The sequence below is a fragment of the Schistocerca cancellata genome, chromosome 3 (genome assembly GCF_023864275.1).
Source record: "Schistocerca cancellata isolate TAMUIC-IGC-003103 chromosome 3, iqSchCanc2.1, whole genome shotgun sequence".
Taxonomy (NCBI): domain Eukaryota; kingdom Metazoa; phylum Arthropoda; class Insecta; order Orthoptera; family Acrididae; genus Schistocerca; species Schistocerca cancellata.
This window is the reverse complement of record NC_064628.1, coordinates 594,569,346-594,837,101: the sequence shown is the minus strand read 5'-3', so window position 1 is coordinate 594,837,101 and position 267,756 is coordinate 594,569,346. Positions and strand designations below refer to the sequence as shown.

Below are 267,756 nucleotides of genomic sequence, written 5' to 3'. Positions count from 1 at the left end.
TTGAAAATAGCATGTTTTAAAGAATTCAGAAAAACAAGTTTGATTATCCAGTGTGCACTAATATTACCTGTAAATGACGGACATCTTTGAGAGAATGTACCATGACAGCAGCTATACTGTAGCAACCTGTTGACCATGTTTTGTTGCATGTTGTTTTTATTTTTAAATTGACAAATAATGTTTAACTATATTGCATTAATCCATGGTGACATTGTTACTGTCTGTTGAAGAATAGGAACTGGCAACCCCACCCACGGGGGTTACCCCCGATAGCCATGTAATAGCAGCAGGGTGTATATGACCCGGGAGATTCGGGGAAAAAACCCAGGAATTTTTCCATCCAGGAGAAAACCGGTATTTTGAAACACGTCCCTGTCGGTTTTTGAACATATTCTAAGTTTATTTCTGAATGAATCATGAGTTAGAACAAGGAAGGAGACGAAACGGAGACATCACACAAATTATGGAAGAATATGACTATTCCAAATTTATATAAAACTACTACTCTATCTCATGCTTGAGAAGCTGGAGTTTATGAGTGAAATGTGCAATTATTTCCGAACATAAAGCCTTTTGCATGTAGTAGGCCTAATCTGCGGTTGATATTGGTACTTCATGAATTCTGTCGTGTTAAAAAAAAAGTGACTTGGTGCCAAAACAGTCTTGTTTGTTTGGTGTGTGTTATAATTGCTGCAATATTTAGACAGGCCTATTTCGTTTTACGTAGCAGACAGTGACAAAATACATGTAATCAGATCCAGAAACCACACCAGCCATGGGTACCTTTTGTATTAACAGCTTTTTCGGTATTAGACAACATTTCGTTTTTTCATGTAGCGAAATGTTTGATGAGGTAATAGATCCTTTCGCGGGAAGGAAAGCACACCATGTAAAGCTGTAGCGAGATTAGAGAGAGAAAAAATGCTAGGACTTAAAGATTGAAGAAATCTGTACTATCTTGCTTGTCACTTGTCTCTGTTGGTTTCATGTATCTTATATTTAATTTTATGTTACACAAAAAAGCAAGTTATAAACTAATAGGCAATAAAGAGCGCAAATTTTATGGAGAGTTCTTGTTCTCTGAGGTACACATAATGCCATCCAGTATTAATTGCGAGGGTTTATTTACAGCTCTCATGTTAAATGAAAGCAAAATAATTCTGTGGCCAGGAGTTATCAAGTGAATTAAAATAATTCACATAATTACAGAAGGCTAAAATATGTTATTAGTTTCAGTATTCTGATTTGATTTTATTTCCACGTTTTTGGCAGTCAAGCATTAATCGCCTTGCAGAACAATTAAGTTATTTTTGTCACTCTGCTAAAGAAATTTGCCTTTTATTAGTCTTTTTCACAGAGGCAGTAAATTTATTTGAAATGTGCTTCATTCCACACCACTGGCTAGTTTCAACTTTTAGTATTATTTACAAAATTCCGATGTTTCCGGAGTATCATGTGATGTTCTGTTTCGTTTGACATAGTATAAGATCTCTTAATGCTATGGAAGATCTGTAGATGCTGTATACATACGAACATACGGGCTTCCTACGTCATCGTAGTTGCGCATGGGCAGTAACACCTGTTTCTTGGTGTTGTCTGATAATTGGTGAAACGAATTCTAACACGTCACAGGAAAATATTGCGAACGGTGGTTTGAAAAGCGTTACTTTCAAAGTAAATTTAATTTTATGTAAGGTGAATTATGTTATGTATGAGAATGTCCATGAATTTCTTAAATCACAGAGCATTTGACTCTCGTTTAAAGCTTAAAACTTTGAAGGCCAGACATTTACGTCATTATTTAAAATTTTACTGCCACATTTGTGCGATGCTTCTTAAAGTGTAACACACGCAAAGAAAACAAATACTATACGTGAAAGCTAGCTTTTCTTGTAGCTACACTATGTACATTAATTTAAACCATTAATTTTTCCTATTTGTGTGTTAACACTTCATAACAATGATGTTTCTTTTGTCTGACTACATCACATGCCCTGTCCTCTGAAGATTTGCTGTCATCGGCTGGCGAGATCACGTGATGTGCCCCCCCCTCCCCGTGTGTGTTCGTTTTCTAAAGTGCCCGGAAGTTCTACGCCGGTCTCTAAAACCTAAACCATTCAAAGATTGATAAAAATAGTTCCGAGGGAAAGTTTACTGTCACTTATACCGGGAAAATGTGTATTTTCACCTGGGAGAAAGTGTACTTTTAACTGGGAAATCTGGCTCTTCCCCCCCCCCCCCCCCCCATATACACCCTGAACTTAATAAGTTTCAGGTACCTCATACCCTTTATCAGGACAGGTTCTTTCTATTTATGAGTTTGCAATACTAAAAGGGAACAAATGATGTTTTTATGTTACCTGGTATGTGTGCGTCCTGGCCATGTTTCCATGCAAACTCGCTAGGTGGCAGGGCTGTGCTTAGCAACACACTGAGTTCTTGGCATATTAATTACGGTGACACAATGGATGATGATTATTAGCAAAGAGCAAAAGTTAAGCTCGGTAAAACCCTAGTGAAATGTGGACAGTGATTAAGCAAGCATATGCAGATGAGCCTCTTTCAAGAAGTCATGTTTTCAAGTACCACAAAAGGTTTTGTGAAGACAGGGATACTGTACAAGACAATATCAGAGTTGGTCACCCATCTACAGCACATACTGATGCAAGAGTGGAGTGTATAAGGTAGTTATTGTAAAAAGACTGTCATGTAACTGTGCAAGCGATATCAGAAGAACTTTATTCGAATTGTGACGCATGTCATAAGATTTTATGTGAAGATTTAGGAAACGGATAATTATTGGAAAACTCTTCCCTCACAGACAAACAGAAAGAGGAAAGGCAAAGAATTTCTGCTGAACTACTGGATAGAGCCAGAAGTGATAGCACATTCCTGTCAAAGATTATTCATGGGGATGAAAGGTGGTGCTACCTGTATGACCCCCCACATGAAGTGTCAAAGGTGCTGAATGGCGGAGTCCTGGATCAGCAGCCTCGAAAAAAAGTCAAATGACAAACTTAGAGAAAAAAAAGCAATATTAATTGCATTCTGTGATAGTGAAGGATTAGTTCACCACAAGTCTGTTCCTCCAGGTCAAACGTTACATTGAAGTCTTGAAATGTTTCTGATGAGCAATTTGACTGCCCTGATTTATCACATTCTCACGACTGGTTTTTATTGCATGACAATGCAAGAGCCAATAATGCTTTATCTGTTACCAAGTATCAGACCAGGCATTCTGTTATTGCCATCTCACATCGCCAAATTTGCCCAACCTCTTGCTTTGAAATATTTTCTTGTATGTGCATGAACCATGGACCATGCTGTTGGAGGGGAGGCTTGTGTGCCTCAGCGATACAGATGGCCGTACCGTAGGTGCAACCACAACGGAGGGGTATCTGTTGAGAGGCCAGACAAACGTGTGGTTCCTGAAGAGGGGCAGCAGCCTTTTCAGTAGTTGCAGGGGCAACAGTCTGGATGATTGAATGATCTGGCCTTGTAACATTAACCAAAACGGCCTTGCTGTGCTGGTACTGCGAACGGCTGAAAGCAAGGGGAAACTACAGGCGTAATTTTTCCCGAGGGCATGCAGCTTTATTGTACAGTTAAATGATGATGGTGTCCTCTTGAGTAAAATATTCCGGAGGTAAAATAGTCCCCCATTCGGATCTCCGGGCAAGGACTACTCAGGAGGACGTCGTTATCAGGAGAAAGAATACTGGCATTCTACGGATCAGAGCGTGGAATGTCAGAACCATTAATCGGGCAGGTAGGTTATAAAATTAAAAAAGGGAAATGAATAGGTTAAAGTTAGATATAGTGGGAATTAGTGAAGTTCGGTGGCAGGAGGAACAAGACTTTTGGTCAGGTGAATACAGGGTTATAAATACAAAATCAAATAGGGGTAATGCAGGAGTAGGTTTAATAATGAATAAAAAAATAGGAGTGCAGGTCAGCTACTACAAACAGCATAGTGAACGCATTATTGTGGCCAAGATAGACACGAAGCCCATGCCTACTACAGTAGTACAAGTTTATATGCCAACTAGCTCTGCAGATGATGAAGAAATTGATGAAATGTGTGATGAGATAAAAGAAATTATTCAGGTAGTGAAGGGAGATGAAAATTTAATAGTCATGGGTGACTGAAATTCGAGAGTAGGAAAAGGGAGAGAAGGAAACACAGTAGGTGAACATGGATTGGGGGCGAGAAATGAAAGAGGAAGCCATCTGGTAGAATTTTGCACAGAGCATAACTTAATCATAGCTAACACATGGTTCAAGAATCATGAAAGAATCCTGGAGATACTTGGTATCAGATAGATTATATAATGGTAAGATAGAGATTTAGGAACCAGGTTTTAAATTGTAAGACATTTCCAGGAGCAGATGTGGACTCTGACCACAATCTATTGGTTATGAACTGTAGATTAAAACTGAAGAAACTGCAAAAAGGTGGAATTTAAGGAGATGGGACCTGTATAAATTGACTAAACCACGAGTTGTACAGAGTTTTAGGGAGAGCATAAGGGAAAATTGACAGGAATGGGGGAAAGAAATACAGTAGAAGAAGAATGAGTAGCTCTGAGGGATGAAGTAGTGAAGGGAGCAGAGAATCAAGTAGGTAAAAAGATGAGGGCTAGTAGAAATCCTTGGGTAACAGAAGAAATATTGAATTTAACTGATGAAAGGAGAAAATATAAAAACGCAGTAAATGAATCAGGCAAAAAGAAATACAAATGTCTCAAAAATGAGATCAACAGGAAGTGCAAAATGGCTAAGCAGGGATGGCTAGAGGACAAATGTAAGGATGTAGAGGCTTATCTCATGAGGGGTAAGATAGATACTGCCTACAGGAAAATTAAGGAGACCTTTGGAGAAAAGAGAACCACTTGTATGAATATCAAGAGCTAGTATGGAAACCCAGTTCTAAGCAAAGAAGGGAAAGCGGAAAGGTGGAAGGAGTATATAGAGGGTCTACACAAGGGTTATGTACTTGAGGACAATATTACGGAAATGGAAGAGGATGTAGGTGAAGATGAAATGGGAGATACGATACTGCGTGAAGAGTTTGACAGAGCACTGAAAGACCTGAGTCGAAACAAGGCCCCCGGAGTAGACAACATTCCAATGGAACTACTGACGGCCTTGGGAGAGCCAGTCCTGACAAAACTCTACCATCTGGTGAGCAAGATGTATGAGACAGGCGAAATGCCCTCGGACTTCAAGAAGAATATAATAATTCCAATCCCAAAGAAAGCAGGTGTAGACAGATGTGAAAATTACCGAACTATCAGTTTAATAAGTCACAGCTGCAAAATACTAACACGAATTCTTTACAGACGAATGGAACAACTGGTCGAAGCCAACCTCGGGGAAGATCAGTTTGGATTCCGTAGAAATACTGGAACACGTGAGGCAATACTGACCTTACGACTTATCTTAGAAGAAAGGTTAAGGAAAGGCAAACCTACGTTTCTAGCATTTGTAGACTTAGAGAAAGCTTTTGACAATGTTGACTGGAATACTCTCTTTCAAATTCTAAAGGTGGCAGGGGTAAAATACAGGGAGCGAAAGGCTATTTACAATTTGTACAATTGTAACCAGATGGCAGTTATAAGAGTCGAGGGGCACAAAAGGGAAGCAGTGGTTGGGAAGGGAGTGAGACAGGGTTATAGCTTCTCCCCAATGCTGTTTAATCTGTATATTGAGCACGCAGTAAAGGAAACAAAAGAAAAATTCGGAGTAGGTATTATAATCCATGGAGAAGAAATAAAAACTTGGAGGTTCGCTGATGACATTGTAGTTCTGCCAGAGACAGCAAAGGAATTGGAAGAGCAATTGAACGGAATGGACGGTGTCTTGAAAGGAGGATATAAGATGAACATCAACAAAAGCTAAACGAGGATAATGGAATGTAGTCAAGTTAACTCGGGTGATGCTGAGGGAATTAGATTAGGAAATGAGACACTTAAAGTAGTAAAGGAGTTTTGCTATTTGGGGCTCAAAATAACTTATGATGGTCGAAGTAGAGAGGATATAAAAGTAGACTGGCAATGGCAAGGAAAACATTTCTGAAGAAGAGAAATTTGTTAACATTGAGTATAGATTTAAGGAAGTCGTTTCTGAAAGTATTTGTATGGAGTGTAGCCATGTATGGAAGTGAAACATGGACGATAAATAGTTTGGACAATAAGAGAATAGAAGCTTTCGAAATGTGGTGCTACAGAAGAATGCTGAAGATTAGATGGGTAGACCACATAACTAATGAGGAGGTATTGAATAGAATTTGGGAGAAGAGGAGTTTGTGGCACAACTTGGCAAGACGAAGGGACCGGTTAGTAGGACATGTTCTGAGGCATCAAGGGATCACAAATTTAGTATTGGAGGGTAAGAATCGTAGAGGGAGACCAAGAGATGAATACACTAAGCAGATTCTGAAGGATGTAGGTTGCAGTAAGTACTGGGAGATGAAGCAGCTTGCACAGGATAGAGTAGCATGGAGAGCTGCATCAAACCAGTCTCAGGACTGAAGACCACAACAACAATGTGCAAGTAACAAGGCGACTGAAGGGAAAGCTTCATCAAGGTATCGTGGGCATCCAACGGGCTGTGACAAGTAAGCTAACAAGCATTGCAGATGAAAATTTCTGTGCTTGCTTCCAAGACCCCCAGAAACATTGGCAGCTGTGTGTAGATAGCCAAGGGGATTACTTCAATAGGAGCTAGGATCATATTTGGTACCAAGCGAGGTGGTGCAGTGCCTAGCACACTGGATTCGTATTCGCGAGGATGGCGGTTCAATCCCACGTCAGGCCACCTTTATTTAAGTTTTCCGTGATTTCCCTAATAACTCCAGGCAAATGCCGGGATGGTTCCTCTTAAGGGGCACGGCCGATTTCCTTCCCCGCCCTCCTCTAATCCGATGAGACCAATGACCTCGCTGTCTGGTCTCCTCCCCCAAAACAACCCAACCCATTAATTGGTAAGGGAAAATTTTTTGTTTCTTAAAAATTAAAAGAAAACTGTCCTGGATCTTTTTTGAGAAAGGGAGTAAGAAGCCAACTTTGAAATTTTTTTGGGCAATTTTGTATAAAATTTTGATACTGAATATGGCGTGTAAAATTCTTTTCATTATTGTTCTTGAGAGAGTGCATACAGTTGTATAAGATGGCCAAATGTCGTTCCTTTTGACAAAATATTGTCTGAGATATAACAGTTCATTCGCCAGAAATTCATGTTTACTCTGTGCAAAGTTGCTCATCGAATCAAACAAGTGACTATTTATCTGCCAGTATTGCTTCGATGAACGCTAAACTTTACCAGTGTTCATCAGGGACACGTGCGAATATTCATATAAAATTTCATTGAAATCCATGATGGTTGACCAGAATGGTGTAGGTGAGTTGACATGGAATAACCCACTTGTCCGCAAAGCAAGTATTATTACAGTGCTTTAAAGGAAATCCATGCAGGACTGGCTAGCTTAAACCCCAGCCTATACATTAATGATCTACTTTAGGATGAACTAAAGCATTTGTAGTGTACCAATTTATCTAAAACTTGGCAGCAATTATTTACCACACTTCAGGAAGAGGAGCCAAATTCCACTGTCAGTATAAAGCAGACTTCTTTTGTAATAATGGTAAAGGGAAGTCATACATTTTCTGTGATTTCAGAAAATAGCTTAAAGAAAATTTGAGGGTGGTTCTATTGAAAGGGCATGGCCAATTTCTTTCGATGAAAGGACATGGCCAATTTCTTTCCCCAATACAGCTTTGTGCTCCATCTCTAGTGACGTCACTGTTGACGGTACATTGAACTTTAAATCCATGCTTCCTTTTAGTATTCCTTCCAGTGTTGACTGTTCTTAGATGTCTCAGTAACCTATCCCATCATCCGATATATGTTTTTTACAGGCTACTCAAAAATTATTTTTGTAAGTTTATCATTTAACAATTATTTTGTCGAATTGATTATTAACAACTCCCTGTAGTACCACAATTCAAATGTTTACAAATACCTTCGTTTTTCAGTTCTCCTACAAACTGTCTCAGTTGATACGATGTTTCCAATACTAGTTTAACAGTAAAGGGAATAAATTAAGACTTTGCCTTATCTCATTTCTAACTTGTTTTATTTTGCCACCTGTATTATTCTCACTATAGTTTTTCTTTTCCCCTGCATCCTCTCTTTTTTAGGATTTTGAACACTTTATTTTACCTGTCCCCTCAAGCAAAAACAATGTTTGTTCAGCCCTCCACAGAGTTTTTGTTATGTTGTTTGTATATTACTTTAAACTGCTGTTTACAGATGGTAGTACCTGACTGATTATGCAGTAATTAAATCTATTCACATATAGTTTCTTTGGTAAGTATGATGAAATGTTGTAGATCTTTCAAATTGCAGAGACTTAGGGATCAGCATAAACAGTGTTTAGTTCCCACACTGTGTTATAATTTTATATTTGAATGTTTCATTGCTGTGTCAAACTCTGATTATATCACATGAATGTCTGCTCCTTTCATATCATTGTCTCTTATTTTACATTGTGGGGCAGTTTTGTTCATAATATACTGTGTTATCTTGCCATGTGTCTGCCATTTCCTCTTCAGAATCCTCTATCTTTTATTATGTTACCTCAATGTTTTCCACCTGTCCATCTTCGTTACATCCAGGACCTCTTGAACTGTCCTTGTTGTTATCAAAGTGAGCATTAAATAATTCCCACTTCATTTCATTCGTTTTGTATTCTGCAACCACAAAGTATTTTTTGTTCTGATCTTTGTTTTTCTATACTTCAGATTCTTGTACAAATCATGTCTGAAGCGTTAACTGAAATCTTTTTCCACGGGGAACTTTTTTAATTGTATTAAAAGTAAATTGCTTATTTTGTAACCCTCTCTAGAAGTCTTATACATTGCATTAGAAAACACATTGGTGTATGTTTACTTAAAAATGCTAATAATTATTACAAAACACAACACAGGTATGACAGTTTAACAGTCGGCCATCATGTTTGCATTCAGCACCCCTGGTATGTCTTTTCAATCTCCTTGGTGTCCTGGGGAAACCATTCTCCATGTTCTTCACTGTCATCACCAAGTTTCACAGGAAAAAAAAAACAATATGTGAAAATGAGGCGTCACACTTATTGCATTCTACTTCCTTGAAAAATTTTTAAAACCCTGCTTTTATAATTTGAATGTTTGTTGATGCCCAAAAGGTTGCCCACTACTTTCTGCGGAACCTGAGCCCTTTTTCCGCTAGAATCATTCTGCTTTTGCACAAATTTTCTTTAAGTTTTAGATCTGCAGTCCAATGAGAGTCCTTCTTTAAGTTTCTCATAAGATACTTGTGGAAATCTTGTTACCAAATACAGGATTAGTCACCATCTTTTGGTAGTGCTGTGGTGAACTGTTTCATTAATCAAAGCTGGATGTGAGGAGGGGGAGGTAATAGTATTTTGCTTGGTTGAACAGTTGGTTGGTTCGTTTATTATACAGGGTGTCCACAATGAGACTCCCAACATTTGAACTCATAAAATCTGAGAGGAAACACAATTTATTGACGAACAAATACAGGGAAATCATACAGCAGCTCATCAAGTTTTCATACACTGGTGGACGGTTCAGTACACTTGAACATGGGCGCCATGGGCAGCGCGAAGAATATCAAGTCTATAATCGATTTCGTGCCATGTGTTGCGGAGCATCTGTTCTGTGACAGAGTTGATGACAATTCTTATGTGCTGTTTCAAGTCTTGCAGGTCTTTTACTGGTGGAGCGTATACCCGGTCTTTCACATAACCTCACAAGAAAAAATCTAGGGGGGTTATGTCGTGCGAACGTGGTGGCCATGGAATTGGACCTCCACGGCCGATCCATGGTTGCGAGGATGTGTCATTTAAAAATTTTCGGACATCAAAGCTCCAATGGGGTGGTGCGCCGTCCTGTTGAAACATCACATTTGGCTGCAGATCTGTTACCTGTGGCACGGCAAATTGTTCCAACATGTCCAAGTAGATGGCTCCATCCACAGTCAGCTCCTGAAAGAAAAACTGCTCAACTATGTGATTTATCATCAAACCACACCACACATTAACTTTTGGACTGTCGCGCATGTGTTCCCGAGGTGCATGTGGATTTTCGGACCCCCAGATGCACACATTGTGGTGATTGACAGCCCCCGACACGTGAAAGGTTGCCTCATCAGTAAACATCACGCACGATAAAAATGTCTCGTCTGCGGCAATGCGATCTAAGATGACACGCAAAATTCTTCTCGCTTTGGTCGATCATCAGGCTTGATTTCTTGCACAACCTGCACTTTATATGCGTACAAATGTAATCACTGATGAAGCACTTTGTGCACTGTTGAACATTTCATACGATAATCGCGTGCTGCCTGTCGCACTGACTTCTGTGGACTTTGTTCCACATGATGTTTGCTGATCTTAGGCATACCACCACCATGCCCTTTCGCAACACTCCCAGTAAAACTGATCACACCACTTCTTTATAGTCTTGAACGACGGGGACACTTTTTTGTAAACTCGACAAAAGTTTCTTTACACTTGGGTCGCTGATTTTCTCTCTGCATACCAACAGACCGCTTGTGCATGATCCTCCACTTTGCTAAAACAATTGATTGCAACTCCACTATGGCCGCTTGGTGTATCAAATTTGCACACCACAAACTTGTTGAGTTGCTCTGCCCCTTCAGGATTCACAAGTCCACCATCTGAAATGAGAAAGATATAGGATATTAATATGTTGGAGTCTCATTGTGGACACCCTGTATTGTATGAATGTGGTTGGAGGGTGTACATTCCAATGCTTGTCTTTGGCTTGTCTGTCCCACTCACAAATGAAACAGCAATTTTGTGTAGTTGGCAGGTTGACCAAGTAACCTGCTAGTAACTTTCAAATCCCCACATATTGTTTTTCATAGTTTATGTATTTCAACACAACTTTCTGGTTTTCATATGTCTGCTTCTGGTGTTCTGAACAGGTAACAGGTATTGAGCCAAACAAATTTCCATTACGCAAAAGTACACCTTTCAGGCTAGAATTTGAAGAGTCTCCAAAAAACCTCCACTGACTTGGATCATAACTCATGTTACATAAATTCATTAAACCCTCAATTCCACAACAAAAAACGATATGGTCTTCTCCTTTAAAGAATTTTGTTAGTTCCATTTCTCTGTTCCTGCACCAGTAGAATGATGCTCTGGGTAGTAGATGTTTTGCCACACACACACATTATCCTGTTTCAGGACATGCTCTACAAGATGGGTCACCAAACTACAGCCCACAGGCCAGATCAGGCCCATCCTTCCAACCAGCGATACTTGAATTTGCTTGATAAAAACGTTTGAAACGTGAGACGTTGTGATACCTCTAAATTTGAATACTTTAAACAGAATGTGAGATCATACGTGAGGCCTTCTGGCTGCCATGTGCCTTAAATTTACTATGTTCAATTTTAAATTATTGTATCTAGATTTTGTAGCTTATTGTAATGTTTGCTTATTTTGTGATATTCCACTATTTTAGTTATGTTTATAATCCAATGTGTTCCTCCATGTTCAGATTCCGTTTATTTCACCCTTCATTATGCTACTAAGTAAAGAAAAGAAGACTGTGCGTTGTGTTTTCAGTGAAGAATGGGAACTAAAATATTTCTTTGTTGATACAAATGACCAGAAACTATTTTTATAATATACAGCAAAAGTGTTGTCAGTTTGAAATAGTACTGTCCTAGGCGTCGCTATGAAACAACACATCTGTCAAAATATTCAAACTTTTCTGGAAAGTCATGCTCTGAGAAATATGAATCCATGAATTGCAATGAAGAAATCCAAAGAAATCTCGTGATTAGAGAGTTTGCTGGAAATGAATGTCACTCGTAAAACCTACAAAATAATGCAGTTATGTGAGAAATCTAGGAGCTTCACATGCTTTTATCTGCTGCTGAATAAGCCTACCAATCTCTTGACTACTTCATGACTTCTACTGTCCAATTAATCGTATCAATTTAGACTTTCAGATAACGGAAGGGTTTGTATCTGTTTGCAGCATGTATCAAACAACTGGAAGAACATCTTCATGGAAGGAAAACAAATTGCAAGACTATAACCTTCAATGTAAGCAGCTTTGAGATCTTACAGTTGATGGAGTAAAAAAGGTGGCTGGAGTGAGAAAAGACCTGGTGGGGCAGATCTGGACTCAGTTGGAAGCTTCACAAATTCCAAGTGCTCTGTTCATACTCTGCCTCATACATCAGCAAGTACTCTGTAGAAACACCTAGATATTTCATGTGTAATGAAAATAGTAATTACTGGAGTGAAGTTAATGTGTCATCATCAGATCCAGTCTTTTTGTGAAGAAACTGCTTCTGAATTATGACGTGCCTTATCACACAGCATGGAGGCGGCTCAGCTGTGGTCAAGTCGTGTCCCATTTCTACAAGCTCCAAAATGAAATAGATGTTTTTTCTCGCTAGAAAAGAAGAGATGCTCTACAGCTGGGATCCTAACTGGCTGTCAAATTTGTCATCTTTGGTTGACGTCATATCACTTGAAACTTGAAGGCAAATGATAACCTCGCCTGTGATCTCTACACAATCATCAAAGGATTTTAGAGAAAGCTATCTGTCCAAAACACAGCTGAAAGGAGAAAATTTTTCTTGTTTACAATGTTTCAAACTTTTGCGCTAAAACCCCTGAGGATGTCAAGTCTGGAGAGATTTTAAGGTTTTGACAGAACTGAGAGTGGTATTCTTGTTATAGAATTCATTTGAATGTAACCTTGATGATGTGCCAGTTGAGCAGCAGTTGGAGCTCAGTGACTTGAATAGTGAGGATTTGTTGAAAGAGAAGCACAGAGAAGGCAAACATGTTCAGTTTTACTGCTGCTTACCTGATGCTGAGTTTCAAAAACCAGAGAAATTTGCTGCTGGTGTATAGCACCAGTGTTTGGAATGAGCAAATATTTTCAAAAATTAAATATCTGAAGACACCATGTTGACAAGATTGACTGATGAACATTTGAAAGCAATTCACTTGATTAGATGAAACAATACTAAACATTGATTATATCTTGGAAACGAAACAACAGTTTGATAAATCTCACTGATGTTTTTTGCTGCTTAGTTCCCGATATTTGGATATGTGCACATTAGGTTTGATGTCACCTTCTTTGATAACTTTTTTGCAAATAAATACGTTTGTTATCTGTGTTTTTGGTGCATTACATCAAGATTACACTGAATGCTGAACATAGTTTTTGTCTTGTTCCCAGAGCTTTTGTTCTGGATTGGAAGTATTGTGCAGAATGATGATGTGGCCTGCACTCTTTTTGTCATTTATCTGGCCCATGGTGAAACAAGTTTGGTGACCTCTGTTCTGTAGCATGATAGTCAGAACTTTGGGTCCTCTTTCAATATACACTCCTGGAAATTGAAATAAGAACACCGTGAATTCATTGCCCCAGGAAGGGGAAACTTTATTGACACATTCCTGGGGTCAGATACATCACATGATCACACTGACAGAACCACAGGCACATAGACACAGGCAACAGAGCATGCACAATGTCGGCACTAGTACAGTGTATATCCACCTTTCGCAGCAATGCAGGCTGCTATTCTCCCATGGAGACGATCGTAGAGATGCTGGATGTAGTCCTGTGGAACGGCTTGCCATGCCATTTCCACCTGGCGCCTCAGTTGGACCAGCGTTCGTGCTGGACGTGCAGACCGCGTGAGACGACGCTTCATCCAGTCCCAAACATGCTCAATGGGGGACACATCCGGAGATCTTGCTGGCCAGGGTAGTTGACTTACACCTTCTAGTGCACGTTGGGTGGCACGGGATACATGCGGACGTGCACTGTCCTGTTGGAACAGCAAGTTCCCTTGCCGGTCTAGGAATGGTAGAACGATGGGTTCGATGACGGTTTGGATGTACCGTGCACTATTCAGTGTCCCCTCGACGATCACCAGTGGTGTACGGCCAGTGTAGGAGATCGCTCCCCACACCATGATGCTGGGTGTTGGCCCTGTGTGCCTCGGTCGTATGCAGTCCTGATTGTGGCGCTCACCTGCACGGCGCCAAACACGCATACGACCATCATTGGCACCAAGGCAGAAGCGACTCTCATCGCTGAAGACGACACGTCTCCATTCGTCCCTCCATTCACGCCTGTCGCGACACCACTGGAGGCGGGCTGCACGATGTTGGGGCGTGAGCGGAAGACGGCCTAACGGTGTGCGGGACCGTAGCCCAGCTTCATGGAGACGGTTGCGAATGGTCCTCGGCGATACCCCAGGAGCAACAGTGTCCCTAATTTGCTGGGAAGTGGCGGTGCGGTCCCCTACGGCACTGTATAGGATCCTACGGTCTTGGTGTGCATCCGTGCGTCGCTGCGGTCCGGTCCCAGGTCGACGGGCACGTGCACCTTCCGCCGACCACTGGCGACAACATCGATGTACTGTGGAGACCTCACGCCCCACGTGTTGAGCAATTCGGCGGTACGTCCACCCGGCCTCCCGCATGCCCACTACACGCCCTCGCTCAAAGTCTGTCAACTGCACATACAGTTCACGTCCACGCTGTCGCGGCATGCTACCAGTGTTAAAGACTACGATGGAGCTCCGTATGCCACGGCAAACTGGCTGACACTGACGGCGGCGGTGCACAAATGCTGCGCAGCTAGCGCCATTCGACGGCCAACACCGCGGTTCCTGGTGTGTCCGCTGTGCCGTGCGTGTGATCATTGCTTGTACAGCCCTCTCGCAGTGTCCGGAGCAAGTATGGTGGGTCTGACACACCGGTGTCAATGTGTTCTTTTTTCCATTTCCAGGAGTGTATATACCATCTGGATTCTCACCCCTGACACCTGTGTCAGAGTTCCGCAGGTGGGAACTAGCATTATACCATGTCCTTAGTCCTTGACAACCAAGTGCCCATAATTTACATTAATTTCTTCAGTCTCAGCATTCGTTTTCAGTATCTATTCCTTTCTTTGCTCTCTTTTAGTTTTCTATGTATTGTTGTGGCGGCTTCTGTCACCGAATGTATCAGAATGACCAAACGTAGCGGGAAGACACAAAATGTAGTGGTGGGGTACCATATTAAAACTCGGTGAGAACTTTCCAAATGATTTATTTGTTTCCACTACAGCGCTCCGTTCACCTCGGTCTGCGTCACACGGCCCTGCAATGCTGACTAAGCACACCAGCAGCCCGTGTAACGCAGTGCTGTGTCGAGCTGGCCTTGTACGCCAGCGGAGTGCGACGTCGTCAGGATGCCGCGGTTGACTTGGCGGTCTGCATCCCTGCCGACTCAGCGCCGCTCAGTGTGAGGCACAAGTGGCCAGCTGCGTCCTCCTCGCCGGCATGGCTGAGATTGCGGTGACAAATAAGCACCCGCTATCCTGCGTCTGCACCTGCGGCCCTTGCCTCGGAAGTCTCCGGCATGTCAGGAGCCGAGACGGCTGCCCGCGGTAGTGAGCCAAAGAGTGGCCCGCCGCTGGCTAGCTGTGGACCCCGCGGTAGCCTCAGAGGGTCAAACCAGTGACCCACCGTGGACTGGGACACTGGTGCCCCATCTGTTGCTTCGTGTTGGTGACGATGTGACACGCCTCGCCGTCCAGGAGAGCTGCCACACTTGATGAATCTCGTTAGAAAACAGCACCTATTTATACTTAGCTGTGCGCCTCTGTTTTGCCAAGCATGCCAGTTCGCGTCACGTATGCGTAACACTTAAGTTGGCCGGTGGCCCTCTTCTGCCTGTGACTTGCGCCATGGAAACTGCTGTGTGCGCCCTCTCCAGCAGTTCTATGCCCGTGGCCTCTATTTGCCTTCGCAACTACTGGTATGTGTAACTTACTGCAATCTGGCCCGCACCTCGCTGTAACTTGTGCTCCGAATATCGCAGAAAACTAACTTTCCCTATCCTAGGTGCTGCTACATTATTCCCCTTTGGAAAGACCTGGTCCCCGGGTCGTCCTTTAACTAACTCTTAAACTTGTTTGGATTGGCACTTATGACGTACTTACTATTAGCAAATTTGAATGTGGTCTAGTGCTCCTAACTACATGCAATGAGGGGAAAAACATAAAAAAATCCTTAATGAATGACCACTCCGCTGAATACTCGTTCAACCCCTGACCTACGCACTCGGTATCCAATCTTCTGGGACTTGGACTACCCTCAGATCCCTCTGGGAATTGGCTCTCTGCCTGATCAGAAAGAGAACAACACATAACAAAGTTAAGGCTGCGATGAAACTTGGCACAGAGGTGCTCAAAATGATTGTTATTTGCTGTTGCCTTTCCCTATACTGAGTGACATGTTGAACAAGTTGTTTGGCTGATATGCGCCCCTCTTGCTCTAAAATGAACTGGTTTACATATGTCAACAGACCTGGCTCCAGAGTTTGATTTAACAAGGTCAGATTCTGCCTTGGCAAAAACTCTAAAAGTGGTTTCTGGCCAGTATAGCTGTGGCTGCGTAACATACAATTGCGTGACTCCTGAATTGACACTGGCAGAGGAAGGTTGGTCCTATTATGTTACACTTAGTTCCATTTATTAAAATTCCGTTTCCTTCGAGCTCTACATGTTTCGCTTCCGTAAATACTCCTTGCTCAAAACAACTTGCTACTACTACCAAATTCTCGTAGGTGGAGAAGATCCGTTGCAAGTTCAATTTTGGCTACATGATGTCCCTTGGAAATTCTATTCCTTTTCCCCTGGCTAAAAATAACTGCACTGTGCATGTGTCCCATATTTGTAGCTTCATAGATTTTCTTCCAACATTCCCTATTCTTGATCCAAACTCAACACACTGTGTGATTACTTTCATCCTTAAATTTAAGTTATATGAACTGGTTCAATAAACACGATTTTCCTGACCCAGCACTGTCGATAATTAAAATTTAAACAAGAAATCATACGACTCTGACATCGTTCAACACATATTTATTACAGCTTTGCCGCAAAATTTACTCCAACGGATTTATTTCCCCAGAATTGCGTTCGATTTCTCCTCCAACAACACTCCACATACGTCAGACGCTACACTTCAGTTTTCAGTGACCTGGAGACAGGGATCACCATCACTCTTCCTCCCTCTTCAAAACGACTGCTGCCCCTAGCAGGCTCACAATACCTGAAAACACATATACAAAAATAGACTGCCTAATTAATCTATGCAAACCCAATTATAAATGACAAGGAAACAAAACAAAAACTACAAATACTCTACTGCTTCCTCGATCGCAAAGCGTACGGTACTTCATCCTGTACTCTATCTTCCTGGTTTTCTCTGTGCTTAGCACCTCTCTTCACTCTCACTTTCTTCCTCTTTTCTTCCTGTGACACACCTGGAATCACATCCGGGCAACCCTTGAATGGCCCTAACCACCCAATGTGTATTATTGTTGTTCTAGTTGGCAGCTGAAGCTTAACATTAACGGGAGATGTGGTTTCAACAACTTGGTATGGCCCTTGATACCTCATGAGGAACTTCGTTTTCCCTTTTTGCGTATAGGGGCTGGACAGCATTACCCATTGCCCCACTTTATTCTGCGGTAAACTTCCTTTCCGCTTTACTGCGTCTTTCTGCCTTTCCAAAGCCTTTGTATTTGCCTTTTGTACGTACACTACCTCATATGGAGACAAACCGGTATTTGTATGGATTTTTTCATGATACATGCATACAATATGCTTCAAATATTCATCCCACTAATGGTGATGAGAATCCACACAAAAACTCAGCATCTTCCCAATTGTTCTGTGTACCCGTTCCGTCCTTTCGTTGGCCTGTGGATGCAATGCGATCGTCCTTAACTTCTTTACATTCGGTACACCAAACTTCAAAATCCAGTTGTTTACTAACGCTTGCGCGACCATTGCTGCTTGTTGATTTGGCATAGCCACCATCTCCACATACCTTGAAAAATGGTCTATTATTGTCAAAGTGAATCTGTTCCCCGATGGTGTTCGCCTAAAAGGTCCTAAGACATCAGTCCCCAGCAAAGAGAATGGACATGTTGCTTCTGGTAATCGTTGTAGCTGTATCTGTTTCCGACTCAAATCTGCGCACATGGTATACAATTCTTGACATACTGATCCACATACCTTTCCTACCTCTCCACCAATACCTCTCCGTCACTCTCCTATTCGTCGCTCTACACCCTCCATGACCAGATAACACATGATCATGTGCTTCCTTTAAAATCTCATCCCTCAACTTCGCTGGCACTACTATTCTTGGCCCTGACTTCGTTTCCCTGTACAGAAGACTGTCGTACACATTAATCTGTGGCTGTGTCTGATGCAATTTATAATCATCGTCCGCGTCCTGTAATTTTTGCGATACTGCTAGGTCATAACCTATGACTTCTACTTTTGCCGCCTTCCTATTAAGTGCAACCGCATTACTGTGCTTCTTCTCAGGCTTGTGCACCACCTCGTAGTTGAATTCACTAAGCCTCGCTGCCCATCTAGCGAGTCTAGTGGACGGATCCTTCAACCACTTCAATGCAGCATGATCTGTCACTACCAGAAATCTTCTTCCATATAAATAACATTTAAAATATGTGATTCCGTAGATTATGCTAAGCATCTCCCTCTCTGTAGTTGAGTAATTCTTCTTTCCTGAATTCAACTTCCTAGACGCATAGGCTACAGGATGTTCTTTCCCATCAATTTCCTGACAGAACACACCCTAGTGTTTGATTCGATGCATCGCATGCTAGTATAAACTCCTTTGCAAAATCTGGAAACACAAGAACCGGACTTGGTGTTAACCCTTCTTTCAGTTTGTCAAACGCTTTCTGACACTCTTCTGCCCACTCAAATTTCCCACCCTTCCATAACAGTAGTGCGAAATTTGCAAAACCCTTCACGAACTTTTGATAGAAATTGCAAATTCCAATGTATGACTGCACTTCCTTAACTGTTTTCGGTTCCCGAACATCCCTTACAGCCTGTACCAACCTCGGATCTGTTCGCACTCCGCCCTTACTGATATTATGACCCAAATATTTTACTTCTTCTAATTCGAAATGACACTTCTCCAGGCTCAACGTCAAACGAGCTGCTCTTAACCTCATAAAGACTTCCCTTAACCGCTGTCTATGTTGCTTCATACTACTTGAAAGCACTATAATGTCATCCAAATAGACAAGACACTGCCGTGGTTTCAAACCCCTCAACTATCTAGCAACGTCTGAAATGTTGCCGGAGCATTTTTCAAACCGAATGGAATTCTAATGTACTGGTAATGGCCTCCAGGTGTAGAGAAAGCAGTTTTTGGACGATCCTCTGGAGCCACCTCTAACTGATGATAACCACTTGTCAAATCCATCGTAGAAAAGTACTGGCACTGTCCTAAGTGATCCAAAGTCTCTGATATTATTGGAACGGGGTATGCATCTGCTACTGTCTTATTAAGGTATCGGTAGTCACAACAGAACCTGTATTTCTTAGTTCCATCCACAGATTTTTTAGGCACAATGACAATGTCTGCTCCCCAGCGACTATTACAATGCTCTATAATACCGTCTGCAAGCTGCTGATCAATGAAATCCTCCACAATCAGCTGCAAATACATCAGCATTCTGTATGGTTTACGGTAAACAGGTGCTTCATTCCCTGTTGGTATCCTATGTTGAGCTAATGGAGGTGCTGGCAACGGCCCTTGTGGAAAAAACAAATCCTTAAATTCCCACAATAATTCTTCCATATATTCTCTTTCTTCTCCTTTCAGATGGTTAATTTTGTCACGAAATGCAGTTCTATCAGCAGTTAGTGGTTGATCGCTTCGCCTACCTCTCAAACACTAATCTTCATCATCTGGCACATCCCAAGTTTGCTACTAAAACTCCTTTCCTCAAATTCGCGTCTACAGCATTAAAATTATCCGTGTTCATGGGAATTACTCACCCATTGTTCCCCTCCTGTACGCATACAACACTACGTTTCACAGAACAACCCAGTGAACCCAAATCTTCATTATCCTCCAATGGTTCAATAACACATACTATACCCACAGGTAGATTCGACTCCACACTTACCCCTAAGTGACTTCCCGGTGCTGCTAGACACACACTCATGTGAATTAAGCCTTAATGCTAATGTACGTGGTTCAATTGGTCTGTTCATTACATTGAATGCCCCTCATGACAGCTCTGCATTGACAACAGTTTCCCCTAGCTGAAATAACATTCCACCAAGTTCCACAGTTCGTTCTCCAAGGTCAGTTTTGGAGTGATGTGGATGCAAGAAATCTACTCCTAGCATCATGTCGTAGCCCTCGCTTAGCCATGGTACCACCTCCATACATACATTAAATCGTATTTTCCCTATGCAAAAGTCCATTGTCACTGACCCCAAAGGCGTGACCTCCTTATCCCCCACTCCATGCAACCTATAACGTGGTGGGTCTAACTTCCTTCATCCCATTATATTCTTAGTAGCCACTGACACTTGCGCCCCTGTGTACAACAAAACCTTAAACTTTTTAGTTCCTACAGATCCTACCACTGAACATTCCCCCTCTGCATATGTATTCGTAGCATTGAAATTAAACGGGAGCTCCCTTAGGTGTGTCTTGGGCCCCCTCTGCCATTTAACGATTGTCCACCTCTCCTATCTCCACTTCTCCATCCTCCAAGCTGGTGATTTCCACCCCTTCCTCTACTCCTTGGTGACTGGGTACATTGCCTCTGCACATGTCCCGTACGACCACACTTCTAACATTTCATACCCACCGTAAACACTGTTTGCCTCTCGCATACCTCTGTTGCCACATCTATTTCCTCACATTGAATTGCCAAATACAAATCTCTCGGAGTTCCTTCACACACTTTCCGTGACATATGCACCGGTAACCCTCTCAAAAATATATTGAGTGCCCTTTGCTCGGCCTCCTGCAACAGAACACTATTCGCTTCATCACTCTGTCCCAACTCATAAGTATACTCATTAATTTTCCTTATCCTGTCCGCAAATTTCTCCACTGTCTCCCCCGCCTCTTTGTCATTGTACTTAACCTCTCCCTTAAGTACCGAGTGCTATTGTGTTTCTTGTACCTTTGTAAAAGCCCTTCCTTTAACTGCTTAAACTGTCCTGCCTTCCTTAAGGCCTCAGAACACCTTACATACATTTTTGCCTTACCCAGTAATCTAATCTTGACTATATGTAACAACTGCTCATCCGACCAACCAATCATCACCGCTGAAGTCTCCTAGTCCTTCGCAAATGAACGCACATCCTCAGATGCCTTGCCAGAAAACGGAATAATCAGACTTGCGGCAGCTGGATCAATCTCCTGCACTCTAGGTAACAATGACTGATCAGATGCCGTTTCCTCCTCACTTATAGATGTTAATTCATTTCTCGACTGCATATTGTCTGCTGTCAATTGTGCTACTTTTTCCAACAAAATCTGCACAGCTTTTGATTCCGACACACCTTGTGTCCTTTGCCATCTGCCATTGTGTTGCTTTTGTTCCCCGTTAGTCGTTTTGTTTCAGGACTAAGTACAAGAATAACCCAACTTCCTACAGCTCCGTATCATCATACTCAATTTAACACCAAAAGTAATTAAATGCCACAAAACAATGTTACTCCCTAAACATACTAACAGTTACTCTGGCAACAAAAAATACTATGCCCACGTAAAACATCTACAATGTGGCTTGCCAGGAGCCATACTCGAAAAAACAACACTCAAAAAGAACAATTTTGTCAGCACTCACCACATATTGTGACTGTACTGCAGGTGGTGGGCTCGAACATCATACTGGAAAGACGACGTCCGCTATTCTGACACCAAATGTAGTCTGGTGCCATATTATAACTTGGCAAGAACTTTCCAAATGATTTATTTGTTTCCACTACAGCGCTGCATTCAGCTCAGTTCGCGTCACAGGCCCCTCGATGCTGAGGAAGCACCCCAGTGCCCCGTGTAACACAATGCTGTGTCAAGCCAGCCTTGTACGCCAGCAGAGTGCGTCATCGTCAGGATGCCACAGTTGAATCGGCAGTCTGTGTCCCTGCCAACTCAGTGTGAGTTGCAGGCAGCCAGATGTGTCCTCCTCCTCGCCGGCGTGGCTGAGATTGCGGTGATAAACAAGCGCCCAATATCCGGAGCCCTCATCTGCGGCCCTCGCCTTGGAAGTCTCCAGTATGGGTCAGGAGTCAAGACGACTGCCTGCGGAAGCAAGCTGAAGAGTGGCCCGCTGCTGGCTGCAGACCCCACATCGGCCTCAGAGGGTTGAACGAACGACCCGTCACAGACTGGGATGCTGGCGCTACATATGTTGCTGTGTGTAGCCGACAGTGTGACATACCTCGCCGCCCAGGAGAGCTGCCACTCTTGAATGATTCTCATTAGAAAACGGCACCTATTTATACTTGGCTGTGCGCCTCTGTTTTGCCAAGCGCACTGGTTCGCGTAATACTTAGGCCCTCTTGTGCCTGTGACTTGCGCCATGGAAACTGCTGTGTGCGCCCTATCCGGCAGTTCTACGCCCCTGTGGCCTCTATTTGCCTTCACAACTGCTGGTATGTGTGACTTACTGTAAACCGGCCCACACCTGGCTGTAACTCGTGCTCCGAATATCGCACAAAACTTTCCTAAACAGTGGTGCTGCTACAGTATGTTTTATGTTGTGATATGTCTATTTTTCCTCGACCCCTCCATCTCCACATGTCTACCACATATAATACACTTATCTTTCCATGCTTGTTGACTCTTATAATTTTTTTTACAGTAATCTCTGTTTTGCTTACTACCCTATCTTTCATCTCTAAACTCTTGAGATTTTCAAATCTCTTCCAGTGCAGTCCCCAACAATCCCATCTGGTAGTTCTCCCAAGACATGGGGTTCTGGGTGACTTTGCTGTAACTCTCCACATTTCGTAAACCTTGCCAGTCATTTTTCTTCATCCCCTTTCAACAAGAGGAAGAGCCACTAGCTCTGAAAGCTTGCCCATTCCCTTGCCTCTTAAGTGTGTTTTTTTCCTGCTGCCAGTTGGTAAGTAGATTTTTGTCTATCTAACTACATTTTCATAAAACTGATTATTTTCGGAGAAAACTGGGGATGTTTTATATCCTTTTTACTTTTTGCATTATATCCTTTAAAGCTAAACGTACAGAAGTAACAGTCACCTGATTTCGTGGCTCTTTCCAAACCATTGATTTCCTCTTTCCATTTTTCCACAGACTTAGTGCCTCAAAACATGTACAGCATACCTTCCATGGTGCCCAGATTTTGTCTTGATCACTAAGCCTTATATCAAAGTATGCGTAGTAGACATTTTACATGACACTATAGTGTCCTGTTATTGAACAATTACATAGCTACCAAAAACATAACAGAATATGTTTGGGTTTTCGAAACACTTGTAGGAACTGATTTCTAAGAAATTAACAAAACTACGTTTAACAGCACAAATATAAACTCACAACACTATAGCATGTCAGCAGGGAACTGAAGTTTCCTGCCTAACAGCCAGATGGGTGTGACACATTTGGCAAACTACTCCATCTCACTAAAATAAAATTTCCCTTCCTTGCAATAAAATTTCTCTGTGTGGAACATTTTTCACAACACGAGGGAACCCAGTGCACTTTGTACACGTGTAAAGAATAGCTGTATTCATGTTACCATAGTGAACAAAATTACAGTTTAATCTTAGTCTAATTAAAAGATAAAATTAACTACATTGTATGAGCTAAATCACTGTTTGTTTAAACAATAAAAATAAACATTTCATTGTACCACTCAGTTACTCGGTTGCCACACACAAGTGTTACTCCCACTCAAAGTGTCAAACAGCGCAGCTGCATCAGATTACTTATTTGATTACTAATTATTTCATAGATAAGTGCCTCATTATGGGATTGTGCTGCTAGCTAGGAATCTGGGTCATTTCTTTGCATGGATCGTACATTTTTTCTCACCTAGTTTGCTGTTTATTTTATATTACTGCTGCTCACTTGGGCGTATGACAATGCAACTTATTACTGCATTAGCCGAAGCCATAATGAAGGAATAGGTATGGACTCACAATTGTAAAACAACAGTGTAACTGTACAAAATGTTATTTGTGAATGGCACAGTTTATACACTGGCACGGCTGCTTGAGGGTTAAATGAAAAATTAGTTTACTGTGAAAAACTGTATAGTATAGAAAAAACTAACAGCAGAATGAAACCAATGCAAAAAGTACTTCAGGAACATCAAAAATCATATTGCGTAGTGATAATTATTTCCACTCTTAATTCAATATTCAAATTACATTGATGACCCAAAACATGACTACCTGTTTAATAGTGTGTAGGTTCACCTTTGGAACGCAGTACAGCAGCAGTTCTAAGGGGCATTGATATGACAAGGCACTGGTAGGTTCCTGGAGGTATGTGGCATCAGATGCCTATGCGTGTCGTGCAATGCCAATTAATCACAGACCTGTGGTTTGTGGACACAGAGCTGGCACTTGAATGTCCGAGATGTGTTTCATCAGCCTCAGCTAATGCCCGTTTTGTGGCCAAGATACCAACGTAAGTTCACTGATATGGACAATTATCCCCCTAGAAGATGTAATGGTCACTGGGGAAGACCTCAAGCATGAAGGGATGCAGGTGGTCCACATTAATGTTCACATCGTCCACAGCTGTCACTTATTTCCAAATACTTTTTTTTTATTTGGACGTAAAATGACCTTTTGTATGTGTTACTGAATATGTGGACTTGTGTGATAAAATTTCTAACCTTTTACATTTTGTAACTCATTGTTACAACTCCATTGTGATCACTGATCCTATTTTCAAGGAGATTAGGTCTGTTTCTTGTCAACAAATCTACTGTATTTTTGTTTCACAGGAATTTTTCATGTCATCCACCATCCAATTATAAACCTGTATTTTCTCGATCAATGAAAATGATTCTCTCTTCCAACTACTATAGCAAAACTTGGAAACAGATGTACCAGAACATGGATGTTTTCTCAAAAGTTATCAGCCGCTTCTGTGACTTAGTCTAGTAGCTGATAAAAGGATACAATTCATATTTTATCTCATTTATGATTTTTGCTTTTATCTCTTTTGTGTTGGTTATTCATGCTCGAAGCATTTCACACGCAGACTCAGTTTTTAACATAGTTGATTTAAGATTCTTGCCAACAGCCCCATATATATTACCTCATGTCCTAAAGAGTCTATCTTTTTCATAAGCATTTATGTTTGCACTTGCTGTGCTCAGTTTCTGGTTTTAGCTATCTCTCTGCACTGAGTATTATGTATGTTCCAGAGCTTTTTCATAGAGCTTCAAACTGTGGCACTTTTTTGTGAATGTATTACAATGATATGGTCTACTTCCGGGCTGCTACATGTCAGGATGGGCAAGAGAAATGGTGAAAGAGAGGGCAGATTCATGCTACAGCTTGCAGTTAAACAGTGGTAATATTGACAGATGTTCATTCAAGCATCCTTCTACAGCTCGCCTCAGCGCTGGAGTGTGTGTGTGTGTGTGTGTGTGTGTGTGTGTGTGTGTGTGTGTGTGTGTGTGTGTGTGTGTGCGCGCGCAAATGCAGCCGATTGCAGAATGTGCTGACATCTCAACCATGCTGGTGGCATCCATTGTCCTCGGTTGCGGGTAGCAGCTGCCACGATGCTGTGTGGGTGGCCCACAGTCTTAGATGAGCATAGTCCACAAGGTCCTATGGAGTTGGTCCATCATATTTCGGGCTTGCAGCCGGATCACGTTGACATCTTGGCACGATATTTCGGCTAACAAACATGCAGCCATCTTCAGGCGAGTACGAGACTGAAGATTACTGGTGCGCGTTGTTCTATATATACCGAAAATTGGCGCGGCGGTGCCTGCGCAGTGGAGAAGGCTAATAGCGGGCCCCTATCTAATTTGGCGCGCTCTGCAGCACAAGCGGGCTGCGCATGCGTAGTGGTGTACCTACATTTGCGCTATCTGTCGTAAAGCGCGTTCGCGCAGCTGAGGCGCGGTAGTCGAAAGTATGAAATAAATTTTCGTCAGCCGTCGCAATAGATGCAGAACAATGTCTGTGTGAAGCGATTAAAGAAATTACAGGATCCCATGCTTTATCCATCTGAAAGCCGCCGTCTCGATTAATAAGATCTTCTGCCAATCATATCTCCACGGACTCCTTGATAATGGATTCCCAAAAAGATCTAGTTGTCGCTAAAATTTTTGTTCCACAATAATCCATGGAGTGTCCCGTCGAAATACAGTGTTCTGCTATGGCTGATTTGTTGGGCTGTAGTAGACGTGTGTGGCACTCATGCTCCACGCATCTTTCCCGTACTGTGCGAGTAGTTTGGCCAATGTAGGATTTGCCACATTGACAAGGGATCTTATAAATACCCGCCTTCCTCAGACCCAGATCGTCCTTCACAGAGCCAAGCAAAGTCGATATTTTCGTAGGTGGTCGGAAGATCACTTTAACACAATGCTTCTTTAAAATTCTTCCTATTTTAGAGGAGAGGTTACCCACATACGGAAGGAAAGCCCTGGACCTGACCACCTCTTTGTCTTCTTCTTCTTGTTTCTCTTTACATTTCTTCTTTGTTATAGCTGTGCGGATTTGGCTTGTAGAATATCCATTCTCCCTAAAGACGGATTGCAAATGTTCTAATTCTTTAGGAAGGCTGTCCTTATCAGATACTACATGTGCCCGGTGCACCAGAGTACGCAGCAAACCCGTGGTTTGTGCAGGGTGGTGGCAGCTTGTCGCCTGCAAATACAGATCTGTGTGTGTGGGCTTCCGGTAGACAGAGTGCCCCAAAGATCCATCGATTCTACGATTGACAAGGACATCCAGAAACGGCAGACATCTTATCTTTTTCGACCTCCATGGTAAACTGAATATTCTTGTGAATGGAATTCAGATGTTTTAAGAATCCCTTCTCCTCAAAGTCCTCCATAAAAAGGTTTGCTACCAGAGGGGACAAAGGACTGCCCATGGCAACACCGTCAACTTGTTCAAAATATTCATTATTGAATAAGAAATAAGTTGAGGATAGGCAATGATGAAATAATGCTGTTATGTCGGCTTTGAACCTTCTGCTAATGAGTGCCAGTGAATCCATCAGTGGAACCTTAGTAAATAAAGAGACGACATCAAAACTCACTAATAAGTCAGAATGGTGGAGTTGGAGCGACTTCAGTCTACTAATAAAATCGGCGGAATTACGAATGTGATGTGGACACTTGCCCACATAAGGTCTCAGTAACCAAGACAGATGTTGTGCTAAGTCATAGGTTGGCGCACCGATATTACTGACAATAGGGCGTAATGGTAGTCCCTCTTTATGAATTTTCGGAAGACCATAAAGCCTCGGTGGAACAGAGCTATGCGGTTTCAGTCTTTTAATGACTTCAGGTGGAAGCGTAGAAGAGTGTAACAAAACTGTCGTTTTTCTTTCTACTCTGCTCGTTGGATCCTTGTCGATCTTCCGAAATGTGGATTCACCAAGGAGGCTATAAATCTTCTCGTTGTAGATGTTTCGTGGCAAAAGTACCGTCACATTGCCCTTGTCCGTTCGGAGAACCACAGTGTGGGGATCTTCACGTAGTTTGCGAAGTGCAGCCCTTTCGCTAGAAGAAATGTTGTTCTTCAGAGGAGTCTCATTCAATAATGAATATTTTGAACAAGTTGACGGTGTTGCCATGGGCAGTCCTTTGTCCCCTCTGGTAGCAAACCTTTTTATGGAGGACTTTGAGGAGAAGGCACTCGAGTCGGCTGAATTTAAACCGAAAGTTTTCTGGCGTTTTGTGGATGACACATTTGTAGTTTGGCCCCATGGAGAAGAAAAACTGGTAGGATTCTTAAAACATCTGAATTCTATTCACAAGAATATTCAGTTTACCATGGAGGTCGAAAAAGATAGATGTCTGCCGTTTCTGGATGTCCTTGTCAGTCGTAGAATCGATGGATCTTTGGGGCACTCCGTCTACCGGAAGCCCACACACACAGATCTGTATTTGCAGGCGACAAGCTGCCACCACCCTGCACAAACCATGGGTTTGCTGCGTACTCTGGTGCACCGGGCACATGTGGTATCTGATAAGGACAGCCTTCCTAAAGAATTAGAACATTTGCAATCCGTCTTCAGGGAGAATGGATATTCTACACGCCAAATCCGCACAGCTATAACAAAGAAGAAATGTAAAGAGAAACAAAAAGAAGAAGACAAAGAGGTGGTCAGGTCCAGGGCGTTCCTTCCGTATGTGGGTAACCTCTCCTCTAAAATAGGAAGGATTTTAAAGAAGCATTGTGTTAAAGTGATCTTCCGACCACCTACGAAAATATCGACTTTGCTTGGCTCTGTGAAGGACGATCTGGGTCTGAGGAAGGCGGGTATTTATAAGATCCCTTGTCAATGTGGCAAATCCTACATTGGCCAAACTACTCGCACAGTACGGGAAAGATGCGTGGAGCATGAGTGCCACACACGTCTACTACAGCCCAACAAATCAGCCATAGCAGAACACTGTATTTCGACGGGACACTCCATGGATTATTGTGGAACAAAAATTTTAGCGACAACTAGATCTTTTTGGGAATCCATTATCAAGGAGTCCGTGGAGATATGATTGGCAGAAGATCTTATTAATCGAGACGGCGGCTTTCAGATGGTTAAAGCATGGGATCCTGTAATTTCTTTAATCGCTTCACACAGACATTGTTCTGCATCTATTGCGACGGCTGACGAAAATTGATTTCATACTTTCGACTACCGCACCTCAGCTGCGCGAACGCGCTTTACGACAGATAGCGCAAATGTAGGTACACCACTACGCATGCGCAGCCCGCTTGTGCTGCAGAGCGCGCCAAATTAGATAGGGGCCCGCTATTAGCCTTCTCCACTGCGCAGGCACCGCCGCGCCAATTTTCGGTATATATAGAACGACGCGCACCAGTAATCTTCAGTCTCGTACTCACCTGAAGATTGCTGCATGTTTGTTAGCCGAAATATCGTGCCAAGATGTCAACGTGATCCGGCTGCAAGCCCGAAATATGATGCACCAATCAATACGCCGGGAAAACTTCAAGATCCTATGGAGTTGTCAGCAAGTCACTTCCAAGTGTACTCATCCCCATCTCGTGTGCTTGGGTGTGATGGCCACGCCTTGATGTCCTAATGCCAAGCAGCAATGTCATGGTCACCTCCCAGGGTTAGACCAATATAGTGGCCGACGACATCTTTAAGTGATATGGAGGCTGCACCTAACCTTGCTTTTATTGGAAACAGCTTTCAGTCCGTTGGCCCAAGTCCCTCCAAGGGCGGAGGCTGGCTGGAAGCAAGCTCCCTGTATCTGTTGAGATTTCCCCAAGTCTCACAGCCACCACACCGCAGTTATGGTGCATCTAGCCAGAACTTAATGAGTTAATTAGTGGGCAGGTTATGACCCAATCTTCATCACCCAGTGGTAGCTGTGGTTTCTCTGAAGCACAAATGCCAGTCATTCTCCCCGTTTCAAACTCAGGCAGAATGGTGGCTCGACTGAATGCCTTGAGCCCCTAAGCATTCGTGACTGTATGCACCATGGCCGTGACCAGTGTAGCAATCCCATCTCGCCAGGACATTGTGAGGTACTATCAACAATAGTGTCCAAAGGCTTAGTTGATTAGCACATTGCCCAAGCTGGCCTCCACTGCGTGGCCATGGTCGCAAACATTTACAATTCGCATGCCCAACTTTCTCGGGGCACAGTGCGGTACACCTCATCTCTATGCTGACAGCAACACCAAACTTTAACCATTATCTCTCCTTCATGGATTTCTCCACCGCTCTTAAAGTGCAGGTTCCAGAATCTTATTACAATATAATCCTTAATCTTTCACAATTTAAATACAGTTGTTTTATTTATATCAACTGTTCCATTGTTGGATCTATAGACTGTTCGCATCTGTATTTATTACAGAAATAAAATATCCAAATACGTAGTAGAAACATGGTGCAGCTGGTAGCTGAAGTGCTTATCATTATTAATCTTGTCCTGACATTTTTCATGAAAATTTTGAACCTGTTGTAACATCTAGTCCACTGAAATTTCCTCCTGCTGTAACTCAATAAATTTGTGTAATGAATGCATAAGTTCAGGTTTGAAGGTAAGAGGTAAGTTAAAATTCAGATGGGTGATGCCTGTAATGACCCTTCCAGCCAACAGAATGTATCCTGCATCAGTGCCATGACAGTTGTACCAGTGAGCATAGCTGGAAGGTGAAAATCATTCCCGACTATCTTGCACATTGTACCATTAATAACACTACCTCCCTGCAACTCTAATCTCTTCAATGCCTCATAGCTCCCTTTTTCATAGCAATTTGCCAACACAGTCTCTGGCAAGTAGACCAAGTACAGCCAACGAATCCCTACCTTTTGGAAATAAGACGTGGTCAAGATAACCTTTTCACAATTTGTCTCATTTGTTTTGCTCCAAAAACATACTTCCCTCATATCAGTCTGTCTGGACATAACAACACTCCCTTGAGTGCGCTTCTCCAAATCTGTTAACAATAAGTAGAAAACAAAAGCAAAGAAACCTGGCAATAACCCTACAACAGTAAAAGAAAAATATGTGTGGGAATTACATGAAAACACTAAATCCATCTCCAAACACAACACAATGGACAACACTTTCACAAACTCAAATACTAATAATAAACCTAACACCAACATAACATTGCAAAGAATTATGTGACCTCAAAGCGTATGGTATGCCATGTGCCCTATGTTGTGTAACCACTAGAGAATCCTCCTTTCTGCCTGCTTCACCTTTGCATACTGGGTCGGACGCAGGTAACTGTAGTAGCCATCAATCTTTAAATGCTTTTACCAAATACACGTGAACGATAGATTTTTTGTAGGAAAATGTATTTTTACATTAATCAGCGAAAGCATCTCCATGACCAGATATGGTGTGTGATATTTGGCCAAGAACTACTTTTCCATTCCTTAGTGACCAATATTCAGCTGCCCTACACAATATTGCAATAGTTTGCCCATGCGCCTATTTGGTTGTTCCTGCCATTTCAGGGCCTTTTTTTGCCTTCTCCATACTTCCTGTATTTTTGTTGCAAACTTCTTTACTGATTCACAATCCCAACCCAATTTAGAACTTAAAATATGAAACAGGGATGGCGTCTTCATCGCATACACCAACCCAGGTGGTGACATGCCTGTTCCCATTCGAATCTTAAGTTGTGTGCTCAAACCACATACAGAACATAGGTTATCCTAGTCATCTTGTCTGTCATTCATGTAGAAGCTTAACATCTTTGAAGTGGTCTTGTGAACACACTCCGTCCTATTGTTGGTTTGAGGGTGGAATGGGCTTGTTCATTACTTCCAGATACGTGATGCATGGCATAGCTGTTTCATAAATTCTGAATCAAAGTTCGTACCCTAATCCATGACTAAGATATCACACCCTCCAGACTTCAGTATCCAGCTGTTAACTAATGCCTGTGCCATGGTACTGGGTGGCATTCATAACCATTACTATAAGCCATGAAAAATGATCGGTGATCGACCATAAGCACGTACCTATTCCCTGCAGCTATTTTGATGAATGGCCTGCAGATGTTGGCTTCAAAGCCTCTGGTAACCTCTGCAAATGGATTTTCTTATGTGAAATATTTGCTTTTTGCAAGCATGGTACACAAACTCTGGCATACTGCTCAATGTAGGCTTCCTGTTCCGTCCACAACGTGCCTATCTGTGGCTCATTGGCCACCATGACATGACAAGTGGTCATGAGCCTCGTGTAAACCCTCCTTGTGAAAAACTGCTCTGATCACAACATGTGGTCCGCATTTTGTTCTCCACACAACAAATAATCATGTATGTTAAAGTGCGGCTGTGAAACAAAAGTCTGACAATCTTTATCCTCTGTCTGTGCTTTCTGCCACTCCAACTTTTTCCCAATGTACTCAACATTTCCAATTTGTGAGTTAATGTGCCTGCGTTCATGTTTTTCCTACACGGCTTATGGGTGACCTCATAATCAAACTAGCTAACCTTGAGAGTCTAACGTGTTAGACGACTAGATGGGTCTTTCAGACCAAGCAACCATTTCAGCGATACATGATCGGTAACAACCTTAAACCTTCAATGATACAAGTGAAACAGGAAATACGCAATACCATATATGACTGCTGACACTTCCTTCTCGGTTGTCTAATATTTATGTTCCACTTTATTTAACTGCCTTGAAGTGTACTCTACTGGATGCTCCTGTCCATTAACCATCTGACTAAAATACAGTTGATTGCTTCATTCAAAGTGTCACATGATGAACTGATTTTCAAAATATGGGAAAAACCAATACCGGGTCCAAAATCAATGCCTCCTTCAGTTTCTCAAACACTAGCTGACTCACTTGTGCCCAATGAAAATTTATACTCTTCGTAAGTAATCTGTTCAATGGTTCAGCTATTTTTGCGAAATCCATTATGAATCTATAGTAGTAGTTACACAAACCAACAAACAACTGTATCTGTTCAGTTGGTCATGGCTTTGGGAAAATAAGTCAAGTTACGGCACTGATCCATGCTCAATGTCAAATGTGCTGACCAAAATCTACTACACACATCCTACAACCATTTCAAATGCTCCCATATATCCTTTGAATAAACTATCATGTCATCTAAAAACACCATACAGGCATTAGGCTTTAATCCTCATAAACTACTACACACATCCTACAACCATTTCATATGCTCCCATATATCCTTTGAATAAACCATCATGTCATCTAAAAACACCATACAGGCTTTAGGCTTTAATCCTCATAAAACTCCATTCAGTAACCACTGAAAAAGTAGCAGGTGCATTTTTAAAACCGAACAGCATCTGCTTATACTGATAATGACCACGTGGTGCCGTAAATGCTGGCTCTAGTCCATCCTCAAGTGTTACTTCTAACTGATGATAATCACTTCTGAGATCCAATGTAGTAAAGTAATGACACTGGCCAAAATTATCCAAGGTTTCCGTAATATTAGGGATTGGAGAAGCACATATAATGGTCTGTGCATTCAGAAACCTATAACCACAGCAAAACAAATATTTCTTCATTCTATCCAATAATTTCTTGGGGATATAACTGTATTTGCACTCCAGGACTGTCATTAGGTTCTGTGATTCCACCTCGTACTTGGTGTTCAGTGAACTCCTCTATTAGTGCTCTTGTCCGTGACAAGAATTTTTGCTGTGTGCCAGGCTGGCACATTTGGTAGGTTGTAGTGATACATTGTATCTTATGAGAGGATGTCCATGAGACATCACAAAAAACAACTGGCCCAGCTGTTGGATGCAGCTCTGTGGAGCCAGCAGCCTGATGTGTGCCTGGTTCTCAGGTGAACATGTAATATGTCTGCATGTCCACGAGCTAACACATCGGCGGGTGCCTCGAGTCTCATTAGTTGTGTCTGAACTCCTGTATGAGCTAGCTGTTGGGGTCTCGTGAAGAGTGCTGAATTCAGTATTGACTGTGAAGTTTTGATTGCATAGGTGTGGAAGAACAACCAATCTTGTAGAACAAGACAACAGAAGACTATATAAGGACAGATGACTGACTTTGGAAGGATTCACCTGTACACCTCAAAGTTTTTCAGATCCTGGGAGATAAAGAAAGAAATGATATAGGTATGTAGTTTAATGTCATCTCATATTTATTTTGTTTAATGTTTAGTAATATACAAACATGTTCTCTGTATACTTATTGTGGTTTTCACGTAATGTTTGAGTCAGTCTATGTTAGGCGAAGTTACTCTGCCATGGAATTTTTCCAGATTCAGAAACAAAGTAACTGATTTCTGAGTTCTCATAGTTCAGAGTCTACGTCTATAGTCATTCAGCACTTGTAGTAGTAAATCCTCCTCCTTTATGGATGAAATTGCCTTCACTGTTTCAGCTGCAAAATAGGTAGGGACATTCAAAGGTCATTGATAAATCCTCCATTTACTGGCCGTAATGCCAACACACACACTAAAAATCTTCTTGCTTTACTTAAGCAATAGTAAAAAATACACTTATTGAGGTCAAGTTCTTGGCCACCATAGGGACGAAGTAAACTGTAATGCAGCAATGCAAATGCTTCATCTTCAATAATAAATAAGGCATTTCCCTCAGAATATTCAGGAGTGGCCTGGGAGGAGATAGTTCAGTGTGTTCCTCTGCAGTCTTTTCCATAAAGACGCTTCTTTCAATACACTTGCATCACAGTCTTTATCGTGAGCAGCAACATTCACAAAAAAAGAATTATAATTTGCATCCACTGCTACCAGCAGGACTAATGAATAGTAACTTTTATAACTGAAAAACATTGAATCACTTTCTTATTGTTCGATAGTACTGATGGGTTTACCATCAATGGCCCCTGTCCAGTTTGGAAAATTTGCAGTAATTTCAAACTGACACACCATAGTGATCCAGTCATGTTCCTCTGGAATGGCCCATATAGTGCCACACAATAACGACCACATCTTCATGTAAACCTCACGTACAATCCCACTAATGGCTGTTATTCCCAGTCTGTGAACGGTAATGGAGATCAGTGAGTGTTTTCTGTTGCAAGTTACCTGAAATAATAAAAATTATAATGTTTTATTTCTATTCAGGTTTTTTCCCTTCAAGGAAAGATGCTAATAAAAATGGGTTAATGTCAGAGCTAATTGAATGAAATGTCACAGAAAATTAAACAGGATAGGAACGGTTCTGGAGCAAACAAGAATGTGTGTTTTATGACTAACTAAAATTTCTATTAACAATAATACATAGACAAGAAAGTTCTGCAAATATTCTGTATAATAGTGACAATGTAAACCCTGCTGATTCGCAGAGTGAAAAACATTGTCACCAATGTAAAGATAACCCACAGAAAAACAAGAAAGCTACAAATGAATTGGACAGGAAAATGCCATCATTGACTCATATATTGAGTGGGGTCAAACTAGAAGCACAGCAGAGCCCTGCTAATCCAAACGTGAAAAATGTTAGTGTAAGTATGGAAAACTGTGCGGTAAACCGCTGTACATACACACTATTTTAATTTACACAGTACATTTAACATGTATTAGAAAAATTGGCAAGAAAACTTTAGGTTTAAATAATGCGTAACAATGAAAGAAAAGCTGTCAAACTTAATAAAATACAGCAGACATTTTATCCCTACTTTTTATATGACAAAAACTCGGCCATTGTTTTTTGGCGTAATGAAGACAGTCTGTTATATGACGCATAGTTGCGCCATCGTCTCCTAAACATCAAATCAGCAGGTGTAGCACACTCCTTTGTCGCTTTCAGGCTCATTGCCACTTCCTTCATAGCAGTCCACTTCTTCCTGGTTTTTAGTCACAGCAGCATTAGTAAGGTTCTCCACACGTGCCCCGTCCACTCGACATCTCCTTCACTAGCTTCTTCACATCCAGGGATTGTATCATTTGTAGTAGATTTTCCACTAGGTTGACCTGTAATTCAAGAGATGTCCACAGTTTTCTCAGAGTATTTTCTGAAATATTCTGCCATACCTCAGCAGCCCAATAAACAACATCCTTCACATTGATATTTTCATTTTGTACACTAAACGAATGCTATCATCTGCATTCTTAAAAATTGTTTTCTGTAAATCAGTTTTAATGTTTGCAGTATGCCCTGGGCCATCGGCTGTAGAAGTGGTGTAACATTCAGTGCCAAAAACTTCGCCACAATATCTCCATCACATAAACGGCGCATTATCAATCAAAAGGATTGCACGGAAAGACAAATGATTTAACCTTAGAAAACCATCGAACAGAGGGAACAAACTGACCGTGAAACCATTCTTTCAACAGCTTACCGTCCATCCATGCTTTTTTTCTGGTTGCAATAATATACGGGTAGGGACTTCATATTGCAGTTTTGAAAAGCTCTGGGCCTACCATTTTTAATATTTGCAGTACGCCCTGGGCCATCGGCTGTAGAAGTGGTGTAACATTCAGCGCCAAAAACTTTGCCACAATATCTCCATCACATAAATGGCGTATTATCAATCAAAAGGATTGCACGGAGAGACAAATGATTTAACCTTAGAAAACCATCGAACAGGGGAACAAACTGCGCGTGAAACCATTCTTTCAACAGCTTACCATCCATCCATGCTTTTTCTGGTTGCAATAATATACGGGCAGGGACTTCATATTGCAGTTTTTAAAAGCTCTGGGCCTAGCAGATTTGCCGCTCAACATTAAAGGCAGCTTGTGATTACCAGCAGCTTTGCTGCACGTAAATAAAGTCACAGGATCTTTGCACATTTTAAAACCAGGAGCTTGGTCTTCTGCTTTTGATGTCAGGCTTTTTGTTGGCAATGCCCTAAAATTATGGCCAGTTTCGTCAGCGTTATAAATTTGTTGTGGAGAATACTTTCCCTCTTATTTTTTTCAAACTCACCCAAGTATTCCTTCGCTGTTCACGGTCAGAAGAAAGCATCTCTCCAGTAATTGTTAGATGACGGATTCCGTGACATTTTTTGAATCTGTTCAGGTAAACAGCCTTCTCCTGAACCAGTGCTCCACTCAAAGGAGTTCCCCTTTCTCTTTCGTGCGTAAACTAAAGGAAAAGAGCTTCATCCACTTTATCGTACAGGGACTGTTTCAAAGTCTGCCGAATTTCGGTTTTTCCCGAATACGTTGCACAGGACTGTTCAAGCTTCACTCGGTTCTTCTTCCAATCACAAAAGGTTGCTTTACCAACACCCAGTTTCGTTGCCAGCTTAGATACAGGGCTATTACAAATGATTGAAGCGATTTCATAAATTCACTGTAGCTCCATTCATTGACATATGGTCACGACACGCTACAGATACGTCGAAAAACTCATAAAGTTTTGTTCGGCCGAAGCCGCACTTCAGGTTTCTGCCGCCAGAGCGCTCAAGAGCGCAGTGAGACAAAATGACAACATGAGCCGAGAAAGCGTATGTCGTGCTTGAAATGCACTCGCATCAGTCAGTCATAACAGTGCAACGACACTTCAGGACGAAGTTCAACAAAGATCCACCAACTGCTAACTCCATTCGGCTGCCTTTGCACAGAAAATAAATATTTCCTAATAAGTAAAATTCAGTTTGTTGTGTATTCACATCAGTGTCACTCAAGCATTTCAGGAGTTGTTGTTTCACATGCTGGTGTCTTCATGTTGCAAATGAGTTTGCAAAACTGACAATAATTTGTCAAACATTGTTTTTGATACCTTGAAGAATTTAACATGATTTGTATCGCCCTCTCATAGTTTTTCATATAGTTCAAATTTAAATAGATCTTATAACACAGGATGCATCCAACACTTTCTACGTTGACACTTTTTCTTTTTATAAAAATAATAGACCTACCACTCCACTGCACAGAGCTCGACTGCAGCATTTCCGATGTGCTTGCCATCTCCGTGGACGAGGCTGCCTGTTTTTTTACTGGCTGGCAGAAACACTGACCCAGCGAAAATTCTTGTCATGGACAAGCACCCGTAGCTGCTGTAAATGTCCCATTATGTGATACAGTTTCCTATGATTCAATGTACTATTCCTTTTGGCATACAGTGGTGCATTACCTGCATTTCTGGTAACCATCCATCTGTACAAAACAAGTCGTTTGCTTCAACAATACCTCTTTCACAGCTGTGCAATCATTGCCCTTCAGACGATCCCCTTCTTGTTGCTGCATCAGCTGTTTGCTGTGGCTTACATTCAAACTCGGCCTGTTAAAGTCTTCTTCCTCTAGTACTCCTAGAATGTGGCTATAACTTTCAACAGACTAACCTCGCCTCTGCCTGAGTTATCTATGTTAACTGGAACCATATGTTCCTCATTAACTGTACTTGTGTGCGTTATGCTGCTGTGTGCAAAACAGTGTGAACTGTCCAACTCTTATTTGCTTGAGAGTGGCTCAACCACGTACACAGCCCCACGTGGTAAATTGGTACCCCACTGGAATTCACACTACTATTTCTGTACCTGCTGGTATTTTATCCTGCTGATCAATCTTCAATGAAGTTATCTATAATTTAGTTGGCATCACCTTCATGACAGATGAGCCCTGCGACATGCCTTTATTTGTAACTGTATCACCCATGTGAAAGAGAGTCCCACTGGGCTCAATCGTGTGTTGCTGAAGATCAATCCTAGCATGATATTTGTCGAGAAATTCTAGCCTGAGAAGCACTGGATATGTTCACCCACATATGGCAAAACATCCAAGTGTTCCGTAAACTTAGTTTTCCCAATAGTAAACTCAAGTACCGTCATGCACAATGACTATCGCCAACCCCACATAATTGTCTTAAATCACAGTGGCCCTCTCCTCCTGCTCACCAGGTCCAGATTGGTAACGGACATATGCGCCCCTGTGTCTACGACAACCCACTGTTCCACAGCACTCACTAAGCAGAATACTGTCTGTGCACAAATTTGCGCTTTTTTTAGCATCTACTGGGACTGTTTTTCAATAATCGAAGCTTAACAGCCACTTCTCCCGACAGTGCCTCCTATTCTAACAATCTGAAGGTTGGTAGCCGTTTTGCCCATATGAGTAACACTCTGGGTGCCTATACTGTTTCTGCATATGGCCCTTACATCCATACCTGTAACAGTTGACCTCCAAAGTGAATAAAAGTTGATGTACCTGTTGCTGCATGGCAAAATATTCTCCTCCAATTCACTGCAATTCTAAAAGATGCTGTTAAATCACTAGGATTCTCATTGTAGATCTTCATGACATTTCTGCGAATATTCCATACAAGAAAATGTCTAATGCTCTGTTTTGTGCTTCCTGCAGTAACACCTTATTGCCCTCCACATTCTAGGTAGGAACATACATCTGCCAATTGACTTTGCGGATACTGTCCGAAAATACTTCCAGTGACTCATTATGTTCCAATGACAAAGTACTGAAAAAAAAAAAAGAAAAGAAAAGAAAACCTGTGTGCAACCCAGGGTTACTTCATCTGACCAACCACTTATTGCAGCTGTAGTGGTAACATCACTAATGAATACTGTTTGTTTTATTGAAAGGAGATTGATAAGTGCAGCTGCAGCTGGATCGAAAGAATAAGAAGAAGAACCCGTCCCCAACTCTGCCTTATTTTCCCACAACTCAGACAGTGATTGAACATGAGTAGCTTTCAAAGGCTCAAATCTATGAAGGAGTTCCTCATACTCCTGCTTCTGGCAAGAATTTTTATTTGTTACATGTGAACTTGATCTGTTTGAGCAGCAACAGACTTTGTAATAGCAATAACTGAGAACAAATATTGCATCAAACATAAAGTGAGACTCACCATACATCACACTGTTGAGCCAATATTGCTGAACTAGAGGTATGTGAAGTGGCGCTGCTTGTATTTACATACAAGCAAAGTACCCTATCAGACTTTTCAACACCAAACCCCAGTGTTTGGATACGCAACAATCACTTCTCTCACTAAATCATAGGTTTTCACCGTTGGACACTTTTCAATAAAACATGTTTTGTTGGGAAGTGTAAAAACTGCTTACAGACACCAACTGCAATGACCCAGGCTATGTTGACCACTCCACATCAGGATAGGTGACAGAAATGGTGAGGGAGAGGGCAAGTTCATGCCACAGCCTGCACTTAAACAGTTTATTCAAGCATCCTTACACAGCTCTTTGACCTCCCTCAGGGCTGCACTGTGTGCATGTAAATGCAGCGGGTTGCAGAATGTGTTGACACCCTGATCATGCCAGTGATATCCATTGTCATAGGATGCAGGCGGCAGCTGTCATGGTGCCATGTGGGTTGCCTGCAGGCGTAGATGAGTGCAGCCTGTCCAAAACCTATGGAACTGTGTCACCTCCGCACCTCTCATCCCCATGTTGTGTTCTTAGGTGTGATAGCCGACACTATACCCGAAGCAGAATAACAAAGTGATTGGCAGTAAAGCACAGCCGAGTGTAGAAGGGGATGATGTCAGTTTGCCAGTGCGTGTGCATGCATTATGATTGTAGCAGCAACAGCTATGCGGTTTCTTAACGGACTAACTTCTCACGCTGCCTTTTAATGGGCGGTATTGAGTTCACTTTACAGGATCATTATATCCTTGTGGCTTAACAAACGACTCCTATATATAAAACGATGTCATGTTCCTATTATTTGTGTACCCCAACAAAAGCAACAGGAGGAACACTGTTTTTACAGTTATCAGAATGAATCACGTTCAGTTGTCGTATTTTTATGTAAAGGGTGTTAAAATGGATCTGAAACATTCATGTAAATGCATCAACTAACAACATTAAAATAATATAAACTGGAGAATTCCTTAAGAACGAGATGAGATCTATTGCGCAACTGCAGTACACACCATTCAGTTGATAATACAAAAAAAAAGAATCAAGGCAAAGGGTTCAGAATTCACTCTTCCTTGACAGTGTTTTTGTCGGAGATCTCGTTCGTGGATGAGCCACTAGAATTGCCCAAGAATATACAGGGCTATTACAAATGATTGAAGTGATTTCATAAATTTACTGTAGCTCCATTCATTGACATATGGTCACGACACACTACAGATACGTAGAAAAACTCATAAAGTTTTGTTCGGCTGAAGCCGCACTTCAGGTTTCTGCAGTCAGAGCGCTCGAGAGAACAGTGAGACAAAATGGCGACAGGAGCCGAGAAAGCGTATGTCGTGCTTGAAATGCACTCACATCAGTCAGTCATTACAGTGCAACGACACTTCAGGACGAAGTTCAACAAAGATCCACCAACTGCTAACTCCATTCGGCGATGGTATGCGCAGTTTAAAGCTTCTGGATGCCTCTGTAAGGGGAAATCAATGGGTCAGGCCCTGCAGTGAGCGAAGAAGCGGTTGAACGCGTGCGGGCAAGTTTCACGCGTAGCCCGCGGAAAATTGGCTCATGCCACAACTGGAGACCGACAGCGCCGACTTCATCTTTCAACAGGATGGTGCCCCACCGCACTTCCATCATGATGTTCGGCATTTCTTAAACAGGAGATTGGAAAACCGATGGATCGGTCATGGTGGAGATCACGATCAGCAATTCATGTCATGGTTTCCACGCTCTCCCAACTTAACCCCATGCGATTTCTTTCTGTGGGGTTATGTGAAAGATTCAGTGTTTAAACCTCCTCTACCAAGAAACGTGCCAGAACTGCGAGCTCGCATCAACGATGCTTTCGAACTCATTGATGGGGACATGCTGCGCCGAGTGTGGGAGGAACTTGATTATCGGGTTGATGTCTGAATCACTAAAGGGACACATATCGAACATTTGTGAATGCCTAAAAAAACTTTTTGAGTTTTTGTATGTGTGTGCAAAGCATTGTGAAAATATCTCAAACAATAAAGTTATTGTAGAGCTGTGAAATCGCTTCAATCATTTGTAATAACCCTGTAATTAAATTTTCTATATTATTCTTAACACACACTTCACTTTTCCACACTTCTTTAATAACCGTTTCTGTGTGGCGTACAACATTTCTCCACTTCGTTATTTGTGTCACTCCTTCCTCTAACAGTCTTTGAATTTCTGTGACCGTGAGGCTTTTGTTATTTGTTGCCACATAATTTTTAATTTGTACTCAAATAATTTCAATGGTGTTAAAGTGGCAGTGGTATGATGGAAGCCTAACCACACTGTGGACATGTTCTTTAGCTACCTCGTCCATAACTTACTGAAACTGTGGTTTATTTTTCTTTGCTATTTCCATGAGCTCCGCCTTACATAAATCGTCCTGAATTTTCACATAATAATGGCATTTCAACCATTCAACACTGTCGCCTTTTTTGCCATCATTAGAGCTTTATCTTCAATAACTGTATGGTATGTGGCATTATCCATTAAAATGACAGAGGACCTATTTAAATTTCCCAGTAGTTGCCCTTTGAGTCACTTCAGAAAACTGTCGTGGTTCATCTCCTCACGGTAGTCATTTGTTTCCCTCGATTTGTAAATGAGTAGACAGTTAGGTACAAAACCAGATGCAGTTCAGTTATAGTTCTTGAACCTTTTCCAGCGGGACAGCAATACTTTCACATATGCTATCATCCAGGTTTCGTCAAGCCACACAATGTCTTCAAACGTCACTTTAACTATACTTCTTAAAAAACAATGCCGCCCTTCCATTATAAATTTCCATCTATTAATTTTTTTTACGGCAAAAACCGAGAGCTCTGACACCCGTTTAACACTGCTGCCACTGAATAACTCTGCCTCGCGAAGAGTAACTCAAGAATTTTGTAACAGTTGGATGTTGTTTTCTCTTGTAAAGGTGCGTGTCCACTACCAAGTAACTTCTGCAAGTACTTGCTGAGGTGTTTACATTAGTACTTGCGCAAGTTGACTTCTGCAAGTCGCTTCGGCAAGTTAATTTCACGAACTTGCTGCAATTACTTGCGGAAGTGTATCCACTACAGTTTGCGTTGTGAGACAGACAAGCTGTAGATTACAATGTCGTGTGCACAAACCAGAGCAGCCGCCAGTGTTGTTGTATTGTTATTGTTAAAGAAAAACAGACGAAAAACGAAAAGTTAAGAAAAAGAGAAGTGTTTGGGTAAAGAAATGGATACAGAGGCGTTCATGCTCAAGTTTCCAAGAAACACTACTAAACGAACTGAAATCAGAGGACTTTGCTCAGATTACAAACTTTCTGAGAATGTCTTTTGCAAGTTTTGAACACCTCTTGTCAATTGTAGAAGCAAATATTCGGAAACAGGATACAAATATGCTGCGAGCTAAATCACCAAGAGATTGTCTTTTAACTACCGGTACTCTTCGATTTTTAGCCACAGGTAAGAGAATAAAACACGTAAATGTCAAATAAATATTTACTGTCAGTAGTCGTACATTTATATTTATTTCACTGAATTACTTTTTATTTTTAGGCGATGGTTTTCACTCTTTGATGTACCTTTTTCGAGTACCCGTTTGCACAATCTCTCAAGTTGTTACGGACTGCTGTGTGGCTCTATATGAATGTTTGAAAAGAGAATATTTGAAGGTTAGTATTTTGATGATGCCACATAGTCTCCAAACACCTGACGTTCATCGACAGTTTTGTGCATCGCTCCTAATGCCTTATTTAGAGTAGTGTCTGAATTTTCCTCGGTTTTTTCCTTTTTTTTCTTTTCAAAATTCTTCTTTCCTGTGCTTTTTCCTAGACTGTATCTGTCTCACACTCATTATCTTCCCTGGCGTTTTCTAATCCCTAAAATAAACATTGTAATGTAATATTTATCTTCAAAGGGATAAATTTCAGATATAATTTTGTTTTCTATAATTTTAGGTACCTTCAACAGAAGAAGAATGAATACGAATCGCTACGGGTTTTGAGAATAGATGGGATTTTCCCAACTTGTATTGCCGCTATGGATGGAAAACATACAGTCATACAGGCTCCCAAGAAGGAAGGCAGTGTGTACTGTAATTATAAAGGGAACCACAGTATTGTGCTATTGGCACTGATTGGACCTGACTACAGAGTTATATACTTCGATGTGGGCAGTAATGGTAGAATATCTGATGGTGGAGTTTTTAATAATTGTAGATTGTCAGATTGTCTTTAGTCTAATTCTTTGACTGAACCAGTTCCTCGAAATTTACCCGGTAGAACTGTGCAGATACCTTATGTCATTGTTGCTGATGATGCATTTGCTCTAAAAAATTATATTATGGAGCCCTACCCTTTTAGAGGCCAACCAGTGCAAAATTGTGCGTTTAACTATCGGCTCTCTCGAGCAAGAAATATGTCTGAAGGGGAAGTAGCCTGGAAATAAAGACGCCTTTAAATTTCAATTGATTTCTCTTCTGTTGAAAAAAACAATATGCATCGGAAATTATTGCGTCAGAATTCGACACTACAGAGCCAGAAATAAGGAAAAAATCCACAATTTGCGTACGCAATAGAATCAAGAACTAAATAAATCTAAGAAAAAAAAAGTGGACTAAGTTCAGACGACTTATATAAAAGTAAATGGGAATTCTTTGATTCCATGAAATTTGTTTCGTTCCTACATACCAACAGAAACCGAAGATAACATGGTAAGTGAAACAAATTTAATATTCTGCATATAGTATTTGTGTTTATATTTGCATCAGAAATAGGGCTGTGTGCAACCCATAGACCCTTACATCACTCTCCCCACAGAAAAAGAGCAAACACAGGTGGCTCAAGACGACCTCCTGGGCGTTATGAATCTACTTCGTCATTTGTGGCATCAGAAGGCATTGCACCATGTATTTCATTTGCAGACACAGTTACGTTCGGTACAGAGAAGCGTGCCTTCAAGATGACAATTTCATACATGACAAATGCTGTTGACAAAAGACAAATTAATAAAATCAATAAAAACACAATACTGACAATCAAGTATGCATTAACATTACTGGATGAATCGAAGGACTTAATTCTATTTGCTGCCTCAATAAAATTTAACTCATTATTTGAAGAGATTACATTTTTACGGATGTCCTTAATTAAATTATTGTCTTCAGAAAAACTTGATAAGGAATGCTTTCCATCTGTTAATATGTATGAATCATTGTAATAAACAGATAACATTCTAGTTAATGACAAATATCCAATTGCATGATATGTAGTTGGCAACACACTAGGCATATCAAATAGTTCACATGATAAATCACAATGTGTGGCATTCAAGATTAATCCACTATTGTTCAATTTTAGCGTAAAGGGTAGCTCGGGTGAATCATATTTTTTACATGTAAATGTGACATCAAGGGTGGAGTGAAATAAGAAAACTATACCTTCAGAACATCGTTTAAGAAATGGATGATAAAGATGCATTAATATTCTAGGGCAATCATCTCTTGGGGGATGATTCGTAAACAATTCTTTCTCTCAGCTGTACGCTCTACTGTCTAAGAATACTGCCGATTCAGGGCAAATTAACTTATGACTACGTTTACACATATGCAAATCATTTTCATTTAGGGACACAAAATATCTTCGATCCTCACTGATCCATAGATAATCATTCAGTACATACTTTACATGAATACCTGCCTGTCTCCATTTCACAGGGTAAGTATAAACTTATACATTTCGAAATTATGCTTTGATCTAGCAATGGGAATAGAAACAATAACAGTTAATCCATCTTCAGTCATTAAGGAGTGTGTGGTGATTAACTTATAGTAAGCATATAAATTGTAACAGTTAACAGGGTAAATCATAGTATGTGTTGCATTTAGCTTTCATTCAATTGATAGTAGGATCTGTAAAAATTGTTCTGGATTTAGTAGTTCACTGCTCAAACAATCATTTGAACTACTCTCTAAGGTTGTTCTCAAGTTAAGGGCATCAATTCTAGCATTTGATAAACTATCAGTAATCCTTAACAAAAGAGTGTTCAAATCTAAGTGTGCACTCACAGCATTTAATCCTTGGAACAGTTCTTGGATATTTGCGTTCCTTTCATTATGAAGTACATGGAAATGTGAGGTAAATTGCTTTACAATGAGTTCAATGAAAACTGTGTGGTTAGTAATGGTTCTTTGCATATTATTTAATACGATAATTTCATTAGAGAGGTTAGTTGAATCTGTACTGGACTGTTGTTCAATAGCTAATATTTTGCCTTTAACTTCCATTAGACCTCGACTAGTTAAAGTACAAAATACAGTACGAAGGATACTCCCTCCATAATCAAACCAGGCACGTTTATGCCTAATTAAAGTTTTGTGTGGCAAAAGCTTTAAAAAAACAGTAAATCTCTTGTTCATAGTCAGCAAATATAGACTCTATCTGCATTTTGGCTGTGATCCAGTATTATACCAAGATGTACCCATTTCCAAAATTGTATCATTGCCCTTAACAGAACGAATTAGATCAATTTGCTTCTTTATAGAATTGAACTGTTGCTGGATTTCACTCAGATTGTACTTGAGGACAAGTTTTGTATTACTTGTTCAAACAAAACACCTGTACTCTGTGGTACTATTACTACAGCATTAGTAGAATACGCTATCATAGCAAGCATTAGAATAAAAATGAATATGGTTAATTAGTTCTAAATACTAGTTAACAATGAACATAAAATAAATGAGTTTCTTGTGGTAATCTGTGGAATAAAAGGTTTAGTTTCACTTGTGCACTCGTGCAATAGCTGCAATACTAAATTTTCACAACACATTCACATAAGCACATGGCTGAAATAAACACACGCATTGCACTCTCACACACTACACACGTTTATGCAGATTGTAGGGGTGTCTGGAACAGGATTGCTTGGAACGTGGCGATGCCTCGGCCTCGAAGTCTGGACTGCAACCTCGCAATTCTCGCTTCCTGGCTTTGAGAAGAGTAGGTCTGCCTCTCGGTTGGTCCTCGTCATCTTGCGATACTACAGAAAATCTACCCACAAATGGCTTTACACGATTGACATGAACGACAATCGAACGAAAGGGCAGTTGGAGCTTAAGAGTGACTGCCGACAACACTTCCAAGATTGGATATGGCCCTTTCCAAAACTTCTTAAACTTTTTGACTTGACTCATCTTTAACACTACATTGCTCAGATACACAAGATCTCCAACTCGATACTGTGGCACTGCTGCTTGGCGGTCATGTTGTCTTGCTTGCTGAAGAAAGGATTGATGATTCCGCTGTTTCACTCCACTCTATGCTTATACATTTTAAGAAAGAATGACGGACTGATAAAAACAGTTTTAGAAGGGAAAAGGAAGCGAGGAAGGAAGAGATTCCAGATACTGGATGACATGATGGCCAGTACAACATATGGCAGCCTTAAGAAGGAAGCAATGGATCGCAGAAAGTGGAGAGGCAAAGGACTTGTTAATATAGCGGATAACTGATGATGATGATGATGATTCCTTTAGCTTGCATGCTAGATCCCGTACGTGTTCATTGCTGATTCCGGCAGTTGATCATGCAAAGTCCAATGGTGAATGCATTCTTCTTCCGTAGACGATTTCATATGGACTTAGGCCAGTTGAGCTGTGCATTTTGGCATTGTAACAACTTATCAAGTACGATAAACAGACATCCCAATTGTCGTGTTTGCTGCTCGCATAATGGCTAACCATTTTAATAATTGTTCTGTGGACTCGCTCGACTCTTCCATTTCCTTCAGGGTGTGCTGGTGTAGTCTTTAACTGAGTTATTTGTATGAGCTTACAAGTCTGTTTAAGTAATTCACTCATAAAATTGGTTCCTTGATCACTAATTACACTTAATGGTGATCCAAACTTAAGAATCCATTCTTTTACAAAACTTTAGCTATGGTCTCAGCGCTCTGATCAGGTATTGATACCATGAGAAGATATCTATAGAAATGATTTAACATTGTCAATATGTATTTGTTTCCATCTTTAGTCTTAGGCAGCAGTCCTATGACATCTAGTCGTGAAACTTCCTGGCAGATTTAAACTGTGTGCCCGACCGAGACTCGAACTCGGGACCTTTGCCATTCGCGGGCAAATGCTCTATCATCTGAGCTACCGAAGCATGACTCACGCCCGGTACTCACAGCTTTACTTCTGCCAGTCCCTCGTCTCCTACCTTCCAAACTTTACAGAAGCTCTCCTGCGAACCTTGCAGAACTAGCACTCCTGAAAGAAAGGGTATTGCGGAGACATGGCGTAGCCACAGCCTGGGGGATGTTTCCAGAATGAGATTTTCACTCTGCTGCAGAGTGTGCGCTGATATGAAACTTTCTGGCAGATTCAAACTGTGATGTACTGGCAGAAGTAATGCTGTGAGTACCAGGCGTGAGTCGTGCTTCGGTAGCTCAGATGGTAGAGCACTTGCCTGCGAAAGGCAAAGGTCCCGAGTTCGAGTCTCAGTCGGGCACACAGTTTTAATCTGCCAGGAAGTTTCATATCAGAGTGAAAATCTCATTTTGGTGACATCTAGTCCTACTCGTTCAAATGGTTCACTTGTTTCTGGCAGTTCTTGAAATGGTGCTCTATTTTTTCCTACATTATTTCGTCTGTTACAGGAATCACATTGTGAAACCCGAAAACGTCAGCTTTGCGGCTCGTCCACCAAAACATTTGAGCTATATATATATATATATATATATATATATATATATATATAAAACAAAGATGATGTGACTTACCAAATGAAAGTGCTGGCAGGTCGACAGACACACAAACATACACACAAAATTCAAGCTTTCGCAACAAACTGTTGCCTCATCAGGAAAGAGGGAAGGAGAGGGAAAGACGAAAGGATGTGGGTTTTAAGGGAGAGGGTAAGGAGTCATTCCAGTCCCGGGAGCGGAAAGACTTACCTTAGGGGAAAAAAAGGACGGGTATACACTCGCGCGCACACACACACATATCCATCCACACATATACAGACACAAGCAGACATTTGGTCTTTAAATATGTCTGCTTGTGTCTGTATATGTGTGGATGGATATGTGTGTGTGTGCGAGTGTATACCCGTCCTTTTTTCCCCCTAAGGTAAGTCTTTCCGCTCCCGGGACTGGAATGACTCCTTACCCTCTCCCTTAAAACCCACATCCTTTCGTCTTTCCCTCTCCTTCCCTCTTTCCTGATGAGGCAACAGTTTGTTGCGAAAGCTTGAATTTTGTGTGTATGTTTGTGTGTCTGTCGACCTGCCAGCACTTTCATTTGGGAAGTCACATCATCTTTGTTTTTAGGTATATTTTTCCTTCGTGGAATGTTTCCTTCTATTATAACTATATATATATATATATATATATATATATATTCTTTTTTTTTTGTCCTGATAATAAAGAATCGTGTTGCTCTCTCATGATTTGCTCTTTCATTCTTTCTGGAATAACTAGGTGTTTTCCCTTATTAGTGATTTTGTACAATAATCCATCTATTTGGACAAAACTTTGATCATTTTTCCATAATTTGCATTGTGGATCTTCTTCCTGAACAGCTTTTACCTCTTCTTCTCGACTTACAGTAACACAAATATTGACTTTTCGACTCATTGCATCAGCATTCACATGTTGTTTACCAGGTTGGTGAGTAACCTTAAGTTGGTACTCACTCCGTCTTAATGCCCATCTTGTTAATCTGGAACTTGGATCCTTTAAGCTCAATAACCATTTAAGTGCGGCATGATCTGTAATAACTGTAAATTCTCTTCCTGCTAAGAAATATGTTGTGTTATACCGAAAACCAAAGCACAAAACCCCTTCTCAGTAGTAGTATAATTACATACTGCTTTGTTTAATTGTCTGGAAGCAAATGAGATTGGATGTTCATGACCATAAACTTCTTGACACAACATTGCACCTATGGTAAAATTGGATGCATCCATTGAAAGAATAAAAGCTTTACTGAAATCTGGATAGGCTAATACTGGGGCTGTGGTTAGAGCAGGTTTAAGTTCTTCCATTGCCTTTTTGCATTCTGTTGACCGATTAAATGTAGCTCCTTTCTTCAGTAGCTGTGTCACTGGATGTGCTATATTCGCATAACTGGCTATAAATCATCTGTAGAAATTACACAATCCCAAGAATGATTGTAGTTCTTTCAAATTCTGTGGTTCAGGAAAATTCTTTACATCTTCAGTTAATTTTGGATCAGATCGAACACCTTCACTGGTTATAACATGACCAAGATAGTTAACTTTACTTTGTGCTAAATGACATTTATCCATTGATAAAGATAGATTTGCGCTTCTTATACACTCAAAACCAGCTTGTAGTCTCTCAGTACGCTGCTTCATGTTTTCAGCAAAAGTTATTATGTCATCAAGGTAAACAAGTGCTTGTGTTGGGGTGAGCCCTCATAAAATGAATCCATCAGGCGTTGAAATGTAGCTGGAGCATTACGAAGTCCAAACAGCATACAAAGATCTTGTATACTCCTGTTGCTGTTACAAATGAAGTTTTTGCTTGATCATCTGGATGCACTGTTAACTGGTGATAACCACTTGTTAAATCACATACTGAAAAAATTCGACATCTGCCCAGGTATTCCAAGGTTTCCACTAAATTTGGTAAGGGGTAAATTTCGGGTGTGGTCACAGCATCCAAAGATCGGTAATCAACACAAAAACGTAACTGTGGTTCTCTAAAAATTGATTTCTTCTTTACAATTACAACAAGCAAACACCACGATGTGTCTGACGGATGTCTTTGGTTTTATAATTCCGGCTTATAATTGTTCTTTAACCATGTCTTCTACCAACTCTCTTCGACTGAATGGTATTCAGTAAGGTTTCTGTGTGATTGGGGCTGCATTCCCTGTATGAATACGATGCTGAATTAAATGAGTGACAGGTAAATTTGCACGTTCTCGGAATAAATCTGCATACTCCAACAAAAAAGGCGCTAAAATCTTCTTTTCATCTGCTGTCAAATGTTCTATCTTCTTCCAAATCTTGCGCTTCAGTGCATTGTTAGCTTCGTCTCCTCGTTGTAATTTTGCGGTACTGTTACAAAAATCTGTGTTTATAAGTGCAATATTTGTTACCTCATCTGGAATGTGTATTACGTCACTTTGACTTATGTTCGATACTTCAGCAACTTTTGTTCCTCGTGGCAAAACAACACACTCATTGCTCATATTCGTTATTGTAACTGGGACTTTTGCGACATTCTGTCTCACCATTGTAGCGACACCTACACTTCTAGCAACATAACAATGCATTGTATCCAATAACTCACTTTTCTCGGATCGCTCAATTAATAACTAAGTTCCTTCCTTGCATCGGGGTGACTTAACTTCAGCGTAGATTGTCTTTCCTGCTCCCTTGTGAAAATGCTGAGGCTGATCAATTTGAACATCAACTCGGACGATTTGGAATGATGCATAGTTTGGGCGCTCCATTCCCATGACGTCAGTATTGCTGCTCCTTTGAGTACGATCTGAAGAACGATTTCCTAGGTTGCAGTTACTACGGCCTAGTCTGACATTCCTTTCTGCGACAAATATCTCTGCCTCGTTAGTGGACAAGAAATCTAATCCAAGTACACCGTCATAACGCGTTTCGTTATTTGAAGCTACTTGCACCCTTGCTGTGTATTTATCTTTATTTTCATCTTCATATTGGCATTGGCCTAGAATTAATTCTACGTCAACTTCTCCATAGTTACGTAGCATTCCTCCGTTTAACCCTCGCACTTTTAATAATGGCGGTTTCAATTTATCCCGTTTATCTGTGCAACACCACATTAATGAGGTCTGTGCTCCTGTGTCAATAAGTAGTTTGATGTTTCTCCCACGATATACAGCAGCTATCACGAAGTCATTTTCGGTCTGATTTTCGCTGAAACTAACAGGAATCACTGTCTCTGGCAAGGGGCGGACGGGGTGTTGGCTCGTATGTCCCCGTGCTCATTTAAAGGTCTGGCAGATTGTCTGTTGTTCGCATTACCTTTCTTCTTGTTGCGACAATCTCTTGAAACATGACCCTGCATCCTGCAATGATAGCAGATTCGATTCTCTTTACAATCATTACGCTTGTGATCCAGCTTATTGCATCTGTAGCATTGTACTGTTGTGTTGAAAACTCTGCATCTCATTCTGTCGTCTTAGTGCTTCAACGAAACCAACAGCTGATTCTACTGCTTCCTGAAACGTTTTACATCACACTAATCTAACAGCTTTGCTTACTTTTTACCCGTGCAACCCATGAATGAATGTGTCCAAGCCTCTCTTGTCGGCTTCGAACAACTGAATGCGATTTTCATTTTCTACTAACTCGTACGTTTGAGCGTTGATGTTTCGAATTCTGTCGGCAAACTGCTCGATAGATTCGTCTCATCGCATTCACAAACTGTGAAGCTGCTCTCTGTAAAATCTGATCGCGTTTTTACGTTTAAATCTCTGAACAGAAATCTTTCTTAACTCATTGTAATCTTCTGTTTTCACGCAAATAGGCTCCGCGCTAATGAAATCTTGTGCTGCTCCATGAATTCTTAATTTGGCAACCACTAGCTTATTGGAATCTGTCCACGATCCTAACAGGGTGGCACCTTCAAGTTTACGAAAAAACATTTTCACATCATCTTCAGGCTTCCAGCTAAACACTGGTACTGATGGCAATAATGAAAAATCCTTTATTGATGTTGTACCTGTACTGCATGAACTATAATTTGCCAAGTCTTTCGGAATGTTACATTCGCTTCTTAGCTTTTAACTGGCGAATCTCTACTTGCAGTTCATTAACAACGGTTTGTAGATCAGCAACGTTACTCTGACTGGATTGCGCCATTTCGTCTAATTTAACGCCAATGAGTCACTCAAATGTAAAATAAAAATCCATCACTGCCTTTCGTATTGTAGCCAAACTGGAGTAGACCAACCTGAATCCCAGCGTTGGATGTCCCCGCATAGTCGGAAGATGTTCACGCTGCTGCTGCTCGAAGTTCACGTTGTGCTGCTCCTCTTCAGGGCTGTAGATTTTCCATAATTATCCCACTTCTGACACCACTTCTATAAGGGGGTGGTTTGTGTTGTTGCCCGGATGATGATTACACGAACATTTTGTCAGGATTTGTAAGCGGTGCGTCCTTGAGGTACGGTAATACGTGAACACGAGAGGTAAGTTTAAACAGTTTTATTAACAAAGGCGGATTATAAAACACGCACACTACGCGCACCCATCGTCACTGTGTCTGACATCCTAACACCGGCTAATTACGGTCGTATCGAAAGGCTCCATGGTGAACTAAGAAATGTGATATATTCGCACCCGAGGCCGCGCTAGTTAATACTGCGCGCTGCGGATGGCGGCCAGTCGCGTACTCCCCTGTTGTAGTGCAGCCTGACGCGCGTCTACTGACCAAGCAAATTGTCAGCATTCCAGATAGGCCGGCTGGTGAGCGGAGGTCCGTGCTGTTCGGCTGCGTGCAACCTGTAGATCCTTACATTGTCTAACATACATATTTCAGGAATAAACTGACGGTGTTTGAACTTTATTCACATCATAGCTTAACACAAATTGGAAATTATGTCATCACCAAATCGACAGGACTAATGAGTTAGGTATTATCAGACAAGGAATCACCCTTTAATAAGGGAGAAGAACGACTTAAAAACTGAGATGCACTTCTGTTTGTGGAAGTATCTTGCATTTTTAAATCTGGTTTCTAAATATCTAACAATTACATAATCTATCTGAAACCTTCTGGTGTCTCCACATCTCTTCCATGCACAAAATCTTCTTTCAGGATTCTTACGCCAAGTTATTGCTATCTTTAAATTGTGCCCTGTACAAAATTCTACCTGGTGTCTTGCTGTTTCATGTTCAATTTTTCCTTCTCTGCCATTTCCTACTGTCAAATTGTACTCACCGATTATAATTAAATTTTCATCTCCCTTAACATAATATATTTTATGCCCTCATACATTTTATGACCTCTTTGTTATCTGCAAAAAAAGTTGCACTACTGTAGTGGGCTGTGGCTTTGCCTCCATCATGGCTACAATAAGGCATTCACTTTATTGTTCGTAGTAATCCACTTGCATGTCTATTTTCTTGTGCATTATTAGACCACCACCTGCATTACTCCTATTTGATTATTTGTTAATAGCCCTGCACTCACCTGGCCAGAAATCTTGTCCTTTCTAACATCAACCTATCCATTTCTCTCTGACCTGTAAATACCAGATTATTATTATTATTATTATTATTATTATTATTATTATTTTAAACAGGCAATACACTCTACACAAAGATCCAGTTAGGGACCATTTTACATCTGAAAAATTTCACTAATGAGGATGCCATCCTCATGAAACCACATAGTACAGCTGCATGTCCTCAGGAAATATAATATCTATATTTCTCCTTTGCTTTCAGCCATTATTACTAAGGACATGTTGGCTAGTCCTCATTAACTACTGAAATGGCCGCTGATTCTCTTCAGGATCCATATGTTACTGTGGCCTCAACAGACACCCCTACTATGTAGTTGCGCATATGCTATAGCCACATGTATAATAAAGCACGTAAGCCACCCACACTGAGGTCCACATTTCAGTTGGGGGTATATATGTGAGTATATACGGAGAAATAACGCTAAACAGTGGACAATAACAAGAGTTAAGATGCTACAAAAGAGCAACATAATTAAGCAAAAATTCTGCCATGAATAATCAATGAAGGACCAGTAAGACAAATGACATATTTAGGAACTCCATGCATCTGTAACCATATGGGACAAGTTTTGTATCTATTCTTACAAAGGTTGTATTTTCTCCACCTGAGACATTCTGCATATTTTGTTTTTACATGTCACACTTGCAATGAAATGGCATATAATTATCTCCATTATTCTGTGTAAGTTTAACAGAAAAGACGAAAATTTCAGTTTATTCTAGGAAAACTGAGGTAAGAGAGGAAAATACCTTTACATAAAAGGCTAAAAATCTCATCACACAGGAATAAGAAATGATTGACTGACTGGATTAGAAGAGGGGGAGAGAGACCAAACTACAAGGTCATCAGTCCCTTGTACCGAATAAAACAATGCCACAAGAACGATGAAGGTCAACAAACATGTAAATGGACAAAAGGGGACAAGAAAACGACAGAAATGGAAGAAGTACGATGAAGAGATTAAAACAACAAGGAAGACTGCCATGGCTGGCTGACCACGAGAATAAAAAAGGAGAAGCCAGCCACTTTGCAACACATTAAAACCTCCACCCTAGAAGCATTAGCGTGCAGGACACAGAGGGACAAAGGACATGTGCTAAAACTTAGCTCAAATGATAAAAACCACCCTCACAAATAAAACATAAATCACCAGATAAACTTAGCAACAACGAGTCTGGTAACCCAAGATTTCGTCGCTGGGCAGTCAAAGTGGGACAGTGCACCAGAATATGGGCCACTGTCAACTGGGTGCCTCACCAACACTCAGGCAGGTCTTCACGGTGCAGGGAGTAACCATGGGTTGTCCAAGAATGGCCAATGTGGAGACAGCAGAGGACAATTGATTCCCTGTGTGAGGCCCACACGGAAGACTTCCACACATTCGTAGTCTTCTTAATGACACGCAGTTTGTTGTGTGTGCTGTTATGCCATTCCGTCTCCCAAGGCCAAAAAAAAGTACACCGGAAGTCGGAACGCAGATCAGTTTCACAGATGCCCATCTCCAGAAGCGGTTTCCTCTTAGCCTGTTTGGCCAGCAAGTTTGTTGTCTGGGATACCGACGTGACCTGTGGTCCACACAACCACCACTGAACGATGGGACTGGTCCAGGGCATAAATGGACTCCTGGATGGACATGTTTTAGACAGGTATGTGCCGAGTAAAACTGTGAGGGACGGGATAAAACCACCGTGGCTCAACAACGAAGTTAGGAAACTACTGCGAAAGCAAAGAGAGCTTCACTGCAAATTTAAACGCATACAAATCCTCACAGACAAGCAGAAGCTAAACAATGTCAGAGTTAACTTAAGGAGGGCTATGCATGAAGCGTTCAGTGAATTCAAAAGTAAAATTCTATGTACCGACTTGACAGAAAATCCTAGGAAGTTCTGGTCCTAAGTTAAATCAGTAAGTGGATCGAAACAGCATATCCAGACACTCTGGGATGATAATGGCATTGAAACAGAGGATGACACATGTAAAGTTGAAATACTAAACATTTTTTTCCAAAGCTGTTTCACAGAGGAAGACCACACTGCACTTCCTTCTCTAAATCCTCGCACAAACGAAAAAATGGCTGACATCGAAATAAGTGTCCACGGAATAGAAAAGCAACTGAAATCACTCAACAGAGGACAGTCCACTGGACCTTACAGGATACCAATTCGATTCTACACAGAGCACGCGAAAGAACTTGTCCCCCTTCTAACAGCCGTGTACCGCAAGTCTCTAGAGGAACAGAAGGTTCCAAATGATTGGAAAAGAGCACAGGTAGTCCCAGTTTTCAAAAAGGGTCGTCGAACAGATAGGCCTATATATCTATGACATCGATCTGTTTTAGAATTTTAGAACATGTTTTTTGCTCGCATATCATGTTGTTTCTGGAAACCCAGACTCTACTGTGTAGGAATGAACATGGATTCTGGAAACAGTGATCGTGTGAGACCCAGCTCGCTTTATTTGTTCATGAGACCCAGAAAATATTAGATACAGGCTCCCAGCTAGGCGCCATTTTACTTGACTTCGGAAGGCGTTCGATACAGTTCCGCACTGTCGCCTGATAAAGTAAGAGCCTACGGAATATCAGACCAGCTGTGTGGCTGGATTGAAGAGTTTTTAGCAAACAGAACACAGCATGTTGTTCTCAATGGAGAGACGTCTACAGACATTAAAGTAACCTCTGGCGTGCCACGGGAGCGATATAGGACCATTGCTTCTAACAATATATATACATGACCTAGTAGATAGTGTAGGAAGTTCCATGTGGATTTTCATGGATGATGCTGTAGTATACAAAGAAGTTGCAGCATTAGAAAATTGCAGCAAAATGCTGGAAGATCTGCAGCAGATAGGCACTTGGTGCAGGGAGTGGCAACTGACTCTTAATATAGACAAATGTAATGTATTGCGAATACATAGAAAGAAGGATCCTTTATTGTATGATTATATGATAGCGGAACAAACACTGGTAGCAGTTACTTCTGTAAAATATCTGGGAGTATGCGTGCGGAACGATTTGAAGTGGAATGATAATATAAAATTAATTGTTGGTAAGGCGGGTGCCAGGTTGAGATTCATTGGGAGAGTCCTTAGAAAATGTAGTCCATCAACAAAGGAAGTGGCTTACAAAACACTCGTTCGACCTATATTTGAGTGCTGCTCATCAGTGTGGGACCCGTACCAGGTCGGGTTGACAGAGGAGATAGAGAAGATCCAAAGAAGAGTCGCGCTTTTCGTCACAGGGTTATTTGGTAAGCGTGATAGCGTTATGGAGATGTTTAGCAAACTCAAGTGGCAGACGCTGCAAAGAGAGGCGCTCTGCATCGCGGTGTAGCTTGCTTCCCAGGTTTCGAGAGGGTGCGTTTCTGGATGAGGTATCGAATATATTGCCTCTCCCCGAGGAGATCATGAATGTAAAATTAGAGAGATTGGAGCGTGCAAAGAGACTTTCTGGCACTCGTTCTTCCCGCGAACCATATACAACTGGAACAGGAAAGGGAGGTAATGACAGTGGCACGTAAAGTGCCCTCCGCCACACACCGTTGGGTTGCTTGCGGAGTATAGATGTAGATGTACCAAAGGATGGTGATGGTAGAACTGGTCGATAGCTTGTAGGCTGCTCAACGAGTCAGTACACAGAAGAAACGATTCCCTGGGACATGAACAGATATACTGAAGTGCATGAGAGGTGGCCACCAGCTCTGCAGTAAATACACTGCAGCCATTGGGCAAGGAATGCTGTTCAATATGTCCTCCATGGACATACGCGAAGCCGACGTGAACATCAGCCATCGAGCCGTCGGTGCAAACCACTTCGTGGCCTTGGTACTTGTCAAGAATCGAGAGGAAGTGGCAGCAGCGAGCTGCGGTGTTAACTGAGTCCTTAGGACCACGTGAATGGCCCAGGTGAAGCTGCGGCCTAGGTGTACACCATGGAGGTGTATGTGAATGGACCTCAAGTAGAGGTGGTAAAGGCAAGGACACCAGTTCAGAAAGAAGGGGTCGGATACAAACTGGAATTGGAAGCCCTGACCTGGCCCACTGATGCGGGGGATGATCTGCTGAGGGTGGGAAAAGGATTTGGATATGCAGGAGAACTACAAACATGTGCTACGCAACTGGCCAGCAGTTGTACACGCCTAACCTGCAATGGAGGCACTCTGGCTTCCACAAGGACGCTGGTCACCAGACTCGTATGCTCCTGTCACTAGGTGAACGCCACAGTGGTGCACTGGGTCGAGTAAATGCAACGATGAGGACGCCGCCGAACCATAAACCACACTCTCATAGTCAAGGGGGAATAGATCAAGGGCTCTGCAGAGCTGCAGCAGCGTAGAGCGATCTGCACCCCAGCTGGTGTTGCTCAGGCAGCAGAGGGCATTGAGGTGCTGCCAGCACTCCCGCTTAAGCTTACGAAGGCAAGGAAGCCAAGTCAATCGGACATCGAAAACCAGTCCTAAGAATCGATATGTCTCCACTACAGTGAGTGGATCATCATTAAGGTAATGTTCTGGTTCTGGATGAACGGTATGACGCCGACAGAAGTGCATAACGCATGACTTTGCGGCTGTAAACTGGAAACCGTGGGCTACAGCCCATGACTGCACCTTTTTAACAGCTCCCTGTAGGCGCCGCTCGGCAACACCAGTACTAGTGAAGCAGTATGAAATGCAGAATTGCATACAGAGAAGGTGAGACGGATGGCCCTACAGCTGCTGCTAGATCTTTAATGGCCACTAAAAATAGAGAGACACTCAATACAGAGCCCTGCGTGACCACATTCTCCTATGGGGGGAATGATGGGAGGCACCAACTTGGACACGAAAATTATGAAGCGACAGTAAATTCTGGATAAAAATCGGGTTTTTCGTAAATCAAAAAGAGACAGTAACCAGGTGTTGGCATCTGGAAAAGGCTGTTCGGATGGCAGACTCTAGGGACACAAGATTATCAGTGGTAGAGTGACCCTGATGGAAGCTGCCCTGACATGGAGCCAGTAGGCCATTGTGACTCCAGGACCCAACCCAACCACCAACACACCATACATTCCAGTAGCTTACAAAGAACGTTTGAGAGGCTGATGGGCCGATAGCTATCCACATCTAGTGGGTTTTTACCGGGTTTGAGCACCGAAGTGAAGTTGCTCTCCTACCATTGCAATGGAAAGATGCCATCACACTAGATCCGGTTGAATATGTCGCTTGTTGTCAGATGAGATATGTTTAATCATCTGACTGTGGATCCAATCTGGTCCAGGAGCTGTGTCAGGTCAATGTGCAAGGGCACTGAGGAGCTCCCACTCTGTAAATGGGGCGTTATAGGATTCACTGTGATGTGTAGTAAACTTTCCCTTCCAGCCGCCGTTTGAGAGTGTGAAAGGCTGGGGGGTAATTCTCAGACACAGAGGCTCGAGACATAGTACTCAGCAAAGTGCATGGCAATTGCCATTTGTAAATAACATGCCATTTATGGTAACACGGGGAACACCTGTTGGGGTCTAGTACCTGAAAAGAGGTTTGATCTTTGCCCAGACTGGGGAAGGTGACGTATGGCACCCAATGGTCTAGACATATCTCTCCCAACACTCCTGTTTCCGTCGTGTGATAAGTCGGTGAACACGAGCATGGAGCCGTTTAAAGGCATGCGGTGCTCCATCAAAGGATGCTGCTGTAGAGCTTGCTGATGCTCCGTGATTGCTTCAGCGACCACCAAGGAACTGTCTGTCACCGGGAGCACCCTGAAGAGCGAGGGATCATGTTTTCTGCCACAAAAACGATTGTTGTAGTCACCTGCTCAACCATCATATTGATGTTACCATGTGAGGAAGATTCAACGGTGACAGCACAGGTGAAAGTTTCCCAGTCTGCCTTGTTTAAAGCTCATATGGGCAGGCACCCATGGGCTTGACACTGGGGCAGTGACAGGAAGATGGGGAAGTGGTCACTACCATACAGGTCGACATGCGCTCTCCAGTGGACAGATGGGAGAAGTCCTGGGCTGCAAATTGATAAATCAATGGCCAAGTAACTACCATGAGCCACACTGAAATGTGTGGCGGCCCCAGTATTTAAAAGGCACAGCTCGAACTGAGACAGTAAAGTTTCGACATCTCTGCCTTGGCTAGTAGGCACGGTGCCATCCCACAAGGGGTTATAGGCATTAAAATCTCCCAAAAGTAGGAAAGGTTTAGGGAGTTGATCAATCAGTGTAGTTAATACATTCAGGGATACCACACCATCTGGAGGAAGATATACATTGCAGACAGTTATTTCCTGTGTCGTCCTTATTCTGACAGCCACACCTTCAAGAGGAGTTTGAAGGGGCACAGGTTCACTACAGACTGAGTTAAGACACAAACGCAAACTCCACCTGACACTCGATTACAGATGCTATTGTTCCTGTAGTATCCATTATAGCTGTGGAGGGCAGGGGTCCGCTTTGCTGAGAATCAGGTTTCCTGGAGGGGAATGCAGAAAGCAGGTGTAAAGCTTAACAGTTGCCGTAGCTCAGCCAGGCGGTGGAAAAAAACACCGCAATTCCAATGAAGGATGAAGTCATCGTGGGACTGGGAAGGCATGGAACATTCAATGAGACAGTTTACGACTCAGGGTCACCTGCTGCCACCGACTTTTTGCCTCAGCATTCTATATCCATTTTCTCTGAGGGTCCAGCGAGATCTAGGTCCTCATTGGACACCAGAATCTCCACCTCATCTGCAGACGCAAAGCTTGGAGGTAGCAGTGGTGTGGGTGCCACCGCAATTCCCTTGGTCTTGGGGACCTTCTTTATGGATTTCTCTCGCTGTTCCTGGGGTTTCCCTGGATGGGAGGACTCACTGATTCAGTCTCCAGGACTAAGGACGAGCGTGAAGCCCTGCAACCAGCTGCTTTAGGTTCTTCAGCTGCCGGCAGGTGTCATCTTTCCGACTAGCAGAAACCTGGGAAAGGAGTGACGCAAGGGACGCCTCCCTAGCAAGAGCAGCCGAAGAAGTTGTACATTTCTCTGGCTTAGAAGTGGGGATGGACATCCCCAATGATTGGGGGGATGTTGCTCCTGAAGTAGGTGGTGCGGGAGCAACAAGGAGGGAAGTGTCCCCACTTTCAAGGGGGCAGGTGTAGTCTTCTGGCTCTGAGAGGTGACTGGGGTTGGCGGAGCTGATGGGGCGAGAACTGTTGTAGTGGTGGCATAGGACAATGTCATGCATACAGGATCTAGGCGTTCAAACCTCTTAGCCTCAGTGTAGGTCAGTCGGTCCAGGGTCTTGTACTCCATGATTTTCCTTTCTTTCTGGAGAATCCTGCAGTCAGGTGAGCAAGGCAAATGGTGCTCTCCACAGCTGACACAGATGGGAGGCGGGGCACGTGGAATATTGGGATGTGATGGGTGTCTGCAATCTCGTCATGTGATGCTGGAAGTACAGCGGGTAGACATGTGACCGAACTTCCAACATTTAAAGCACTGCATTGGGGGAGAGGTATAGGGTTTTACATCATAGCAGCAGACCATCACTTTGACCTTCTCGGGTAATGTATCACCCTCAAAGGCCAAGATGAAGGCATTGATAGGATCCTGATTATCCCTTGTACCCCGGTGGATACATCAAACAAAATGTACACCTCGCCGTTCTAAATTGGCGTGCAGCTCATCATCGGACTAGTAAAGAAGGTCCCTGTGACATATGCAACCATGGACCATATTTAAGCTCTTACGGTGCGTGATGGTTACAGAAACATCCCCCAGCTTGTCACAAGCGAGTAACGCCTGTGACTGGGCAGAGAATGCTGTTTTGATCAAGACACCCAGATCTCATTTTGGACAAGCCCTCCACCTCTCCAAACTTGTCCTCCAAATGCTCAACAAAAAACTGAGGCTTCATCGTCATCAAAGATTCCCCATGAGCTCTCAAACATACAGACTGCTGGTGTTTGACCACCAGCGAGAGATGATGTACTATGCTTCATCACTTGTCATTCCCCCCTGATGCCACCCACTCTAACCAGGGGCCCTCCCCATGGGCGCCACCCAGCCACAGCAAAGGCCACCTGGCAGGATGACCATTGCCATGACTCCCGATGCCCCAGGCGGATGGGCATCTCCCCCTTGGCATACAAGGGAAGTTAACGGCGCAGGCATCAGCAGAGTGATCCCTGTGGTCAGGGGGCTACAAGCAACAGGGTACATGGTGGCTCCACCACAACGGACTGGCTACCGTGCTGGATATCAGGTGCAACCAAGCAAACAAGTCCATTATCATCATCAGTGTAGAAAACGATACTGAACAATTGATGGAAAAATACGCACCCAGGAGGGTGACCTCGCCCAACAGTTGGAGAATGAGCAGAAGTGCAGATCCACATTGAAGACGGATGCAATAGGTCTCAGCGCATGATGGACACGATACACCATGTAAGGCACCCTTCCCCAGTTGGTTCGCTCTTCGGGAAAATTTTGGAAAACGGAGGTCAAACCCTACAGGGGCCCATCACAAAGGCTGAAACGTATGAGACTCCTTTTAGTCACCTCTTACGACAAGGCAGGAATACCTCAGGCCTATTCTAAGCTCCGGACTTACATGCGGGGAGAAACAAGAAGAGAAAAATAGTATTGTGCTACACAAATGAATTGTAAAAGTAGAGTTTAATTTCCAGAGATTGTGTCTATATTATAAGCCTCCGGGTCGGCCAGTATAATAAGCACTGAAACTGCAAGACTGGAAACTCAAATCCACATACCTGCCTTTTGAGCAATATGCCCTCCACTGAACAAATATTCAAACCTTCAGTTTGCCTACTTTCCACTTCCTGGAGGCTTGGGTCTGGCATGTACCTGTAATCTACTGTGGAGTTTCAATTCAATGTACACTGTGCCCCAGACAAGGATTCATTCTACAAACAAGCATTAGGCTACGGCTAGGCCTTCTCTGTCATATCCTTTTTTCCAGGGCTGTAGTACAAATACCCCAGTAAGTGTCTGTGGAGTTTCAAAAGTAGGGGAGTGGCACTGGAAAATTAAAGCTTTGAGTTACGCCATAAAATTTCTCTAGATAGCTTGGTTGGTATGAGCATGTCCACAAAAATGAAAGCTTCAGATTCAAGTTCTGGTCCAACACATGACTTATTAAGGATTACTACTCAGTAAAATAGTAATTTAAGAAGCTTCCTTTACATGGTGTAACTCGTATTTTATCTGTAGTTCAGGCCAGCCATTCGTCATCAGTAAACATACCTTTACTGAGTGTGGTGGTACAGTTGTTGTAATGCTGGACCTACATTATGGAGGAATCTATATCGGTTGGGATTTTTGTTCTGTTGTTTCCCTAAATCACTTCAGACATATGATACCATGGTACCTGTGAAAGACAACAGCTAATTTCTCGTGCTATCTTTATCTGATCCAAAATTATGCTCCATCTCAAATGACATTGGAGTCAACCCGAAGTTAAATCCTGATCTTCCTTTTTCCTCTTTATCTCGACCCAAGATATACTTCAGCAGTTAAAAGCCATCATTTGTTCTGTGTTCACCTTTTTTATTATATTACACAACATATTCCCTCGCCATAGTAAGAGCGAAACCAAATTAAACTTTGAGTGGAGAAACCAGTGTACTTCTTGAATGCAACAAGCACATCACAGTTATAGTCAGGTTATAGTCAACTAGTGCTCTCTTACTAAATGGTTATCCAGTACCCTTATCAGGTTGCTCACCAAATGACTTTCATGGGTGACAAAAATTTGATTTTAAGTAGCTATTTCATATAAGTATTGGCCGTACTTAAAAATGCTGTTATAATCTATTCATAAGGAGATATAATGCTATGTTAACAGTTTAACATACTGAGTCAGATAATAAAGTTAGAAACTGTGTTTATGTCTTGAGGGAGCATAACTCATGTGCCACAAATTACCCATACTTATATTCCTCCATTATTTGAGAATGAGAGCATTTTGTGATTGCCAATGAATTTTTTCTCACTGACACACCCACAAAACAATAACAGGGGAAACCAAGTTTATTGCTAACAATATTTTCGCTGCTCATGGAGTAAAATTTCAACAACAAGCATAAGTTTTAATTTAGTATTTCTTTCACATCATACATTGCACATAGTATCCATATTGTAATGGTCAGACACATATGTGATGAGAGTCGAGTCGGGGTTGACCATTTGCTGTCACCACACTGCAGGACGGCCACTTCTGCCCCAGAATGGCATGCGCAGGAACTGTGGGATGTGATCTTCCAGTACTGCTGTGAGTGTGGAGTCAGGAATGCTTACGCAACAACAACATATTCTATTAATTGTTGCTTACACACAGAAGGTTGACAACTACAGCCTGGAGCCAGTCGCGGCTAGTGGGCAGTGAGTGAGTACACAGATGCAGTGGAATGATGTGATACTAACACAGGTTGGGGGCAGGACGTGACGTCGATGTCCATTTTTCAGCATGACTGATGAGACTCCTGAATGGTGAACATTGCATGCTTCTCTCGGAAACCTGGAACCATCAGGACTAGCTGATCGCTCATAAGGCCAGTGCCGTCACCTAGTTGATGATAATGCTGCTGGACGAGGCTGTAGCTTCTTGGCCACACATGATTGATGACGCATGGAGAGAGTCATGGTACAGGTGACAGAAGTGCTGCTCTTAGCTGAGCAGCCAGCATCTGTACTTACTTTGACCAGGTGTGTTGTTGCAGGAGCTTGCTTCCCACGATGTTGAAGGCTGCTGAAATGCAGCATTGTGCTACAGCATGCAGCAATTCAGCCAACCAGCTATGCCAGATCTCGTCATTATAGAATGCTGTGGCAATGTTATTTTAGTGTCCAGTTGCAGAATTGCATAGGTGGCTGGACTGCAACCCCTCAGTTGGTTGTGACAGACTTCTTGAGGCCAATCTAGCAACAACATGTACTACTGACTTTATCTGCAAAATTATATCATTGTATGACACACAGTTCGGGTATGATGTCATAAGCACTGACGTATGGAAAACTGTTATATACATGGTAATTCAATTCTTTGAAGAATCTGGGAGTGAACTGAATTTTCCGTCAGTGCTTGGCAGACCAGGATAATAATATTAAAAAGGAAAACACTCCCTAATGTTCTGCAGAATTATTTTTATTTGGTCATGAATTGGCTTTCGCTTTCTCAGGCCCTCTTCAGGTGACAACAGACTGTTGCAAACACAGGTAAACATGATTTGCAGTTTACACAGATATTATTTGTACAGAAGAAACAAAAATTACAAAGTGTTCACATAGGTAAATATCATAATAATTACATTAACTAAAAAAGGGATAAACAATGTTTTTGTGGAGATACACATAACAAATGATGAGAAGTAAAATGAATTTACAGTTATTTGTAATTAAAACTTAATTTAACATGAGGGAAAATGAAAATTTAGTCTGATCATTTAATAGTAGGCTGGCATTCTGTGTTACATATTTATTATTTCCAGTTGGGATCTTTATGCTTTCTGACACACTGTAAAACTTAACATTCTGTATCATAGTGATGGTTTTCTGCAAAAAGATGATCAAAGGTCAAATATTCATTCCTTAATTGGAATGTTATCTGGAAGTTACTGGCAACACCTTAGTTAGGATTTCAATTTGATTTCTAAACTAAGAACTTTTACATGATGATATGATGAAATAGAGAAATAAGCAGCTTAGAGTGTTGCAACGCGACACTGTCATCCCTAATTCAGATTTCATATAAACCTTTATCTCCAACTCCAGTATCTGGTGTACCTCAATGTAGTGCAGCTGAACCTTTACTAATTACAGTATGTATAAATGTTCTCGCAGACAGAAAATGAGTCTTTCTGATGCAATTCGCAAATGATGTAGTTGCTAACAAAACCATAGTTCAGTAAGTTACTGGCTACTATTTGTTAGTCTGGTTCTTTATCAACCTGGATTAAGGTAAGGAGGAGAGGATTATATAAAAATTAGCTCCACAATTTATCACAAGTTTTCTGTATACTCATTTGTCTATCACAGTTTTAATTACTCTTAATTCATTAGTGATAACATTCTTTAAAGTGTAACTGAGGAAAATGAAAAGTTTTGAAATGGGCAGAATAGATATTTCTAATTATAGCCTTCCCTCCTTTATTTCTATAAATTCAGTAATATTTTTCTTCTGTTCTGTTGTCTTGTGACAGCCAGAGCGAGAGCACCAGCAGCAGCGAGTACTGTTTGTATAAAGCATTTATTTTGCATTTTGTTTACGACCTTCCACTAAGGAAGGGATTCTATTTGTGTTTATCTGCTCTGCATAGTAACTAACAGTTCTTGATAAAACTTTACGTAGTTTTCGTGTTAGATTTCTTAGTGTTTTCTTGATCGTTTAGAACAGAAAGCGCCCTAAAACCGTCTTTGTTTGTTTCGCGACCGTTAGCCACTAGTCACTTGAATCAGCAGTTGTCTTGTGACACCCAGAGCGAGAGCACCAGCAGCAGCGAGTACTGTTTGTATAAAGCGTTTTTGTACTTATTTGCTGCGCTTAGCTTTTAAATAGTTTTTCTGGGAAAACCTAGCATAGTTTTCGCGTCTCGTATTTCAGTGAGTGTTTCTTGATTATCAGAGTAGCTCATCAGAAGATTATCTTGGGAATTTGTCACCGTATAGGGTAGGGTAAACATAGTCATGTGTAGGGACTGTGGTTGTTGTGAGCGGACGCAAGGAGAATTGGCCACTCTTCGGGGGCAGGTGGAGGCTTTGTCTGTTAGGCTCATTGAGCTCGAGGCGCAGGCGTCGGCTCGTGGTGGCGTTGGGGCAACTGTGGTGAGACCTATGCCTACTTCGGTGGCCTTGGAATCACATGGAACCCCTGATGTCGCTGCGTCTTCCGGCAGTGAGCATCTTACCGGTCAGCCATCACTCCAGGGTGAATGGCGGACAGTGGTGGGCTCGCGCGTGCCTGGCCGAAAGGCGAAGGTGGGATCTGGCCGCGTGGCAGCTGCCTTACCCCTTTCCAACAGGTACGGGGTGCTTCCTAGTGGTGATGACATCGTTTCCGAGCCACCACAGGATGCCTCGCCTGTTGGGCCAGTGGCCGATTCTCCGGCAAGGTCCCGACAGTCACAGAGGGCGGGCCTATTAGTTATAGGGAGCTCCAACGTTAGGCGGGTTATGGAGCCCCTCAGGAAAATAGCGGGTAGGTCGGGGAAGAATGCCAGTGTGCACTCGGTGTGCTTGCCGGGGGGTCTCGTCCGTAATGTGGAGGAGGCCCTTCCGGCAGCTATTGAACGCACTGGGTGTGACCGGCTGCAGATAGTAGCACATGTCAGAACGAATGACGCCTGCCGCTTGGGTTCTGAGGCCATCCTTGGTTCCTTCCGGCGGCTGGCTGATTTGGTGAAGACAACCAGCATCGCACGCGGAGTGCAAGCTGAGCTTAATATCTGCAGCATAGTGCCCAGAGTCGATCGCGGTCCTCTGGTTTGGAGCCGTGTGGAGGGTCTAAACCAGAGGCTCAGACGACTCTGCGACTATAATGGTTGCAAATTCATCGACCTCCGTTATTGGGTGGAGAACTGTAGGGCCCCCCTAGACAGGTCAGGCGTGCACTACATACCGGAAGCAGCTACTAGGGTAGCAGAGTACGTGTGGCATGCACACGGGGGTTTTTTAGGTTAGAGGGACCCCCCCCTTGGGCGAAACGATAAAATACCTGACGGCTTACCAGAGAGGACATTATCATCGTTGATAAAGAACGTCCGTCCTCAGAGACCAAAAACAGGAAAAGTTAACGTAATATTGGTAAACTGCAGGAGTATCCAGGGCAAGGTTCCTGAATTAGTATCTCTTATTGAAGGAAATAGTGCGCATATAGTATTAGGAACGGAAAGTTGGTTAAAACCGGAAGTGAACAGTAACGAAATCCTAGACACAGAATGGAATATATACCGCAAGGATAGGATAAACGCCAATGGTGGAGGAGTATTTATAGCAGTAAAGAATTCAATAATATCCAGTGAAGTTATTAGCGAATGCGAATGTGAAATAATCTGGGTTAAGCTAAGTATCAAAGGTGGGTCAGATATGATAGTCGGATGCTTCTATAGACCACCTGCATCAGCAACTGTAGTAGTTGAGCGCCTCAGAGAGAACCTGCAGAACGTCGTGAAGAAGTTTCGTGATCATACTATTGTAATAGGGGGAGACTTCAATCTACCAGGTATAGAATGGGATAGTCACACAATCAGAACTGGAGCCAGGGACAGAGACTCTTGTGACATTATCCTGACTGCCTTGTCCGAGAATTACTTCGAGCAGATAGTTAGAGAACCAACTCGTGAAGCTAACGTTTTAGACCTCATAGCAACAAATAGACCGGAACTTTTCGACTCCGTGAATGTAGAAGAGGGTATCAGTGATCATAAGTCAGTGGTTGCATCAATGACTACAAGTGTAATAAGAAATGCCAAGAAAGGAAGGAAAATATATTTGCTTAACAAAAGTGATAGGGCACAAATCGCAGAATATCTGAGTGACCACCATCAAACGTTCATTTCTGAGGAAGAGGATGTGGAACAAAAATGGAAAAAATTCAGAAACATCGTCCAGTACGCCTTAGATAAGTTCGTACCGACTAAGGTCCAAAGCGAGGGGAAAGATCCACCGTGGTATAACAATCATGTACGAAAGGTACTACGGAAACAAAGAAAGCTTCATCATAGGTTTAAGAGTAGTCGAATCATAGCTGATAAGGAAAAGCTGAACGAAGCGAAAAAGAGCGTAAAGAGAGCAATGAGAGAAGCATTCAACGAATTCGAACATAAAACATTGGCAAACAATCTAAACAAGAACCCTAAAAAGTTTTGGTCATATGTAAAATCGGTAAGCGGATCTAAATCCCCTATTCAGTCACTCGTTGACCACGATGGCACCGAAACAGAGGACGACCGAAGAAAGGCAGAAATACTGAATTCAGTGTTCCGAAACTGTTTCACTGCGGAAAATCGTAACACGGTCCCTGACTTCAGCCGTCGCACGGACGCCAAAATGGAAAATATTGAAATAATCGATATCGGAATTGAAAAACAACTGCTATCACTTAGTAGCGGAAAAGTATCCGAACCAGACGAGATACCCTTAAGATTCTACAGTGATTATGCTAAAGAACTTGCCCCCTTTCTATCAGCAATTTATCGTAGATCGCTGGAAGAACGTAAAGTACCTAGCGACTGGAAGAAAGCGCAGGTCGTTCCCATTTTCAAGAAGGGTCATAAATCAGATGCGAATAATTATAGGCCTATTTCGCTTACGTCAATCTGTTGTAGAATAATGGAACATGTTTTGTGTTCTCGTATTATGACGTTCTTAGATAATACAAATCTCCTTCATCATAACCAACATGGATTCCGCAAACAGAGATCATGTGAAACTAAGCTCGCCCTATTTGCCCAAGAAATTCACAGTGCCGTAGACACTGGCGAGCAGATTGATGCCGTATTCCTGGACTTCAGGAAGGCATTTGATACGGTTCCGCACTTACGTTTAGTGAAAAAAATACGAGCTTACGGAATATTGGACCAGGTTTGTGATTGGATTCAGGATTTCCTAGAAGAAAGAACACAACATGTCATTCTTAACGGTTCAAAATCTGCAGATGTAGAGGTAATTTCGGGAGTACCGCAAGGAAGCGTGATAGGACCTTTATTGTTTACAATATACATAAATGACTTAGTTGACAACATCGGTAGCTCCGTGAGGCTATTTGCAGATGACACGGTTGTCTACAAGAAAGTAGCAACATCAGAAGACTCGTACGTACTCCAGGAAGACCTGCAGAGGATTAATGCATGGTGCGACAGCTGGCAGCTTTCCCTAAACGTAGATAAATATAATATAATGCGCATACATAGGGGCAGAAATCCATTCCAGTACGATTATGCCATAGGTGGTAAATCATTGGAAGCGGTAACGACCGTAAAATACTTAGGAGTTACTATCCGGAGCGATCTGAAGTGGAATGATCACATAAAACAAATAGTGGGAAAAGCAGGCGCCAGGTTAAGATTCATAGGAAGAATTCTAAGAAAATGTGACTCATCGACGAAAGAAGTAGCTTACAAAACGCTTGTTCGTCCGATTCTTGAGTATTGCTCATCAGTATGGGACCCTTACCAGGTTGGATTAATAGAAGAGATAGACATGATCCAGCGAAAAGCAGCGCGATTCGTCATGGGGACATTTAGTCAGCGCGAGAGCGTTACGGAGATGCTGAACAAGCTCCAGTGGCGGACACTTCAAGAAAGGCGTTACGCAATACGGAGAGGTTTATTATCGAAATTACGAGAGAGCACATTCCGGGAAGAGATGGGCAACATATTACTACCGCCCACATATATCTCGCGTAATGATCACAACGAAAAGATCCGAGAAATTAGAGCAAATACGGAGACTTACAAGCAGTCGTTCTTCCCACGCACAATTCGTGAATGGAACAGGGAAGGGGGGATCAGATAGTGGTACAATAAGTACCCTCCGCCACACACCGTAAGGTGGCTCGCGGAGTATAGATGTAGATGTAGATGTAGATGTAACACTTACAACAGTGATCAAAATACAATGCAAAGCTACATTTAAGATACCTCTATTCTAGGTGTTGCTTGTGGATATTAAAGACAACATGACAATGCAGCAACTGACTCACAAAAAGTTGTTGCAATGCATGTTTGGAAACATTGTGTTCTACTTTATAAGGTATGCCATTATAAAACAAATAATGTCTGGTAAGTCTCTCATCCAGTGTGACATTCATTGGCTGAGCATTGGGCCTCACACATTATTCAAGTCACATCATTTTCCAGGAGCAATTTCTATACCAGATGAGGTCAGCAGAAGTACTGAGTGAACAGTATTCGTGTCCAGCATTCAGTGATCATTTCCCCTCCTCCCTCCATACCCTCCCTCCTCCCCCCCCCCCCCCATGTAAAAAAAAAAAAATCATCATTCAACACAATATGACACGTGGCCAGGTAATGACAGAGGTGTGACTATAATGTAGGCATGATGTAGCAGAGATGTTCATTTTACAGATATAACTTGAAGATGATGGGAAGGTACACTGTTGAAATATATTTCACAAACAACTGCACCCGGCTGGATGCCCTAAGAGGAACAAAAATTGATTTTCAAGAAAGCTTAAGATTACACAAAATGTTCCAACTAAAATAAGCTGATATTCAGCATATCAATGAAAATACTTCCTTGTAAAGAACACTGATATAACAATTCCTGGTGGCTTCGTGCATTACTGTTACTGCAGTGTGGTACATTTTTTAAAAAATCTTGGCCATGTATGTCATCCTGAAACTTTTGGGAATAGCTGCTATCTAGTGCCCTAATTTCTAAGAAAGATGTGATATTAACATCAAATCTAATCTTGCTTTGCACATTTCAGCAATATGAAAGTTGCAAGATGGTTTGGAATAAGGCTCAAAAGTATTTGGTATCTGGGGATTCTCCAAGCATACTTAAGTGTTTCATTGCCTCAAAAAATATAGACATGAAAGAAATACTCTTGATCCAGAAAGTTGGCTGGACACTAACAAAGCTCCAACTGAAGAAAACTTGTTTTGTTTGAGAATGACTGAACATGAAACCCAGAGAGAAAGTAATGGGGAATGTGCCTGTCACTCAAGTAGCAAAGCAAAATCTATCCTATTTCATATTGCTGTTGTCCATCCCAGAGTTTTCATTGTTCAGCGTTATTTAAAACTGTTTGTATATAATCTGCTGGATTGATTCATTTGGCCTACTGTAATGTGTAAACATGTTATACGAGTGAGTCATGATTATCTTTACAAATATACTAAAGTTACTGAACCTTAGTTGTACACTCAAGTGCCAAAGACACTGGTATAGGCATGCACATTCAAATACAGAGATATATAAATAGGCAGAATGCGGTACTCCGGTCGGCAATGGCTATATAAGACAACAAGTGTCAGTCACAGTTGTTAGGTCGGTTATTAGTGCTACAATGGCAGTTTATTAAGATTTAAGCGAGTTTGAACATAGTGTTACAGTTGGCACACGAACAATGGGGCACGGTATCTCCGAGGTAGTGATGAAATAGGGATTTTTCCTGTACGACCATTTCATGAGTGTACCGTGAACATCAGGAATCTGGTAAAACATCAAATCTCTGACATTGCTGTGGCCAGAAAAAGATCCTGAAAAAACAGGGCCAACAACGGCTGAAGGGAATCGTTCAATGCCACAGAAGTGCAACCCTTCCACAAATTGCTGCAGATTTCAATGCTGGGCCATCAACAAGAGTCAGCGTGCCAACTAGTCAACGAAACATCATCAATATGGGCTTTTGGAGCCGAAGGCCCACTTGTGTATCCTTTATGACTGCACAACACAAAGCTTTACATTTTGCCGGGGCACGTCGACACCGACATTGGACTGTTGATGACTGGAAACATGTTGCCTGGTTGGACCGAGTCTCGTTTAAAATTTTATCGCATGGATGGATTGTACGGGTATGGAGACAACCTCATGAATCCACGGACCTGCATGTCAGCAGAAGACTGTTCAAGCTGGTGGAGCCTCTGTAATGATGTATGGCATGTACAGTTGGAGTGATGTTGGACCCCTGATACATCTAGATACTACTATGACAGGTGACATGTACGGAAGCATCCTGTCTGATCACCTGCATCTATTCATATCCAATGTGATTTCTGACGGACTTGGGCAATTTCAGCAGGACGATGTGCCACCCCACCCGTCCAGAATTGCTACAGAGTGGCACTCTTCCGAGAGGAACACTCTTCTGAGTTTAACACTTCTGCTGGCCACCAAAGCCCCCCAGACGTGAACATTATTGAGCATATCTGGGCTGCCTTGCAACATGCTGTTCAAAGGAGATCTTCACACCCTAGTATTCTTACGGATTTATGGACAGCCCTGCAGGATTCATGGTGTCAATTCCCTCCAGCACTACTACAGACATTACTCCAGTCCATGCCACATTGTGTTGCGGCATTTCTGTGTTCTTACAGGGGCCCTACATGATATTAGGCAGGTGTACTTGTTTCTTTCGCTCTTCAGCATATTATCCCAGAATTATATCTTGTAAAGGAGCATCATGAATTACCTGTGTTGACTACTTGATGCTACATTTCTACTGCAACATGACTTCTTCCTAAAAATATTTTATCATTGATACTAGGCAGATGGAGACACTGCTTTGTAAACATAACAAGAAAGATAGGTACTAACAGTGAATAATATTGCAGAGATGCCTTTACTGATTTCACTAGTCGTTTGCTTCATCAGTATCACACACTATGTAACTACGTAGCTATATGCTTCACTCAATAACAAAAGAGAGAAGTGCTCTATACAGATTTTTTATCGTTTGTTTCATCTGAGAAAGCCACCTACAACAATTTATCTACATACAAACCATGCAGATGACTAAATGATTTAACCTAATTCTTGTTTTTGTTGTTGTCATTGTTATCCTGAGTTCTTAACAACAATTAAATAAATTCTACTAAACTTGATTGTTGTCACTAAGTACGAAGGCGTATGAGGTACAACAACTCCTACCAAAAGCGAATTGAATTCACTAACTGAAGGGACCCTGATTGTGTGTGTGTATTTCCTATGGTTGACGATACTAATGTTGGTACACATTTCTCAAAAACTATTTGTCCAAATCAAATATGAAATGTGCAAAAGTTATCATATCTTCTTTAAAGTGCATTATTAATATAACAGCAGTATTGTTGTCACAGGAGAAATTCACAGCTGTGTGTGTAACCAAAAAAGAAAAAAAAAAGGTAGGCCTATCTAAATATTTGCACACCCTTTATTTGAGTGCCATGGTTGTTCTGCATTTTAATACAAGTGATGTAATTAATTTCTGTATCATGTTTCATTACCATAGACTAGATGTTTCAGAGAAAATTGTACCTAAGGCTGAAAATTTCATACTTCTGGGAAAATGCATTTAAAGTTTTTGATACAATCTGTTCAACCTATATACAATGTTAAAACTCACCAGGTACATAGCTGTCTTCGTTGGGGTCACTGAATCCTCCAGCTTATGTTCAAAGGCCCTTTTCTTTCTTTCTTTCTTTCAAGAAAATTCTGGCCTCTTTTGCCATTTGTAATGTACTTCTCTCAGTCTCCCATGCCCTCAGCTGGGCAACTGACAGTAGCTCATTCTTCATGTTCCATGCCAACATCACTGAAAATTTCCAGTCTGCTAACTGACCCATCTCCAAAACCCAACACTGCACCCATGCCACAATTTTTTGGGTTTTGAGACCCACAAATGCCGTTTTAGGCAAGTCTTACTGAAACTTTAGTTAGGATTTTGAGTTCTCCCACAGATGCATTTAGCAAGCTAGTTTTTGCTAACTAGGTACCTATAGATAGGTTTTATAATGTGTGCTATTGATGTTGGTTGGGGATGATTGTATCTGTATAAATCACCACTTACACTAGCTCTCCAATACCCACACCATGATTTCGAATCCTTGTCTATAGAAATCCTGTAGAAGAAGGAGGTCCAAACAACTTTTCTCATTTCTTCTACATTATTAGTATTTCTTCATATTATTCTGCCCATTGCGATCTATATTGTTAAATTTAATTATTAAAACACTTGCAGATTACTTCTTGAAATAACATGTATCCTTCAAAAACAACTAAAATGTAAAAGTTGCAACCAGGATATAAACACAGCTGAACTGACAAAAGACAGAAGAGACTGTCGTTGTTTAAAGAATGCTCCCTCCTAGTTAAAAATATACATCCAACATACAAAAACAATACATATCCTGGGCAGGAAAGGTATGACTTCACACAACCAAAAAGTTAAAAGAAATGGAAAAAAATGCTATTTCGAAGGATTTTCACTTCCCGGTGCCTTTAATGTATCAGTATTTTGATTATACAGAAGTTTACTATCCATAATGACCCCAATGCTTTCACGGCACATTTTTATTCAGGTTTACAATGGAATATCAGTGTATGAAACTTATAAATATTGGAGGAAAAGAGAATAGGACACAGTGTTGGTGCCATTATTTTGTTCTTGTTTAATTAAGCTAAGAAACAATTTTTCTTTCTTTGTTTCATAGTAATTTCACCGTGTAGATGGCAACTTTCTTATTTATTCAGGTAATTGTCTAAAGAATTACAGTTTTTAAAATCTGTAATAAATATTAAAATATCTTTATATTCCAACATATGCAACAATATAATCATAAAAATATGAAAAAGTCACAGTTATAGCTGCATTATATATCAAATGTGGATACTATACTTCTCAGCAAAGAACAACATCATGCAAAAACATACTGCTAATAAATTATGTTCCTGCCATGTATCTTTGCCATATTTCAAGGTAACCTGCACGTTTTAACAAAAACTAGATCATTGAATCATAAATGGGCCTGGATATTTGGCTATCGGTATTCTCACCAACAACTTAGCAACATTTCATACATCACTTATACCAGTCACCAACACAACATTTCTCTGACACTTGAAAGACACCCACAGTCCAGTATTTCACAAAACTAGGGAAACACTGTTATCCCCTTGGAATTACTAACTCATTACTACACCAAATCCTTTCAATAACACAGCTGAAATTGTAACTTGGAAATGCCTCATAAGGCACTGAATATGGAGCTCCTCAGGCTGCACTATAGATCAGTCTGTCATCATAATCAAGATTTTAGGAACGGGGAGGGTGTCCAATATGTAACTTTGGCTTTATGCCTCAGCACTTCACATAACACACCCATTTCCCGCAATGGGATGCAACAAAAAATGCAAATGCACGGGTATTGATGCTATCTAGACATTACTAAAGCTTTTGATTGTATTGCCACTGCTATCATATTCTGCGGCCAAATGATGCTGGGTGTTAAGAGATAATTGTATACCTCACTCATATTTCACTGGCTCCTTCTGTTTAACCTCAATGTTAACAATGTTAATCCATAGCACATGGAACCAATTGTTGATTAAAAATTATCTATGATGATTCATTGGAAAGAATGGAAGCAAGGGAGTGCTTATTCTACATAGTCATTAACAGAACCCCAGAATGAATGACTGACTGAAGTTCTACTGTATGCTTGATGAGCAAAGTACACTCAACAGAAGAATTATTAAAACCACATATCTAACAAGGATCAGACAAGCAATATGTTTATGCTATCTCAGTGTCTTCAAAAAATACAACAAATGAAGCCACAGCCTGTTGATATGCAACACTGACACATCTTGGCCTCCTGCATTCCTTACAAGACAAAGTTCTAATTATGGTTATCCTATTACCTGATCAAACTATTATGAAAGTGTATTTCCAAACAATAGACGCTGTGAAAGCTGTTCTCTCTCTGTGCTTAAACTTCTTTCAAACACTCATCTCCAAGATGAGACTACTGCACCCTGTCAACTTTGTAACACAATTAGTACAAGTACTAACTGTGTAGACAGAAGAGTACCTTTGGATTGCACCCATGTAAGGTAAGGGGTGAATGCAGATACACTCCTGTTCTCTCTCAACAAATTTTAAAATATGTCTAATAATTATATTTGTATTGGTCACTTTCAATCAACTAACTTCTTGCCTACAGTATGATTTTTTTTTCTCTCTCCTTTGCTACACAGTGTGATGAGTTTTCATTTGCTTTAAATGCAACTCTTGAACGCAAATGTTAGAATTCTGAAAAATGTTTGGAAAGAACCCTTCGAAAACAGGAAAAAACTCGACTAATATGCGACCAGTACTGGTAGTAAAGCTATATAGGACGACACTGATACAAAAATGTAGGAATTAAAGGACTTTGTTAAAGAAACCATTATTATCCTTAACCTCCTACTGTGTAACCACCGGTAAGCTAACTTATCGTTGTTGTGATAACGTATTAAAGTCAGAAACAGATTTTCTATTTATTCAAAGCTGGCTTCACATGGACAAATTAGCTGAAACGTGATTGTATTTGAGAAGGTCAAGTGCGTGCGGTATTCTTAGACCCCGACGTCAAACTCACGTCTCTACTTACTTTATGCTGCTTCTTGAGCGCCCCGTATTCATTTCAAAGCGTACAAACAATGCACTTCCATCACTCAAAATTACGTACACAAGTAAACATGCATAACTCAAAATCATTGCTAATTCTATACATGTCGTAAGTTTGCATCCACCACTTAGAAGCTGTAGGTGTGTATTATTTTATTTGATACTATACATGTGTCCCTTTCGGCAACACTGTTTTAACTTTTCCATACTCCGCCCCGATACCGCTAAATTTGTTGTGCTGCAACAAAACGTGACTTGTAGGGGCGATGTGCTATTAGTGGAACAGCGAAACGCATTCAGCCAATCGAGGCACCGAAACTGACGTCATTCATGTCTGGGGGATGAGTAGTTTTGAAAACAAGTGTGGTGTCGTGACCTGTTGTGTATTATTTTGGCTCGTTTTCACGTAAAATGGACTCCTTGCGCGAGCAGGTGATGATCAATCAGTTTGTTTTGGCAGCAGGCTGTGCCAGAGAACAAGCAAAACAATTGCTGCAAGCGGCACATTGGCAGTTTGAGGTGAGATATTTGTAAACAAATGTCGACGAATGAAAATGGCTACTGTCTGTATACGCTGAAAGAACCACAATGCAAATTCATTTTGGTCGCGGAAATATCCACTAATGTTGGAGTTATTTGTTCGTGACATATACGTCGTTTCGTTAAAGTTATTGTGCCACGTGGTGAATAATAACAACAACAAATACACGGGCAGTTAAAATTTGAGAATGCACGTTGCAGTTCCTTGTGTTTTGTTATTGTTTGGTTTCTTTTGATGGATGTATTTAAACAAAACTGTTTGTTTTGCAGCCCAGGAATCAAAAATCTTTTTGTTGTAATGCAATTGTTAATGATGAAATGTTGCCAAGTGGTTTTAATTGTTTTTACCTGTTGTTTGTTGTTCATAGTACTTAAGTGACAGATTGAGGAGCAGGAAGTCGTGATCGAAAACTAACTGGCACTGTCAGCATTTGTTGGTGTTAGAAAGCCAACTAATTTATGAACAGTGTTTGCCATATACGTAAGCTAGGCAAAGAGTTTTTCAATTGTGCAAATTTTTGCTTCATGTTTATTATGAAGTTTTGAACTCATGATAAGAGAGCGTGAATTACGCAAAAAATACAGTAAATTAGACACTGCTTAGTATACATAGATATGTAGTAAAAGAATCCGAAACACCGGTATCAGTACATACTATGCACAGACTTCCGTAACTTTGAACTCTCATATTCATTTTATTTACTAACATTGTAACTGACATACAATTAATATGGAGGAAACCTCGTATTAGCACAAGGGGTTGAGTCACTAATGACTAAAAGGGACGTGATCATTGACTACTAAATGTGTGTTTTTAGTACGTGCTGTTTATGTTTTGATATACGGAACAATAGCCTACTTGAGATGGAATTTCATGCAGCAAAATTTTACGTAACTTCATATAAATATATTGCTCATCGTGTTGTTCATAATGTTATCGTATTTCATACGTTATACTATCATATTCATGTCATATCTAGCGTACAAACAAACGAAAATTATTTTATTCCGGAAACTCATTTGGCTACTTACGTAATATCCACGACAGTTAGTTTGATTGGTGGATAATGATGCAGGACAAGGAATTTTGTATTTTTTTTTTTAGGGTTGTAACCTGGACTACACTTAAATATTCTGATTACATATTGACTCTTTAGGGGTATACAGCACCACCTTGGTAATCCAGAACATTGGATTTTTACGCAGGAGGCAACAGAATTGAATTAGCCTTCCAGGCTTCTTCAGTTTGGGTTTACATTGTTTGTTGCGGGCTCTATCCTCCCTCTGCCTTTCTACTGACGTGATCCTTCCCTCGAGACAAAAACACCCACTTTCCCATTTTGATCGTCGGATTCCAGCGTCACTTCCAATCTTTTCCGGTATGTCACATAAAACCGGCGGGAGGGGGATTTTAAGAGCGTTTGCTCATTCCGTTGCCCTGCAGTACAAAGAGATACATAAAAGACCTCATTAATTAAGAAGAGACCTGATCGGTTCCATCGTGATTTCCCCCCACCCCCATCCCCAGGCAATCCATTATTAAAAAGATGATGTAGGATAGGAAAAAGTTCAAGGCTCGACTTGTTCCCCATATTCCCTCGTTTCTCAGCCAAATTATTGACTCACAGTCTGGAAACTATACGGTGTCTGTTTTGTGTCGAGTTGTTGAAATGCTTGTTGAGCGTTGATGTAACTGTTAATGTAACTGATATAACTCAAATATTACGTTTCTTGATTTTTTGTGTGAGCTGCTGTTGCTTTATTCGTGTAATACATAGATTTTTACTTCCTCTGGAGCTAACTTAATAGAATGTTGCTAGATAATCATTCTAGTACGTGTAGTACTTCTTGCAGTTAGATTTAGTCAGATCAGTGGCACCAGGGACGCGTGCCCTTGGAGTTGTTTCCTCGGGGACGCAGTTTCGTGGTAGCCGAAAAACAATTTAGGAAGGACAAAGAAAGGGGGAAGAGGGAAGGCTAAGTAGTAAGGGGAAGAAGAAAGGAATGGGTTGAAGGATACAATACTGGGAAGGGGACAGAGATGAAAGGGACTTATGAGAAGATTCTGATTGGACTGTGGCAAGTTAAAGTTTCATAAAACCTACCTTTCCTTTGTAAAGAGAGGCTAGTTTCTTATTTTCGCCTACTAGATGGGGCCAGTCCTTTTTATTCCAAGTGAGCCAATGCAACCAAAATTTTAAAAATTGTATTTTGTGATTAGTGCTTCTGTATGCGACGATTTTTGCATTGATCGCCCATGAAACATTGAAAACGAATCGCCTTATTGTTGGAAACAATCTAAGCAGCTATGGGGATCAACAAAAAATGGGAAAAGGGGTAAGCCAGCTAAGTCGAAGTTCGCCTTCGGCCCCACCCACTCTAGTTGACACCACTGAGTTAAATTCAGCAAATGATATAGTACTTTTCACCATTGTTGGTGAAGGGTGGGAGCCCAACAGACTTGGAAGTTCATACTATAGTGAGATCGAATTTAAAAGTGCCAGTGTGTGGGGCACAATCCAGAATGTATGTTCATTTGAAGAAATCTTTTAGTTATCCTTGTATTTTCCCATTTACTAACGCTTATTTCGTTCTCCCTTATATTAAGTGCTGTTAACAAGCATCTAAGAATGATTCAGTACCGAGAGGCGGTTCAGCTGCACAGGCGAATTAATAGGCAGACTGTTACGGCGTTGCAATGTTGGGCGATGCAGTAATGTTGGTACAAGTTCAGAATATTTCAACAAATTGGATTTTCTGTGCGTTTACATTCTCAGTCGCAAGGTAATATGTTAATTTTATATGGCTTTTGGGTGGCCTCATACAGCCACTAATAATAAGTCAAGAGGAAATAAACTTAAAAAATATTCATTAAAGTTTCTTAATATTTAGTAGACGAATGTAACAAATGCTATTGCAATCACTTTCGAACGTTAAAGTCAATGAATTTTAACGTAGTTAAATTGGGGAACACATGATGTCAGTGTAATCCTTGAAATTTTTTAGCACATCAAGATCGCCACAATTGTTACAAGGGGCCGGTTTCAACCGCTTTGGGCGCATCTATAGCCTGAAGGCACCACATTTAGCTGTAGAAACCGGTCACGTTGTAATAGATCCAGCCATCTAGCCCTATTTAAAAAAAATGTGTCTTTTGACTAGCACTTTCTTTTTGTCTAAGGAGGAATATTATGAGCCGGCCGCCGTGGCCGAGCGGTTCTAGGCGCTTCAGTCCGGAACCGCGCTGCTGCTACGGTTGCATGTTCGAATCCTACCTCGGGTATGGATGTGTGTAACGTCCTTAGGTTGGTTAGGTTTAAGTAGTTCTAAGTCTAGGGGACTGATGACCTCAGATGTTAAGTCCCAGCCTTAGAGCCAATTTGAATATGATGATGTCACTTGATGTTTACAATGCAGGACTAACGTCTTTTGAAACAGGTGTTATCCCTTTATATGGTAGTTGACTTCCTCTTACGGATTATACATCCAACTAAAATGTAGTTTGAAACAGCATTCATGCGATCAGACAAGCACCAACCCCACTCGACAATGAAGCGCGCTAGTCTACAGTATAGTACCCAAGAGCAGCCGACAAGCCCGAACTGTTTAGCAACAACAACAATGAAATTGTCGCACCATGGAGAATGCAAAATCAACGTGTGATAAGAGGCAGTGTGTTGACATTCCTCCCCATCTCCTATTTTCATGGTATGTTTATGACTCAGCTTAAACTACTAGTATAAGCGCGTATGCAAATTCCCTTACTGCAAAATAAGCTGGAGAAGGAAGTAACAAGAAAGCACCAACATAATAATATCCTAGAAAACTGGCGGCCCGCTCTCGTAACCGAGTTGTGAACATCACAGTCCCTCATGTTGTGAATCCGGGTTCGATTACCAGAAGTGTGTGAACTGCGTTGAGTGGAGTGCGGGGAGAGGAGGAAGCAAGCATTGGCTGACGATGGGAATGGAGCCGTTGGGGGGGGGGGGGGGGGGGACGAGGCACGCCTACCAGTAGCAGTGCTGGCACTACAAATTGCGCGTCATGCTTACACGAAAGCAGACGAAAGGCTTGGAAGTAAAATTCGCTTTAAATGTTGTTCGTAAACGGAACTGAAATAATCACGTGCATTAAAATCTATATATATATAAATGAATGTATGTATGTTTGTCTACTATGCACTCACAAACCATTCATCCGATTGCAATGAAACTTTGGTGAGTTGTTCTCCGTACGCCCAAGAAGGTTCCTAGCCGAAAAAAAAGAAATAAGACACATTCTTGAGGAGATATGACGTCATAAACAATGAGATGCCACCGCGGGAAAATACCCAGATTTATGCATCCACTATTTGAGAATGAGAGCACTTAGCGACTAGCAACAAACGTTACATACAATTTCAAACCTTTACGAAAATTTTTCTCGCTGACACCCCCCACAAAATAATGAAAGGAAAAATGGTTATCGCTTACTACATTTTCTCAGTACATACCGTAAATCTGCCGCAGTAGGCATGACGTTTTAATGTATTATTTCGTTACTATTAACTCTAATCGCAACATATTTCGCATACAGTATCCACATATACCAGTAAATGCGCCGGCAAATTTATGTCTCTTTACGACATATAATTCAGGAGATATGACGTGGTAAACATCGAGATGCGTGAAAAGTGCCGTGCAGCATTCAGTCACACGCAATATAATTTTGCGAGCATCGCTACGTAATATTGGTTTCCTTCTAACCGTAGGCCTACCGGGAGGGGTTGTTGGCGACTCCTGAGGTGGACCAGCAACTGCCTCTTCACTCATTTTGATAATGTTTAGCACAACTGCACAATAAAAACACGCAGAACAGTACAGCGCAAAACAATGAAGCAGACGACAATGGCTACCTTGTACAACACAGTCAGCTACGTAATGTTGGCAGCAGTCGAAACTGCTTGCCTACCGAAGCCTTCCGACGTTTACCGACTTCTACCGATCCAGGACTAGGGAGAGGTATGCCATCTAAAAGTTTACACACTGTAATGCCATGGACCCATTTTTTGGTGGGAGGACGACCGGGTTGCACCCAGCTTCGTGGTGCCAGTTACGGAGCTAGGTGAATGAGAGGTAGAGGCTCCAAAGCCGAAATGTCGACGACTGCAGAGAGTATTGTGTGCTGACACCAAGGAGATAAAAACTCTCTGGCCGATCCCAGGTCGCTCATAAACGCATTCGCGATGAATAGCTGAGGGTGACACACACGATCGGTCGACTATCGCGTGGTCTTCAGGACCTAATCGCAAGGTTTTCTTTCCTTTGAATACTTGCATGGTTCGTTTTCTCAGTAATCAACAACATTAATATTAGGCTCTAAATGGTTCAGATGGCTCTGAGCACTATGCGACTTAACTTCTGAGGTCTTCAGTCGCCTAGAACTTAGAACTACTTAAACCTAACTAACCAAAGGACATGACACACAACCATGCCCGAGGCAGGATTCGAGCCTGCGACCGTAGCGGTCGCTCGGTTCCAGACTGTAGCGCCTAGAGCCGCACGGCCACACCGGCCGGCAGTAATGTTAGGGCGTATTCGGCATAGCAGGGATATGATGTTAGGGTTAGTGAAATTTTGTTTTTAGTGTGTTAGTTTGTATCTCGCAATAATTTTAAGAGAAGCTTTCCCGTAAACTGCGGTATAACTTTGAGAAGGTATAGAGAATGACGGTTTTAACGTCCCGTTCACTGCAGAACCAATGGAAACGGAACAGTCCCTGATCAAGGAAGGGGGCTGTGTCCTGTTCAAGGGAACCAAGCAGGCATTTGCCTGGAGCGTTTTTTGAGTACAGAAAACCATATTCCACCCGAAGTTGAGTCGTTTGTCTCACGCCAAAGCGCCACCTTGTTCAGTGGAAATAGTTTTATGTGAGTTTTTAAAAGTTTCCTTCAAATGGAGAGACTGAAGTACAGTGCCCTCATAAAATTTCTTGTTTCTTTCACCAAGGGAAGTTCATCGAAAGCTTGTGATGTGGTTTATTCGAAACCTGCTCCCTCACTTTCAGTAATTATGAAATACGAAGCTGAACTCAGGTTTAGCCGTATTTCTATAGAAGATGAGTGATGTGAAATACGTCTTATAACTGCAACCAGGATTTTGAGAGATGTCATGAACAATCGATGATGAAATGTAGTAGCTGACCACGTCAGCAGAGCAACGAATTTGCCCGTAAAGTCATTTGGTTGTGGAAAAATTGATAGTTTTGATGTACGAACTGTAGGAGTATCCACCCTGTTCATCAGATGTGTTACCTCTGACATCATCTGTTCGACGTCTATAAAGTGATTTGTGACTGGGTATTGTTTCGAGTCCGATGAGAATGACATCTGTTGGTGTGTGTTTTTCAGACCTATCAGAATCATTGTTTCAGAATGGATTCTGCTCAAATATGAGAGGATTATGAAACCAGATAATTGCAGTTCGCTACACATGACCGGCTGTCAAGACCGGAAGACTGTTTCACCTCTCATGCAATTTGCAGTATCAATTGTTGGTTCTCTGTATATTCAGTTTTCACGTCTACATCACTAGTAGCAATTTGGACAGTAGATCTGGGAATTTAATTTTCTTTGGAGTGCTTTATTGGCACGTAGAGGTTCCCTCGGAGGCAGCTTCGTTATATGACATGGCGTGCGGTGTATTTTTTGGTAAAAACACTGCGTACCCTTTCACAAGCAAAATACCTACAAACTCCCACGCAATTCGAACACGAAAATTCGTCTGATAGCACGTCAGACATTCCAATTTTCCCATAAAGATATCTCTTTATTTAGAATTTTCCTGGCAATTAATCATTCGAAAATGGCTATTAATGTACTCAAAATTCCCCTCTTTTACAAATTCACACACACACACACACACACACACACACACGTGTACAGTGAGAGAGCACTTGATATCATGAATTTTTAACCATGTATCGGGTTGCCTCCTTTGGCGAGTCAAAAGAGGGACACTGCTGCCTTTAACAAGTCAAAAGTGGGACGCTCCTATCAAAAGGTAGCTCTTAAGATATTAAATGTGCAATTCTTACTAACATTCGTCAGTTTTGGTCCTCACACAAAATCCGAAATACACAGACGTACTTTCTTTCTGATGTAGCGCGTCCCTTCTCCTGTAGAATATGCTGACAGGCCTCTGAGCTGCACCTATTATAATTTACTTTTACAAGAAGTTCGCTTTCCACAGATATAACCTGAAGTCTATTTCACTCATCAGTACACAAATTTTTCCTCGAGGAAAACGCACGTTCTCTGTGTATGTTGTGCACACAAGAATGGAAGACATAAATTCCACTGTTTTTAATAAGTAAGGAAATACAGTTTTGCAAAGAAATGAACCCATTTTTGATCAGTTGGTAAATCTGAAGTTTTAAAAGTTACAGTGACACTTTTTAACCCTGCGAATTCATTGAACAACTCGTCACCGTTTGCTTTCATAGAGTGGTCATTTAAATATCTATAAGACTATGAAAGGTCATCTCATCTTTAATGCTAAGGACACCGAACTTTCTGAAAGGCGAGGTTTCGAAATTAAACCACTTATTGAGATAGTTTGGGCGGCTTCTCTGATAAACGTTAGCTCTCTCTATCCTAAATTTTTGCAGATAGGCTAATCTAAAGTATTTCCCGTGCAGACCAAGTCTTTGCGTGTTTTGTGACAGGCTAAGTGCTCTACGAGGAGGTAGCATATACACGTTTAAAAACTTCCGAAGCGACGTAGATGACACTGAGACAAGTGATTTAATACACGGTGTCCCACTCGAAAGAGGCCTCACAAACATGTGTAGTAATTCCGCTGAAATTGCACCATGTAATCTGTGACGTTTGACGCGGCAAACAAGATGGAGAGCAGTGGAACGGTGTTGGATCTTCACGGCGAGGGAGGCCGCCATTATCGCTAGAAAACGTGACTGCATCATTTGACGAAACAGTGTGTTAGTGACTATCGCTGTTCTGTCGGAGAGCCCATGTTTCTTGTGAAACAGTGTTGGTTTTCATTAAGACAAGATAGTTTGTTGAAAGGTTTGGTGACCAGCATGTACCGCGTAAATGCCGAGTACAAAAGTTAGTGAACAAGATGGAGAGCAGTGGAACGGTGTTGGATCTTCACGGCGGGGTAGGCCGCCATTATCGCGAGAAAACGTGACTGACGTGAAACACGTTGTTGGCCTCTTCTGCATAGTCTGTTCGACTTTTTTTCAGGAATGTGGTATGTCACGGAGTACAAGTCGCGAGCTGCGAAGAACGCCAGTGTGTATCCATACCGACTTACAGTTGTTCAGAAACTGAATGTCAGTGTCAAAGACAAACGCATTACATTTTGTCGTTGGTTTCAGCAAATTATTGCTCAGAGGCCAGGAATATTACATTACATGTGGTTCAGTGATGCGTGGTTCCACCTCTCTGGCCATGTAAACTCTCAGAATACACGTTTGTGGTGTAATAAAAATCCACATGCACTGGCAAGCAACCCCTGCATTCACAAAATACTTGCGCGCAATATCACAGCGTCGCATCATCGGACCAATTTTTTTCGAGTGTACTATGACAACTGCAGTTTACATCGAAAAGTTACGGGAACTTGTGAGAACCAATTGGACGACGGAGAACTTACCTTCGGCTGGTACCAATAGGACGGCGCCACATGCCACACGTCTCGAGTGACCGTGGCTGAGGTCGAAACATTTTTCCGCGGCAGAGTGATTTCGAAAGAACTGTGGCCCCCATGGTCACCTGATTTTTAACACCCCCTGACTGTTTCCTCTGGGGTGGCCTAAAAGGCTAGGTCCACAGGAACAAACCACACAACTTGGAAGATTTACGAGAAATCATCTGTGAAATCCAGGCAGTGATACCAGAGGTTCTGACAGCAACATTTTTGAATCAGCAGCGTCGAGTTCAACTGTGTTTACAAGTCGAGGACGGTCACTTCCAGCACCTTTCGTTATTCACCTTCATTTCCCTATGAACAAAGCATGACATACTCTTCATTTTCTCATTTTTATGCAAAGCCTATAAGTGTAATTTAAGCAAAGGTTTGTTTGTGTGGCCTCTTTCGAATGGGACAAGATCGTAAATGTGGAAATGTCACGTCACCAGCTGACCTATCTCGCCGCATTTGCAGCTGTTGAGCCTGTCGGTATGTCGTACTTGATCATCCCAAGCCAAGTTAAGAATTCAGCGCGCTAAGACCCTGGGCCCAGGTGCGCGACTTCAGTGTGTGAAGCACAGGGCTCGACTCGTGTGTTTGGCAGGCCGTATTTTTTTCCCATTGCGTTAGGCGAGGTAAGATTACTATTTTATTCGCCAGTCTCGTGGTCTTTCCTGTTTACTGCAAAGTACAGCACAACAAAAACCTACCATATTGCGTCACAAATAGCCGAACTGCGTCGTTACCAGTAAATGACCTACGTTTTCTTTACTAAGTAATGTCTGTATTTATTTATTTATTTATTTTTACGAAGAGACAGAGCGGAAGACACACAAAACTAGAGCAGCCTTTACTTGGATACAGTGAGGGCAATAGTTTTGAAACTTCAACGTTTACAATAGATCACATTTGCAAATTTACACCCAATCACATTTACAGAATGTGTTCAAAATTTGCACCGTTTGCTCGAATGCAAATATTGCATCGCTCAATCACTCCTTCACGCGCAACCGCTCGCCGAATGTGATGTGAGCTACTTCGTCTGGTGACGCCACATGTTCAACACACTTTTTTAGGGTGTTTATTTCTTGGCATTTGCGTCATCATGTGTCTTACATTAAATTACTTGCCTCAGCATCATGTACGTCGCTACGAGGGTTTTTAAACGTTAAGAAGGATCATACTGTATACTGGATATTCAGCGGGTTCCGTAAAATAGCAGAACAAGCAGTGTTTTAGTCGCGTGTCGCGCGGTGAAACAAAGAAAAGCAACAGTTTTTGCATCTGTGAACAGAGCTAATACAAAATTGAGAACGCAATGCGACCAGTTTCGATTCGACTCAGTACTCGCGATCTGATGTAGTTTTGCTGTGTTATTGTGCGTCTAAACGGCAGTTACTCACAATCTTTGTGAGACCATATGTTTCTCTATCACTAGTTTTGTGTTGTCTGTCAGAGATAAAGAGAATGTGCGGTCTGTTAGATGTCCTATAGTCTTACAAAAGCCACACACATTACAGAGATCCACGTGAAGATATGCGTTGCGTATGATGTAGCTCATTGACAGAGCGTCTATTCGTTTTTATCTTGGACGTTTCGGAGCCCGTGGAAGTACGCTTTCCCGGAGCTGTAAAGTGGGGTGTAGTTATCATATGGCAGTGAAACTTGGTGGATACGTTAATGCAGAACCGATTTACGCAGGAAACAAATTAGTTCCAGTCATTTGACCAGCCATAATGTAAGTGGACAGTTGCCATCGTATTATTTTATGCAGGCCGTAGTGCTCCACACACACCTCTTAGCCAGTACCTATAGCCACTATCGAGTAGCAAAATGCAGAAAAATTGTGCTATGCAGTTGAGGCCAAGGGCCCTGTTGCCCATGGAGCATAAAGTGGAGGTGGGGCTGCGTCGAATTCTTTTGTCTGTACTTCGGTGTTCTTTTATTTACTGACAGCGGTTATACTTATTTTTTAAATAAAAATACATGAGTTGGAAGTAGAAAATAATAAATTTACGGTAAAATTTGAGAAGAGAATAACAGCTGACTGGAAAGATTATATATAGGTATCGCTTTCCCAACATTACCTGGGGAACGGGACACGGTAGTGAACTTCAAGTCGTGTTATCCATTTTCGTATTGTCTACGTGAACATCCGTCTTCGGGAAAACTCGATTTGTTCAGTTCATGTTGATCTAATCTATGTCGGTGGTGTTTGTTTGTGTTCTGTGTGAGTTAATGTTTGTTAGGTTACATAAGAACTATAACTAGTACTAGGTTAGCTAGTGAACAAATCCTGCATGGCTTTGGAACAATCTCCTGCCCCTGTGTCGTCTGATTAAGTTATACACTGTTCCTACATAGCTGTAGGAGATATGACAAGCCACCACTAATTGTCATTAATCTTGTAAAAACATTTTTGTAGGATAAAACTAGACTTTTTGTGTAGTGGACCCATTAATTTTGTGTAATATGCGTGATATGTTTCTGTTGTTTGATTTTGCTTGCTGACTTTATATTAAATTTATATTACACTTATATTGTTACGTTTACAATGATTTGTTCATTTATGAACTACTTAACAATGTTGGGTACAGGTTTAATGTAGATTCTAGAACATCATCTATCCACAGACTATTGTAATTACTTCTACTTTTAATTAGATTCATTCATAATGCTTTTCTTATATATAAAATTCTCGTGTCATAGTGTTAGTTGCCATACTCCTCCGAAACGGCTCGATCGATTCTGATGAAATTTTACATGTATATTCGGTAGGTCTGAGAATCGGTCGTAATCTGTTTTTCATACCCCTAAGTGATAAGGATGGCCCACCCCAATTTTAGCTTATTTTTTGGACAGAACATTTTATTTTTTTATGATGTGGCATTAAAAAATACACACAACCCTAAATGTTCACCCTTCTACCACCAACCCATTTTTAATAGCGATTTTAGTAATTTAATAATTTTCGATCCCGGTCGATAACTGATCAATTATCACTTGATCAGTTATCCCCGCCAGGTGTCTACCGGTGATAGTCTTTCACTATGCGATATATAGGTAACTGAAGAAAACGTACCAAAAGCAACGACTTGAATATCCCTCTTTAAAGTCAGTACCGCCATTAGACTGTTTTTTTATTTGCAGTGTTACATTTACACGATCATGATTTCGTCTTCAAAGTGCCGTTATCAAGTGTTTTAAGCGTTATGCACATCTTAAGACACTGTGTAACACTTAAAATACTTGATAATGGCACTTTGAAGCCGAAATCATGATCGTGTAAATGTAATACTGCAAATAAAAATGGTGGCACTGACTTTAAAGAAATACAGGGTGACTCAAAAAGAATACCACAACTTTAGGAATTTAAAACTCTGCAACGACAAAAGGCAGAGCTAAGCACTATCTGTCGGCGAATTACGGGAGCTATAAAGTTTCATTTAGTTGTACATTTGTTCGCTGGAGACGCTGTTGACTAGGCGTCAGCGTCAGTTGATGCTAAGATGGCGACCGCTCAACAGAACAACAGAAAGCTTTTTGTGTTATTGAGTACGGCAGAAGTGAATCGACGACAGATGTATTTCAAACGAAGTATGGTGTTAAACCTCCTGATAGGAGGTGTATTAAACGTTGGTATAAACAGTTTACAGAGAATGTGTGTTTGTGCAAAGGGAAAAGTTCTGGACGGCCGAGAACGAGTGATGAAAATGTAGCACGCATCCAGCAAGCATTTGTTCGCAGCCCAGGAAAATCGACTCGCAGAGCTAGCAGAGAGCTGCAAATTCCACAATCAACTGTATGGAGAGTCCTACGAAAAAGGTTAGTTATGAAACCTGAACGTCAACTACCCGAGGCGATGGATCGGCCGCCAGGCAGCCCGTGACAGAGCACTTCATCACTGGCCTCCAAGAAGCCCTGATCTTACCCCCTGCGATTTTTTCTTATGGGGGTATGTTAAGGATATGGTGTTTCGGCCACCTCTCCCAGCCACCATTGATGATTTGAAACGAGAAATAACAGCAGCTATCCAAGCTGTTACGCCTGATATGCTACAGAGAGTGTGAAACGTGTTGGAGTATCGGGTTGATATTGCTCGAGTGTCTGGAGGGGACCATATTGAACATCTCTGAACTTGTTTTTGAGTGAAAAAAAAACTTTTTAAATACTCTTTGTAATGATGTATAACAGAAGGTTATATTATGTTTCTTTCATTAAATACACATTTTTAAAGTTGTGGTATTCTTTTTGAATCACCCTGTATATTATGACTGTAGCCCCACATTATGAAAAAAATTATCGAATATCCCTCTTTGAATCGACGTAACTAGACCGAGAAGTTTAACTAGGTAGCACGCGTCATTCGCCAAACCGACATTTAGGCCTAGCGCACACGCATCGATTTTTATCGTACTGAAATATATCGTACGATCAAATTCTTTTAGTCGAACAAAGAAGTTCCTATGCTCTCCTTTGTTCCTCTAAAAGAATTTAGTTGTACAATATTTTTACGTACGATATAAATCGATGCGTGTGCGCTTGACCATATTCATAAGGCTGGCGAACACGTTTCCACACGAAATTGCTGCTATGTTTGTATGCTCATGGACGAGCCGTGTATCGGCTGCAATTGTTAAATCCGCGCGATCTACCGTGAAACACTAGAACTAATAATGGCCGATACTGCCGGACTTCCCCCTAAGCCTTTCCTGACTCCCTACAGAGTTTTCGGCCATTATTATTGTTTGTGTCACGAGCTCCCGCCAGCAACGGCTGTTGTGTTACACGTATACATTGTGTTATAGACTAGAGATAATTTATATGGCAAAACTACGTTTGCCGGGTCAGCTATAACATATAAAGATTTTCAGAGGCGGAACTAAGTTCGCCGGGTGTAGCTATTGAGATATTAAATTGCAATCTTTGATTAATGTTCATGTGAGTAGTTGTGTTATGTATGTTTTCTGTGTATCTGTTAAGTGTTGTAACTGTGACTCGTTTCATCGTGAGTACAGGAGATACTTGAGCTATCTTAAGTCGGTCTATCTTCGTCTTCTGCTCCTTCAGTATTGATGTGTCTGCATACGTCCTGCAAACGTCATGTTCTGCTTTGAGATGTTGGTGATTGTATTTAACTGTCTCCACGTATCTATGTTCTGCTTTGAGATGTTGGTGATTGTATTTAACTGTCTCCACGTATCTGGATTCCTCAGTGCATCGTATAGTGCTGTTTCCGTTAATAGAACTGTGCCCCGGCGGGGGTTGACATGGCGCAACTGTAACTGCTCCCTAATATTGGGGAACATGAATAGGCTTGACAGCCCTCACCACTCTCATCTCACTCTGTTTGCCAAGTGTCCATACACCGAATTTTAGTTGGCGCCTATCTTCTATGTGGTGCCCAGTGATCTGCATCACTCACTCTCAGGTCTATCCATCTTCAAGCAGTATGATTATATCAGTTGTGTGTATTCCATGCACTACAAATAGCGAATCAATTGTGTGGTGCCGAGTGCACCAGATAGTCCAGGTAGCACTCTCCTCTGTCCTACCTAACACTGATCCTGTTCATGATGAGGGTGAGTCTGTGTGCGCATGTACTAGCTGCAAAACTCAATGATGACCTGAAAAGTGCACAGCGGTACATTCGATGTGTGAGTAGTCTGTGTCGTGTCGAATTTAATATCTCTAGTTTGTGATGTATACTTTCGGCTTTGTTTGTGATTAGTCGTATGTGTTCGTTGAAGCTATGTCGTTTTGCGTTTTATGTTTGTGTTGCGTATTTTAATTGCTAGATGTCTTTGTAGTGATCGTTCAAGCATTATGGATGCTGTTTTTCTGTGCTGCTATAGATAATTTGTTTTGGTTGCACCATTGTTGTATTGTATGTAGCATACCACTGGCGACTTTTCCAACATTGCTTTTGTGTTAGCTGATACCACAACTGACAGGTCATTAGCGTATGTAACAATCTCACCTGAACGTTCATCTCCTTCAGTTAAATTCAAGAGTGGTTCAATTGTAATATCCCAGAAGATGGGTCTGCAGTTAGAGCCTGTGGACATCGTTTGGTAATCCTTTTTACAACCTTGTGGTGGCCCTCTTGCCACTCAGCAACTTTGTTCCTACAACAATAAGGAAGACTATTGTACAGGGATCCTGGTTACCTGTAGTTCTCGAAATCGTGCAAACATGGCTGGCCACGAAAGATTATCAAAGGCACCAGCAATGTCAATAAGAATCGCAGCTGCTTACTTCTGTTATGTTTTTTTCTATAATTTAGAAAGCCCAATTAATTGTGTCGTCAATAGATTTTCCCATCCAAAACCAAACTGGTGCTGACTAAGGCCACGGAGTTCCCTGTAGCATGGAGACGGTTACACAGAAGCCTCTTGTTGACCTTAGCCAATATATTTAATAAGCAAATTGGTCCGTACGATTTTGCTTCTGATGGATCCCTATCTGTGGCTTTTTTTTTTTTTTTAACAACTACAGGTGTTGATTGTTTTCCAGACTAGAGGCACATGTCAGTGAACAGTATGGCTATAGAGAAGAGAGACTGTGCGCATTTACTGAAACTGTTTTATGTAAATTGCAGTAGTTACAGTGCTTTATTGAGAGAGTATCCCCAACTGAAAAGTCTGAGGAGATGCCCGATGCCATTAATTGGTTTAAAGATGATGATAATGAAATTCTAAAACCTGGATGAGCTTGGTGTGGCACCTGGAAGAGGAAGGCAGTGAAAGTTATTGACAAGGTTGCCGTTGCTGTGAGTGACCCTGCAGCGTGTGTCCCGGCCAGTGTTAGTGCTAGTCGCGGGAATTGCCCATCCCATGGTGAACAGTACGGAAAGTTTTGCGGTCTGTATCACATGGTACCCGAACAAGATCCAGATAGTGCACCAACTGAAACCTCTTCCGCAGCAACATTTCGAATTCACTCTTCGGTTTCAGGCACTGATGGATGTTGATGACATTTGGCGGGCAATATTCTTTTTAGTGACGAGGCACATTGTACACTACAGGGTACAGTGAATACACAGAACTGCCAAATTTGGGGTACCGTTAAACCGCGTGTTGTGGGCAAGGAGCCATTACACTCGCTGTATGTTACTCCATGATGTGGATTCACAAGCACCTTTATTCTCAGTCAGTTCTTTACAGAGAACACACCCATCCGATATGTTAGTAATCACCCAAACAACATAACCTGTAAACATGCGGCCGTATACAAGTCTGGTGTCATGGTTCTATTTCTTTGCCTAGTATTAGGATGTAATTTCGGACCTAGGCCATCTTATCCATTTACACTTCGCAGTGATCATGCATTGAAAACTTCTGATTCTGAATCGGTTAACTGTGACAGTTGAAGGCATTTTCTGACCTAATGTGATGCATACACCACTAAAGTATGTGTATTTACACTACTGGCCATTAAAATTGCTACACCAAGAAGATATGAAGATGATAAACGGGTATTCATTGGACAAATGTATTATACTAGAACTGACATGTGATTACATATTCGCGAAATTTGGGTGCATAGATCCTGAGACATCAGTACCCAGAACAACCACCTCTGGCCGTAATAATGGCCTTGATACGCCTGGGCATTGAGTCAAACAGAGCTTGGATAGCGTGTACAGGTACAGCTGCCCATGCAGCTTCAACACGATACCACACTTCATCAAGAGTAGTGACTGGCGTATTGTGACGAGCCAGTTGCTCGGCCACCATTGACCGGACGTTTTCAATTGGTGGAGATCTGGAGAATGTGCTGGCCAGGGCAGCAGTCGAACATTTTCTGTATCCAGAAAGGCCCGTACAGCACCTGCAACATGCGATCTTGCATTATCCTGCTGAAATGTAGGGTTTCGCAGGGATCGAATGAAGGGTAGAACCACAGGTCGTAACACATCTAAAATGTGACGTCCACTGCGTTCCGTGCGAACAAGAGGTGACCGAGACGTGTAACCAATGGCACCCCATACCATCATGCCGGGTGATACGCCAGTATGGCGATGAAGAATACTCGCTTCCAATGTGCGTTCACCGCGATGTCGCCAAACACGGATGTGACCATCAAGATGCTGTAAAGAGAACCTGGATTCATCCGAAAAAATAACGTTTTGCCATTCGTGCGCCATGTTCGTCGTTGAGTACACCCTCGCAGGCACTCCTGTCTGTGATGCAGCGTCAAGGGTAACTGCAGCCATGGTCTCCGAGTTGATAGTCCATGCTGCTTCAAACGTCGTCGAACTGTTCGTGCAGATGGTTGTTGTCTTGCAAACGTCCCCATCTGTTGACTCAGGGATCGAGATGTGGCTGTACGATCCGTTACAGCCATGCGGATGAGATGCCTGTCATCTCGACTGCTAGTGATACAAGGCCGTTGGGATCCAGCACGGCGTTCCGTATTACCCTCCTGAACCCACCGATTCCATATTCTGGTAACAGTCATTGGATCTCGACCAACGCGAGCAGCAATGTCGCGATACGATAAACCGCAATCGTAATAGGCTACAATCCGACCTTTATCAAAGTCGGAAACGTGATGGTACGCATATCTCCTCCTTACACGAGGCATCACAACGACGTTTCACCAGACAACGCCGGTCAACTGCTGTTTGTGTATGAGAAATCGGTTGGAAACTTTCCTCACCTCAGCACGTTGTAGGTGTCGCCACCGGCGACAACCTTGTGCGAATGCTCTGAAAAGCTAATCATTTGCATATCACAGCATCTTCTTCCTGTCGGTTAAATTTCGCGTCTGTAATACGTCATCTTCGTGGTGTAGCAATTTTAATGGCCAGTAGTGTATATATGAAATGCGGGATTGTATTCATACAGAAAATCGTAATGAAATAAGAGGAAAAGTCTACAGAAGACAGACGTTTGGTGTGGGGACTGGCAGCTGATGCTCAGTATAAATTAATGTAAATGTAAAACATTGCTTATAAATGGGCGGAAAACCCCACGGTTTTCTGGTTACATGATTGGCAATCGTCACTAGAAACAGTAAGGTGACAGTTGTAAAAATATCTGGGAGTATAATTTGGAAGTTATTTGAAGCAGAATGACCGTGTAAAACTTGTCGTAGGAGAAGCAGATACCCAAGTGAGTATCATTAAATGGTTCAAATGGCTCTGAGCACTATGGGACTTAACATCTGAGGTCATCAGTCCCCTAGAACTTAGAACTACTTAAACCTAACTAACCTAAGGACATCACACACATCCATGCCCGAGACAGGATTCGAACCTGCGACCGGAGCGGTCACGCGGTTCCAGACTGAAGCGCCTAAAACCACTTGGCCACATCGGCCGGCTGAGTATCATTAAAACAATCCTGATAATATGTAATTCATCCTCAAAAGATGTAACTTATAAAATCGTCATCGGCCTCTATCGAATACTGCTTATCAATAAAGGAACTCGACAAACCTCGTTAATTGAGAATATCCAAAGGAGCAGCACTTTTCATCACGCGTTTGTCTAGTAAGCTCAAGAGCGTCAGCTTCAAGGAGAAACTCATCAAACTCCGGTGACAGATGTCACAGGAGTGGTACTACGCATCACGATAGGTTTTACTGCTATAATTCCGATATCATATGTCGGAAGAAGAGTCAGTCATATTACTCCTGCCGGCCGTGGTGGCCGAGCGGTTCTAGGCGCTTCAGTCCGGAACAGCGCAACTGATACGGTCGCAGGTCACACTGACCGTCCCAGTGATCCGCTTCTATCGGTTTGCCATTCCTCTGTAAATGATTCGTGTCAAGTATTTTGCAGCTATGACAATTAAACTGATAGTTCTGTTATATTTACACTTGCCACAATTTATCTTTCTTACAACTGGAATTATTACATTCTTCTTGAATTCTGAGGGTATTTCGTCTGTCTCAAATATTTTGCTGACACCAGGTGGAACGGTTTTGTCATGGCTCGCTCTCCCAACGATCGCAGTACTTACGAGTGAAGCCGGCCGTTGTTGTCGAGCGGTTCTAGGCGCATCAGTCCGGAACCGCGCGACTGCTACGGTCGCAGGTTCGAATCCTGCCTCGGGCATGGATGTGTATGATGTCCTTAGGTTAGTTAGGTTTAAGTAGTTCTAAGTTCTAGGGGACTGATGACCTCAGGTGTTAAGTCCCACTGTGCTCAGAGCCATTTGAATCATATTACTCCTCGCATGTACTGCTCTCACGTGAGGAAAAAGCGTGCAGGCCAAGTCATGGGGATTTCCTCAACTAGACTCTTACTCACAGACAGCACAGGATGTCTTGGAGATTGTGTTCAACGTGTAAGTCAAGAGATTTTATAGGCTGCCTGTCCGCATCGTGCGTTAAAGCCCGCGATAAAACTCACCAAAGGAGTACATAGTGCAAGGAAAAGTCATGGAAGAAAAATACACACACACAATATTTTACAGAATTGCAATGTTTCTTCAAAGATTTTCGAATTTAGTTTACAGATGAACGAACCGAAGTTCGATTTACACTGGACGCCAACAACAAACTACCCCACGAAACGGTAAATGGTGGTGTCTTACCGTAAACACAGCGTCAACAACACGTCGCGTCTCACGGCCCAGAACTGGACAGTGAAATTGAGCTTAGGAGCGCTCTTCGACGTTACAGAAAGACTGTATATAGTTTCAGCATTAAGAGACCAGCAACGTTGTAGAATTTATTAATGGGCGAATAAAAATTCATAATATGTTTTCGTTGCAAAGATCCTGTTGATAAATTTTACACACTGCTGAGAACTGGAAAAAAAGGAAAAGTACAATAGAAGATATGTGGGATATATCATTATTAACAGCGAAAGCTGGAAATATACCAGCAAAGCAAAGTTACATTTTCTGGCCCTGATGGACCAATCTAGACCGACCGACCGCCGCGTCGTCCCATGCCAATGGTGCATTGTGGATGCGGTTGTAGGGGCATTGGGTCAGCACACCGGACTCCCGGCCGATGTCGGCTTCTTGACCTAGGAGCCGTTACTTCTCACGCAAGTAAGGAGCCAGTTGGCATTCCGAGGCTGAGGAGTGAACCCCAGTCCACCCCTCCCATCAAGGAAAAATCTGTGGTAGTACCTGAGCATAGCAGCCAGACACGCTGACCACTGAGCTACGGAGGTGTACAAAAATTACCATAATAGATGAACAAACGTTTCTGTCGACATGAGGTCACAAACGAGGCAGTCCGAGAGATAATTGCGAACGTATTGTTAGGTGATGCCACTGACTTCATTATCGAATACGAGGTATCTGAGAAAATTGATGAGACTGACAACACTGCGAACGATCTGGCAACACTGTGTTCTACTTGTGCAGACGGGTGTGTTCATCCCTTCCAGATGCTCAGAGTTTCAGCTCCGTACAGCTGTCACGTGATTTTTGAGAGCGCTTTCAGTGGAGTTGGTGTTTGTTGTGTTTCCAAAATGGAACAGCGGAATTTAGAGCGACGGTATGCCATCACGTTTTGCGTTAACCTTGGGGAATCCGCGAGTGTGACCTTCGAAAAGTTGAAACAAGCCCATGGGAAACATTCCTCGTCAAGAGCACAAGTTTTTCGCTGGCATAAATCGTTTTTGGAAAGCCGAGAACACGTTGAAGATAAAACCTTCTTCAGGGAGACCTTCAACTTTAAAATCCAACGGAAACGAACGTGTGCGTGGTCTTGTGAGATCAGACCGACGTTGAACAATAAGTATAATTGGTGACCTGTTAAACTTAAAGACTTGCACCATACATCAAATTTTGACCGAAGTTTTGCACACGCGAAAAATTTGTGCCAAAACGGTGGCGGAAAACCTCACAACTGAGCGGAAGAACAATTGAAGAACGTGTGTGTTGATCGTCTTGAGAGGATTGCCAGTGACCATGAATGGTTCAGTCGTGTAACCACAGGTGATGAATAGTGGATTTTGGAGTACGACACTGAGACATCTCGACCGAAAAAAGCTCGACTGGGCAAATCAGAACAATGCTGACGGTAGGGTTATTGTGCATAAAGAATTTGTTCCTCCAAGATAAATTATCGACTGAGTATTTTACAAAGATGCCCTTGAAAGGCTCAAGAAAAGTGTGAGTCGAGTGAGACTGGACATTGCAGTGAAGTGAATGCTGCATCATGACAACGTCCCATATCACACAGCAATTCCCATCACGGAATTTTTGCCTTGAAAAGTTCCTGTTGTTCCACAGCCCCCATCCCCTCTGCTCTTGATCTGAGTTCTTGTGACTTTTTTGTTTTTCCGAAACTGAAAAAGTCTTAAAAGGACGTAATTTTATGACGAAAAAATTATAACCGACATGTCAAAGGCCCTACCAGTTGAAGCCTTTCAGCGCTGCTACCAAGATTGGGACCAACGACCCGCCTCTGTATATCTGCCGGAGTAAATTACTTAGAAAGGGACAATATTTTTGTTTGGGAAAAAAAGAAAAAGAAACAGCTCTGGTAGATAGAAACTTTTCGTTTAAGACTCCATCCAATTTGGCTTAAATTGCACCCGCGGCGTATATTAACAAGTAATTTAATATTGTCGTTTCAGTACGTTACATAATACAGTTTACTGCCTGCTGTATTTGTTACAGGAAGTTTTCCTTGTGTCATCCTCACATTTGAATGCTATTCTGCATTCGTCTCTGGCCGGCCGAAGTGGCCGTGCGGTTAAAGGCGCTGCAGTCTGGAACCGCAAGGCCGCTACGGTCGCAGGTTCGAATCCTGCCTCGGGCATGGATATTTGTGATGTCCTTAGGTTAGTTAGGTTTAACTAGTTCTAAGTTCTAGGGGACTAATGACCTCAGAAGTTGAGTCCCATAGTGCTCAGAGCCATTTGAACCATTTGCATTCGTCTCTGCAGTGTGTTACGGTAGCATTTCTCCAAACACTCCCAGATCATCTCGTAAATCTTGACAAGAGTGTAAAGTTCGCTAATCCATTTCTTTAACTGTATCAATGGTGTGCTGCGTACTTATTATTTTAGAGAACCGTAGACAGAAACGTCCAGAGGACTGAGGCCAGGTGATCTTGGATCTTGGCCAAAATGCAGAGCCTACTTGACCCTTCTTGGACCATGCTGGCATGTTAGACGTCGTCTTAAACGAGCAGAAAAAGGTGCTGATGCTCCATCATGGATCTACCACGGTCCCCAGCTGAAAATTACGTCTAGTTAGATGCGGACTTAATCGAAAAGTTTACGTTTGAAATCCATTTGTGTGAACTAGAAATACGTTTCATACTATAATCAGTTGTGGTTCCCAACAACATATTCCCAAGTCGTTTGCGAACCCAGGTTTACTGGAAAATTTTTGCTCCTATTATCGTCTATTTTCATTCATGTCAGTGTTCGCTATTAATTATGATACTGGTACAGACAAACAGAACATGAATATTTAGATGGCAGCACTTGCAGCTCAACTTCTGTATCTTTGTTTTCTTTCAAATAACCGAGTATAGTCAAAAAGTTTCGTGTCGGTGACACAATCTGCGGGGGATGGCGCGGCAACAGCTAGCTTTGGAAATCTGTGCATTGGATTGCCTATTTATAGCTGTGGACTAATTCAATGCGACAGTACTAAGCGGATGATTTGTCGACATGCTCTGACACACCTGCAAAAAATAAATAAATAAATGAATAAATAAAATGTGTGTGAAATCTTATGGGACTTAACTGCTAAGTCATCAGTCCCTAAGCTTACACACTACTTAACCTAAATTATCCTAAGAACAAACACACACACACACCCATACCCGAGGGAGGACTCGAACCTCCACCGGGACCAGCCGCACAGTCCATGACAGCAGCGCGTCAGACCTCTCGGCTAGTTCCGCGCGGCACACCTGCTCCCTACTGCAACTACGCCATAGTGCACATTACAGATCCAAACTTGGAGAGATGGTCTGTCCAATGATATAAGTTATTTTTCTGTATATCTTGTGGTTTTCGCGCAGTCATTCACTGAAGCTCTTACGGTACTTAGGAATAAACCTGTACACAAATTTTGACGTTAGTAGATGTCCACAACGTACCAACGTCTACATTTTTTTTACATATAGTCATTGACATTCCGTGGCGTTTGATGTGACACCACATACAGTGTGAACTGATCTTTTTTCTACCGCTTACTCACTCGTTTTTAATAAAATTCTCTCGTGGTTCCAGCCGCGCGAATTGGTTTAAAATCCACGAGCTTTCGACCGAGTACTCCTTCGCCGTTGTAAGTGGTGGCCGACACTTGACAGTGACGCTCATTCCTTGTTGCTCAGCGTCTCCTGCTGACAAAAGAGTATCGTGTATTCTGAACTGACTCACGTACAGAGTTCGACAATGGTTGTCAAGAGAGCGTGTTACATTGCTCGTACATGGAGCGACGACGAGAGTCCGTTTTCGCGTCTGCTGAGCCTGCCTTTATTCGTTGGTCACTTCGGTATCTTTATTCGTAGACCACTTTTGTAGGAGTAACGTCTTTCGGAATAATGAAAAAACAGATTTTCATTGAAGTATGTGTATATTTCTGAGTTTTCCATTGCCTAAAAAGTGCATTACCTTTCGTTCTGTCTTCTTTGTCACGAAGAACGCGTTTATTTTTGAAAATATTTGGAGCTCTCAATAACTGTCGGCAAATTACTGGTTAGTAACAACATCGATCCATCCTCTCATGAGTATGAGACAAATAATAACGCTGAGGGTTGCAGGGAATGGCAATTGAATCTCAATGTAGACAAGTGTAATGTGCTGCGAATACATAGAAAGATAGATCCCTTATCATTTAGCTACAAAATAGCAGGTCAGCAACTGGAAGCAGTTAATTCCATAAAGTATCTGGAAGTACGCATTAGGAGTGATTTAAAATGGAATGATCATATAAAGTTGATCGTCGGTAAGGCAGATGCCAGACTGAGATTCATTGGAAGAATCCTAAGGAAATGCAATCCGAAAACAAAGGAAGTAGGTTACAGTACGCTTGTTCACCCACTGCTTGAATACTGCTCAGCAGTGTGGGACCCGTACCAGATAGGGTTGATAGAAGAGATAGAGAAGATCCAACGGAGAGCAGCGCGCTTTGTTACCGTATCATTTAGTAATCGCGAAAGCGTTACGGAGATGATGGATAAACTCCAGTGGAAGACTCTGCAGGAGAGACGCTCAGTAGCTCGGTACGGGCTTTTGTTAAAGTTTCGAGAACATACCTTCACCGAAGAGTCAAGCAGTATGCTCCCTCCTACGTATATCTCGCGAAGAGACCATGAGGATAAAATCAAAGAGATTAGAGCCCACACAGAAGCATACCGACAATCCTTCTTTCCACGAACAATACGAGACTGGGATAGAAGGGAGAACCGATAGAGGTACTCAGGGTACCCTCCGCCACACACCGTCAGGTGGCTTGCGGAGTATGGATGTAGATGTAGATATCAATCACCAGTGCAAAGCGGCTGTCACTCTACTATGATCAAAAGTCATTTGTATCGATAAGTGTTGGTATATTTGAAGGTAATGTGTGCAACCTGTTTCATGCCTTTTCAGGGAAGAATTGCAATTGTTTGTTATTTTACTTATTTTATATCCGTGTATAAACCTGAAGCAGAAAACTGGTGTGTTGACTTTCATGAATATTTCATTACTGCGGAGCTCGCTCGTGTCAGTTTGGCAAACATCGGCACCATGTTTTGGTAGATAAGTTACTGGCAAAGTGTATACGCAGTCGTTGTTTGAATTCCATGTATCAAAAACATTAATGGTGAACTGTTTGGATTTGTTAAGACGTTATACTGCCTTATCGTGTGAACGTAAGGTGTTGTCTCATCCAAAAACAAAGTGTAATATACTGGTCGGTCTGAGTAGCTATCCCACAAGTCCGTTGTGCAAGTGCGTGTTTGCCGATCCGAAGTCCAAGTCGTATACAGAATCTGAACCCCGGAATAGCACATTGAACGGCTTCTCGAGCCAGTGGTTCATTCTCGGTCCTCAACACACACCGTCAAATCGAATTAATGGCGATGGTCCAACAGACGAAAACCAATCTGGTATGAGTTCAGATGGCCAGATCTTAATCCTTCTACGTTTCAGTTATTTACTGTCTGTCCTTAGCATCTTTAGTCCTACGAAATCAAACTTGAATTATTTATCTTTGTACCTGATGATGGCCCATCAATGGAAAATCGGCTAGTTGAATAACCTAATCTAACCCAAGTCCCATGTACACACATCAAAAAAAATGTTTTGCATCACCTCGGTTCCGATAGTTCCGGAAAATGTACAGAAAATTGGAATAGAGATCAGCATAAACATTATTTCCGCCCTTTTTGTTGCTCATGAAAACCACACATTGCATGTTGTACCACCATACAGCGAGACCTTCAGAGGTGGTGGTCCAGATTGCTGTACACACCGGTACCTGTAGTACCTAGTAACACATCCTCTTACATGGATGCATGCCTGTATTCGTCGTGCCATACTATCCACAAATTCATCAAGGCACTGTTGGTCCAGATTGTCCCACTCCTCAACGGCGATTCGGCGTAGATCCCTCAGAGTCCATAAACAGCCATTTTCAGTCTGCCCCAGGCATGTTTGATAGGGTTCATGTCTTGAGAACATGCTGGCCACTCTAGTCGAGCGATGTCGTTATCCTGAAGGAAGTCATTCACAAGATGTACACGATGGGGGTGCGAATTGTCGTCCATGAAGATGAATGCCTCGCCAATATGCTGCCGATATGGTTGCACTATCGGTCGAAGGATGGCTTTCACTTATCGTACAGCCGTTACGGTGCCTTCCATGACCACCAGCGGCGTACGTCGGCCCCACGTAATACCACCTCAAAACAGCAAGGGATCTCCACCTTGCTGCACTCGCTGGCGTTCAGTCTGACCGGGTTGCCTCCAAACATGTCTCCGACGATTGTCTGGTTGAAGGCATATGCGACACTCATCGGTGAAGAGAGCATGATGCCAATTCTGTGTGAACCATTCGGCATGTTGTTGAGCCCATCCGTACCGCGCTGCATGGTGTCGTGGTTGCACAGATGGACCTCGCTGTGGACGTCGGGAGTGAAGTTGCGCATCATGCAGCCTATTGCACACGTCCTGTGGCTGCACGAAAAGCATTATTCAACATGGTGACGTTGCTGTCTGGGTTCCTCCGAGCCATAATCCGTAGGTAGCGGCCATCCACTGCAGTAGTAGCCCTTGGGCGGCCTGAACGAGGCATGTCATCGACAGTTCCTGTCTCTTTGCATGTCCGAACAACATTACTTTGTTTCGCCGGCCGCGGTGGTCTAGTGGTTCTAGGCGCGCAGTCCGGAACTGCGGGACTGCTACGGTCGCAGGTTCGAATCCTGCCTCGGGCATGGATGTGTGTGTTGTCCTTAGGTTAGTTAGGTTTAAGTAGTTCTAGGGGACTGATGGCCACAGAAGTAAAGTCCCATAGTGCTCAGAGCCATTTGAACCATTACTTTGGTTCACTCCGAGACTCCTGGACACTTCCCGTATTGAGAGCCATTCCTGGCACAAAGTAATAACGCGATCGAACCGCAGTATTGACCGTGTAACCATGGTTTAACTACAGACAACACAAGCCGTGCACCTCCTTCCTGGTGGAATGACTGGAACTGATTGCCTGTCGGACCTCCTCCGTCTAATAGGCGCTGCTCATGCTTGGTTGTTTACATCTTTGGCGGGTTTAGTGACATCTGTTGGCTCTGCGCACTATGGGACTTAACTTCTGAGGTCATCAGTCCTCTAGAACTTAGAACTACTGAAACCTACCTAACCTAAAGACATCACACACATCCATGCCCGAGGCAGGATTCGAACCTGCGACCGTAGCGGTCGCGCAGTTCCAGACTGTAGCGCCTAGAACCGCTCTGCCACTTCGCCCGTCTTAGTGACATCTCTGAACAGTCAAAGGGACTGTGTCTGTTATACAGTATCTACAGTCAACGTCTGTCTTCAGGAATTCTGGGAACCAAGATGATGCAAAAAAATTTTTATGTTTCTGTAAAACAGATTCAAACTTCTGATTTCAAGTGAGTTAATATGTTAAATGTTTGACGTTAAGCATGTAAGCAAGAAGTTTTGGAAAGGTTTGTAACTATGTTTTGAGTTTGCTAGAACTCGCTAAGCGCTGTCATTAGCAAACATTGGACGGGTATAGTCTGGGTAATTTGCACTCTGTTTTAAGCACAAGTTTGTTTTTCACGTATCTCAGTGTTTATGACGTCATATTTCCTGAACCATGTGTCGTGTAGCGATAAGATTTTACAGGAATATTCAGTGGTATTGTGGGTACTGTGTGCAAGAGTATTCCGAACAGAGTAAGTAGTAAAGAAGTAATGAATTAAACCGTCTTGATTCCTCACACACAAAGAAAGAAAATATGTTATGTGGACATGTGTCCGGAAACGCTTACTTTCCGTGTTAGAGCTCATTTTAGTACTTCTCTTCAAATCACATTAATCATGGAATGGAAACGCACAGCAACAGAACGTACCACCGTGACTTCAAACACTTTGTTACAGGAAATGTTCAAAATGTCCTCCGTTAGCGAGGATACATGCATCCACCCTCCGTCGCATGGAGTCCCTGATGCGCTGATGCAGCCCTGGAGAATGGCGTATTGTATCACAGCCGTCCACAATACGAGCACCGGGGTTGCGTAGACAAGAGCTTTCAAATGCCCCCATAAATGAAAGTCAAGAGGGTTGAGGTCAGGAGAGCGTGGAGGCCATGGAATTGGTCCGCCTCTACCAATCCATCGGTCACCGAATCTGTTGTTGAGAAGCGTACGAACACTTCGACTGAAATGTGCAGGAGCGCCATCGTGCATGAACCACATGTTGTGTCGTACTCGTAAAGGCACATGTTCTAGCAGCACAGGTAGAGTATCCCGTATGAAATCATGATAACGTGCTCCATTGAGCGTAGGTGGAAGAACAAACTAAAATGAGCTCTAACATGGAAATTAAGCGTTTCCGGACACATGTCCACATAACATATTTTCTTTATTTGTGTGTGAGGAATGTTTCCTGAAAGTTTGGCCGTACCTTTTTGTAACACCCTGTATTGTAAGCCAGAAACTCTTTTCCTTGATTTATTTTGTGGGGGTTGTCAGGGAGAAAAAGTTGTGTACAGGTTTGAAATTACGTGTGAAGTTCGTTGGATGTTCTCCTCAAATACTGACAAACCTGATGAATGTAGTGCGGGTACTTGCGCCCCGTGAGTCATCACTGCCTCAAGACACATGAAGTTTGTTGCAGTAACACTTGTCTTCCTGTCCTAAACATAAGATTGTACCTGTTAATAAGCAGATTGTAACAGCGTTTTAAATTTTAAAATCCGGTCAATAACTTTAAAATGTTGAAGATCAAATTTTTGTTGCTTTAAGGTCGTTTTGGTTGGCAACCTGATAAATCAAATTTTTGTTGCTTAAGTTCGATTAGATAGGCAACCTGCTACAGGAATGTGCACCATGAACCGAGTTAGTCGGTTAATGATATAGATAAAGACCGAAGAATATTACACAAGTATGTGTTTCTCGTTCACACACAAGTGTGTGTTTTTCGTTCGCAGTTTTGAAGAATATGTAGATGCTTTGAACGTACATCCATGCCGTTTATCAACGCTCTTGGGTAACATTGTTTACACGCTAGGGTATGTATCCACCCTTTTCAGATATTTTGGTATTATTTGCCAACGTTTGAGCGATTAGACGTGCATCGCTCAAAATTCACCCTTCCATTTGTACCGACATGATGCAAGCTTCGGATCTCTGTTCTAGGAACTGTAGGTCTTTCTGTACCTGCCTGGAGGAGGGGATTGTTACATCTGTGGAAGGCAAGGGGTGCCGGAAGCGCCAAGTCTGGTAAAGTACTGTATATTTAACCGATTCTTGTGATGGCCAAAAATGGCTCTGAGCACCATGGGACTTAACTTCTGAGGTCATCAGTCTGTGATGGCCACTTTACTGTAACAGGGAAATTCAGCTACATGCCATATTGTTTGGGCTGTTCATATCCAGAGAGGGATATGAGCATCGGAATCGCTCTATCCCTCGAATTTCTGGATTGGGTTAAACATTGGCTCATTAAAAAAAATGAGGTCATTGAAAGACCCCTTGATTACGCCATTGAGATGTATCGTAACTGATATTTTAAAATTTGTTGTTGTTAAAACAATTTTAGTTCATAAATTGGCCAAGTAGTGTGTTAAAGCAGGGGAATAGAGACGTGCTTCTACCGCGAGCCGCCAACCCCTTACTATGAGAAGGTAAGGGCCGCAAGTTCAAAAATATCGTGCCGTGAGACAAGTTATCATTTTGAATTGAGATTCCCCTGCCCCAGTGCCAGCTAGACTGGGCTCAAAATAAATAAGTTCTAGAAGACCAGCTCTCTCCATTCCGGGACGGAATGATGTATGAGTAAAACAACGAAACAATTAAAAGAGCGAATGGTGAGGAGCGGGCCGCCACCACACCAGTGGTGAGCCTCAGTCTTGTGCATCTCTGGTTTTAAAGAACAATCTTAAAGAAAAAAATGGAAATTTCACGTTAAGGTTTTCGTTGGATGATTTCCGGATCTTTTTTTATTTTATTTATTTTTTTTTTTTTTCGAAAGCCTGGCTATACAAATTCCTCGATCGTTTCGTTCAAATTTTGGTAATTACTCACCTTGAGAGAAGGGCTATTTACAATTACGTTATTGCAGTGCCTGTGTTGATCCGAAGGACGACGCAAAGTTTCTTCGGACATGCATGCATGTCACGCCTGAGATTCTATTTCTGTCAATGACTCTCCGTCCAGGATAGCTTTCTGCGTCCCCCCTACCAATAAATATTCATTCCAGTCGCACTTACGTTTGTTACTCGTGTTGCAGGCGTTGCGGCGACCACAGCCGTTATGAAGTACGTGAAATGTATTCGCAGTTGCGAATATCGACAGTCAACAGCTGCATAATGGAATGACTACAACGAAAGTATGTGTTGGACCGGGAGTCGAACCCGGATTTCACGCTTAATCCGGGCGGTCGCTTTATGACTAGGCTGTCCGAGCACAACTCACGGCCTGACCCAAACTTCCATATGTCGTCAACCATGTGTCTACAATCTGTACAACTATTTTAATTGAAAGTTACTTTCGGTCCTTTAAGAATTAACCCACACATTTGAAAGTCACTTGCCCACTGTCGGCGAAAAATACGAAAAATTTCGTAACTTGCTTGTCAGAGGGTACTTAAAAGGGAACCTCCCCATCGCACCCCCCTCAGATTTAGTTATAAGTTGGCGCAGTGGATAGGTCTTGAAAAACTGAACAAAGATCAATCGAGAAAATTGGAAGAAGTTGTGTGGAACTATGAAAAAAATAAGCAAAATATACAAACTGTGTAGTCCATGTGCAAGATCAAGGATAGTGTGAGCTCAGGAGCGCCATGGTCCCGTGGTTAGCGTGAGCAGCTGCGGAACGAGAGGGCCTTGGTTCAAGTCCTCCCTCGCCTGAAAAGTTTAATTTTTTATTTTCAGACAATTTTAGTGTGAGAGTAGACGTGATTACCATTCCTTCAGGTTGTACACCTCTTGTGCAACCGTTAGATATCTTTGGTTTTCGGCAAGTGAAATACTTTGTGAAAAGATTATATGATCTTGCGAAGCTTCACAGGTACACAGAGCAGTGTTTACGTGATCGTGTGTCAATTATCAAAGTTCAGGCACTCGCACGTAATCAACTTCGCTCTCCAAAATTCCAGGGCATGTTCAGATTTGCTTGGACATATGCAGGATTTGACGGTCTACACACGGTCAAATTTGAAAACGTTAAAAACATATGTTTTGACAGAGCACAGGGAAAACTGTGCGACTGTGAAACTGTTGCATTCATTTGTTGCAATTTATGTGACAAACTCTTTATGTTTTCATCAGTTTTTGGGAGTGATTATCACATCCACAAGAAAACCTAAATCGGGCAAGGTAGAAGAATCTTTTTACCCATTCGCCAAGTGTACAAGTTAGGTGAGTCGACAACATATTCCTGTCATGCGACGCACATGCCGTCACCAGTGTCATATAGAATATATCAGACGTGTTTTCCTGTGGAGGAATCGGTTGACCTATGACCTTGCGATCAAATGTTGTCGGTGCCCATTGGAGAGGCACGTCCTTTCGTCTACTAATCGCACGGTTTTGCGGTGCGGTCGCAAAACACAGACACTAGACTTATTACAGTGAACAGAGATGTCAATGAACGAACGGACAGATCATAACTTTGCGAAAATAGAGAAAGTATATTTTTCACCCGAGGGAAGACTTGAACCAAGGAACTCTCGTTCCGCAGCTGCTCACGCTGACCACGGGACCACGGCACTCCTGAGCTCACACTATCCTTGATGTGGCCTATTTTGCGCATGGACTACTCAGTTTGTATATTTTGCTTATTTTTTTCATAGTTCCACACAACTTCTTCCTGTTTTCTCGATTGATCTGTGTTCAGTTTTTCAAGGCCTATCCACTGTGCCAACTTATAACTAAATCTGAGGGGGGGTGCGATGGGGAGGTTCCCTTGTTAGCATTATATCAGTATGGAACGCGGTTCATCTGGTGTTGCCCTCGCGATGTCTACTGTTCGGTACGTAGGGGACTGATTTCTAGATTCTTCACATAATACAAGTTCTAGAAATTTTTAAGTTGTCGCGGGTCAGTTGGTGTGTTTCTTGGTTTTGCCAATCAAGGTTTCAGCGTTTCCGTAGCGGTCTCCGTTGGTCAGACAAACCTGTAATCATTTGTGATGTCTTCTTTGTATATGTTCAGTATCTTCCGTTGATCCTATTTTGTACGGAACCCACACGCTTGGGCAATGTTCTGTGATGGGAAGTAAAAGTGTTCTGTAATCGATCGCCTTCGTAGTCTAACGGCGCTCTGCTTTGCCAACGAATGAGCTGAAGTGTCTACTCCCTCTCTGAATAAAAAACATTATTACACCCAATTATTTGTATGAGTTGATTGATTCCAATTGTGATGCATTGATACTGTAGTCATAAGATACAATTTTTCCACGACTACCGAACTGTACAAGTTTGTATTTATGAGCGGGTAAATCAAATCGCCAGGCTTTGCGCTTACTGCGATTTGGCGATATTTTTACAGCTTTTTTCATGTAGTAATGCGTTATATACATAATTGCATCATCTTCAAAAGTTAGGCTATTAATAAACAAAATAAGCGTCAAGGACCCCAGTACACTCGGTTATGAACTGTTTTCGCGATGTTCACGTGCTTTTATATGTGAAATACAGTTTGGCAAAGGGACTAGATATTTTGAGTTTCGTGTGTTTTGTATAGTTGCACCATTTGCAAGTACGAACATTAACGTGAGTTGGCAGGTCGCAGTTCCTAGCTGCATTCGTAATTAGCCATTGTGTATGGAATAGATAAGAGTAGTTGAAGTAGGTTTTAAATGTCTGCACTCTTACATGACAGACGGCTGCACACAAGATACTGCTGAACTGGATGTTCCTTAACGTGGTCCGATTTTAGTTCACGTTTTTGTATTACACTCTAGCCCCAAAGAAACTGGTATAGACATGCGTATTCAAATACAGAGATATGTAAACATGCAGAATACGGCGTTGCAATCTGCAACGCCTATATAAGACAGCAAGTGTCTGGTGCAGTTGTTAGATCAAGTACTGCTGCTACAATGCCAGTTTATCAAGATTTAAGTGCGTTTGAACGTGCTGTTATAGTCGGCGCACGAGCGATGGGACACAGCACTTCCGAGGTAGCGATGAAGTGGGGATTTTCCCGTACGATCATTTCACGAGTGTATCGTGAATATCAGGAATCCGGTAAGATATCGAATCTACGACATCGCTGCGGCCGGAAAAAGAACCTGCAACAACGGGACCAACGATGACTGAAGAGAATCGTTCAACATGACAGAAGTGCAACCCTTACGCAAATTCCTGCAGATTTCAATGCTGGGCCATCAACAAGTGTTAGCGTGCGAATAATTCAACGAAACATCCACCGATATGGGCTTTCGGAGCCGAAAGCCCACTCATGTACCCTGGATAACTGCGCGCCTCGCCTGGGCCGGTCAGCACCAACATTGGACTGTTGATGACTGCTTGGACGGACGAGTCTCTTTTTAAATTGTATCGAGCGGATGGACGTGAATGGGTATGGAGACAATCTCATGAATCCATGGACCCTGCTTGTCAAGCTGGTGGAGGCTTTGTAATGGTGTGGGATGTGTGCAGTTGGTGTGATATGGCACCGATACGTCTAGATACGACGCTGACAGATGACACGTACGTAAGCAACCTGTCTGATCACCTGCATCCATTTATGTCCATTGTGCAGTCTGACGAACTGGGCAATTCCAGCAGGACAATGAGACACCCCACACGTCGAGAATTGCTACAGAGTAGTGAGTTTAGATATTTCCACTGGCCACCAAATTCCTCAGACATGAAGATTATTGAACGTATCTGGAATGTCTTGCAACGTGCTGTTCAGAAGAGCTCTCCACCCCCCTCGTACTCTAACGGATTTATGGGACAGCACTGCAGGATGCATGGTGTCAATTCCCTTCAGCACTACTTCAAACATTAGTCGAGTCCATGCCACGTCGTGTTGCGGCACTTCTGCGTGCTCACGGGGACCCTGCACGATATTAGGCGGGTGCACTAGTTTCTTTGGCTCTGCAGTGTATATTGTGTATTTTTTTTATCTTTACTCCATGTTCACAGCGTATTTCAGAGGATAAGAGTGAACAACTACATAATATTTGCAGAGAAATTTGATGGTAGAACAGTTAATACGATCTTGTGGGATAACTAGGTTGCAATCAGTGGCAACGGATGTTACGCATTTCATGTGCTTTGTCAGAGACAGAACATTGATTCTATGTGTATTAATATTGCCTTCTTTTGTTGTGGTATTTAATGATCATTTTGTTATTTTAATAGTCTCTTACCGAAGACCAACGGCAAATTTTAACTTCCCGGCATGCATGCGAAAACGCCGCGCATGAAAACGAGATTTCTGGTGCTCGTACCTCGGGTTCCATTGGCGATAGGAAGATAGTGTCAAGTTTTTTGGATGGCCCTTGGGCTAGGGACCATTTTCATACACATATCGAAGCACAAAAATTGTGAATATGTCCCTGTTTATTTTCAAGAGTCTGATTGAAAATTGGTGTACCAGCTGCCTCATTCTACGTTCCTCAGTACTTTTAAGATTTTCCCCATAAATTTCAGCACGCAAACATATTGGCGCCTTTTTTATGCTGAGATAGAAGACAATGTCCGTGACAAAGAGTAGGAAAAGGAATAAATACTGGAAGGTAGTACACAGTGGTCGTGTTATAGAGAGAACAAAGAAAAGAGTGAAGGGGAGAACACTCGGGGTGGTGTGTGGAATAAAGAGAAAGAGAAAGTAGAAGAGGGTGACAGCCAGTGGTACGAGTAAATGACAGTGACGACCAGGAAGAAGGAGAGAGTGACATTGAGAAGAGACAGCAGCAGTAGGAAGGAAGAAAGAAAGGAAGGAATGAGACATTAGCAGTAAGAGAGAACACGAAGGAAATTGTTATAGTGAGAGGAGACTGTAGTAGTAGGACAGAATGAAGGTGACTGTGACACAGGAGACAATGACATAGAGACACAAATAGATAATGACAATGAGTTTGGCCGAGTGAATTAGTGAAAAAGAGCGACTTGGAGTGGATGGATATGAGTAGCTTACAGCGATGGACTATTGGGCGTGAGTGAGTTACAGTTATGGGAGCTTGTGGGAGTTTGAGGTGAATTGCATAAAAAAGTTTGAATGTGTTGGCACGCCAAAATTTTTGGAAACATTTTTAAAGGTTCTGAGGAAGGTAAAATGAGGCAGGTGGTACCCCACTTTTCAGTCAGTCTTTTATATAAACAAGGACATATTCACATTTTTTATGCTTCGATAGGAGCATTTTTCTGCAACTCATGATTAGTTGCTTCATGTGCAGTAATCTGCCTCTCAGTGAACCAAACACGGGCTTTGGTGGCAGTTTTATTTGTTGATATTCGTGTAAGGTATTTTATTCGCATGTAATATTGCCTTGTTTCTAGTAAAAGCTGTTTACTTGCATTAAATTGAACATTTTATTTTTGTGTATATAATTTATTTGTATTTTTGTAATTTTTATTGTCTCGTAATGTTACATACCGTGCAGGCAGCACGTCAGAATACTGGATAGTACACCTGATGACTAAAGAAACAAAAAAAGAAGAAGAAGAAGAAGAATGTAAGGACATACGGAATACTTCATACATGACAACAGATCATATAAACACGTAATGGGAATTGAAAACATATTGTTGTTGTTCTTGTGGTCTTCAGTCCTGAGACTGGTTTCATGCAGCTCTCCATGATAATCTGTCCTGTGCAAGCTTCTTCATCTCCCAGTATCTACAACAGCCTACATCCTTCTGAATCTGCTTAGTGTATTCATCTCTTGGTCTCCCTCTACGATTTTTACCCTCCACGCTGCCGTCCAATGCTAAATTTGTGATCCCTTGATGCCTCAGGACATGTCCTACCAACCGATCCCTTCATCTAGTCAAATTGTGCCACAAACTTCTCTTCTCCCCAATCCTATTCAATACCTCCTCGCTAGTTACGTGATCTACCCACCTAATCTTCAACATTCTTCTGTAGCACCACATTTCGAAAGCTTCTATTCTCTTCTTGTCCAAACTATTTGTTGTCCATGTTTCACTTCCATACATGGCTACACTCCATACAAATACTTTCAGAAACGACTTCCTGACACTTGAATCTATACTCGATGTTAACAAATTTCTCTTCTTCAGAAATGCTTTCCTTGCCATTGCCAGTCTACATTTTATATCCTCTCTACTTCGACCATCATCAGTTATTTTGCTTCCCAAATAGCAAAACTCCTTTACTACTTTAAGTGTCTCATTTCCTAATCTAATTCCCTCAGCATCACCCGACTTAATTCGACTACATTCCATTATCCTCGTTTTGCTTTTGTTGATGTTCATCTTATATCCTCCTTTCAAGACACTGTCCATTCCGTTCAACGCTCTTCCAAGTCCTTTGCTGTCTCTGACAGAATTACAGTGTCATCGGCGAACGTCAAAGTTTTTATTTCTTCTCCCTGGATTTTAATACCTACTCCAAATTTTTCTTTTGTTTCCTTTACTGCTTGCTCAATATACAGATTGAATAACATCGGGGAGAGGCTACAACCCTGTCTCACTCCCTTCCCAACCACTGCTACCCTTTCATGTCCCTCGACTCTTATAACTGCTATCTGGTTTCTGTACAAATTGTAAATAGCCTTTCGCTCCCTGTATTTTACCCCTGCCACCTTTAGAACTTGAAAGAGAGTATTCCAGTCAACATTGTCAAAAGCTTTTTCCAAGTCTACAAATGCTAGAAACGTAGGTTTGCCTTTCCTTAATCTTTCTTCTAAGATAAGTCGTAAGGTCAGTATTGCCTCACGTGTTCCAACATTTCTACGGAATCCAAACTGATCTTCCCCGAGGTCGGCTTCTACCAGCTTTTCCATTCGTCTGTAAATAATTCGTGTTAGTATTTTGCAGCTGTGACTTATTAAACTGATAGTTCGGTAGTTTTCACGTCTGTCAACACCTGCTTTCTTTGGGATTGGAATTATTATATTCTTCTTGAAGTCTGAGGGTATCTCACCTGTCTCGTACATCTTGCTCACCAGATGGTAGAGTTTTGTCAGGACTGGCTCTCCCAAGGCCGTCAGTAGTTCTAATGGAATGTTGTCTACTCCCGGGGCCTTGTTTCGACTCAGGTCTATCAGTGCTCTGTCAAACTCTTCACGCAATATTTTATCTCCCATTTCATCTTCATCTACATCCTCTCCCATTTCCATAATATTGTCCTCAAGTACAATGCCCTTGTATAGACCCTCTATATACTCCTTCCACCTTTCTGTTTTCCCCTCTTTGCTTAGAACTGGGTTTCCGTCTGAGCTCTTGATATTCATACAAGTGGCTCTCTTTTCTCCAAAGGTCTCTCTAATTTTCCTGTAGGCAGTATCTATCTTACCCCCCGTGAGATAAACCCATACATCCTTACATTTGTCCTCTAGCCATTTCTGCTTAGCCATTTTGCACTTCCTGTCGATCTCATTTTTGAGACGTTTGTATTCCTTTTTGCCTGCTTCATTTACTGCATTTTTATATTTTCTCCTTTCATCAGTTAAATTCAATATTTCTTCTGTTACCCAAGGATTTCTACTAGCCCTCGTCTTTTTACCTACTTGATCCTTTGGTACAGAGCCGAGTGGAGGGTCTGAATCAGAGGCTGAGACGGTTCTGCGACCTTGTGGGCTGCAGATTCCTCGACTTGCGCCATAGGGTGGTGGGGTTTCGGGTTCCGCTGGATAGGTCAGGAGTCCACTACACGCAACAAGCGGCTACACGGGTAGCAGGGGTTGTGTGGCGTGGGCTGGGCGGTTTTTTAGGTTGGATGGCCTCGGGCAAGTACAGAAAGGGCAACAGCCTCAACGGGTGCGGGGCAAAGTCAGAACATGCGGGGACCAAGCAGCAATCGGTATTGTAGTTGTAAACTGTCGAAGCTGCGTTGGTAAAGTACCGGAACTTCAAGCGCTGATAGAAAGCACTGAAGCTGAAATCGTTATAGGTACAGAAAGCTGGCTGAAGCCAGAGATAAATTCTGCCGAAATTTTTACAAAGGTACAGACGGTGTTTAGAAAGGATAGATTGCATGCAACCAGTGGTGGAGTGTTCGTCGCTGTTAGTAGTAGTTTATCCTGTAGTGAAGTAGAAGTGGATAGTTCCTGTGAATTATTATGGGTGGAGGTTACACTCAACAACCGAGCTAGGTTAATAATTGGCTCCTTTTACCGACCCCCCGACTCAGCAGCATTAGTGGCAGAACAACTGAGAGAAAATTTGGAATACATTTCACATAAATTTTCTCAGCATGTTATAGTCTTAGGTGGAGATTTCAATTCACCAGATATAGACTGGGACACTCAGATGTTTAGGACGGGTGGTAGGGACAGAGCATCGAGTGACATTATACTGAGTGCACTATCCGAAAATTACCTCGAGCAATTAAACAGAGAACCGACCCGTGGAGATAACATCTTGGACCTACTGGTAACAAACAGACACGAACTTTTCGACTCTGTAAGTGCAGAACAGGGAATCAGTGATCATAAGGCCGTTGCAGCATCCCTGAATATGGAAGTTAATAGGAATATAAAAAAAGGGAGGAAGGTTTATCTGTTTAGCAAGAGTAATAGAAGGCAGATTTCAGACTACCTAACAGATCAAAACGAAAATTTCTGTTCCGACACTGACAATGTTGAGTGTTTATGGAAAAAGTTCAAGGCAATCGTAAAATGCGTTTTAGACAGGTACGTGCCGAGTAAAACTGTGAGGGACGGGAAAAACCCACCGTGGTACAACAACAAAGTTAGGAAACTACTGCGAAAGCAAAGAGAGCTTCACTGCAAGTTTAAACGCAGCCAAAACCTCTCAGACAAACAGAAGCTAAACGATGTCAAAGTTAGCGTAAGGAGGGCTATGCGTGAAGCGTTCGGTGAATTCGAAAGTAAAATTCTATGTACCGACTTGACAGAAAATCCTAGGAAGTTCTGGTCTTACGTTAAATCAGTAAGTGGCTCGAAACAGCATATCCAGACACTCCGGGATGATGATGGCATTGAAACAGAGGATGACAAGCGTAAAGCTGAAATACTAAACACCTTTTTCCAAAGCTGTTTCACAGAGGAAGACCGCACTGCAGTTCCTTCTCTAAATCCTCGCACAAACGAAAAAATGGCTGACATCGAAATAAGTGTCCAAGGAATAGAAAAGCAACTGGAATCACTCAACAGAGGAAAGTCCACTGGACCTGACGGGATACCAATTCGATTCTACACAGAGTACGCGAAAGAGCTTGCCCCCCTTCTAACAGCCGTGTACCGCAAGTCTCTAGAGGAACGGAAGGTTCCAAATGATTGGAAAAGAGCACAGGTAGTCCCAGTCTTCAAGAAGGGTCGTCGAGCAGATGCGCAAAACTATAGACCTATATCTCTGACGTCGATCTGTTGTAGAATTTTAGAACATGTTTTTTGCTCGAATATCATGTCGTTTTTGGAAACTCAGAATCTACTATGTAGGAATCAACATGGATTCCGGAAACAGCGATCGTGTGAGACCCAACTCGCTTTATTTGTTCATGAGACCCAGAAAATATTAGGTACAGGCTCCCAGGTAGATGCTATTTTTCTTGACTTCCGGAAGGCGTTCGATACAGTTCCGCACTGTCGCCTGATAAACAAAGTAAGAGCCTACGGAATATCAGACCAGTTGTGTGGCTGGATTGAAGAGTTTTTAGCAAACAGAACGCAGCATGTTGTTATCAACGGAGAGACGTCTACAGACGTTAAAGTAACCTCTGGTGTGCCACAGGGGAGTGTTATGGGACCATTGCTTCTAACAATATATATAAATGACCTAGCAGATAGTGTCGGAAGTTCCATGCGGCTTTTCGCGGATGATGCTGTAGTATACAGAGAAGTTGCAGCATTAGAAAATTGTAGCGAAATGCAGGAAGATCTGCAGCGGATAGGCACTTGGTGCAGGGAGTGGCAACTGACCCTTAACATAGACAAATGTAATGTATTGCGAATACATAGAAAGAAGGATCCTTTATTGTATGATTATATGATAGCGGAACAAACACTGGTAGCAGTTACTTCTGTAAAATATCTGGGAGTATGCGTGCGGAACGATTTGAAGTGGAATGATCATATAAAATTAATTGTTGGTAAGGCGGGTACCAGGTTGAGATTCATTGGGAGAGTCCTTAGAAAATGTAGTCCATCAACAAAGGAGGTGGCTTACAAAACACTCGTTCGACCTATACTTGAGTATTGCTCATCAGTGTGGGATCCGTACCAGATCGGGTTGACGGAGGAGATAGAGAAGATTCAAAGAAGAGCGGCGCGTTTCGTAACCGTGATAGCGTTACGGAGATGTTTAACAAACTCAAGTGGCGGACTCTGCAAGAGAGGCGCTCTGCTTCGCGGTGTAGCTTGCTCGCCAGGTTTCGAGAGGGTGCGTTTCTGGATGAAGTATCGAATATATTGCTTCCCCCTACTTATACCTCCCGAGGAGATCACGAATGTAAAATTAGAGAGATTAGAGCGCGCACAGAGGCTTTCAGACAGTCGTTCTTCCCGCGAACCATACGCGAGTGGAACAGGAAAGGGAGGTAATGACAGTGGCACGTAAAGTGCCCTCCGCCACACACCGTTGGGTGGCTTGCGGAGTATAAATGTAGATGTAGATGTAGATGTAGATCCTCTGCTGCCTTCACTACTTCATCTCTCAGAGCTACCCATTCTTCTTCTACTGTATTTCTTTCCCCCATTCCTGTCAATTGTTCTCTTATGCTGTCCCTCAACCTCTGTACAACCTCTGGTTTAGTCAGTTTATCCAGGTCCCATCTCCTTAAATTCCCACCTTTTTGCAATTTCTTCAGTTTTAATCTACAGTTCATAACCAATAGATTGTGGTCAGAGTCCACATCTGCCCCTGGAAATGTCTTACAATTTAAAACCTGGTTCCTAAATCTCTGTCTTACCATTATATAATCTATCTGATACCTTTTAGTATCTCCAGGATTCTTCCATGTATACAACCTCCTTTTATGATTCTTGAACCAGGTGTTAGCTATGATGAAGTTATGCCCTGTGTAAAATTCTAACAGACGGCTTCCTCTTTCATTTCTTAGCCCCAATCCATATTCACCTACTATATTTCCTTCTCTCCCTTTTCCGACAGTCGAATTCCAGTCACCCATGACTATTAAATTTTCGTCTCCCTGCACTATCTGAATAATTTCTTTTATCTCATCAAACATTTGTTCAATTTCTTCGTCATCTGCAGAGCTAGTTGGCATATAAACTTGTACTACTGTAGTAGGTGTGGGCTTCGTATCTATCTTGGCCACAATAATGCGTTCACTATGCTGATTGTAGTAGCTTACCCGCATTCCTATTTTCCTATTCATTATTAAACCTACTCCTGCATTGCCCCTATTTGACTTTGTGTTTATAACCCTGTATTCACCTGACCAGAAGTCTTGTTCCTCCTGCCACCGAACTTCACTAATTCCCACTATATCTGACTTGAACCTATCCATTTCCCTTTTTAAATTTTCTAACCTACCTGCCCGATTAAGGGATCTGACATTCCACGCTCCGATCTGTAGATCGCCAGTTTTCTCTCTCCTGATAACAACTCCTCTTGAGTAGTCCCCGCCCGGAGATCCGAATGGGGGACTATTTTACCTCCGGGATATTTTACCCAAGAGGACGCCATCATCATTTAACCATACAGTAAAGCTGCATGCTCTCGGGAAAAATTACGGCCGTAGTTTCCCCTTGCTTTCAGCCGTTCGCAGTACCACAACAGCAAGGCTGTGTTGGTTATTGTTACAAGGCCAGATCAGTCAATCATCCAGACTGTTGCCCCTGCAACTACTGAAAAGGCTGCTGCCCCTCTTCAGGAACCACATGTTTGTCTGGGCTCTCAACAGATACCCCTCCGTTGTGGTTGCACCTACGGTACGGCTATCTGTATCGTTGAGGTACGCAAGCCTCCCCACCAACGGCAAGGTCCATGGTTCATGGGGGGGTGAAAACATATATAGTTCTGAAAATTTAATAATAAACTCTGTCTAGTGTCTTTTCAATTGCACAATTTCATTCGTCATTATATTCAAAAAGCAGGGAAATGACTTAAATTATTAAATTTTCCATTAAAGTCGCCGTCTCGATTTTACCAAGAATATCTACTGTGACAGCCATGAAATACACATATTTTAGTTTAATAAGGAAAAACAGATAAAGAACTGTACAATTACATTAATGTGTTCTGAAGTGGTCTTGCTACCTTCTGGTTCCTATACAGTGGCTTCCATGAGCTGAAAATAAAGTACGTAATACATAGACGTGGCGTTTTACCTGACAGTCCATGAGATGGTACAGAAGCTCCCAAATTACATTATGTATGATAGTTACAGTCTCTGAAAATGCTCGCAATGATTTTGTTACTTGAATTTTCCAATGCAATAATATTGGTGGTGTTCCTAGGAAATTAATGTTACAACTTGCGTAGTAATCTTGCACAAGTGTCTTGCTAATCCCAATACCGCTCGCGACAAAAGAACATATTTAGAGCAAGTTGTATTCTCGTATTATACTGATACAAACGCGAGGACGTTTTACAGTGTAACCCGTTTCAACGCGATAGTGGCGATGCTTTGTAAAATGACCTGTGTAGCGCGTAAACCGGAAATGACCATTGCGTTGTGAAATGTTTTTGTGGTTGTTGTTGACCCAGTATCGATGTTTCAGCGAAAAAGTTAGGAAATGCCCGACGCGTAACTTCAAAGATGACAAGTTTTTCAATTAATGAAGTGTAAAAGCATTAGTGGGAATATCATCTGACACGGGACGGTGGAGCGTATACAAAGTGTGACGGTGCGAATGGTCACACCTTTGTTTTCTGGCGAGGGTATGAAAAGAAATGTTTAAAATATTAATTGGTAAACCCTCGATGAAAGACACCATATATCTCATGAGCACCTGCGTAAAAGCTTCATAAACTGTCCGTCAAGTCCCGAACTGTGAATATTCTTCCGCCACCCTTCATCACGTTTGTCTCGCAGAGATCCGTACCTAATAACCGCGTCATAGACGGGAAATCAGACCCTAACGCTCTTTTCCTTCTTCGTGCAAATAAAATTATATAGGTAACAGCTCGCACACAGGCACCAAAGCAACCACCCTTCCCACACGCCATCATCCATAATTGGATTGCAAAGAAACTTTACTGTAAAGGGGGGGGGGGGGGGGGGGGACGTCAATAAAAACTATCCTCCGCCATCGGAATGCCCGGACAAATACTGTATTTGAATCTGGCTCTTGCGAAATATGCTTCAGGGTTTTTCAGTACTGATCCATATTTTCCTTTGGATGAGTAAGAAGGAAGAAACTAGCTACATTCTGTACCATTTTTCATAACGGTTTTAACACACCATGAAGAACAAGTCCGGTATTTCTGACACACTGAGAATATGTCAACATAACGGGTATTAACATCCGCAATACCAGAGGAGGGGGTCCTTTATGCCCATCTTATGAAAATTTTGTGATCTACTCAGTTACTGTATATTTTAAAAATTAAAAAAAATGTTGTTTTTAAAGAATTCTTCTACCTGATTCCGTATAATTTTTGAAATTTTTCAGTTAAAGTTAACCCAAATACGTAAGTCACAGACTCATTTTCCCGAGTGAATGTCGTACTCAGTATTTCAAGGTTCAGGGCCTAACTTGCACATCAATATCTCTATAAAAAGTATGTTGTGGGTAAAAGTCAGCAACAATGAACGAATTTTTTTTTTTAAGTGGTCATAAAATCGGTAGTACACATTGAAGGACAGAAACTTGAAACGTGTTGACCTTATACTATAGGCATTGTTTAGTAAGGGGTTCTTCGCAATTCCACCCCTGAGGCGGTGAAGTAGGAGATTAAAGATTTTTTTTTTAATATATCGCTTTTAAGGCAATTTTGGAGCTAGGGCTCCGAAATTGGTATTTGTTTCTTCGGTCGGAAATAAAAAAATATATGTTTCAGTATTTTTGGAAGTGTAACCCGTATGGGGCTGGAATAAGTTAAAGGCTGGAATTTTTTTTAACAGATCATTAATAAACAACTACTAAAGCATTTTTAAAGCTACTTACATTTGACTTCTCGGTTAGAAATAAGAAAAATACACGTTTGAATGTTTTGGGAAATTCAGCCCGTAAGGGGAGAAGTAAGGGATGAAAATTTTTAATATAGGTCGCTGTCAACATATTTCGTTATATTTAAACATTTTTAAAGCTACATCTACGAAAAGTTGTATTTGCCTTCTGAAGAAATATGTTTTATGGATTGAAAGTTTCTGTGGAAATGCTGCAAGAACTCAAAAACGCAGAATCAAGAAAGACCTCTGATTGCAGCTGACCGAATCGCTTTTTGATCAGAAGTACATTCGGAAAAGACAATTCTTCTATAGCCTTAATTGACGTACAAAGTCTAGAAGAGGTTCCAGTTTGTGGATAAGATAAAAATTCGATTAAAGAAAAGCAAAAAAGAAATAAAATTGTTTATGCAGACTACGCAGTCTATGCGAGCAAAGCAACGGACGCTGTGCTAGTTACCAAATAATTGCTGCCGCCGTATCCAGTAGCCTACCTCACCTCTTCACATTCCAGGAATTGGAGAGGTATGGATCTCATCGCTGCTTGCAGTGACCTTTCACTGAGTCGTCTAGGAACACGTTGGCGTAATGTCCTAGTTGACTCTGGTTTTGTATTATGCAAGTCAGTGTCGTCAGTGGCTGGGCTTCAGCGGACAACTCAGGGCATCTCCAGAGCTCAACCTAGGTTCCAGTAATATGTTCGCGACGATTCGTGGTGACACTTTGCTTGTAAACAACTGCCCGTATTTTGGCTGTCGTACTCGTATGTTTATTCGCCAGAGCTAATAGAAAAATCCTATGACCTTCTCGTGGTGTAATCTTTCTTGAGGGACCCTGCGACATTGTTGTAATCAGTCCATCATGTCACCACCTATTCTCCAATCATTGCAATACAGCCAGCTGTTTTTGCAGTTTGTCTGTAATGATACTTCCATGTCACTCATGCCGGGGATTCGACTTTTCTCCAAATCCGAAACGCTGCACATGCACGTCTTCTGAACATTCTCTGTTGCAATCTCCGCCTGAAAAGTTTCCAGTAACGTTAAACATTCCCAGTTGCCATCATGTTCTCACACCAATCATCATATACAGGAATTACTTTTTTCTCTATTGAAAATAAGCTGTGAAAAGGATGAAATTTTAATCAACGTATCACACAAGCGATGAAATCAATATTGAAGTATCAATTTGGGAACATTCACTGTGTAAACCTTCCATTTATATCAGCTTATATTTTTGGATACATCCTCAGTTTCTCGATGTTAGTCACTAACTTAGTTTACAAAAGATAGACTGACGGCGGCTTCAAGACCTCTGGTGGGAACACTTGGTGTCGTTTCTTGACTCAATTCAGCTGCAGTATGCGGCGCTCCTAACGTGTACCATGTGGTTATAATGAAAGAGCAGCTATAATGAAGGTCGAGTGTGGCCTGTAATTATCGTATGGCAACGGAACTTCGCAGATATGCTAGTACATTAATACGAACCGATTTACGCTTGAAAAAAGTTTAGTTCCACTTAGCACAGCACCTCGTCGTCGTCTCTGGTGCTCATATTGAAAAAAAAGTGTAAGTGACGGTTAATAATAAAATCGCCATCATGCCTTCCTTACTTGTCTGACCTTTTCTGCCGTTGTCCCGTTCGTAATCCATTATGAACGGAAACGTTTCTGTACATCATTCTTGCGTTCACAGCGCTAGATTTGGACCTGGTTGCCAAAATTGGAACAAGTGTTTTCCAACGTATATCGGTTCCGTATTAACGCGTTAGAATACGTACAAAGTTTCGCTGCCATATGGTAATTACTGCCAAAATTGGACCTCTATGAGTAACTTCACTTCAATTATAACCGCTCGGTACAACGATGAAGCAATTGGCCGTCACCGATAGAGCTCCCAAGCACGCATTTAGACTTCGAGATTTACTTTCTCTGCGACCAATAAAATCTTTTGGCTGGTCGGTCGAATTACACCAGTGACAGAGAACACGTTCCGAGAATTCAGTTGTTAGCCAAAGTCAGTAGTGAACAACTTCTCGCAGCGTAAGGCCTGTGTCGACAACTAACGTCGACTTAAGTCTGAAGAAACGAAAAAATTAGTATATCAACACGCCGTGAAAGTTTGCTTAGGTTTTCTGTGCTTTCCATAAATAACCTTAGACGAATATGTGAATTGTCCTTTCGGCACAATTGCGATTGTTGAAGTTTTTAGAAACAGAGGTTTTTAATTTTTTGTATTTAAATCTTGTGTGAAGATGATTCTTTGCATAATAGAGATCAGCAACTGGCTGTGATTGCAGCTGATACAGTGGAGTAATTAATATCTCTGCCTCTCGCCGCCTGGCGGTTTCCTGCCCTTACGGAATATCCCGAGCGAGGGCGTAGCGGAAGTGACACGTGGTTCACCGGGGTCAGTCCCTCAAGGGCGATCGATGCAGTGTGATAACGCTGTGACGTAACAGGCGAATGGCGCCTCCGCTTAAAGAACATTGTTCCTCTTTTCGATACGTGTTACTGGACGAGAACAGTTGGTAGTGGCGTCCGCCGCTCGTGGTCTCGCGGTAGCGTTCTCGCTTCCCGAGCGCGGGGGTCCCGGGTTCGATTCCCGGTGGGGTCAGGGATTTTCACCTGCCTCGAGATGACTGGGTGTTTGTGTTGTCCTCATCATTTCATCATCATCCAGGAAAGTGGCGAAATTGGACTGAGCAAAGATTGGGTAATTGTACGGGCGCTGATAACCACGCAGTTGAGCGCCCCACAAACCAAACATCATCATCAGTTGGTAGTGGGAGCTGTACGTACATCTGTTCTTGCCGTGTTAGAGGAAAGAAAGGAAAATAAAGGCTTAACGTCCGGTCGAATGCATTGGACAGCGATGCGACAGGAAGTCGTCCGTGACCTTTTCAAAGGTACTATTCCGAAATTCGCCATCCGTGATTGGGTGAAACGACAAAAAACAAATCACGATAATTGGGTGGGATTTTGAAACGTGGTTCTCCAGCAAGCGCCGCTGTGCATCCACCCAGCTGTGTTTGTCGTCTTAAATCTGCAATTCAGAGCGCAAGGACACTACTATCGACTTGCTCTCAATCCTGTTTTTTGTGTATGTTCGACAAGAATGTGCAGAACGCGATATTCCTAGGCCAACCTGTAATTTGTATCACACTTTGAGTTAATTTTACCATACGCGGTCGTGGAAGGAAGGAAGTTGAGAATGTAACAGAACGTGTACGACTGGGACGGGAGAAGGAATCCGACTGTGTGCTTTTGAAAGAAACCTTTCTGTTTGGTATCGTAAGTGATTTATGGAAAGCAAGGAAAACATAAATGTGGATTGCCTGACGGGGATATGAACCGCCATCATGGTGTCTAATCACTGCGCCACCTCCTTTGCCCCAATCATGGGCAGTCTTAGACTGATTGCTGCAGAGAAAAAATGCAAATTTCCCGCGCATACCTAAGCGAGAGAGAACAGTTGTGTACAACCGCTCGCTCGTCGAAACATCCGTACGTGAAGGCTGGAAAGTTTCTCAAATCATACCAATACCGAAGAAACGAAATAGAAGTAATCCGCTTAGTTGCAGACTCATATCGCTAACGTTGATTTAGAAAATGGCTCTAAGCACTATGGGACTTAACATCTGAGGTCATCAGTCCCCTAGACAGAACTACTTAAACCTAACTAACCTAAGGACGTCACACACATCCATAACTGAGGCAGGAATCGAACCTGCGACCGTAGCAGCAGCGCGGTTCCGGAAGGAAGCGCCTAGAACCGCTCTTCCACAGCGGCCGGCTTGATTCAGAATATATACTGTGTCGGACACTATGAGTTATCTGGAAGAAAACAATTTATTGACAAACAGCTAACACGGATTCAGAAAATATCGTTCTTGTGAAACACAACTAGCTCTTTATTCTCACGAAGTAATGAGTGCTACTGACGGGGGATGCCAAACTGATTCCATGTTTGTAGATTTCCAGGCGGCTTTTGACACCGTTCCTCGCAGGCGACTTCTAATCAAATTGCGTGGCTATGGAGCATCAAAGTTGTGCAACTGGAGTCGTTATTTCCTGTCAGAAGGGCCAAAGTTAGTAGTAACTGACAAAGTTAGTAGTAACTGACGGAAAGTCATCGAGTAAAATAGTAGTAATATCTGGCGTCACCCAAGGAAGTGTTATAGCCCTCGGTTGTTCCTAATCCACATATACGATTTAGAAGGCAATCTGAGCAGCTTCCGTAGATTGTTTGCAGATTTGTCATTTACCGTCTTGAATGAAAGTCATCAGATCATCAAAATAAATTGCAAAACGATTTTGACAAGATATCTATATGGTGCCAAAAGTGCCAATTGACTCTACATAACGAAAACTCTGCAGTCATCCACATCAGTACTGAAAGGAACCGCTAAATTTCGCTTACTCGATAAATTACAAATATAAAGGCTGTCATTTCAACTAAATATTTAGGATTATAGTGATTAACAACTTGCATTGTAACGATCGCGTAGAAAATTATGTGGGGGAAACAAACCAAAAACTCCGACTTATTGGCAGAACACTTAGAAAAGGCAACAGAACTACTAAAGTCTGCTTACACCACGCTTGTCCGCCCTCTTCTGGAGTATTGCTGTGCGGTGTGGGATCCGCATCAGTTAGAATCGACGGAACACATCGAAAAAGTTCAAACAAGGACAGCTCGTTTTGTGTATCGTGAAATAAGGGAGAGGTTGTCACAGATATGATATCCGAATTGGGCTGGCAATCATTAAAAAAAAAAAAAAAAAAAAAGAGCCTTTCGTTGCGGCGGGAACTTCTCATGAAATTTCAGTCACCAACTTTCTTCTCCGGTTGCGAAAACCCACCTACATCGGGAGGAATGATCATCGTAATAAAATAAGAGAAATGAGAGCTCGCCTGCAAAGATTTAAGTGTACATTTTTCCCATGCGCTATGGAAGAGAAATAGCTTGAGGGTGGTTCGATGAACGCTGCAAAGCACATAATTGTGAATAGCAGAGTAACCATGTAAATGTAGATGTCATGAGTTTGTTTTGTTGTTCATGTGAATCAGCTGTATTTTTCATGATCAGACTCGCGCACCTTCATTCACATACGGCTGCCTTACAGCAGCATCTTGGCCCTCATTGTCAAATGCTGCACCGAAAACTGCCTCCTCCCCAGTTAACAGGGAATGTCGCACACCATGTCCTCACTTCTGCACTAACATTTGTAAAAACTTCTGCAACCAGAAAGAACTACCCAGATGATTCCAAACACGAAGGATGTGCTGAGCAATCGACCAGAAGTAAATGAGTAAGGGTCTAGAGTGGGAGCACACGTAGGCCCAACAAAGTGTAACTTGAGTGAAAGGAAAGGTCAGTGTTACTCAGAGAGAGAGTCATCGAACCAACTGGAAAAGTAGTATAGTACTACTCCTCGACGTCAAAGGTTGGAATATCAGCGTACCATTGAGTTCTGAAAGGCCTGAGTGAGTCTGCAGAAAACGGATATGTAATACCGTGACTTTTCGGTTTTTACAGGGAATGCTGATATGACAGTGATCCGTGTGTACAACTAATGTATAGAAGAGTATCGTATACAGCGAGGACCGAATACTGGATCGAACAATATGATAACAGTAGGCATGTAATGGGGCTTCGCCTGCAACATCGAAAGATCGGAGCTTCCGATTGAAATTGCAAGTTTGAACTTCAAAAATCAATACGTGAAATTGCAGCTGCAACGTTGCCAACCGTATATCGTGGGAGGTCGATGGTCGTTATTGTCTTCCGAGCTGCTTCGGCGCACCAAAGACGGAGGCCGCTGTTAACAAATCACCTCTTGTATGTCCTCTATAGGGAGGTTTAGTGGAATTTCACCGTGACTTCTGGGTGCGTACCACAGCATCGATAAATTTGAAGAATCGTATCGTAGCCAACAGGTTGATGTTTTATTACAGTACTTTATTAAGTATCACTATAAGAGCTGTGCTCGTTGTGAAGTACAAAATAGATGTGGAAACATTACCCTCGTCAGTAGTACATTGATGACCATGCTGTGCATGAACTATGGCATGTGACTTTCGTTTTATACAATTCACGAGGTTGGCGTATCCACATGTATTACGCACTGCCCAATGAGCAAATATCGATACTAAGTAATTACTAAAGTAGTATTTTAAAACAGGAGATTGGTTGAAGCGATGTCGTTCTTCGATTTTCACATTCTGAGACAACTAGTTAAAACTAAGTTCTCAGTGGAGCCTTTGGAAAATGAGTCCAGTAAGAAGCATTTTTAATTCGACAGCTAAAACAACAGAATCAGCTTATCTGAGCAGGAGTATTGAAACTGTGACAAACGGGTTAAAAGTAATATCCAGTATATATTATAAAATTTCTAAATGAGCTTCAGTGAAAAGGAAGATAATGAAATCTACCTTTGAATTGCAGGCAGATTTACTTAGGTGAAAACAGAACTGTGCACTGTATACTATTGAACGTGAAATCAGATGACGACATAGGCATTTCAGAAGAAATAATGCTGTGCATTTTACGTTGATAATTATTTGCGAGAAAGCCTCGCGTAAATTGAGTGAGATATTTGGTTCCTAATTATGAAAAGCTAATGAGAAAACATGCGTCCGGGCATGGCTCTGTACAAAAAACGCGAAGTCAATTTCGTCTGCCGTAAATTTATGCCGTAAAGTTGTTTTCTAATCGTAAAACTAATTCTCGTTGTTGATAACACAATGGAAAACACACTAACACCGAGCGAGGTGGCGCAGTGGTTAGCACACTGGACTCGCATTCGGGAGGACGACGGTTCAATCCCGCGTCCGGCCATCCTGATTTAGGTTTTCCGTGATTTCCCTATATCGCTCCAGGCAAATGCCGGGATGGTTCCTTTGAAAGGGCACGGCCGACTTCCTTCCCCGGCCTTCCCTAATCCGATGAGACCGATGACCTCGCTGTCTGGTCTCCTCCCTCACAACAACCCAACCCAACACACTAACTGGTCAACATTTCGCAAGTGCTCTGGAGCAACTAGATTATGGGCAAATGTATAAAAATAAAAAAGAAGTCCTACATCATGGCAGTCGACAAAGTTGTTTTTTAGAAGGAAATATCGGGATTTTCATTACAATCATCCTATTCATCTTTTGACTTCCACTTATTTCTATTCTTAAAGACATTTGTGACTTTAAAACACAATGAATCCAGTGAGGAATTAATGTAGACCGTACAGGAATATTTTGGAGACCTTTCATATCCTAACTACTGGGGTGGAATGTAATTTAAAAAAGACGGCGGGGGGGGGGGGGGGGGGGGACAATGTACACAACTTCAAACTTCAAACAAGAGCACGGCCAAAAAATAAGTGCATTACTACTGAGCAGCGGTCTTTCTCGGCCAGTGCCTTGAAGTTGGTACCGTTTTCTCGCAAACATTTGGTTGCACTACTTCACCACCGCAGATAGCGACATTTTTCCTGTCAGAATGTGTGTGTCTTCTGTAAATCAACGCGTGTGCTGTCAACACGTTACGCAAATTATGCTTATTATCAGTTTTGCAACAATTCATGAGAGTTGCGACGTCACAGGCTTACACGACACGACGAGACAACGTATCAGGCAAAGTTTTGCGCCGGGAGTCGCCATGCAGTAAGTGACGGCTGCGCCGTCGTGTTATCAAACTGAAACAGAAACCCTAGTCTAAGAGATGACACTGAGAGGCTTGGGAATGTTTACGGTCAGCGCTTGAGTACTAGAACTCTTTCTTTTACCCGGCCTTGTCTGCTGAGTGATTATTATGTAACCAGAACGTACAACGTAAATTACAGAGGTTTCTGTCTGACGTGAAATAAAAACGAAACATACATTGATTCAAACAAGGAACATCAAACAGCTCCTTATAGGTGACAGATGATACACCGGAACAAATACTGCAACACGTAAGATCTCCTTAAAGACAAGTTGTTATTCTAATATGAATATCATGTAATTGACCGTCTACGGAACTGTAAGGGTTCTGGCAAAGCCCATTTTATCACTTGAAATATCAAACTTTTGCTGAAAGAAATACGCAAAACTGACCAGTCTGGAGAAAAAAGTTTCACATCCGCTCCTGGTCAACCGCGTGTGATTTTTAATTGTTTTCCTGAATCACGTTTTGTGAATATTGAGAGGTTTCCTTCAAATTTATACTGATGTACGCTCCGTCACTGATGACTTTGACGTTGACGGAACTTACCCAATTCTGTGTTCCTGGTGCGCACGAAACTCTGCAACCCGACAAATGCGGCGGTGAGATTTGTTTCTCTTCTACTCTCTCCCCTACTAGACTACAATGTTGGTGGATACGCTGCCTTTTTCCTGTGGCGTAACTCCGTGTTGGTGCAGATAAACCCACAAATAACTGGCAAATAATTTGTGTGAATTCAGGTCGTATAGGGATTTTTATGATTCATGATAATGGCTGAACTATTTTAATCAGGAAAAGGAAGGAAGGTTAGAGTTCAACGTTTCACCTATAAGTTGCTTAACGTAGGAGGAGAACGATTTAAAGAAACCAGGAAGTCCTAAATCTGGATGGCTGGCAGGATATTTGGAGTCCGCTTCTCGCGAATACACTTCTTAATACCTTAATCATTGCGCCACATTTTTAGTTATAGTACAGATTGTCAGAAGACTTCGCCTACGTCGTGATTAATGTTTTGAAAACAGAAAATAAATTTAAAAAATTGTCATAAAATGGTCAGTCTTCATGTGTAACGGCCAGCTCCAGCATTTTCAGTGATTTTCAAACAGTGACCCTGCGCTTATGCGCCCAAAATATCCATTTAATTCTAGAAGCCAGGAATAGGTGTGGTAATTAGTGTAGCGAGGGATGTGTGCCGTGTACCAAATAGAGATGTTTATTAATTTGGAAATATAGTTTAATGTTGGTTACAGAATGCATTATTCGTACTGAAGCCATTTACAACGAGAACATGTATGTCTGTATGCCACAGACAACCGTTATGTTGTGGCACAGATTGTACATACAGGGGGTGGAAAAAAATTGGTAACCCCGTGAAAAATGCATGCTTGAACATAAATGCAGATGCTAACAAAGTGTGCAGGTTGCACAGTATTATTGGACCACGAACCCCACCCGTGCCATCCCCTTAATAAAAAATGGTTCAAATGGCTCTGAGCACTATGGGACTTTAACACCTGAGGTCATCAGTCCCCTAGAACTTAGAACTACTTAAACCTAACCAACCTAAGGACATCACACACATTCATGCCCGATGCAGGATTCGAACCTGCGACCGTAGCGGTCGCACGGTTCCAGACTGAAGCGCCTAGAACCGCGTGGCCACTCTGGCCGGCCATCCCCTTAATACGTTGCAAGTCTCGGTCGTGGTGAGAACAGTGTTTTGTGTAATTGTGAGTGCATTACGTCAGAGCTCAGTGCATTCAAATTCGGTCAAATTCTTCGTGCTCCTATGGTGGGTACTTACGTACCCAGGGTAGCCCAAGTGATTGGAGTTTCTAGAGGCACCATATACTCGTAGAAGATTTATACCGCGCACAGACAAGACGGAAAAACAACCTACTAAAATACAACGAGGACGAAATTGTGTATTGAGTGATCGTGGCAGACGGTCATTGAAGAGGATTGTGGCGAAAAATAAGAAGACGACAGCTGCAAAAGTCACTGCAGAGCAGAATGTCTTACTCGTGAACCCTGTCGACGCAAAAACAACACGAAGGAAGCTACATAATAGGGAGTTGGAGGGTGAGTTGGAATTCCAAATCACTCATCAGTGATGTAAATGCCCGTTACAGGTAAACGTAATGTCGAAGACAATCCTGGACTACGGAGCTATGAAAGAAAGTCATTTGGTCAGATGAGTCTTGTTTCACACTGTTTCCAACTCTAGCATAGCGTACGTCACAAGAGTGAAACATGGCGAGGATTCGGCGATGATTTGGGCTGCTGAATCGCTGTATTCCATAGGCCCCATGGATGCACTGCTAGGCCGCATTACCACCCAAGATATATGTGACTATTTCGGATGATCACGTCCATCCTATGGTACAGTGTTTGTTTCCCAGTGGTGACGCTGTTTTCCAAGACGATAGGGGCCCTGTTCACACAGCTCGCATCGTCTAGGACTGGTTTCGTGTCACATCTGCCTGGCCACCACTGTCATCAGGTTGCAGTATTATTGACCCTTTGTGAGCTACATCGGAGAGGAGGGTGCGCCATCGCTGTCCATTCCCGTTATCGTTACCCGAACTTTCCACTATTTTGCTGGAAGAATGGTATGTATAAGGTTCCCTTGAAAATCATATACGGCTTTTATTTATCCGTTCCGAGACGACTGGAAGACGTTTGAATGTCAACGGGTTTGCTCCACCGTATTAGGCAAGGTAATGTGTTGTGCTTTTGGTGTTTACGTATTTTTGTCCACCCCTGTATGGACCAGAATAATTTTTCTCTCTTCCTATTCCATTCACAGATGATACAAGGTTCGCATACGCAGTCGTCACAGTCATTCACACGATTCAGTTAAGCATGTGACACGTCATCCACTGGCCAGATGAGAGGAATGGTAGACCACCCCCATGTAACCGCCATTAGTAACTTTCTTACTGAGAAACAATCATTACAGAATCTGGAGGTACAGTTTTCGGTAATAGTAGATAACCTTCACACTCAAAATGTCTGTGCATCACTCTATTATGTAATTGTTCGAAAGTAGTGTGCTGATGTCAGCATAATAGTTTGTTCTTAGATAACATTCGCATTAAGAAAAATCTTTGATGACCTAATATATCTGAGCATCAGAAAGAGAACCCATTTCTGATTTTGCTTGTGACGCTTTGTATCAGAAACGAGCGTTTTGTAGCCTGTGTTCTTGTTAGCACCGGACAAGCATCATCGTGAATACTCTGTTGGGCCCTAGCAGTAACGGGACGGAAGGCTTATATACATAATAATGACACTGTTACCCAACACAAGGCAAAAAGAGCCACTCGTTTCACTTGGTAATTAATGACGCACTAATGAAGGGTAGACACTGCTACGGGCCTGTACTGAAAGATTAAGTTAAGAAATGACTGAAGGCAAAATGTCGTTCGTAGTGGTGCAGTACATTAGTCCAGATACCAGGTTTTCTAAACACTCAGAAGTGCCTTACGAGATACGCAGTGGTACATTAACATACTGCTTCTGTACATTTGTCTTACGAGGAAGATTATGAAAAGATTATGGAAGTTTCACACGGTTTGCAGCGAGGAAAGCAACACAAAATTTCTTTCCCGAATAATAAATTCTCACGATAATTGAGATGGCATTATACAGAAAGCAGATCGTGTAAATTTGGTTTTCCTGCACTTTTTTCGGACTTCGCCCACAAATATTAATTTTCGTGCCGAATTAAGGATATCCACCGGAGTAGGAGGTTATCTGGAGGCTGTACCATCTAAATGTCGCAGAAAGATGTAAGAGTCTTATACCAGTGCCGCGAACATATTCACAAAACCATGAGGTATTGCTTGTACTCCAGAACTACGAGTCCCTCTTCTTTCATTCACTTTGAGAGTCTATGATGCTAACTTGACAAACTCTGCATAGCTGATATAAGAAACTGTGTTGGTTGTTCTGGGCACGAAAAAAAATAAATCAGATAGTGACATGTTCACTTATATACGCATAATTCGAAACTTCCCTGTTACCTTTTGTACTCATATACACAACAGTTACCTTCATATCTGTGGTCTCCGTCTGGAAGTGTCTTTAAATACCCATCTAATGTTTTTCCTACGTCTGCTCAGAGGAATACGCAGGAAACGTTTGAATGTTGTCATGGAACTTGTTACAGCAAGATTTTCGTTAATGATAAAGGGAGGTCTCACGGTATTTTAAATGTTCAAGGCAATGAATGGCTTTGAAATGTGCAATTATTTTATCGCATAGCCATTTCACCGAGAGACTGTTAATGTCAAAAGGATGGTAATTTACATTCGTTAAAATCACTATAGTAGAAGGTATTTAAGTTTGAAGAGAAAAGAACCACATGGTGTGTGAACTGTCTGAAATGACGGCTATTGTATACCTGTCATCTCTCTCGATTTAAGCGGCAGACTCTCGATTTTCCACTTCATCCCCCACCTCCCGATGGTTCTACTATTTCTCCCGGTTTTTAACTAATCGTCGTCAAAGCCAACGCATTTGTTTTGAAAACCCGCCATTTCAGTTTTTCTTGGCCAGTAGTCAAAAGTCCTTCAGCCATTACTCGTTTTTAAACTACATACGTGTCGAAATTTATAGAAATCAGGAAGTAGCGCGCTGCTTGTGTATCGATTGTTATTTTTCCTCATTTCCTCGCAATTTGCAGGATATACTCGCATTTCTCAGTGTTGTGCTCTGTTTGGTCTTGTACACTCGGCCGCACAGTTTTAATTTGTGACAAGCTTGCCGGCCCTTTGCCCGAGCGATTCTAGGCGCTACAGTCTGGAACCGCGCGACTGTTCAGAAGTTAAGTCCCATAGTGCTCAGAGCCATTTGAACCATGTGACAAGCTTCCCGTTAGCGCAGTATTCTCTTATCCTGGTACTGTGGGTTGTTTTTGTTGGTGATTCCATTTCACTCCAGTTCGCAGGAACACTTCTGCTGCTGGTAGCTCTGATAAGCATTAAGTACTGATGTTTACAGTGAAGTTGTTTTGCTTAGTTTCTTGTTGCTGAAGATCTTGCCTAACTAGTTTTTTTACACTCAGCGTTAGTCGCATTCCGGAGACTGTGCTGAGTCTCCAGTTATCCATCACGACTGCATAACCGTAAATTAGCCTTATCTTTCTCACTGCTGTTGTAATGCGCTCTATATATTAGTTGTGTTCCTCGTCTCTTTTATTATTCTGTTTTTGACCTGAAAATCTAAAACTTATGCTTATATCGTCGACAATATAGCAACTTCGGGACTTTGTAGTAAGTTTCATCGCGCCAGCCGGCGTGTTTATACGTGTGTGTGTTTTCTGTTTTCTAACATGTTCAGCGGTGTGTGTCACTTGTCACAGATGCTTGTTACTTCGATTTCCGAATTAGTCATTCTTTCACAGCTTGTTCGCTGTAGAGGTATTGATTCATGCTGTTGTCGTACATGACAGAGCTGCCTACTGAACAACTAACGTTATTCCTGGCATTGTACGTTTCCTCTAGATCATAATTATGTAACTCTTGAACCTTAGTTAGCTACAGCATTGATCGCAGAACCTTACTCCGACGATGGGTTTGTGCGCTTCATTTATTTAACGTACCTGACAGAAGCGTCGCTACCTGCAGACTTTTATTGATAATAAGCAGCGTGGGCTGGTAAGCGGGCAATCTCTTCGCACTCACACACAATCAGCATTCAGATCAGGTATTGTAGCGTACGTAAGTCATGTTGACCAGTGGGAATATATATATTTGTTGCTACGGTGCCACCGCTGATCAACACTTTCGAATTTTGGATTTATTTATGCCTTCCTATATACACACGTTAAATTAGATGTGATTTAAGCGGTAGCAAGTATTTATTTCGTTCCAAATAGGTGGTATCAGCATAACAAGAAAAACCCTCCCATTCTAATCGACGCTTTTATTTTTAGGAAAACTTAAAAAAAACAGTTTATCTATGTGACTGCATGATGCGAATGAAGCTTTTACGCATATTTTTTACGATATTGTAATTACTGCAATTCTTGTTGTAATGAAATGTGGATCAGTTCCGTGTTACCTAAGTTTTCTGACACGTGGGAATGGGCTGACAAACCCTTGGCCAGATATACTTCACGTAGCCTCTGTGCGGGTATTTATACGAGGATGAAAATAGTCTACAGAGGCCGAACGTCAGTTTGTTAAGTCTGCCAAATGAGTGGATCTGCTTTATCTCGTTGGAAGAAGATACTGGTGTCGAATAGAACTACTCCGCCTTGCAAGACCCGAGCTTGAATATTCACTGAGTAGATCCATTGCTGTAATTTGCATACACTCAGTAACAGTGCGGTAGTCACCTAAATAAGAGGCGCTAATTTCGTTGCAGGCGCGTGTGTGCTTTCAGTTATTCGACACTTGAGAGTCTTCAAATGGCTGTCCCCGATGTGTTTTTTGTCATTGCCTCCTTCCAATCCATGTGTGACAAGCTGATTAAACAGTAATTTTAGTTATGTCCATTCTAATAAAGTCTAACATCTATACGACCCTTGCCAACAGTTGCGATTCAGTGCACAAGGTTGTGAATGTAGAAGTCATCAGTTCTTGGAAGAACTCATACATATCGCCCGAATTAGATGGGTATCATCATGGTTGATGCGTTTTTCCAGTTGGATTTTGCTGTCCACTTCCGAGGTATGATAGCGCCTGAACGTTCATCATGTTACGTACTCACTGTTGTAGACTTTTGGATGCGGAAATTTTCATCTCCTAAGGGGGAAGCATTTTTGATCTTTGTTGTAACGAGGAAACTGGCAAACTTCGGTGTCTTTCAAGGCGTTCTGATAGTTTTCGATTCCAAGTACGTGTAATGTTACTGCAGGACCCATTTCTCTGTGCTTAAAACATCCAGAGGATGTCACAAAGCTCCTTCAGCTCGCACGCAGTCTTTCCAAAAGGCTTTCTGAAGTGTATTATTAACACAATGCAAGGTCGTTATTGTACGAGCAGAAAGTTGATTCGGTTGGAAAACAGTACGTATCCAGCCATCCTGTTGATATTTATCAACACACTGTACTTGGGAAAGAGCAAGGGCTCTTGCAAGCAACTCTGCAAATATCTGTGTCATTTTTTCCTATTATTCACCCAAAAAGTGTTTGGAAAGGTTTGACATTGTTGTCTCTTGTATGGAAGTCGTACCACACGCTATCAATGCCAGTACGTCACGACAGTCTTCCAGGTACAATATTGATGTAAAGCAGCATCGTTAGTAAATCTGAAGCATAGTCATTTGCACCTCCGTAGACAATAACAGTTGCCAAACAGGCATATTTTTAGATTTATCAAATGTCCTTCGTTCTTGTTAAACAGTGAATTTCCAGACGGTGTCATTCAGTAGGAAAAAATCTCTTTGCGGCTAACAGCGTAAAGAGGTAATTATAGCCAACATATTTGCCCCGAGAGAATCAGAAACTGCGTTGATATTTAAAACCATTTGCATTTATTCTTCAGTCTCAGTTGCACATTTTGAATGACACGACGCGTCTCGATCTCTCTGGATCATCTTCATACAGTATTGTATTAGGTTCTGACACAGAAAAGCGGGTTTATGACGCAACTACTAACATCTGAAGATGATCCAGAGAAATCGAAACATGTCGTGTAATTGAAAATGTGCAGCTTAAACTGAAGAATAAATTAGTACTGTTTCAGTTAAAAGATATACAAATCGTCATCACCCCTATCAGAGAAAGCAAATCAAACCCTCATGGGTGTTCATAATTGGACAGTAAGCAGTAAACTGACTCTTAATGGGTTGATGTCGTGAGCCTCAGTTCGAAGACTGGTTTGATAAACTCACCATAGTAGTCTATTCTGTACGAGCCCCTTCATTTCTGTATAATCCTGCAACTTATATCATTTGAATGTACTTACTGTAGTCGAGCCGTTGTCTCCCTCTGTAATTTTTGCCGCCTGACCCCCTCCTCCGCTTCCTTCCGTTACTAAATTGACGATTCCTTGATGCCTTAGGATGAGTCCTACCAACCCATTCTTTCACTCAAACTGTATCATAAATTTCTTTTTTCTCCAATTCCATTCAGTACGTGCTTTACGTATATAGCACTACATTTTGTAAGCTTTTATGCTCTTCTTGTCTGAACTATTTATCGTTCACGTTTGATTGCCACCCAAAGCTACACTCTATACGAATATCTTCTGAATCGTAAAGTTATGTATGATGTTAACAAATTTCTCTTTTCCGGAAATGCATTTCTTTTTTTTTACCAGCGTGCAATTTATAACCTCTCTTTGTCAGGCATCGTTAGAATACTAGCTGTTTTGCTACCTAAACTACAAAACCCCTCTACTGTTTTTAGTATCTCATTTCTTAATCTAATTCCCTCGGCTTGCATGGTTTAATTCGATTGCATTCCCTTGGCGTCCTTTTTTATGTTCATCTTATAATGTCTTTTCTTCAGCTGCTCCTTCAAGTCATTTGCAGTCTCTGACATAATTACAGTGTTCTTGACAAATCTAAATGCACGGATTAAATAATATGAGGGATAGGCAATCAACATTTATTGATTACTTGTTTCAAGTATTTTGACTCTAGTAACTGCATCCTGGTTTCGGTACAAGTTGTAGTTAACCTTCCTCTCCCAGTATTGTACCCCTGCTACTTTCAGAACCTGTTGTGCAGCATTTATGATGTAACTGACGGAGCACTGAGAACCCAGACTCAATATCGAGGCGCGACATCAACTTTTCGAAGTAGTGACTCCGACCCGCCACGCCGGTAGCCGGATACGGCCTGGAAACAATGCACTGTTGTATGAGGGCACTTTCCTGGCTGACTTTCACTTGTGGCTGATAAGGTAAACGCGTTGTTTTGCAGCTACCTCACAGGCAGGACTATCAACGCGTCGTAAAGTTGGGTCGTACTTTACTGTTTTAAGGAAGCTACACCAGAAGACACTGCGCAGACTGACAACACGTTCTTACCCAAAAGATGCCCGGATTTACCTAGACGGTTCTTTCAGGGTGGTAGAACGTTATACCGCTATTGAAATGCAACCACCTCCATGCGATCTGACTGCAGTGAGCGATCTGTTGTGGCATGTTGGATTGAAGTGACTCGTAATGTGTGAAACCCAGAAAATATAAAAAGAAGGGCGAAAATCCAGGCGGTTAAAAAAAAAAAAAAGTGTCACACATACCTAGAAGATGTAGTATTGGCCTAAACTGCAAGAAAAGTTCCTGTAATGATATGTCCGATAATTAAATCCCTGTTGAGATATGAGACATTCGAGATCCGCTGTGTACACCCTGCGTTTTACGAGTATTTATAGATGTGGCAGATTCACAAGAGACAGCATAGTACGAGTAAATTATCACAATACGCACGTGTGGACAATACAAATCATGGAGGGGAGGTATCAGTTTTGCTTCAGTATCAATGTATAGGGAGGAATCATCAGTGACAGACTCATAGGGCCATACACTTACTTTATCAGACAGGTTAACTGGTGCTGTGTATCACCAATTTCTTCGCGATGTAGTACCAGCGTCTTTAGAGAACGGTACCTTTGGCAGAAAGACAACGACTATGGTGTAATATATTCAAGAGTAGTCGCACACTCAAGTAGACACAATTTACTTATAGGTCACAGTTTGTATTCCAGAAAGGATGCTCAATTGAGAATGCTGTTTATACATTCAATCATCAAATAGTACAAGCCTTAAATAATAACGTATCGCCAGTTGGTATTTTTGTGATCTCTCCAAGGCTTTAGATTGTGTAGATCATGATACTCTCTGAGAAAAACTCAGGTCTGGTGCAATTGATGGCGTTACACACAGCTGATTTGAATCACACTTGACAAACAGAATTTTCTCAGGTCTGGTGCAATTGACGGCGTTACACACAGCTGATTTTAATCACACTTGGCAAACAGAATGCAAAAGGTTGTGCAGAATAATTCAGATAATGTAGAAAATTTGAGTGACTAGAAAAAAAGAAAAAAAGGCAGTCCCACAGGGTTCAATTCAGGACCCACTCCAATTCCTTATATGTAGATGACCTCTCACTTAACACTGAACAAGCAAAATTGGTACTTTTTGCAGAAGATACTAGTGTTATAATAAATCCCATTCGAGACAAAGCAACGGAAGAGTTAGTAAATGATATTTTCAAAAGAATTATTAAGTGATTCTCGGAAAATATGCTCTCTCTAAATTTTGGAAAAAGACACTACATTCAGTTCTGTACAACAATTTAGCCATACCAACAATTGATGTAGCACACGAACAGGAGTCAGTAAGTTGGGTAGAAAGCTCCAAATTTTTGGGTGTACAGTCTTAGACAATAAAACTGACCGCCGGCCGACCGCCACAGAGACTAGTCCGAGTCATTCACTTAAGGTGGCCAATAAAACTGACCGCCCCTGACAACTCTTTTAAGTCCGGCCATATGCACAATCTGACAACACTGTAAGATGCGGAAGTGTTAGGAGGAAGTGTTGCCTACTTCCGAGACGTTGTCGGACAATGTGAGCCTGTGGTCTAGTGGGAAGCGTCGTGCATTCTAAACTTATAGTAGCCTGTTCGCGTCCAACTGTACTTTATTTTTTTTTTTTACCCCAGTCGGTCTAAAGTTATGAGTCTGACTGAACATCGAAGATAATTCGCTTAACATTAACAAGTATTCCAGAAACAATTCCGCAGGACAGCTCGTGGCTGCGCCGCGATCATAACAGCTTACGCTCGAGCGTTTCCTCGCGCTGCAGCGGCTACCGGCCACCGGCCAGACGCCACCCGCCGCCTGAAATCCGGCGCCGCCCATGTGAACGCGGCGCCACGCTGTCAGTGTGTGTCAATTGTCATTTTCGAATTTGAAGTTCTAGTTATCATCTTGCAGTTAAGCATTGGGTTTTGCATACTTGAAAATCATGAACTACAGTTAAGCATTGTAAAATTGAGTCGCAAGTGGAAATAGGTGTAACATCTGCAACACATCGTTTAACAGAGGGGTGAATGCAGAGGAGGCAGCTAGAAAGATTTGAATTGTGTGTGTGTAGCGAGTGCTTTTGGAAAAAATACGCCAGAAAAAGATATTCTTGTTTCAACAAAGATCGTTCTGGCATGAATGATTTTCCACATTAAGGAAGTCTCGACTACTGATATATGTGATAGATTACCATTTTACCGTCATGCGACATTTGCATTCAACAAGCAAATTTCAGAAGTCTGGTGTAGATAGGTGCTGCAGAGAGGTTGACTGCTGTGTCATCGTAGTGTCCACCGTCGGAGGTTCGAATCCTCCATCCGGAGCCGGCCACGGTGGCCGAGCGGTTCTAGGCGCTCAGTCCGGAACCGCGCAACTGCTGCGGTCGCAGGTTCGAATCCTGCCTCGGGCATAAATGTGTGTGATGTCCTTAGGTTAGTTAGGTTTAAGTAGTTCTAAGTTCTAGGGGACTGATGACCACAGATGTTAAGTCCCATAGTGCTCAGAGCCATTTGAACCATTTAGATTAAGTATTGTGTAAGCTTAGGGACCGATGACCTAAGCAGCTTGGTCTCCTAAGTTCTTACCACAAATTTACAAAATTTTAATACCAAAATAATGTATCTCGGTTCTTACAATAGTGCAATACATGCGCACTGGTTAGATGTAACTGAAGAGAGTCTCCAACTCCGACTGTGGTTAAGGGCGAATTCCAAGCGCGTGGCCACTAACAACTGGGAGCGGAATGTAATCCGAACCTTGTTGAAGGCCCATGACAGGACCGGATCTTCGACCCCTGCCCTCTTTGCCTCCGCCTACCTGGTGCTGAAAGTCTTCTCAAACATTAAAAAAAAAAAAAAATAGTGCAGTGATCAGAACGTCTCTCTAGTAAGCAGGAGGTCTGGGTTCGAAGCCCAGTCGGTCACAAAATTTCATCTGCCGTCGTTGCTGTATTTCAACGCGCTGTGACAGTGTGGACGTCGGTCCTTCGATATTTAAGATGCAATTGTTTTTTGAGGCAATAGAGGTGATTTTCGAACATTTGTCTTGCCATCAATGTAACAGGACTTCCAACGGCATCCAACCCTTAGTCATACCTTTGTGCCGGCGCTAACCCATGTTATATACATGCGAATTAGATTGTAGTTCACATTTAGTCAAATAATGAATTGTTAGTATACAAGTATGCAGGCCGGGGTGGCCGAGCGGTTCCAGGCGCTACAGTCTGGAACCGCGCGACCGCTACGGTCACAGGTTCGAATCCTGTCTCGGGCATGGGTGTGTCTGATGTCCTTAGGTTAGTTAGGTTTAAGTAGTTCTAAGTTCTAGCGGACTGATAACCTCAGAAGTTAAGTCGCATAGTGCTCAGAGCCATTTGAACCACTTCTGAAGTATACGACTATTTACTAGCAGTACAAGCAGGATTGCAGCGAACTGATCACTTAACCAAGTGCAACATGGAGTACCTATGTAATGAGTCATTCCAGCTGCATAGCTGAGGGTAAGATTTGTTAAGCATTTCATTGCAGAATTAATGTAATATCCGCACGATAATCTCTGCAGTCATACTAATCAAGCTGAGGCCAAATAAAGACAAGCGATGACGCCACAACACTATCTTTATAAGTAGGTAGTCAGCGCTAAATTATGTGCGCCACCATTAACGTTACTGTAAGCAGTTTGACAGCATAACACCACCACAACTACTGACAACCTGAACCATTATCATCACGCAGTTGTGACTCTCAGTGATTACAGGTTGCTGATGTTTGTCAAGAATAGCGGAAAGCGCTTCTGCAGTTCCATTTGCATTACGACTAGGACGGAGAGAATGCTAAATAACAGTAATATGTCACCCAGCGAAGAGAAGAGTCCACGTATTGTCTCAAGTTCTTGCAGTTTGATATTAATGCAGTTCCCGATAGTTTCACACTAACGGGTTCTTTTGGCTATCGAAATACTCATATGGGAATCATAAAAGTATAATTGCTAGAACGCTCAACTACCTTAATAACACCTCATTCTGGATTGAATACGACTCGGAAAGCGACGTTAATTTGACGTTTTCATCCATCTCCTGACATCTCACTGAATTATGTCTGAAGTGCCCGCACAGTTGTGTTGCCTGCCGCAAGGATTCTGTGAAGTGTTGTGGCAGCTGGCAGTCATCGATGAATACACACATGTGCAAATATCCTCACTGCTCTAGCGGAACTCATCTTTGTTGCATTTTTTCCATACCGTAATTAGCACAATAACATAAGGCTTTTTCTGCTGAAGAACTTAATGCCCACAAGTCCTTAAATAAGAATCTCCTAGCGGGAGTAATACATGAAAGGGAACAGACTGTTGGATAAAAGAATGGACAGCTCCCTGCTTTTGGCGTTTCCGATAGCGCCTACGATAAGAATCTGGTGTCATATTATGCTTCAGAACTCTAAACTGTTTATTTTTTAGTTCATACTAAAACAAAAGTTGTGATATGAGAAGAGGAAATGACTTATACACTTCTCAGGAACTTTAGTTTTTCGTGTTTATTTTCTCACTTCATATTAAAACAAGGGCGTTAATATGAGAAGAGGAAATGAAATATACGCTTCCAAGACATAATATTTCCTTGTGTGCTATTACTGCATACATGAAAGCCCTGCAATTAATTTTTGTATGTTGGATAAATTTTGGTATCACCTCACATTCCTTTGTGAGAAGGTTCCTATTTTCTTGGGATTCAAATAGAGTGGACATTTCATCACTGGTTAATATTCTGATGACTCATGACATGATACCCGTTGAAATTGCTCCATGGCACCTGTGAGTAGAGTCTCACGTTGGTTACTATAAGAACACGCAGGCAGTGATATCCGCTTACTGCAGTCAGAGCCAAGTTGATTTCTTTCTGTTTAAGGCGAAGCGTCTGCTGCAGTGTCCACGCTCAGCCAACATAAACAAATCGCGGCGGTATTGGGCACTGCTAATCGCTGCACTTGTCGCGAGCCACGACAACAAGAGCGCACTGTCTCTGCTAACGATACTATGGAGTTAATACATCTTACTTAACGTAATACGCAGGACGTGGGATGGGTAAAAATTCAGTTTGTAACTTCCCATCGCATTAAAATACTTTACAGTCATATTTGATGCAATATTTATTGTTGGTTGTCTCTCTAATGTTAATAGTATTGATTGGTTCAAATGGTTCAAATGGCTCTGAGCACTATGGGACTCAACATCTGCGGTCATCAGTCCCCTAGAACTTAGAACTACTTAAACCTAACTAACCTAAGGACATCACACACATCCATGCCCGAGGCAGGATTCGAACCTGCGACCGTAGCGGTCACGCAGTTCCAGACCGACGCGCCTAGAACCCCACGGCCACACCGGCCGGCAATAGTATTGATTCAGATTGTGCGTTAACACGAAAACACACACACACACACACAAACAGTCACTGATTCCAGTGAGGGTGACAACTACTGTGTGTTGAACAACACATGCACCAGTCAGTTCCTCAGTTGGCGTCGAGTGGATGAGATTTTTCAATTACCTTGCATTGCAAGAATTGTAAGGAGGGGACTGAAAGTAAAAGGACTTGTTGTATGCTAAAGAGCTGCGACAAAGCAAAGCTTGACCGATTATCAGATAATTGTCCACATGGGCTTTGTGGACGAGTATACTTTTAGTAACCAACCTACCCACGATCATTACGTAAGATTTCTCGAGGGCGTAGGGGAATTGATTTCATGAAGTCGTCGACAGTGTAGCGTGATGGTTTACTTCCCACCATACGTTTTCTACATTCGTCCAAAGGTCGCTTGCATTTGTAGGGACACATGTCAATGACCTTGTTACCTCTGCCCACATATTCTCTATCTGGTTGATGTTCTGTGATCGTGGAACAAACGGCAACAGCTTTATTCTCTCTTGGCCCTGAAACCAATCTCGCACTGCTCTACTATGATGGATGGGTGTCTGCTCCTGTAAATACATTGTTATCTCGTTAGTTCATATATTTATATTTAAATAACGTATTTGTAATAAGCATATTGGATTATTATTTTCCACAGTGTTTAAGAATTCATTCCCTGTCATAGATAAGTGATCTGGATTCAACAGTCCGATTAAGAATGTGGTTCACCCAGTCTATCATATGATGAGAGTCGTAGTCAGATATCCACATTAAGACTGACTGGCTGAATCCGATTAGGACGATCTTGTATCGAAATGAAATTACAGAAATCGGATAATTTGAACGTCTGTATGCTGCGCACATAAATTCCTATGATGGAGTAACAGCTAGCTACTGTCTAAGAAAAAGTGAGAAATATGTCTACTAGCAGCAATGTAATGTAATTATAACCCATATTTATGTGATGGAAATACTGGATCGAACAATACACATCTATTTCAGTGGAGGGAAGATACACCATATCGGATTTGCTGATGACATAACGACAATAATAATAATAATAATAATAATAATAAAAATCCCGTGTGGCCGATAGGGAAAACCCTCCCCCATATGGGTGGTACCGAGGAAATCAAATACTTGGGATGAACCAAATACCAACACAATCCTGGACGGCTACTCAATCCGTTGAACCCAAAATCCAGACACATCTGAGTGAAAATCACCGCTACTCTGGTCACCGTCTGTTAGCTCAATGAGCTGGGCTGAAAATATTTGCTTCCAAAGGCTTCAACACCCTTTGGTCCTGTCTGGTCCCGGTATCACCCAGGCCAAACCAATGAAACACAAGAAAACATGAACTATGCAAGCAAGGGTAACGTTACCCCAGGTGGTACACAACCTGGCCACCGATATTCGGCAGTTGGATTTTCGCACTCTGGAGAGTCCAGGTTAGCACGGCAGAGAATATCGAAGATCTCTGGTAAATTTCCCTACAAGCAGAAAACATTCATTTAAAAACTAAACATCGATACATTGATCCAAACAAGAAACCTCAATAATCTCACAAAAGAAAACGACCGCCAAAAAATTCTCATCCTTGCTCTTCAAGAACTACGAGACAATTACAACTTGCATTACGGAAACCATGGCATCTTCAAGAGCAAAATACAACAAAAGGTAGCGAAAGGCGTACCAATCTCTGGCACTGCATTTCTCGAACACAGATCTATCATCAATTCTGTCAAAGAAATCGCATCCATCAACAATCGACTTATGACTATGCTCATTCAGAGCCCCTATAAAAGATATACACTAGAAAATACTATGAGCAAAATTCACCAAGATGACGTGAAAATACTAATGGGAGACTTCAACTCTCTATTTGGGACAGAAAAAACTTGTAGAAAAATCATTGGTACAAATTCAACACACCGAAACGCTTAGACCAACGGCACACGTCTGACTGACATTTGCCAACAATTCAACGACAAAGGAATGGCTTCCCACTTCAGGAAGTAGCCTGTTCCCAAGAAACATGTTTGGCTACCAGGTGCAAGCTGCTTTCGTTCGCCTTTCAAGATTCGCTGAAAGCCAGATTTTTAATTCTTTTGTAGCAGAGTTACAAGCAGGCAGATACAAATGCAATAAGGGAATCGTAAGACAACGCACGAGCAAAATGCGCCTTGTTACTTTCAGTAACCCTTAGTGTCAGAGCGTAAACCTTACGGTACTGCCAAATTCATAATGACGACATATTTTTTGTTGCTGTGAATACATAATTATATCTATGAAATGCCACATTTTCATAATAATTGCGAATGATACAGGAAATGAAGTAAATACAGATCTTTTCGAAGTCAAAAGTCGGTAATGTCCTACTAATTCGTGTTAAAATAGGCTCAATCGTCTTACAGATACTTAATGCTTTATTAAGATAGTCTGCCGTCGTGATGTTTCTGTAGTAAGCTGAATTTAATTTGTATTAGTACAGTGAATATTTTAATTAGATTTTCCATTACTTTACTAAATGCAACAGTAATCATCAAAGAGAAATTAATCAGCAAAAGAATTTTCTTTCACGATATCTAAAACGATCTGACAATGCTAAAGTTGTTTACAAATTCTACGCCAGTAGAAACCTACTGGTTCCAACGATATCATTATACCAGAGTAGTTTTAAGAGTATTTTCGTCTAGAAATGAATTGCGTTGACGGTTGATCGATCAAGACCGGGAAAGGTAAAGCTTTACGAATATATGACGAGAGGGACAAGTGCTTGAGAGAGGACTTCTCTGTCAATACAAGTGCCTGGGAGACGACTTTAATTTCAATCTCCTGGATAGTTTTGTTTCTCAAATCAAGAAGTGCGTTATCATGCAGTAGCACATGTGATGTAGTTGTGTTGCTCGATTTACTTACGCTGAGACCGAAAGGTGTCCTAGTTGTTGGCAACAAATTCCAGCTGTGTTGCACACAGCCCTTGGAGCAGAATTCGTAGCCCAAAACACACTTTTGGAGCTATCAGATGTAAAATATTATGTTCACACTACTCTTTGCTCGAGTTTATGTCTTTTGGAGGGGCTCAGCCTTTCATTTCTTCTTAGGAAGTTAACGATAAAGGCATCATAACACGTCACCAGTAACAGAACTGCATACGAATGCTCAATGAGCGACCTGATGACGTTCAATAATAGTCACTCCGTTGATTTTTGTTGTTTCGAATTAGAGCATGCAGTACTCCTACAATAGACTTCTGAACTTTGCCTGTTGAATGCAAATATCGCATGACGGTAAAATGGTAATCTATCGCATATATCAGTAGTCGAGACTTCCTTAATGTGGAAAATCATTCATGCCAGAACGATCTTTGTTGAAACAAGAATATCTTTTTCTGGCGTATTTTTTCCAAAAGCACTCGCTACACACACAATTCAAATCTTTCTAGCTGCCTCCTCTGCATTCACCACTCTGTTATACCAAAAGTAAACGTTGTGTTTCAGATGTTACACCTATTTCCACTTGCGACTCAATTTTACAATGCTTAACTGTAGTTCATGATTTTCAAGATGCAAAACCCAATGCTTAACTGCAAGATGATAACTAGAACTTCAAATTCGAAAATGACAATTGACACACACTGACAGCGTGGCGCCGCGTTCACATGGGCGGCGCCGGATTTCAGGCGGCGGGTTGCGTCTGGCCGGTAGCCGCTGCAGCGCGAGGAAACGCTCGAGCGTAAGCTGTTATGATCGCGGCGCAGCCACGAGCTGTCCTGCGGAATTGTTTCTGGAATACTTGTTATTGCTGGTGGGTAGAATGTTAAGCGAATTATCTTCGATGTTCAGTCAGACTCATAACTTTAGACCGACTGGGGTTAAAAAAAAAAAAAAAAAAAAAGAAAATAAAGTACAGTTGGACGCGAACAGGCGACTATAAGTTTAGAATGCACGACGCTTGCCACTAGACCACGGGCTCACATTGTCCGACAACGTCTCGGAAGTAGACAACACTTCTTCCTAACACTTCCGCATCTTACAGTGTTGTCAGATTGTGCATATGGCCGGACTTAAGAGTTGTCAGGGGCGGTCAGTTTTATTGGCCACCTTAAGTGAATGACTCGGACTTAGTCTCTGTGGTGGCCGGCCGGCGGTCAGTTTTATTGTCTAAGACTGTACATATTGATTAAAACTTGAACTGGAAGCAGCTTATTACTGAGCTTCTCAAGCAGTCAAGTTCAGATACTTTTGCTGTTCGTATAATTGTGAATCTTGGAAACAAACGAATCAACCTCTTGACGTATTTTGCGTATTTCCACTTCGTAGCTTCGTACCGATTAATTTTCTGGGGTAACTCATCATCTAGAGAGAAAGTATTGATTGCACAAAAGCAAATATTTAGAATAATACGTGGTGTTCACCCACGTACATAGTTGGTACATCTTCAGGGAGCTAGGGACTTTAACTAATAAATAAAAGAATTTGACCCAATAAAGTTCTCTTGATCCTGTCGAACACCTTTCCTTCCTTGGTTCTGGGAGGGCGGGAATGGGACATCGATACCAGACCTGGAAAGACGACCCCTGCCCTCTTTGCCCCTGACCCTTGTCTTAGGTCATTTATATATTTTAAAAAAAACTGTGCTGTCAGAGTACATATTTTCGCTGATGAAATTAGTCATAAATAATCCATCAAAATTTGAATCCATCAAAATTTGAGAAGAACAGTGATGTACATACCTATAATACTAGGGGGAAAATGACCTTTATCGCCGATTTTTAAAACTTTCAGTGGCTCAGAGAGGAGTTCAATGTGCAGAAATAAAAATTTTTGATCATTTGCGTAATAACATAAAACGTCTGACAGTTAGCGAAGAAATCATTTCCGCTGGACATCTCCTATTCCATTGACGAATTTCTGCTTAAAAACAGGCAGACAGTAAATAAAAAATAAATTAAAAAGAAAAACATGTTTTTAAGTGTAGTTGCATGATTAGGAATAAACTGATAATGTGTTCATTAGTATTAACAGTAATCATTACCCATGTACATATCCTGTAAAGTGACTCATTCCACGTCATTTTGATAATTAAAATCATTCAAATGATCTATGGAACTTGTAACAAACGACGGGGCAGCGCCCCATTTTTTTTAGGATGGTGCGACGTTCTTCACCGCAACATTTGATGGGTCGATAATCTCCTGTAACAAGCTCTCCCCGTCCACCGGACCTGAATTCCTTGAATTTCTGGCTATTGCAATGTTTAAATGCTTTGGTGTATGCGCAAGCCATCTACAACATGCAGTCGGTGGACGAACGTGTGACCAATGCATGTGACGCAACCCGGATGGAACCAGGTGTATTTGAAAGAAGAGTGCGTGATTCAGTTGAAGATGGGCTGAAGGATGTCTCAGTATTTGTGTTAACCACGTGCAGCACTACGTATAGTCTACTACGTAACAGACAGATGGGAATGAGAGGACAGATTGACCCTTACCTCAACAGGTATTTGTTTCCAGGCATGTCGTTCTATTAACTTTTCTTCTAGTTTTGACCGAGCGAAGTGGCGTAGTGCTTAGCACACTTGGACTCGTATTTGGGAGGACGACTATTCAAATCCTCATCCGGCATCCAGATTTAGGTTTTCCGTGATTTCCGTAAATCACTCCAAAAAATGCCGAGATTTACCAAGGAACATCGCAAAACAGGCGTATCTTTTGAGAAGTTAATTATTTTATTTTGACAACCAGTTTCGGCCCCATATGCACTTCATGTATTCACATTCAGATGTATCGATATTGGCATAATGGAGCCTTCACTATCTGGATACCGTGAATTCATTATTCGATGCTTCCTTTGGAGACTTGGTTGTTGCGGTTGTTGTCAAGCCTTCGAAGGAAGCACTCGAATAACGAATTCACGGCATCCATATACTGATGGCTCCAGTATGCCAGTATCAATAGTCTGAATGTCTACAAGTGAATTGCATATGAGGCCTGAAGACGGCATATTGAGATGCCAAAACTGTTGTCAAAATAAAATAAAATAACTTCTCAAAACATACGGCTGTTTGGCGACTTTCCTTGGGAAATATTTTACCAGCCGCAGTCCCGCATCCACAGTGGATCAACAGAGATTAAATCCCAAAATTGTTCCTTTCAAAGGGAGCGGCAGATTTTCTTCCCTATCCGAGCTTACGCCATGTCACTAGTGACCTCGATGTCGACGGGACGTTAAACCCTAATCATTCTTCCTTCCTTCTAATTCTGACCAATTCTAATTCCTGTAGAAATACGTGAAACTTTTTTTAACATCCTGTTATGTCCTGCTTTATTATAATGATGAGGTCCCATACTCCTTGACAGAGCGTAGGAGACGATGCGGGGGACCCGCACTGCCGTACTAGGCAAGGTCCTAGGAGTTGGTTTGCCATTGCCATCCTCCGACCGTAATGGGTATGAATGATGATGATGATGATGATGACGACACTACAGCATCCAGTCATCTGATGATGATGACGACACTACAGCATTCCTGACCTCGCCGGGAATCGAACCCAGGACCCCGTGCTCGGGAAGAAAGAACGCTAACGCGACACCACGAGTTGCGAACCCTGCTGTACTATATGTGAAGCAAATTTTGCACTACCCTGTAGATGGCGATTACGTCAATGCACTGCTGTTTTATTTAGATGTTACAAAATTGAGGATAAAGGGATGGAAGGAAAGTGCAACCAAACTGTTGTCTTCGCAGAACAGAAGACAGAACGAAACCTCATCCACTTGATGACGGCCGGAAATCATGTTGGTACTGCTTGTGCACATTTTCTTTCCTTCTCTCCGGTTTTCTTGAATCACTTAAGGCAAATGCCAGGATAATTCCTTGACAAGTACGCGGTCTCCCATACCCTGGTTTCATTCCAAGCTTGTGTTCCGTCTCTAAATAGCCTGCATCTTTGGCGACAAGACCTTAAACTATAATGGTCAGCGTCCCCCTCTTCCTCCTCCTTCTCATTCTTTTTTAACATTAATTGTATGTTTACCAAAGAGACTTACTTAACTGAAAATTCAGATGGTTGTACGAGTCATAATTACTGAAAGTTGAAAGTTCAGTAAGTTTGCATTCGCCTTGCTGATCTACAGTTCGATTTTCCATCATTGCAGATCGACTCGAAGGAAGCTACTCCCTCAAAACGCTACTGGATTCATTTTTTTTGTCACTTCTTTGTTTTAATAGGATAATTTTGAATATAGAGAAAGGACACGATCTTGCAGCCACTATGAATCATAACACGAAGGAGTTAAAGACATTGGCTGCCATTGCGGGTTTAATTTATATCAGTGGGGTAAGCTGAACATTTGTGCTGGGCTGGGATTCGAAAGCGAGACTCTTGCTTATTAGGCAGACGCGTTGATCACCACGCCTTGCAGATACTGTGGTCACCACAATCGCACGGGCTACCCTAGCACACCTCCCGCCAGACCTAACTTCTCAACTTCACTCATTACTGATGTGCATCTGCTCAGTAGCCTCACTACTCGCGGTGTCGCGTCGATTCCTGTAAGAGTTCGAGCTTGGTGTTCATGTGAACTGAAACATTGGCCGTCTTCGTCTTAATGTATATGTGACGTCTATTCTTCCGGGCAGACGACCAATGATTCCTTCAGTGCAGATGCACAGCTCTCTGTATGGGAATCGGCGAGATGTCGCGAGTAATGAGACCAATGAGCAGGTACAGTACGTCAATAGTGTGTGGTATAAGTTGGGAATTTGGGTGAGACAGAAGACTTGCTAGGGTATCCGGGTGGCATAGTGGTGAGCATAGCTGTGTAGTAAGCAGGAGTCCCACCTTAAAATCGCGGTTTGGCACAAATTTTCAGCTTGTCCCATTGATATAAATCTATGTCCACTGCTAGCTCATCTCTTCAATTCCGCTGTGTCTTAATAGGATGAACACATTTTTATTATTTTTCAGTATGTGACGTAATACTTGTATTAATTTCAGTTTAATAAATACTGTGATGCTAAACTAGGTGCTAAATACGACTAAAACTGCCTTTCTGGATTCTCATTCGGAAAGACGGAAGTTCAAGTCCTCAGCCAACCATTTTATGTTTTCTGTGCTTTCCTTAAATCGCTAAAGGGGATTGCCAACATAGTTCTTCGTAGGACACGCCAGTTTCTTTCCCTACTTGATATTGTACTCGATTTCCAGTGACCTCATCGTCCACGGGACCTTAAACTCTGATCTTCATTTCTTTCTAGAAGTCCGTAGCGCGTAGTCTGGTGGCTAGCGTTGTTGCCTCTTATTCACGGGCTCCCGGGTTCGATTCCCTGCCGGGTTGGGGATTTTCTCTGCCCAGGGACTGGCTTTTGTGCTGTCCTCATCATTTCATCGTCATCATCATCATTCATGGCAGTGGTTGTATTGGACTCTGTAAAAATTGGAGCTTTGTACCGGCGCTAATGACCGCGCAGTTGAGCGCCCTACAAACCAATCATCATCATCATCATCCTTCTATAATATACTGAAACACAAATGAATAAAAACCCTTTTTAATGCAGTATGTGTTTAGGATTACCCCCACCCCACCCCAAGCCGAGAAACGGTGGACACGTGACATTTTTGTCTCATAAAAAGTGTTACTTTTTTATCCGATCTAAGCACTCTGCGGTCTTGTATACTTAGTTTTTTACACCCTATACAGTGTGAATCAAAATCCTCACACCCTTACACCACAGCACGATTCCTTGCATACTAACAGTACAAAAGTGTCTGTTGCAGAATTTCACCCCATGCATATTTTCGATAGAAAGTAGACGTCGAAGAACGGCAGTTTAGCAACACAAAAGTGTCTATCAGAATTTCACCCCATGCATATTTTCGATAGAGAGCAGACGTCGAAGAACGGCAGTTTAGCAACACAGTAACCACTTGTACAGCAAGTATGTTCATTTGATCTTACGAAGTTGTGGTGCACAGTTAGTGCAGTAGATAGCATTTTGCGCTGGAATTCTCGATTTCAGACTCGGGGCTAGTTGTAATTTTTTTCATGTATAATTTTGAACTTCCCAATAATGCTTTAGTATACACTTGTTCTTCAAACGGAACGCATCCTAAAACTACCATTTTTAAACACTGAACGTAACAATTACTGGTCGAAGATGTCAGAAACAGCCGTGAAGCTTACTAATCAGTTAAATTGGTTTATCTATCGCAAAGCACAGATAACTACAAAACTTCTAAATGAGGAGATAAACATACTCGTACATAGTACATTCAGTAAGAGCGGCCATTTGTAACATTTTAAGTACACTGTTAGTGACAGCGTTATAATCGATGGGACTTCCTATACGGCGAGTATCGTACTGCTGTAGTTCTAGAACGTCTGCAACGTCAAGGCCCATTCACACTGGATATTACCGGAACGGAAGGGAAAATCGTCACATGGAGGTGTGTTTGCACGAGGCGGAGCATCAGCACGTCAGTTTGCTTTCCTGATATGGAACGGTGAATGTGTTAGACAGCTGTTACGGACAATATTTACATCGTAAATTTTCGACATTGCTGAGAATGAAAAGAATAGGAAATGTGACGCGCAAACATTTCGGTACATCTACTTCTTTTCACGCGTACATACACTTCAAACAATACTATGAAGCCAGAAAATAGAGCCTCTCTACCTTACCCATTGTTTTTTGGAAGTACCAAATAAAATCTAATAAAACTGTATTTTTCTCTTTGAACAGAACTGAGTTTCATTGTAAAAAAATATGAAAATTGTGTCATCGGTATACGTTCTTATTCACGTACAGAGTAGGCGTTTCTTTGTCCAGAGACAGTGAAGATTAAATCATTTCTCCATTTAAGATATTTAGCCTCTTTGTGGAATAACATTTATAGCAAAAACATTCAAGTTCACATTGAGCCTTCACAAACGGTCATGAAAAGCAAGCAAACAATAAAATAAAAATTAAGAAGAGCAAAAGTACAAGTTTCACTGCGATTGCACGAGTGAGAGCGCGGACAAAAGGCTAATCTTCGATGTTTATCAGCCGACGCTAGTCGCCCCCCCCTCCTTCGTCTTTCCCCTTCGCCGCCCCCCCCCCTCCCATCTCCAACAACTTCAACGTCAAAACTTTCTTCCCGAAACCGTTGAACTTGATGACCCGTTAAATTCAGGTAACCTACAGTTCAAAACATGACGTCATTTTGACGTCACACACACTTCGAAGACCACAGGAACAGCTATCGATTTCCGTAAACATTCGATCCTGGGTGGTTGGGAATCACCATACTGGATTCCGTAATTTCGTGTCGTAGCTTGCGTGTTATGAAATTGCTGTGTGCCGCTTTAAGGCAATGACACACTGAAGATTTATAAAAACACATCATTCTCGGTTCAGTTTGTTGTAATTAAACCTCATATGATGGCATATTGGCGGTTAAAGCCTTCCGTGAGATCTAGTATAAAAGGCAAGCTCTCGCTCGTTCATAATGGTGTAAGGTGTTATAAGCGTCTAGTTAAGGTGTGTAGTATAGGTTTATAGCAGGTTTGCGTCTTGCCGTATTCGAATTTTTTTCTTTTTTTTTTCCCCTTCACTTTTATAAAAGGCTCTGCCTTATTAAGTTAATAGAGCTCTTCTCTCTCTCTCTCTCTCTCTCTCTCTCTCTCTCTCTCTCTCCAAGCAGTGAATTGTCATAGTCATAATTTACAAATTAAGCATGAAACATGCGAATAAATATTCAAAATACATTGATCAAGTGGTAACACACACTATCAAACAGAAAAAACCTTGGAAAGGAGTGACACGTATGCATGGGAATTAAAAGGTAACTTAGTGTCGGCCCTTATAAAGTATGAAAGAAAATTTACGAGCTTTTCCTTTTATGACTCTTCTTTGCCAAACAAAAGTGCCTTCAATATGACGTTTCTCCGTAAATTTTGTTTCAACAAATTTTACCAGTGCTGGCGCGTTTTCGAGAGATACTCAATATTTTGTTGTTTTGAAACATCATTTATTCACTGAACATAAGACAAACATTCGTCTGCTAGAATGGCTACGTATCCTTTCTAATTAGAGACCAACTCCTGAAACTAGTTTTCAGAATTTCTAAAAATAAGCTTATGTTGTTGAGACACCTTATTGATCACCGTTGAATATATGCGTTATTGGATTCAGTGCTGGCTGACTTCAACTTTTTTTGCTTGTAAGTCATCTCACTCTCGGGGTTGATGTAGGCATATTAGGAAAAACTGTACAACTTTTAATAAGTTTCGAAGTTAATTCTTGCGAACACTTTAGTTTCTCCCTTATCCACTGTCAGTCCACAGAAATGCAGAGTGCTTCGAGATGACTGGGTGTTTTGTGTTGTCATCATCATTCATCCACGTGGCAAGATTGGACTGAGAAAAGGTTGGGAATTTGTACGGGCGCTAATAACCACGCAGTTGAGCGCCCCACAATCCAATCATCATCATCATCATAAATGCAGAACTTCACAAATTTATAAACGACGTAACTTCGATGTTAAAGTATCCGACATTAAAGAAAAATCATAACCTCTACTTCTCTCTACTGGAGGTGAAACGTTCGTGTCACATGTTGTGGACCGAACGATCACAGAAGTCTTTAGATAGCTCTTTTCGTCTTGCATACCGTGTGTGAAGTCAAAATGACGTCACGTTTGCAAGAAGTGTTGTGAACTGTAGGTTACTCGTTCCATTCACGGCGCTATGGAATGCCGCCATTCGAAATGCATTGTGGGATGTGTTGACACTCCGTTCTGTGACTTAAAGTGTGAATCGACATTTGAGGAGCCGTCCCTGTAATGGAACCGGAAGATACGTAACATCATCTCTCGAGACACTGTCGTCGTCATGTCACGATAAGTTAGCTTAGCGGCGCTGGGTTGCGCGATTCTGGTGCGCCGGCTGGAGACAGTGCGTTTGACGGCGATATGTCGCGGGTGGAGAACCGGTCCGCCTGGGAGAGGGCAGGGCGGCGTAACGCGAGCAGCGTGGCGTCACGGCTCGGCACGCCGGCTGGCCTCGTATTGACGTCGGTGCAGCCGCCTGGCGCTCTGAGTCACTCGCCGAGCGCGGCCTTCCTGGGTCGGCTGCAGCTGAACCGTTACCGGCAGCGCGGGCCGTCGTCCCGCCGCGCGGGCAAGGAGCGTAGCGGGCGAGTAGAAGGGTGACCCTATTCAGTAGCATTTTAGTCTTCTACCCAACCACTACATGGCTTCCCAAAGTCTATAGAGTCGAAATTATACATATGGTTGTTGTTGTTGTGGTGAGACTGATTGATGCAGCTCTCCATGCTACTTTATCCTGTGCAAGAGTCATCATCTCCGAGCAACTACTGCAATCTACATACTTCTGAATCTGTTTAGTGTATTCATGTCTTGGTCTCCCTCTACGATTTTTACCCTCCGCGCTTCCCTCAAATACTAAATTGATGATCCCTTGACGCCTCAGGACGTGTCCTACAAACCGATCCCTTCTTCTAGTCAAGTTGTGCCTCAAATTCCTCTTCTCCCCAGTTCTATTCAGTACCTCCTCATTAGTTACGTGATCTACACAGCTAATCTTCAGCATTCTTCTGTAGCACACCATTTCGAAAGCTTCTATTCTCTTCTTGTCCAGACTATTTACCGTCCCTGTTTCACTTCTGTACATGGCTATACTCCACACAAATACTTTCAGAAACGACTTCCTGACACTTAAATCTATACTCAATGTTAACAAATTTCTCTTCTTCAGAAACGCTTTCCTTGCCATTGCCAGTCTACATTTTATATCCTCTCTACTTCGACCATCATCAGTTAATCTGCTCCCCAAACAGCAAAACTCCTTTACTACTTTAAGTGTCTCATTTCCTAATCTAATTCCCTCAGCATCGCCTGTTTTAATTCGACTGCTTTCCATTATCATCGTTTTGCTTTTGTTGATGTTCATCTTATATCCTCCTTTTAAGACACTGTCCATTCTGTTCAGCTGTCCTTCCAGGCCCTTTGCTGTCTCTGACAGAATTGCAATATCGTCGGCAAACCTCAAAGTTTTTATTTCTTCTCCAAGGATTTTAATTCCTACTCCAAATTTTTCTTTTGTTTCCTTTACTGCTTGCTCAATATACAGATTGAATAACATCGGGTATAGGCTACAACCCTGTCTCACTCCCTTCCCAGCCGGCCGGGGTGGCCGAGGGGTTCTAGGCGCTTTAGTCTGGAACCGCGCGACCGCTACGGTCGCCGGTTCGAATCCTGCCTCGGGCATGGATGTGTGCGATGTCCGTAGGTTAGTTAGGTTTAAGTAGTTCTAAGTTCTAGGGGACTGATGACCTCAGATGTTAAGTCCCATAGGGCTCAGAGCCATTTGAACCATTTGAACCACTCCCTTACCAACCACTGCTTACCTTTCATGCCCCTCGACTCATATAACTGCCATCTGGTTTCTTTAAAAATTGTAAATAGCCTTTCGCTCCCTGTATTTTACCCCTGCCACCTACAGAATTTGAAAGAGTATTCCAGTTAACATTGTCAAAAGCTTTCTCTAAATCTACAAATGCTAGAAACGTAGTTTTGCTTTCCTTAATCTTTCTTCTAAGAAAAGTCGTAGTGTCAGTATTGCCTCTCGTGTTACAACATTTCTACGGAATCCAAACTGTTCTTCCCCGAGGTCTACTTCTACTAGTTTTTTCATTCATCTGTAAAGGATTCGTGTTAGCATTTAGCAGCCGTGACTTATTAAATTGATAGTCCGGAAATTTTCATACCTGTCAACACTTGCTTTCTTTGGGATTGGAATTATTATACCCTTCTTGAATTCTGAGGGTATTTCGCCTGTCTCATACATCTTCCTCACCAGATGGTAGAGCTTTACCGGGGCTGGGTCTCCCAAGGCTATCAATAGTTCTAATGGAATGTTGTCTACTCCCGGGGCCTTGTTTCGATTATACATATGGTAAAAGATCCTAAAGTGTAGAGTGACCAGTGCGGCAATCTGCCTATCGAGAAGTGAATACTGAACGTTCTTGCACTGTCTGTTTACTTTCACACACTCCCAGTCGTCGACGAGCAAGGGTATATTAATTCTGGTCCACGTGAGATCACGAGAAATAGGACCCTAAAATACACACTCCAGTCACATTAACGTGACCACCGCCTGTGCTCGACGTCAACGCGCAGTAATCACTCACAGGTGACAGGTCGCTGCAGTGGAGTGTATATAAACCGTGTCTGGGGACGTGGAAAACAGATACCAGACGTCGAGTTCGGCTTTCGCAGAGGCCTTTCCCCCACGCAGCAGCTACTACGCCTAGTTGAGGAGCATTCGGCGCCATGGAAAGGAAAGACTTTTTCGGGGCTGTATTTCTGGATGTCTCTCGTGCCTTTGATTGCGCGTGGCACGAGGGACTCCTGTATAAACTCCTAGATGTAGGGGTCCCCGTGTCACACGCAACACTCCTGAAGAGCTATCTAGAAAACCGAACATTTCATGTTCAAATGGTTCTGAGCACTATGGGACTTAACATCTATGGTAATCAGTCCCCTAGAACTTAGAACTACTTAAACCTAACTAACCTAAGAACATCATACAACACCCAGTCATCACGAGGCAGAGAAAATCCCTGACCCCGCCGGGAATCGAATCCGGGAACCCGGGCGCGGGAAGCGAGAACGCTACCGCACGACCACGAGCTGCGGACAGAACATTTCATGTCCGTACTCAAGATGGTACATCGTCCACCAGACCAATCAAAGGAGGAGTACCTCAGGGCAGTGTTCTGGGACCACTGTTATATATCTTGTATACATCCGACCTACCATCGACAGCCAGAAAACACCTATCTTTATATGCCGATGATACAGCCATTTACTCCCGAAGTCTGAATGCTGCACACCTCCAGGCAAGACTGCAACAAGCATGTAATAAGCTGAGTGAATGGGCGACGAAATGGCGACTGTCAACGCCACAAAGACGCAGGCAATAGCAATCTGTAGAAGACCACTTCCGCCTAACATCCAGCCCATTGAGATAAGGGGCATCCCAGTCCCGTGGTCAAAAACAGCAAAATACTTGGGTGTGACCCTTGATAGGCGATTGACATGGCAACCTCATATAGAAAATATTCGAGAGAAAGCCAGGAGAAGAATGGTACAGCTCTACCCATTATTAAATCCAGCGTCAACACTACCATCAAGACTGGGGGTGATATTGTACCTTACACTGGTGCGACCAATCTTAGACTACGCCGCTGTTGTGTGGGGCAATGCTGCTCCAACCCACATACAACGGCTAAAAAGAATTCAGAATCGTGCTCTGAAAAGGGCACTCCATCTGCCATACCGGTTCCCAACGAATGAACTTCACCAACTCGCAGGGGTACCCTATTTGAAAGACCGATTCAGAACCACTGCCAAAACCTTTTACGAAAACACACAACAGTCAGATAACGAACTTGTACGAGAACTTGGACACAGGGTGCACTACCTGGCCTCCACCAGATGGCCCGATGATCTACGCGAATAACAAGATTACACATCTTGTGTATATATTTTTATATAATTTTAATTATTTTAATTCTTTAATTTTATTTTAATTTTAACCTTAATTTTATTTTTTAACTACATTTTAAATCTTATTTTATTGTATCTATTTTTTATTTATTTATAATTATTTTTATATATAAAAAGGTGAATGAATGAGTGTATGTGTAAACTGTAATATGTATGAGTGGGTACAATGTATATATTGTGTGAATGTGTAAGCGAATGAAAGAAAGAGAAAAAAATTAAAAAAAATAAAAAATAAAAAGAAAAAAGAAAAAAATATATAAAAAAGAAAACGAAAAATAATAAAAAGGAGAAAGTAATAAAAAAAATCTGTCATACAGCCAGTGTATTTTTACATAATTTAAAAGCAGAAAAAAAACATGACAATCAAAAAGCTATTGTTTTGATGTCAATTTTTTATTATTGAATGCGTAGCCGCATGGCTTGAACTTCTATTTTACGATTGGGCAATCCTTGATGCCCCAATAAATTCTGCAGCGGCGTGGAAAACAGTGCAGTTGTTGGAATGCGAAAGTGGAGCGGTTCATCTGACGTCCAAAAGGGCTTGGTCATTGGCTTTCGAGCCAAGGGTGGATGCATTTCCGAAACGGCTAAGTCTGTAAACTGTTCGCGTGCCGCCGTCGTTAAAATGTATAGTGCAAGGGAAAATGGCGTTGCTCAGAACCGGCTCCGAGCCAGCTGTAGTGGACTGTGGATGACAGGAAGAACGACAGCAGCGGAGATGTGTACAGGCGAATAAACGTGCAACTGTTGAGCAACTGACCGCTCAGATAAACCAAGGGGCTGCCAACAGCGCCTCCTCAACGACTGTTCAGCGACGCTGCTGCGTGTTGGTCACCGCAGCAGGCGCCTGGTTCATGCATCGATGCTGACTACCGTTCATCGGCGACGAAGGCTGTTATTTGCCGCCAGCACCACAACTTGACATCAACCGAGTAGCACATGTGACGTTTTCGGATGAATCACGTTTTACGCTCCATCAAACGGATGTCGTTGTCGTGTACGGCATGACACGTATGAAAGCGAACACCCTTGCAACTTGACTCGGGCTTGTACACAACCTTTTATCATGACTCGTCTGCAAAAGGGATTCGGTTGTGCACAGTTGCATTCGCGCCCTATATTGACTAAATAGCCAGCCCAAGTACAGCAGTGAATGAATTCAAGTATTTGTCTAAATCACGACCGTTCACAAATGATTTACACCGACAACAGTTTAGAATGAAAACGTTTTTATTTTACTAAATCACACCCACAAAACAAACTGATGGCCACGTGATACTATGTCGGCGACTCTTAGCCGCACCCGACCTTACCGCACCGACGGACCACGATCAAAAGACCCCGACCTTTGTCCCCTATCCTCTGTCCTGTGTCCGATCACGTGACACTACATTAGTCAAATATATTATTTCTAAACATGGCCATCATGCATTTACAATGTTACAATATTAAAATACGTAAAACTAAATACCTTATATTATTTTGTAGACAATCATCAGATTATTTACATATTTAAGGGCACTCCACTTTTTGGCAGTTTCACCCCTCTTCTTTTGTGTAATCACGTCTTTGCCTAAAAGGTGTGGCATACGAAATACTCATTTTGCTCTACATAGATCGAAAACTGAACAGTACCTTCACAATAAAAGACAATAACTTATTATGCAGAGGTTCTCAAACATCCTTACAACTTGAAACTTCCTGGCAGATTAAAACTGTGTGCCCGACCGAGACTCGAACTCGGGACCTTTGCCTTCTGTAAAGTTTGGAAGGTAGGAGACGAGGTACTGGCAGAAGTAAAGCTGTGAGTACCGGCCGTGAGTCGTGCTTCGGTAGCTCAGTTGGTAGAGCACTTGCCCGCGAAAGGCAAAGGTCCCGAGTTCGAGTCTCGGTCGGGCACACAGTTTTAATCTGCCAGGAAGTTTCATATCAGCGCACACTCCGCTGCAGAGTGAAAATCTCATTCTGGAAACATCCCCCAGGCTGTGGCTAAGCCATGTCTCCGCAATATCCTTTCTTTCAGGAGTGCTAGTTCTGCAAGTTTCGCAGGAGAGCTTCTGTAAAGTTTGGAAGGTAGGAGACGAGGTACTGGCAGAAGTAAAGCTGTGAGTACCGGGCGTGAGTCGTGCTTCGGTAGCTCAGTTGGTAGAGCACTTGCCCGCGAAAGGCAAAGGTCCCGAGTTCGAGTCTCGGTCGGGCACACAGTTTTAATCTGCCAGGAAGTTTCATATCAGCGCACACTCCGCTGCAGAGTGAAAATCTCATTCTGGAAACATCCCCCAGGCTGTGGCTAAGCCATGTCTCCGCAATATCCTTTCTTTCAGGAGTGCTAGTTCTGCAAGTTTCGCAGGAGAGCTTCTGTAAAGTTTGGAAGGTAGGAGACGAGGTACTGGCAGAAGTAAAGCTGTGAGTACCGGGCGTGAGTCGTGCTTCGGTAGCTCAGTTGGTAGAGCACTTGCCCGCGAAGGCAAAGGTCCCGAGTTCGAGTCTCGGTCGGGCACACAGTTTTAATCTGCCAGGAAGTTTCATATCAGCGCAGAGTGAAAATCTCATTCTGGATCCTTACAACTTAATTTTTATATAAAACATGTTCTTTAATGTCCAAAATATTATCCCTGCTACTATGCTTTAAATTTGAGTTTTGAACTATTTTGAAGAGCTCTGATGTTTAGGGAATACTCCTATTTCATTGATCAGATACCCAGCAAATCCAATGATTAGCAAGACAAGCATACCTTACATGATTAACATATGTACCAAGTTATGCACTGAGACATAGGCTATTATGTAACTAAGTAATTCAGTGTGAAACTGTTATTAGCTGCCTCCTTTCTTTATCAAGAAGGTGACTCCTTAAATATATTGACTTGTGCTGGCTACACCCCAACTGTTCTTCCACAGTAAACATTACCACATCCAGCAAATTAGTTATACTATTACAGTGTCCCTTGTAATCTCACACCCTGCAACCAGAGGGGAGCGTTATGATCCGGGGAATATTTCCCGTGGCATTTCCTTTGTGAGCTCGTCATTCTGGAAGGCACAGCGGACCAAAACAAGTAAGCATCTATCCTTGGGGACATGCCAACCCCTACATGCAGTTTGTTTTCTTCCTCGGCACTATGGCATCTATCAGCAGGAGAAAGCGCAACGTGTCACGAAGGACAGTGTAACATGTGTGGTTGGAAGACCACCAGGATGCGTTTACCGTACTCCCCTGGCCACTAAACCCCCTATTTAAACTCAGTAGTGAATATGTGGGACCACCTCGATCGGGCTGTTCGCGCCATGGATCCTCGATCGAGGTGATGGAGTTGGCATGGCTCCATATCTCTGTCGGTACCTTCCAGAACCTCATTGACACTCTTCCTGTACGTCTCGCAGCGCTCCGCTACAGCATTGTACTACTTGCATTCTGTGCATCTTCATGGTTTCGCGGCGTAAAGACTGTTCCATAAAATTCGGTCGTGCAGTCGCATAAATTCAGCTTCTTCTTCTAATATTTCGGCTGAATACCGTCCAGCCATCTTCAGAATGAACCGAGGTGACCAATGCTCTAGCACTTGCTCCGTCCTTTTAAACTCGAGGACCGAACCAATGCGTATGCGGCCAAAATACACAAGGCGCCAGAGACGTTGATAGGCGTGCAAAGAGGTGTAACATATGCATGGAAATTAAATCTTTGGCTGCGCAGTCGATCCACACGGTGATATCGATGTGTCACGGAGAGCTGCGACGTCTTTGTGATTTAATTACGGAAATTGCCAAATTCCATAATTTGTCCAAGCTGAAGCCGCTATCTCTATTAATTAAATTCGTCGGTCAGTAGTGAAAAAAGCAATTGAAATTCGGTTGACGACGAATTTAATTAATAATAAAGATAGCGGCTTCAGCTTGTACAAATCATGGAATCCGGAAATTTCGATAATTAAATCACAAAGACGGCGCGACAATGGAGCTCTCCGTGACACATCGATATCACCGTGTGGATCGACTGCGCAGCCTTAGATTTAATTTCCATGCATTTGCCGCTTATCAACGTCTCTGGTTCCGTATTTATCTTTGACCACATACGCAGAGGTTCGGCCTCGAGTGAAGAGGACGGAGCAAGTGCTGAAGCGTTAGTCACTTCGGCTCACTCTGAAGATGGCCGGACGGTATTCAGCCGACATATTAGAAGATGAAGCTGAATTTATGCGGCTGCACGCCCGAAACTTTACTTTCATTTTAATTATAATTAGGAAAATATTATGACAGTCTCCATTGCTGAGTACTATTCCTATTTTCTCTTGGTTGGTGTTCATTGTACTCACAGAAGTCTTCAAATGAAGACGGTTAACTGAATAACCGGTGTGTATGCTTGTTTCCATTTTTTTACGTCAGCTCTAGTAAGTGGACGAGTTACGTTAACCCGGGTGCTGGAACAGGAGGTTCGAAGTGAAATTTGTGTTACATTTTTGGTAACGGCGTACTTACGTGAATGGTAGACTGTAATACGTTTTTGAACATGTTTTGAAGAGAGGAGGTGGAGGACTGCTGAATAAAAATGTAGGCCACTACTTCAAAAAGACGTACTGCTATTTATATCTTCGTAAACGAACGAAGCCACAAAACACGCAGTCATGTTCGTTGTGGTTCTGCTGGTGCTAAGCAACATTTGCTTGATACTCTTTTTTTCATCTGGTCAAAAAGTTATTTGAGGTGGTCGAGATAAATAGGATACCGCTACAGCATTTTTATCCGCATCTAATGAAGATAAAACGAAACGCCAGAGAGGGGACTCATTGTCGCTGTACTAAACTGTGGCTTCCGTTTCTGTTGCAGACGGCGCTGAGCATCTTCTTCCAGGAGGCGGCCGTTCCCAGCTGTCCGCAGCCGCCAGGCTCCAATTTTGGACAGGTGAGCGGACGAGATGTGACCTATCGTCTCCGATGTCGCTCATTTCTTACCAAGAGCAATAAACGGTGGTAAAAAAAGCTCCGCATGTATCTAAATGGGTAAAACTTTTTTTTTTTTTTTTTTTGAGGGGGGAGGGAGGGGGGTCGCTGTCACATGGAAAAGAAAAAGACACTAAATTTACTGTTTCCCTTGTCTGTTGTGTATTGTGGAGCTTAGTGAAAGCCTCGAGTAGATAGTCTGTATAACAGGCGTGGTGCAAAGTTTAATCATAGTCACGACACTCATCAGTTTTGTTATACAGTGTGACAGTAGCGCTCCAAGCGGACAGTAAGCTGCTCTTCTGAATACGATGTCGAGTGAGTGCGAACAGTATCTTTCGTGTTATTCTTTGACATTTTCTGTGGGGAGACACATCATCTGTCGATTTAAAACATGTGTGGGTAAAAATCGTACTTCAAGATTGCAGATTTTCTCAATTGATTACCGGTTTCGGCGCATGACGAGCCATCCTCAGATCTGAAATACAGAAAATTGTATACAAAAGTGAACAGTAAAAAATTCGTTCAATATTTGAATTTCCATTATGCTATTGGTACCAATCAAAAATGTTGTTCAGTCATTACACACCGTCGTAGTCTCAGATCTAAGTCGACCTAAAAGGAAACTCGGAAGTTTATTATGCAAACTTACAACGTTAATCACTAATAAAATAATGTTACAGTGCGCATATTACCACACACGTTGCTATCAATCGTTTATATACATGTGTGGCAATACGGGCAGTATAACAATATTTGATTAAAGATTAACTTTTGCCATTTACGTAACCAATTACGATTTTTCATTTTAGGGCGTCTTAGCTCTAAGAATACGACGATTTGTAATGACTGTCACACATTGGACAACATTTTAGATTGCTATGTACTGCATAATGGAAATTCAAATATTGAATGTATTTTTTACTTTTCACTTTCTGTATACAAATTTCTGCATTTTATGTCTGAGGGTGGGACTTTAACGAGCCGAAACCGGTAATCAATAAAGAAAATTTGCAATTTTGACGTAGGTCTTGTATCCACACACGTTTTAGTATCCTTTACATTGCTCTGTAACATGGTTTCTACACTACTGAGCGTATGTAGTGCCATAAAAATCTACACTAACTAGAAAATGACACTATATTTGTCTTTCATTACCTTCCTAAGGACCCTGGGAGGTATGAAACAGTACAAAACAGGACCGCTTTTTTTATTATTTTTTTTTACGATTCTCCTCTCACCTATAGATATTTACTGAAGAATGTCGTTTTCTTTTAAAAGCAAAAAAAAAAAAAATGCAAACAGTGTGAAGTTTTCTTCACTACACTTCAAGTCAGATCAGTGAATGAAGGAAACTTTTATGGAATGCAGTACCTACACTGAAACTTATATATATCTGCAAGGAAGGTTAGTTGGGTTTAAGTAGTTCTAAGTTCTAGGGAACTGATGACCTCAGAAGTTAAGTCCCATATATATATAAACTCGAATTCTGGAGCTACGCCTGCCGCGGGCACTGACTGAGATACTCAAGTACGACTCACGACCCGTCCGCACAGTTTTACTTCCGCCAGTACTTCGTCTCCTACCTTCCAAACTTCAGAGAAGTTTTCCTGATAAATCTGCGGGACTCTCAAATGGTGGAACATTTGCCCGCAAAAAGCAAAGGTCCGGAATTCGGGCCTCGATACAGCACACAGTTTTAATGTTCCACGGATTTTCATAACAGCGCACACTCCGCTGCAGTGTGAAAATTTCGTTCTGCAGTACCTACATTTTTAACGTACCAAATAAGCCATCACAATTTTTCGTAACACAGAAGAAACCACAATTGTTGCTACGTCTGCGCCCCACAGACGACAGGAATCTTCAGCTTATTCGCTTTTGAAGCAAGAGTAATTACACTTATAAAATATTTGTGTTTTAGAAAGTCAAGTGATGTTTAAGATAGGGCGAATCATTAGAGCCGTACAAAATTGTTACAACAGAAATATACGTATGCTTCTCAAGCGTGAAATACATGTTTATGTTTTATTGCTTTAGGTGAAGTAAACTGAAATTCTACATTTATTCTAAAGTATTTGTTCATGAATAAGTTGCCGGTTCCAAGTCCGGGGCCTCATTTCGCAAGTGATGAGGAAGGAGGAGGGAGAGGAGTAACAACTCGTTAAAAAACCTGGGTCCATCTGTCTCCCGATGGTAGCACGCTGTAAGGGCACATGCCTAAGGTTACTTGGTGAAACCTGGTCAACGGTCTCAAAGACCGAAGAGGAAGTTCAGATTCCCAACGGGGAAGGGAGCAGAAGAATTACCTCCAGGACTCACAATCTTGGTTGTATTTTTTGTGGCCTTTGGGCCACACCCACAGTTACTTTCATCAATCGTGGAAGTGTGTGATGTAAACTATTTTACCCCAGGTGGACGATCCACCGTACTCCAGTTCGTCAGCAGACATTCGGATTCTGGGGAGTCTGCAACATTGCACAAAGACTAGTCGTAGTGTCTTGGAATCTCATACAAATTTCAACATAGACAATCAACATACCTAGCAACTTTCCATGCAAACTCATTGTTGAAAACCGCAAAACTAAAACATCTAACAGGTACGCTAAACAACCACAACATACTCATAACAGCCATTTAAGAAACACGATACATGGATACAGAGACCTTCGATTCCAAAGGTTTTAGGATATACAAAGGGAAAGTGGGACCGAGAGTAATGAAAAATGTACCACATCTTGGAACAGCCTTTATAACCAACTAACAAATCTTGAACTCAATGGTTGACTTTGATTCCCAATCAGAAAGAATCTCAAGTCTTACATTCACAAGCACAAACAAAATCTACATAATTATCAATGCACATGCCCCTATAAATGAGGATAACAGGAAAAATAAAGAAAAAGTAGAGGCCTTTTGGAATCATCTAGATGACATTATTCAGAAAATTCCAGATAAAATATCATAATTCTTCTTGAAGACTGTAATGCACAGATTGGCAAAGAAAAAAGATATAAGAAAATAGTTGTAGACTATCCTGCACACAAGAGGCCAAACAGAAATTGTGTGAGGCTAATAGAACTTTGCCAAGCACACAATTTAATTCTTGAATCCACAGCTTTCAAGAAATTACCACGAAGACAAAAGACATGGATATCCCCAAATCCTAGCCTTGGGGAATTTCAACTTGATCATGTGGCAATCAAGAAGATTTCTCGCAAAGGTACTAATGTTAGGGTACTCAGGGGTGCAAATTTGGATTCAGACCACTATCTTTCTAAAATTAAGTTCAAAGTCATCCCTAACAGGGAACGCAGCATGAAACAAATTGAGTGTCAGAAATACAGCACGGAAAATATATTAAAATCAGATGAATTCACAAAAGCAACAGAAACCATTCAGACACAAAGCTACGAGAATGTCAAGGAAAACATCATTACTACAGCCGAACGAATAGCTCCCTAACATAAAAAGTAGAAAAAAACACGACTGGTGGTCGCTGGAATGTGATGCCCTCATTGAAACAAGAAAACAGGCTTGGCAAAACTGGCAATCACAGAAAACAGAAGAAAGCAGATTGAATTTCATTAAAGTTAGAAAACTGGTAGGTGAAAATATAAAAAGGAATAAGAAGACACATGAAAACAAAACTGTCCTCCAAATTGATGAAGAACTTGGTAAAAACAACACAAGAAGCTTTTACAGAACTTTCAAACAAAGATTATCTAGATACAAAGCACCCACCCTCCAATTTCGAGATGTAAATGGGACCGTCGCTCACAATAACACAGAAAACTGCAAATTACTAGCAGGCTACTTTGAGAAGCTCTTGAATTGTGCACCCATCTTTGAAAAATTTGAATCCATCCAAAATAACCGTCAGAAGCCGGATTCAGAACCAACGACGACTGAAGAACTACAGAAGGTCATTTCAGAACTTAAAAACAACAAAGCGGCCGGAGAAAACCAAATAGTGACCGAACTATGGAAAAAGGCTGACAAAAATGCAATTACATCCCTTCAGTGTTTTTTGGATAAAATCTGGAAAGAATAAGAGATCCCCACAGAATGGAGAACAGCTCTCATCCACCCTATCCACAAGAAAGGTTTAAATACAGACCCCAATAATTAGAGGAATGTCACTGCTGGATATAACATACAAGATTCTTTCTAAAGTCCTTTTGAACAGGGCGGAGCCGCAATTGGACCCGCAAATCGGGGAACACCAGGGACGTTTTAGAAAGGGTAGATCGTGTTCGGAACAAATACTAAATCTCAAAAACACCATGGCATACCAAAAATCAAGGGCAAAGACAAATGTAATCCTATTCATTGATTTCAAAAAAGGATATGATTCGATTGATAGAGATTCTCTGTTATCAGTCCTGGAAGAAATGGGTTTGGATAAGAAAACAACTAATATTATAAAAGCGACCCTTTCGAAGGTTAAATTTATGGGCGAATCATCGGAACCCTTTGAAATAAAAACGGGAGTGCGACAGGGGGATGGGCTCTCACCGTTGCTGTTCAATTGTATGTTTGAGAAAGTAATCAGAGAATGGAATACAAATATTAAGAGTGGTATGAGACTGGGTTGCAAAAAGAAGAATCTTGAAGTAAATTGCATTGCTTTTGCAGATGATATGGACCTGTTTGCTGAAACAATGGAAGAAGCACGGGAGGAAATCCTTCAACTAAAGAAACAAGCAGCTAAAATAGGTCTTCACACCTCCTTTGATAAAACTAAGATATTGACAAACATCAAGCACTCATGTAAATACCTCAAAGTTCAAGAGCAAAAGATTGAAAGAGTAAAAGAATTCAAATATCTCGGAGAATGGATTAGTTGGAATGCTGGGGAAAGAAAAGCAATAGAATCCAGAAAAAATAAACTTGAATTGGCCTTCCAACTAACAAAAAATGCATACAATAAAAAATCCCTTTCATGGGGGTCCAAAATTATACACAAAACAGTGATTAAGCCAGAAGCACTGTATGCAGCCGAAACACTAAACATGAATTTCAAAAGCCAAATGGAGAAACTTGAGCTAAAGGAAAGAAAAATCATAGGACCAAAATTTCAAGACAATAAAATTATATACATAAAAAATGAAACACTCTACAAGAAAATTGAAAAACTTTCAGATACTATGCGAAAAAGGAGGATAAATTTTTACGGTCATCTTCTTAGAATTAATTTCAATAGATGAACTAAACAAATCTTTGACTTTTTCCGTAACCGCAAACCGAAACCCAACTGGTTTAAAGAAACTGCGAAAGACCTAGTAGAATTAAAGATTTCTGAAAATTCACTTATTGATCGAACAGCTAAATTAATTATTAAAGATGAAAACATAAGGTTCCAAGACAAATCTACACAAAAATATCTACACAAATATATCTATAATCTTATTTTTATCTGGAGTGATTACCGATGGGTCAGTGACTCCTTACATTCGTAAAATACAAAGCAAGCAACATCAGCCTTCTGTCGCAAATGATGTTTCTGTTAGTACTTCTAGCGTGGACAGTTGATAACAGAAGTAAATAGCTCTACATAATTGTTCTTTACGGCACATATGTTTCATCTGACTAACATATATCTTTAATAGGGTCAGTAGAAACTGTCGTCAAAAAGTAATGACAAATAATATATTAAGCAACTTAAGATGAGCCTTACCAGAACTATATACATCGCGCTTTAATTAAAACCTTGTTTGAGACTGCTGACGTCCACTCTTTTATATTTTATGACAACAAACATGAGCTTCCACAGAAATTCAGCCGTGAGGGACGATATTCTAAAACAGGTATTTTTTATGTAACTCATTCGGTGAGCTCCAAGAATTAAAGTTTTCAGGAGGCAAAGAAAACTTGTGTACTGAACATTTAATAGTTATTCATCCGGTATTTTCTTAATGGTAAAAAGTAAAGGCGCCCTAAGTTTGAACGTTGGTTTGATCACCACAGTGCTTTACTAGTCGTTGTCCTGTTGGGAGATGGCACGCCGTTGCATACTCCCGACCTTTAAATGTAGTTACCCAGATAGTTACAAGGGGGCCTACAGTTTAACGAGGAATCCGAACATAGCTGCATCAAGGCATTTTTCAAATTGACGAAAATTGCTAGAGGTAAAGGAAATTAGAAGATTGATAAAAAAAAAAGACCGAGGACTGATGAAGGATCGATCCCAAGACTGTTGGCTCGTTAATGTGGCACTTTTTCATTGAGCCAGCTAAAAGTACATTACTTTAATGTCTAGATGATAAGCGTATTGTCTTAGTGCCTGCATCTCGTGGTATAGTTAATATGAATACGGATGAACCATTCTGAGTTAACGGTCTCAAATTACAACCTCGTGCAATTAAATCTAGCATATACAACGCTCTAAAAAGTAGAGCAAGAAAAAGTGTACAAAATATAATTTTATTTGTGCACCAGTTATACCAGGTTAACACTGAAAATTAGAAATCTGAAATAGAAGAGACTGCCGTTCATTTAGGAAGTCCTATTTTATAACAGAAACGTCACCGATGGATACTCCTCAGAGTTGAGAAGCAAGACAGTAAAGTAACATTTATTCAACTATGGTGACTAACATATTTTTATTTTGCTTTCAGACCTTTAAATCTTAGCGTGTTAACAGGTTTATTGCAATATATTCATGCCTCTTATTTTTTGATACTGACTGCCATAGAAAAAGTTAAACAAATGCGTTTTGAAAGCTGTATTTTTTACGTAAAAAGTGATTAAAACTAAAGAAATTGGAGAAAGATAGGAAATTAAGGAGATGCGAATTGGATACATTTAAACAATCAGAAGTTGGCCGCTTTTCAAAGGGAGCATTAGTTAACACTGACTGCAACAGGGGAAAGGAATACAACAGAAGATGAATAAAGCTTTGAGGGACGGGATAGTGAAGGCAGAAGAGGATGAAATAGGCAACAAGACAAGACCTACAGAAATCCTAGGATAATCCGGGTGACGTTGGACTTCATTATCGAAATGAGGAAATACAAAAATGTAGCAACTTGCAGGCAAAAGAGAATACAAACTTGTGAAAAATGAGATGACGGAAAGTGAAAAATGGGAAAGCAGGAGTTGTTAGAGGACAAATGCAAGGCTATAGAAGCATAAATGAGTAGGTGAAAGATATATGCCACATGTAGGAAAATTAAAGAAATGTTTTTGGGAGGAAATAGAAATAGTTTTAGAAATATCAGGAGCTCAATGACATATATTGGTGGATTATCAACCGCCAATTTAAATCATAATTTGTAGTTTGTCGTCCACAGTGGATATAATAATCTGTTGTTCCTCATATGTACAAACGATCTTCCTTCTAATATACAATAAACAGGTGACACTAGAATTGTCGTTGTAATCCAAGCATACATACAGCAGCAGAAGAAATGGTAAACAAGGTTCTTAAAAATACCGTTGATTGGTTTTCTGCGAATAGCCTCATCCTCAATTTTAAAAAGGCCCTACATATTCAGTTCTGCACTTGCAGGTGCTCTACACAAATGATAACTGTAACACATGAAATAATAAATAGGACGGAAATTTCGATATTCTTAGGTGTCCTTAATGGTGAAATTTAAACTCGATAAAGCACATTTTGAAATCTTCCAAAACAACTTACTTCAGACATGCGCACTTAGAATCATTGCAACACTTGAGAGAACAAAATCATTAAGCTGACATATTTTGCATATTTTCATTCAATAATGTCTTGTGGAGTAACATTCTGGGGTCACGCATCTTTAAGAAAGAAAGTATTTGCTCAAAAACGTGCCTTAAAAATAATGTGTTGTGCTCACCCACGATAATCTTTAGGCATTTTGACTCCTGCTTTGCAGTATATTTATTCTCTCACGAAGTTTGTTGTAAATAATCCACTGCATTTTAGAAGTAACATTATGTACATAATTACAGTACCAGAAGGAAAAGTGACATTCATTACTTCACATTAAGGTTGTCTTTAGAACAAAAATGGGTACACAATGCCGCAACTAAAATTTTTAATAAGTGATAACTTACACAATGATATAAAATGTCTGACAGTCAGCAAAGTAAAATTTGGAAACAAACTGGAAGAAAATTTCTCCTTGCCAACTCCTTTTGTTCCGTAGAAGTAGTTCCATTATTGCAATATGTAAAAGGTGCGGGATAGGAATTACGAAGTACATATATACAGGGTGAGTCACCTAACGTTACCGCTGGATATATTTCGTAAACCACGTCAAATACTGACGAACCGATTCCACAGACCGAACGTGAGGAGAGGGGCTAGTGTAATTGTTTAATACAAACCATACAAAAATGCACGGAAGTATGTTTTTTTACACAAACCTACGTTTTTTTAAAAGTGGAACCACGTTAGTTTTGTTAGCACATCTGAACATATAAACAAATACGTAATCAGTGCCGTTTGTTGCATTGTAAAATGTTAATTACATCCGGAGATATTGTAACCTAAAGTTGACGCTTGAAACCTCCGACGTTCAGTTGCGTGTTGTAACAAACACGGGCCACGGTCGGCGAGCAGCATCTGCAGGGACATGTTTACGATGACGACCGGGTTTACGAGTGTGGCTGTAGTGCACTGTTGTGGTTTGGTCTAGCTGTCGCAGTGTCCGCATGTAGCGCTTGCTGCTATTGTTATTCTGCATTCGTCTTCGCACGCAGATCAACTGTAGTACACCGTGTTACCAGACGTCTGTGATAGTGTAGTGTTGTAGGAACTGTGACCATGGTGTATTCGAACTCTGAAGAGGCGGAGATGATACTCATCTATGGCGAGTGTCCACGAAATGCAGCTGAAGCCTGCAGGGTGTATGCAGAACGGTACCCGGACAGAGAGCATCCAACGTGCCGCACATCGCAAAACATCTACCGCCAACTGTATGCAACAGGTATGGTCGTAGCACGCAAACGGGTCCGTAACAGGCCCGTCACAGGAGAAGCGGGTGCAACTGGTGTGTTAGCTGCTGTTGCCATGAACCCATACATGAGTAGACGGGACATTGCGAGAGCCGGTGGACTGAGTGAAAGTAGTGTCATGCGCATACTGCATCGTCACCGTTTTCACCCGTTTCATGTGTCGCTACATCAGCAATTACATGGCGATGACTTTAATCATCGAGTGAAATTCTGTCAATGGGCATTAACAGAGAATGCGTTGCAGTTCTACCTGTTTACCTATGAAGCGGGTTTCACAAACCACGGGGCAGTGAATCTACGGAACATGCATTACTGGTCCGTGGACAATCCTCGCTGGCTCAGACAGGTAGAGCGACAGCGACCGTGGACTGTAAATGTATGGTGCGGAATCATTGGCGACCACCTCATTGGTCCTCACTTCATTGCAGGGGCCCAAACAGCTGCAACATACATCGAGTTTCTACAGAATGATCTGCCAACGTTGCTTGAAAATGTCCCACTGGAAACGCGTCGACGTATGTGATATCAGAATGATGGTGCACCTGCACATTCCGCAATTAACACTAGGCTGACCCTTGACAGGATGTTCGACGGGCGTTTCATAGGACGTGGAGGACGCATAAATTGGCCAGCCCGTTCTCCTGATCTTACACCTCTGGACTTCTTTCTGCGGGGTACGTTAAAGGAGAATGTGTACCGTGATGTGCCTACAACCCCAGAGGATATGAAACAACGTATTGTGGCAGCCTGCGGCGAAATTACACCAGATGAACTGCGGCGTGTACGACATTCATTACGCCAGAGATAGCAATTGTGTGCAGCAAATGATGGCCACCACATTGAACATCTATTGGCCTGACATGTCGGGACACACTCTATTCCACTCCGTAATTGAAAACGGAAACCACGTGTGTACGTGTACCTCACCCCTCATGGTAATGTACATGTGCGTCAGTGAAAAAGACCAATAAAAAGGTGTTAGCATGTGGACGTAATGTGCTGTTCCAGTCTCTTCTGCACCTAAGGTCCATCACCGTTCCCTTTGGACCCCTACGTAATTCGGTGCTCTCCGATACACACGATCGAACAGCGGAGGAGAGGTACTCAAGCGTCAACTTTAGGTTACAATATCTCCGGATGTAATTAACATTTTACAATGCAACAAACGGCACTGATTACGTATTTGTTTATGTGTTCAGATGTGCTAACAAAACTAACGGGGTTCCAATTAAAAAAAAACGTAGGTTTGTGTTAAAAAACGTACTTCCGTGCATTTTTGTATGGTTTGTATTAACCAATTACACTAGCCCCTCTCCTCACGTTCGGTCTGTGGAATCGGTTCGTCAGTATTTGATGTGGTTTACGAAATATATCCAGCGGTAATGTTAGGTGACTCACCCTGTATATAACAGCATTATTAACAACAAAACTTACAAATATTCAGCATGTATTTACAAATTAATTTTCCATGTGAATGTAAAATTATTCGGTCCACATTTTATGATTTACCTTGCAAATGATGCAATGAACATGAAACTAACTGGAGGACATTGTCTAAACCTCCATAGCGCATGGATGCCAGTATATAGCGAAAAAGGGAAAGCTGAAAGCTGTACGTCGTATAAAGGCTGAAGAAGAAAAGCCGCTCTTGGAGGTTGGTATGCGATTCTTCGTATGGATTCAAGACCAAAGTTTATGTAGCAAAATCGTATCGGGTGCATTTGAAAACACATGTATGAAAACTTGGAGCTGGCAGCACTGTCGCATCGTGCGGCGCATTAGAATATACCAGAGGAACGCGTATCACACCGTTACTGCCCTGCCGTCGTATCTCACTGACAAGGGAACCTCCCCATCGCACCCACGTCAGATTTAGTTATAAGTTGGCACAGTGGATAGGCCTTGAAAAACTGAACACAGATCAATCGAGAAAACAGGAAGAAGTTGTGTGGAACTATGAAAAAATAAGTAACATATACAAACTGAGTAGTCCATGCGCAAGATAGGCAACATCTAGGCTAATATAAGCTCAGGAGCGCCGTGGTCCCGTGGTTAGCGTGAGCAGCTGCGGAACGAGAGGTCCTTGGTTCAAGTCTTCCCTCGAGTAAAAAGTTTAATTTTTTATTTTCAGACAATTATCAAAATTCAGGCACTCACACCTAATCAACTTCGCCCTCCAAAATTCCAGGGCATGTTCAGATTTGCTTGGGCATATGCAGGATTTGACGGTCTACACACGGAAAAATTTGAAAATGTTAAAAACATATGTCTTGACAGAGCACAGGGAAGACTGTGAGACTGTTGCATTCATTTGTTGCAGTTTATGTGACAAACTCTTATGTTTTCATCACTTTTTTCCTCCTGTGGAGGAATCGGTTGACCTATGACCTTGCGATCAAATGTTGTCGGTTCCTATTGGAGAGGCACGTCCTTTCTTCTACTAATCGCACGGTTGTGCGGTGCGGTCGCAAAACACAGACACTAAACTTATTACAGTGAACAGAGACGTCAATGAATGAAAGGACAGATTATAACTATGCGAAAATAAATAAAGTAAACTTTTCACTAGAGGGAATACTTGAACCAAGGACCTCTCGTTCCGCAACTGCTCACGCTAACCACGGGACCACGGCGCTCCTGAGCTCACATTATCCTTGGTGTTGCCTATCTTGCGCATGGACTACTCAGTTTGTATATTTTGCTTATTTTTTTCATAGTTCCACACAACTTCTTCCTATTTTCTCTATTGATCTGTGTTCAGTTTTTCAAGGCATATCCACTGTGCCAACTTATAACTAGACCACGGATTTTTAGGTCGTAAAAAAGTGTGTTTTAGGCACCTAAAATAGGCTCCTTTAGTAGTTCATTTTGGCTATATAAAACTTAAAATAGGCTCTAATAAAAATGATGCAGAGAAAATAAAAATAAATTAAAATACACTGTGTTGACGGTATGAACATCTTATTAGCCATTAAAACAAGGAGAATGAATATTTACACAGTTACAGAGCACAGCAATCTACAACATTAATGTTGAATATAACTCCAAATATTTTTGAGTTCCTGCAAGATAAAGATCTCCGTAAAAAAGATGTAGCAGTGGTTTAATTGATACATTCGTAGTTTCACATATTCTGACCATAGTTGGCTTCTCAATAAATAACCAAAATCTTTTCTAGGTTTTCAATTGAAAAACTGTGGCGCTTGTCAGTCAGAATCAATTTATACACTGAAAAAGAACGTTTTACATCAACAGATGTGACAGGGGCGTACTTCATTTTCGGCACATGTTGGACAGGAATGCTGCAGTGAGGAGTGCTGGATTTTCCACTAAGTATGTCGGGAACTGCACGCAACTCCTTCAGGCCAGTGTTCTTCTGCAAAAGCGTTTGCATTTTTGCCCATACTTTTTCCCCTACTTCACCTGGCGCTTCATTAATTTTCATTTGACTTCTTCAAGCAAAGAAATATTGTCGTAGATAGGTCTCCCTGAGCCTTCTAATTGTGAAATTATTCTTGCCATAAATGTGTTGTGGGCCCTAATGTAAGATAAGTCGAGTTTTAAAGAAGAATCTTTGAGTAACTCCATTGCTGCAGTTACGGATGCAGCATCCTCCGGTATATTTACAACCACCTTCTGGACAGCTGAGAGATGCGTACTATATTATTCTGCTGCTATGAGCCACGTGCCCCAGCGGGTGACAACAGGCTCTGGCGGCAATGGGATATCTGGAATCTGTTCTGTGAATGCCTGTATTCTTGATGGTGCCTTAACAAAAATTTTCTTCGCCATATATATTACTTTATTTAATTTAGGAAATTGTAACCTTACTTGCTCTGCTATGCGGTTGATCCCATGCACTACACAAGTTACGTGCAGCATCAGTGGGTAGAATACTTTTAATAGTTGAAACGCTGCTATCATATATGCAGCAGCATTAGTGACGGCCAGAAGCACCTTATTCTCATCCATTCCGTTTGGGTATAGCACCTTAAGCCCATTGTTCACAAACTGTGCTATTGTTTGTTGGTTAGTTTTTGCAAGCTGTTTTGAGTAAATCAAATGAGCCCTGGCTGGAGCATCTGGATCTAGCTTGTCAATAACCAGGTTTGCCATGTAAAGGCCCAGACTGTCAGTAGTTTCATCCACATAAATACAAATTTCTCCAACATCTTCTCGGATTCTGTGCAATGCAGCATTGTAAGCGGAATCCACATAATTCTTACGTAAAGTTGACTCTGCAGGAATAGACTGATGGCAGTACTTCTCAAGAAAACCTCTGCAGATAGGATTTTCTAGTTCCGAAAGGGCATGTTTGCTGCCACAAGTGCATGACACAAATCACTGCAGAACTTGTTTTTTTTTCGGAGGATTCACCAGATTTATTGGTTAAAAGAGTTTGCTTCAATTTTGACTTTCGTTCAACATTAGCTTCATGTGCTACATCTGCATGCTGAGTTAAGTGAGATTTCTTAACACTCGAAACCTAATACGAGAGAACAGGGAAATGCAGTTTAGAATCGCATATAAAGAGTATTTCGTATTACTAAAGGATAGCGATAAAAAAGAATCCTAAGTGACAGGAAAATAAGAAGTCTAAGAAAAACATCAACTAACCTCCTTGTTGCATGTTTGGCAGAAAATAATTTTCCCATCTGTTGTATAATGCGGAAAATCTTGCAGCCACTGCCTTATAGGAGTAGACTTAAAACTAGCAGTTTTCGGCTGATTTGTTTTCGCTGGGCAAAAGTGAACGATGACCTGTTTTTTTACTGCGGTGCGTGGGAGCGGTAGGGGAAGTACCGTACTCGTTGCTGGACATATGGCACCTGACAGATGGCCGCCCCCTCTGAACAAGCGAATGGAATCTACCGGTGCTTCGGATGAAAACATCTCACTACTGGCAAATTATTTTTCGAACCGGAAAATTCACGTATAATACCTTTCACGAATCAGAGTAGCTTGATAGGACTGCCTGTAGGCAGCAGCGAGAAAATGCGCGAAGGGCAGTAATTTAGCTGTAGAGTGCGTCTACGATTAACATTGTGATCTTTTAATTCGTGCTCAGCTTAAGGCCTATGAAACCGTTTCTTTGCGAAAATACACAGCTGGCCAGAATCCTACGAAAGAAATATTTTCAAATATAACATTTAGTACTCCCACGTTCGAGTCTAACGTGTAACTCAAATCTTTGATCGGTTCCCATTCGCTCACCGAAGTTAAGCACTGTCGCGCTCGGCGCGTACTTGGATGGATGACCATTCAACTGTGCCGAGTGCTGTTGGTAGTAAGGCAAGCAAAGGAATTCTAAACAGTCCCTAACGACCTTCGCCTTCGACGAGACGTAAAAACCTAAGTTTAATTCCTTTTTCTAATCTTTGAAAACACAAGAACTCTATGTCAGATTAACGAAATAGGTACTTTTTAGGATTTTGATTCCGAAATAGGCAAAACTAGGCGTCAACGTCGAAATACGCAATTATAGGTCCTATAGAACTAACGTTATTCAGTTTAGTTAGTCATAAAACGCATAAGTACCAACTTATACGCAAATTGTAGCTTAGGGAAAAAATAGGTTTTAACCTAAAGATCTGTGATCTATTTTTTACATATAAATAATAAAACACCTATAAAGAGTATTTGTTGTTGACAGGGATAGCGATATAAAAAAATAAAAAAAGACCGAAGTGTTAGGCAAATACGAAGCATGAGCACATATCAACTAGCCACCTTGCTGCACGCTGGGCAGAAAATATTTTTTTCCATCTGTCGTATAGTGTGGAAAAACTTGGAGCCACTGTCTTATATGATGAAATAGGCACTTTTTAGGGTATTAAAGCCGTAATAGACAAAAATAGGCACTAACGTCGAAATAGGCTTTTTCAGGTCCTATAGAATTAACGTTATTAAGTGTAAATAGTCATGAAACGCATAAGTACAAATTTTTATGTAAATAGGAACTCAGGAACAAAATAGGTTTTTACCTAAAATCCGTGGTCTACTTATAACTAAATCTGAGAGGGGTGCGATGGGGAGATTCCCTTATGAGTAGACTGCTGGAATATCAAACCCACATCCAACATGATAGAACTGTGGAGCGAATCCTCGTCAGGTTCACGTAAGCAGGACATCATTTTTACACATGACAGCAGCCTGTCACGTGACAGCGGGATCCATTAAACTGCGTGCATGTGTCTACTAACCACACAGTGCAAAACCACAACTGGTCCTGTGAAGATCATGTAGAGTCGCTTCCCGATGAAGTAAACAAACGACGAATTCGTCGGTATGCTTCTGGTCCTAGGTATTGCTGCTACATGTGTGTATGGCGCATGATACCGTCAAAGCCTCCGTCCTGCTAAGAATATTTTTCGTCGCCTGGAGCAACGCCTTCGGGAAACCGGTAATCTTCGCCCACAAGTAATGTATAGAATCCGTCTAAGGACTCACCGAAGTACTCGTGATCTTGCAAGGCAGTTTGGTTTATCTCAAAGACTGGTTGTTGAAGTGTTGCATGAAGAAGAACTACATCCATGTCACTACACGTTAACTCACCACCTGCGGCTAGAAGACCGAGTACAGTTTCGTGAATGGGCTCTTTTGCACCAAATGGAAGATAACGAACAAATAAGGTGATATGGACTGATGAATCTAGCTTCACTCCACAACAGTCACTATCGGTCAGAACACAATCCACATGTCACCTGTGAACGTGGCTTTCAGGCATGCTTTGGTATAAACCTTAGGGCTGCAATCGTGGGAGGAGTGCTTTTGGGCCCTTACCTATTGCTGGACAAGTTGAATGCGCCCCTGTATCGTAGGTGTCTGTGCAATACTTTGCCTGACGCATTAGAGAACTTTCCGCTTGGTGTTCGACGACAGCTATGGTTGTAGCATGATGATGCACCGTCACACTCTGGAATGAATGTGCGTAACTATTTACATGAAGCGTTTCGAGGGAAATTCTTTGGTCGTGTAAGTCCATTGGCCTGGCCTCCTCGTTCCCTGGACCTTAATCTACTAGGTTTTTTTGGGGGGGGGGGGGGGGTATTTAAAAGAACAGGTTTGTAGTACACCACTCACGGACGTTCGCGACTTCATAAAACGCGTGAATGCCGCTTCGGCAATGGCGGATGCAGATGTGTTGCTGGGGTCCAGCAAAGTGTGATCCAGCGATTGGCGAAGTTTTTGCAAATGCAGGGTGATCGCTTTGAACATCTCCTCTAAAGTGAACCTTGCTCCTACGTCCGTCCGTATTGGCTCTCTGTCAAGATAAGCCTGGACGTCAAACGTATAGAATGGAATTATTTTGCGTAGCATAATGTCCACTCTAGTGTAGCGTACCTAATGTGTTTCTTGTACCTTATAGGATGCAGACGGTGTTACTGTACCCACTATTATTTTCTGGCTCAAATGGCTCTGAGCACTATGGGACTTACAGTTAGGTGCTTTAACTGACAGAGGAATGTCTGACGCGAACGCTACTCGAACATCGGCGAATCTGCATATACGTTCCCCACGGCATTGACTCATCTCACTAATCAAATGGGACACTCCCGGCACAGCGCAGAGTTCATGCTCCCTGTTCTTGGCCGCGTTGCACGCAGTTACAGAGTTGAAAGACCCTCATTTTTTTTTTAATCGCATTTCTGTTAAACCTGTTGGCGAGACTAGGTTCTGCTACATACACTTTCGTCATGAATTGGGATGTTGAATCGCAATCCGGCCGCCAAGTGCGTCATTTTTTCTTCACCCTGTATAGGGGGACTGTACTGAGAAGAATTTGACAGAGCACTAAAAGACCTAAGTCGGAGCAAGGTCCATGGCTTAGATGACGTTCACTCGTAAGGTTCAAATGGCTCTGAGCACTATGGGACGTAACTTCTGAGGTCATCGATCCCCTAGAACTTAGAACTACGTTAACCTAACTAACCTAAGGACATCACACACATCCATGCCCGAGGCAGGATTCGAACCTGCGACCGTAGCAGTCGCGCGGTTCCGGACTGATGCGCCTAGAACCGCTCGACCACCGCGGCCGGCTTCACTCGTAAGTAATGCGATCGTTGGGAGAGCGAGCCATGACAAAACCGCTCCACCTGGTGTCAGCAAAGTATTTGAGACAGACGAAATACCCTCAGACTTCAAGAAGAATGTAATAATTCCAGTTGTAAGAAAGATAAATGGTGGCAAGTGTAAATATAACAGAACTATCAGTTTAATTGTCATAGCTGCAAAAAACTTGACACGAATCATTTACAGAGGAATGGCAAACCTATAGAAGCGGATCACTGGGAGGGTCAGTTTGGCTTCTGCTAAAACATAGCAGCACGCGAGCAATACTGACCCTACGACTTACCTCCGAAGACAGATTGACGAAAAGCAAATCCACGTTTATAGCATTCGTAAATTTAGACAGTGCTTCTGATAGTATGAACTGCAGGACACTCTTGTGTAGGGTAGAATTGTGTGGAGAGCTGCATCAAACCAGTCTTCAGATTGAAAACCAGAGCAACAATAACTGCGATTGTGTAAAGACATTTACTTCAGGTCTTGCGTCAGTTAACCACTGGTAAAATAATTGTGGAAATAAAGGCAGCAGTTTTGACCCCTTCAAGCATTTTGGGCCTTCTCACGCCTAATCACTGTGCAAAATATGATAGACGCACTGAAAATTGTTTAGTTACTCATGGACTGTCATCCTGCCTAGTTTGGGAGAAGATGCAAGATTTAAGTTGTCCTTGATATTGTGCCGCACGAGTAGTTGGACGATTGTCTTTCGCTTCACGTACGTGAGAAACGTTACGATTTTTCTCCGTAATGTTTGTTTATCGCCGTCCATCGCTTCGTTCGCGAGTGGCGAAAAGCAGGCACCATATAGGCAGGCCGTACACTCAAATGCGCGATTACTGCGCGACCCAAACACCGACTCGATTTCCAAAGGACGCCTGCGACGGTTCCCCAGAAATCTTAGGGCAGCCGCCTGCTGCATTTGAGCCACGTGTCCCGAATGGAAGGACAACTCGAGCAGCCGAATCGCCTACTGTGCTCAGCGGAGAGTCCAGTTGTCAGTCAATGGCACCCATGAAAACGTGGCCAGGGCTGACTGAGAATAACCTCGGAACGCAAAGGCTTGGCTTTCATGCCGTCAGACGGAATCTCCCGACACCAGCGCTTGCAAAATTCATTCGCAGAACACCTGCGAGCCGACACAATACACAGCTAAAAATTGTTGTTCGTGTTTTGGTCATTAACAGTGAGGCAGGTTTGATACAGTTCTCAATACCTGCCACCGCTATCCTCTCCATTGCAGCATAGCCGTTGTGTCCACTATCAAGGAATCCGTTCCTGCAATTTTTTCCTCCCACCGTCCATTCAGCTTAAGCTTTCAGCAAAGACGCATGTCATAATATGTACCCAACCGTTCTGTCTCTTCGAATCGATGTTTTGCTTACTAGGCATATTTTCTCGTTCGCTCCATGCATGACGTATGTCCTACGTGATCAATCCCTCTGATCTTCAATAGTCTCTTGTAACATCTCACTTCAAAGGCTTCTGTTTGGATTTTTCTCTATGTGCAATTTTCCACTGCCGTTAAGGTTTATACCAAATCGTGCCTGAAAGCCACGGTCACAGGTGACATGCGCGTTGTGTTCTGACCGACAATGACTGTTGTGGAGGTTGAAACTACCTTCTTCACCAAAGGACAATAGTCTCTGAGATGCTATCTGGAATTTGCCATTTCATGCATTGTGTTGTACTGTTGCCGGATGTAGTTCCATGCCCGTTGCACTTGCTCAGTCAATAAAAGGACGGTTAATGCGCTTTGTGGATGACGCTGGGGTTGCCGTCTGATGATGTCTCATATGAAACTTCCTGGCAGATTTGTGTGCCGGGCCGAGACTCGAACTCGGGACCTTCGCCTTTCAAAAAAATGGTTCATATGGCTCTGAGCACTATGGGACTTAACATCTATGGTCATTAGTCCCCTAGAACTTAGAACTACTTAAACCTAACTAACCTAAGGACATCACACAACACCCAGTCATCACGAGGCAGAGAAAATCCCTGACCCCGCCGGGAATCGAACCCGGGAACCCGGGCGTGGGAAGCGAGAACGCTACCGCACGACCACGAGCTGCGGACCCTTTGCCTTTCTCGGGCAAGTGCTAGTTCTGCCAGGTTCTCATGAGAGCTTCTGTGAAGTTTGGAAAGTAGGAGACGAGGTACTGGCGGAAGTAAAGCTGTGAGGACGAGGCATGAGTCGTGCATAGGTAGCTCCGATGGCAGAGCACTTACCTGCGAAGGGCAAAGGTCCCGAGTTCGAGTCTCGGTCCGGCACACAGTTTTAATCTGCCAGGAAGTTTCATATCAGCGCACACTCCGCTGCAGAGTGAAAATCTCATTCTGGATGTCTCATATGATGTCAATTGGAGATAGATCTGGTGATCGAGCAGTTCATGACAACATGTCGACACTGTTGTGGAGCACGTTGGATTACAACAGCACCATGTGGGCGAGCGTTATCGTGTTGAAAAACACCCCCAAGAATGCTGTTCATGAATGCCAGTACAACAGATCGAATCGCCAGATTTATATACTGTTTTGCAGACAGGGTGCGTTGGATAACCAAAAGAGTTCTCCTGCTGTCATACGGATCGCACTCCAGACCATAACTCCAGGCGTAGCTCCAGTATGCGTCTAGCACGCAGACAGGTTGGCTGCAGGCCCTCAACTGGCCTCCTAACCAAGACACGGCTATCACTGGCACCGAAGCAGAACAAGCTTTCATTAGAAAACACAGCAAATATCCACCCTGCCCTCTAATAAGCTCTCGCTTGACACGACTGAAGTCGCAAATGGCGGTGCTTTGCGATCAGTAAAGTGCACGCTACAGGGCCTCTGGCTCGGAGCTGTCCTTTAAGTAACCGACTTGTAATAAAGTGTTCGTTGTGTCATTGCGGTGCCAACTGCTGCTCAGGCTGCTGCTGCAGATGCGGTACGATGCGCCAGAGCCATTTGCCGAACACGATGGTCTCCCCTCACAGTAGTGCCACGTGACCGTCCGGGGCCTGGTGTTCTTGCGACTGTACATTCTCGTGACCACCGCTGCCAGCGATCATGTACAGTGGCTACATTCCTGCCCAGTCTTTCTGCAGTATCGAAGTAGGAACATCCAGCTTCTCGTAGCCCTACATGACCTCGTTCAAACTCAGTGTGTTCTTGCTAATGACGTCTTTGTCGTCTTGAAGATATTCTGGACTAACATCATTGCACCACGTCCAATCTCAAAGTAACTTATGCTCACAACCGTTACAATGTGTCTTTAATACAAACATGATTTGCATCATCATAGTGAGGCTATTAGCGCCAATCTCATGCGACCTGTAAAAAATCTGAGTAGACAACGTCTTCCAGATGTAGAATCACACCTACCAAGTTCCATTTATGTCGCACAACTCCTCCTTGATGAGGCGATTTTTTACCCGTCAGTGTATGTTCACTCATTTGGGGATTTTCGTTTATAGACTTTTTTGCTTCCGTTCACATGTCACCTGTCTCACTGAGGGAGTTTTTTCTTAACCCATGTACAGCAGAGAAATCTCCGTCAGGAATATCTAAAAGAGAGCTGTAACAGTTCGCGCGGAGTTAAAGTAAGCAGTGGTACCTCATTTGTCCGGACTCTGCGGGACCTAGGTACACTACATAATCGGAAGCCCACAGAAGCAGAAAACAATAGGATGACATAGGTTAAATGCTATAAACACATTTGTTATATTTATTTTCAAATAAATGTTGACCAGATATCGGAAAAAGTGAGATTTTTAATCTGAAGTAGTCAGCGCGTTTCTTTTGAGCCGGATTCGTTTGTCGCTTATGTGCAGCATGATCATGTGGGCATCCCACCAGCAATATAGTTCGGTCTAAGTAGTTTCGCATAGCGCTCCAAATAAAACAATATTGTGTTCAGCTGCATTGTTGCCGCTGTATGTGTCATAATGTATTCAGACGGAGCGCCAGCTTCATTAGATAATCCATCATCACAATCGTCATTGTCTGCAGACGAAGAAAGACGTTCATTTCATCATCATAAATTTCACCGATAGCCATTGTCATTTCGCAGTAAACCATTTACGCTATTGTCATCTTTGTCTGAGAACCCTGGAATGATGTTCTTTCACTCTGAAACCGTTGGAGTTCCAATACCAAAGTAGGCAGCAATGTTTTTCGACAATTCTCTGTTATCCATCTTTTGCAGTGCTTTTTGTCTACAGACACTACCATCTTCTATCTGTTTGACGTGTGTGAGTTCAAAATCATGTCATTTTACACTCGTGGGGTGGGGTGGGGGAGGGGGGAGGACTGCAGCAATTCAGTACTGTTATGTTCAGTGTCAACTTGATAACTGAATTCTTGCCAAGATCTACTACGGAAGTTGAATTAATTTCAATATAATTATTCTTGTTAAGTTGTTGGCCCTATTACGTCCGGAATATCAGATGACTCCGAGAACGCCTGAAGATGGCAAGAAGTCAGCTTGTCGAAATATCGCGCCTTTTGGACGACGCTACTCGGCTGAATACCCGAGAAATTTTTAAGATTTCTGTACGCCGGGAAACCCTCAGATTACACAAATACTGTACAGTTACTAAAAAAAGGTCCGATTAATGAGAAATATACGATTTACATACTAACATGTAATGTAATTAACTAGAACAGATATTCTACACTAAGGTGACAAAAGTCATGGAATAGCGATATGCACGTATACAGATGGCGGTAGTATCGCGTGCACAAAGTTTAAAAGGGCAGTGCACTGGCGAAGCTGTTATTTGTACTCAGTTGAGTGATGTGAAAAGGTTTCCGACATGATTATGACCGCACGGCGAGAGTTGCGAGAGTTAACAGACTCTGAACGCGGAATGGTAGTTGAAGCTAGACGCATGGCACGTTCCATTTCGGAAATCGTTAGGAAATTTAGTATTCTGAGATGTACGGTTTCAAGAGTGTATCGAGAATATCAGATGTTAGGCATTAAATCTCACCACGGCAACGCAGTGGCCGACGGCCTTCACTTCACAGCGGAGAGCAGATACTAGCGGATAGCAGATACGTTTGCGCACAGGTGTCAGTGCTAACAGACAAGCAACACTACGTGAAAAAAATCGCAGAAATCAATGTGGAACGTGCGACAAACGTATCCGTTTGGACAGTGCGGCGAAATGTGGCGTTAATGGACTATGACAGTAGGCGACTGACGCGAGTTGTCTTTGCTAACAGCGCCTGTCCTGGGCTCGTGACCGTATCGGTTGGACCCTAGACGACTGAAAAACAGTGGCCGGGTCAGGTGCATCCCGATTTCAGTTGGTAAGAGCTGATGGTAGGGTTCGAATGTTGCGCAGACCCCACGAAACCATGGATTCAAATTGTCAACAAGGCACTTTGCAAGTTGGTGGTGGCTCCATAATGGTGCGGACTGTGTTTACGTGGACTGGACTGGGTTCGTGATCCAACTGAACCGATCATTGACTGGAAATGGTTATGTTCGTCTGTTTGGAGACCATTCATGGACTTCATGTTCCCAAACAACGATGTAATTTTTATGAATGACTGCACCATCTCACCAGTTTGAAGAACATTCTGGGCAATAAGAGCGAATGATTAGCCACGCAGCTCGGCCGACATGAAGCCCATCGAACATTTATGGGGCAAAATCGAGAGGTCAGTTCCTCCACAAAATCCTGCATTGGCAACACTTTCGTAATTATGGCGGCTATAGGGGCAGCGTGGCTCAGTATTTCTGCAGGGGACTTCCAACGACTTGTTGAGTCCGTGCAATGTCGAGTTGCTGCACTACTCTAGGGAAAAGAAGGTGTGACACGATATTAGGAGATATTCCATGGCATTTGTCACCTCAGATAAAAGATGCCTTAGTATCTAAAGGCAAAGGTATATATAAGACCATGGTACGCCTAGCAGCAATGGATGGGACTGAGTGTTGCTCTATGACGAAACAACTGGAGCAAATGTTACACACCATGGAGATGAAGATGCTTCGATGGTCTATGGGGCTAACACGATGTGACCACGTAAAAAATAGAGACGTCCGGCAAAGATTTGGTGTCGCGCCGATCACCGCTGGTACGGCCACGGCCGCGTCATGGAAAACAAGACAACTCAGTTGCAAAAACAGCTCTCCACATCAACCCAGGAGGAACGAGACCACCAGGAAGACTGGCAAACAGATGGACTGACAACGTCAGGGGAGACATGCACGTTGTTGGCTTAAGACCAGAAGATGTCAACGACAGGGAGAAATGGAGAAGATGGAGCAAAAAAGCAGATCTCGCAATTCGGGATTAATACTTGGAAAGAGAGAGAGAGTTGTCACTTCAGTGTTGAAACAATACGCTTGCTTAAATCTTTCACCTTTCTTTATTTTTCCGTTTTGGTTTTTTGAATAGCCGTGTTTGGTAGACTATTCCCCTGGCTCTCAGTTTAAAATAGAAACAAAAACACAACGCGAGTAGTTACTGAATATTAAGTTTTTATTTATGACGCATTTCGGAGGTTTTGCTCCATCGTCAGGTGGCAGTTCCCCTGTTGATTGCTCCTGGGAAACGAACAATCTCGAAATATCTGCAGTGTTACGCCTCGTTGTTTTATAGTTTCCTCAAGAAGTCTGCGTTTGAGCGTAACACCCCCCTGCGAACAACCACACATATTGTGAATGTGTTAAGCTCGAATACAGAGTTCTCGAGCAAAGTACATTACATTTGTCAGAACAAAGTATTTCTAGTGACGCATATTTTTGTTTAGTTATTTGTAAACCATTAAAGATACCTAATTAGCTGAAATGCTTTTGATTAAAATGAAACAACCAAAATTCATTTGCAGAAGAGGAGTAGTTAACTAGAACATGAAAAACAAAAACAAACAATGGTACTATAAATAGCTTGAGTGAGCGCACTGAATGGGCGCACTCGGATTGGTTGGTATTATTATAACTTGTGCAGGAAGTTATTGGAAGTTCACACACACACACACACACACACACACACACACACACACACACACACACGTACGTTCTGAATCTCAGATAGTTGACAATATCTTTCGTTGACACAGATGATTCACTTGTTCTGCACGTCGCAGGCGGCTCCACACACATTTCAAGGCGACTGTTGGGCGGATTGACGGTTTCGCTTTAAAATACTTGTGAAAACAGGTTCCACAAATACAAGATAATACCTTGAACTACAAAAATGTTTACTGCCTATTATTTGTGGTTAATCTGTTGCTCAGTGGCGCACACTTTCGAGCCTCCTAGAGACAACGACGGGGACGAAATGCGTCGTCTAGTGATGTTGAAGTCTTTTGTGGTGTAATGAAACAAGGTTTAAACAGTTTGACTATGCATTTCACAGTTTAAATGGTGTGTTCGTGAATGCTAAGTACTAATGATAAGGCAACCCGCTGAGCGATGCAACAAGTTGTTGCAGACTGACTGCTGTGTTTGTTACAGATATAAAATATAAAATCACGTTTAAAAAAAGGGACTCATAAGGAAAACATGTCTTCTGCTGTTGTTACTCCGTAGAAGATTCCACGCGATTACACCGGTTTGTGAAAAATAGTCGTTTTACTCGAGTCCCGTTTAAAACGTTCTTAGTATACGGTTTATCGTTGAGCTATCTCTCCGGCAAAAAAACACAAATGCTGTGAACATATATACTATGAATATGTTAAGTTCAAACACAGCGCTCTCGAACAAAGTACGTTCCGTTTTATGTCAGAACAAAACATTTTTAGCTAAACAAATATTTTGTTTAGTTATTTGTAGACCGTTAGAGATGCCGCCGCTTTTGGTAGAATACCACCTGCATAAGTCTCATAGCACAGACAGGTCTGCCTTCAGTTATTCCTGACACGCGGGGCTTCAAGGTTTCTGAAGCACAAGAACATAGTTGTTTTCGACCAACCTAGTGGGCATGGGGCCTATTTACATTTGTCTGTTCAGTTAAGTTACGAATTCTTTCAGACATCACTGTGTCATCCCCTAACTCTCGTCAGGACTGTACAATTCGCTGCTCTGCTCCAGTTCTTCAACTTTATCTTCTGGAATGCTGTACACTCCGCTTTCGGGATGATCCCAGACAGAAAAATCCAGAGGTATGGTGATCTTGAAGATAAGGTACAGGCCTTGCTCCACGTACACCTAGCCGTCCTAGACCATATTGGCGCGTTAGTGTCGTCTACATCGGCAACAAAATGTGGCGGTACACCGTTATGTACAGAGGTTGGACAAAAATATGGGAACACCACAAAAAATGTATGCTTGAACATGAATGCAGATGCTAGCCAAGCCTGCAGGCTGCGCCTTGGTATTTGACAACAAACCGTACCTGTGCAGTGTCCTCAATACGTTACTGTGGTCGGAGCAGTATTCTGTGTGTTTGTGAATGCATTATGTCGGAGCTAACTGAATTGGAACGTGGGAAATTGTTGGCACTCTTAAGGTGTATACTTCCATAACAAAGATAGCCGAAGAGTTTAGTGTTTCAAGAGGCATCGTATCCAAGATTTATACAGCGTATGGGGAAAGTAAAAAAACATCATCCGCTAAATCACCACACGGGCGATAGTTTGTGTTGAGTAATCGTGACAGATAGTCATTGAAGAGCATTGTGATGAAAAATAAAGAGGACGACAGCTGCAGAAGTCACTGGAGAACTTAACGTCGCACTCGTGAAGCCCTTGAGCACCAAAACAACCCGGAGGGAGCTCCATAAGTAGGGAATTGCAAGGCGAACTGGAATTCCAAAACCGCACATCAGTGGTGCAAATGTCTGACCCTGTCAGCATCAAAGCAGCAGGAAGGGAGCTCCATAGCCGGTCGGTGTGGCCGTGCGGTTCTAGGCGCTTCAGTCTGGAACCGCGTGACCACTACGGTCGCAGGTTCGAATCCTGCCTCGGGCATGGATGTGTGTGATGTCCTTAGGTTAGTTAGGTTTAAGTAGTTCTAAGTTCTAGGGGACTGATGACCATAGATGTTAAGTCCTATAGTGCTCAGGGCCATTTGAACCACAAGGAGCTCCATGAGCAGGGAACTGCAGGGCAGCTGGAATTCCTAAAGCACTTAACGGTGATGCAAATGGCCCGTAACAAGAAAATGTGGTACTGAAGCCATAAAACCGGGACTGTGGGGCAATGAAAGAAAGTAATGCTGTCGAATAAGTGTTGTCTCACACTGTTTCTAACTTCTGGCCGAGCTTGCGCTCCAAGTGTGGAACATCGCAGGGGGGTTGGTAATGATTTGAACAGCCATAGCCGGCCGGAGTGGCCGAACGGTTCTAGGCGCTACAGTCTGGAACCGCGCGACCGCTACGGTCGCAGGTTCGAATCCTGCCTCGGGCATGGATGTGTGTGATCTCCTTAGGTTAGTTAGGTTTAAGTAGTTGTAAGTTCTAGGGGACTGATGACCTCAGGTGTTAAGTCCCATTGTGCTCAGAGCCATTTTGAACAGCCATATCGTGGTATTCCATGGGCTCGTTGTTGCTCTACAAGGACTTATTACTGCCAAGGATCATGTGACCATTTTGGCGGATCACGTCCATCCTGTGGTACAGTGCCTGTGCCCCAATAGTGCTGCTATGTTCTAGGACAACGGGGTCCCTGTTTACATAGCTCGCATCGCCCAGGACTGGTTTCGTGAGCGTGAGGATGGATTGACATAGATGGCCATCACAGTCACCAGATCTCAAAACTACTGAGCCTTTGTGATCTACTTACGAGAGAAGGGTGCACCATCGCTATCCACCTCCACCATCGTTACCTGAATTCACCACTGTTTTGCTGGAAGAATGCTGTAAGATTCCCTTGAAAACCATGCGAAACTCTCATTATTCATTCCGAGACGACGGGAAGCTGTCTTGAATAGCAACGAGTTTCCTACGCCGTATTAGGCCTGCTAATGTGTTGTGTTTTTGGTATTTCCATATTTTCTGAGCAGCTCTCAGAAGAGCTTCTTGTAGCTGAGTATGATGACTGTAAAGCCACAAATTTCCACCTTAACCATACATTCATTTCAGAACGTTGCCAATGTCTCGTCTTGCAAACAGAACGTATGCTCACGTCTAATTAGATGGAAGCTTAATCGAAAAGTGTTCCAATACGTTTTTACTAACCAGGACAAAATTTCTTATTGGACTGTGGCACCTCGTAAGCGCATATTCGCTGTTACCTCGCAAACGACTCATTTGCGGACCGCTATTTATGGAACATTTATGCGTACTTTGTAGTGTAGTTTCACCCCTGTCAGAATAGCTGTTAATGGTGCCACCCCCAGTATAAGTGAATAATTGGAATTATTCATACAGTAAGAAATTTATACCCTCAGTGATCGGTCTAATGTCGTGGAATGCGAGCGAACTAGTTTCGCGCCACAGATTTGAGCATGACTCAATTCGCCAGTGAACTTCCGCGATTGCTTAAAAACGGTGTAGAAATCTGGAAGATAACGCAGCTAGTTTCGCGGCTCACTGTTGCCACACGTGGGGCCCGGCCACATTCCTCGTGCTGTCAGCTCGCGGTCGCATTGCGCTGACGATGCCGTGCGCCGCCAACGTCCGCTACCTGTAACGTCTCGTCACGATCCAGCCAGTCCAGTCACAGCTACCACGTCCCTTTAGGAGGTGTCAAAGCCAAGTCCACAACTCTTATTGCCTTTTGTAGGCACTATGGCTTAGCTGCAGATACTCACTGGTATAGTCTGATTAGAATTACTTGATAGCTAACGTTTGTCACTTGCAGCTACAGTGTTTCCATATCCACTGAGGTTACAGGCGACACACTAACAAGGCGGGTCGCTTCACAAATGCTGTTGATGTTTAACGTGCAGCAGTGTTGAAAGAGAGAGCCGCGAGGTATGATGGAAATTGGAGATGCTTTGTCCACAGCTGATTTTTAGAGACAAATGGCTGATCTGCGACAGACTACGGGTTTGTAGATCTGAATTTAAAATCATGTCCTAACATAATCGCAACATCGTGATCTGAAATATCCGAGTAAACGGCGAACAACAATTGCGGCAGAACTAAAATCAAGATAGCATTGTTCACTGCGCTAAACTCGAACCATCGTGAGCATCTCAACATAGAAAAATTTTTTATAATATGTTCGTTTGAATAGCCATCTTCAGCAGCTAAATTTCAGTATTAGCGGTAAAAGCAAAGTGTAACTTCTCGTTGTCATTGGTTTCCTGAAACTATCATCACAGTGACTACACAGGATGCAGCGTTACCAACAGATGAGTCCTGGTTCGTGTTGTGCGACAGATCAGTTGTTTTTCTCAATAACAGCGAATGACACATCGTCAGTTTGGCAAGCCGTGGGGAATAACCAGCATCTGGCATGTGCCTGCCATTTCTCCTGAAGGGAACGCTTGTCATTATTTTGATACTGCTCAGATCAAGAGAAGGAATAAAAATCCTTTGATAAGTTTCCATTCCAGTCTTTTAGTGTTCAGTAACGGCCACATTTCTCTTTTTGACAGGTTAATTTGCTTCCTTTGATAAAACACAGTATAATTTGCACAAACTCATCTTACAGTTGCTATTGCGGCAGAATTGTGTAACAGACTGCCTCATTAATCGAGTAATTGGCAATCAGAGAGCTCAATAGCTTACTAAAAACCTCATTGTGTCGGTTTGCAGTAACGTAAGAGAAGAAATTTCGTGTTTATTTTCATACTAGGAAACTCTTGTTTCACTATCTGCCGATAACTCTTAAAAAATTAGTCATTGGAATGAAAAAAATAAAAAGCGAGTATAACTACCGATATAGACAAGAAAGTTCCGTGTGTTTACGAATTGGCAAAATACTCTCCTCCCTGTGTGCTATCATTCGCCTAAATCTCGTTCCGATATCTCGTGAGCTTTAGGAGATGTGGAGGATGTTGTGAACATTTCATTCTCGCGGGCCTGAGATCGGGTGTGAGAGCGCTACATAGGTCCATTCTCTCGAGATCGGAGACAGAGAGAAACCTCCTTCCAGGACTAAAGAAAAATTCAATATGTTAGCTAAATTTCATACGCATCAATATATGGTGTAATATGCACAAAACGCAAAATCAGAGCGACCCCTATTTTTCATTGCAAACGTTTCGAATTGTGTGTAATTTCTTAATAAAATGTGTATATCACAACGTTACTAGCAAGGCAGAGGTCAAATACTTTTGGTGAATAGTTTCTGTAAAATCGTTTGAGAAAGATTACAGGGTGTGCGCGCTTCGATTCTGTCAGCGCAGAGTCGCTAGCCGGCGCGTGCAAAGCATTGTGAACGCGTCTCAGAAGCGTTGGTTGGTTGGTTAGTTTGGGGAAGGAGACCAGACAGCGTGGTCATCGGTCTCATCGGATTAGGGAAGGATGGGGAAGGAAGTCGGCCGTGCCCTTTCAGAGGAACCATCCCGGCACTGGCCTGGAGCGATTTAGGGAAATCACGGAAAACCTAAATCAGGATGGCCGGACGCGGGATTGAACCGTCGTCCTCCCGAATGCGAGTCCAGTGTCTAACCACTCAGAAGCGTTGGACCAGCGCAACACGTGCGGAACGTGTGTGTTGCACTGTAGTGTCGTGTCACGTCACACGTGCTATATGCGTCTCAGTTTGCGCTTAACAAGCCGATCCATGTTTATTATAATAACCGTATAAATCAAGCGGAATAGCATCTTATGCGGAAGGCTCCAGTAGTGTTTGGTTACTCCTGTGAATGAAACGTGCGCATTTAGCATCGTCGTGTGTGTGTGTGTGTGTGTGTGTGTGTGTGTGTGCGCGCGCGAGTTGTTTTTGATGTGGCTATTACGTGTGATGAAATACGAAACAAAAGGACAAAACCCAGGATTCGGGATCCAAACACATCATAAAAAAAGCCAGCCGACGATTTGGAAGTGAACTAATTGTTGTGTAACGGTGAACGTTTCGGGCGTGACGTTGAACGCTCTGTTTGGAAGAAATCAGCTACAACGCGTGAAGAATCAACTATCAAATTATTGTAATCGGACTGTAGAAGATCCATATCTTCCTGGAGAGGGTTCTTGGAACTGTAACGATCGTTTTCCGGTTCTTTTGAAACACCAGCATTCGTCAGGATACAAACAAGAGTACGATAACATAAGAAACATCATAAAACTCTCTTTGTCAGCTTAATTCACTATCGAGTTCTGACCCATTTCGAAGAAATTAGAAAGACTGTGACTTGCTATTATCGAGTTTAAAGCATTCTTGCACTGAAACCAGAAGTCTATGGCCACATTCTTCATAGTGTGTAGGTCGACGTAACGCAATACAGCAGGGATTCTGCGTGACATGGACTCCTTAAGTCCTGCTTAAGTTTCAGAAAGCATGAGGCGCCATATGTCTACACACAGGTCACGCAATTTCTGTAAGTTACGGTGATTCATGGGCGCTGATCTGGGGCCCGATATCGCCTCAGATAGGTTTCATCGGTTCAGATCTTGATGGCCAACACATCAACGTGAGTTCACGATCATGTTACTGAAACCGCTGTTGCACGGTTCTGATCTTATACCACAGAGATATTCTGGTGGAGAATGTCATCTCAGTCAGGGGAAGTATCAAGCATGAAGGGGTGCAGGTAGTCCGCAATAGTGACCGCGCTGGCCACAGCCGTCATGGTGCCTTCGATTACTACCACAGGTTTCATGGAAGCTTAGGTGAATGTCCCCCATAGCATTTTACTGCCACCAAGCGACTTGACACAGTGGTTAACACACTGGACTCTCATTCGGGATTACGAAGGGTCATATACGCGTCCTCGTCCGTCCATCCGGATTTAGGTTTTCCGTGATTTTCCTGTATCTGTCCAGGCAAGTGCTTGTGTGATTTCTTTGAAATGGCACGGCTTTGTTCCTTCCCCTTTCCTTAAACAAACCATCCGAGCTTATGTTTCGTGCCTAATTACGTCTTTGTTGACGGGGAGTAAAACTAATCTTCCATTCTTTCTTCACATTACTGCCCCCCACACCAGCTTGCATCCGTGGCGCGGGGCATGTTTCGAACAGACGTTCATCTGGATGAAGCCGTACCCGGCGACGACCATTGATCTCGAGTAAGAAGAATGTGGTTCGTGCAACCAGGCAACACGTTTCCATTGATCCAGGATCCAATCTTGATGATCCCGTGTTCAGTACAGTCGGAATTGACTATGTTGTTTGGTGAACCCTGGAACACGTCTGTGCCTCCACCAGCATTGTAGTATGTCATCAGATCTGTCAAAGATCACCATCTGCCCAGCGTTAAAGTGCACGTAAGTCCCCGAGCCGCTACGTTCTGTGATGAAGTGCGGATGTCCAACAGCTTGTCGCGTACTCGTCGCTTCGCCGCCCTTCAGCCACTTACTGTAGGTACTCACGACAATAGAAAGCGAACAGCCGATCCGCGTCGCCGCCATTTCTATGGTGCTCGTTGGCAGACGCTGGCCTTTGTCAGAGTTGCTTATGTCAGTGGACTTCCCTATTTGCGGCCCGTATCCTCGCTAGAATGGGTCCCAATTCGTCTCTCCTCCGCGTATGCACTTCCTTACCGCGTCACGTGTCCACACTGCCAGCAGGCAGCACTCAGGCTGAAGTGGGAGCGAACAAACTCCCCCCCCCCCCCCCCCACTGATTTTGACAGGAATCAGATAATAAGCCGCTCGAGTTATAAAAGATTTATTGATTCAATCATGAGCGACCATTTTTAGGTAATTTTGTTGATTATCCGGCGCCTAACCCGTAGTTCATTCTGGCTGACCCCACTGTATCAACTTCATGTTTACAGATGAGCTGTGAATTCCCATTATTATAACTAAACAAGCGTTACGTGGTTTACCATCTCTTACTGTAGTTTCTCCGTTTTCACATTTCAATCTTGTTTACCTGAAGATGGGCTTATAATAGCCCGACACCGGTCGTGATTGAACCAATTAATCTTTTACAACTGAAGCTGTGTATTATCTGATTTCACGATGCGAACTTGTGGATAGTCTGTCAAACAAATTTTATATGTATTGCTAGGCCGTGTAAGGTACGGACTAGGACTCCAACGTATGTAGAAGACGCAACTCTCAATCTTTGTAGAGAAAATCGTGTTTGAACATAGTCCGCGTACATTATATACGGTACTTCGTATGATCACTGGTATCAAGGAATCCGCAGCCAAGCGAATAAGCGGTTAGTTTCATAAGCGCCAGATGTGTGGATCGAATCTCGCTTCCGGTACTCTTCTTCTATTTCATTCCCACGTAATTATAATAACAGATATGCGTGGTACGCCGCGAAATTGCGTGATGACCGAACGCAGCTTACGGAAGCCCGTAAGTTTGTTTTGCAGTAGACTCACGGAAAAGACCATGCCCATGCAAAAATTCGACGTTCATTACGAGTTTCTATGATCAGTGTCGTCCTGATTCGTTCATTATTCCTTAAGTTACACATTGTACTTGCCACACGTGTAGCTAAAATAATATAAATAATATGACTATATTGATTTGATTGAAAGTTCTTGTGTACCCATTTTTTCCAATCTCATTACGAATTGTTTTTCCTTTTTTCAGAATAAAGATTATGAAAATAATAAATGGATCATTCAGTAGTGACAGTTGGCACAGTCATAATAATTACATAGGAAGAAAAAAGAAGTGCAGTTAGGGATATTCGAGCCATGGACCTCGTGCTTCTGCCCCTATCCGCTTAGCACACTCAAATTCAAATGCCTCTAAGCACTATGAGACTTAATATCTGAGGTCATCAGTCACCTAGACTTAGAACTACTTAAACCCAACTAACCTAAGGACATCACACACAGCCATGCCCGAGGCAGCATTCGAACCTGCGACCGTAGCAACAGCGCGGTTCCGGACTGACTCGATTATCTGGAAAACAGTTGAGAGTTGCGGCTTGCTGTTTACATATCTTGAAGTCGTAGTCGTGCCCTACAAATGCTGTTAATATGAATCAAATCGATGGGAGGAAGTTCGTACTATCCCCTTATAAGTCCAGATTGAATTTGCTGAAGCGTAGCGATGTTGACGCGGTATGCACCATGCCTCTGACAAAATTTTTTAAAAGATGTTTATTGCCTCAGTGCTACAATTCGTGCTTTATTGTTAGTGCACACAATACATTTCGGATCTGTTCCACTTTCAACGGTCATCCTGTCCAAAATAAAAATAAAAATGAAGAATGGTTTAAAGGTAGTTTGATATAAAAATAAATATTGTATTTTATCTTATGTGAACGAAAAACATTATTTGTGTGTTAGAGAGATGTGCCACATCGTAGAACGTGTCCGCTGAAAATATAAATTGTTTCAAGAACATAACCACCAGTATTGAATCACTGATATTTCATATAAAATTACTCCAATACTTTCAAATACTTAAGCCTATCATTAATGACATGTGCGTTAAATACACTTATACATGTATGCTACATGTTAACAGGAATAAAATATGAATCAGACACGTACTTCTTATAAACCATAAAATGATTGGCTGGCATTGGATTAGGATGTACGAATGTATGGCTGATTCATTTTTGCTGTTGATACACATATAATGCATACATGCAACAACTGTTGTGGACGCACATATTAATTATGATAAATGGAAGTACGTGTAAGTAGTGGAGTAATTTTACGTTAAATGCTCAGATATTTAATATTAACATATCTTTTCAGCACTTTCATTCTGCGACATTTTGTTCCTAAGGTGGCTACGTCTGTCCAAAAACATAATTCTTTTTGCACATAACTTTGCGTATAGAATGTATATTTTTGTTCCAGACGAATAACTGTTGACAGTGGAACTGTCAGTTACGTGTCCACCGAAGGAAGAATATTTACAAGTTCCCCAGCTCTAAGGTGATAAAAAAATTTCGTATGTTGCGAAGATCAAGAATGTGACCACTTTTAACGGGAAATGTCTGTCATGTCTGTTGTTTGGGCACTGCGGGCCGTAGAAGTATTAGAACGGTAGCGACAAAGTTTCTTCGGATTGTGCTTGCCGTCATAATTAGTAATGCAACGAAGGCTGATGGACTGTAGGTATTTGCCGTCCTGGCCAAGTAATATGAAGGATGGTCAGAAACAGTCTGAAAAGCTTGTAAGGGTGTTTCAGAGTAGGTTGCGCTGAGAAATAGCCATTAAGAAAACAATTTCATAGTTGCGCCATTCTCGAGTTAATTATCACTGAAGTTAGCCGATCAGGCGATTGCGAGCTCAAATTCAAGCAGCCCACCAGTTACAATTAGTGCCAGTTTTTGTCAGAGCGTAGATGATAGCGTACGAGACTGCTCAGCCGTTGGCTCGAGTTCAATCCTCACAACCGTCCCACGTCCAATTTTTGTATCGCTCTCTTGTTCGGTTTTAGGAAACCAAACAAAGAACACGTTTGACGACTCCCAGCTTGCATTACCTTGCCCCCCGCCCCCCACCACCACCACCACAAAAAAAGAGAGAGATTGTACGGTTCCAAGCTTCCAAGTCTTCGACTTCTCGGAAAATTTCATGAAGAGGTGCTCAAGTGTTCAACATAATCCGTGCACACACCATTAGGGATCATCCTCGACATCAGTCTCTCTCCGCAGTGGTTGGGTACTGAAATCGTCTTCCACGTTCCCACCAGATGTGAATCTGTCGAGGATCTCTGTCCAGACCAAATCGGCACTCATGCGTGAAATGAACATTGGCCCACCGTTCGACCGTCCAAATGGAATGTTGACGGCTCCACTCTAGATGTTCCCTTCTGCGAAAGACGCGTCAGAGGCACACATAAAGCTGATCTCCGGCTGTAAAGGCCACTGTGCCGAAGAATTCTGTACACCGTTTGCCTCGCTACAGCACGTCCAGTAGATGCGGCGAGGTCGGATGCCAGTTGCCGTGCAGTACTAAAGGCGGTACCGCCGTGCCCTTACAGCCAAGTAACGGTTCTCTCTTTCTGATGTTACACGTGGTCAGTCCCACCCTGGTCTTAGGGATACAGTTTTGATCTCTATAAACTGTTACCACATCCGGGAAATAACAGAACGATTCACATTAAACCATGGGGCCACATCAGTCTGCGACTGTCCTGCTTCCCTTCTTCCCATGGCCCTCCAACGCAGAAAGCCTGGTGGACGTCTTCTCTGTGCCACACTGCACCGTCTGTCCGACTGTGACTTTGTACACAGCGACTGTGGATGTGAGACAACCCGGCAAAAATCATTCGCTTTAATAGGTGCCCTGACGTCATCGTTGGCGTGGTTGTCCGTTGAGCAGATTGCCATCTCCCGTGCAGGACACGATCGTACGGTCATATGTTTATGTACGATTATAACGTGAATTAGACACAGGACGGAGAAATAGTGGTTTTTTGCTTTAATTTTGGACACCAGTCAGTGTTGGTCTTTTGTTGTTAACGTAGCGCGAATGAAACTCGTTAAAGCCTCGAAAGTATTAGGTTTCTTTGCTAATCACTGTGCTAAGCGTAAACCACGTAGTTCTTGTATGAAATGTTGGTCAAAATCCGGTTTTGCGGTGCTTATCTCTGTTAAGCCTACTTACATAATCATAAAATTTGCCAAATCTGAGTTTAAAAAAATGAAAGATATTTTACAGGGGTAGTTGTAAGGGAGAGGACAGCTTAGGTAGATCTGCCAGGGGTGCAGGGTCCCCGCGGTACGGCACTGCTCACACGCATGCGTGAAGAACTGAAATTAGTTTTGAAATAATGCACTGCCGTCCGGTTGACAATTTCGTCAGTAAAACTGCTCTTTTCGTTGACATCGGTACCCGTGACTTCGCATGTGTTAAAAGCTGTTGTGGCTTCGTCGCAGCGTGTTTCTTGATTTGTTTATCGACTACTTCGCCACGAGGAAGATGTCTGGCATGACATGACACGACACATATGCGACGTTAGTCGGCGCGAGCCTGGAATGCAAAACATTGCGTAAGTGGACGAGTGATGGTCGTTAATGGGTTCGTGCGAGACCGACGTCTCTACCCCGGGAAGGGCTGCTTTAGCTGCCTCAGGCTACGGGGAATAATAATGGCGGACGATTTGTCAACTAGGATGGAATGGCCAAAATATACAAGTTGTTTGTATCCTTCACTGATCTGAAAGAGTTATGATTTTATATATACCACTTCATAGAGAAGAGTATCGGCTTTTCACCGCATGTCTGGTGTGTTGGTGTCTTCCATGTATATTCTATGACAGTCCTATGCACGCTACGAGTGTTTTCGGGCAGTTCACATACATCTACATCTACATGAGTGCTCTGCAGTTCCCACTTAAGTGCCTGGCAGAAAGTTCATCGAACTACTTTCACACTATTTCTCCACCGCCCCACTCTCTAACAGTGCGCGGGAAAAACGAACACTTAACTCTTCCCGTGCGAGCTCTGATTTCTCTCTGCTTTTGGTAGAGGAAGAGCTGCTGTTTTATCTACGCAACAGGATGAAATCATTGGACGCCTTATATACCTGCACCCTAAAAAAAACGGTAGTCGGACATGGTAGTTTAGTGCTAAATGTGTGTTTTTGACTCAATTGGCACTCAGTGTAGTGGCAAGTGTTATAGGCCTTCTGCTATTCCTGATTTACAAAACGATTTGGGAGGCAATCTTGTGCAGCTCTCTTAAATTGTATGCAGATGATGCTGCCATTTAACGTCTTTTAAAGTCATCAGACGATCAAAATGAATTGCAAAATATTCTGGACAAGATATGGTGTAAAAAGTAGCAATTGGCTCTAAATAATGAAAAGTGTGAAGTCATCCACATGAGTACTAAAAGAAATACGCCAAGTGACTGCGATTTATTCGCAGTACACTTATAGAAAATGTGACAAGTCTACTAAGAGACTGCTTACACTACGCTTGTCCGACCTCTTCTGGAGTATTGCTGTGCGGTGTGGGATCCGCATCAGACAAGATTGGAAGACGACATCGAAAAAGTTTCAAAGAAGGGCAGCACGTTTTGTATTATGACGAAAATAGGGAGAGTGTGCGACGGACGTGCCACACGAATTGGGGTGGCAGTAAATGAAACAAAAGCGTTTTTCGATGCGGAAGGAGCTTCTCATGAAAATTCAGCCACAGACTTTCTCGCCATAGCGTGAAAATATTTTGTTGACGCCCACCTACGTAGGGAGAAATGATCATCATAACAAAATAAGAGAAATCAGAGCTCACACGGCAAGAATTAAGTGTTCGATTTTCCAGCCCGCTTTAGAGAATGGACCGACAGAGAAGTAGCGTTAAGGTGATTCGATGAACCCTCTGCCATGCACACAATGTGAACTGTAGAGTAATCACGTGGATACAAATGTAGAAAGCATGTGTCTGGAAAGTGAGAGGTCGCCGGATCGAATCCCGACCTTCATATCTGAGCGATGTGGGAACTACACGTGGTTCAGAGGCCACGTGAAACCGTAAGTCCCCTTTCCCATGAGGTGGGGTAGGAACACGTCAGTCGCCGAAGTGGCGACCATCTAAAAGAATTGCACACGGCCTTGAGTCACGTGCAATTATAAATGACACGGTTGAGAGTTAAACGTATACACTTCCCCCTGTTAAGCACATAACTGAGCTCAGAATGTGGAATTTTGGAGCGCTTATCATTTTTTGTCACATTTACGAAGTAAATATGATTTTGTTACATCATCTATGCGAAATAGTAAATGATCTGTTTCCGTTTCTTAAAAATACTGGGTTGCTGCAGCACCTATGTGCCACGTTGAGATTGTCACTCTTTATTACTTCTAGTGCATCCCTTGAGATTTGGATTGAAAAATATTGCGTCTTGTTAGATATTTTATGGCGTGACAGAATGTCACGGTTTATACAGTGTCGCACTTCCTTGTTGTGTTTGATGTAATCTTCGATGCTGTTGTCAGTTCAGTTTTACAAATTCGCAGTGTTATGCCGTTCGTTAGGGGCAGGTCAGCGGGCTCCAGAAGTCGCCCAGGGCAGCGAGTGGCTGGACATAAACAAGGTCGATGGCTGACGTCTCAAGGTTAGCATTGTGAAAGATGCAGAGACAGAAGCACCAGCAGCAGGGCAGTGGTCCACCTGTTGTTGTGGCAGGCAAGAGGAGGCCTTCAAGGTACAATCGAGCCATTGCGTCATACCATTGGTGGCTAGGTGATAGCTCTATGTCAGGTGCAGGTCAGCCTTGCGCAGACCTGTCAGTGCACGATGTGAACTGGCGCCTGCAGTCCGTAGTGATATGGGGAGGGCAGTCAAAACTGGTAATCCACATGGAGATGAACGCAGCTGCCACAGTGGTGGCGGTAACATTCGGTATTGGTATTGCCTCAGTCCAGCAGGTGTACCTGTCCACCGTGGTAAGAAGGCTGACGATGTCCACATGAACATGGGCAAATTGGTGCTCGATGTCTGGGAAAGCAATGATGGAGCGCATATGTGGCAGTTGACCTTGGTGTGCTGACAGGCGAGGCAAGTGCTGTGCCAGGTCCTGCAGTCCATCTGAATACCTGTCCACATGAAGCACTGCATTACCAGAGCGGCGGACGTGCCCACACTGGGGTGTGCCAGGGTGTATAATTGGTCAAAGGTGGCCTTGAAGCTGGTAGGAATGGGTGCGGTGTGCTGGCAGATACATCACATCAGATACTGCTGCCTACTGCTGTCTTAGTCAGGAGTCAGCATGTGTTGAAGGTGGAGGCCAGAGGCGACGTCGTGGCGGAGTCGGGCAAGTCCTGGGTCGTGCTCCTGGGTGGTGTTAAATGCCTCGTAGTCCAGTGACCAAGCGAGGGCACAGGTGCAGCTAAGGCAGTCGGTGACAGCGTTGTCAATTCTGGTGATGTGACTTATATCAATCGTAAACTCTGAGATGATTGACAGCTGCTGGAAATGACATGGGGAGCACTGGTCAGTATCTTTCGTAAGGGCAAACATTATGTGTTTGTGGTCGGTGAAAACCATAAAGTGACAGGCCATCACTAAAGGCCAAAAGTATTTGATAGCCTCAGACATGGCGAGGAGATCTCTGTAGATGCACTCCAGCACCTGTGAGTGGAAGAGAGCTTGCTGGAGAAGAAAATGAGTGGTGACCAGTGTCGCATATGTGCTACAGCTGGACAGCATCGATTGCCATCGGGCTGTTGTCGATCATAACAGCAAGTGGGGCGTGTGAGCCGGGTGGCGTTTGCTAAGTCGCGCTTGGTGGCCAAGAATCTGTCTTCCATTAGCGGCGTCCATGGCACTGGCTTGTAGCCGTCCATGGCACTGAGCTGTCCCGGCGTGGCTGCGGCGTTCCTTAGATGGCGGCGGAAAATCAAGTATAGCTTGTACCTTGTCGGGTAAGGGGCGTGAGCTGGCGGCGGAGATGGCGTGCCCCCCAATTCCATCTCGTTGGCGCTGAGCATGCATTGTGTTGCATTGACAATCATGCCTGTGTCCTGGAGACGTTAAAAAATACTATAGAGCTGCTCATGCTGTTCCTCTGGCGTCACGGAAAAAATTTGTACATCATCCAGGTATGCGAAACAGCAGGGCATGTCTTGTGTGACACCGTCCAAGAACCGCTAGCACATTTGGCAGCACTACGGAGACCATAGGCTTTAAGGCTCTCTCGTAGTGTCCCTTATGATTGCTGCCTCCTGGATGTACTCAGGTGCAACTGGAATCTAGGTGAAAGCTTTGGCGCAACTGATATCGCTGAAGATTGTAGCCCCAGCCAGTGCATTGTTGTAGCTGCATGGGAACTACACCTTTCGCGTACCAGTCAGGGATAGTGTGGGAACCTAGCTTCCGGTAATCCCCACATGGATGCCAGGAGCCATCCTTTGAAGGATGCAGTATACCAGCAACAAGTGGCTTGTTAAACTTGACCATGGCAATCTTCCGTTTATGCAGTGCTAGGGGGAATGTCTGGCAGAAGACAGGTGGTACAGGGGTGGGATTGATATAATGCACAGTTGAATGATGAACTTCCCAAGGTGTGCTAGATGGATGTGTAAGAGCAGGGAATTTCGCCAGGAGATTGGCATATGAGCCGGAATATGCCACCAGCTTCACATCGAAGAGAACAGCGAAACGAGTGGCTCACTTTGTTGATCTCTCAGTGTTGCTGTCAATGAGGTGCCGACAGGCAATGTCAGGAAGCAGATGGTAGTGACTGTTGAAGTCCACTCTGATAATGTGGTCAGTGACGTCAGCGACAGTGAAGGTCCAGGGCGGGTCTCCTTGCAGGCCGAAATTGAGGACACTATGATGAACGCCATACTTAGTGATGGTCGAATTATTCGCTGCCAGCAGGAGAATTGCTGAGGTGGCATCAGTGTTCCGTATGAACTGCCATGTAAAGGTAGACAACTCAGAGCCAGTGTCTGTGAGGAATGGCGTAGCGAAACTGGTGCCATTGACGAACAGGAGCTGGAAGATGAAGTGGCATCGAGGCACACGTAATCCTCTCAGCTGTTGGCATTCGGGTGCAATGAGCAAGGTTCTCTGCAGTGCGTGACATCTGGGCTGAAGCACACATGATACCAGCAGAGGCCGACCCTGTCGCGAGCGGCATCGGCAGGGCACCCAGAGCTGCAGTATCGTTAGTGGTTGTTGCGCTGGCGGTTGGGGCTGCACAGGCTGAAGTGGTCAGAATCGAGTTGAGCCACGGTGACTTGCAGTGTTGCCATGTCAGCCCAAAGGTGGGCGAGCGTGTCGTATACTCCTGGGTGCTGAGTGCTGTGCTGCAGGTCGGTGGGTAGGTGCATGGTTGGTGACTTCATTAGTAGCACATCGAGTAATGCGGGTGAGAATGTGGTGGGGTGGCTGGCAAGGTGACGGCCAACTGGCTGCCGGGGTGGGAGTAAGGTTGGCACGTGGTAGCAGCGGTCGTGGGCAGGGATGCCAGCATCTCATGCATCCTGTTGGTGAGGCTGGAGGCATTGGTGAAGGAGAGGTCGGCGTGTGACGCCACTGCTGTCTGTATTGGGGCCAGAGGGGGGGGGGGGGAGGGAGCAATCCAGATGTTGTAAAGGGGCCAGAGGGGGGGGAGGGAGCAATCCAGATGTTGTAAGCAAAACTGTCGCCGACCGTGTGTGGCTCTGTCAGACTTTGGTGGTGGTGGAGGAATTGAGAGAGTTGTCGGTCCCATGTGCCATGTGAATCGAGGGAAAGGAGATGAAGGGGTGAGTTGTGTCACGAGGTGGTGCCAGAGTGTCTCGTAGAAGATAGTGTCAGGAGTAAGGTAAAGCGGGTTCTTGGGCTTTCTGTTAGTGGGGGTTGCATACATTCAGGAGCAGACTTGATTGATTTGTGACCCTCTAACCCTCCCCTTAACCTATTGTTATTCTAATTTATTTCTGACCCTCTGGGGATAATTCACATTTCTGAGAAACCCCCATGCCTTCCCCATCCCCTCCTACTTCCCCACCTCTCCGGGAAATGCGCAACTCTCCCTCTCGCCGAAACAGTAACACTTTTGACTAAGTAAACTCATCAATTAATTATCCCCTCCCCTTGTGCGAATTACCCCAGCCTTTCCCCCACCCAGAAAAAAATTGACGGGAAAATCACTCAGTCTGTGCAGAACTGTTGGTGTGGAAGGTAAAAATATTACCCTGTTCATCAACTACATGCTCTAATTTCGTAATTACACTGCTGCAGATTGGAGGTGTTGTCTTGTTGAAAAATTTTTCACACATGTGTGTGCACGTTGATGTGCAGGGATCGACTGAGCTAGTGCCCAATGCCACCACCAGAGGATATCCCACCCATTGCCCCCTCCCCCCCCCCCCAATAAAATGGTGGGAAAAGTCATTGAGCTAGTGATGTGGAGGGACATAGGACCTCACCCCTTCGCCTACGCTTTCAGAAAGCCTGCACACACACATATATGTGTGTGGGGGGGGGGCGTGCGCGCGCGCGCCTGTATCGGTTTTATGTGGGGTGGGGGGGCCTCATGTCACGGGGTAGATTTGCGATAGGATCAGGATAGGACTCGTAGGTAGATCCAACGCTGGTGTCGTGCACCACACCTCCAGACTGTTAATATATACCCCATTGATCACCGTCTATAGTCAGTGTCGCGGTATTTATGTGGGAGAATACTTCATACAGAAGTAATACCATACCTCGATTTATAAAGCGTGTATAGTTTTTAACACGGATACCTTTAGCAATACTTGTGTGTACCTGTAGAACGGAGACCACTTTTTATATAGGGTGGTAGTAATGTAGTCGTTGCGAATTTTCGCTCAATGTTGTTTGGTGCCATTAGCATTCAGTTATTGGCGAACTGTTGTACTTAGTATGGGATGTTCGATAAATTCGTCGTGATCAACAGGTGTACAAAGTGTGTGTTGTGGTATAGAGTTACTATGGTCATTGTTCCTACATGTGCAAAGAAAGTGGCTATGTTTATAAGGGAGCTGTGGATTTGACTTGGAAAATTACGACTTCAGCACATCCCTAGCCTAAGGGGGGATGAACGATTTTATGTGGAAAATTATTTCCATTCCTAAGAAGGACATAGATGTATGTGGACAGTTGATACCTCCAGAGCCCTCAGGAGCAGGTATTTCCGATACTTTGTTCGTCGTCTAATGTCATCAGATTGGGTATGCAATCGTAATATTTAATTGTAATTACACTGATAAATGTGGCTGGTTTTCTACGAGACGCTGCCGGCCGTCCAGGTGCGATAGCTAGTGACCGAAATGAATGGACATTTCCAGTTTAAGGCTGTCCCGAGCGACAGATATAAAGAAAAGTTCCAGTTGGCCCGCTAATTGGTTCTTGGCCACAACCGTGGGGACAAGTCCTGGCGACGGCCGTCGTGGCACCTGTGGATAACTGTATAATGAACTAGACAGTCTGCTGGTAGGGCGGAGACGGAAGCGGGTGTGTGTGTTGCATGAGAAGATTCAGTAAGCCGAATGTTTGTGCTTGACAATTATTCCCTCTCTCGTAAATTTATTGGTTGGTGACTGGATGGCTACGGTGATACACCCTCCGGCCTATGAGTATCTGGTATGGCAGATGTGCGAGTACTGGGAGATGAGCGTGCAGCTACCCTTGTGGCCAATGCACGGCGCCGGCCTACGGAAGTTTCCGCGATCTCCAGCAAATTTAGCCATGACAGCTACTACTAAGGAATGGATCGTGGTTTAAGCGTGTCATGTTTAGTGCTTCTCAATACATCGCAGTGGGCTCTCTTGCAGCGGAAGGGTGGGAGTGGTATTCGCGTTGTTACTATACTATCACGTGGTCGACTCTTTCCCCTCTTTCGTCTTCATGGTGTAGCAGAGAGAATATCTTCGTAATTCTGTAGTGCTTTAAAAATGCACGTAGCAGACCTGTAGGTGGTCGGGAATTACACAACCATGATGGCATAAATTCCCGCCGTATTTTGAAATTATAGCAACAGTTTTACACAACACCACTTCCAATCATGCTGTCAGATTTCTGATTGATCAATTTATTGTTTCCAATAGTGATATTGTGAGCACACTCCAGTGAAACCTCTGCCCTGTCTCCTGCAAATTGTTTAAGGATGTAGCATGCAGTTGAGCTGAAATTTAAAATTGTCAGCTACGTCCAATGTAATGGACTTCCTACCAAATGATGTAATTGTGCCAATATTCAGGAATAGGAGGCAAGGAAAGAAAAGGCCAAAAGGATTTGGCGACCGAGTGGTTGCAGGTTCGAATCCCCCCAAATATGTCAGTCCTAGTACCCCTCAATAGGAAACAAGGAAAAACAATCCCACACAGAGGTATCAATTTAATTAATTGGTCAGTCAGTCTGATAGAGTGAGAAAAACATTAATGAAACCGACAAACTGCAGGGACGGATGCCTGACTGAAAATGGAGGAAAAAAGGTCGATGGACATGTGTCCGGAAAAGCGTTGAGCGTTGTTGCCACCGTGGATAGCGCTGACGAATTAATGTTCCTCTGACCGCATGCCGTGTGTTCAAAATGGTTCAAATGGCTCTGAGCACTATGGGACATAACTTCTGAGGTCATCAGTCCCCTAGAACTTAGAACTACTTAAACCTAACTAACCTAAGGACATCACACACATCCATGCCCGAGGCAGGATTCGAACCTGCGACCGTAGCGGTCGCGCGGTTCCAGACTGTAGCGCCTAGAACCGCTCGGCCACTCCGGCCGGCTGCCGTGTGTTCCTTGTTTGTTGCAGAATGTGTGATTGGCGCAGCGTACTGCAAGCAGCTGAATGATCGGGTATTCATGTTGGGAACAAGCCGAGGTAGTGTTTTGTACTGCAAAGCAGATGCAAACAATCGGGAGGCAACACGGACATACCAAAACAAGTACCCTCCCAGACACCATCCACTTCACACATTTCAAGCCCTTTTTGGGCGTTTGTATGATCGTGGGTACCTTCAGACAGACGAACGTGCAGGGGAGCGGCGGACTGTGTGTACACCAGATTTGGAGGACCAGGTCTTACAGGATATTGAGACGTGCCCTAGTAGAAGCTCCAGGCAAGTGCCCCTCCATCATGGTGCAGGCCAAAGTACGATTATGTACATCCTGCATGACAATCGCTACTATCCCTATGACCCGCAATGAGCGCAAGTATTATCAGCAGCAGATTTCCCTCTTCGGGAAAGATTTTGTCGATGGTTTTTGTAACAGACCATCACAATCATGGGGTTTCTTGTCATCTACCCTCTTTACTGACGAAGCAACCTGTACTAGAACTGGCATCATCAGTCTGCGTAATCGTCATCTCTGAGCTGCAGACACGGCACGTGGTCAGAGGAACTTTCATTCGTCAGCGCCATCTACCGTGACAACGATACATTTCGGTGGACACACGTTCATAGGACCTTTTTTCCTCCGTTTCGAGTCAGGAATCCGTCTCTGCAGTTTGTCGATTTTATTAATGTTCACCCTGTGTATAGAATTCAATAGCAATTCCATGAAACCCTGGAGATTTAATCAATTTTAGCCATTTCAGCTACTTTTAGAATTCAGAGAAGAACGGAACTGACATTTTAAAGCACATGTTACACCTTCGTATTAAATTGAAACTAGCTGCAATTACAGATAACCGTGTTACACACTCCCTAGCGTATCTACTCAGTAAAGGTATTTGTTGTTGTTAACGAAAGTCTGTAGCGGTTGATAAAAGGTTTGCACATTGACAATACAGGACACAAAAATAATTTCGAGTAAGCTTTCTCTTACTGTCTGCGTTCAGATTGTAGTTACGGACTGTGATGCAAAAGTCTTCAGCGAGCTTCCGTCTGTTGTAAAGGAAGACATCGGGACTCCCTCTAAATTTAAAAGAAAGTGGAAAGGGGTACTACTAGCCACTCCTGAATAACATCGAATTATCTACGTTCACTTCTTGAGAAATCCTGTTATCTGCATGGCAAGCAGCAGTTTCGTTCAAAAGAAACATCACAAGTAGAAGTGTATTGCCAACAGGAAACTGTTCTTCTGTGTTTGAAAAATACCAGTATATCCAAATAAATATTAAGCTACCAATGAAAGATGGACAAAAGATGTTTGACTGACAAAGCAGAAGCTTTTTTAAAAGTATAGCTTGTTCCATACAGTTAGTGTAGTCCCAAGCGTTTTTAAGCAGCATACTGAAAGTTAAGTTTTGGTATAGTGTACAGATTAAGTTTCAATAACTCATTTATCTTTTGTTAACATACTCTGAGCGGCCGGAAGTGATGGGAAAGTAAGCGGTGTGAGGTCTTTCGTCGGCTGCTGAAGCCTACGAGTAGGTTATCCTGCTTGATGGGATTTACGGACGGTGACGAAATGAACATGATTTACTGAAGCGGTCGCACTGAAGTGATGCAGAATTTTAATTGTAAGTTTCAAACTTGTAAGACGTAGGGTTGTTAATTTGGTAGGTGGCAATATAATTTACCCAAGCAGAATCAGTTCCTTAATCCCATGTACAAATAGGTTTTGCAAACTCTGCAAAATACACTCTGAGATCATAAAAAAGAAAAAAAAAGAGGGAGACAGACGCAGCACTAAGGAATTATGCGAATGGAACGGAAATAGATGTGATGTACATCATACAGACAAACGGGTGATTACAATTTCAGAAAAATTGGATGATCTATTCAAGAGAAAGGGTTTCACAAATTCAGAGAGTCAGTAACGCACTGGTCCAACTGAGACCCGGACCGATGACCTCGCTGTTTGGTCTCTTCCCCCAAACAACCCAACACAACTGAGGCCGAAGTGCAAGTAGTTGCTCACCTTGGCATTGATTGATAGAGTTGTTGGATGGCCTCCTGAGGGATATCGTGCCAAATTCGGTCCAATTGGGGCGTTATATCATCAAAATCCCGAGCTTGTTATAGGTTCCTGCCCATTATGCCCCAAACGTTCTCAGTTGGGGAGAGATCCGGCGGCTTTGGTGGTCAAGGTAGGGTTTGGCAAGCACGAAGACAAGCAGTAGAAGCTCTCGCCGTGTCCAGGCGGCCATTAACTTGCTTAAATGTAAGCCCATGAAGCGCAACAAAACGGGGCGTAGAATATCCTCGGCGAACCGCTGTGCCATAAGTGTGCCACGGATGACAACCAGAGGGGTCCTGCTATAAATGAAATGTCACCCTTGTTCTCAGGTGATGTAGCAGGCGACAGTTCGGTTAGTTTCCCACGCTGTCCGCAGCGACTGCAGACACGTTTTCGCTGGTTATTGGGGGCTCACTTGTCAGTTCAAGTGAGACTCATCACTGAAGACAATTCTACTCAAGTCAATGTGATTTCAAACCGAATGTGCCCGACACTACTGCAAACAGACTTCTTGGTGTACAGAGGTTAATCGTTGTTGGCGCAAGGGGCGCCGTGAGCTCAGCCCACTTTCTGTGAGCCGCCTATTAATGGTTCTTGTGTTCAATGAAGCATCAGTTGCACGTCATATCGATGATAATGATGAATCCGGGACTTTCGAGTGCATCTCTCACGATTGCTGGTTCCTCAAGTTCTGTCGCCACTCAAGGTTCTGTCGTCACTCAAGGTTGACCACTTCCTTCTTGACGATGTGTTCGGCCATGGTTCGCCCATTCCTGTTAACATCGTCGAGCGATTCGCCGATTAGTCCAACCGTTTCTTTGAATCAAGTTACACGTCCTCCCTCAAATGCTGACATAGACAAATGTAATGTATTGCGAATACATAGAAAGAAGGATCCTTTATTGTATGATTATATGATAGCGGAACAAACACTGGTAGCAGTTACTTCTGTAAAATATCTGTGAGTATGCGTACGGAACGATTTGAAGTGGAATGACCATATAAAATTAATTGTTGATAAGGCGGGTGCCAAGTTGAGATTCATTGGGAGAATCCTTAGAAAATGTAGTCCATCAACAAAGGAGGTGGGTTACAGAACACTCGTTTGACCTATACTTGAGTATTGCTCATCACTGTGGGATCCGTACCAGCTCGGGTTGACAGAGGAGATAGAGAAGATCCAAAGAAGAGCGGCGCGTTTCGTCACAGGGTTATTTGGTAAGCGTGATAGCGTTACGGAGATGTTTAGCAAACTCAAGTGGCAGACTGCAAGAGAGGCGCTCTGCATCGCGGTGTAGCTTGCTGTCCAGGTTTCGAGAGGGTGCGTTTCTGGATGAGGTATCGAATATATTGATTCCCCCTACTTATGCCACCCGTGGAGATCACGAATGTAAAATTAGAGAGATTCGAGCGCGCACGGAGGCTTTCCGGCAGTCGTTCTTGCCGCGAACCATACGCGACTGGAACAGGAAAGGGAGGTAATGACAGTGGCACAGTGCCGTATGCCACACAGCGTTGGGTGGCTTGCGGAGTATAAATGTAGATGTAGATGTTTATATTGTTCACGTACGTGCTGTGAAGAGTAGTTCTTGTCCAATTGAGTACATGGAATAAAACTCGCAAATACCTTATGCCCTGTTATCAACGTATCTCCTGTTTACTATCCTTTGCCAGCTGCTCGGTGAATTTGCGGTGCAGCGTCCCACATTCATCCATCGGCCGCCAAAGTCTACAATTTTGCATTGTCTGTCGATACCTATCTTGAATAGCAATTTGTGGCGTATTTCGGTATTCCCTAACTATTTCTTCCCACTAATTGCAAGAGTAATTTAGAAACTACAGAAAAAGATGCAACCAATTCACATCCAAACAAGTTAAGTTCCAGCCCGATGCATTAGCGGCATTGTAACTTCTGCTTTATTGGTTGTAGGTGCTTCCCTTGAGCGTCAGTCCTTTTCGTTTTCGTGTCGATTGCAGTTTCTCAATAGAAACCATTATAGTTTTACATTTGTTCTAACATCGTGTCAGGGCCATCTTGGGAATCCCGAAAAGCTATAGCAGTCATCTCTCCACCTGACAAAACTGCCATCGCTATCTTGGCACGATTTGAATACTATTCTTCCGTACGGCATCGAGATGGCGGTTGTTAAGTTAGTTTTGTATTTATGCATGCAGGACAAATTAAAGCGATATTACCACACGACCATGTGTTTCGAGAGTCACGTATCATTTGGCTGTCCATATTTAAAGTAAAATCAAAAACATTTGAACAAGTAAAGAAGCAGTCATAAAATAATGTCATTTAGATAAAAGTTCCCTCGTTTTCAATTGAAATCCCCAACTAGTGTCCTTTTATTGCGTTCCATCATACAAATTTTCGTCTGCCAGAGTTGCTCTTATTCTTCGTTAATATCTCCGACAGCATCAGCTTGTTTTCACGCAAGATGACTTCTAGCACTGTAAGTCTGGGGAACATCGCTCGTAAATTCCCCGATTATGCCGTACTGACAGCGACCTAATTTATTATCTAAATCAGTGGTTCCCAACCTGGAGGTAATTACCCCTTGAGCGGTACAATGTAATTTTCTGAGGGGTAAAAACAAAAGGGTCCAGTTGTGTCTCGGTCGTGAAACTAAATTATTTTTGAAAGAACATTAGAGTTACTACTATTTAGTAAGACTAGACTGATTCCATAGCTTAGTAATAATTATATTATTATTTTTCAAATACAAGGGTTTACGCGTAACACAGTGTGCCGGAGATTACAATTTGTGAAACTGTAACGTCAAAAACATCTTCCTCACGTAGTACACTCTCTACAAACATACTTTGTACCATGCATCTTTGACTGTAAAATTGAGACATATACTTAAAACCGCACGAAAGTGCCTTATCCGGACTGTAGATAGGTACCGCAATAGACCAGTAATTGACATCTTCAATTTTGTAGTCCTGTCTTCCTCACTTCATTATTCATTTAGCAACAATAAACGCACTAACTGGCAGCGTACTGTAGTGATGTATGGCCTGAACCGTATTATAAGGGGCAGTCAAATGTAAACGAGACAGATGGAAAAAATTAAGTAAACTGTTCATTATTTCAAAAGTAATCGCCATAACTGTTAATACATTTATCCCACTGTGAGACAAGACGGTCAGTTTCTTCATGGCAATATGTTTGCGGTCGCCTGCGGAACCATGATTGTACCAAGGATTGTATCCCTTCGTCCCAAGCAAATCGACAGCCACTATCGTCTTTCTTCACGGCTCCAAAAGTATGGAAATGGCATGGGGAGAGATCGGGACTGTACGGAGGATGTGTAAGGGCTTCCCGGCGAAACTGCTGCAGCATGTGGGCGAACGTTATCCTGCAACAGAATGACACCGTCCGTCAATATTCCTGGGCGTTTGGACTACGCGGTCGACGTTTCGCCGGGTGTCACACGTCCTCCTCCACACAATCCCGATCTCTCCACATGCGATTTCCGTATTTTTGGAACCATGAAGAAAGACATTCGTGGCCGTCGGTTTGCTTCGGACAAAGAGTTGCACGCTTGTGTACGATCGTAGTTCCGTAGGCAACCACAAACGTTTTTAACTGAAGACATTGACCGTCTTGCCTCACAGCGGTATAAAGTTATTAATAGTTATGGCGATTTCTTTTGAAATAATAAAAAGTGTACTTACTTGTTCTCCACTTTTCTCGTTTCCATTTATATTATTATTATTATCATCATTATCATTATTAGTGGCAGAGGTCAGACACAAAACATTAGCAGCCTGAAATCTTTCAATTTCTACCATTTCAGAAGCAAAGAGCTTTGCAGTCAAGTGATATGAAAGCAGTAGGCCTAAGTAATAGTGCACACGTTGTAACTTGGTCGATTTTAAATGTGGGCGCGGGGTGTGGATGAAGCAAGCACCGTTAGGCAGAGGAGTGGTGCAGATGAAGCATCTTTTGTAACAAGTGTCAACCCTCGATGTGATTAGTTAGCTTTCTTTTGTGAGAAGGATTTGTGCGTAGCACCCGCGATGCCCCGAGAACTGCATCATTATTTTATAAAACAAGGCTGTTAGCACCAATTATGTTATTGCCTCATTAGTTCGTGGTTTAGTAAAATACCTACAAAAATGAAATGGCAGTTACCCAGTTTAAAAGTGAATGAGTTCAACGAAAAGTCTGTTCTATTCTAATGCTGAGTTCGGCACTAATGTTGATGTCGATGGGGGAACGGGGGGATTAAGCTAATATGTGATTGCTCTCATGGGTAATGGTCTCCGAAAGGTTGGGGACCACTGGTCTAAATCCTAGACATTGGGTAATGGCACGCGTCTACAATGGAAACAGGGGCTAACATGTGACGCTATACTGAACGTATTTCCCGAAAACGTGCAGAGTGTTACAAAACGATACCTATAAACTACGAGTGGTTGCAGAGGGTGTCTTAAGAAACAAACCGAGGATACGAACCTGTGTTCGGAAACGCCATCCAACGACGCCACAGAAGTCGCTAGGCCACCCTTTCTGCAGCAAACTTGACTTTGTACGTTGACGGACCGCTGGTGGAACGTCTCACAATACACCTGTATAGTTTGTTATTCAGTGATCGCGGTCGATTGATGGAACTATCTACTGCGAAGGCAGCCCTTGTCTCCTATGAATGCGATGATGCTCTGTTGCCCTTGGTGGATGACTGTTTCGTAAACGGGTTGACATCCGCAGTTTATTTTTGTCCTGGAACCCTCTAAACCTCAGTGTTTTTCGGTATACATGATTTGACAGAAAGATAACGACACCGTCGAAAATTACAGGGACTAATGTCTGCTTCCGCAGTTATCGCCGTCTACCCCGCTGGACTTTGCGGCAGTCAACTGCGTTCGATGAATTATGGTAGAGTTTTCGAATTTCAGCACTTTTATTTTATTTAAAGGAAAGAAAATATGAATGAAGACAAAATGAGGAAACATAAGGGATAGACAGACGCACTCGCTCAAAGATACCGCGCATGGTGCGAACTTCTTCACACGTTGCATGGATCCTTGCAACTAAGGCTTCCGCTAACTCCACTAGGATTTCGTACACCACATTCTTCAGATGACGCCACAAAAAAATCTGTCGCGAAGAGACCCGAATGTTTTTGAGTTAGTGATGGTAGAGACAGAAAACTGTTATAGCATCATTTGTCATAAGAGCGAAACAAAAATTTAAGAAAGCTTAAAAGACATTGGTAGGGAAAAAAATATTAAATACAAGAGGAGACAATCTGTATTCGTTATAAGGGGTAATTTGTTCAGCGTAGTTTGCCTGGAACAAATGGAAGCGAACACAAGCGGATGAGCGTTCACAGAATAGTTCTCTGCGTTCCTTATTGTTCGCTTGCACCTAAGAATAAGCATTTACACACATTTTACAGGACAAGAAAAAATTGGATGTTTGAATTTTTACATAACCTCCTTAGTGGGGAGCTTAGATTTTATGAATGAGTACTTTACAGTGGTGCTCAGTGAGTTGTTCTGGGACCAAATAAGACTAAAATACTAAATTTAAAAGTTCTTGCAATCCACTGAAATATTGTGATGATTTTTGTTTCTAAACGGACAACTAATATGAATGAAATCCAGCCGCGCGAGCCGTGGCAAGGCGCCTCGGACCGCACTGCTACCACACGCGGCTGCAAATGGTGTCCAAGTAGCTGATCAGTACCATTTCCAGTCGATGATCGGTTCATTTGGATTAGAGGACCCAGTACATTCCATGTAAACGCAGCTCACACCATTATGGAGCCACCACTGACTTGTTGACAACTTGGGTCCCTGGTTTCGTGGGATCTGCGCCAAACCCGAACCCTACCTTCAGCTCTTACCAACTGAAACCGAGACTCATCTGCCTAGGCCAAGCTTTTCCAGTCGTCTAGGGTCCAACCGATAGGTCACGAGCCGAGGGGAGACGGTGCAAGCGATGTCGCCTGCTGTCATAGTCTATTAACGCCAAATTTCGCCGCACTGCCCTAACGGGTATGTTCGTCGTACTTCCCACATTGATTTCTGCGGTTATTTCACGCATTGTTGCTTGTTTCTTAGCGCTGACAACTCTACGCAAACGCCGCTGCTGTCGGTCGTTAGGTGAAGGCCGTCGGCCACTGCGTTGTCCACGGTGAGAGACAATGCCTGAAATTTAGGATTTTCGCCACACTATTGACACTGTGAATGGTGGAATGTTGAATTCCCTATAGATTTCCGAAATTGACTGTCCCATGCGTCTAGCTCCTGCCATCATTCCACGTTCAAAGTCTGTTCATTCCCGTCGAGCGGCCGACATCACGCCGGAAACCCTCTCATATGAATCACCTGAGTACAAGTGACATCTTCGCCATTGCGCTGACCTTTTACAGCTTGTGTACCGTCATCTGTATATGTGGATCTCCTATCCTATGATTTTTGTCTCCTCGGTGTATTATGGCTAGCCAAGTAACTTTTATTGATCTCTACGCTATTCATCCCAGTGACACAGAGACATTACATAAATTTTTCAACATAGTCACCAAGTCTCTGTAAACAACGGTCGGAACGTTCTACCAGTCGTTCAGTTCCTAGACGATAAAATCCACTCCTTCGCCACGGAGCCATTCGACAACCGCTGTGTAAACGTCTTCATCGTCAGAAAATCTGAGATTACTGCGAAACAGTTCCTCCATCGCCTGGGCATTGTCGTATGTTACCGATGGCTTTTCTTAACGATCTCCCAATTCTGCGCAGCTTTGGTGAAAATGTTGGCACCACTTCAGTACGGCCGGACACAAGAGTATAAGTGGTCCGTATACCGCCAGAATTTCACGGTGAGTCCATGTGTCGCACTGTCCCGTGTACTTAAACTTTGGAGTTTCCAGTTGCCACGCCGTTTCACTCCCACCCTGTGATGTACCCATTACCCGTACCAGAGCAGAACGGCGTGTGCAGAACAACCAGAATATGCAGGCCTACTCTCTTCTGACAGTGCATCACTCTTGTTGCGCAAAGACCTTACGGTATGACGACATGCGTAATTTACTTTCAGAAATATTTATGTATAAGGTCCATTGTGCTACTTTTTTATAGAGAATTGCAAAAAATAATTCCTTCTTTTCTGTGAAACAAAGGTATATTTTGCATTTAGTGCGCTGCTTAAATATGAAATCCTTATATCAAGACAACCTACATCTTAAACGATTTTTCTGTGTTTTAATCATCTCAGATAGGTGCTTGGCATGGAACAACCTTGCCGTTGGAGATAACGAAGGCTTTGGCGTTCAATTCCACGTTCAAAGTCCGTTCATTCCCATCGTGCGGCCGTCATCACGCGGGAAACCGTTTCATATGAATCACCTGAGTACAAGTGACATCTCCTGGAGCGTTTTCTCGTTGGAAATGCATAACACAGGCCAACGATGAAAAACTTTTTGCCGAAAATACCTTATTCGTACGTTTTTAGGGCGGGAATCCAAATATGGTACTTTAAAAGCTATATCACCCACCATTTCTTCACATTTTACAGTTAAATTTATTAAATTAAGCGATTTTTAAAGAATTTTAGTGCTTTTATGTAGTTAAAATACACTCCTGGAAATGGAAAAAAGAACACATTGACACCGGTGTGTCAGACCCACCATACTTGCTCCGGACACTGCGAGAGGGCTGTACAAGCAATGATCACACGCACGGCACAGCGGACACACCAGGAACCGCGGTGTTGGCCGTCGAATGGCGCTAGCTGCGCAGCATTTGTGCACCGCCGCCGTCAGTGTCAGCCAGTTTGCCGTGGCATACGGAGCTCCATCGCAGTCTTTAACACTGGTAGCATGCCGCGACAGCGTGGACGTGAACCGTATGTGCAGTTGACGGACTTTGAGCGAGGGCGTATAGTGGGCATGCGGGAGGCCGGGTGGACGTACCGCCGAATTGCTCATCACGTGGGGCGTGAGGTCTCCACAGTACATCGTTTTGTCGCCAGTGGTCGGCGGAAGGTGCACATGCCCGTCGACCTGGGACCGGACCGCAGCGACGCACGGATGCACGCCAAGACCGTAGGATCCTACGCAGTGCCGTAGGGGACCGCACCGCCACTTCCCAGCAAATTAGGGACACTGTTGCTCGTGGGGTATCGGCGAGGACCATTCGCAACCGTCTCCATGAAGCTGGGCTACGGTCCCGCACACCGTTAGGCCGTCTTCCGCTTACGCCCCAACATCGTGCAGCCCGCCTCCAGTGGTGTCGCGACAGGCGTGAATGGAGGGACGAATGGAGACGTGTCGTCTTCAGCGATGAGAGTCGCTTCTGCCTTGGTGCCAATGATGGTCGTATGCGTGTTTGGCGCCGTGCAGGTGAGCGCCACAATCAGGACTGCATACGACCGAGGCACACAGGGCCAACACCCGGCATCATGGTGTGGGGAGCGATCTCCTACACTGGCCGTACACCACTGGTGATCGTCGAGAGGACACTGAATAGTGCACGGTACATCCAAACCGTCATCGAACCCATCGTTCTACCATTCCTAGACCGGCAAGGGAACTTGCTCTTCCAACAGGACAATGCACTTCCGCATGTATCCCGTGCCACCCAACGTGCTCTAGAATGTGTAAGTCAACTACCCTGGCCAGCAAGATCTCCGGATCTGTCCCCCATTGAGCATGTTTGGGACTGGATGAAGCGTCGTCTCACGCGGTCTGCACGTCCAGCACGAACGCTGGTCCAACTGAGGCGCCAGGTGGAAATGGCATGGCAAGCCGTTCCACAGGACTACATCCAGCATCTCTACGATCGTCTCCATGGGAGAATAGCAGCCTGCATTGCTGCGAAAGGTGGATATACACTGTACTAGTGCCGACATTGTGCATGCTCTGTTGCCTGTGTCTATGTGCCTGTGGTTCTGTCAGTGTGATCATGTGATGTATCTGACCCCAGGAATGTGTCAATAAAGTTTCCCCTTCCTGGGACAATGAATTCACGGTGTTCTTATTTCAATTTCCAGGAGTGTAATTTAAAAAGGAGGTGTAATGAACGTATATGACGTTGGTAGCACTGCTGAAAAACATTTGCTGGCAAAAAAAGGTCGATTCTGTTTTTGTGTTAACAGGTGGTGTTTTGTTTACTGTCAACCTAGCCTCACTTTCCCGTTTCCAGTACATGGGCTCAGTACAATGTCTAATCATTGTTGTAAAAACTCTGTTGACAGTTTTTGTTATATTTGTGGTGAATTTGCGATTAAAAACACCAAAGAAACATTACAGACTTTGTGAAAATGGTTTATCTATCATATTTTGGATTTAAACTTGGTGATCAAGATAAATCCTCGGCGCCGCATGTGAGTATTGAAGGTCTGAGAAAATGGTCTAAAAGGGAGAAAAAAAAGCCTTTAGATTTGCTGTTTCAATGATGCGGAGCCAAGAAATCATTCCGATGATTGCTACTTTTGCAGTGTTGATATTACTGGTCATAATTCGAAAAACAAGAAGGTAATAAGCTACCCTAACCTTCCGTCCACCATCCCACCAGTAGGGCATGGTGTTGAGTTGCCGGTTCCTGAACCACCAGATGATTTAAATTCTATTCCAACAGAAATATTTCCTGATTTACAGCGTGATTTAGATGAACGAGGTGACGACTTCCTTTGTAATACAGAAAGTCTAGAGCCCAAATTGTTTACTCAGACTAGGCTTAACAATTTGGTTAGGGATCTGGGCTTAACGAAAGAAAAAGCTGAATTTCTTGGCCCTAGATTAAAAGAAAATAACTTTTGGTAGTTGGAACCAGCATATACGTGTGTAGAAAGAGAGAGTAGCAATTTTCCAAGTTTTTACAACAAGAAGGTGATTTAGTGTACTGCTCAGACATTCTCGGTCTGATGAACGAGTTTGGTACTGAATACAAAAAGGAAGACTGTTTATTGATTTATCCAAAACTAGTTTAAAGGCTGTTTTATTATACAGTGGTAACATGTATGCATCTATACCTGTTGGACATTCTATTCATATGAAAGAAAGCTATGAAGACCTAGAAATAGTGCTAAATAAAATAAGCTATTCTGCTCATCGTTGGATGATATGTGGCAATCTACAGGTATCACGCATGCTCCTTGGTCAGAAAGGTGGCTTTACCAATTTTCCATGTTTCTTGTGTGAATGGGGGCAATAGGGCTAGGGATCAACACTGGTACAGAAGAATGGCATGTGAGGAGTCTTCAAAACCTGGCGAGAAGAACATTCTACGCAAAAACCTTGGGGTTTGTAAAGGCTTTGCCTATAGGGGAACCATGTTTTAAGTATCTCTGCCAAAAGTTTCCACTCCTTTCTGAAGGTAAACTAAAAGAAGCGTCTTTGTCGGACCTGACATTAGAAAATTGATGTTTGATGTTAACTTTGAATCCACAATGACCTTAAATGAGAAAGAATCATGGGTATCATTCAAGCAAGTCGTTACAAAGTTCCTAGGACATGAAAAAGACCCAGAATGTATTTCTATTATAGCTACAATGTTAAAGAAGTTTAAAACTTTAGGATGTTTAATGAGCCTGAAAGTTCACTTTTTGAACAGTCAACTTGATTACTTCCCAGACAATATGGGAGATGTTAGTGAGGAACAAGGAGAGCGTTTTCACCAGGACATTAAAGTGATGGAAAACCGCTACCAAGGCCGCTGGAACACCAACATGATTTTTAGGGGGTTCCAACCAATTCAAGCTGACAAGTGAAACCTCTATTAACACATATCATTGGTTTAAGTAGCCTACTGTAAATACAAACCATGCTTGCTTATGTTGTAACAAAGCGTTTCATTAATTTCCCCGTTTACCGTATAGCATAGGAATTTTGACTATATAATAAAAAGCAGTTTGCTCGAAACCTATGGGTAATACAAATACAAAAAAACTAAGGCTAGATTTGGATTCAGCTCATAAAAATCTATAAAGATCAGCTATCAAAGTAAAGACGTTTTTTTTTTAAAAAAAAATTCGTTGGCCTGTGTAATCTTTGTCGTCATATTTCTCCGCTTCTTCTTCATTCACCCTCTTCTTCATCTTGTATCTTCTGATTGTGAAAGTACGGGATGTTGCCCAATGTAGTAGATTAGTGCTGATTTTAGTTTTTTTAAGCGTCGCTGTATTGTTGTGAGGAAATAAAACATCACTTATTCGATAGCATAGGTTGTACTAGTTGTGGCGTGTACTGAAAAATTCTAGTTAAAAATGACTAAAACAAGCAGAAATTACATTCATTTCCTGAAGTCATGCTTGCTGACACTGGGATGAACAGTTTTCTTCAGTCAGATCCTGAAATTTGCTGGAAGCTTGCACAAACGAAAACAATCGTGTTCGTTTTGCACCTCGTACCAATCATTTGCAATTGTGGCAATATCACACAGAAGTAACAAACTTTAATGAACGTGCAGTACAGATACATTCATGTTCAAAGCTGGTGCTCATTTGCAGTACTGAATATGAAATTAAATTAAGCCCACTGTTAGAAATTTACTGTTAATTTGCAAAGATTAGTGGTAGCTGGAATGGGCAAGAAGTCTGCGATGAGAACTGTGGTGCCTGTGAGTCAAACAATGACATACCGTAAAAACATATCGCTTTCGATACTCAATACCTAATATACATTAGCCGATATACATGCGATATATATCGATATTGTTACGAAAGATGCCGATGTGTTGATGTAAAGTTGGCCGTGGCATATATGCTACATGATGACTGAGGAGGATAAGCGTGAAACGTGTGGTGGTAGGATGCTTACCACTGAACTGCTACAGCCTTCATGAATTTTGTTCCAAAGCATTACATGTAAGGCGGTAGATGACTTTTCGCTAGCTACTCACTGCAATTGAGGGTAAAATGGCGGAGCAAGACAGTTAACTACTGACGAGTTATATCAGCTGAAGAAAGGCTGCATCTGTAGTCCGCATCGATTCCTACCAAATGGCGTCAGTTACGGTAGATTTAAGCCGGGTTCACACAGGCAACAAAAGTATCGCCACTGGTAATGACGAACTGCAGTTGCTTTGTAGTTGCATGTGTGAACTCGTAGTTTTCGGTGGCGCCATTTAAGAAGCGCAACTTTTGTCACGCCACAAAAAGTTGAACTTGGTTCTACTTTGTTGCGCCATTTTGCCTTCTCCACAATCGAATAACGTCATTCGATTGCTACCTTGCGGCTGGATTCAAACCTGTCTAGTGCGTATAGACAGAAATTTGAGAGATGCCCATTAATTGAAATAGTAAACAGTATGCCTGAATATGTATCTGGAATTAATGTAGCTACAACAAAATTAAAAATTCGATGCATTCGAAATGCTTACATGAATGAACATAAAAAAGTACTGAGATCACTTAAGAGTGGTGCGTCTACAGACGGTATTTATAAACCCAGCCTTGCTTGGTTTGAAGCTGCAGACCGGTTCTTAAAACATGTAGTCGAGACAAGAGAGACGAGAAACACTTTGGTAAGTAATATTTTACATTTGTTATGTTTCCAAAACATCTTATTTAGTAATATGTACAGCCGTTTAATCCGTTTCTTTGCCGTTAACTCTTCGCTCGGTTCTAATGCCACAATTTGCGCTACAACATTAACGCAGGCCCGAATCATTTCAGCTGAGACAGGTGACGCCATTTTGCAAACTGCGCAATTACGAAGAATTTGTGGCGTCCTATGTGAACGGTAGCTCACAGCGCCACTCCAGAATGACTTGACTTGTGGCGATACTTTCGTTGGGTGTGTGAACCCGGCTTTACGCAATTCCACCGTTCTTGGAGTTGGGTGCGTTCGTTACTTCTTATATGCACACCTATACTCATCATTTCAAGGCTCCAGTGAATCAAATGAGCAACATGTTTGTCACAGGTGTGTCTCATCGATATTTTTGTAATTTATAAATGTCCATGCAACATCTGCGATTATATCTTCGAGGTTAAAAGAATAAAATTTTTTCTATAAGAAAGTGTTTTTCGTGGCCACTGTGCTGCTTTTTTTCCCCACAATATTTCTCCAAGATAAAATGCTATTTTTGCACTGATATCGAATCCGTGATGGAGAATCTTGACCATTATTTTAGTGTAAATAACTGGCACCTACTCGTAGATACTAGCAAAGTCAATATAAACGCAGCATCTCTTCACAGTGGGAACAAGTTTCCTTGTGATCAGACTGGTCAGGCAATTAAAAATTAGGAAATATTTCAATATCGGTGGATCAGCTCTTTATAGGCTGAGCGTATCAAGAAATTTGAAGGAAACTTACAGTTAGAATATAACAGCGCGTTGAAACCAGTGTAAGTTTGTTTTGTACATTGTATTGAATTGAAGTGGATACCTAGAAATGACGGAGAGGCTTCGTCCCCGCCGTAGCCTTCAGTGGTTCCCAATCCCACAACATGCTACAGCGGTCCACTCACCCCACCGAACCCAGCGTTATTGCGCGGTTCGGCCCTCAGTGGACCCCCACGGGAACGTCTCACACCAGACGAGTGTAACCCCAAACGTTTGCATGGTAGAGTAATTATGGTGTACGCGTACATGGAGACAGTGTTCAGCCCGCACTCACCGAGGCAGATGGAAAAACGCCTTAAAAACTATCCACAGACTGGCCGGCACACCGGACGTCGATAATAATCCGCCGGGCGGATTCGTGCCGGTCCCGCCTGGAAACCAGTGCCTTAGATCGCACGGCCAACCGGGGGGGGGGGGGGGGGGGCACTTGTTTTGTACGTTACTACAATTTCATTCGATCTATCCTTGAGTTGAGAGTTCACTGCGTTATGCATGCTACCCAATTTAATAATTCAGTGGAGGCTCCCAGCAATGGCCTCACGTTTCCACGCGGCTACCGGCAGCCAGACACATGTATTGTAGGGGGAGTATGGTATTGAGGCTTGCCACAGCTGTGAAATTGTTTGTTCTGTTTTAAGAAACTTTGTTTTAGTGGTATAATTCGCGATTTCTTGAGTTTATCTTATTGTATTATGGCTTGTGCAGACGGAACACTTGGGTCTCTATTTCGTGAATTGGATGACAAGCAATTTTCGAACTGGACTTAACGAAAAGAAGTGCGCTTATAAAGATAAGTTATTCGCACTTTCTTCTTGGTATAAAAAGTATTCCTGGCTTACAGGTTTTTATGTAAAAAATAAATTGTATTGCACGTTTGTTTTATTTGGGGGGGGATCTGGGATTGAAAAAGAATGGGCGTCAGTTTCTTTCGGAGTGTGTGTGACAAAAATTTTTGACAGAAAAGTCGAGAAACACCGGGATACAAGAATCCGAATCAAGGGCGGGTCATGGTCGAAATGAACATTCAATTTCTGAAGGAGCCAAACTTCTAGCCATAAAACAAGGCAATTATCAAACAAAATAGATTCGTAATCGAGAGACATATTGGTGATGTTTGTTTCTTGGGCAAACAAGAGCTTACATTCAGAGGACACTTTAAGATGAAACGTCCGACAACAAATTGAATTATTGAAACTTTTGTCTACACAGGAGCACTTTATTCGTGATCACTTGCAGAGCACTTCTGGGTTCAAAGGAACATGAGCACAGTTCAGAAAGAATTAATTGAATCGGTAACTGTTGTCATTAATGATCGCATAACGAAGCTTTACAGTCTTGTGAGTATAACAGCGAAAACAATCAATTATCGACAAAATAATTTAATTGGATAGTTAAAAAGTATACTCACCAAGCAGCGGCAGAACGCACACATAAAAGCCTGTTGTAATTTGCAAGCTTTTTCGGGGCCAGCGGCTCCTCCTTCAGGAAGAAGGGTTGAGAGGGAAGGAAGAAGGATGAATGAAAAGTACTGGAGAGGTCTAAGAAAAGGGGTAGATTTGGGGAAAGTCACGCAGAACCGCGAGTCAGGGGAGACTTACCGTACGAGATGAGAAGTAAAGACTGATTGTTGGGGACTGCATAGGACGAGATTTGAAAACTTGAGAGCACAAAGTTGGAAAACAGGGTAATATGCAAGACGGAGAGTACTACTAAAACATTGTGCACGAGTTAATAAGAGTGAAAAAACTAATTGCATTGTACGTAAGACGTGGGAGGGAGGCAGTGAAAAATAGACGGGAAAGACAATGAAAGATGTAGAAAACTAGAACGGAGTGAAGCAAAGAGTAGTTACAGTGAATAAATGATGAGACCGGAAATTAACGTAAATTAAGGCCAGGTGGGTGGCGAGCACCAAATTGGAATGAATGGGCATAGGCAGAGGGTGTATACTGGCAACTCGTAATATCCTGTTGCAGAGCGTGCTCTACAACGTGACATTCGTGACTTTGGTGCCTGTTTCACCACACGCACCATCTGGATTCTTCCCCCAGACATCAGTTTCTGTACTCCACAGTTGAGAACTAGCACTACAACATGTCCTTGGTTCTCGATACCCACCTGGCCTTAATTTACGTTAAATTCTTCTGTCTCATCATTTCTTCACTGTAAGTACTCTTTGCTTCACTTCGTTTTAGTTTTCAACATCTTTCATTGCCTTTCCCGTCTATTTTTCACTGCCTCCTCCCACCTCCGTTACGTACAATGCACTTTGCTTTTCACTCTTATTAACCTGTGCACGATGTTTTAATAGTAATCTCTGTCTTGCATATTACCCTGTCTTCCACCTTTAAGCTCTCAGGTTTTCAAATCTCATTCGATGCAGTCCCCAACAATCAGTCTTTCCTTCTCATCCTATATGGTAAGTCTCCCCTGGTCAGTGGTTCTGGGTGACTTTCCCGAAGTCTAACCCTTTTCCTAGACCTCTCCAGACTTTTTCCTTCACCCTTCTTCCCATCCCTTCAACCCTTCTGTCTGAAGAAGGAGCCACTGGCTCCGAAAGCTTGCAAATTACAACATTTTTTTATGTGGGTGTTCTGCTGCAACTTGGTGAGTAGATCTTTTTATCTATCCAATTAAATTAGTCTTGTGAGTATATTAGAGTGCACCCTGGATGTTTCATGTAAGTCACAAATCAGTATTATTCTCAGGTTTTACTCTAGTCGGCCCCATAGAAAGATTTATTGGTTTCCACAGTGTTTCTAGTGACATAACTGATCAGAGTTTATTACAAATCGTACTTTATGCTTGGGGAGCTACTGATAAAATTGTTAGTTGAACATGCAATGGAGCTTCAGTAATGGCAGGTAAACATGGAAGTATCCAAGATTTTGCTAAACAAAAATGTCCACAAGCTATGTTTTTGCACTGTTATGCTGATAAACTTAATCTACCACTATTACATCGACCTAAAAAAAACCGAAAGTCAGTCAGTCGCATCATTTACAACATTGTAACATTCCATTTATTTTTAGCAAGTCATCTAATACAAGACAACTCATTGAAAATAAAGGATTCAGATTGCCTCAAACATGCACAACACACTGAAATTTCAGTTCACAAGCTGTTCTTACAATATATCTTCAATACGATGAATTGAAAAATACTTTCCAAAATATCACCACAGACGAACAAGATAGGGATACAGAGGCATTAAGCAGTGGTTTTTGCTTGCTTAGCATTGTTAATAAAACTCAGTTCCTTTTCTTCCATTGCCTTTACAAAAAATACTTGCTTATGTGACCATCTCTATGCACTTCTTCAACACAAAATGGCCTGTGACCTCATGTAATGAAAATTGTAACAAGAAATTTCACACTGAAATAAGTGTTAGTGAGTGCGACTTCCAGTCCCTTAAGATGTTATCTTATGAGAACTTAGATAACATGATACACTGAGGCAACAGAAGTCTTAGATATTTTGTAATATTCTGTCAGACCTCCTTTTGCCCAGCATAGTGCACCAACAAGTGGCCGTAGTGTTCTGCAGAAATATTAAGCCTTGATGCCCCTGTAGCTGTCCATAATTGTAAGAATGTTGCCAGTGCAGGATTTTGTGCACGAGCTTATCTCTCGGTTGTGTCTCATAAATGTTTGATGGAACTCACGTCAACAATCTGGGTGGCCATATCATCCACTTGAATTGTACAGAATGTTTTTCCAACCAGCCACAAACATTACCATTTCTAGTCGATGGTCCATTCCGTGTAGGCACAGCTCACCACAGTGCCTTGTTGACAGCCTGGGTCCATGGCTTTGAGGGGTCTGTTCCACACTCAAACCCTACCACCACCTCTTACCCACTGAAATCGGGATTCATCTGACCAGGTCATTGTCTTCCAGTCATCTAGGGTCCAACTGATATGCTAACAAGCTCAGGAGAGGTGCTGCAAGTAATATTGTGCTGTTAGCAAAGGCACTCACGTCAGTTGTCTGCTGCCGTAGCCCATTAACGCCAAATTTCACCGCACTGTCCTAACGGATACGTTTGTCAAACGTCCCACATTCATTTCTATGGTTGTTTCATACATTGTTGCTTATCCTTTAGCACTGATAACTCTACGCAAACGCCACTCCTCTTGGTCGTTAAATGAAGTCTGTCGGCCACTGCATTGTCCGTGGTGAGAGATAATGCTTCAAATTTGGTATGCGCAGTGCACTCTTGACAGTGAGAATCTCAGAACATTGAATTCCCTAATGGAATGACCATGCATCTAGCTCCAACCACCATTAAACATTCCAACTGCCATAATCACGTCAGAAACATTTTCACATGAATCACGTAAGTACAAATGACAGCTCCACCAAAGCACTGTCCTTTTATGCCTTGTGTACGCAATATTAACACCATATGTACACTACTGGTGATTAAAATTGCTACACCAAGAAGAAATGCAGATGATAAACGGGTATTCATTGGACAAATATATTATACTAGAACTGATATGTGATTACATTGTCACGCAATTTGGGTGCATGGATCCTGTGAAATCAGTACCCAGAACAACCACCTCTGGCCGTAATAACGGCCTTGATACGCCTGGGCATTAAGTCAAACAGAGCTTGGATGGCGTGTACAGGTACAGGTGCCCATGCAGCTTCAACACGATACCACAGTTCATCAAGAGTAGTGACTGGCGTATTGTGACAAACCAGTTGCTCGGCCACCATTGACCAGACGTTTTTAATTGATGAGAGATCTGGAGAATGTGCTGGCCAGGGCAACAGTCGAACATTTTCTGTATCCAGAAAGGCCTGTACAGGACCTGCAACATGCAGTCGTGCATTATCCCGCCGAAATGTATGGTTTCACAGGGATTGAATGAAGGGTAGAGCCACGGGCCGTACCACATCTGAAATGTAACATCCACTGTTCAAAGTGCCGTGAGTGCGAACAAGAGGTGACTGAGACGTGTAACCAGTGGCACCCCATACCATCACACCAGGTGATACGCCACTATGGCGGTGAGGAATACACGCTTCCAATGTGCGTTCACTGCAATGTCACCAAACACGGATGTGACCATCATGCTGTAAACAGAGCCTGGATTCATCCGAAAAAATGACGTTTTGCCATTCGTGCACCCAGGTTTGTCGTTGACTACACCATCGCAGGCGCTGCTGTCCATGATGCAGTGTCAAGGGTAACCGCAGCCATGGTCTCCGAGCTAATAGTCCATGCTGCTGCAAACGTTGTTGACTGTTCCTGCAGATGGTTGTCGTCTTGCAAACGTCCCCATCTGTTGACTCAGGGATCGAGACGTGGCTGCACGCTCCATTACAGCAATACGGATAAGATCCCTGTCATCTCAACTGCTACTGATACGAAGCCATTGGGGTCCAGCACGACATTCTGTATTATCCTCCTGAACCCACCGATTGCATATTCTGCTAACAGTCATTGGATCTCGACCAACGCGAGCAGCAATGTCGCGATACGATAAACCGCAATCGCGATAGGCTACAGTCCGACCTTTATCAAAGTCGGAAACGTGATGGTACGCATTTCTCCTCCTTACACGAGCCATCACAACAGCGTTTCACCAGGCAACGCCGGTCAACTGCTGTTAGTGTATGAGAAATCGCTTGGAAACTCCTCATGTCAGCACATTGTAGGTGTCGCCACCGGCGCCAACCTTGTGTGAATGCTCTGAAAAGCTAATCATTTGCATATCACAGCATCTTCTTCCTGTCGGTTAAATTTCGCATCTGTAGCATGTCATCTTCGTGGTGTAGCAATTTTAATGACTAGTAGTGTATATGTACACATCACTATCCCATGACTTTTATCACCTCAGTGTAATACAAATGTAAATGTGTTCTGGAGATTTTCAAAATATTCAGTAGATACAGTTGCGTGATAAGAATCAGTGTGGAAATTACAAATCAAATTTCCCAACAATGAAACTGAATTGCCTTCTCACAACTTACCCATTCTTCAACAATGAATGACTGGAAAATGAGTTAGGCAACATTTATGTTGACAAACATAAATATTTACTATCTGCAGACCTTCTTAAATTGATAATGGGTAAAATATTTATAATGAAGTACCTAAGCTTATCAAATTGATTCTTATGTTCTCTGTCAATACAGCTCCTTCTAAAAGACATACGAGCACCCTTAAAAGAATTAAAAATCGCCTTCAGTGACAAATGATAGGTTAAGCTGTCCCTGCACAACTGCCATAGAAAAAAAACCTTGTTAAACAACTGACAAAAGACCAGAAATTTAAAGATAATTTGATTGATAATTTTACTACCAAGAAGAATGGATCTCTTCTATAAAAAATATAAGGTAAATCGACCCATAATTAATCCATTAGCTTCTTGTCACTGTCCCACATATGACATCTTTGAACTGCTACTCACATTCAGTATGAAAAATACAAATGGGGTATGTATGGAGATCTCAAGATAATCGCAGTTAAACAAGCAAGCAAACAACAAAAGAAAATGGTTGTATGGAAGGTGTTTGGGTCTCAGATCAGGAACAGTAGTGACAAATTTATGAATTTATCAATTGATGTTGAAAGCTAAATCAGAAAAAGTAGTGGATGGTGCGTGGCATAGATTTAGAAAAATTCCATAACAAAAAACGTGTTCACATTGCATTTTCATGTAAATTAGTAACAGTTTTATATTTACTTGAGAATGTATAGCGATTCTTTTAATTCGGTTCAGCCTCTTGTCAAACCCATTGGAAAACAAAATATGAATTATTGTGAATCAGTAGGCTCCGGACAATCACTGTCAATACCTTATGATATCTAATCACAATGTACTTGAACACACTATTTATTCATTCAACTATAAATTAAATGTTAAGAAATACACAACAGAACCAGAAGCCGTCTTTTTTTTGGTACAGGACTGAACAAGACATACACAATTTGTAAGTAATTTACACCAATCAACTACACACATGGTACAGTGGTCACCACACTCACCCATCCCATGATTTCATATTTTTTATGGGTACAGTCATCTGCAACACTGTTTGAAGTTGACTGTGTTGCACTGTTCCTGTTCCATGCTATCAAAATTTGAAATTGCATGTGAGCTATGTACAAGTTTTGCCACTTTTAGTTTGTTCTTGAAAGTTTTCAGAGCCCACTTTCCAAAATGAATTGGGAAACCTCCAGTTTTCTCCAAAATATATATCATGTAATAAGGACAATGCTAAATTTAGACAAATTGGGACTCATACAGGGGGTTACTGACAGACATTCTCCCTTCACATAATCTGTGAATAAAATGGATAGGGAGAAAAATGATACTGGTACACTATGAACCCACTGCCACATAGCTTACAGCACTCTTTTTGTTTCGATAGAGAAATGGTAACTCGTCCACAGAAGCTCCTGCACAATTCTAATTTACAAATACCCAGCAGCTTCAGAGTTTGGTTTCTCTGCAACATTAAGTTATCCTGCAGGTACTGGTGCCAAATGTGGAGAGGCATTGGACAGATTTTTAATGCAGTGGTTCTGTATAAGCTTAATTTGGTGTATGTCAACTTGAGGTCATTATGGTAAGAATGTCTGATATTCAGGTGACGCCTGCCTTTGTTGCAGGCTCAACATGTTGGTGGGCTAAGCTTTTGTAATAGGAATACTAAGAAGAATTTTATTCCCCTTTGCGACATTGCAATAACAAAAAGCCCAATGTATTAGAACTTTTGGCACCTTGACATGACCACAAATTTTTGTGAAAGGTGTACAACCAGTTTGTCTCTCTATGATCACATTATGCTTTCCTACAGTATACTAACTTGGTTACCTGAAGATGGATGTGAGAGTGCTGTACAATATATATCTCCTGTATTGACTCCTCGGTAATCTCTCTTCATGCATTGTGTTCCTAAACATTTATAAGACATCCAGTCCAAATTTTTTTATATTTATTTTGGCCCTCTCTCTTTGTAAGTACTTTTGAATTTATTGTTAACAATTAATTCTCATGAATGAGAATGTTCTTAATGTTATGCATGCTTTAAGAGCCTACAAATAAATGCCGAAGAGAGATGCTGCTTTTCCTATTGCAGCATCCAGACACTGTTCATCTATAGCCAGATCTAATGTGCTAGGAACAATCTGTAACTTTGGCAACATGCTGATGCAAAATCGAAAACTGTCACTGAAAATTACACCAAAAACCTCTATGATTGTAGCCAAAGTTGTAACACCCCATATGTATGGTCATATAACATTCACATTCTAATACATTAATAAAATCTTATTCATGTGGACCATTGCTTTTCCATAAATATAAGATGCTGGATGGATTTACAGGCCAGCAGATATATAGTATCAAAGATAAACCTTCTGTTGAAAACACAGTTTCTGCGAGTGGTGGGACTGGTGTGTGCAGCATTGGCAGGGTACATGAAAAACGGATTTCAGATGTGACATCATTAGGGTTGTTGCTGAAATGTACATTTGAAATATACTTGTCCAACAGGGTGTGCAAACAAGTGCTGCTAATTTTCATGTGTGTGATGAATTAAAATATAAAATGAAAAGTGCCATATTATAATAAGTTACTGCAGTTCCAGTTTGATTATTCAACTGCTGTAGACCTGCTGGAGTGAGATACAGCAAATGTTTGTAATCTTCTCAGTGGTTATCTTGTATGAATAAAGGATGTTTTAGTGTCAATAGCTAGTGACACTGTTCCTGCTGGAAACTTTATGAATATTACTATTAAAAATCAGTCACGAATGGACACAAATAAATATAGCCATTTCTTGTTTCATGTACCATTTCTGTTCTGTTATTTGCTACAGAATTTTTCCTTGTAGATTGCTTAAATTTGGTTCTGTAATCAACATGTATGTTTAGAATGAAGTCAGTAGATTTTAATATGAAGTTTGCTGAAATAAATGTAGTCAGTATTCAATCTAAAATATGAAATGAAATTATTAGTTATTCAATTTATGGTTAATATTATATTAAATTTATTCTTACTTTCTTGCCTCGAGTAACATTTTTCATAATAATGTTGCTAGTATGTTACCTATTTAGCCCTAATTTCCATTGATCCAGTTTGCAGTGAGTTACATGTGTATTCATACAGTATTAATTTGTTAGCAGGTATGCACACCATGCAACACCCCAGCAACACCACCAAATTTTCCTGATGCACTACTGGCATTCTCTAGGATGTCCACAGGGGATAAACTTAGCTCCTCACCATCAGGTACTTCATTATATTTGTACTAGTTTTTCCCATTTTGGTAACACAGTCAGTGTAATTTTGTAATATATTCTAACAAAAATGTTTCTCTTAGAATCTTCTTAGTTGTATTAAATATAAAGATATATAAGGTAGTAATATATTATCTTGTTTTATTAGGAATTTGCTCAACATCTCCAAATCATACTTCGCTTCAGCATCAGCAGCAACACCACCAGCAGCAACAACAACAACCACCACAATCACAACAGCACGTCTTTGGGTCACAGTTCCAATCACAAAATCAAGTGCATCATCCCAGTAATACTGGTGTTGGCATTAATTTGCAGAGATAGATGAGCAGTAAAGACAACTTTAGATGTTTTCTGTGTGAGTGTGTGAAATAAATCCCCTCAGACTGTGATGTAATGGCAAAAAGTGGGGAGGAACAGTACTGAAGTACAAGAAGAGGAAAAGATTTGACTTTGGGACCAGAAGATATTCTTCTGTGGTGTCCATCATCACAACTATTTCTGTGACTAGCAAATGTTGAAATTCTTTACAATGCTTAGACAATAAATAATAGCCAGTAATAGTCTGTGTGTGTTTGGAGCAGACTGTAGGATTAATCGGACACGTTAATACATATCTGCTGCACATAAGGTAGCGGGAAATGGGGGACTTTACCAAAAACAGTCAACTATGGTGGATATCATGTTAAGCATGTGCAAAAAATATATACTTAAAATATTTTAATTATTTATCAATTTACCTTATGTTGACTTGGAACAATATGGCTGTAATTCTCCTCCTGTTGTTGATAGTTTTCTGTTGCTTCTTATAAATATTGTATAATATTTTATAAATATTTATAAGGCACAAGAATGAAACTAATGACATCAGTAAATTGTAGTAAAAATTGTTTGTATATAATTATATATATATTAATTGTTAAATCTTTTTTCTATATTTGCAAGACATACTTACTGATTACATTGTGTAACAAAGGTGCTCCTAATAGGTTTAATTTGCTTTGTCAGTGATGTATGTAAAACATAAAGCTCGATGTAAATATTGTATAAATTATTGAATGACTGGCCAAAAGGCACATAATATCACTGATATCAAAAAGCATATAACTGATGTAGTTTTTAGCAGATCAATATCTGTGTGTAATTGTGATCATCTGTACAAAAAAAAGAAAGTGCAAACAGTGGTGTTTTGATCGCTATAGAAATTGCAAAGAAAGATTTTCTTGCTCTGACTTGTTTTCTCATTTATGAATTTCACCTTGCAACAGCATCCCCTCAGATATGTTGTTGGGCTCGTAAAAAGCTTGAATATTTTATACTTTTACATTTCTATGATCTTCACACATTACTGCAAACAGTATCAGCATATTAAATCACTCACCCTCCCTCTTTCACCCTGTTCCATTTGCATATGGAGCATGGGAAGAATGAATGCAAAAATGCCTCGGTATATATGCTGTAATGGCTTAATCTTTATGGTACCCATGGGAATGATATTTAGGGATGCTGTTGTGTATTTGACCTGAAACCAAACATCAACTCTTGAAACTTTGAAAGTAGGCTTTTACAGAATAGTTTGCATCTTATATTCAGTCACTTACCAGTTCAGGTTTTACACCATTTCCATGACAATCTGCTCTTCTTCTTATACATTCAATATTTTTCCATTGGTCTTATTTGTTATGCATCCCTCAAATGTTTTGTAAGCATTTTCCCAATATCCTATCATTAAAGTGAAGTCTACTGCCTGCTTCACTGATTCGAGTTGTTACTGATTGATACTGTAATTATAGAATACTAAGTTTTTGTGAACTGTACACTTTAACACTCCTAAGTATTTGAAGCACACTAAATCCTGTACCCTGTTTCTTGTATTATGCATTCATCTTGACAACTTCCTGCCCTATCTGTATGGTTGATATAAATGGGTGTGTGGTCACTTGACTGTAAACAGTCATTCAGTCAATTCATACAAACACCTGGCGGTTCTAATTTGTAGGGATTTGCGTAATCAGGTGGCAGACTTCAGGGAAAACACAGTCAATATACAAATGTGATTGCTTAAAAACCAAACAGCTTTTATTTCTACTGCTAGTCTGCATTTGTATCCCTCTACTTCGTCCATCGTAATTTTGTTGACTAAATAGCAAAACTCACTGACTACTTTGTGTCACATTTGCGAGGTCAGCATCAGCCTTGTTGTAGAAACATGTAGCATATGACAGTCTCTCATCCATGTGAAACCCTCTGTGACTAATGATATGGCACTATCACTGCATGCTGGTCCACCTGAATAAGTCTAAAAATATTCCCATGCTCTGTGTGGGCAAAAGTAAGAAAGAAGCCCTAAAGATGTAACTGAGGATGATAAAATTTTGTTGATTGTAGCCGAAATTCAGACGGGCTGTTTTTGGCAGAAAATGTACACGTACCATTCAGTATTCAAAGATAACTCTAATTTTTAAAATGTCAGTGGCAGTTGAGTTACTGTTATGAAGTTAAGAGGTGGAACTTAACTGTGTGCCCTCCAAGTAAACAATCAACACATAGGGTGGTTATCAGAACACTAGGAATGGGGCTGGTTCTATATGCTCCCGTTGTCAACTGAATCCTCCCATAGTGAACAACATGCAATACACAAGGTCATTAGACTTACAATGGGAGCTAATGGAACAAATAGACATTGTGTATTAGCTGATCTCCAATGGGAACATCACTTGACAACCATGTCATTTTTATTGACATCACAGGCCACTTGCTAGGAGAGTGACTTTTTTTCAACTGCCAGTGAGCCACACAGCTGTTGGAGATCCAAACAAAACAACTCATGGTGGACAAATTTCACAGGTGTGTTTTGCCATTGAGTTGCGAGTCAATAACCACTTTTGAAGGTCAAGACACCCTCTATGCTTTCATACACAACACCATGCACAGTAAATTTTACCCACCATTGTGCATTTAACTGGATTTTAAATTAGCACTGCAGCAACACTAAGATGACATCAAGAAAAGAGAGGTAGTTGGCTGCTCCCTTGTTTCTCCAGACATTGTCTGAAGATTTCCCAACCAACAGAATTCACCATCTTTGAAGCCTGGTGCACAGCTGTATGTGATTGACAGCAGTGACAAGCAGACTTTCCTTGTGTACTGTGATTTGCAGAGCTCTTCCAAAGAATTTAGAGAATGGATCTAGAAGACATAATATCCAGGACATCCTCTTCTCTCTGGGAGACCCATGATTCTTTAAATGCCATGGTAATTCATATCAGCTATTTCTAAGGTAAGCGTGACTTATACAGCTTTGTTATGTAAGAATTTCAAACAAATTTTGTCTGTGCACAACTTCAACCATTTAAGAGTGAGAGGTAACTTTTAAATTATAGTGACATTGCTGGAGGACAAGCAGAAGACATCATTTCCAAATAATGAACCATACCCCAGACTATGAACAACAAGCTCTTTAATGCTACTCAGAAATAGTAACACTTTAGACATCTCTTAAGGAGCTAACCATCTTTAGTAAAATGCCCAATGTATGAATTTATCTAAAAATTTTTGCTTGTTATGGGGAACTAAAATGAAATTGGGACATGAGTTTGGAATCCCCATTAGAATAACTACTGAGGAATAATTTGCATCCAGATATTGTTATACGGTTTTCCTAATTGAAGACTATGTTAGACAGCTACTCACTACTACTGTTGATACTGATGGCAGCATTCTGTTGAGTTTGTGGAAAGGACATTCCTTTCCCCAACTTCAAAACCAGAATCATAGCAGATTCTCTCTACAATTTGTGCTAATGCCTCTTAAACTATATCTTGTTAAAAAGTTTTACTGCTATGTACTGGTGACCTTGAAAGGACCATTATCGAAATTTTAAAAGTAAGCCTTCATATGTTCTACAATATCTTTCTACTAACATCTCCAACTATTGGAGGGTGTTGCTTTACCTAGAGACAATGAGATGGAAGATTCTATATCTGCCTTTTCAGTGCCCATATTTACAGTTTATGTGAGGATTTCTTACCCTTAGTCTCTCAACTGTTCAAACGCCCTGTACTTATTAAAACAAAACTAAGCCATGACAAACAGTAAAAATGTTTTCTTTATTTCATTCTGTCAACTGCAGAAGTTAACTTCACCCACATCACATTTCAGTCATGCACAAGACAATTAAAAAAAAAAAAAAAAAAACTCCATAAAGGTATCGACATTGCTTTGTAATATCTTCTGGAAGAAACAAATCATAAGTCTGTAGTTGCTACTGACAGTTGCTGCTTTAAGAAAGAAAACTATGCTATAACGTGTGTAATTTCACAAAGAACATTTATAAATGAATTTTTAATATGGAAGCAACTGTGGCCAAACAAACATTTCCTCAATGAAAAGATTCTAGACAAGTATGACTGCAATCTGGAGTGATAAACTTTTCCCAATACACACTCTTCTGTACATTTCTGCAATTGTACTTTTTAACAAAGAGAACCTTAGTTTGGAAGGTACACACTGTCCAATTGTTTGTTTCTTGGAAGAGTTACCTTTACTGTACTGCAAATACATCATTAAAGAAGGATCACTGATTCTGCTGAAACAAAAAATTAAACACTTTGAGATTAATTTTGCTCCATCTGTTCTACAGAGAAAATAGCTAAAATATATCGCATAAAAACAAAATTAATTATGGTTCAAATGTTTTGAATTCATATATAAATTTAAAAATTATGTGACAGTCTATTAATAAATGTTCAGTTTTACCAATATTTCAATTATGAACTATTGATACAGTGATTACCACATTTATTTTATTTCATTCATTTTAATCTCTTAACTTCCTTTCATCTATACGACAAGATTGATGCACTTTTAACATGTAACCATTATACCAACTGATCCAAGTCGTGTTGCATGAAGCACAGAACCAATTACAGATTTGTGTTAAATGCAAAATCAGCACATACTCTGGCCAGTTATGTCCTTCTTATGACTGCATATTGTCAGGCAGTATTGACCATATCCTACAATGAAGTTGTGAAAAAAATTCAAATTCTTGGAGTCACTAGCTGGTCACCTCACTGATTGACAGTTAGCTATTTCCAAGAAGTAAAATACCATTGTATGCTGTTCATGTGTCCTTTACCAACTTCAGCTGTAGTAACAATGGAATTTCAAATTTCTGTTAACCATTGTTAGTCTCACTTCATGGCAGACTTAGAAAACAGTGAGCAACTCAATACAAATAAATTACAAATTTTGTCAATGCCACACCAACAACAGGTTTTCTTTCCAACACATTTCACTTCGGCAACATCATGACACTGGCAAAACAGAAGCTCATTCTGTCAAATAGGCTTGCTTCTCTTCCTTTTGTGTAAATTATTATTATTTTATAGACAAAACAAGATTTCCAGTTTTAGACAGAGAATGTAGAGCCCTACTTTTCTACAGTTCATCATGTGGTTAGCACTTTGAGTACAATGCCTGTGTGCCATATATGCACACATGCTTTGACATTTGGGATAGTGCTCATATCTGGTGTTACTCCTAATATGGAAGCAGGTCCTTGTTCCGTTATCAGTGATCTCACTATAATGTCAATTTAGAGAATAACAAAGAGAGAGTCTTTGTTGTTTACTTGTGTATGTGTATAATAGTTGAAATGGTACACAGTAAACACGAGAAGTGTAAGAAAGAGTGCAAGTTCTTGGAATTTTTTCATAGGGATCCAAAATCACAAACTGAATACACAGACTAAGAATATTTGTACGTTTTATAAATGAAAGCAAGAGTGATGATAGAGGTAAGTCTGTGTTTCAGATGTTTGTAAAATGTGTAGTTTATTCTCCAGTTATGTACAATAGGGTATCAAAAATTTCTGAGTAGCTCTGTAATACACCAACAGATGACAGTGCAAGACTGCACACACAGGCACAGGTAGCTCCGACTTTCACAAGTCAGCATGCTGAGAGACAGTGTCATGTTTACATTGGGAGCTGTGTGACTGGAGGGTTCTGATCACATCTGTTACCACTACTGTAATTTCAACTTGGACAGCAACTTAGGAAATCTGAGGAAATTTTTCGCAGAAACACCTGTCACAATTCGACAAGCACACAGCACTGATGCAATGAGTCCTGCGACATGTTTTGAGTCACACACGAGCTTCAAGAGTGAAATAACATTGGGAAATAACGAGAGATCAGGTCGACTTCCGTGAGCAAAATACCCGAAAACATCAAAACTATTTGGCAACTCGTGCATGAAGATCATCGGAGAACACTCCGTAAAATTGCTGCCAGTGTTAGTGTGTCATAGGGAATAACGCACGCAATCCTCGCGTAAGATGTCAACATGTGGTGTAATGCTACCACGTTTGTTCCGAAGCTGCCAATGGCCCACGCTTCGACATGTCGAGGATCATTATGGGTGACAATACACAGATCTATTCTTACGATCCTAAGCAACAGTCTTTACAATGGAAGAGTTCACCACCTCCACGACTGATAAAGACGAGGCGTGTCCACAGCCCAACCAAGTACAAGCTCATCGTCTTTTCAACATTTGTGGCACTGTGCGTCACAACTTAATCCCCACAGGTCAGACCATCAATAACTGTTATATGGTGAGGTTGTAAGGTATTTGAGAGAGTTCATTCAGTAACATCAACTGGTTCTGTGGTTCAGGAAAAATGGGCTGCTCCATGATGACAATGCTTGTTATCACCTTAGTCTCTTCACATGTGGATTTCCCACTGGAAACAAGGTTATCACATTCCAACCCACTCTACTCACCCAATTTGCGTTCCTACAAAGCTAAAGATCCAGCTCGAAGACTGCCGTTTTGCCACCAATGTGGAAGAAGGAACGAAAGAAGACGGAGGTAACGTCCTGTCAATATCGAGGTCATTAGAGACGGAGCACAAGCTCGGATCGTGTTCAGAACGGGGACGGAAATCGGCAGTGCCCTTTCAAAGGAACCATCCCGGCATTTGCCTGGAGTGATTTAGAGAAATCCTGGAAAACCTAAATCTGTACGGCCGGATGCAGGTTTTAACCATTTTCCTCCCAAATAAGAGTCCAGTGTGCGAACCACTGCAGGAATCCAGTGTGAATCACAGAGGCTGCATAACACATTCTGAAAGGAGGCACCCACGACACATTTCAGCAATGGCAGAAACGCTGGGACACTATTTTTAAGATGATAGGTTGTGAACACAGATTTGTAAATAAAATATTTTCACGTATTTGGCCGGTCCCAAGCTCGGGGCCTCATCTCGCAAGTGATGAGGACGGAGGAGGGGGAAGAGATACCTCGTTAAAAAGACCAGAGTCCGTCTGGCTCCAGATGGTAGCATCCTGTGAGGGTCCCTGCTTAGAGTCACAGGTGATATCCCAAAACCCAGACTATGTGGTAACGATCGGTACTCTGTCGGCTTTGTGAACCCAGCTACAATTGAATCATCTGGAACTCAAAAACTCCAGTCAGTTTTATGAGATTCTCTAGGAATTCACCACGACAACCTCAACGTGAACCAATAATCGCGACATAACAATGGGAAAGAATCCAGTAGTCTGGGCCCCAATCACTAAGACTGAGACCTGATCATCAGATTCCAGGGGATCAGACATGTTATGAGAAGACTCAGGGCTTCTCAAAAAACCATCACGACTGAGGGAATATTTTACACGGGAACACACTGCTGGAACTAGGTAAACTGGAACAACTGTCAAACACCATGGTTAAATTCAATATGAAAATACTTGTGATACAGGAGACACGATTCTCGGATGAGAACAACTTTGACTCAGAAAACTGCAGAATATACAAGTGGAAACCAGTGAGAACTCTTCCAGGAAGAAACCTCAAATTCTTTGCAACAGGATTTGTAGCACACAAATCAGTATTGGATTCTGTAATAAACTTCAAATCACAGTTGAAAGGGGGGGGGGGGGGGGGGGGTTCAACATGCATGATACAACCTGGAAACAAAGCCTATACACGTCAGGGCACCTGCCCCTACAAATTACTATGATGGGAAGATCTGGAAGAAACCATTAACAACAAAATCCCCTGGAAGAACATAAAAATGTTACTATGAGATTTTAATGCACAGTTAGGATGGGAAAGGAAATTAAGACACGCAACAGGAAAACAAACAGTCCACAAGAGAACAAACAAGAATGGAGAGAACCTGATAACGTCTGCTCGAATTTCGACCTCAAACTCACACGATTCCAGAAACCGAACAAGAAACTGTGGATATGGGAATACTCCAACAATGTCCTAAGAAATTACGAATGTAAGCACAGGGAAAATATGTTTCAAATCTGATCATCAGCTACACCAAATCAAAGCGGAATTTACACCAAAAAGACAAAATGAGAGAACCGACAGACCTTTCAGAACAGATACGGAGTTCCCACAACTAAACAAAAACGAAATAAAAAGAAAAAAAATAGAGAAACAAAACAGACCCTAATAACTACATATGAACTTCCCTACTTCCCAGGAAATACAAAATTCTAGCCAAAGCCTAGTAAATCAGCTAGAATCTCATAGATCCACAGGTAGGAGAATATCAAGGAGAGTTTAGGAAGAGATCACGCACTGGTGACTGAAGACAATATTAACCAACAGAAAGTTTAGAAACACCTCAATAACATTTGTTGACTTCAATAAGTTCTATGAATCCATAGATAGAGAAAACCTCTCCAACAACCTGTAAGAAATGAATCGACAATACGAGAAAGCTAATCCAGAAAGAATTAAAATGAAACATCCAAAGTGAAGTCCACGGAAGAGATCTCAGGACCATTCAAAATCAAGATGAGAGTGAGACTTCGAGATTGCATGCCACCCATTAGATGGCTTATCGCCAATTTTATTTAACTCATATTTAGATAAAATAATCAGGACGTGGGACAAAGGAGTTAACAGAGAAAAGATTGGGAAAGAAGATGATAGAACTATCAACATAAAATGTCTGGCCTTTGCTGATGATCGAAACAAATAATAAAAAAATAAGCCAAAGGAGCTCTAGATACACTACATAAAATCTCAGCCAAAATCAAAATACGAATCTCATACAAAAAAACAGTACAAGGACACAAAATCCACAGACACCCATTGGAAACTAAGTATGGACAAGCTAAGGCAAGCAGAAAGTTTCACATACCTGGGAAAGATTATACAGAAAATAGGACTGAACTAGTTATCCAGTGAAAGACAGATCACAAAACTACAGAAAGCACATAGACATACATGGAACTACTACAACAAAAGAAGTATCTCCATCAATGGCAAATTACGAACTAAAATATGGTAGTCTTAGTAGAGGCCTTGTACACCTCAGAAACAACAGAAATCAAGGGGAGAACAAAACAGGAGACACAAAAACAAGAAAGAAAAAATGCTGCGTACGATCCACGGGCTGGTTCAAAAAGAGGAGATTTGGATAAAGAGATTGACAAAAGAACTGTATGGACAAACAGAGACAGTTATAAACAACATCAGCAAAGAAAGGGCAATGTTCTATACACACACAAATAGGATGCATGGAGACAGACACACCAAAATCATTTTTAATATAGTGACAATTTATACAGTGAAAACCAACTGACTAAAAGAAACCACAGAAGACCTCAATCAACTAAACATCACCACAGAAGACGTGAAAGATAAGAAAAAAGAAAAGGGGGGGGGGGGGGGGAAATCAGAAAGCACAAATTTGAGCAAATGCCCAGAGAGAGAGAGAGAGAGAGAGAGAGAGAGAGAGAGAGAGAGAGAGAGGAGGGCGGGGGACAGGAAAGAAGTGGACAGAAGAGAGTAAGAAAAAAAGTGAAAATATGAGACTTTTTCAGAAGAAAGAGACAGAGAACGAAAAATGATTGTTTTAGTGCTCTCCTTAAGGTAGAATTGCCCATATTAACCCAGATAACCCTGACGTCCTTCTGGAAGGACGACGTAACTCACTGTTGAAATTATTTATTTTTGCGAATAACGCATTGTTGCAACGGACTGTGATGCATTGTTATATGAAGTAGGCAGAGTCAGTTGCGCGCTGCGACAATCAGTTTGATGCTGTCGTTCATAGTGAGTGAGAAACTGTGTCTTGAAAATAGAGCCAATTTTACCATGGACGAACTGACTGACCTTGTCATCGATGGATATGTATATTTTGTTTCATATTGCGTCAATAATTCTGAAACTTGTCATGTAATATCTTAAAGAATTAACCTATATTATTTATGGGCTCATATTACGATTGAAAGTTTCCGTCAGTTGTAATTCAAAAATGTTTTCAACCGTCCTTCCAGAAGGACGTCAGGGTAATATGTTGTCATTTTGTATTCACAGAAAACGATGTACACATATGGAACTTTTGGACATGTTAGAATCAAAAGATGAGGAAATACCTAATACTGGTGTGAATGTAACATTACACCCTCTTCTAAATTCAACTGATGACATAACAGATGAAGATTCGGGTGCTGAAGAAAATCCAAGTGTAGATAAATTACCCGTAAGGCAGCTCGATGCTACTGCGCTACATGACCTAAAAGAGAGGGGCGTGGAAGCAACAGGAACAATAAGAGGAAACAGAGTTAAGAATTTTACTCTATCATTTGTAGATAAAATGATAAAAGAAAATAGAGGATCATATGAAATTTGTTCTGACTCATATCCGGGATTTCCATTGTACGTTGGAATGACAGCAATGTTGTTACTGCAGCCACTAACTTTGACAAAGTGCAACCACTACGCTCTGTAGCAAGATTTTCCAGGGAACAAAGGAAAAGGATTAGCGTGCTTCAACCTAACTTGTTACACTCCTACAATACTTATATGGGAGGCATAGATCAAGCTGACCAAAATGTATCCCTATATAGATGCTCTATAAGAGGGAAAAAGTGGTATTTCCCGATCATTGATCATTTTATAGACATTGCAGAGCAAAATGCCTGGAATCTTTACAAGCACAACGAATAACCCATAGATAATCTGACATTTCGTCGTCGAATTGTCACTGCAATTCTTGAAAGTAACAAGTGAGTCACTACCAGCAGAGGATATCCTAGTAAGAGGGCAAAACTAGATTCTAGATTTGATGGGAGAGAACATTATGTTGCTGAATTACCAACGGACGAGATAACAAAAACGAAGAAGCAGCTGAAATGTCGAAGTTGCCACAAAAAAGCTACTAATATGTGCGTAAAATGTGACGAACCACTTCATGTTTGTTGCTTTTTGTCTTATCATACTAGTGCATAAAATATGTGTATAGGTTCTTTTCTTTGTTTTTTTGTATTTATTAGCTGTTTTAGCCCATAATTCAAATTTATTTATGTTTATTTGAAAGTATAAAAACCAAAACAAATTAATTGTGCAATGTCATATACTTTAAAAACATGATCCCTTATTGTCCTGACGTCCTTCTGAAAGGACGCCCATTTTTCGAAATACTAAATAAAAAAAAATACTCAAAATTGATTTTACTTTCTTCCTTACAACCTTGTGAATGAATGTAGATAAGATATAAATCAATTTTTGAAAAACAAATAATTCAGGACTATCTGGGTTAATAATAATAAAATACTATCTTGCAAAAAGAGAAAAAGAGCTAATCTTGAAATTTTTTGACACCCCTTGTATTGTGAGCATTGTTCACAATTTCATTTCCATTTGTCTTCTGTATACAGATTTAAGTATTCTTTCTCTATTCACATGATGGTCCAGACCTTCAGTCACCATTGGTCATATAGGGAAAAAGAGCAAAACTAGTCAGATCTAGACAATCAGTCAATACTACTGGTGTTCCAGAAAGAAATCAGTGGAGCCTCAGATTTTTCAAATGGCAGAGAAGAGTTTGACTATTCTGCTCATTTCTTTGATGAGTGCTTGATCTAAAACATAAACAATGAAATTAATCAGTATACTGGTAGCGCAAGACAGTAGGGAAGAAACTGGCTGAAAAGGGGGTAAATATTTACAACAACAATATATTTCATTCACACAAATTGACAAAATATTTGTACACTATTTTTCTGATAAAAGTTACACTTCCTACTAAAAAGGCCACAATTTGCTGCTTCGTCAGAAAGGAGAGTAGATGGTGGTGTAAAGACAACATGGGTTTCACATCTCAGAGAACTTCCGTGATCATAAAACCAAACATACTCGCACTTAAACAACAACAAAATATTCTCACTTTTAGTTACATAGTTTTAAACATTCCTGTACTGTTTTTAAGAATACAGACAAAATAATTATTGTACTGCTGGAGAGATAAAGAGAGAGAGAGAGAGAGAGAGAGAGAGAGCGCATGTAAAACTTTTCTCTTCACGAATAATTATATTGTCTATTTGAATTGTATATACTAAAATAAACTCACATTTATGTAATGCACTTACATTTCACTTTTACATGATGCAGTAACCATGTTTCTATCATATTTCTGTACCTTGCAAAGTCATTTAAAAACAACTAAGAATGATGCCCCTTCACAGCCAAGTACCAAGTGAGAAGAGGTCGGTGTACAAAGGATTAATTAATTGAAATACCTTCCAAATATCACAGTAGTTTGGCATTCACAAACAGAAATCACTCCTTTAGGCACACGAATGTTACATATCTGTTTCCTTAAATTAATACTGCCAGTAATCACATGATGACAAATGCAAATTACAGTCAATTATGAATGTGATAAAACTGAATAGTTCTGAAATGTGACACACACAAGAAAAATTATTCATTCACAAAAAATTCCCATTTCTGCTACCGTCGGTATCCTCCAGGAGGAGGAGGATTCTGGCTTTGGCTTAAAAATGCCAAGTGCCCCTTTGGACACTTGTTTGCGTAATGTCCTTTACACCCACACTTGAAACATGTCACTTCTTCTAGAGGCTTCTGAGGTGGCTTTGGAGAATTGGCATCTTCATTTCCTTCTTTTCCAACATACATGAGATTTTTTGTCTGTAAAAAAAAAAAGGTTAAACATGACAAACTAGCATCTGCAGATAGTCATGATCTAGAGATATTATTAAAGAATTAAGCGAGTATGAAAATGAAGAAGAAAAGGCAGAAGTGAAGAGAGTACACATGCATGTGCACACCCACACACAGAATTTTCAGTTTTCATATCAAGTGTGTTACTATTTTCAAATTACACACAAATTGAACAATTTCAGCTAGGAGATTTTTAAAATTTCAGCAAGGACACAACAACAGCAACAAACATAGCACAATTGCTTTAATGTTTGAGACTTATTACAAAAGTTGTGTGTGCCAACAAATGGTATTTCTTACTTTGGTTAACTGCTAGATAATTGGTACTGCTGTTAATACATATAGAAAAAAAACTGCCAAGTGAAGGAATACAAACTAGCACAAAGACACAATAGGCAGAAAAATGCAGGTAGTGGCTTTGGACAGAGTAGGCAGGAATAAGGCAGGCAACAGAAGGCAGCTGAAGGTGAAAAAGCAGTTTCCTTATTTTCACAATGAAATTGAAAGCAGACTAAGGAATCCAAAACATACATGATCATCTCCTCAAAAATACAATGTTTAACTCTAGCAGGTTGTGGCGAAAGTCATGACAGCTGACAAACCTTTACAGTATGTCTTAGGTGTAGAATTGAAATTCACTAATAGCAAGGTTACTGGCCTGTCAGCAAATACATAATTTCTTTCTTCCATTTTATAAAGTGGTTTTCCAAATGGGTATTATGTGGAAACTAAACAACATACTTTACAACTGACTCTGTGTAACATGTCATGCATCGACCTTCACGAGGCTGTTTGATATTTGATTATACTTGTTGTTATGGTCTTCAGTCCAAAGCCTGGTTTGATGTAGCTCCCTGTGCTAGCCTATCCTATGCAAGTCTCACATCTAAAATAACTACTGCAACTTACATCCTTCTGTATCTGCTAACTGTATTCATCTCTTGGTCTCCCTCTACAGTTTTCCTTCCAATACTAAACTGGTGGTCCCTTGATGTCTCCGAATGTGTCCTATCAAGCAATCTATTCTTCTATACAAGTTACACCACAAATTTTCTCCCCAATTCTATTCAGTATTTCCTCATTAGTTACGTGACCTAACCATCTAATCTTTAGCATTCTTCTGTGTCATCACACTTACATAGCTCTTAATACTCACTTAGTTAACAACTGATTCAATTTGTTACTTAGTTGTTTCTTGTAGCTGCATTTGGCATAATTGTCTTGAAACACACACTTTTAAAAGTGCTGTATTAACTTGCCAATTACTGAAAGAAAGTGGTTAATGGCATATTACTTATGTACATCTCTGGTAGATCAGTAAGAGTATCACACTCCCATGGAAGAGGTGTAATATGATGATTATCCACTTTCTATCCTGGCATTGCTTTCACAAATTACAATATTGTTTTAACTTCGTTTAGGAAATGACCTATTCAGAAGATGTTATTTGCTGTTTTAATATGCCTGATGACCTTCTCCAATATTTTTTAGTTTTGTCTGTGGTACAATTCCTTTGCTGGGCTGTAAGTACACTTTGTATTATGATAGTGCTCCCATTTTCTCCTAAATGATATTGTAATGCTATTAATTTACCAAACTGGTTGCTTATTAGTATTTTATTTATGGTTGTAATTTATAAATGGGAAACAGTTATCAAAGAATGTGATGAAGCTTCATAGCAATGTATTATGTTTGCCATTACAGATATCTCTGTTGTAGACTTCTTGCCAACAACTTCCACCAGGATTCACTTTAAATATTTACATTATAAATGGACTCATATCTTTGAATATATTTTTGCTACCTTGTAAACTGACACGGCCTAGATATCAATAACTGTGTTTTATTACATGACTCAGTATGCCTTTAAACTAGAGAACAATCTATGAGAATACTATAGAAAGTACACTTTCTACTTCAGGCTGTGGAATATAAGTACACCAATTAACACACTTTTACATGGACAATCAACTTAGAAGGTAATACTGAAATCACCAAACAAAATTAACTACCATCTTTAACAATTGAACAGGAAACAATCTCTACTGCTGGACTCATTCGTATTGTTAATATTTGGCACCATTTCTCATCTGATGCTACTTCAATCACACTTTATTATATAGTTAACAAAAATTCTGTATTTTGTACATGAATTTTTATTTCTGTGTACCAAACACATTCCATCTATTCATGCTATATATCATCAGTGTTACTCATTTTTAATGTCCTGTTCATATACGCATGTTATCTATATACTAAATGCATATTTTTTCCAATTAATATGCTACACATAAACATTTCGCTGCACATAACCATAAAATTTAAATATATATATTTAGAGGCTACATCTTATTTCATTTCTACGTGAGGAGTTCTTCTTCACAGGTGGTAGGGATCACCATTTATGTAAAATGCAATGTTTGTTTAAAAGATATTAACATATTAAAACACTGTTGAGAAATAATATGTGAGGGCTGAGAAGGTACATATATTACAGGGCTAGTTGCCTCTGATGGAACTCAAGGCTGGAGGTCTTTACTAACACTGCAGAGGATATCAGACAATGGAGACCCCAGGGTGGAATATCAACAATACCAGGAAAAGAACAGTCTGCTACTCAACATAAAGAAGACATGTTAAGTTGCAAACAGACATAAGGAAAAAACTATTACACATTTAGCTTTCGGCCAAAGCCTTCTTCAAAAAAGAAAATACATACACATTCATTTACACAAGCAAATACAACTCATACTCAACAGCAGCATTGCAGTCCAAGCTGTCCACCTGTCTGCAACTCAACATGTTATCTTTACAATGAGTAGCAAGCTTTCATTTTCACAATATTGTTGAAGACGATACTGCTTTTACATCGTGAAAGTATCGAAATCAGACATTTAATTTCATACACTTGCAACATTACTTTAGAAAGGCTTACATGCAGTATCCACAACAGTGGTGCAAGAATTATTGTTGTTGCCATTTACAGTCTGAAGATGAGCTGATGCAGCCCTCCATGCTACTCTATCCTCTCCAAATAACCTACATCTTCCAGACTCTGCTTGATCTCCTCCTACATTTTTACTTCACCCAACCCCCTCTTCCCACACTTCCCTGCAATACTAAAGTGGTGATCTCTTGCTATCCGAGAATATGTCTTATCAACTGATCCCTTCTTTTTGTCAAGTTGTGCCACAAATTTCTTGTCTCCCCAGTTCTCCTAAGTACCACCTCAATAGTTATGTGATCTACTGATCTAATCTTCAACATTCTTCTGTAGCACCACATTTCGAAAGCTTCTATTCTCTTTTTATCTAAACTGTTCTACATCAATGTTTTACTTCCATACATGGCTACATTACAGACAAATACTTTCAGAAATGACTTCCTAACACTTAAACCTATATTTGACATTAACAAATTTTTCTTGTTCAGAAACACTTTTCTTGCCATTCCCAGTCTGCATTTTATATCCCCTCTATTTCAGCCATCAACAGTTCTTTTGTTGCCTAACTGGTAAATCTCATCTATTACTTCAAGTGTCTCATTTCCTAATCTGATTCCCTTATCATCAGCTGATTTAATTTGACTACATTCCATTATTCTTGTTTTGTGTTCCTCGTTTTCAAAAGACACTGCCCATTCCTTTCAACTGCTCTTTCGTTTTTTGCTGTCTCTGACAGAATTACAGCGAAACTGGCAAACCTCTATGTTTTTATTTATTCTCCCTGAACTTTAATTCCTACTAAAAATTTTTCTTTAGTTTCCTTTACTGCTTGTCCAGTGTACAGATTGACTCCCTTCTCAACCATTGCTTCCCTTTATGCTACTCGACTCATAACTGCCACCTGGATTCTGTACACATTGTAAATGACATTTTACTACCTATATTTTACCCCTGCTACCTTCAGAATTTCAAAGAGAGTGATCTGTCAACATTGTCAAAAGCTTTATCTAAGTCTATAAATGCTGTAAATGTATGTTTCCCTTTCCTTAACGTATCTTCTCAGATAAGTCATAGGGTCAATCTTGCCTCTCATGTTTCTATATTTCTTCAGAATCCAAACTGATCTTCCCCGAGGTTAGCTTATAAGAGTGGAAATTTATATGCAGCCTTTAATAAATGTGTTGATCAGTTTAAAGAGATGAGACCTGAATAAACTGAAAGAGACTGTGGAGAGTTTCAGAGAGAGCATTAGGGAACAATTGACAAGAATTGAGGAAAGATATATAATAGAAAAAGAATGGGTAGCTTTGAAAGATGAAACAGTGAAGGCAGCAGAGGATCAAGTAGGTAAAAAGACGAGGGCTAGTATAAATCCTTAGGTAACAGAAGAGATACTGAATTTAATTGATCAAAGGAGAAAATATAAAAATGCAGTAAATGAAGCAGGCAAAAAGGAATACAAACATCTCAAAAATGAGATCGACAGGAAGTGCAAAATGGCTAAGCAGGGATGGCATAAGGACAAATGTAAGGATGTAGAGGCATGTATGCCTACTGGAAAATTAAAGAGAACTTTGGAGAAAAAGAGATCGACTTGTATGAATATCAAGAGCTCAGGCCAAAAACCAGTTCTAAGCACAGAAGGGAAAGCAGAAAGGTGGCAGGAGTATATAGAGGGTCTATACAAGGGCTATGTACTTAAGGGCAATATTATGGAAATGGAAGAGGATGTAGATGAAGACGGTTGGTCGGTTTAAAAGAGGGGAGAAGGGACCAAACTACGAGGTCATCGGTCCCTTGTTCCTAATAAAACAATGCCACAAGTGTGAGAATAAAACAGATGAGACATATAACACAAAACACGAAGAAAGGATGACCACAAGAACAAAGGAAAGGCAATGAACACTAAAAGGAACAAAAGAGGACAAGAAAACAGAGGTGCAAGAAACAGTGATAAGAGAGTAAAACAAGGAAGCAGATTACAGTGGTTGGCCGACCACGGAAATAAAAAGGAAAAGCCAGCCACTCTGCAACACTTTAAAACCTTCACCCTAAAAGTACTAGGGTGGAGGACACAGAGGGACAAAGGACATGCACTAAAATTCAGATCGAATGATAAAGCCCACCCTCACAGATGAAATGTACAACCAAATCAGCTAAAGAGGGGTTGTCTGCTATAATCAGTGATAACGAGTCCAGCAACCAAAGACGAAGTTGCAGGGCAACCAAAGGAGGACAGAGCAAAAGAATATGGACCACTGTCAAACCTGGCACTGCACCGACACTGAGGTGGGTCTTCAGGGTGCCGGGAGTAGCCGTGGGTTGCCCAGCCATGGCCAATGCAGAGCCAGCAGAGAACCACAGAGTCCCTGCGAGAGGCCCTCATCGAGTACTTCCACATTCGTGGACCCCTTAATGGCTGGCAGTTTGTTGTGCGTACTGAGATTTTGCCATTCCGTCTCCCAAAGCTGAAAAACCTTGCAGTGTAATAACAAACACAAGTCAGCTGCGGGGATGCCCGTCTCCAGAAGTGGTTTCCGTGTAGGGTGTTTGGTCAGCCTGTCAGCAAGTTCATTTCCTGGGATTCCGACGTGACCAGGGATCCAGACAAACTTCATTGAACAACTGGACTGCTTCCAAAGGATGATGTGGACTGGTTGATAAGTTTTCAGGCTGCTCAAGGAGTCAGTACATAAAAGAAAAGACTCCCCAAGGCATGAACAGAGATACTGAAGTGCACAAAAAATGGCCACCAGCTCCGTAGTGAATACACTGCAGCCATCGGTAAGGAATGCTGTTCAATATGGCTACTGTGAACATAGGCAAAGCCAACATGACCATCAGCCATCGATGTAAACCACTTCAGAGCCTCGGAACACGTCAAGAATCGAGAGGAAGTGACAGCAGAGAGCTGCAGAATTAACGCAGTCCTTAGGGCCACGCAAAAGGTCCAGACGAAGCTGCGGCTGAGGTGTACACCATGGAGGTGTACATGAATGGACCTCAAGGAGAGGTGGTACCGGCAAGGACTCCAGTTCAGACAGAAGCGATCGCATGCGAACTGCGATCGTTAGCCCCAACCTGGGTTGCCGATGGGGGAGACGGAATGCCACAGGCGGGAAAAGGAAACAGTGATTCGGATGCTGAGGAGAACTACGAATGTGTGCTACGTAACTGGTGAGCAGTTGTGCATGTCTGATTTGCAATGGAGGGACCCCAGCCTCCAGCAGTACGCTGGTCACCGGAATCGTCCTAAAAGCTTCTGTTGCTAGTCAAACCCCGCAGTGGTGCACAGGGTCGAGTAAATGCAGCGCTGAGGGTGCTGCCGAACCATAAACCACACTCCCATAGTCAATTTGGGATTGAACAAGGGCTCTGTAGAGCTGCAGCAGCGTGGAGTGATCTGCACCCCAATTGGTGTTGCTCAGGCAATGGAGGGCATTGAGGTGCTGCCAGCACTTCTGCTTAAGCTGACAAAGATGAGAAAGCCAAGTCAATTGAGTGTCGAAAATCAGTCCTAAGAAAAGATATGTCTCCACTACAGTAAGTGGATCATTATGAAGGTAAAGTTTTGGGTCTAGATGAATGGTACGACACTGACAGAAGTGCAAGACACACGACTTTGCGGCTAAAACTGGAAGCCATGGGCTAGAGCCCATGACTGGGCCTTGTGAATTGCTCCCTGTAGGTGACACTCAGCAACTCCAGTACTGGAGCAGCAGTATAAAACGCAGAAGTCGTCTGCATACAGAGAAGGTAAGAAGGAGGGCATGACAGCTGCCACTAGACCGTTAATGGACACTAAAAATAGAGAGAGACTCAATACAGAGCCCTGTGGGACTCCATTCTCCTGGATATGGATGGAACTATGGGAGGCACCAACTTGCACACAGACAGTACAGAGCGACAGAAAGTTTCGGATAAAAATCAAGAGCCGGTCCCGGAGACCCCACTCATACAATGTGGCAATGATATGATGGCGCCAGGTCGTGTCATATGCTTTTCGTAAATAAAAAAAGGCAGCAACCAGGTGTTGGCATCTGGGAAAGGCTGTTCGGATGGCAGACTCGAGGGGCACAAGATTATCAGTGGTAGAGTGACCCTGGCGGAAACCGCCCTGGCATGGAGCCACTAGGCTCCGGGACCCAACCCAACCCAACCGCCGACATACCATATATTCCAGCAGCTTACAAAGAATGTTGGTGAGGCTGTTAGGTTGATAGCTATCCACATCAAGTGAGTTTTTAAGGGGTTTGAGCAACGGAATTATGGTGCTCTCCCGGCATTGCGATGAAAAGATGCCATCGCACCAGATTCGGTTGAAGATGATGAGGAGATATCACTTGTAGTCAGATGAGAGATATTTAATCATCTGGCTGTGGATCCGATCAGGCCTAGGAGCTGTGTCGGGGCAATGTGCAAGGGCACTGAGGAGCTTCCTCTCTGTAAATGGGGCGTTATAGGATTCACTGTGGCATGTAGTGAATGAGAGGATGTTCCCTTCCAGCCGCCGTTTGACAGTGTGAAAGGCTGGGGGGGGGGTAATAATTCTCTAACACAGAGGCTTGAGCAAAGTGCTTGGGAATCGCGTTTGCGTTGGTAGATAACACACCATTTATGGTAACACTGGGAACACCTGTTGGGGTCTGGTACCCAAAAACACGTTTGATCTTTACCCAGACTTGGGAAGGTGATGTATAGCATCCAATGGTCAAAACGTATCTCTCCCAACACTCCTGCTTCCGTCGTTTGATAAGTTGGCAAACGCGGGCACGAAGCCGTTTAAAGGCTATGAGGTGCTCCAGGGCAGGGTGCCACTGTAGAGCTCGCCGACAATCCTTAATTGCTTCAGCGACTTCCAGCGGACACCAAGACACTGCCTTACGCCTCAGGCACCCTAAAGAGTGAGGGATCGTGTTTTCTGCCACAGAAACAATTGTTGTAGTCACTTACTCAACCATCACATCATTGCTACCGTGTGGGGGAGATTCAACGGTGACAGCAAAGGTGAAAGTTTCACAGTCCCCCATGTTTAAAGCCCATATGGGCAGGTGTTTGTGGGCCTGACGCTGGGGCAGTGACAGGATAATGGGGAGGTGGTCACTACCACACAGGTCGTCATGTGCTCTCCTGTGGATAGATGAGAGAAGTCCTGGGCTGCAAAGTGATAAATCAATAGCCGAGTAACTACCATGAGTCACACTGAAATGTGTGGCGGCCCCAGTATTTAAGAGGCAGAGGTCAAATTGAGATAGTAAAGTTTTGACATCTCTAGCTCAGCCAATAAGCACGGTGCCACCCCACAAGGGGTAATGGGCATTAAAATCTCCAAAAAGTAGAAAAGGTTTAGGGAGTTGATCAATCAGTGCAGCTAATACATTCAGGGGTACTGCACCATCTGGAGGAAAATATACACTGCAGACAGTTATTTCCTGTGTTGTCCTTATTCTGACAGCCATAGCTTCAAGAGGGATTTGAAGGGGCACAGGTTCACTACAGACTGAACTTAGGACATAAACGCAAACTCCACCTGACACTCAATTATAGTCACTAATGTTTCCTGTAATATCCCTTATAGCCGCGGAGGGCAGGGGTCCGATTGCCGGGAACCAGGTTTCCTGGAGAGCAATGCAGACAGCAGGTATAAAGCTTAACAGTTACCGTATCTCAGACAGGCGGTGGAAAAACCTGCCTCAATTCCACCGGAGGATGGCGTCATCTTGAGACTGGGAAGGCATGGAACATTCAATGAGGTAGTTTACACCTCAGAGTCACCTGCTGCCACCGACTTATTGCCTGAGCAGTCTATAACCATTGTGTCTGAGGGTCTGGTGAGATCTAGGTCCTCAGTAGATGCAAAAATCTCCACCCCATCCTCAGACACACAGCTGGTAGGTTGCTGTGGTGTGGATGCCACCGCAATTTCCTTGGTCTTAAGGGTTTTCTTTTTTGATTTCTCTCACTGCTCCTTGGGTTTCCCTGGCTGGGAGGACTTCGCTGGCTCAGTCTCCAGGACTGAGGATGAGCGTGATGCCCTACGACCAGCTGCTGGCAGGTGTCATCTTTCCCAGTAGCAGAAACCTGGGAAGGGAGTGATCCAAGGGACCCCTTCCTAGCGAGAGAAGCCAAAGAAGACTTACGTCCCCGATGGTTAGGGGATGTTGCTCTCAAAGTATGTGGTGCAGGAGCAACAGGGAGGGAAATGCCCCCCACCATCAAGGGGCCAGGTGTGGTCTTCCGGCTCTGGGGTTGGCAGAGCTGATGGTGCCAGAACTGTTGTAGCAGCGGCATAAGAGGAAGTCATTTGCACAGGATGGAGTTGTTCTTATTTCCTCTTAGGCTCAGTGTAGGTCAGTCGGCTCAGGGTCTTGTACTCCATGATTTTCCTTTCTTTCTGGAGAATCCTGCAGTCTGACGAGCAAGGCGAATGGTGCCCTCAAAAGTTGACACAGATGGGAGGCAGGGCACATGGAGTATTGGGATGTGATGGGCGTCTGCAATCTCAACATGTGATGCTGGACGTACAGTGGGGAGACATATGGCCGAACTTCTAGCACTTAAAGCACTGCATCGGGGGAGGGATATAGGGCTTTACATCACAGCGGTAGACCATCACCTTGACCTTCTCGGGCAATGTATCACCCTCAAAGACCAAGATGAAGGCACCGGTGGCAAATTGATTATCCCTCAGACCCTGGTGGATACGCCGGACAAAATGTACACCTTGTTGCTCTAAATTGGCGCACAGCTCATCGCCAGACTGCAAAAGAAGGTCCCTGTGAAATATGATACATTGTGGACAAGCCCTCCACCTCTCCAAACTTGTCCTCTAAATGCTCAACAAAAAACTGAAGCTTCATCATCATGGAATATTCCCCATCAGCTCTCAAACATACAAGGTACCGGGGCGAATACGATCCCCTGCCATCCTTAACCTGACGTTCCTCCCATGGTGTGACCACGGAGGAAAACGATTTGGGGTGGCACCTCTGCGCGTTGAATTGAGCTCGTGAAAGCTTAGAGACTGCTGGTGTTCCACCACTAGCAAGAGATGATGGACTACGCTTCATCGCTTGTCATCCGGCCAGATGGCACCCACTCTGACCAGGTGCCCTCCCCACAGGTGCCACCCAGCCGCAGCAAAGGCCACCTGGCAGGACGGCCATTGCCAGGAGTCCCGATGCCCCAGGGGTATGGGTATCTACCCCTTGGCATATGGGACGAGTTAACGGTGCAGGCATCAGCAGGGTACATGGCGGCCCCACCAAAACGGACTGGCTACCATGCTGGACATCAGGTGCAAAATTAGTCCACGGTCATCGTCGTTGCAGGAAGCAACACTGCATACTGCATGGTGGAAAACACACCCAGAAAGGTGTCCCCACCCAAGAGATGGAGAATGGGTGGGACTGCAATGTGAGGACGAGAAAGTGGGCTAAAGATCTCAATGCACGATGGACACAATGCACCATGTAAGGCACCGTTCTCCAACTGGCTTAACTTTCAGGAAAATTTTGAAGAATGGAAGTCAAACCCTACAGGGGACCATCACATAAAGGCCAAAACGTGTGAAACTCCTTTTAGTCGCCTCTTACAACAGGCAGGAATACCTCGAGCCTATTCTAACCCCCGGACCCACAGGCGGCAGATGAAGTTGGAAAGGAAGATATGATACTGCATGAAGAATTTGACAGAGCACTGAAAGACCTAACTCAAAACACTGGGAGTAGACAGCATTCCATTAGAACTGCTGATAGCATTGGGAGAGCCAGCCCTGGCAAAACTCTACCATCTGGTGAGCAAGATGTACGAGACAGGCGAAATACCCTCAGACTTCAAGAAGAGTACAGTAATTCCAATACCAAAGAAAGCAGGTAGTGACAGGTGTGAAAATTACTGAACTATCAGTAAACTAAGTCACGGTTACAAAATACTAACACGAATTGTTTACAGACGAATGGAAAAAATACTAACAGAATTCTTTTCAGACAAATGGAAAAACTGGTAGAAGCCGACCTCGGGGAAGATCAGTTTGGATTCTGTAGAAATGTTGGAACATGTGAGGCAATACTGACCCTATGACTTATCTTAGAAGAAAGATTAAGGAAAGCAAACCTACGTTTCTAGCATTTGTAGACTTAGAGAGAGATGTAGACGATGTTGATTGGAATACTCTCTTTCAAATTCTGAAGGTGGCAGGGGTAAAATACAGGGAGTGGAAGGCTATTTACAATTTGTACAGAAACCAGATGGCAGTTATAAGAGTCGAGGGGCATGAAAGGGAAGCAGTGGTTGGGAAGGGAGTGAGACAGGTTTGTAGCCCATCCCCAATGTTATTCAATCTGTATATTGGGCAAGCAGTAAAGGAAACAAATAAAAAATTTGGAGTAGGAGGAGAAATAAAAATTTTGAGGTTTGCCGACGACACTGTAATTCTGTCAGAGACAGCAAAGGACCTGGAAGAGCAGCTGAACGGAATGGACAATGTCTTTAAAGGAGGATATAAGATGAACATCAACAAATGCAAAACAAGGATAATGGAATGTAGTTGATTTAAATCAGGTGATGCTGAAGGAACTAGATTAGGAAATCGGTAGTAGTTCAGTTTTGCTATTTGGGGAGCAAAATAACTGAGGCTGGTCGAAGCAGAGCGGATATAAAAAGCAGACTAGCTATGGCAAGGAAAGCGTTTCTGAAGAAGAGAAATTTGTGAACATCAAGTATAGATTTAAGTGTCAGGAAGTCGTTTCTGAAAGTATTTGTATGGAGTGTGGCCATGTATGGAAGTGAAACGTGGATGATAAATAGTTTAGACAAGAAGAGAATAGCTTTTGAAATGTGGTGCTACAGAATTCTGAAGATTAGATGGATAGATCACGTAACTAATGAGGAGGTACTGAGTAGAATTTGGGAGAGGAGGAATTTGTGGTACAACTTGACTAGAAGAAGGGATCAGTTGGCAGGACATGTTCCGAGGCATCAAGGGATCACCAGTTTAGTATTGGAGGGCAGCGTGGAGGGTAAAAATCATAGAGGAAGACCAAGAGATGAATACACTAAGCAGATTCAGAAGGATGCAGGTTGCAGTAGTTACTTGGAGATGGAGAAGCTTGCACAGGATACAGTAGCATGGAGAGCTGCATCAAACAGTCTCTGGACTGAAGACCATAACAACAACAGTCTTTCAGCATCAACCATCAATTTTCTTCAGTGAAAACAATCATCACTCAATAAATATAAAAGCCTGTAAAGTAAAAATAGCATGTAGACGAAATACCCTCAATTCCTCTTGTTTAGACTGCACATCCCGCATGTCAGGTGGCATTTTATTGCAAAACAATGCTTTATGTCCTGTTTCTCCACAGTAATGGCAAGTAATAATAACCTTCTTCCCATCTTTTTGTTGGACATCTGTTGCTGGAAGTTCAAATCGTGGACTGAAACAAAAGCAGGAACAAAGAAAAAACTGATGAGCTACCACAAAGTAAAACTGCATGTCATAACCATCACTCTACTAAAACAACAATGTATATTTAATATTTAATGAGTTTGCTTGTATATGTCCTTCCTTCAGTTTTAAGAAGTAGAATGACATAGTAAGGAGCAATCAGTGTCAGATTACTGTCCTTGTCCCTGTCTCTCAAAATATGACCCAGGGGAACCTGTAACTGTTCAAATTCCCTAATTTAAAACACCACATAATTGTAATCTTTGGAGAAAAATGTTACAGAAATAATTTTGAATCTTGCATCAATATTTTCATCAGTGGCACATTACAAGATGAATTTAGTTGCACTGGAGAAAGACGTGAAACAGTAGAATTTCACCAAACAAACTAGTGAATTCTTGTCACCCAAAAATGATGCATAGGTATGAGAAATATCTTAAATTTATGCATCTAAAAACACATAGCGACGCTTCCACTGCTCTGTTAAATTTGTTCCTGTTGACTTTCAAAACACTGGTAATCCTGTAATGTTCTTGTGTGTGCATGGTTGTGTGTTGCATAATCCTTAGAGCAGCTGGTAGTATGCTTCAAATATTACATTTATAAGGCACAGATAATCTGTCACCTACATTTTTAGTTTTAATTCTAAACATATTCACACTCCAGCGTGCATTATTGTTTCCTTAAGCAATATAAGTGTGTTCCATGCTTCACTACAACAAACTCCGGGCTCCTACAAGATATTATCCAACATCACTGATGGCTTTTACTCACTTTTTATGCAAGGGCACTGTTACTACTGAGTGAGAGGGATGATTAAAATACGAGATAGACCAATAGTATATACGGTAACCAAATGTGGGGATGAATGAAAGGGGGTTTCGAGTAAAGTTTTATTCACTGTTGATGGTCAGTAAGCATTAGACTGCAAACTGATTTGGAACTTTCTGGAAGATTAAAACTGTTTGCCAGACTGGTACACAAACCACGGACCTCTCTTTTGTTGTCAAGTGCTTTACTGATTGAGCTCTCCCACACAGTATGTGGGACAGCTTATGTGAAGTTTGGAAGGTAGGAGAGAGGTACTGTGAAAGTGAAGTTGTGAAAGCAAGGCCTAAGTCATGCTTGGATAGCTCAAGCAGTACAGAATTTGACCATAAAGGCACAGGTCCCAGCTATGAATCTCAGTCTGGTATAGAGTTTTAATCCACCAGGAAGTTTCAAAATGAAAAGTAGTGATGATTCTTGTGTGTTAGTGTTGGGTCAAGTTTTTTCAACTCAAATGTCAAAGATCACATATAAAGATAACAAAATGTGGAAGAGAGTTATTTTGAATAATTGATTATCATTTAAATCTTCTGGCAAGTTATTTAGGGTATTAATGGCAAGAAAACAGTCAAGCTGCAGACACCAGCAAAATGGAATCGTATTAATAGGTGTGTGTTTATTGGTTCCCCCAAAGGGAAAGCTTAGCAATCAGTTCAACCTTATTTTATATATGTGTTGATTGCTCAACAGTACAAACTACACTGATGTGTCAAAAGTCATGGGATACCTTCTGATATTGTGTCTGACTTCCTTTCGCCTAGGATAGTGCAGCAACTTGACATGGCATGGACTCAACAAGTCACTGGAAGTCACCTGCATAAATACTGAGCCATGCTGCCTTTAAAGCCATCCATAATTGCGAAAGTGTCGCTGGTGGGTGGCTAAATCATTTGCTCAAATTTTCCAGAACATTATTCAAACCAATTGTGAACAATTGTGACCTGCTGACATGGCACATTGATATCCATAAAAATTCCATCCTTGTTTGGAAACATGGCATCCGTGAATGGCTGCCAAAGGTTTCCAAGTAGCTGTTCATAACCATTTCCAGACAATGATTGATTCCCGTGGACCACAGGACCCAGTCCATACCATATAAACACAGCCTACACCATTACACAGCCACGACCAGCTTGCATACTGCCTTGTTGACAACCTGGGTCCATGGCTTCATGGGGTCTGTTTACACTCGAACCCTACCATCAGCTCTTACCAGCTGAAATTGGGACTCATCTGACCAGGCTACTGTTTTCCAGTAGTCTACGATCCCACTGATATGGTCTTGAGCCCAGGAGAGGTGCTACCGACGATGTCGTGCTGTTAGCAAAGGCACTCTTGGCAGCTATCTGCTGCCGCAGCCCATTAATGCCAAATTTAGCTGCACTGTCCTAACACATACTTTCGTTGTACATCCCCTTGACACTGTGTATGTCAGAATATTGAATTCCCTTACGATTCCCATAATGGAGTGTCCCATGCATCTAGCTCCAACTACCATTCTGCATTCATAGTCTGTTAATTCCCGTCATGTGGCCATAATCACATTTTAAACCTTTTCACATGAATCACCCAAAAACAAACGACACACTGCCAGTGCAATGATGATTTATACCTCGTGTACATGATACTACCACCATTTGCATGTGTGTACATCACTATCTCATGACTTTTGTCACCTCAGTGTAGACAGCGAATGGTTACCTTTAAACCCCAGCTGTGTGTGAGGATGGAAAGAAGTGACTTTTTCAAATAGTGCAACTGATATTAATGTTGAATCCTTAGTTTTTGGTACTGTCAGGCTGATTGGTAACTGTTCTGATGAAATTTCATCCTCAGAGATTTGGTTAGGGGCAGAAGGGAGACAAAAACAGTAGAAAATGATTAACATCAGTGTCAAATCCGTAATATTCATGGTTGGTGGTTAGAATGGAGATAGTCCTGATGGAAATTGATCCATAGGAGTGGGTGTGGGTGGGCAGTGACATGTAAAGAAAGAAGATGTATGGAAAAATTTCAACGGGGTAAGACATGTATGACATCTCCCCCCCCCCCCCCCCCCCCCAATCCATATGTCTTAAGGGCTCACCCTACAGGTGGGGTAACAGTGAGAATGGGTGACATGAAAACAAGTAACAGGATGAAGCAGGGAAATCAGCTAGAAAAAGACAAATAAAAAGTTATCTCTTTCTGTTTTTGGTAAATGTAGGATCCATTTGAAGAACTCCATGCTGGCACTTAACATAGCTCCACTGCCCCATGTCTATTGTCAGGCGCCACACTCCACTGGTATTTCAATGTTAATTTACTGATGGTAGGCTTTATGGTATAGCCTTATCTGTTAGGAGTCTTTGTAAATTTTTATTAGTAGCAAACTGCTCTCTGCATATTTGACAATATAATTACAATCACAGTAGCAAAGATGAAATTAGAGTGATGTCTCTTATTTCCTCGAGTTTATGCTTTCCAATTATGAAAAAACTTACAGATAGTAAATAATCACAATTAAGTTTATTTAAGTAATACTAAACACCTAGTAGCTTCTAGGTGAGCGTGCTGGACGCATAAAATATGCAACGAGATTGCAGAGTAAAATGGATCTTAAAACACAGTCCCACAAAATGTTATTTTTAAAAGTAAATAGTAATAATAATATTTCACATGTTGGATTAGTGCATCCATACCATGAGAAGTTTTAAGGACTTTTTTGATTAAGTTACAATACAAAATTACTTAATGTAACTTTTTTATAAACTGACAACAAGGCTTGAGTTTTACATCAATTCTGCTGAATTTGAAATCCATTGGCTCTTGCTGCAAAAGGAGTACTGCACTCATGTCTCTTATAACTGTATGTAAAACACATTCTGCATGTGTCAGATGACAGTTCTCTATCTTGAGGTGCATTAAAAGTATTTCCTTCTGCCTCAATGCCCAGGAGGAGGAATGCCATGACTGTGTTTTTTGTTTCACCAACTGAAGCTTCTTGTTTCGCAACACTAACCACTCCCCTCATAGAAGGATGATACTGTGCCTCAAAAGCAAGGTAAGTGCTTGTACAGTAGCAACACTTTATGAAATGGATTTTCCAATAAAGGATCCTTAGCTGCTTCACTATCGTGCATTCTCATGTCCCTGAGACCAAGCTAAATGACACCACCTGAATATATCTGAATATATCTTCCTGCTGTGTACATGTGATGGACAGCCTATTAAAGGGCACATAGTGAGTCAGTGTAGATGAGAAATTTTGTAGCATGATTACATCAATTCTGCTCCAGCACCCTCAATATCACATATATACTGGGAATCTCTTACGTAAGCAAAACTTGAAAGCATATCCTGAAAATAATACAGCACAGCCATTGGAATCCCCTTGCTTCGACCCACCAGCATAAACTACAACACAGAAGCAATACTCAGAAAAAAATCTGTAAAAACAATTAAAAAATACAGAATGGGGTACAACTCTTTTTGGACACTGGTAATTCTACAATCATCTTGGGTCTGCTTATTAACGAGAGCAGCAAAGGACTCTTACCTTGATTAAGCACAGAAATATAGTTCACATTAAGGACCACTAGATCTTGATTCATGCAAACGCTGAATGGCCTCCTTGCTAGCAGTTTACTTCTGACTAGTTACTCCACTGGAGGACGAGCAATGGTATGAAATGTTGGTGACTGTTGGATCAAAAGTAGGCTGCATTGCTATGAGTGACAGCTGCACTTGTCTGATCCCTGATGCATTCAGTTCAGAGCAGAAACATTCAATCATTTTGGCACTGTCAAATCATTATTGTTGAATGTGCTCTGTTATAGCCTGTCGTCACTATTATTATTGTTCTGATACTGCGTTTTATTCAACACCTATAAGTAGCTTTGAGTTGCATCTCCATATTTATGAATCTGTGTTTACTTAATAGCGAAATTTGTATCTGGATCAAAATGCCGGAATGCTCTGTGGTGTAAGAATGGAAGAAATCATGACTGAGTAAAAAGTGATCAATATAAATTCAATGTGTATTTGCAGGGATGACTCATGTTCTGAAACTCTATTACTTAAAGACATTCAAAGAAAATTAAAAAATAGTGACAAATATTTCTCACAGGGGTCAAAATCGTCCAACAGGTAGCAGTATATGCTTTAAGCATATACTGAGTCACTAAACAACTAAAATTGAACTTTATATGCTTCCTGTTCACTTCATCTCAGAATTTACCAAAAGAGAATGATCAGTGATGGGGCAAACCAACAGGCAAGAAAAGACTGACATTCAATACATTGAAATAAAAAAAGTAATTGTTCATTTATTTAAATATAAGTTTATAATGTAGCACCCAGATGGAAACCCAGTTCTAAGCAAAGAGGGGAAAGCAGAAAGGTGGAAGGAGTATGTGGAGGGTCTATACAAGGGATATGATACTGCGTAAAGAGTTTGACAGAGCACTGAAAGACCTAAGTCGAAGCAAGGCCCCGGGAGTAGACAAAATTCCATTTGAACTATTGACAGTCTTGGGAGAGCCATTCATGACAAAACTCTACCATCTTGTGAGCAACATGTATGAGACATGCGAAATACCCTCAGACTTCAAGAAGAATATAATAATTCCAATCCCAAAGAAAGCAGGTGTTGACAGGTGCGAAAATTACTGAACTATCAGTTTAATAAGTCATGGCTGCAAAATACTCATGCGAACTCTTTACAGATGAATGGAAAAACTGGTAGAAGCCGACCTCAGGGAAGACCAGTTTGGTTGGTTGGTTTGGGGAAGGAGACCAGACAGCGTGGTCATCGGTCTCATCGGATTAGGGAAGGATGGGGAAGGAAGTCGGCCGTGCCCTTTCAGAGGAACCATCCCGGCATTTGCCTGGAGTGATTTAGGGAAATCACGGAAAACCTAAATCAGGATGGCCGGACGCGGGATTGAACCGTCGTCCTTCCGAATGCGAGTCCAGTGTCTAACCACTGCGCCACCTCGCTCGGTGAAGACCAGTTTGGATTCTGTAGAAATATTGGAACACGTAACACAATACTGACCCTATGACTTATCTTAGAAGATAGATTAAGGAAAGGCAAACCTACGTTTCTAGCATTTGTAGACTTAGAGAAAGCTTTTGACACTGTTGACTAGAATACTCTCTTTCAAATTCTGTAGGTGGCAGGGGTAAAATACAGGGAGCGAAAGGCTATTTACAATTTGTACAGAAACCAGATGGCAGTTATAAGAGTCGAGGGGCATGAAAGGGAAGCAGTGGTTGGGAAGGGAGTGAGACAGGGTTGTAGCCTATCCCCGATGTAATTCACTCTGTATATTGAGCAAGCAGTAAAGGAAACAAAAGAAAAATTTGGAGTGGGAATTAAAATCCATGGAGAAGAAGCTGCATCAAACCAGTCTCTGGACTGAAGACCACAACAACTAGAATACTCTCTTTCAAATTCTGTAGGTGGCAGGGGTAAAATACAGGGAGCGAAAGGCTATTTACAATTTGTACAGAAACCAGATGGCAGTTATAAGAGTCGAGGGGCATGAAAGGGAAGCAGTGGTTGGGAAGGGAGTGAGACAGGGTTGTAGCCTATCCCCGATGTAATTCACTCTGTATATTGAGCAAGCAGTAAAGGAAACAAAAGAAAAATTTGGAGTGGGAATTAAAATCCATGGAGAAGAAGCTGCATCAAACCAGTCTCTGGACTGAAGACCACAACAACAACAATGTAGCACCAGTTACTAACCTTTTAAGAAAAACCAAAATTTCACACTTAATGTCAGTAGTATGAAAAATTTTTAGAACTACACTTTTTATTCACTTCTCCTTGAAATAATATATGTTATTTGTCTCCAAAATGGCTGAAAAATATGTAAGGGAAATCACTAAAATGTGGAGACTTACTGAAAACATTCATATAACAATATAACTGACATAATTTTCAGAGACTTGTCAGTTTGATGTCTCCATTAAGCAAAAACACTCATATCCGGAGAGTGACAAACAAATTTCATACAGCTGACATGGCCACAGAGACTTGTTTCGTTCAACTGAAAAAGCCAGTTTAAAAAAACTAGCCGTTCAGTTGTCCCATAAGTACTGCCTGATGGACCACAAAAACTATTCGGAGTGATTTTTTGAGAATGTCAGGATGCAATGCTGTGTCCAAGACCTGTCAGAGAAACTAAGTGTCCATCCAGACACAGTCTCACTTGCCTGGGTAAGCCCTATACAACTGTGGCACAGCAGATTCCCCAAATGTTACCTGGGAGCAAATGTTCTGTCTCAACTGCCATTCACCTCATTGGCAATTAACACATACTAAAGGTTGAGATTTATTTTTTTTATATTAGTTCCTACAGTCCTCGATATCTAGGTGGTTAAGTCATGGTCCCCATTTCCTGTGACACACAATTATCCACTGCAGCACCACATCATGGACACTGAATCATGCACACAGCTTATGCTTACATAGGACAGCTGGCATTGACTAGCCCCCCGTTCATGAAAGCATGGTTTGCCAAACCCATGCCAGTCAAAAAAGACTGAACTGTCTGAGTTGCTCGCTATTTGGCACAAGCTGAGAGGCATGTGTAGCCAGCTGAGTGCCACATATGCAGTGACCATTACCTCTTCTTATATCCTAACTGGAGGCAGTAGCACTCTAAAAGAGATGGCTAGTGATATCAACACACCAGTTGACAACACGTGGACATGACAAATAGAAGTTCCAGCTGATTGGCATATGGCACAAGCATCAGGCATAACTCCAAGCAAGAGGACTACTTGTGCCTCATCGGGCAGCTTCTAACTGGCTGCACAAGCTAGGTAGCCCTCACCTAATAAGGTGCTGCTCTGTCTCTTTTGCTTCCTTTAATGAGAATGTGAAGGTAAATGACTTCTTGAATTGGAGCACAATACAATATACCACGCAAAATGAATAAATAAATAAACAAAAAGGAAAGCTGCACCATTTTACATTCCACATGAAATGTTGAAACTGTTTCATATACATTGGCTACAAGGAATAAGAGGGTCTCATTTGAAAGACTGCCACCATCAATCTGAAACACCACTTAGTCTCAGAGAATAGTTCAAAATGTAATGGAGCAATAAAGCCCCAAACACAAGTCTTGTGCAGGAGCAAAGAGTTCACATGGCCTGTTTGTAGACTTCATTTTTGTTTCACATAGGGGTGCAAGAGAAATATGAAGACAACTGGTATCATTTATAGTCAATGGGCATGTATTGTAACCACTTAAGTACATGTTACCTAGCTATTTAAATAGAAAGGTGTTGTGTACATAGAGTCCAAAGGAAAGAAAGAGAACAGCTCGAGTCCGGGTGACTTTAAACTTTTTCTCTACAGTGCATTAGTTGGGTGACTCACTAGCATTTCCAATAAACATAAAAAATTACTCAAGTGTTCTACACCATTATACTTCAAAATGACTGATGCCTACCTCCATAGCTCAGATCAGTTTTACTTGATAGCAATCACAAACTGACACAACATCATTAAAAATGCAACTAAAACTGCAAGCCACAATTCTTCATATCAACAAGTTGAATGAAACATCAAAAACTGATAAAGACATGACTAAAACAAGAGTGAGTAGTGCCATGGTTTGTGGTATGAAATTTCAGGCTATGAAAACATTTAGGAATGTGCTATAGATCAGCCTGCCACCACAAAGAAGATTGCAGGAGAAGGGTTGGCAGTGTGGAAGGGAATATAACTGTCACATTTACATCAACAATGGCACCCTTTTTTTCTTGGGGCAGAGTAGCAAGAAATTATCAATAGTCACAGCAGAGGAATGTTACAATTTTTACACAAGTCATTCTGATGCACTTGAATGTACTACCAACATTCTTTATCTATTTGTTTCATTTAAAATGTGTATAAGTAAAAACAACAGCCTCTCAAACATCTGACTATAGCTCTTCATAAAAAGTAGGATACTGACACTCTTCATAAAAAGCAGGATACTGACACTTTTGATGACCGTAATGAGCTCCCTCTGTGTACGAAGCACAAACTGCCTAAAAATTATTCAGCCACAAAATGCTGATATTACAATTGCTGCGAGGTAGACACACTGAGTTCAGGAAAATTGCTTGCGCTCGCCTTGTTTATACAACTAAAACAACGCAAAGCACATTTATAAATTGTTCACAATTTCAAAACGAACTTAATCTGTTCCTAAGCAACAAATATACTCACTGCATAAATTTGCATTCTGGTCCGTCAAGACAGAGCCCTGCTAAGTAGTTCATACACAAGACTCTTCTTACGTGTCTATGCCGACAATTTGGGCCATGTCTACAAAATCCTCTGTCATACCAAGGGCAGTCTTTAATTTTACTTTCTGGGTCAATATGTAAAAATGGGCACTCTTTGTTGTGACAGGCATCTGCAAATCAAAGAGTAGATAATGATGTATAATGCACTCGAATAGAGCTCTGAAACGTAAATAAATAAAAAATACTTCTTGAACTTACTAAATCTTGAATAAAAATAACATTCCGGCATTTTACTCATGTCATATTCGTGCAAAAATTCACACTGGTCTCCTTTTTTGCACAGTCCACGAAGCCAATGTTTACAGACTATTGTTCTGTCACCGCGAACATGTCGAAAAGGGCAGGCAGGACCTTTAGCACAATTTCCTTTTGGGTAAAATTCGCAGACAGCAGCAATAGATTCTGCGGAAGAAGAAGAAACAAGTTATAGAATGAACTCGGGCCTGTCACTTCATAGTCCAACATTATACATACTGTCCATTCCCGCAAACGGTAATGGGAGAGCTCCATATTGCTCCTCCAAGGCAATTTCAATGTCAAACTTTACGTTGTCCACACTAGCAACAATAAACTCCATAACGCAAGTTATTCACACAACACTCACTCACTCAAAATAAACAACACAAAGCATTTCAAATAAGATATTACATTTACCAATGAAACTCTGGAACGAACAAAGATCACACAGAGTTGCAATCTCGTCGATGTATCGCCACTCGAATAACTATTTTCAAACAAACTGGGAGTAAAAGCTTTTGCCTTTAGCAACACCAATAGCCGTAGATATTGTATACGCGTTTCATAGTTATCTTAACAATTTTTATTTCATATATGGAATAAAATTAGTTTTTGATATTTATTGGTCGATACAAAATAACTTAAATAATAGTATCTGTATACAAAACATAAAGATGATTAAATACATAAAGACAAGCAAACGAGACAGATGCAGATCGTACAGATAACCAAGTACATAAACCTAACAAATTCTAAATT

General features: G+C 42.1%; 2 protein-coding genes and 1 long non-coding RNA gene across 6 annotated transcripts; 1 reads left to right on the top strand and 2 right to left on the bottom strand.

Moving 5' to 3' along the window:
• Positions 1 to 44,254: 44,254 nt before the first annotated feature.
• Positions 44,255 to 76,931, bottom strand: LOC126175475 (uncharacterized). 3 transcript variants are annotated; one of them, XR_007535572.1, is made up of 3 exons: positions 76,730 to 76,931; positions 53,602 to 53,653; positions 44,255 to 44,386 (listed from the first exon to the last, which is right to left on the bottom strand). It is a non-coding gene; the product is annotated as an uncharacterized LOC126175475 (long non-coding RNA). The 3 variants fall into 3 exon arrangements; XR_007535573.1 differs by lacking the exon at positions 53,602 to 53,653 and adding an exon at positions 64,332 to 64,553 and having other exon boundaries at positions 44,257 to 44,386; XR_007535571.1 differs by lacking the exons at positions 53,602 to 53,653; positions 76,730 to 76,931 and adding exons at positions 64,332 to 64,553; positions 75,999 to 76,707 and having other exon boundaries at positions 44,257 to 44,386.
• A 133-nt stretch (positions 76,932 to 77,064) lies between these two features.
• Positions 77,065 to 233,475, top strand: LOC126175474 (UBA-like domain-containing protein 1). Of its 2 annotated transcripts, none has more exons than XM_049922287.1 (4): positions 77,065 to 77,265; positions 163,314 to 163,388; positions 232,130 to 232,235; positions 232,392 to 233,475. In XM_049922287.1, the coding sequence occupies exons 1-4, from the start codon at positions 77,158 to 77,160 to the stop codon at positions 232,565 to 232,567; spliced, it is 465 nt and encodes a 154-aa protein (XP_049778244.1). In that variant the 5' UTR covers positions 77,065 to 77,157; the 3' UTR covers positions 232,568 to 233,475. The 2 variants fall into 2 exon arrangements, with proteins under 2 accessions (XP_049778244.1, XP_049778243.1); XM_049922286.1 differs by having other exon boundaries at positions 232,127 to 232,235.
• A 10,747-nt stretch (positions 233,476 to 244,222) lies between these two features.
• Positions 244,223 to 267,392, bottom strand: LOC126175473 (cleavage and polyadenylation specificity factor subunit 4). The gene is made up of 5 exons (XM_049922285.1): positions 267,235 to 267,392; positions 266,959 to 267,162; positions 266,681 to 266,870; positions 257,470 to 257,629; positions 244,223 to 245,215 (listed from the first exon to the last, which is right to left on the bottom strand). The coding sequence occupies exons 1-5, from the start codon at positions 267,335 to 267,337 to the stop codon at positions 245,018 to 245,020; spliced, it is 855 nt and encodes a 284-aa protein (XP_049778242.1). The 5' UTR covers positions 267,338 to 267,392; the 3' UTR covers positions 244,223 to 245,017.
• Positions 267,393 to 267,756: the final 364 nt, after the last annotated feature.

Excerpts from the sequence above, each read along its gene's own strand:
- LOC126175474 (XM_049922286.1), top strand. The coding sequence starts at position 77,158 with ATGGACTCCTTGCGCGAGCAGGTGATGATCAATCAGTTTGTTTTGGCA. Across the intron at positions 77,266-163,313 it reads CGGCACATTGGCAGTTTGAG|ACGGCGCTGAGCATCTTCTT; the intron begins GTGAGATATTTG and ends TTTCTGTTGCAG. Across the intron at positions 232,236-232,391 it reads ACTTAGCTCCTCACCATCAG|GAATTTGCTCAACATCTCCA; the intron begins GTACTTCATTAT and ends TTGTTTTATTAG.
- LOC126175473 (XM_049922285.1), bottom strand. The coding sequence starts at position 267,337 with ATGGAGTTTATTGTTGCTAGTGTGGACAACGTAAAGTTTGACATTGAA. Across the intron at positions 266,871-266,958 it reads TTATTTTTATTCAAGATTTA|ATGCCTGTCACAACAAAGAG; the intron begins GTAAGTTCAAGA and ends TTTGATTTGCAG. Across the intron at positions 257,630-266,680 it reads CCAGAATGCAAATTTATGCA|TCCACGATTTGAACTTCCAG; the intron begins GTGAGTATATTT and ends CTTTTGTTTCAG.